This window comes from Cricetulus griseus, chromosome X, assembly GCF_003668045.3.
Source record: "Cricetulus griseus strain 17A/GY chromosome X, alternate assembly CriGri-PICRH-1.0, whole genome shotgun sequence".
NCBI lineage: Eukaryota > Metazoa > Chordata > Mammalia > Rodentia > Cricetidae > Cricetulus > Cricetulus griseus.
In genome coordinates, this window is record NC_048604.1 from 125,678,478 (window position 1) to 125,893,720 (window position 215,243).

General features: G+C 42.7%; 6 protein-coding genes, 3 long non-coding RNA genes and 1 other non-coding gene across 31 annotated transcripts; 3 read left to right on the plus strand and 7 right to left on the minus strand.

Moving 5' to 3' along the window:
- The first annotated feature begins 24,312 nt into the window (after positions 1 to 24,312).
- Araf (A-Raf proto-oncogene, serine/threonine kinase) lies at positions 24,313 to 41,506 on the plus strand. Of its 6 annotated transcripts, XR_004771400.1 has the most exons (17): positions 24,313 to 24,468; positions 25,794 to 25,946; positions 26,117 to 26,220; positions 27,176 to 27,278; positions 27,368 to 27,522; positions 27,640 to 27,738; positions 29,062 to 29,218; positions 29,320 to 29,347; positions 29,442 to 29,581; positions 29,678 to 29,880; positions 33,042 to 33,218; positions 33,309 to 33,355; positions 33,825 to 33,943; positions 34,100 to 34,231; positions 35,068 to 35,202; positions 40,121 to 40,273; positions 41,366 to 41,506. XR_004771400.1 is itself a non-coding variant. In XM_027432280.2 (16 exons), exons 2-16 carry the CDS (start codon positions 25,851 to 25,853, stop codon positions 40,124 to 40,126), a joined length of 1,701 nt encoding a protein of 566 aa, XP_027288081.1. In that variant the 5' UTR covers positions 24,313 to 24,468; positions 25,794 to 25,850; the 3' UTR covers positions 40,127 to 41,506. The 6 variants fall into 6 exon arrangements, 5 of the variants coding, with proteins under 5 accessions (XP_027288081.1, XP_027288078.1, XP_027288079.1 ...); XM_027432280.2 differs by having other exon boundaries at positions 40,121 to 41,506; XM_027432277.2 differs by lacking the exons at positions 40,121 to 40,273; positions 41,366 to 41,506 and adding an exon at positions 35,355 to 35,895.
- Syn1 (synapsin I) lies at positions 35,896 to 90,278 on the minus strand. 2 transcript variants are annotated; one of them, XM_027432276.2, is made up of 13 exons: positions 89,902 to 90,278; positions 78,270 to 78,327; positions 78,090 to 78,181; positions 77,022 to 77,178; positions 75,495 to 75,584; positions 41,946 to 42,008; positions 41,026 to 41,168; positions 40,868 to 40,942; positions 40,676 to 40,778; positions 39,113 to 39,259; positions 38,751 to 38,838; positions 38,063 to 38,654; positions 35,896 to 36,936 (listed from the first exon to the last, which is right to left on the minus strand). In XM_027432276.2, exons 1-13 carry the CDS (start codon positions 90,276 to 90,278, stop codon positions 36,909 to 36,911), a joined length of 2,013 nt encoding a protein of 670 aa, XP_027288077.1. In that variant the 3' UTR covers positions 35,896 to 36,908. The 2 variants fall into 2 exon arrangements, with proteins under 2 accessions (XP_027288077.1, XP_027288076.1); XM_027432275.2 differs by having other exon boundaries at positions 35,896 to 36,974.
- On the plus strand, positions 45,976 to 50,885 carry Timp1 (TIMP metallopeptidase inhibitor 1). 2 transcript variants are annotated; one of them, XM_027432281.2, is made up of 6 exons: positions 45,976 to 46,131; positions 46,985 to 47,116; positions 49,144 to 49,220; positions 49,470 to 49,596; positions 49,792 to 49,916; positions 50,619 to 50,885. In XM_027432281.2, the coding sequence occupies exons 2-6, from the start codon at positions 46,996 to 46,998 to the stop codon at positions 50,778 to 50,780; spliced, it is 612 nt and encodes a 203-aa protein (XP_027288082.1). In that variant the 5' UTR covers positions 45,976 to 46,131; positions 46,985 to 46,995; the 3' UTR covers positions 50,781 to 50,885. The 2 variants fall into 2 exon arrangements, with proteins under 2 accessions (XP_027288082.1, XP_027288083.1); XM_027432282.2 differs by having other exon boundaries at positions 46,988 to 47,116.
- Positions 51,278 to 51,419, minus strand: LOC113830960. The gene has a single exon (XR_003488302.1). It is a non-coding gene; the product is annotated as a U4 spliceosomal RNA (small nuclear RNA).
- Positions 90,279 to 94,849: 4,571 nt separating the features above from the next.
- Positions 94,850 to 102,440, minus strand: Cfp (complement factor properdin). 4 transcript variants are annotated; one of them, XM_035450245.1, is made up of 10 exons: positions 101,611 to 102,438; positions 100,909 to 101,029; positions 100,671 to 100,821; positions 98,956 to 99,131; positions 98,377 to 98,547; positions 98,055 to 98,246; positions 97,668 to 97,841; positions 97,239 to 97,430; positions 96,995 to 97,106; positions 94,850 to 95,076 (listed from the first exon to the last, which is right to left on the minus strand). In XM_035450245.1, the coding sequence occupies exons 2-10, from the start codon at positions 100,970 to 100,972 to the stop codon at positions 94,911 to 94,913; spliced, it is 1,398 nt and encodes a 465-aa protein (XP_035306136.1). In that variant the 5' UTR covers positions 100,973 to 101,029; positions 101,611 to 102,438; the 3' UTR covers positions 94,850 to 94,910. The 4 variants fall into 4 exon arrangements, with proteins under 4 accessions (XP_035306136.1, XP_035306135.1, XP_027288164.1 ...); XM_035450244.1 differs by having other exon boundaries at positions 101,413 to 102,438; XM_027432363.2 differs by having other exon boundaries at positions 101,388 to 102,438.
- A 5,480-nt stretch (positions 102,441 to 107,920) lies between these two features.
- Positions 107,921 to 125,400, minus strand: Elk1 (ETS transcription factor ELK1). Its single transcript, XM_027432304.2, has 6 exons — positions 125,226 to 125,400; positions 116,227 to 116,470; positions 111,173 to 111,613; positions 110,192 to 110,617; positions 109,387 to 109,488; positions 107,921 to 109,298 (listed from the first exon to the last, which is right to left on the minus strand). The coding sequence occupies exons 2-6, from the start codon at positions 116,434 to 116,436 to the stop codon at positions 109,200 to 109,202; spliced, it is 1,278 nt and encodes a 425-aa protein (XP_027288105.1). The 5' UTR covers positions 116,437 to 116,470; positions 125,226 to 125,400; the 3' UTR covers positions 107,921 to 109,199.
- A 970-nt stretch (positions 125,401 to 126,370) lies between these two features.
- On the minus strand, positions 126,371 to 137,613 carry Uxt (ubiquitously expressed prefoldin like chaperone). 3 transcript variants are annotated; one of them, XM_027432305.2, is made up of 7 exons: positions 137,520 to 137,613; positions 137,235 to 137,342; positions 135,381 to 135,462; positions 135,175 to 135,242; positions 134,799 to 134,906; positions 126,915 to 126,978; positions 126,371 to 126,733 (listed from the first exon to the last, which is right to left on the minus strand). In XM_027432305.2, exons 2-7 carry the CDS (start codon positions 137,330 to 137,332, stop codon positions 126,680 to 126,682), a joined length of 474 nt encoding a protein of 157 aa, XP_027288106.1. In that variant the 5' UTR covers positions 137,333 to 137,342; positions 137,520 to 137,613; the 3' UTR covers positions 126,371 to 126,679. The 3 variants fall into 3 exon arrangements, with proteins under 3 accessions (XP_027288106.1, XP_027288107.1, XP_027288109.1); XM_027432306.2 differs by having other exon boundaries at positions 137,277 to 137,342; positions 137,520 to 137,608; XM_027432308.2 differs by having other exon boundaries at positions 137,497 to 137,536.
- LOC103162321 lies at positions 137,302 to 175,333 on the plus strand. 4 transcript variants are annotated; one of them, XR_003488296.2, is made up of 6 exons: positions 137,302 to 137,423; positions 138,051 to 138,109; positions 157,672 to 157,758; positions 158,982 to 159,085; positions 159,610 to 159,694; positions 173,753 to 175,333. It is a non-coding gene; the product is annotated as an uncharacterized LOC103162321 (long non-coding RNA). The 4 variants fall into 4 exon arrangements; XR_003488294.2 differs by having other exon boundaries at positions 137,338 to 137,790; XR_003488297.2 differs by lacking the exons at positions 137,302 to 137,423; positions 138,051 to 138,109 and adding exons at positions 152,266 to 153,254; positions 153,647 to 153,725.
- On the minus strand, positions 146,863 to 151,819 carry LOC118239422. 3 transcript variants are annotated; one of them, XR_004771465.1, is made up of 3 exons: positions 151,760 to 151,819; positions 150,092 to 150,216; positions 146,863 to 147,060 (listed from the first exon to the last, which is right to left on the minus strand). It is a non-coding gene; the product is annotated as an uncharacterized LOC118239422 (long non-coding RNA). The 3 variants fall into 3 exon arrangements; XR_004771467.1 differs by lacking the exon at positions 151,760 to 151,819 and adding an exon at positions 151,596 to 151,719; XR_004771466.1 differs by lacking the exon at positions 151,760 to 151,819 and adding an exon at positions 150,750 to 151,526.
- On the minus strand, positions 172,652 to 180,328 carry LOC100764481. Of its 5 annotated transcripts, XR_004771463.1 has the most exons (5): positions 180,188 to 180,328; positions 178,122 to 178,324; positions 175,829 to 175,898; positions 173,350 to 173,479; positions 172,652 to 172,865 (listed from the first exon to the last, which is right to left on the minus strand). It is a non-coding gene; the product is annotated as an uncharacterized LOC100764481 (long non-coding RNA). The 5 variants fall into 5 exon arrangements; XR_003488291.2 differs by lacking the exon at positions 175,829 to 175,898; XR_003488293.2 differs by lacking the exon at positions 175,829 to 175,898 and having other exon boundaries at positions 180,119 to 180,256.
- Between the last annotated feature and the right edge of the window lie 34,915 nt (positions 180,329 to 215,243).

The window sequence follows — 215,243 nt, forward strand, 5'->3', positions numbered from 1 at the left end:
GCCTGGTTGTCCCAGACCTGGGTGTACAGGGTCTTAGTGTTCCAGGAATGCTCATTGCAGATCTGGCTGATGGAAGTTAAGCTGTTTCAGGACTGGGTGCTCTCTATGGGAAGGCTTCCAGATGTGTTTGCCAACCCCTCCTCGGTTACTCAATGATGGTTACCCTCATGAACGACACAGTTAACAACTATCTGGACCAAGAAGTTCATGACCAGTCATCTACTTCACAGGAAACAAAATGGTCACTTGTCCTTCATTCTGGTAAGGCAATAACACAAAAGACAGAAATTTGGGGAAACTAGGCAAAATGTACAGTACCACACCAGGTTGTTGTGGGATATTTGTAAACTGTGTGAAGATGTGTTACTGTGATTGGTTTAATAATAAAGAGCTGAATAGCCAATCGCTAGGCAGGAGAGATAGGTAGGATTTCCGGGGAAGAATTTAGGCATGCGGACTACAACAGGGAGATTCTGAAGAAGTCAGACACACAGAACAGAGCAGAGGTAACCAAGCCACATGGCAGAATGTAGATTAATAGAAACAGGTTAATTTAAGTTATAAGAGCTAGTGGGAGAAGCCTAAGCTAATAGCTAAGCTTTCATAATTAATAATAAGTCTCTGGGTCATTATTTGTGAGCTGACAGAAAATACTGCTACACAAAATATCATGCTTGTAGTTGCTACACAAAATGTCATCTTTGTAGTCGGGAGTCAGAACACATTTTGGTGGTGGCAAGACAACTGGCTTCAGGCTCATTTATGAGTCCTAGGATTATGCACAGACAATTGAGCCCAAACATGAACTTTTGAGAGACATGGACTGCATGAGAATAAAAAGACCTCAAGAAACCAGAGAAAGGATGTACAAGAACAGAACAGTGGAGGTTGGGGTACTAGCAAAGGCCAGCGCAGTGCTGGCAAAAAAGTGAGCTGGGGACTGACTGGATAGCAGTAAAGGAAGTAAACATTCGGCAATGACCTCGTCTGCTGCGATGGTACCAATTTCCAAGGAAAGGGCTAATAAACGGAAAAACTTTCACTGAAAAGAATCCAGGATGAAGTATATTCCCCCTCCTTAGGAGGAAGCAGTTGATTCAGTCAAGCCAACCAAACTTATTATCTCCCATTGCCATCTGTTTGTTTGTGTGCTCCAGTTTCTCTGTGCCCTTTATTCAGTATCATCACTGTTCTTCAATTTGAACCTTCTAGCAGGAGTATTAGCTTATTGTGACCGTAGTTTGTATTTCCTTAATATCAGATGACACCAACCATCTTTTTCTTTTTCTTTCTTTCTTTCTTTTTTTTTTTTTTTTTTTTTTTGGTTTCTCGAGACAGGGTTTCTCTGTGTAGCTTTGGAGCCTATCCTGGAACTAGCTCTTGTAGACCAGGCTGGCCTCAAACTCACAGAGATCCACCTGCCTCTGCCTCCCGAGTGCTGGGATTAAAGGCATGCACCACCAACGGCCAGCTCATCAACCATCTTTTTCACATACTTCTTTGTCATTTGCAGGTCCTGTTTGGCAAATGGCCTTTCATATCCTCTATGCTTCCTTTTGTCCATTATTTTCTGCAATTGTCTCTTTAATGTTATTTTTTTCTCTGTTTTACTTTTATCAAATAAGGTGTTGCTGTGTAACCCAGGCTGGTCTGGAACTTACAGTTCCCCTGTCTCAATTACAAATGTGCACCACAACACTCAGCTACTGCCATGTTCTGAGAACTCCTTACTATTCTAGACAGCTTTTGCTAATGCGTGGTTACAAATCCCCACCCTACCACAACACTTCATTTCATTCCGTTCACAGACTTTTTCATAAAGTAAGGGTTTCTCATTATCAAATTTATAAGCTGTGTTTTGGGCATCCAGTCTAAATTCTCGATCTAGCTGTATTCGAAAGCCTTCCATAATTGTAATAAAATAACTTTGGGCTCCTGTTTCCAGAGTTTCCACTGGCAGTCACTTGTCCTTGTTGTTTTGGTCCTATGACAATGGATCAAATGGTTGCTGGAAAACAGAGAGAGGAAGGAGATAGTGAGGAAGGGATTGGAGTCTCAATAACTCCTTCAAGGACACACTCCTCAGTGGCTTACCTTCTCCCCAGCAGGCCTCACCTTTTAAATGTTATACCATTTCTCAATAACAACACAGGCATCAAAGATTTTAACACACTGGCTTTTGGAAGATACTTATCTTACCACAGCAATGTTCCTAATTTCCAAGGCTCTTCTGTTTCCTGAAAGTTTATTATTTTATGCTTTACAATAAATCCCACAATGCCTTTGAGTCAGTTTTTGTTTAAAGTGTTGATAGGATCCAGGTTTTCTGTTTTGTTTTGTTTTCTTTGCTGATGAAATGTTCTACAGTGCCACCATAATTCTATGAAAAGACTATCCTCCCATTGAATGACTTTTTCACTTTTGTCAAAAATCTATTAGTCACATTCATATGGGACAATTTCTGAGTTCTCTAGTCTTTTTCACTCATCTGTGTCTCTCTTTTTCTCTGGTATCACACTGTTTTAATTACTGTAGTATTAAGCCTTGGGTACAGAAATTCTGTTTTTAGAGATTGTTTTAGCTATTCTAGAAATTGTAATTTTCTGTACAATTTCCATTTTGGAGTAGAGTAGGTTTGCTAGTCTGGACTATGTACTCACACTATGTAGTCCAAGCTGACCTTGAGTTCACAGTAAACCTCCTGCCTCGTCCTTATGAGTTCTGGGATTACAGACATTCAACATCATGCCAAGCAGTGTATATATTTTAGAGTACAATTATATGTACAAAAATTGTCACTGACATTTTGTTAAGAATTTCAGTAGGGCCGGGCGTTGGTGGCACACGCCTTTAATCCCTGCACTTAGGAGGCAGAGGCAGGTGGATCTCTGTGAGTTCGAGGCCAGCCTGGTTTCCAGAGTGAGTGCCAGGATAGGCTCCAAAGCTACACAGAGAAACCCTGTCCTACATTCAATTTATAAGACATGTTTATTCTTGCTGAGTGTCAGAACACAGCTATAGAACTCAGTCTGGTGAAAGGCTGTGCTGAGTGCTGTCCTCAGTGTACCTTGAATTTGGATATGGCCTTCTGCCTTGCTTTTGTGCTTTGCCAGATAGAATTTATGGCACATGCCAGATGATTGTGTTTAAATTGGTCTGTCATGAGAAAGTTCTGGGAAAGGACTGCTTTGTTAATATTAAGTATGTGCTTACTGCCCTTTTCTTTTGGGCCACCAACCAGTTCCCAAATCATGACACAGAGACTTAATATTAGTTTTAAATGCTCAGCCTAACTTAGCTATTTTTCTAGCTAGCTCTTTTTAACTTAAATTAACCTGTTTCTCTTTATTTACCCTTTGCCTTGAGGGTTTTTATCTTTCTTCCTTCTGTATATCTTACTTTCACTGCTTCTCTAGGTCTGGCTTACTGGCATCAGCTTAGTGTGTGTCTTGTTCTCTCCTTCTCTCATTCTTCCCTTCTTCTTTCTGTTTTGAGTATAGATTTCTCCTCCTATGTATTCTCTCTGCCTGCCGGCCCTGCCTATCTTTTCTCTGCCTAGCTGTTGACCGTTCAGCTCTTTATTAGACTAATCAGGTGCCTTAGGCAGGAAAGATGAAACAGATGCAAGGTATCTTTACATAATTAAACAAATGCAGCATAAACAGAAATAACACACCTTTACACAGGTAAGTAATATTCTGCAGCATAAACAAATGTAACACATTTTTGCCTAGTTAAAATAATATTTCACAACAATGATGTGACTATGTTATAATCTAAAAAATAATTAAAATAATATTTTATTTTCTAAAAAGAAAGAACCCCAAGGCCAGGCATTGTGGTGCACACCTTTAACCTCAGGACTCAGGAGGCAGAGGCAGGTGGATCTCTGTAAATTCAAGGACAGCCTGGTCTACAAAGTGAGTTCCTACTCTACACAGTGAGACACTGTCCCCCAAAAAATGAAAGAAGGAAGGAAAGAAAGAAGGAAGGAAGGAAGGAGAGAAAGGAAGAAAGAACACCAAAGGACTCTCAGTACTAGCGAAAGTAAGGCAGGAAGATCATGAGTCCAAGACCAGCCTGGGTTACATTATGTGAACCTGTCTCTCACCTTCATCATGTCATTGTATTTTAAAAGCTTAGTAATATTCCATTATGTAAATGTACCACATTTTGTTTATTTTTCCCTTGAGGGATATCTAGGTTGTTTCCATTTTCTGCCTATTATGAATAGAGCAGCAATGAACATGTTTGAGCAAATGTCTCTATGGTAGGATGAAGTGTCCTTTGGGTATATGACCAAGAGTGGTATAGTAGGATCTTGGGGTAGATGAATTCCTAACATTCTGGGGAATCACCATATTGATTTCCATAGGGGCTGTACAAGTTTGCACCATCACCAACAATGGATGAGTGTTTCCGTTACTCCACATCCTTAAGACCATGAGTTGTCATTTTATTGACATTAGTCATTCTGATTAGTGTAAGATAAAGTGTTAAAGTAGCTTTGATTTGCATTTCCCTGATGGCTAAGGATGTTGAGCATTTCCTTAAGTGTTTCTCACAGAGATCCACCTGCCTCTGCCTAACTGCTGGAATTTAAAGGTGTGCACCACCTATCTAACATTTTTTAAGATTTCCTTCCTTCCTTCCTTCCTTCCTTCCTTCCTTCCTTCCTTCCTTCCTTCCTCCCTCCCTCCCTCCCTCCCTCCCTCCCTCCTCCTCCTTCCCTCCTTCCCTCCTTCTCTCCCTCTTCCTTCCTTCCTTCCTTTCTTTCTTTCTTTCTTTCTTTCTTTCTTTCTTTCTTTCTTTCTTTCTCTGTGTGTTTACATGCACCATATTTGGGTCCGATACTTGTAGAGCCCAGAGGCATCACATCCACTGAAATTGGAATTAGGGGTGGTTGTGAGATCCCTGATGTGGGTGCTGGGAACTGAAGCCAGGACCTCTGGAAGAACAGTAAGTTCTCTTAACCACTGAACCATCCTGTATCCTCTCTATTATTTCCTTTCATTCTTTTTTATATTTTGAGGCAGAATCTGTAAGACTGTTCTGTAATTTGTTGTGTTGAACAGGGTGGCTCAAACTCATCGACATTCTTCTGCCTCCCCTCTTTTTTACTGTGATTAAACGCTAGTGCCACCTCCCCTGGCTTACTATTATTTTAAGTCAGAGGTTTGTTATGTTGGGAAGGCTAGTCTCAAACTTCTGGTCCAAGCAATTGCAGCTACACACCCATCCCTACGTACTGTACTATATTGCTTCTTTTAATTAAAAACTATACATACATACATATACCTATATGTATGTCCATGCACTATATGAGTGAAGTACCTGCAAAGGCCAGAAGAGGGCATCAGATCCCTTGGAACTAGAGCTACCATGTGGATGCTGGGAATCAAACCTGAATGATCCAGAAGAGCAGTCATTGCTGAGCCCTCTCTCCAGGGCTCTGTATTGCTATTTTAAATGGCTTGTTTGTTACTAACCTTTCTTTTGAGACAAAGTCCCATGGATCACAGGTTGGCCTCAAACTTGTTATGTATAGCTAAGGATCACCTTGAATTCCTCATTCTCTTGCTTCCACCTCCCAAGTGATAGGGTTACAGGCATGAGCCATCATTCCCAGCTTGTGTTACCAATATAAGATAAAGGCAATGGCATCTTTTTCTGCTTTACCAGTTTGAAACTTTGGATAGCATGCATTAAGATGCCATGTTGTGGGACTGGAGAGATGACTCAGTGGTTAAGAACACTGACTGCTTTTCCAGAGGTTCAATTCCTAGCACCCACATGGCAGCTAACAACTGTCTGTAACTACAAGTCTGACACCGTCACACAGATACACATGCCCGAAAAACACCAATGCAAATAAAATAAAAATAAGTAATTAAACTTTCACTGAAAAAAGATGTCATGTTGTGCATTATTTTTCTATTTATGTAATGTCCTGAGATGGGTCTATTTTGGTAATGATTAGATTAATTACTTGTTCTATAGTCTTTTGGGGGGTCACCTCCCCACTTATAGAATAGAATCATTCTAAGAGTTTTGAATGTTTTCTTCCATTCAAAGTTGTCACTAGGGTTGAAGACACAGAGCTTAGTGATAGGGGAATTTGTCTAGAATTTCTGAGATCCAAAGTTTTATTCCTCAGCATTCACACATGAAAACACCTTTCTACTATTTTCTCCCTGTGTTTGCACATAGCTTCCAAATATTTCTAGGCCACTTTAGTAGTTTCTTGGGGGGGGGAACAGGAAAATGTGGTATGTATCTTATTAGTCCTCACACCAAAATAATATTCCACCAGGATAAAAGCTTTAAATGCAAAACAAAACCTAAAATCTGAAGAAAAATGCAACTTGGATATATGATATTAAATTAAAAACAAGGGCAGAGCTGTGTATAGTTGTATAAATCTGTCCAATTTACTTATGAGGTATTTCTCAATGTATGTTCACCAAGCATCTATACATCTGTATCTTTTCAATATATTTTCTAAGCATTTCTTTATCTCTGTATTTTTAAGTATATTTACAGATGAGAATATGAATCTTAGAGGAATAAAAGGAGGATCCTGAGTTTGAGGCTAGCCTAGGCTCAACCTCACCTCCACAACTCAAAAAAGCATAAAAGAAGGGAAAGGATTTTTCATAATTGGCAATTAACAGTCATTAAAGAAACAAGTCCCTTAAATTTAATTATTTGCTATCTTAGGGTTTCTATTGCTGTGGCAAAACACCATGACCAAAAGGCAAGTTGGGGAAGAAAAGGTTTATGGGGCTTACGCTTCAACATTGATGTTCATATTGCAAGAAGTCAGGACGGGAACTCAAACAGGGCAGGATCCTGGAGGCAGAAGCTGATGCAGAGGCCATGGTGGGATGCTGCTTACTGGCTTGTTCCCCATGGCTTGCTCAGCCTTTTTTCTCATAGAACCCAGGACCACCAGCCCAGGGATGGCAAAACCCACAATTTGCTGGGCCCTCCCCCATTGATCACTAATTGGGAATATGCCTTACAGCTGGATCTCAGGGAGGCATTTCCTCAACTGAGGCTCCTTCCTCTCTGATGACTCTAGCTGTGTCAAGTTGACACAAAACCAGCCAGTGCATTTGCTGTGCTTCTGAAGTTTTTGTTGTTCTTCTATTAAGATGTTTCTTTTTGTTTTTCAGTGCTTCAGACCAAGCTCCAGGCCATGCATATGAATCAATTGTTATGACACTGGGGTGTAGATTCAGGCTCTAAGATAATTTTTTAAATGAAAATGACATCAGTGAGTACTTATTGTTCTGCTTGTTATTTTCATTCACTTGGAAATAACACCAGCATCTTTCCAAGTTAATGCATTCCTTTTAATGAATGTGTTTAACAAGCGTGTGAAGTCAATGCAGTGATGTCCTTAATCATTACTCTTTTTAGCTAATAACCTATGTGAGGAGTGAAGAATCAGCCTTACACTAACAATAATAATGTCTAAATATCTGTATTTAGGGTTTCAGACTCACAATCCAATTGTTTTTATGGCATCTTTGCTCAAAATATGGCTGGGGACAAGGGGTTCTACGAAGAAAACTGTTAGAACATGTTGTACACTACCCAGGTAGAATTGAAGTCTGATATTTAAAAAACAAAAGAAAGCAAATTTACAAGTATTTGAAGTAGGAGATAGCTCAGTGGGTAAAGGTATCTGATGCCAAGCCTGGTGGGGAGGGAACAGCTGACTCCTTGGGGTTGTCCTCTGACCTCCACATATGTCCCAAGTTCATTAATAGTCTGAAGATAGTAAAGTTAAGCGTGTTAAAAATCACAGTTTTACTTTTCAGAATGATGGGTCTTTATTTTATTTAAATTAGAAACAGTTTTATTTTACATATCAATCCTTGAGTTCCCTCTCCCTCCCATCCTCCCATGCCCCCAACTGACCCCTATCCCATCCCTCTTCTTCTCCACAGAAAGGGTGAGGCCTTCCATGGGGGAATCATCAACGTCTGTCACATCATTTGGAGCAGGGCCTAGACCCTCTCCCATGTGTCTAGGTTGAGAGAGTATCCCTCTGTGTGCAATGGGCTCACAAAGTTGATTCGTACACTAGGGATAAATACTGTTCCACTATCAGTGGCCCCATAGAATGCCCAGGTCTCCTAACTGGCACCCATGTTCAGGGTGTCTGGAACAATCATATGCTGGTTTCCCAGCTGTCAGTCTGGAGTCCATGAGCTCCCCCTTGTTCAGTTCAGCTGTCTCTGTGTGTTTCTCCAGCCTGGTTTTGACTCCTTTGCTCATCACTCCTGTCTCTCTCTCTGCAACTGGATTCCAGGAATTCGGCTCAATGCTTAGCTGTGGGTGTCTGCTTCTGCTTCCATCAGCTACTGGATGAAGGCTCTAGGCTGGCATATAAGGGAGTCATCAATCTCATTATTGGAAAAGGGCATTTAAGGTAGCCTCTCCACTATTGCTTCTCCACTATTGTTAGTTGGCGTCGACCTTGTAGATCTCTGGACATTTCCCTAGTGCCAGATTTCTCTTTAAACCTATAATGGCTCCCTCTGTTGTGGTATCTCTTTTTTTGCTTTCCTCTAGAATGATGGGTTTTTAAATCACCATTTTAGTCATTCATTTTAAAAGACAAACTTACATTCAATACACTCCATGTGTCACTAACACAAAAGAGAGGGAGAGTGAGCTTTCTAATTTGATCACCCAAATAAATCTAAACTGTTTCCAACTGACATACAAATTTGGATTAATACTTGGTTATTTTTCTTTGGCTCTTAGGGTATTGCCCTTCACTATGACTTATTTCTTTCCAGAAAATTCCCTAGATGGAATTTTGTGCATGGCCCAGCAGAGGGCCCCATTTCCATTTTCTGAGTGACATACAGCACGCACAAAAGCCACTGCAGACAACAATCAGCAAATCAGTGGTGAGGACTGCTGTCCTCCCACATTCCACCCACAGGGCTGGGGCTGATGGGTTCCAGTTCCAGCTGCTGAGCTTGGGACAGATGGTGTCTGCACTTCCTTTTAGTCATGGAGGCGGAGATGATGTGGTTTCTAAGAATAACTAGTGGCTCCGGGAGAGGAGTCCTATTATGTTAAAAGCATGCAAGTAATTTTTGTTGCAGCTTTTATTCCTCTAAGATTCCTATTCTCGTTTTAAAATATACTTAAAAGATATAGAGACATTGAACTACTTGGAAAAACATATTAAAATGACACAATGTATACATCCTTGGTGAATGCACAGTGAGAAACACTTCATAAGTAAATTGAACAAATTACAACTGAGTTTATTACAGTTTGTTTTTATTTTAGTTTTGTTTTGTCTTGTTTTGAGATAAGGTCTTATTATGTATATTCCAGGCTGGCTTAGAACTCATAACCATCCTGCCTCAGCTTCCCAAGTGATGGGATAACAGGCATGTACCACCAACTCAGTTTAATCCTTTCCTCTCACGTTGGCAGGCTCAGAAGTGTGTGTGTGTGTGTGTGTGTGTGTGTGTGTGTGTGTGTGTGTGTGTGTGTGTGTGCATGTTTTGCAGTAATAGAAAGCTGATTAACACATAGATGGAGCACTAGGGACCCAGCCAGGTCTATCCAGATTTTTCTTGGTCTCTATATATAGTATTCTTTCCTTCCAGGGGTAAAACATATCTGAAATGAGGACCCATTAATTCCTATTAAACAAGGTAGATCCTTGAATTTAAGGCCAGCTCCCATATGGAAAGACAAGAGAAGGTTATATTAGTTTTTGCGGCTTGCCTTAGGAAAGTCGAGCAAGAGAAGGGGCAGGGAAGAAGAGAGTACAAAATAATCAACTATCCATATTTTGTAGCAGTGTGTTCGGGGACTGGATGACTAAGGAATTTGTTCTTCAACAAAACCCAGCATCGAGAACATTAAATAATTAAGAGGTGACTCTAGTAGTGGCATGAACTTGTAATCTCTAAACTGAGAGGTGGAGCCAGGATGATTGTGAGTTCAAAGCCAGCCAGGGCTGCACAGAGAGAGGCATTTTGTGTTAGCTTGTCTCAAAAAAAAAAATGGGTGATTTATTTTACTGTATTAAGAGATACTCTTCATTAAATTATATAGTAATTAGAATTAAGAGACAAACCACAAAATTAAAGAAAATAAAAACTCTCTTATTCACAAGTTAAATTGCAAAACAGTATATAAGCAAGGGACTCAACAGGAAAGGGGTAGCATAGGCAACCCATATCTGAAGACATTTCAATTATGGCATACTGTTGTCATTTGGATGAAGTTTGTGTGTATCTCCCAAGGCCTCATGTATTAAATTTTAATTTTCCTCAGGAGAGTGGCTTGATTTTGTTTTTATGCAAATATTTAGGTATCTAGGATTAGGATGATTACAGGTCTTGATGTTGATTCCTAGGTTTGTCTTTGTTGAGTAGGTATTTTGTTTCTGTTTCTCTCTGAATTTTCAGAGTGTGTGATGTCTGTGTGTTGTCTAGTAGGAAATTTTCTTTGGATTTGAGAATTGTGGCCATGGGGGGGGGTTTCCAGGTAAAGTGTTTCTGTGTATTGGAAGCTTCCAGGGATGGGGATAGACTAGGGGTCTGAAGGGGTTCACAGGAGAGCATAATGTACAAGCAGGATCTGCTCGTTTTGTCTCCTTGGAATGGGGGAGACAGGGTAGAGAGGTCAGCCCAGAAGATGTGCTCTAACGATAGGGATGGGGTTAGAAGGTCGGATCTAGAGGAACAGGAGGAGAGGGGAAGATCTACAGACAGCCCCCTTGATTCCCTGGAAGGAGTAGTCTAAGAGTTAGCAGAGAGAGGAAGAGCTTGTGGAAGTTGGGGGCTGGGACAAAGGAACAGTTGGGGCAAGGTGGGGTTAGGAGGGGGAGGTCTGTGGGATCCATAGGAGATGGGAAGGAGGAGAAGGCTGCCACAAGTGTTCAGAGCTTGGATCTGGGGGAGCAGAGGAGGAAGAGAAGATCTGAAGGCAGCCAACCTGGTCCCCTGGCAGACATGGTCTGTGGATTAGCAGGGGGTGTCAGCTGGAGTTGGGGGCTGGGATAAAGCAACAAGTGCTAGAAGAGAGGCCAGAGGAAAGATCCATGGGATCCACAGGAGATGGGGACAGGGGGGCAGGGAATGCTGCAGCTGATGCTTTGTTACAGAGCTAGGGATGAGACTAGGGAATGGACTTGGAGGAGAAGAGGGAATGGTGAAGGTCTTCGGTTGGCTTACCTGTTTCCCTGGCCTGCTCAGCTGGTGTGTTCCCAGGGAATGCCTGCTGGTGTTGGAGGATGGGATATGAGGATGAGTTGGGGGAAGGAAGGTTAGGTTAGGGTAGAAGATCCCTGAGACTCCTTGGGTATAGGGTCAGAGAGGAAAGGGAGACCACAACAGGTTCTCTGCCACAGCATTGGGGAAGAGACTGGGGGATTGGATCTAGGGAACAGATGAAGAGGGAAATATGTGAGCAGTGAAGACTTTAGAAGGTGATTAGGATTAAATGTTAGTGTGGAGTCACTGTGACTGACTCCTGGGGGGGGCTTTATAAAAAATAGGAAGATATGTCAATGAGATGGCTTAGCATGTCTGACAATCTGAGTTTGACTCCTGCAACCCACATTGGAAGGAGAGTACTAACTGAAAGATGTTCTCTAATCTCCGTATGTGTGCCTACACTCAAGTGCATACATCACACACACATACACACACACACACACACACACACACACACACACACACACACACACACACACACACACGATTTTAAAAAGGGGAGGAGTTTGGAGAGATGGTCCAATGGTTAAGAGCGCTGCTCTTTCAGAGCAATTGAGTTCTATTACCAGAACCCACATGGCAGCTCACAACCATCTGTAACTCCAGTTCCAGGGGATCTGAGGCCATCCATGGGGACCAGGCACCCACATGGTACACTTACTTACATGCAGGCAAAACAGTCATACACATTAAAAATAAATAAATCTTTTTAAAAAAGAATAGACTCTCTGGGCGTTGGTGGCGCACGTCTTTAATCCCAGCACTCGGGAGGCAGAGGCAGGTGGATCTCTGTGAGTTCGAGACCAGCCTGGTCTACAAGAGCTAATTCCAGGGCAGCCTCCAAAGCCACAGAGAAACCCTGTCTCAAAAAACCAAAAAAGACACACTTGTACATGTGCACACATATATTCATGCACACACACACACACACACACACACACACACACACACACACACACACACTCACTTACTCACTTACCAATATGTAAGCCATCATTATACTAGGCCCTTGACCTGGGGCCAAAACCTCTGTCTGTCTGTCTGTCTGTCTGTCTATCTAATCTGTCCTCTTTCCTGCTTTTTTCTTCTCTATCTTCTTTCATTTCTCTCTCTCATCCTTTCTTTCTGTTTTAGATTTTGAGATACAGTGGCCAAGAGTGGTCTTAGTCTAGCTATGTAATTCAAGCTGGCCTCAAACTTGTGCTCTTCCTGCCTCTGCTTCCCAATTGCTGGGAAGGCCTCAAATCTCTCTCTTTTTTAAAAAAATAAAGATTCCCAGTCTGTGATGTTCTAGATTAAGCAATTATGCATTAGAAAGAATATATATGTATATATATGAATATATGAAAAAAGATCTGTCCAAATATGACAAAGAAATTTCAAATTAGAACCACAATAAAATATTATCACACACTGAACAGATTGTCCAACATTTAAGTCTCATGTAACTGGAAACAGGTGCACCATCACTTGAAATAGCTTGGCATTGCATAATAACTTTTAAAGCACACAGTCTCCATGAGGCAAGATGCAAATAAGTGTGCACCTAAGCTCAAGGGCCATCCATAAGGGTTAATGAAAGAATTCTCCAAATATTTCAGTTGGTACCCATATTTGAACACTAGTAATGTGATCAGTGGGAGCTACTTTCTAATAGTCATGAGCAAATAATAAGTACTAATGTTGTAAATTAAAAGATACTGAAAATACTCATACAAATTAGCAAAGCCTCTAAGTGTTTGCTGATCAGAGAAAATGACAAATGAATAACCCAATAGCCTTTCAGAGTGAGACTGTCTAAATGTGGTGGTTTGAAAGAAAATGGTCCTCACATACCCATAGGGAATGGCACTATTAGGAAGTGTAGCCTTGTTGGAGTAGATGTGGCCTTGTTGGAGAAAGTGTGTCACTAGGGGTGGGTGTTGAGGTTTCAGATGCTCAAGCCAGGCCCAGTGTCACTCTCTTTCTGCATATCCAGATATAGAAACCTCAGCTACCTCTCCAGCACCATGTCTGTCTGTGGGCCACCATGCTTCCAGCCATGATGATAATGGACTAAATCTCTAATAGGCCAGCTCCAATTAAATGCTTTCCTTTATAAGAGTTGCTATGCTCATTGTGTCTATTCACAGCAATAAAACCCTAAGACACTAATAAAATGCTATGTCCCTGTTCATAGGGTGGGATACTAATTAGGATGAATCATTGTCCTCATGTGTCAAGTCAACTAAGATCAACAAACTAACCTGTTGCTAAAGGACCCAAATTCAAGCTAGGGCTTATTTCCCCAGGCACTGTGAGTGATGTGAACAGACAGTCCTCATATATCTGTCCCTTTAGAGGTGGCTCAGTTGTGGCAAGCCTTCCTGATCAAGGGTATAACTTTCTTAGGACATCAGTATTCATTAGTGGATCAGTGAGAGTCTCATCTTTCTTCAAGCTCAGAAAATATATGATAGTCTAACTAGCGCCAGAGCTTTCCTCTGGGATCAAGCAAAACTGACGTAGGGATGGCATAACAAGTCAACTGGATTTTCTGCTCTAGCCTGCCCTCACCTCTCCATATGCATTGCTAGCAAGCCAAAACCTAATAAAATTGGCATGCTAAATGACGCTGCAGAGCCTGCTGCTTACAGCAATCAACCTGCAATGCCAGCTTTCAATCTTGTTGCCTGGGCTGTAAAGATTTAATATAATAACAAGCCAGGTATTGTCATACTTGTAATCCTAGCACTCAGGAGCCTGAGTCAGGAAGACTGTGAGTTCAAGACCATCCTTCTGTATTTGCCTTCACGTGATCTTTTCTCTGTGTGCACTCTATGTTGCTTATTCTTTCCCTTCTTTCCTTCCTTCCCTCCCTTCCTTCTTTGAGACAGGATCTCATATAATTCTGGATGGCCTGAAATTTGCTATGTAGATCTGACTGACCTCGAACACACAAAGATCTACCTGCCTCTGCCACCCTTTCTTCTTAAAAAGACACTACCCAAGCCAGGTGTGGTGGCTCATGCATTTAATCCCAGCACTCCGGAAGCAGAGGCAGGCAGATCTTTGTGAGTTCGAGGACGGCCTGGTTTGCAGAGCGAGTTCCAGGACAGCTAGTGCTAGAGAAACCCTGTCTTGAAATAAATAAACAAGTAAATATAAAAAATTAAATGGCCACCATCCATATTGGATGAAGGACCCAGTCTTCTGATCTCACTTAACTTTTGAACATCCTATCTCTAGGACTTGGGATAAAGCTCAGTTGATGGGAGGCTTCACCATATATGAAACACTGGTTCAATCCTCAGCATTTTATAAACTGAGTGTGATTTCCTAAACCTGTAATCTCAGCACACTCAGGAGCTAGAGGTAAGAGGATCAAAAGTTCATGGTTATTCTCAGCTACATAGCAACTTTAAGGCTAGCCTGGGATATATGAGAGACTCTTTTAAAAGTAAGTAGGAGTTGAAGAGATGTCTCTGGGTTTAAGAGCACTTAGTGTTCTTGCAGAGGACTGGAGTTTGGTTCCCAGAACCTTCAGGTGACATGCAACCACCTATAAACCTAGCTTTAATGAATATCATGCTCTTTTCTGGTCTCTGTGGGCACCTGAATGAGTATAGTGCACATGCAGACAAACAAGTGCACACATACACATAAAAAAATTTAAAATCTTTAAAATAAAATTTGCCTGGAGTGGTGGCACATGCTTGTAATCCCAACACTCCAAGAGGCAGAGGCAGGCAGATCTCTTTGACTTCGAGGCCAGCCTGGTCTACACAGTGAGTTCCAGGATAGCTGAGACTACAGAGAGAAACCCTGTCTCAAAACAAAACAAAACAAAACAAAAAAGGAAAATTAATTAATTAGAAATATTTTATTCCATGCAAACACGGGCATTGAGGATTAAGGCTTCAGTGTATGATTTTAGAGAAGCACAAGACCATCCATTACCAACACTGCTAACAAATACTAGCTAAGTTGGACACCTGAAAGCCACCACAATTGCTAAGAACTGGACTGTCTTAAATGCAATTAACCTTCGTTTGGGATTTTTTGCTGGATATTTATTTACTTGTGTGTTTTCTTTTTCTAAGATGGGGTCTCTCTGTGTAACCACCCTGGCTGTGGAACTCGCTCTGTAGACCTGGCTGGCTTCAAATTCACAGAGGTCCACCTGCCTCTCCCTCCCTAGCGCTGGGATTAAAGGCGTGCACCACCACACTCAGCTCTTAGTAGATATTTAACCCCTTATAATCCCATTGGTGTCCTTGACAGCAAATTTTGAAAGGGACATAGATTTTTGCTTTCTTTAGGGATGGCAGATCTTCTCTTTGATACCTTGATATCAGGGTGAGATCAGTGAGAAGGCTAGGGGCATAGCTCAGCCGTAGAGTGCTTGCCTAGCACGGGTACAATCCTCAACACCAAAAAACTAAAAGAAAAGAAAAGAGTCCAGGTTAATGCTCATCCCTGCAATGAATGATGGGAGGCAGAGTCACCTACAGGTGAGATGACTCCCCAGAGTTCTCCAGCAGGAATGATACTAGTGGTGATGATAATGACAACAGGAATAGCTAACAATTGCTGTATCAGGCCCTCTGTAAAGCTTGCTATAGATTTGTTCTATGGTGGAAAAAAGAGCCTTCCACTTCCTGTTCTTTATAGAGAGTTGTGAGAGACATCCCTGCAAATGACAATTAACAAGGGAAAAGCAGAACTCTCTCCTACTGGGGACAGAGACCCCTCTAGGATGAAGGTCCTATAAACCTGAAAGGAAGGTCAGAGAACTGGACATGGCGGGACACAGCTGTAGTCTCAACATTTGGGAGGTGGAAACCATAGAATCATGAGTTCAAAGTCAATCGTCCATTATATATGGAATTCAAGGCCACCCTGGTTTGAATGAGACCACACCTGGAAAAGGAAAACAAAACAAAATGAAGGAAAAAGGAAGGTCAATTTTCTTTATAACCAAATCTTACACAGATATCTGAGAGAAAATAGAATGACATTTTTTTCCCATTCATCTGATCCTGAGTTTGGAAATCTAATGTATTTTACTCCACTTTTATTTCATGCTATTAAAATAGGAAGGAGTGTGCTAGGCAGTGGTGGCACTCACCTTTAATCCCAGCACTGGGGAAGCAGAGGCACGTGGATCTCTTAGTTTGAGGGCAACCTGGTCCACAGAGTGAGTTCCAGGACAGAGCTACAGAGAGAAACCCTGTCTCAGAACACCAGAGAGGGGGGGAGGGAGGGAGGGCATAAAATATATACCTTTAAAAAATTAGAGTAAAAGAACCCTGTCTGTTGGCTTCATGGTACATTTTTCAACAATTTAGAAGATGGCGATAGGAAATTCAAATTGTTACTTTAAAAGGCTTTAATAAGGAAAATTAAAGTTTAAAAATGCTGATTAAAGCCAGTTGCTTGTAAATGACTGGCAATTTTTGTGTTTGTTTGAGGAGGAACAAGATATATGAACTTGCCAGTGAGAAGCAAGCAGGCAAAAAGAAGAAAAAGCTTCCTCCTCCATGTCCTCTTATGTGAGCAGACACCAGAAGGTGTGAATCAGACTGAGGGTTTGTTTTCTCATCTCAAATGATCCAATCAAGAATATCCTTCACAGGCATGCCCAGATGCTCAGGTTTCAGTTGGTGCCAGATGTAATCAAGTTGACAGCCAAGATTAGCCCTCACAAACTGTTAGTTAAAATTTGATGATTAACTGATTGACTGAGATTAGTTTGAGACTGCTGTCCAGGCTGGCCTTTAGCACAGCCTCCTGATTCAGCTTTTTTTTTTTAAGATTTTATTTATTTATTATGTATACAACATTCTGCTTCCATGTATATCTGCACACCAGAAGAGGGCACCAGATCTCATTACAGATGGTTGTGAGCCACCATGTGGTTTCTGGGAATTGAACTCAGGACCTCTGGAAGAGCAGTCAGTGCTCTTAACCTCTGAACCATCTCTCCAGCCCCTCTCCTGATTCAGTTTTATGAGTGCTCCCATCTTGCCTGGGTTTCAGATTTTAATTTTTCATTTGATATAGTTGTCCTCCAATGTATGAGGTTCAGTTAAGGATGTTTTTCCACCTTTAAGAGAGTGGGGGGTGGGGTGGACTATGAATAAGCCAGATAGTGGTGATACACAACTTTAATCTCAGCACTTGGGAGGCAGAAGAAAGCTGATCTCTGACTTTGAGACCAGCTTGGTCGACAGAGGCAGTTCCATGACAGCCAGGGCTACACAGAGAAACAAATAAACACAAAACAAAAAACTATGAGCAAAGACTGGAAAAATGGTTGGGTGGTTAAGAAAATGTACTATACTTGGAGAAGACCTGAGTGTGGTTCCCAGCACCATATGGTGGATCATAATAACTTCCTATAAGCCCAGCTCTGGAAGGACCTAATTAAAGCCTCTGGCCTTTAAAGGCACCTGCACTCATTGCGCACTCATGCAAGTATACACACACACACACACACACACACACACACACACACACACACACACTATAAAATAAATAATTTTAAATAATAAAAATAAATCTTAAAAAACTATAAACATCCAGTAGAAACCAAAATTTCTATTTCTAACCTTTCTGAGGGAAGCAGTATGAGTTAGATCCTGTTTTCACAGGTTGCTGTGGGTCAGACCCCTCATTGTGAGGGCAAACAATAGAGACCTAGCAGTGATATACAGCACTTATATACAGAAATTACACAAGATATTTATTCTATATTTTATTAAAAATGATTGAAATGAATTTTCATCTTATATATTTCAATGTACAACAGGTTTATCTGGGCATAATCCCCTATAAGTAGGGGCTGCAACTGTATGTAATGCTTCTAAGGTATTTTTGTTTTTTCTTTTAGCTAGGGTCTCTGTATGTAGTCCTGGCTGTCCTGGAGTTTACTCTGTAAACCAGGCTGGCCTCAAACTCAGAGATCCTTCTGCGTCTGCCTCCTGAGTGCTGGAATTAAAGGTGTGCCGCCATTACTCTTCTAAGAGTTTTAATGTGATGATGATGATGAAGATGAAGATGAAGACACTCAAATCATTTTAAATCGTGTCTCACCTGATACTGTGGAGTTCTTGGTTGGTCTTGATAGTTGGGATGAATTTGGAGTGAGTCTAGGAGAGAAAAGATTGACCTGGAGGTAGGTTCCACTCTTGTACCCACCTCTTACTTCCCCGCCTCCCAGGCTGTAACACTGGCAACGCAGTGAGCAGAATCTGGGATTTTGTTTGTTTGTCTTACTTATAGGTGAAGTGATGTTACATTTTTATTTCTAAGGTTAAAGGTTGGAAAAAATGTTTTTTTTTGTTTTGTTTTTGATATTTTCAGACAGGTTCTAATGTAGCTCAAGCTAGCCTCAAAGTCATTATGTAGCCAAGGTTGGCTTTGAACTTCTGATTCTCTTGCCTTCACCTTTGAAGTACTGGGATCACAAGTGTGCATCAGCATGCTCCCTATTTGTTTTTTTAAATTTAATTTTTAATATTGCATATCAATCCCAGTCCTCCCACCCTTCATCTTGCTCTCTCCACCTTCCCCTCACACCACCCCCCATCTGCTCCTCAGAGAGGGTATGGTCTCCTATTGGAGAGTCAAGGAAATCTGTCTGACCAAGACCTCCCCGCTGTGACTCGGCTGAGCAAGGTATCTCTCCATAGGAAATGGGCTCCAAAAAGTCAGTTCATGCACTAGGGATAGACCCCGGTCCTACTGCCAATGACCTCATAAACTGCCCTATCCACCCACTGTTAACTGCATTCAGGGAATCTAGTTCAGTCCTGTACAGGTTCCGCTGCTGTCAGTCCAAGAGCAGTGAGCTCTCACTAGCTCAGGCCAGCTGTTTTTGTGGGTTTCCCCATCATGATGTTGACCCCTTTGCTCATATTATTGAATCTCTCTCTCTTTGAGTGGACTCTGAAAGCGTGGCCTAGTGGGTAGTTGTGGATCTCTACATCTGCTTCTATCAATTGCTGGATGGTTTGACAATTATGGTAGACCTCAATCTGATTGCAGGTGCCTACTTGTTCTAAAAGCAGGTCTCCCGTCATGATCTTGGTTTGCTTTAAACACTCAATCCTCCTTCCTCATCCTCCCCTGTCCTTTTGTAAATGTTGGGGAACAGGGCCATAAGTTTGCCTTCAAATACTGCCTAGAAACCAATGTTTTGAGTCAATCATGGAGCCACTCTCCTATAATCCCAGAATCTAGGAGAGTGATGCAGGAGGATTATGACTTCAAGGTCAGATTAAGATAACATAGGGAGTTCTGGGCCAGTCTAAACTACACAGTGAAACCCTGTCTCCAAAGGAAGGTAGGAAAGGAGGGAGGGAAGAAGGGAGGAAGGAAGGAAGAAAGGAAGGAAGGAAGAAAGGAAGGAAGGAAGGAAGGAAGGAAGGAAGGAAGGAAGGAAGGAAGGAAATGTTCTGACTCTGGAGAGATGCCCAGAGGTTAAAAGAAAGTGTGATTCTTACAGAGAACCGAAGTTCCATCCCTAGTCCTCCACAGAGTCCAAGCCCTTCAGTGCTCCGTGGGCGTCCACATGCACAACCGCATGATTAGAAATAAAACTAAAATCTTAAAAATGTTTTAAAACAAATTAAATCATATCTAGGAGAATTCAAAGTTTAAAACACAACCTCTCTTCCCTCTTCCAAAGCATTTTGGAGCCTGCCACTGAGTTCCAGCAGCAGTTGCTTGTGACACAACAGCGCAGTAGACCTGCGCTGGGAGATGGGAGTTTGAGGGTCTAGAAATTCAATTTCAGAAAAGAAAACTTAAAAAATTCAATCCATAGTCATTTCTAAGAAATTACTATGTTTAGGATTATGTCTGGAACCATTTTTTTTGCCATGCACATTTTGGTGGCACTGGGAATTGAGCCTCAAGCCTTGCAATATGACAAATACCCTGTTACTCTAGCCCTATATCCATTTTAATTGGTGTATATTTTACATAAATTAATACATGTGGTGATATATTATTTATGATTTACTAAAGACTGCCTGAAGGATCAGGATGCAAACCCAGCCACACTAGTTAGCTATAGAAACAATGCAGTGGTGGCACACACCTTTAATCCCAGGACTCAAGAGACAGGCAGATGGATCTCTCTGAGTTCAAGGCCACCCTGGCCTACACAAAGATAAAGGGTATCAGAGCTCCAAGCCTTTGATCCCAGCACCTGGGATCACAGGCCTTTAATCCCAGCACTAGGGAGGTGGAGACAGGAGTGTTATGGCTGGGCAGAGAAAGGAATAAAAGGAGAAAGAGATAGGAATTCAGAGCTTTGTGCCTCTGAAATGACAGGTTTGCCATTTCAGCTCGATAGAGAGAAAATCTACAGGCTTGGCTGCTTTGCTTTTCTGATCTTCAGCTTGAAGCTTGAACCCCAGTAGCTGTCTCTGGGTCTTTTATTTTTCATGTTACAAAAATATATATCTATTTTCAGGATAATGTTTAATAAGTTTTGAAGAAATCCATACAGAACATTCCAATTGTCTCCAAAAATCCCTTTATGTTTGTCTAAAAAGAGGTTAATTTGGGCTTATGTTTCTGAAGGCTAGAAAGTCCAAGAGAATTGTACCTGAATCTCCTTGGCTCCTGAAAAGGGCCTCACAGGGGAAGTTAGAAGGAAAATGGAGACTACAGAGAACAGCAGGGGTGGGGGGTGGGAGGGCTGGAGAGATAGCTCAGCAGTTAAGAGCTCTGGCTGCAGCCAGTGGTGGTGGTGTCCCACACCTTGAATCCCAGCACTCAGGAGGCAGAGGCAGGTGGATCTCTGTGAGTTTGAGAACAGCCTGCTCTACAAGAGCTAGTTCCAGGACAGCCTCCAAAGCCAGAGAAACCCTGTCTCGAAAAAACAAAACAAAAACAAAAACAAACAAAAAATTGCTTCCCAGCACCTGTACCTACACATGTGTTAAACACACACACACGCACACACACACACACACACACACACACACACACACACACACACACACACACACACACACACACACGGTGGGGGGGAGGCATAAAAGAAATAAAATCTTTTTAAAAGAAGATAGAAGATAGGACAAAGAGGGTCAGACACTTTTATTCTGGGGCCTGGGGAAATGGGGGGAAAACAACACTCACCATACAGTCATGAGGACCTGAGGGTAAAAGGCAGGTGCACCTCTGTGATGCCAGTGCTGAGAAGGTGGAAATAGGCAGAACCCTGGAGCTCACTGGCCAGCCAGTCTAACAAAAAAGGTGACCTCCGGGTTCAATGAGAGACCCTGTCCAAAAAGTAAAGTGGCGATGGATTGAGAGAGACCCCTCCAGGCCAGTCTCTGGCTCCCACACATACAAGCACATGAACCTGCATGAACATAGGCAGATATCCACATGTATACAAGCACCCAGCCTTACCTTTTATGTTGAGTTCATGAGTGTCCAGCTGTATGTATGTTTGCATGTATATGAAATAAGGAGGTTGACAACTGGTACCCTTCCCCAGGTGCCACCCACTTTATTACTATTTTGTGTGCCCCTGATGGGGAGTGGTGCACATGTGCTATGGCATATATGTAGAGGTCAGAAGACACCTTTGTGGAGTCGGTTTTTCCTTCTACCTTTTTGTAGGTTTCAGGGATCAAACTCAGGTTACCTGGTTTGTAATACAAGCACCATTTTGTTTTGGTTTTTTGAGACTGGGTTTCTCTGAGTAAAAACAGTATTGGCTGTCTCAGAACTCATTTTGTGGACCAAGTTGACCACAAATTCACAGAGATATGCCCGGCCTTTGCTTCCCAAGTGCTGGGATTAAAGGTGTGCACCAACACAAGCACCTTTAACCACTGAACCATCTTTGCTAGACTTTACCTTGTTTGTTGAGACAGAGCCTTTTTTTATTGGCCTGGAGCTCACTAGTTCTGCTAGACTTGCTGGCAGCTAGTCCCAGGGATTTTGGTGTCTCCTCCTCTAACGGATTACAAACACAGATCACCATGATCCATTTACTTTTATTTGGGAAGTACCTCAGTACTTCACTTGTACTTGTGAAGCACTCACTTTACCAACTTGAGTCATCTCCCTAGCACCCAAGAACACGTTTTTTCAAGAGCAAGAACTAAGCTAGACTTGAAATAAAGACATCAATACCCCTGAAAGGTCTCACCTATCAGCATTCCTGCATTGGCAATCAAATTCCACTAGGAATTTTGACAAGGACAGACCACCTCCACACCATAGTAACAGTCTCTCTACTCTTCCCCAAGATGACAACTAGCTTGACTTCTTTCACTGTAGACTAGTTTTTCCTGGCTTAGAATTCCATGGAATACTCTTTTGTGAGATTCTATTTTGTATCTGGCTTCTTTCCCTTAACCATAAGTCCAGAGGATTCATTTGTTGTCTAGTTCTTTGTGATTTCTGAGTGTCATTCTATTAATGTGATCATTGTCATAGTTCTTGGTGAATTCTTTTGTTGGGTACCTTGGCTGTTTCTAGGGTGTTTTTTTTGCTTTGTTTTGATTTTTGTTAATATAAATAAAGATAATCTGAACATTTACATACAACTTTTAGTATGGATATGAGGCATGCTGTGGTTGGGTCACCACAGCCAATTTTGGGCCTGTAGTAACTCTGGTTCAGTGATGTCATATTGATAGTTTGAAATAGCTACTGTAGGAATCTTTGTACCACAACTGGCAAATGCTACAAATTGCAGCTGTTTTCTTCCTGGAAAGCTGATTGTTACCATTTACCAGCATATCATTTGGATATATGTTTTCATTTCTCTAGTGTAAATACTTAGAAATGATGTTGCTGAGCTACATGACTGATTTTTAATTTTCAAATTATTTCTTGTCATGTTTTTCCAGAGAATTTAAAGAAAGAAATCTTATCCTTTTATAGAACCAACAGACTCAACCCATTACATACAAGTTCTCAAAATAACCGCTAACTTGTTTTGAAATAAGAAAACGTGACAGCACCATTTGGGATACAGGGTTCCTTCTAAATTCATCTAGTAGTCAGGGTGGCCATCTGTTACTTTATCCAAAGGAAAACCAAGACTCATAACTTCTGACAAACAAGTAACAACTTTAAGCTGGACACACAGAGGAAGTTCCCACCAGTCAGGGAGATGGGGTGTTGTTATATTCGAAAAAGGTAGTTTCAAGGCCCCTAAGGAAAATTTTCTGTGGTTGTAAAACTGTCAAGACACCAACCTAATCTTTTTTAAAGGGTGCTGGGGATTTAACTTGGGGCTTTGTGGTTCATTCTATTGGTGAGCTTCAAATGGCCAGAGAAAATATGTTTTCTAAAGGAAATGTTCCAAGAAAAAGAACACGTGCGTGTGTGTGTGTGTGTGTGTGTGTGTGTGTGTGTGTGTGTGTGTGTGTGTGTGTGTGTGTGTGTCCCTCTTATTCTTATTTTGATGTCAGGGAAAGTTCAATTTAAAAACTATGTTCATCCTAAAATATGTCCACAAATGGCTGCCACAGTGTTGCATTCCAGATCCACACTCCCCTCTTCACCTAGCCACCTGTGGCCTGTCTTTCAAATTCCTCCTCAACCATTTTCCTAAAGGAAGCCTCCCTCCCTCCAGCCAGACCACCAGCACGGTTCTTCTACTTATCAAGAATTATGGCTACAGTCTCCTAAAGCTGGTAAATACTGGACATCATTTAGTCCGATTGCACCCCATTTTAAGGATAGTCAAACTAAGACATACGAACGTCCTTTAAAATGTGCTTACAGCACTGGCTCCAAATTGCATTTAAGGGTTTTCTCTCGCCCTTATTCTTAAGCCCCTAAAATCAGCCCCAAATGGCCAGAAAATACACAATTAAAATCGAGTCGTCCTCCCGACACTCACACCAAAAAAAGGACAAGCTTTTTTTATTCTGCAGCAGTGTTAGGGTTAAAGTCCTTAACACGCAGTTGTCGTCCAGACTGTGCCTGAGCGCCAATCAGGACAGGCGAATTTGCCCTAGAGACTACCATTTGGGGCCACCCCTCCTAATCCGGAACACGACCCACATTCCGCTGGTCCTGTGTTGACGGGCGTGATCTTCCTCCAATAAGAACGGAGGGCTGAGTCCTGGAGAGCCAATAACAAGAAGCCGAGGGACGGTGGCGGCGGACTGTTAAGAGGAAACAAGAAGACAGGCCCAAGATGGAGGCGGTGGTGGTGGTAGCGGTGTGACAGGTGAGGGCAGGCCCGGTAGGGTTTGGGTTTTGGAGCTGCCGCCGGACCCGGGCAGGAAGTCGGACCGAAAGCTAAGCTCCAAGATGTTTCTGTCTGAATCTCAACACCCCCCGCCCGGAACCAAAGGAGTGGTTTGACCCGGGGCGAGACCATCATCTACCGCGGGAGTGGATAGAGTCCGCGGACAGCCTGCTGTGGTTGCGCCCGCTGCGAGTGGCAGTGCGCCTGCGCAGAACCTAAAGCCCTTCGGGAGGGCGGGACCGGGCCAAATGGGGTCTGGGGTCTGGGGCTTGGGTGCGAGATTCTAAGATGAACTCAAACCCCTCCAAGTGGCTGACATTTCCTCACCAAATCCAGGAGATGCAGCTCTCTCCCATGATTCCTTGTTATCCTAAAAATTCTACCCCTCTTAGGAAAATGTTTGAGGACCGCCCCATTACCCCTAATTCACCTCAGCCTCCTTCCAAGATTCCCCAGTGCGTTTACATCAGTAATGTATTTGTGACCCTTCAGTAGTTATCTGGGAGAATTTTTGGAGACCTTTTCCCCAACCTTACCTCTATTTTCCTCACCTGGATATCATTGTGTTCTTTTTCCTTTCCTTTTAGCAGTGTTTTCTGGTGGGCAGTTATTGCCATTTGCATTTGGCTTAAATGTGTAATTCAGTCTATTATCCATCTGCCTTTCATAGTCCCTAATGACTCCTATTATATTTCTCTTCAGCATAGTGCTTGGTGACCCACTTTGTGAATTCATCACAGTCTGGTGACCTCTATTGGCTATCTGACAGTGCCTTTAATTCTACCCTCAGCCTTGCAGCTCAGGGCTCTGGGATGCTCTCACAGTGCCTTTTAACATCATGGCACAGTCTCCATTTCCTCCAAATGGAGGAAAGATACGACATAAAGATACGACGATCGTCCATTTTTCCGTTCCCTGTCTGTAACTCCTTTTACTATACTATCTGATCTCTTCATTCTCCATTAAAAGCCAGGGCAGCCTGTTCATTCCCATTATGTGTTTGAGCCTTTGTTCTCCAGTACAGTACATACTGACATCCCCATTAGTCTCCAGAAGAATTTTGTGTACTGTGCTTCCTCACTGAGGTGATTTTGAGATCTTGGCACTCAACTGTGAGATAAGCAATAGGAGATTCTGAGCAGAGAAGGGTAAGCACCAGGTGTTAGCATTATCAGGGCTATTTCATGAAATTTGGGCTGCAGGGAGCAATGGGAGCTTGGAGATGGAATTTTATTTGTCCTCTGCCATTCTGCTTTCAAACTATTATTACTAGACCTCGGAATTTTTCCTCTGCCCTCTCCTAGGAGCCCTATGGCACCCGTTCAGTCCTACCTCAGCCCATCTTGACAAAAGCAGGTTCCATGGAACCACCACGAGGCCCTCCTGCTAGTGGGGCTGAGCCATCTCGGGCAGTTGGCACTGTCAAAGTGTACCTGCCTAACAAGCAACGCACAGTGGTGAGTCACTGAGACAAAACTGGCATGTGTTCCAGATGGTCCCAATTGTAAGTCTGGGATAAGAAGGGTGACAAGGGGCCAGGGAATGGCTACTGCAGAGGGATGGGATAATTGGCTAGGGCATTTATTAGGTACTCAAGACCCCAACCTGTGTACACATCCACACATAGGTGACTGTCCGGGATGGCATGAGTGTCTATGATTCATTGGACAAGGCCCTCAAGGTTCGGGGTCTCAATCAGGATTGCTGCGTGGTCTACAGACTCATCAAAGGGTAAGTATGGAAACCCTGTGCCATCCATTGGGTACCCAAAAACCTCTGTTCATCAGTGTCATCTTAGTCCTTCTTTTCTGTCTTGGAGTCTTCCACTAGTTGAGGTAACCCAGGTAACATCTTTTGTTTCACTTCATTCATGGACCTGGAAGGTCTGCAACTCATTATCTACTCAGCCTTCAGGTCCTCATTCCGTCACCTTCCAGAGTTCATCTATTTTGTTCTGTCACAATTTCCTGAACTCATCAGCTCTTTCTTTTCTCATTTCCCTCATGGACTGTAGAATTGGTCTTCAATGGTATTCTTTTATTCCTGTGTTCTTTGGTTCCTTAACTTTTTGGATGTAGTTCATGTTTTACATTTTATCTATTCTTTCAATGTCTTATCAGCCCCATTCTCAGGTGCTGGCTTAATACTTCTGACATTTCATCTCATTTGCCTCTTATCTCATGGTTAAAGATCATGGATTGAATCTGGGAATGGTGGGCATACCTGTGATCCTAGCAATTAGGCAAATCACTTCATCTCTTGAGCCTGTTTCCTCATCTATAAAATGGGAGTGAGAATAGTGGCTTTTTTCTTGGGAAATTTTACCTTCTTTTTTGTGTGTGAGTGTTTTGACTCTGTGTGTGTGTGTGTGTGTGTGTGTGTGTGTGTGTGTGTGTGTGTACTGTGTGTTCCTGATGCTTATGGAGGCCAGAAGGTTCTAGATCCCCCAGAACTGGAGATTGTGAGCCAGCATGTGAATGTCTAGAACTAAACCCAGGTCCTCTGCAAGAGCAGCAAGTACTCTTACTGCTGAGCCATCTCTCCAGCCTAATAGTGACTAGCTGAGTGAAAAGTAAACATTCCAGAGAGTAGTTCATGGATGGGGCTGAGAGGAACTTTTGGAACTTCCTTGTCTACCATAGCCCTAGTCCACCATCCTATTTGTTCTCTCCCATACTCCTTTCAGAAGGAAAACAGTCACTGCCTGGGACACAGCCATTGCACCCCTGGATGGTGAAGAGCTCATTGTGGAGGTCCTAGAAGATGTGCCACTGACCATGCACAATTTTGTAAGTGCGACAGGGTGGTGGGGGAGGCCATGGTGTTGACAGAGAGGGCCCTCAACCAGGCCTGGGTTTTCCCTGCTTTGTGACTGCAGGTACGGAAGACATTCTTCAGCCTGGCCTTCTGTGACTTCTGCCTTAAGTTTCTGTTCCATGGCTTCCGCTGCCAAACCTGTGGCTACAAGTTCCACCAGCATTGTTCCTCCAAGGTCCCCACAGTCTGCGTTGACATGAGTACCAACCGCCAACAGTGAGCCTAGCCTGGGGTGGCTTAAGGGATGGGGAGGACAGAAGCCCAGGTACAAGGGCTGACAGACAGCTGACCTACACTCACAGCCTTCTTGTTTTACACCTTTATGTCCTCAAGGTTCTACCACAGCATTCAGGATTTGTCTGGAGGCTCCAGGCAGCAAGAGGTTCCCTCAAATCTCCCTGTGAATGAGCTGCTAACCCCCCAGGGTCCCAGGTAGGGATGCCTTAGGTAAAAGGCTGGGGGTCAGTGAGGAAAGGGTCAGAGGACCCTGGTAGGTCATATTTTTATCCATTCGTCTACTTCATAAATGCTTATTGAGCATATACAAGTCTGTGGAAGGTCATGGAACTGTAAGGCACCTTGTCACACTGGCTCTTTCATCTGGAAAGAGGGGATGGTACTTCACCACAGTGGGTTGTGAAAATGATTAAGAGTTGAGATATGTGCAATGATTAGTGTGGGATCTGATACAGAGTAAATAATTCTTATTGTTAATTACAAATATACAAACATCTAACTAGTTTGTTTGATTCTTCCAGTATAACCACACTCAAGTCTGTTCTCTTTGAAATACATATTAGTGTATCAGAAAAGTACTTTTTTTTGAGTGGGAAGTTTTATTAGAAAGGGGAGGATACCATATACTTTTATATAATATATAAAAGGTCAGGTTAATGTATTTTTTTTATTTGTAGTTATGAGTGTATGTGTGTTGATTACCCATAAATTTAGTCTCAGGATGGTGAAAGGAACAGAAAAATGTTTTGTGTAAGGTGTGCTAATTCATGGGATGTAGAGGCAAGAGGATCAATAGTTCAAGGCCACCCTCCACTAATCAGCAAGTTCAAGCCTGAACTACATGAGACTGTCTCAAAACAGCAAAAAAAGTTTTTGTAACATGATATATGTGTAATCTTTATATTATATGTGTAATATGTATTACATAATATGATAATATGTATATTTAAAACATTGCCATTTTAATATAGGTAATATATATTATTACAAAATAAATAACATTTGAAAAATACATGTCATTATGATGATATGTAATAAAAAAATCATATCTTACCCTTTCTTCAACTATCTTTGGCCTTCATTGTCCCTCCTTTAGACCTTTTCCCCAATGTCACCCTTTCTGAGAGCCTACTCCTGACTATCCCAGGGACACTTTCTACCTTACTTCATTTTATTTTTCTCCTTTTTGTGTCTATCAGTAGCAGGATATATATATATATGGATATATACATATATCCATATATATATATATATATATATATATATATATATATATATTTCTTCTACCTCTACTAGAATAACCCTACAAGGACAAGAGCTTCTAATTTATGGTATCCACAGTTTGATCTTGAGTTGAGAGTGGAATCTGGTTTACACGAGGCACTTAGTAAATGTTTCTTGAACAGATGGTTACTGGTGTGACCAGTAGACATGTACTATGTATGAGTTAAATGTACATTCAGGGTGGCAGGGTTGGGCTTTCTTTGCTTTCTGCTTCCTTTTGCATCGATTTCATAGCCTTTTCTCTATCAGCCCCCGCACCCAGCCCCGTGACCTGGAGCACTTCTCCTTCCCTGCCCCTGCCAATCCCCCACTGCAGCGCATCCGCTCTACATCTACTCCTAACGTCCACATGGTCAGCACCACAGCGCCCATGGACTCCAGCCTCATGCAGGTGGGTGCCAAGGAGGCAATGGTGGGGAGCAACAGAGCATTGCTCTGAGCCGTTTCTGTTGTTACATGCTCACTTTAACTACTGCTCCCACCCCCTTCCAGTTCACTGCTCAGAGCTTCAGCACCGATGGTGAGAGAATCCCCCCACCCCTTGCCTGCACCCTGAGCTCTCTCTACCCCACCACCCCACTTGCATTCACTCATAGTATTCTGTACAACCACAGCTGCTGGTAAAGGTGGTGATGGAGCACCCCGTGGTAGCCCTAGCCCAGCTAGTGTGTCCTCGGGGAGGAAGTCCCCACATTCCAAGTCACCGTCAGAGCAGCGAGAGCGGAAGTCCTTGGCAGAAGAAAAGAAAAAAGTGGTATGCCATAGAAAATCCTTGGGGGCCACCACAGGCTAAGTGCCATGACTGAGGGTTTTGGATAGGCCCCTCTGATGCTACCCATCTGGCCCACAGAAGAACCTGGGGTACCGGGACTCAGGCTATTACTGGGAGGTGCCACCCAGTGAGGTACAGCTGTTGAAGAGGATTGGGACAGGCTCTTTTGGCACTGTGTTTCGGGGGCGTTGGCATGGTGATGTAGCTGTGAAAGTGCTCAAGGTGGCGCAACCTACTGCTGAACAGGCCCAGGCCTTCAAGAATGAGATGCAAGTACTCAGGTGAGGTTGGTATGTGTGTATGTGGGATGGGATGGTGGCTGGCCATGTTTAGTGTTTCTTTGGGGAAAAGCCCTTTCCCCCCTGAGCAGTGGGCCTATTCTAAGAACCGGTAGTGGTGGTGATGATGCTGTTTCTTTGGATTAACGTTGTTACTTGCCTGCTATGAACTGGGTCTGGTCATAGGTCATTCCCATTATCATTAATACATGAAGACGATTTTATATAATCCAAGCTTCAGGAGTGCTCACATCCTTCCTTTCTTTTTGCTGAGTCATTCATGCTAGTAACTATATTGTGTTGTGGCCTTGTTGTTAATTATAATAATGCTTTGATACAAAGAACAATATTGTTAATTATAATCATATTCAGAATCCAGCGTTTAGTTATTACAAATGCTGTAATTTAGCTATAGTCAATGCTGTATTAATTTATTCACACTGAGAAACTCAGGGTGGCATCCTTTTAGCTACTACAGTTATGTGCATAGTACTATGTGCCTCTATTTTATATAAGTAAGGCTATGTAGTTGTTTCTTTTTTTTCTGTGTGTGGTTGTGTGTAACAAAAATCATTCTGAGTGAGGTAACCCAGTCACAGAAAGACAAACATGGTATGTACTCATGCATAAGTGGATATTAGATGTAAAGTAAAGGATAACCAGGCTACAAACCTTAGCTCCAGAGAAGCTAGGTAACAAGGAGGACCCTAAAAGAGACACACATGGATCACATTCTATGTTTTCTCCATTGACTTATCACTATTAGGAATCTTTGGGCTGGTGAGGTGACCTTAGCACCAAGCCTGATAACCAGAGATCAGTCCCTGGGACCCATGAGGTGGAAGGACAGAACTGACTCTTGGAAGTTATCCTCTGGCCTCCACATGCACAGTGTGGCAAGCATGCTCTGTATACACAGATGCTGACACACAAAAGGAATCTTTGTATTGGACTGGGGAAATGGCTTCGTCAGTAAGGTCCTTGCCATGTAACCACTGGAGTGTGGATTCCAAGCACCCACATAAAAAGTAAAAAGCTGGGTGCAGTGGTGCACACCTGCAATCCTAGTACTGGGAAGGCAGAGATCAGAGGGATCACTGGAGCTTGCCAGCCAGCCAGTCTAGCTAATTGCTGAGGTCTAGGTTTGGTGAGACGTCCTGTCTCAAAAAATGAGGTGGAGAGTAATCAAGGGAGACACCCCAAATCAGCCTGTCCTCCATACCCATGCACAGGTGAATACACAATCATGTATTTATGCTACATACAAAACAATGTGGAGAGTGATTGAGGAACATACCTGACCACTGGCCTCCATGTGTGTGAACAGACGTGCATGTACATGAACACCTGGACATACCTCCCTCTCCCTTTCCCTTCCTTCCTCCTTCCCTCCCTCCCTCCTTCTCTGTCTGTCCATCCGTCCGTCTGTCTGTCTCTCTCTCTCTCTCTGTGTCTCTGTCTCTGTCTCTCTCTCTCTCTCTCTCTCTCTCTCTCTCTCTCTCTCACACACACACACACACACACACACACACACACACACGTGTCGAGCTGGGTATGATGGTGCATGCCTGAAATTGTGGCACTTGGGAGGCTGAAGCAAGAGGATCAACGACTTGAGGCCTTGCTGGGGTGGTAACTCAGTAACATGGAAGAGTGAGGATCTGAGTTTGGTCTCTAACACACACGTAAAAGGCTGGGAATGGCAGCGAAGGCTTACAGTCTCAGCAGTAGAGAAGCAGAAATGGGGGATCCCAGGGGCTCATCAGCCAGCCAGTCTAGACTAATTGGCAAGCCCCAGGTCCCAGTGAAAAATCTCTGCCTCATAAAACAAGGTAGATGATAAACTAAGTAGACAAAGTGACCAGCTCCTGAAAACGACACCCTGGCTTGACTTCTGGCCTCCAGCGCATGTGCAAGCATGTGCACTAACACATCCATATGTACCTGCATGTACTCAAATACACAGAATGTTCAAACAGCCCAGGGGCATGTGCTGAAACCTTGTTTTTACATGTGTTTAGTTGTGTGTGTGTGTTTGTGTGGTAGTACGTGACCATACTCCAAGCAATTGGTAGGCTAAGATGTGAGAATCAGGAATTTGAAGCAGCCTGAGACACAGGAAACCCTGTTTCAAAAACCAAAAAACAATCCTTGCATGTAGAACTCAGTGGTAGAGTGTGTACTTAGCATACGAAGGGCTCTGGGTTCCATGTCAGGTATCAAAAACAAGAAGGGAATGTCTTGGTGCTCTGTTGTCTTCTGTGACCTAAGTGTCATCCCCTTTTTTTGCATTTGTATATTCTAATATGGTCAATACTTATATAAAAGAATGGGCTTTTCTCATCAACTATGCCAAAAGGATTTGTACATGACAGTTAATGTGAGATAGACCCAGGTACCCAGAACAAACTGGAATTTTTAGAGTGTTTACTATTTGTTCAGCTTAGTTTTAAGCACTCTACAGGGTGTTTCCTCACCCTTAGTGACATCCTTATAAAGCAGCTGCTGTAATGATAACAGTGGTATAGTTTGGAAACAAGAGGACCAAAAAGGTTAGAGGTCCTCTCCAAGTAACTGGTGAAGGTTGGAACTGGGCTTTGGCTATAATATAGTTCCAGACTACAGATTCTTTACCTCTAAGCCTCTCAAAGTGATTAGTAGACTGTCATCCTCACATGTCACACATGCCTCCATGTCTTGACCCCGTGTTTATCAGTATCGAGAAAAAAGGTCGGCTTCTCATTTTGTCATCTGTAAAATAGCCACTGTTGGGGGTGGGGGCTCCTGCCCATGATCTCAGTGCTTGTGAGGTTGGGGTAGGAGGATCACTGAGATCACTGAGAGTTTGAGGCCTGCCCAGGCTACTTTGTGAGCTCCAGGCCAGCTTGGTATACAGCATGAGACCCTATTTCAAAAATGGAAGCAAATAATAGAATTTTGTTGAGGAAGGTCAGGACATCCACTTCCTCCTAACCCCCAGTAAAGAATCAGCCCACCAAGTCTCGAAAATTGGGATCTGACAGCATTCTGGACCTGAGCACCCTTAAAGAGAAGGTTCAATGATAGAGAAGGCAGTTGACATTGCTTTTCCTGTTACTGAGTAAATGCATGACACTTGTTCTATTTCCTAACCCCTTTCCCCAACCTATCCTCCCTGCCTACAGGAAGACACGACATGTCAACATTTTGCTGTTCATGGGTTTCATGACCCGGCCGGGGTTTGCTATCATCACACAATGGTGTGAGGGTTCCAGTCTCTACCACCACCTACATGTGGCTGACACGCGCTTTGACATGGTCCAGCTCATTGATGTGGCCCGGCAGACTGCCCAGGGCATGGAGTGAGCCTCACATCTTAAGAGAGTCAGGGAGGAGGGAGGGAGAGATGAAACAGTCTCCAGGCAATTCACTACCCGCTTCCATCTCTACAGCTACCTCCACGCCAAGAACATCATCCACCGAGATCTCAAGTCCAACAGTATCTATCTGTCCCTGGCTGGGATTGGGGTAGATATTAATTAGGGTGAAAACTTAGAGGTACGGTTCTTGGGGTAAGATTCTGGAGGTGAAAAAGGAAGGGCTTGTATTCCATGGTTTCTTGCCAGGTAGCAGAGCTTATGGCTGGTGAAGGGTCTTTAAATGAAGGATCTTTGTTTAGGAGATGGTTGGTTCACATACTGTTGGGTACTCTGGTCAGGATAAGAGATGTAGCAATTGTAGTGGACATTATAGGCAACTCATGGTCAGTGTCCCAGGCATGACAGCTTTAGGTGTTGTCCAAGGGACTTCTTGCGTCACAATGGGACCGAATTGTGGATAGTTAGTATGAAATGGGGTGGCTTCTGGTCAGAGACATGACTCACCAGCACAGGAGTTCTGAGAACCTCCCAGTCAGGGTAAGAGGCATAGCTATTGGGATTTCCTGTAATGGTCCTTGACCTTGCTGGATATCTTCCTACATGAGGGACTCACAGTCAAGATTGGTGACTTCGGCCTGGCCACAGTGAAGACACGGTGGAGTGGGGCCCAGCCCTTAGAGCAGCCCTCAGGGTCTGTGTTATGGATGGTAAGTTGGGCCAGGCTAGCTGGGGAGCAATGGGAGATGCAGGCTTCTGGATTGGGACCTGTGAGGCAAAGTGGGGATACTTGTGCCAGGTGTGGGTATCTGGACTGCCCACCTCTTGACTCTCATGGTTCCCTTCCCCTGTCTGGCCTACCAAAGGCAGCTGAGGTGATTCGTATGCAGGACCCGAACCCCTACAGCTTCCAGTCGGATGTCTATGCCTACGGTGTTGTGCTTTATGAGCTTATGACTGGCTCACTGCCCTACAGCCACATTGGCAGCCGTGACCAGGTGAGCCCAGCTTACCCTCAGTTCTCAGGGCTTCATGCTCCAGGTCCCCTCCTTTGTACAGAACGGTAATGTTAATAGTCCCCCACCAAACCTAGGATTTTCTGGATAAAGGGTCCTAGAGTCTGTCTCCTAGATGACTCATATTAACTCCTATCCTCCCCCCTACATCCACAAACCTCTGAGCCAGAACCCTTCAAATCCAGATTCTTTTGACTGCCTAAATTCAGAATGTTCCTGGACTCCCAAACATCCAGAAGCCCTCTGAACCCTTCAGTACTTACAGTCTCCTGCCCAAAATACCCCAAGTGCCCAACACTCAAGCCTTTTGTGTTTTTCAAATACCCATAGTCATCCAGGGTTTGGGGTCCTAGCATCCATAACACTCTAGGTCTTAGATTCTCACAGTTCTCCAAATTCAAGGTCTAGAACCTTCCATGTTCTTAGATACCAGTATTCTCTAGGTTCCAGATACCAAGTATTTGAACCTTGAATACTTCACAGTCTACATAGACTTACAGTCACTTACACCCCAGACCCCTACAGAAATGGAAGTTTCCCCAAGAATCATTACTTTACCTTCCCTGAGTTTCAGTATTTTCCAGGCTTAAGCCCCCTATAAACTCTGGAGTCCTATTGTTCTGGGCCATACACACCTATAATCTTTGACACCCTGAATTTAAATCCCTCTATTCTAGCAGTAGAAAAATCTTCCCAAGTCCTTAGGGACCCAGACTCCTCTGGGTCCCTCAAAAGTTAACCTTCCATATCTCTTGTGATTCATAGTTCCTTGGGCTTCCCAGCCCGATCTCAAAATAAACTCATTCCCCCCACACCAGATCATCTTTATGGTGGGCCGTGGCTATCTGTCTCCGGACCTCAGCAAAATCTTCAGTAATTGCCCCAAGGCCATGAGGCGCCTGCTGTCTGACTGCCTCAAGTTCCAGCGGGAGGAGCGGCCCCTATTTCCCCAGGTTGGCTGGGTAGGAGGGCTGGATGTCTTGGGTAGAGGAGAATACAGAGGTAGAGGCAGATGAGAATGAACCATGTTGAAGGCTGGGAATTGGGGATGTTGGGGGAGTCTCTGGGACTCTGGACACCCCTCCTCATCTTCACCTGCTCCCAGATCCTGGCCACGATCGAGCTACTGCAGCGGTCACTCCCCAAGATTGAGCGGAGTGCCTCCGAACCCTCCTTGCACCGCACCCAGGCTGACGAGTTGCCTGCCTGCCTTCTCAGCGCAGCCCGCCTTGTGCCTTAGGCCCGCTCCCAGCCACCAGGGAGCCAATTTCAGCGTGCCGTGCCAAGGCACCCCTCCTTACCAGCCAGTCATGGTTCTGCCTCTGCCTTGATACTGCCTCAGGATTCCCTATCCCACACCCTGGGAATTTGGGGGACCCCCCAAACTGAGATCCCCTGCTTCCTCTATAATTTGATTTCCTCTTGGCTTTGGGGGTACTTCTAACTTGGAGAGCTGTTTCATCTCCAATGGGTGGGGTTCATGTCAAGGATTCCACTCAGAACCTCTTTCTAAAGTTTTTGCCTGATGTGTCTTCACTGGATTTTGGGGTTCCCAGCACCCCATATGGATTTGGAAGTTTCTCTTTGTCTCCCCCACTATTCAAGGACTCTCCTCTTTACCAAGAAGCACAGAATTCTGCTGGGCCTTTGCTTGTTTATTTTGCTTCCCGACTCTTCTCTTGGGGTTCAGAGCCGCTGAGGGGTGGGGCAAGTCCAGGCAAGGAGTGGAGGTTGGAGCAAGGTGCAGACCACACAAACAGCGCCACTGTACGCATTACCACGGGCGGCACGAACGAGGATCACATATGCCAAGCATGGCACAAGAGGAAGCCAAGTCAGTCACAGACACAGACATTGGCAAAGGTGGGGGAGTGGGGAGACCACTGGCCTTTCTTGTGCAAAGGATTCTGAGAGGATGGGTGGAGTTTGCATATTTAAAGACAGCTGTCAGAGGCGGGAAATTGGGGAGGGGTTTTCTGGAGGAGGAAACTGAGGGGTCCTAGAAGTGGAAGGAACTTCCAGTGTGTTGTGTGGGGTTGAGAGGAACAGGTGAAGGGATGTCCTTGAGGGACTGGGTGGTGGATGGTAGGTGCCATTTGAAGATGTGGATCTCCAGAGAGATGATCTATGGAAGGGGTTTAAGGGTAGGGGCTTCTTGAGGAATTGGAAACTTTTGAGTAGGAGCAAGGTGTTCTGGAGAGATCCAGGACCAAGAGTAGAATAGGGTTTCCCAGGAATTTCAGAGCTCCAGGATTAGGCCAGAAAGAATTCTGGTATTGAGGAACTTCCAGGGAGGAAATCACCTTTCAGGGGTTCCACAAGTATAGGTCTTCGGGAATTTGGAGATTTTAAAACAGATCTGGAAGTGACCAGGAGCAGGATTCTAAATGGACTTGGGGATTCCCAAATGTGAGAACTGGATTTAGGACCAGGGTTCTCAAGGGATACCGACATCTTGAGGAATGAGAAGTGGGGCGTTGGAGAACCAGGAGAGGGGTTCTCGAGGGATTTGGAGATTCCGAAAGTGAGAAATGGACTCAGGACCCAGAGAGGGTTGTCTAGGGATTTAGGGGTTCTCAGAGTGGGGTGTCAGTCGGAGAAGAGGCTGGCGAAAGACTTCCTCAGGCTGCGGATGGTCTCAGCTTTCACCTCGTCCTGGCTAAGGCTGGGCCTGGGCGGGGCTGGCTCTGGAAGGTTGAAGGCATTGGTCAGAGACTGGGATTTGCTAGAGAGAGACAAGGTGGAGGCATGGGAGGAAGGGGGAAGAGGAAAGGGAGGAAGGGAGAGAAACACAATGTTACCCCAGGCCCAGCCCCAGCCCTGCCCCTCTGATTCTGGGGCTGTGCCTGTGACCTTCCCACCCCCAAGCATGGGCCTAGACTCTGATGGATTGACTCTCAAGGGTAGGAGACCTCTAGGAGCAGATGAAGCTGGGATGTAGTGTCAGCTGGGAGGATTTAGGAAGAAGATAAAGTGATGTGGGTTTAATGGGGAGAATCCTTGGCCCAATTCTAGGCTAGTTTGATATGAATGAAGTAAGAAGGGGAAGTTTGCTGTCGAAAGGTATGGAACATAGGAGGGGCCTGGGCCAAGGGCAGTCCGGTAGGGGGCAAGCCAGTGGGAGGTGGAGCAAATGGGTGGGGCAGGGAGAACTTTTGAGCCAAGGGCTAGGGGGATAGAATGGACCAGAAGAAACAGAAAGGGTTGGCTGATGAAGTGCCAGAAGGATTTGGGAATGGACCAGAAAGGAGCTTAGACTATTAGGGAAAGTTTGAGGAGAGGCTGAAAAGAGTGAAATGATACAAATTGGCTTGCAGGAGTTCAGGGATGGTTGAGAGGCGGCTGTTGCCGGGAGATCAGCTGGGATGGGAGATCAGCTGGGATGAGGCACTGGAAGTGGGTCAAGTCAGGCTCCTGGGATGGGCCAAAGGCCTGAAATGGGGACTTTCCCAGGGCCTGTGAGGAGGATCCTGAATTGGAAGTGGAGATGTTGGGATTCTTCCCTCAACTGCTGGGATTCAGACAAACGTGTGTGTGTGTGTGTGTGTGTGTGTGTGTGTGTGTGTGTGTGTGTGTGTGTGTGTGTGTGTATGCATACCCATGATTCAGACAAACGTGTGTGTGTGTGTGTGTGTGTGTGTGTGTGTGTGTGTGTGTGTGTGTGTATGCATGCATGGGGGTGTGTGGCCCAGTCTGGCAAGAGTTTTTCAGGCAGATGAGACCTGGTTTTCCTTGGGATCTGGGGATGACCTACTGGGGGCCAGTGCCCACTGTGAGCAGCAAAGGCCAAGGCTGCTATAGAGGTCCCCTTACTTGAGCTGGGGGTGCGGGGGTCCCCCGGCAGCGGCGGTGATGGGTGGCGACACATCCTGGCTGGGTTTCTGGGCCAGCTGTGGTTTGGTGGGACGTCCAGCAGGACCTGGGCCGCTGGGCCGGGGCTGCTGCGTGGTGGGTGGCCCGGTGCGAGGTCCGGGACCTGCCTGGCTGGCCTGACGAGTGGGGCCAGCGGGGCCAGGGGGTTTCTGGGGAGGGCCCTGGCGCTGCTGCCCTCCAGCTGGGGCTCCTGGGCCTTTCGGTGGAGCTGGACCAGAGATAGATGCCTGACGGGTAGCCTGAGGGGGCCCCGCCTGACGCTGTGGAGATGGAGAGGCCGGCGGGCGGGCTGCTGGAGGTGCCCCAGGGCCTCCTGCCACTGGCCGTGACTGGCGCGCTTGACCTTGGGTCACCGGTGTGGCCTGAGACACGGACTGCTGAGGTGCGGCAGTGGGACTTGGTAGGCGCTGGGGCAGAGGGCTGCCAGCTGGGGGTCCAAGGCCAGAAAGATGCTGCTGGCCCTGTGGGGGTGGGCGCTGCTGCAGTGGAGGTCCCTGGCGCTGAGGTCCTGGGCCTGGCTGTGGAGGGCCTCCTAGGAACAGGAAAAAAGAACAGCCAGTGAGAGCGAGTGAGCAAGAGGTGAGGCTGCTAGGGATGGTGGGAACCCAGGAGGCGTGCCCTCACTTACCCTGGGGTGGAGGGCGTTGCTGAGCAGGAGGTCCTGCAGGCTGCTGGGAGGTCTGGCGGCCCAAGGGCACAGCTCCTGGGGATGGAGTCTGTGGCAGAGGAGTGGAGCAGGAGAGATTAAAAATAGTTACCAGCCAGTGGGAGCAATAGCCAATCAAAATGACATGGGTTCCCTGTGTGCTGGGTGTTGCTCCATTTGTGGTCAGTTAAGGGGATGTGGGGCTATAAGGCCCCTCACCCCACACTTGATGGAGGCCACATGTACATGAAGGTGACACTAGTCGTCTACTGATACCTCCTCAATGGCACCAGTTTGATCAAGGGCTGGCCTCCTTCCCATTAATTCAATGCCAAGGTTCTGACCTGGCTGTGGGAGCCCCTGCCAGGGGAGGCATCCCGCTGCCGCTGGCGAGGCAGAGCCTGAGCCATCTTGTTGACCACAAGTTCTACGATGAGCTGCTTGTCTTCATCCTGATGATCACCAATGAGCGGCATGGAGGAGCCCACCACCTGTGGGAGGAAAAGGGATCCAGTGTGGGGAGAGGCAGGAAGTGCATGTGAGGCTACAGTGTCAACACACTTGAGCTTGGCAAAAAGCATGGTGACTGGGAAGAAGAGAGCTCTGTCTGGTTTCTAAGGGGCAGTGATTGTACACTGTAAGGAAAGCGGTCTGTTCCAGGACTCTGGACAGCTTTGAGTATGGGACGTTAGAACGGGCTCTGCAAATCAGGGTCTATGGGGCAAATCTGGCCTGCTGCCTGGTTTGGTATTTATCATGAGCTAAGGTAGGTTCAATATTTTTTCTTCTTATTTATTTATTTATTTATTTATTTATTTATTTATTTATTTATGTTTTTCGAGACAGGGTTTCTCTGTGGCTTTGGAGGCTGTCCTGGAACTAGCTCTTGTAGACCAGGATGGTCTCGAACTCACAGAGATCTGCCTGCCTCTGCCTCCCGAGTGCTGGGATTAAAGGCATGCGCCACCAACGCCCGGCTTTCTTCTTTTTTAAAAGGAGGCAGAACCACAACTACACTACAAAATCATTGACATGATCCTGCCTCCCCCCTCCCAAGTCGCTAGGGGGTACAAGCCAGAGCCTTTTCATTTTTAGATGGTATCTTACTGTGTAGTCCAGGCTGCCCTCAAACTCTTCATCTCCTGCCTCAGCCTTCCAAGTGCTGGGATTATAGTTTCTCAGCACACCCAGCCTCTGATGTCTTTCAATGGTTGGGGGAAATTATTTTCATATGTGCAAAAGGCAGGAAATTTAAATTCCATGTATTTGAAAGTTTTGGACATAAACACATAAGTTGTATCCATAAGCACAACTGCACTAATTTTCCATCTTGCTTATGTCTGCTTTTGTAGAACTGAGTCAGAGGAAGGAACTACGTGGCCCACAAAGCGTAAACTATGTACTGCTGGTCTTTACAGAAGATGCTTGCTGCTTCCAGCTTTTTAGTTTACTGGGCACTTTTCTTTTCCAAAGTGCTTCAGTGTGGTTCTTCGGACACTTTAAAGGTTAGCTAAGTGCTTTGCCATGTATACACATTCTGCTTCCATGTATATCTGCACACCAGAAGAGGGCACCAGATCTCATAACGGATGGTTGGGAGCCACCATGTGGTTGCTGGGAATTGAACTCAGGCCCTATGGAAGAGCAGCCAGAGTTCTTAACCTCTGAGCCATCTCTCCAGCCCCAGTGCTTTGCCATTTTAAAGCTATCTACTCACAGAGCGCCTTATATATTACCAAGTGTCGCCACTCACCAAGGATGTCCAAGTGCTCCCCATTGTCCTTTGCTTACACACTGCTTTACACTCCACGTCACCTTTCACTGAGGACAATGCTTTACAGTTTACATTGTTGTTCCCATGCACCCACTCTTCCCTCTGTGTTCCACCAGTCCCTGGGTGCTCTCACCTCAATAATGTGGTCCCTTCCGTCTTTGCCATGCAGTGCTTCCACTGCGCAGATGTCAAGCCCCCCAAAAATCTCCGAGCATGTATCTACCCACAGCTTGTACCTGCCGAGACAAGGGACAGGGCAGCTTGTCATTGCCATGCCCAGGTGATTCCATTATACCCCCTCCCACTCCTCAGTTATGTCTCTCACCTATCAGACATGGCAATCTGCTCAAGCATGGCAGAGCCTGTGTTGGTCTTCCAGTTCCCTGACACTGATGTCCTCCTAGGGAGGGAAGGGGAAGAGGCTTAGTGGAGCCTGAGATGCATGGGGCAGGGCCCTCAGAAGGCCCCTGTCTCTCCACTTACATATAGGCCTTGTAGTTCTGCCCAATCTTCTGGACACGCACATCGTATTTGGCATCAATGAAGGGCTCAGCAGTGGCGTATGTTTTAGTCAGTGCCACAACGCTGGCGATGTCCTGGAAGTCATGTTGGTTGTCTACCTTGACCTGTGGGCACACATGTGAGATTAAGGCAGTATGAGGAATGGATGTATCTGGAGGGATGTGTAGACAAATATGAAGTGGATATGCCAAGGCACTGAAGCATGCATAATTATGGGTATCCTGTTTCATACATGTGCACACAAACATAAAATTGCTTTATGTAATTGAATATGCTTAAAAAAAACATTTCTTTTTTGCAGTGCTGGGGACCAAACACAGGGCCTTGCACATGCTAAACAAGGACTGTACCCCTGTGCTACATCCTCAACCCAAATTATCTACTTTAAACAGGGGAGTTAAATGGAGTGTAGAATTATTTCTCAATAAAGCTGTAAAAAGAACTGTACATAGGCCATACATAGACATAAAACCTCAGTTGTACACGGAATATACAAACACAGAAGCTGAGACACACTAACTTACAAATTACAAATCTGCTTGCTACATACACACAGACAAAATCAGCTGGATGGAAAGCATACTGGACCCCAAGAGCCTGGAACATAAAAGATGATATGTATTCATCACAGAGCCATGCTTATATATTCATAGCCATATGCTTGGTACACTAGCACAGTAATGGGACATACAAAATTGGCTGATTGCATGAGAGAAATGTGGGCTGAAAAAGAAAATACAAAATCCAGTTATATGAAGGCATCACAGAAAGCATCATCAAACAGAATTTTTGTGCATTGAGTACACAGATGCACATGTAACTGTGTACAGTGCCAGAGCATGCACTATACAAACATGCATGTGTGCACCACTGTGACTCACCTTGCCCATCCCAGAATGTGCGTGGCCCATCTTCACAACCACAGGGTATGTTGTGCTGCTGAGCTAGTGAAGATGAAGGCAGAAGAGGCATAGTCAGAGCAGTAGTGCTGACCTCCAAGAGTTGGTGACCCATAGAATGTGAGCTACACTGGTTGCCATTCCCCCCACCCCCAGAAAGAGGTTGGTCAGAGACAGGCGGAACTGCAGTCAATAGTTTCACAGCGACTCTGAGCCCAGATTGCAGAAAACTGCCTGCCAGTCACTTACTCTGCTCTCTAAGTCCTAGACTATCCATATCTGCTTCCCAGCCAGAGGCCTTAGATAAGGGTGAGGGAATTTCCCAGAAAAGAAAGTTTGTTTTTATGATGATTAGCTATTGGAGTGAGTGTGTGTATGAAGGTGTGGTAGTTAGCATGCAGAATGTCTTCAGTCAAGCCTTGCATGTAAGTTTCATCTTTATGTACACACACACACACACACACACACACACACACACACACACACACACACACATCCCTTCAAAAGTGAGATTACCCAGCCAAAGTCAGAGGTGTCCACATCTATTGAGAAGTCCATATGCATTGAGAAAGACCACCACAGGCTTAAATCACATCGGGGGCTTCGAAGAAATCCAGTCAGTCAGCTCACTTGCTCTTAGCATGTGAGCACGCCCGAACAGCATGCTCTTCACACTCCTAAGACCTACAATCGGCACCTTGGAGCACACACATGAGCTCCCTCCCCTTGCTCACACCTACCTAACAGAAAGAGCCACTCATTCAGTATAGAAGCACACACAACGCTAGAAGCACACAATAAATGGACATATGCATCACTCCCCAGCATGTCCACAATGAACAGAAGGATCAAAACAACATGCAGAACGTGTGTGCACGTTTAGGCATTTCCATAACCAAATTCCTATAACTCAGACCTCATTACATTCCTGGGTCCATGAAAAGTATATCTTGATGCAAAATTATTTTTCCATATCTATGACACAAACATACAGAAAATCAAACACACAGACAACACTCCTGGGTGTGGACATAAATGCAGACAATTATGAGTTAGGTAAAGATGTGTTAAGTTTCCCTATAACCTGGGCTGGGTAGAAGGGACCAGATTAGAGGACCCTAGCCCCATCATATCCCGTGTATAAATTCAGAGCCCCTGCCTCCTACTGACAGGGCAGGGAATGCATTCTTAGAGGGGTTCCTGGGCAGTGGCAGTTCCCAAGAAGCACAGGAAGCCCCATAGTCTAAGGGTGACTGATTGACCTTCAGGTCTCTCCCTCCCTCTACAACTTCCTCCTCCCTCATTTCCCAAATGTGTGTCGTCATGAGGATGGGGGGAGGGCTGAGTGGCATGGGTTTGGAAAGGGGGATGGCGGTAAGGGTGTCATCCAGGCAGCAGGCCAAAGAAACAATGCCAAGGTATGTGTTGCGTGTGAGAAGAGAGAGATCTCCCACTCAGGCGTCTACTCATCACACAGAGAAGTATGAGGCATGCACAGTTATATTTGCAACCTTCAACTCTCAGAAGAAACACCCTTAGATATATGCCTGGCTCTCAGGAAGGGAAATTGAGCCCACCAAGGGACACATGCCAGTCACAGAGGCACAGACACACCAGAGAGCTGTGCACATGCAAGCATACCTACTTCTACTTGCTGAGCTTTCTGGATCCTTTTTATAAACCAACTTTGTTTCCTCTGTTCCTGAGCTTGAACACAGTGCTGTGTGTGCATGTAAGTGTGTCTGTCTGTCATATGTACATACAGAGGGCTTGGGATTTCCTGGAGAGCCGTAACCTGCTATCTTGGCCTTCTTCCTAAGGCCGGGTGAGATCCCGGGTAGATACCATCTCTCTGGGCCTCAGTTTCCTGATCTGCACAAAAGGTATAATCAAGACCAAGCACTTAACACTTTCTTGGGGATCATCAGGTATTTGCACATGCCAGTGAATTCCTCACACTTACCCAGTTCCCCAGATAGAGACAAGCCAAACACCTTGACATCCACCCCACTGCATTTCAAACCTGCACAACAATCAAAATCCTCACATGTAACCAGTTGGCAAAAGTGGGCTGACTCAGGTTTTATAAAGAGCTGGTGTCAGAAGCAGGGTCATAGAGGAGAGACTGGACTTTCCCTCTCTTTACTTCTCCTCAGTCCCGCCACCTACTTACTCAGCCCTGTCTCATCTACTCTCACTCCTCACTTTCACAATCAGACAGTTGAGAATTTTGGTTTCCTTTCCTTTGTTCCTTTCTTTGTATCCCTACCTCCCCACCACAGTGATTTCTTCACTATCATTCCTGGACAGGCCATTTGACCCCTTTCTGTCTCTATTTTCTCATTAAATAATGAAAATATGAATTGTAACTCACAGGCATGTTGGGAAGAATAAATCAATTACTTCAGAGGGGAAAAAATCTTAGTATACACATAAAGTAAACCCGAATCTTCAAAGTGCTGGTTACTATTATCGCTGTTATTACTGATTTGACAACTCTTCATTAATTGACATTAAGGGAGAATGAGGACAATAGCAAATGAAGGAACAAAAAATCCAGTGCTTGCTGCCTGACAACCTGAGTGTGAGTTCGTAGGGAAGGAGAGGACTGGCTCCTGCAGGTGGAGAGCAATACAAGCATGAGTACAGCTACACACACACACACACACACACACACACACACACACACACACTGAATAAATATAAGAAATCTTTTGTATATGGTGAGGGTTCTGTTGAGTGCTGGCAGTAGGTTTTTGTATGCTGTGGTTATTGAGCTAATCTAAATTAACAAAATTTAATTAGCTAAAATGACTGTACACAAAGATCTTAGCAATAGTACACAGTAAGTGCTCAACCAAGTAGCTGCTGTCATCACTATCATTATCATTTTGTGTGTGTGTGTGTGTGTGTGTGTGTGTGTGTGTGTGTGTGTGTGTGTGTGTGTGTGTGACAAGGTCTCACTATGTATGTTCCAGGCTGTCCTGGAACTCACTATGTAGACCAGGCTATCCTCAAACTCTCCGGATCCACTTGCCTGCTGGGATTACAGCCATTGTCATTACTATTGGTCTACCCTGCCTGGATTAATTGAGGGTGTTAATCATCCCATAGAACCTTCCACACGACCCCAGAGAATATCCCTGCATCATCAGGAAGCGGGTGGGCAGTAGTTGCCTCATCCCACCCCACCAGGGATGTGGGCTGGTTGGTGGGAAAGGAGCTGGGCAGGATGGGGTGGGGATGGGTTTTCTACTGACTCACTAGCTTCTTTCACCATCATCCACACCCTCACTCCCCCCATTCTCACCACACTATTCCCTGGTTGCCAAGATTGGGCTCCGCCTGAGTGAGGATCTCAGTGTCAAGAAGCCCAGGTTTAAATCCCAGTTTTGTTCTGTGACCCTGGCAAAGTTCTTCACTTCAGCTATTTGCCTGCTTGATTTTGTTTCTGCTTAAGACAGGGTCTCTCGTAGCACAGACTATCTTCAAACATCCTAAGTTCTAGGCTCACTCATGTGTACAACCACAGCAAACTTTTGGGGATAGGTTACCACCTAAGCTCTATCTGCAGGCCACCTCAGTTCCTCTCCCAGTTCTGACACACTTAACTGCCATCTTCAAAAAATAACAGACACTCTCGGTGAATCAATTTCCTCACTATGTATTTGTGTCTCTTCTCCCATCTCATGGCCCTCAACTCTTTTTCTAGTTTGTCTTCCCCTCTGCCACCCCTCAACAAAAACGCCAGGTCCACTAGGAAAGCCGGCCTTGCAACAAAGTAGATGTACTAAGGCGCAGGAATGAAGCCATTGGCTTCAGCCATAGGAAGTTTGGGGAATGTAGGGAACTGGATAAGCACAGGGCTGTGGGGGCTTGGGCTGCCTTTCCATTTCCCCTTCAAGGCCGCCAGGGAGGAATGCGAGTGACGTGGAGCTGGGGGGAAGGGGCACAGTGGGCTGGCTGGCAGTGGAGGGAGTATCTTTAGGCCGGTCCTCCGGCCCGCCCCTAGGCTTCGATTCCTGCGGTGGGTGGATGAGTAATGCGTCCAGGAAGCCTGGAGGCTGTGATTTCCGCGCCAACTCCGCCCCTTGCATGGACATTTATTCTTCACCGCTCAGTCCCTGCCGCCATCGCCGCAGATCGGGCTTCTAGAGAGACACCAGAGGTAAGTGGGAGCCGGGTGTCCTGGCTGGAGCCTGTGTTGGTGCGACCACCAGGCACATCCGGTTCCCTGCCAGACTAGCTGCTTGACTGGGCTTGCAGGTATCAAGACCTCTATTTGGCCAAGGGGGAATACGAAGGGAAGGTTTTTGGAATGAGTATCCCAAGCTAGACTCTCCGGACTCCCTCATGCCCCTAGCATTCATCCCCAAGTGCTCCAAACCCACAAGCCTCTAATGCCTTAAAGACCTCCCAACTTGCCAACTCCTCTGAATTTTTCATTGTTCCCCCAAACCCCTATAGCTCCCTTAACTCCCCCTGCCCTCAAACTTTGCCATGTCCAGCTCCTGGAACTTCAAAAGTTCTTCTGCCTTCAAATTCCTCAACACTCCCATTACCTTAAACTCCCAAATTCCCCCAGACCCCATAACCCCTAAATTTCCCCCAGTTTCCTAAAATCCCAAACCTCCTCTAAAACCCTTAGTAGCCACAAATCCCCATGCCCATTATATCTTAATCTCCCTCAGCTCCCAGCCTCCCCTTATACTTCTCCAGTTTCCCAAACCCCAAATTCTTGACTCCACAAATGTCAGTCTCCAGACTTCTCCAACTCCACTAAATTCTCAAACTTCTCAGCTCCTGGACTCATCAACTGCCACAACTCCATTATCTTCCTATTCACTGTCTCCTAAATCACTGGAACTCAATAAAACCCAAAACTTTCCCAACTGTTTAAGCCCCTAAACCTCTCCAGGTTTCTCACCCCTTAAGATTCTCAGGGTTCCCTAATCTCCCTAGGGCCAATGGGTAAACAGATCAGTTGGGCTGGGGATCAACTACTACCTTGTCTCTCCCAGCAGATACCACTATGGCCCCCTTTGCATCTCTGGCCTCAGGCATCCTCTTGTTGCTATCACTGATAACCTCCAGCAAGGCCTGTAGCTGTGCCCCACCCCACCCACAGACAGCCTTCTGCAACTCCGACCTGGGTGAGTCTAGCCCCCTTTCTGTGCCTCTTAGTCCAATAGGGCTCATGATGGCAGTTATCTCTACAACAGTTGTACTTACCCTTGCATAGATCCACTTTGGCCATATTGACATCCTTAGGCCTAAGCCCACCTTTGTGTTGGCTGTTCCCTCCCAGGTAGATATTTCTCTGTAGTTATTCACATGGGTGGCTACCTCAAGAGTCATCTTACTGGGGTGCCTGTCTACTTTGTTTAAATTTTAATCCCTGCCATATAGTACATCTGATTCCCTGTTAAATAAAACTGTGAATTACACTTCTTAGGGCACAGAAAGGCAGACTTTATTCAGGACCATGGCAATCAGATTTTTCAGTCAGGGAGAGAGATTGGGCTTAACTCTCAACATAGCATAGGCAAATGGAACTCTACAGCCAAGGAACAGTTTAGGGATTGGTGACTGGGAAATCACTGAGAAGAAATATCACAGGCAAGGAGTAAAAAGATTCAGGCTAAGCCCATTTTTTAAAAAAAGATTTATTTTTGCTGGGCGTCGGTGGCACACGCCTTTGATCCCAGCACTCAGGAGGCAGAGGCAGGCTGATCTCTGTGAGTTCGAGGTCAGCCTGGTCTCCAGAGTGAGTGCCAGGATAGGCTCCAAAGCTACACAGAGAAACCCTGTCTCGAAAAAAAAAAACAAAAAGGTTTATTTTTATTTATGTCTATGTGTGTGTGCACCATGTGTGGTGTGCAGGTGCCTGTGGAATCCAGAAGGCATCAGATCCCCTGGAGCTGGAGTTACAAGTGGTTGTGAGCCATGCTATGTGGATGCTGGGAATCAAACTTGGGTTCTCTAGAAGAGCAGCAAGTGTTCTGAACCATTAAGACATCTCTCGAGCCCATGAGCTCACTTTTTTGAGAGTAGGTCTCACTATGTAGCCCAGGCTGGCTTTGAACCCTTCATCCTCCTCACTCAGCCTTCCAAGTGCCGAGATTACAGGCCTGTGCCACCATACCCAGTTCAGGACTCTTGCTGAGAACTGGCCAGTGTAATCACCTGATGGTCAGTGGAAAATATGGAGCCCCTTCACATATCGAGGAGAGTCAGATGAGGGTGGGTTTTTCACTAAACTGATTTAGTATACTTTGGTACAAGTGGATTTTTCTTTTTCTTTTTCTTTTCTTTTCTTTTCTTTTTTTTTTTTTTTTGGTTTTTCGAGACAGGGCTTATCTGTGTAACATCCCTGGCAGTCCTGGAACTCCTATCTGTAGACCAGGCTTGCCTCAAATTCACAGAGATCTGCTTGCCTCTGCCTCCCGATTGCTGGTATTAAAGGTGTGAACCACCACCACCTGGCATCTACAACTGCATTTTTAAGAGAAACTGCACTTATAAGCTTGGAAGAAGGTTAATGAGCCTGAGTAAATTGTGGTCAAGCAAAGAATATGTGTCAATCTCCTCCCTTTTCTAATTCTCCATCATACTTAACAGCCTTTAACAATCCATATACCTTTTTCTCCATACTGGGGATTGAACCTAGGACTTTTCATATGCTAAGCAAATTGAGGTACAAACCCAACCCTTTTGTGAATTTCATTTTAAAACAGGGTCTCACTAAATTGTCTAGACTGGTCTTGAACTCACACTGTAGTGGTCCTCCTTCATCACCTTGACAGAGCTGGGGTTACAGGTTTGTGCCACCATGCCTGGCTACTTAATTTTAGTTATATCCTCCTGGCTTGAATGTGAGATCCACAAGGAAATGGATTCCTGTGTTTGGGTCACTGTTGTGTCCCTAACACCCTGAACAGTGGCTGCATATATCAGGCACTCCAAAATATTTGTTGAGAAAGCCAACAGATGGATATATGAAAAGTGCTTAAAACAGTACCTGGAAGAGTAGACAATGTATAGATGAATCAATCAACAGACATGGAAACATGGAAACCATTAAGTGTGCTGTCTCTATTAGAATTATGCTTGTATATATGTTTTGCTGTTATGGGTTCATGCTGCTCACTTAACTCCTTATTTTCCCCTTCCTTTCTAGTCATAAGGGCTAAATTCATGGGGCCCCCAGAAATCATTTTCAACTTATACCAACGTTATGAGATCAAGATGACTAAGGTATTCCTTCCTTCCTCCCTCCCTCCCTTCCTCCCTCCTTCTCTCCCTCTCTCCCTCCCTCCTCTTTCCCTGTCTCCCTCCATAGCCATATTAACCTCTTCCTCCTCCTCAAAATACTAGCATCTAGCCTTTGGTTGGTGTGGACGTTTCCCATAATTTTGTGATTTAGATATATGACATCAGGTTAAGAGGTAATGGAGTGGGAGGATTAAATCAGTAAAAGATAGACTTTTTGTCACTCATGGGCAGATGCTCAAAGGATTCGACGCTGTGGGAAATGCCGCAGATTTCCGGTTCGCCTACACCCCAGCCCTTGAGAGCCTCTGCGGATATGTCCACAAGTCCCAGAACCGCAGCGAGGAGTTTCTCATCGCGGGTGAGGCCCGCCCCTTCGCTTTGGGCCACACCCCTTCATCCTCAGATGCTTCCTGGCAACTGGGAGGAGCGAGGCTCTAAAGGGAAAGGACCTGGTTGAAATGGGGGCGGGAAGGTTTGTAAACTAATGCTAATCAGGTAACCCCAGCACCACCCGGCCAATCAAAAGCCTGTTGGTTTCTCCATTCCCTTACAGGACGCCTAAGGAATGGAAGTTTGCACATCAGTGCCTGCAGCTTCTTGGTTCCCTGGTATAGCCTGACCCCTGCTCAGCAAAAAGCCTTCTCAAAGACGTATAGTGCTGGCTGTGGGGTGTGCACAGTAAGTTCCTAGAACCAGCTCTCTTTCTGGAGATAATACCTGGAACGGTTTCTTTTTCCCTCTGGCTATTCTTTGTTATTGTAGCTGCTTCCCAAACCCAACCACTGCCTTTAATTTCTCTTGTTGTCCCAAACCTGCTCTTTTGGAGATACTGGTTGTTCTATTATCTTGGGACTGCATGTTCCCTGAACCTTCTCTGCCTCTCTAACTTTTCTTTTGTGTCTACTCTGAAATACTGCTGTCTGTTTCTGATCTCCCAAGATTGGGTTTGGCTTCCCAGGCATGTTCTGCAAGAATTCAACGTGTGATTTTCCAAATCCACAGGGATATGTCGACCTGGCTATTTCAAAACTGTTCCCTGACAGCAATAAATATCCTCTGACCTCAGTCACTGTCTGAGAGCCCCGTTGCCTATTCTTATGCTTAACCTCTCTGCATGCCAACTGTTACCCTCTACTCAGTTCTCTGCCCTGTGAGGCCTGCCTGAGTGACTTCAAGAGATAGTTTCCTACCCACCATTCCAGAACACTGGCTTTCTGTTCCCCAAATGGGAGAAGCTGTTCTCGGGTCTAAACACAGGTGGGGCAATGTCAAGCCTTCCCAGCTGCTCTGTGTTGCCAGAAGGAGAGTGGAACACTCTCCATAGGGGAGGGAACAGGGGAAGAAGAAGCCCCCAGAGTGGACCTTTCTCTCATCTTCCAGGTGTTTCCCTGTTCAACCATGCCTTGCAAACTGGAGAGTGATACTCATTGCTTGTGGACAGATCAGATCCTCACGGGCTCTGAGAAGGGCTACCAGAGCCGTAACTTTGCCTGCTTGCCTCGGAATCCACAGTTGTGTGCCTGGCAATCCCTGAGGGCCTAGATGACCCAAAGCCTACCCCCAGTGGAAGCTGAAGCCTGCACACTGCTCCCCTCCCCTCCATCTTTCTTTCTTTTAGACAGTGAAATAAAGAACTACCACACAGCAGTGCCGTTTCAGTGTAGTGTCTGGGAACAAACTCAAGACAATGATAACCTGGTGGGAGCATCCAGGGTCCAATGAAAAATGAATCCATTTGAAATGTTGAGTTTGGAGGCTGGAAATGTAACTTAGTGGTAGAGCAGCTGTTTTTCATGTACAAAGCCTCAGGGTCAATCTCTAGCAAAAAAGAAAGGAACAAAGGCCAACCTAGTCTACAGAGAGAGAGAGAATTCTAGGACAGCCAGGACTACATACTACCCTGTTTCCAAAATCTGAAACAAGAAAAAAAAAGGAAAAAGTGTTGGGTTTTTATACTTTACAAAAAAATAATATATTGGTAATAATCTAAACATTGGCATTAGTACTGGAACCTGAAAAATCAGTAATGATTACTCACTTTGCATTACCAACTCCAATCTATTGAATATTTCTCTACTCAATACTTTGAGACATCTTAGTACAGTGATTTTTTTTTTCAATTAGCAATAATCGCGCCTCGGATAAACCTCATTGGCTCCGATACTGCCACTGTGCAAAGCTGATTATTATTATTTTTGTTTCCTTTTTGTCTTTCTCTATGTGTTAATGTGTACCAGTAAAGGCTTATACATGCCATGACAGTCAAATGACAGCCTTGGGTGTCTGACCTTACTTTATCTGAGACAGGGTCTCATTGTTTACTGCATACAGCAGGCTGGGATTCTCCTTTCTTCCAGTTTACAAACAGATGCAAATTACCACTGCCCAGCTTTGTGTGGATTTGGGGATTCAATTTTAGGTCCTCATACTTGCATGACAAGTGCTTTATTCACTAAGACATCTCTCCAGCTCCATTTTGCACCCCTTTTTGAGACAGGCTGGCCTCTCACACTTGCTGTAATTCTCCTCCCTGTTTCCTGATTGCTGGGATTATAGACATTTGCCACCACACCATGCCTACTAGAGAAATTTCTAATTCCTACTTGCCCAAGCTTCTCTAGTTAGTAAATTATCCAGTTGAAAATTCCCCTATTCACAAATATCACCCCATTGACAAATTCATTGAAAACTGCCCTATCAATCTCTCCTTGCCTCTGGCATTATCCTAATGTAGTCTAGTGAAGATGCCTCATCCAAGCTGTTATACTTCCTAAATCTGACTTAAGTGAAAGGAAGGGGATCTAGCTACGTTGCCAGCTAGCTAGGGACTCTGGAAAACAGGATATACCTAGACAGGTCCTGAGTTCAATTTCTAGCAATCATATGGTGGCTCACAACCATCTGTAATGAGATCTGGTGCCCTCTTCAGGCATGCAAGCATACATGTAGGCAGAACACTGCATACATAATAAATACATAAAATTTTAAAAATGGGCATCTCAGTCCTTACCCAGACCTTTTAGAGTAGTAAGTCTTGGAAGATGATTATGTAGTGTATTTACCCTGTGGGGAGTGATTGAATGAAGTCTGCTGTGGAATAATCCTTTTCTATGCTATAAATATGTATTACTCTCATTGCTTATAAAAAGCTGATTTGCCAATAGCTGTGCAGGAAGAGATTGAATAAGACAGCCGAGATAGACGGAATGCTGGGTGGAGTCAGAAGAGTCTCCAGCCAGATGCATAGGGAGCAGGAGATGAATGTGCTAATAAAGGTACCACCATGTGGCAGAGTGTAAATAAGGAATATGGATTAATTTAAAATGTAAGAGTTAGCTAGTAAGAGGCCTAAGCCATTAGTAGAGCATTTATAGGTAATGTTGAGCCTCCATGTTGGTTATTTGGGAGCAGGCAGTTGGGACAGGAGAACTCTGCCTACAGAAATCCTGAGCTAATGTGTGCTGTTGACATGGGCATTACTTGTCAAGGACTCCAGTGTCTTAGCCTTATGGGAGAGGCAAAGCCTTCCCTGAGATGGTAAAGCCTTTCTCAGGAGTCCAAATGCAAATGCTGATAGTGTGTACAGAAAATGTCCACTGTAGCACCCCATGTTTAAGACCTAAAGACTGCTCCTATCAAGATTAGCTAATTTTGCCTGGTGATGGTGGCATATACCTTTAATCCCAGCACTTGGGAGGCAGAGACAGGTGGATTTTTGTGAGCTTGTGGTCAGTCTGGTCTACAAAGTGAGTTCCAGGATACGCTCCAAAGCTACAGAGAAACCCTGTTTCAAACAAACAAACAAACAAACAAAACCAAAAATCCCTTGCTTCCTTGATCCAACTGTATACTTTAAACCCCATCTCCTTGTTCAACTACATGCAATACCCCCACCTCCCTTTTCAACTATATATAATAAACACACTGTGCCAGGGATGTGGGAAGAGGGCTGTAGGTTTCTCCATCAGAGAGCCCGGACCATCCAACCACAGTTTTTCTGCATATGCATGTCTGTGTTTCTGTGTATCTGTCTTTTCTTCATTCCCTCACAGCCCCAGTCAGGTCAAGTCCTGAGGCCTGCAACAGTGCAGCCCTTGCCTTTTGGATACTTTTTTCCTTTTTCAGTTTTTAGTTTTATGTGTATGAATAGTTTTGCCTGCATGTATGTTTGTGCCCAAGGAGTCTTAAAGAGGGCATCAGTTCACCTGGGACTGGAGTTATGGCCATTTGTGAACCACCATATGGATGCTGTGAATTGAATTCAGGTCCTCTGGCAGAATAGCCATCTCTCCAGTCCCAACTTGTCAGATTTTTTTTTGTAATGTAAAAACATGAAAGTCATGTAGGGTGTGGTGGTACATACATTTAATCCCTGCACTAGAGAGGTAGAGGCAGGTGGATCTCAGTGCCTATGAGTCTAGCTTGATCTGTATAGCAAAGTCCAGGACACCCAGGGCTACACAGCAAGACCTCTTCTCAAAAACAAAACAACAAAAACATATGAACCTCTCAGGAAGGAGATGCATCAGTGCTCTTGCCTAACAGGCCTGAGTTAGAACTTCAGCCCGAGACCTAGAGAAAAAGATATCATGGAACTTTTATAATAATAACTAAGTGTGCAATGTTAATAACTATGGTCTAATTTCTATGCAGGCATGAACCCTGAACTTGGGTCATCTGTATTCCTTTGTGGGCTTTTGTTTGTTGTTTTTTTTTGAGACAGGGTTTCTCTGTAGCTTTGGAAGTTGTCCTGGAACTCACTCTGTAGACTAGGCTGGTCTCGAACTCACAGAGATCTGCCTGCCTCTGCTTCCTGAGTGCTGGGATTAAAGGTGTGTGCCACCACTGAGCAGCTATCTGTATTCCAATCTTGCTCCTTCCATGTGTTCTTGGGAAAATCAAATTGCTAGTCTGTGTTTCAGTGTCTGAATTTTCACAAAGGGCATAAAAATATGCCTTCATAAGGACAGTGAATGTATGAAATGAAATAACATGCACAGTGCTTAAAACAGTTTGAGGAATGTAGTGCTCACAAGTAGTAGTCACAGGGAATAGGACTGAATGTGCAACTTTAGTAGTGATAATTATCAGCAGTGATTATTATAATACTATACATTGTGTTTGATATTAGAAATAATAAACAAAATTAGAGATGATGTATAGTATTAGTAGCAATAATTTAGTGCAATCTAGAAACAAAGCTAAATTTAATTGATGATTTTGACAATCTTCCTCCAAATGTAACAGATATTTAAGAGGCTCATTTGTAGTATTCTTATTATTGTGATGTTTATATAGTAGTTTATAGTGAACAAATTCCTCCTAATATTCTTGAAGACTTCTGAAGAAAACCAACCTCCCAAATGAGGTACTGTTACTTACTGAGCAATCCTAATTGTGGACAAATACCTACTTTTCTAAAACTCTACTGTTGCCATGGCTACAGAAGCTAAATTTCCAAGCCCTTGTCAATTCTTCCTTTGATTAGTCCCTTCTCATGGAGATAATCCTCGCTGTCACAAATACCTCACTAAGAAATAATCTTATATCCCTATTTCATAGACATCTCTCCATGACAAAATATGAACAAATTCTCTATTTACAAACACCCAGCTACAATCTACTGTCTGCTGATGGACCCCATCCACAAATATCTTTCTTCATAATTACCCTCCTGGTTGCACCTCCCTTGTTGACAAATGTCTCTTTTCATGACTATCTGTCTAAGAGACAATCATTGTTGGCAAATTTTCCCATTTACAAATTGTGACCTACTAGCATATCTCCCAGATTCAGGTAGGAATGATAAACCTCCCCATTCATATCTTCCCTCAGTCCCCTCAATAAGCTTCCAATCTGGTCACTCACATAGCACCACCGATACTCATTTCATTAGTAATCCTGATATAAATCAATCCATTCGTAAAAACTCATCTATCCACATATAATTCCTATTGATTGATACCCCCACCCCACCACCACGGACATACACATATACATTTCTGATCTTAGGTATGTCCAGATGGAAAATAGCCTTGCTAGAATATCTCCCAACATTTACCCAATATGGTGAAGCATCTTTCCCCACTACCAGTGACAGATGAGGAAGTCAATTTGTATATGTATGCTTTACTGGGGATTAAGCCTAGGGCCTGGGACATGCTTGGCAAGTGCTCTATACCGAGTTACATCACAAACCCAGTGAAGTTCCTTTACATAAATCACAGCCTTTTCACTTTTTAGAATAGTGAAGCTCCACAAGAGAAAAGGACTGCAGCACAAATTCTCTCTGGAGAGGAGAGTGAAAAGAGAGTGCCTACGGAACCAAGAATGGCCTCCAATTCTTTTTTCTTTTTTGTTATTTAATTAACATTTTTTTCATTTATTTTACATCATAAGACTACAGTTTCCCCTCCTTCCTCTCTTCCCATCCCCTGACCCCCACACATCCCATCTGGCCTCTTCCCCATCCACTCCTCTGTCTCCATTCAGAAAGCGGCGTGGCCTCCATTTCTTAATTGTTCTTTTGCCCCTAGAGTGCTGGACTTACAGGGATGCACCACCACATCCAATTTAAGTCTGAGGTAGTTGTTTGTTTTGTTTTGTTTTACAGAGACAAGGTCTCATGCAGAACCAGGCTTGCCTGGAAACTTCTGATCCTTTTGCCTCCACCTCCCAAGTGCTGTCATTAAAGACACACCACACCATATTTGGTTATTTATTTTGTTCAAAGAAGACTGGGGGGTTAGGGAGATGGCTCAGTGGTTAAGGGCACTTGCTGTACAGTCCTGAAGACTGGAGTTCAGATCCCAGCACCCACATAACAAGCCAGACATGGTCCTGCACACACCTGTAAGCCCAGCACCAGTGGAGCAGAGACAGGAGGATTGTTGGGACTTACTGACTTCCAGCCTAGCTGAAAATCATAATTTCCAGGTTTTCTTCCAGGAATAAGGTGGATAATAATAGAGGAAGGTAGTCAATGCCCTTCTCTGGCCACCATATGCCCCCTCTAAGTGTTCATATGTCACATATACAAACACACACAAACACACACTTGCAATAAAAATAAATACTTTTTAAGAAATAAAAGACTCGTAGTTAGTTTTAGGTGACACATGTCTGTAATTCTAACAGTTCAGAGATTGAGGTGGGGGCTGGAAAATGACTCAGTAGTTAAGGGCATATACTGTTTGTTCTTCCAAAGGACCTGGGATTGATTACCAGCCCCCATATCAGGTGGCTCATAATTATCTCCAATTCCAGTTCCAAGAGGTTCTGATTCCTCTGGCCTCTGCAGACACCTGCACTAATGTACATATGTCCACTTGCGGACATACACATATACATAATTGAAAATAACAAAAAATGAAATAAAAAAAGAGAATGAAGCAGGAAGGTTTGGAGTTTCAGGTGAGCCTGGGCTATGTAGTGAGACCCTGTCTCAACCAATAATAGGGATGTAGCCCAGTGCTAGATAACTTGCCTAGCCCTTGAATTTGATGCCCGGTATAACACATAAAAATAGAAAGGAAGGAATTAAAGAAAATAGAAAAGAAAAAGGAGGAAAAAGTAGGGAAAAAAAGAAGATTAACTGAGAGTCATTAAGGCGTGGTTAAAGCCCCATGCAGATATTCTCTACAAACCAGCTCCTGGTTCCAGTGGAAGCAGCAATGCCTAGGGTGCACCTCCCAGATTTGAACAACTTATCTTCCATTGAGCTTGTGTATCCTTCTGAGCTCCTTGTGGAGTTCTCCAGCAACTTCTGGTGGACGTGGAACCCCTTCTCAAGTGTCTACTGGCCCCCTACCTCTATAAGGGAGCCCCTCTCAGACACCAGATGCTCCCAAACTTGCTTCCCAAACACTTAGCCCTAGGTCCCTGCCATGAATCCTACCTTCCTTAGGAATTAATTTCTCATTGTTACTCAGATGATCTGTCCTCACTCTGGAGATCCTGCCCTTAGGTCTCTCTCTGTACCAGCTCAGATCAAAAAGTCTCCATTTCAAATTCCCATCACAAACACAGGTTACTGTGTTTCCAATTCTACCCTACAATAGCAAATTCTGTCCCCAACCCATAGTGGCTAGAATTTTGGAGACTTGGTTGTCATGTGCATCCTAGCCAAGGCATATCAGGCCATGGGGCACTGACTCTTGGAGCATGGTCCTTCCTCACAGGCCCCCAGAAGTCTGTAAGGTTCAGAACTGAGTCTGTGTTTTCAGGGGTAGCATAAAAGGCCCTCTTGAATACTGACAAGAAAGGATAACATTGGTCCCTGAGTGGCATGTCTTCAGCCTTCCATTTCCCCTGGGTGCTCCAGCTTGTCCCTTGTTCTTTCTGATCCCTGCCCTCCTTTGCTCTTCTTCGTTTCCATTTCCTCCTCCTTGTTGTGGCTCCCTAGCCCTGTTCCCTAGTCCCAGCCATCTTCTCCTTATTCACAGTCCCAACTCTCATTCCCTGGCTGTGACCCTCTATATCCCACACTCTGCTACTTATTCCCTATGTTCTCTTCCTTGTCTCTGCTCCCTATCCCTGTTCCCTACTCCTGACCATCCACTCCTTGTTCATAGTTCCAACTCTCAGTCCTAGTTCCTGTCATGGCACTATTTCCCACACCTTGCTGCTACTCCCTCTCTGGGATTCCTTTTTATCATTCCTGTGTGGTTTTGCTGTTCCTTGGCCCCTTGGCTTGCCCTGAGTCCCTACTACATTAAATCACCACCTTTGAAATTGGCCCTTCCAAAAGGCAGCCTTGCAATGTCTATGGAGTATTATATGCTCGTCTGAGCACTAGCAAGAAAATGAAGATAAGATTTTGGCTGCCTTCCTTGGAGTGTCTACCGCTGAATCTTGTGTAACCATTTATTGCACTGGACCTGGAACTCTACTCAGCCAAACTGAAGTGATTCTCCATCTTGCTCAGGTTCATAAACTTCCTTCCTTCATCAAAGCCTCCAGAAAAGCATGAGGTGGGAGGCTGTAGTTCCGCTTGTGTGCTCTTTGTTTTTTTTCTTTTTTCTTCATGCTAAGAATTGAACTGTCCCACAGAACTATCCAGGCCCTGGTTTATTGAGTCAGGGTATCACTGTGTAACCTGGGCTGGCTTCAAATTTTCCATCCTGCTTCCTCAGACTCTTGAGTTACAGGTGTGCACCACCACGCTTAGCTTATGCGTTCTTAGCCTGGGGACAGGGGATAGGAATATGCTCACTGTGAAAATTCAATGAGTTACACATTTAGGATGTGTTCTGTTTCCTAAATTTGTTTACACCTCAATAAAACTGGACACTTAATAGGCTAGGCATGGCGGCAGACATCTTTAATCCCAGCACTTGGGAGGCAGAGGTGGGCAGACCTCTGTGAGTTCAATGCCAGCCTGACAAGAAAGTTCCAAGTAAGCCAAGGATACATAGTGAGACACTGTTTTAAAACAAAACAACAAAAGTCACTGACCACCCAAAAAGAAACTCCCTACCACATCAACAAATCTTTTCTATCCTTCCTTTAATTCCTCACTCACAAGATCACACAGTAATTATACAGCTATTGTATCATGAGATAACTCAGAAGAATTAAGAATTCTCCTGATAGATGAAACCAGTACAAAAGCTGCACTTGGCATTATAATCTCATGACTAGATTGGCTGTTTCTTGGTGTAGGTTTTTTCCGTAGCTTATTCCTTTCTGTAACAAATTTGGGATTTACTTCCCACAGCATCATCTGATCATTTACTAGGAACAATTTCCCTCCTGCATTTGGAGTTTACTGATTATACTCCCTAACTATGTGTGAATACCTGTTCTCCATTAACAGGTCCTAGTTTACTGATTACATTCCTTAGCGATGTGTGAGGCCTGTTTCCCACTATTAGGTCCTTGTTCCCCTCTAAATGTTTCTCCTAGCAGTTTTAGTTTATTGCTCTGTGTGTAAATCTTATCTGCCTTGCTGACCCCGAGAAACTCAAGTCTCACATTGATTTGCAAAAGAATCACTGTTGCAAATCTGTATATATACCTGTACCCCCAAGAACTGGCGAGAAACAAAGAAACAGAAAACAGAGAAACAAACAGAGAGCAGCAAGAGAGACAGAGAAAAAGAAGAAGAAGAAAAAAAACATGCAGAGGAGCAATTGTGTGTGAGTCAATTCCTTTTTCCCTCAGATTTTAGTTCCTTCGCTTATTTGTAGTTCCCCCCTTTTCTTTGAACCCTGAGAGAAAACTCTAGAAGGTGACCTTCTAAAGTTTTTGATAACTCTTGTCTTCTCCTACCTCAAATTCCCACATTCCTGATATTGTTTATTCTTACCTCAAAGTATTCCTTTCTTCACTCCACGGAAACCAAGGATCTGGACCCAGGAAGGGACTGGAGCTAGAGAAGTCTTGGGATTGGACCCTACTTGCTCTTAGCTCTCAGCAACTATTTGCTATACCACAAATCATCTGATGTGAGATAGCAAAGGAGGGGAATTCCCTATTCTCACAACAACCATCTCAGGTCTGTGTGACAAAAATGACATGACCAAATCACCAGGCTTGGAGACTGGAGGCGAAATAACATTCTATTGTGTTAATCGGAATCTTCCTTTGCCTTAATCTCCACTTTTGACTATTTAGATACAACTGAGCTAGACCGTCCTCAGAGGAATCCCACCACTCTTTTATCCTTCCTTGAAATAGATGGGGGTATTGAGCTAGAGTAAGTTCAACCACAGAGGGAGCATGGGCATCCTTCTCAGCAAAACTTCCCAGTGTAGCTTGACGAAGACAGCTCTTGTGCAAATCTAGACCTAGATCTTGATCCTCCAGGGATGACACTGAGGTGGTGCACAAAAAGGCTGGCACACTGCCTTGTGGGGAGTCTTAATTCCTTTGTCACTGCACTGGCCAGGCACAGAGGTCCTGCTCTTTGTTCATGACAAAGTAACTTCTATATAAGAAGCCAAGAAGCCTACTGAACAAGAAAATGTTAAGATGGCGTGATGCAAATGAAATAAAAAATGGTAAAAAATAAAAAGAAAAGAAAAAGATGGTGTGGTGGCAGGAGTGGTAGGACATGATTGTTATCCTACCAGGTTAGAGGTGGAGGCGGAAGGATCAGGAGTTCAAGGCCAACCTTGGTCATATAAAGAGTTCTTTTTTCCTTTCTTTCTTTTTCCCTTTGGTTTTTGAGACAGGGTCTCTCTACATAGCCCTGGCTGTCCAGAAACTCACTATTTAGACCAGGCTGTTCTTGAGTTCACATAAATCTTTGCCTCCCGAGTGCTGGGATTAAAGGTGTGCACTACCGCTGCTCAGCTACATTAGGAGTTTGAGATCAGGGTAATACCAGACAAATGAACAAACAATTGACACTGATATAAGTAGAGAGAAAGTTGTAAGGAGAACAGAACAGAGCTTAGACCTTCTTCACATGTATATGAAATGGCAATATATGAAAGAGGTGACATACTATATAAGGGGTAGAAAAATCAGTTGCTTATAAGGTAAACAGTGAACTGATACCTACCTATCTGCTACAGTTTGGATACAGCTTGAGTGTGCTCCCAAAGGTTCATGGGTTGGTCCCCAGTGTGGTTATGCTGATGGGATGGAACTTTTAAGAGGTGGGGGTCCAATGGAAGGTGGTTAGGCCCTTGGGGGATACAGTGGGTGGAAGGCATTAATGTAGTCCTCATGGGATCTCAGTAAGTTCCCTAGATGGGTTGTTATAAAAAGTATGAGCCTAGTCCCTGAATCTCTCTGGCTTCCTATCTTGCCATGTGATCATTCCCTCATGTATGAACTTCCAGAACAAACTTCAGCACTGCTACACACTGCATATGAAAGTCAATTTCAGATGAAGAAGAGTATCAATGCAAAATATAATGCTTTACAAGAAAGCCCCCCTTTTCTCGGTCCCTGGAGTTGTCATTGTTACCATATACAACATTTTCATAATGTGCATAGCTATATCCAGACATTTAAGTTGTGTCCCATTTCTCTGTATATTTACTATTGTTGCTATTGTTGTTGTGTATAGGTATGATATGTGTGGGGATTGGTGTACATGAACCAAGTGTGTCAGAAGACAACTGTGTCTTTCCTTCTACCATGGGTTCTGAGAATTGAATTTAGAGGTCATCAGATCTGTGTAGCAGTTGAGCGGTACCTTTACCTGATCAACTATCTTGTTGGTCCAAATTTTATCTTTTTAAACATCGGTCTGTTCATGTGTAGCATCATAAACTTTAAATAATAAAAATCTCATAATGTGTTTGGTGGCAGAGACATTAGATTCCCAATAGCCTGGTAGGCTCAGCGCCTCCTTTGAACTTGTTTTTGTTAGGGTTATTCTGGTTATTTTTTGTGTTTACTCTCCTATGTGCACTTCCTATCTAGTTCTAGATAAAAGTTTATAGGTATATTTTTGATAGTCATATTGTTAGTAAATTAAAGATCTGAGTATATAAACTGACTTTTATGACAACAGTTCGTTCTAGTCATTAATAAGGAATGACAGAAGCTTGTGTGGCTAAGTAGGATTTTATGTCCTTTAAGAGTGTTTTAAACTTTTCCTCTTAAATCTGAACATCCCTTGTAAACTTCATACTGAGGCATGGAAAATTGTTTTACTTTATACTTGAGAATTTCACACAAGTACATAATAAAATATGATCAGATCTATCTCCCATTTCTTCCTCCAACTCCCCTCCCATATATTGCCTAACACATCCTCCTCCCAATTTCATGTTAGTTTTTTATAACCTACTGAAGGGACCAGCTCCCCATTTCGGCAGCCATAACAGCCGAACACGTATTTGCCTGACCTTGTCTTGGTCACTAGGAAGTCAGATGCCTGCCTCGTGGCAAGGAACCAATCAGAAGTTAGCTGGTGGAGCTATGCTTTATGGCTCTGGGTATGCTTTATGGACGAGTGCACAGCAATGACGCGGAGAGCATAGCAACCACCCTGGGAGGGCCTATGGGCCATAACAACCAGTTGACCAATCAACACAGGGCAAGCCTGGAGGCACACCAATCCTGAGCCTGTGCATACCCCTAGACATTCCCCTTATGCTGCCCTATAAGATCTCTATGCATATGCTTTGCAGTGACTTTTCCCAGACACCTGCCATGGTGGATGGGTGAAAGGCCAGCGCTAACAGGGTTAGCTCGTTAAATAACTACAATAAAGCCTCATGCAGTTTGCATCAAGGTTTCTCCTCCGCATGGTGATTGGGGTGACCATGGTCGTGGGTTGAGATCCTGGGGGCCTGAGTCTCTGGGGGTCTTTCACTACTAAGTTCACTTATTGAAGTATTTTAAAATCTTTTTGTTGTTATTGTGAATTCTGTTTTCTAGTATATCTTCTATTCTTGCTCTTTGTGCATCTGAAGATTACTGATTTACATATTTTCCTCATACGTTCCGCTATACTGCTACTACATTATCTTATTGCTTAAGTTAGCATTATTATTGGTTCTTTGTGAGTTTCTAGGTATGCCATGATATCATCTATGGAGACACTTTATTGTTTTGTGGTGTTGGGGATTAAACCTAGGCAAGTACTCTGCCACTAAGACACTCGTTCCTGGCTCAAATAAAGCTTTACAGTTGTCCTCTTACCAATTATTATGGTAATAATCTCTTTTTTTTGGTTTTTTGAGACAGGGTTTTCTTGTGTAGCTTTGGAGCTTGTCCTGGCACTAGCTCTGTAGACCAGGCTGTCCTCGAACTCACAGAGATCCACCTGCCTCTGCCTCCTGAGTGCTGGGATTAAAGGCATGCACCACCAACACCCGGCCGGTTATAATCATTTTTATACATCTAATTGCATTGGTTGAATATTTCTAGAACAATGACAAAAAGGAGTAGAGAGAGTGAGCACTTTTGCCTTGCTCCTGATCTTACTGGAAATTGAGATATACAGATTTTATCATCTTAAAGAACTATGAATTGATTTCTATTTTGAATGCTTTCAAATTTTCTCCTTATATCTATCAACGTTATTTTAATATATTATTTAAATTAAATATTCTTGTATTCTTAGAAGGAAACTGTCTTGATCTTCCTTCCTTCAATTGTTTGTTGTTTTGTTTGTAGAGACAGAGTCTCACTCTGCAGCACAAATTGTCCTGAAACTCACTATTTAGTCTTAGTGCGCCTGGAACTTGAAACAAGCATCTTGAACCACCATAACTGCTCTTCTTAATTTTATTATTAAATTGTTGCAAAGTGGCAAGGAAACAATAGAACAAAGAGATAAAACAAGACCAAAAAACAGTCAAGACTGATAGATCATATGGGTGAGGGCACCAAAGAGCCTAAAAACTAGTATTTTCTTAAAGTGGTTTTAGTTAATAATTGAAGATTTCTGCATTGATATTCATGAATAAATTTGTATATGTTTTAGTTTTGTGTGATCAATGTAATAAATGCTTTAGAAAAATATAATGTAAAAGTTTCTTTTTATTTTTTATTATTTGGAATAATTTATAAATTACATGTAAAAAAATAAAGTAAAATCAGAATAAATAGGAAAAAATTCTCATTTTTATAAGATTTTTTAGAGAGGCTCTCTTGTAGGCCAGGCTGACCTCAAACTTGTTATATAACCAAGATGAGTTTGAATTCCTGATCCTCCTAACTCCATTTCACAAGTGTTGGGATTACAGGTGTTTACCATCATACCTGACTAAAATTACCTTTACTTCACACTATTAAGTGACTAAAACCTTTATGAAAATCCAGGAATGCTGACATTTCATGAAGTATAGTAAATTAAATGAAAATTGTAAGAGACAATTGGTTTGGACTGAGATCCTGCACTAGGATCCAACAGCTAAGAGGAAAACAAATTTTTAAAAAATCCTATAAGTTTCTTACAACAAAACCAAAATGAAGACACTATCTGATCTTCTAAGAAATCAGGAGAAAGTTCCAAGTAAGTCAGTTTCAGTTGGCATGCTAAGGAAGGTGCCTCTGTTTTTATCTTTACAAAAAGTTAGCATGGAGCTGGAGATATAGCTCAGGTGGTAGATGAATGAAAAAAAAGAAACACAAAGGAAAGGAAAGGCCATGACTGCTCCTAGGTATGGTGAAGGAGAAAGTTTATTATAGATATACAGGCGAGCAAAGTCAGAAACAGGGACATTTATCTGGGAGAATCCAGAGTGGACATGACCCTGAGCTCCGCCATGTGGGTGAAGGGACCAGCTCCCCATTTCGGCGGCCATAAGAGCCGAACATGTGCTTGTCTGACCTTGTCTTAGTCACTAGGAGGTCAGATGCCTGCCTCGTGGCAAGGAACCAATCAGAAGTTAGCTGGTGGTGCTATGTTTTACGGCTCTGGGTGTGCTTTATGGACAAGTGCATAGCAATGACGTGCAGAGCATAGCAACCACCCTGGGAGGGCCTATGGGCCATAACAACCAGTTGGCCAATCAACACAGGGCAAACCCTCCAAGCCTGGAGGCACACCAATCCTGAGCCTGTGCGTACCCCTAGACACTCCCCTTACACTGCCCTATAAGATCTCTATGCAGCTCGTTTGAGCTGTCTTTCCTAGCCATCCGCCATGGTGGGTGGATGAAAGACCGGAGCTAACATGGGGTTAGCTCATTAAACAACTATAATAAAGCCTCGTGCAGTTTGCATCAAGCTTTCAACTCCACCTGGTAATAGAGGTGACCGTGGTCCTGGGCTAAGATCCTGGAGGCCTGAGCTTCCGGGGGTCTTACATGGGAAGAGGGGAGAGGGAACCACAGGCAGCTACTAGGATGCTGAAGGTACAAAACCAAAATGTCTAGATTATATAAGGAGGAGCTTCTTGGGGAAAGTTAGTCCATCCCCTGGCCTGGAGAGTTTGTGGTAGAGGGTGAGGGATGCCAGCCATACCCTATAACAGGTAGAGATTGAGGGATGCTGGGAGAACCTGGCGGCCAGGTATGCTTTGATATGTTAAATAAGCACCTCAGCCATTTGTCCCAGGGTTTGAAAATTAACAGTAGAATGTTTGCATAAGATCTGGCCTTGTCCTATGCAGGTTCCCCGCTGTCAGTCTGGAGTCAGTGAGCTCTTACTAGGTAGGGTCAGCTGACTCTGTGGGTTTCCCCAAAATGGTCTTGACCCCTTTGCTCATCACTCTTCCCTCTCTACAACTGGATTCCAGGAGTTCGGCTCAGCGCTTAGCTGTGGATTTCTGCATCTGCTTCCATTAGCTACTGTGCGAAGGCTCTAGGATGATAGAAGGCTCTAGGATGATAATTCACGTAATCATCAATCTGATTACAGTGGAAGGCCAGTTCAGGTACCCTCTCCACTATTGCTAGGAGTCTTATCTGGGGTCATCCTTGTGGATTCCTGGGAATTTCCCTAGTGCCAGGTTTCTTGACTCCCTCTATCAAGATATCTCTTTCCTTGCTCTCCCTCTCTGTCCTTCCTCCAACTCGACCTCATGTTCTTCCCTTTCCCCTCTCCTTCTCTTCCTCCCTCCCTCCCTCCTCCCCCTCCCTCCCTCCGGACTTAGTCAGGAGATCTTGTATGTATGTAGGTGACAGTTGTGTGGCTTGGGCAGTCTATGGGGCAGCTGGCAGTGAAACCAGTATTTATCCCTAGTGCATGAACTGTATTTTGGAGCCCATTCCCTATGGAGGGATACTCTCTCAGCCTAGATACTGGGGGGCGGGGGGGGGACTTTGTTGACTTCCCATGGGAAGCCTCACCCTCTCTGAGGAGTGGAGAGGGAACTGGGATTGGTATGTAAAATAAAAAAAAAATAAGATCTGGCCTTGTATCTGATCCCTAGTACTATATAAAATTGGGCTTGGTAACAGATGCCTGTAATCCCATCACTCAAAAGGTGGGCAACAGGAATATGAGAGGTTCAGTCATCCTTTGCTACATAGCAAGTTTGAGACTAGCCTGTGCCACATAGCGTGACCCTGTTGAAGGGCGCAGACCTTTACCCAGCCCCCTGCTTTGGCAGCCATGACAGGCTTCGGGAAAGACCTAGTAAGAAGCAGGCCCCTAAAAAAATAAGAAGCAGACCCCTGACTCAGCAGGATGTGCTGAGCCTCCCCACCCCCACCCCCACCTTGCCTGACCTTGCCCTAATTATTGGGAAGAAACTGCCAGATACCCTCCATGTGGTAAGGAACCAATCACAAGTTATCTGGTGGGCCCTGAAGTGCCTTACTGATAATAGTGGAGTGCAGAGCATAGCAATGGCCCTCGCATAGCCTCCAGGCAGAGCAACCTTTCTGCAGCTGCAGCTGCAGCTGCCCAATCAACTCAGGACAGATCCCTTCAGCCCACACCTGCACCAGTCCTGAGACTGTTACTGTGCAACTAGCAGACCCCCAGACGCCCTCCTTGCTCTACCCCCAATATATGCCCTGCCCCACTGCTGCTCAGGTTCGTCCTAATCCACCTGCTATATCGGATGGACTGATTGAGGACCCAGGTTAACCTGTAAATTAAAAAGACTCTTTGCTTTTGCTTCAGATCTGGTCTCTTGGTGATTTGGGGGGCGGGGGTTAAGAGTCTGGGCACAACACCTATCTCAAAAAATAGTTAACATGAAGTAACCTTTTTTTTTTTTTCAAAGACAGGGTTTCTCTGTGCAACTTTGGAGCCTATCCTGGCACTCACTCTGGAGACCAGGCTGGCCTCAAACTCACAGAGATCCGCCTGCCTCTGCCTCCCGAGTGCTGGGATTAAAGGCATGTGCCACCAATGCCGGACCTCAACCAGTTATTTTTTTGTGGGTCTATCTTCTCACTCCCAGCTTCCAAAGAGTACATTTGAAACGTCTAATCTGCTTTTTGTCTTTTGTTTCTGCTTTCTTCTGTCTTCAGTATCTATAAAATTAACCTGTTTTGTTCAGCTTATCAGAATATTTATTATACTACATGGAATACGGTATTGCTTGATTTTAGAACTGAAAATAAAGCCAAGTAGAACAATTAAGTTGGGTGAGGCCTGCTTTTTTCTGAAGGGGAAAGGAGGACGAGTGGCTCTGGAGGACAGGGAAGGTGGGGAGGAACTGGGAGGAGTGGAGGAAAGGAAGACTTCAGTCAGGATGCATTGTATGAAATAATAAAATAGAATCATAAAAATGTGGTGTAATTTTGCCTTTTCCCACTTAGAGCAGTCACTAGATGGGATAGAACAAGGCTAGAATTCGTCACAGCCCCATTCCAAGAGAGCTAGCTGAACTTGAAGCTCTACACAAGCAGAAGCAAAGGTATAAATAACCTGCCAGAGCATTAAAGGCATGCCCCAACATGCACAGGAAGCTCATCAACAAGCCATTGGTGTTTAAACACCAGCTGTGGACCGGGTTAGTGGCGCACACCTTTAATCCCAGTACTTGGGAGGCAGAAGCAGGTGGATCTCTGAGTTCGAGACCAGCCTGGTCTAAAGGAGTGAGTTCCAGGACAGCCTCCAAAGCCACAGAGAAACCCCGTCTCAAAAAACCAAAAAAAAAAAGAAAGAAAATTTCAAATAAATAAATAAACAAACACCAGCTGTGGTGTCATGTACCTTCAATCCCCAAACTTGGGAGGCTAAGGCAGGAGAATTGTATGAGTTACAGGTCAACTTGGGGTTACATAGTGAGACTCTGTCTCAAAAGAAAAAAACAAAAGAAAATCTGCTCAACTAATAGAGTAGAGGCTTCTGTGGCTGCACATGAGGAATAATACAAATTTTAAAGAATTAGTTCAGGAAAGTCGCTAAAAACACAACAGAAATAAACTCGGGTGGGGGACTAAAATATGATTCCTGAGTTGCTACATATGATTAAGATGGACAGTTTCAACAAAAATGTATGAGCTATGCAAGGAAATAAGAAATATGGCATAAACATGGGGACAATAACAGTCAATTAATATTTCTATTTAAGCTGAGATGCTGGATTACTAGACAAAGTCTATACAGCCGTGATTTTAAATACACATATGTATGTATGTATTTTTCCATAAAGAAAAACAGTTTCTTGGCTGGATAGTGGTGGCACACACACCCAACACTCAGGAGGTAGAGGCAGGTGATCTCTGTGAGTTTGAGGCCAGCCTGGTCTACAGAGTGAGTTCCAGGACAGCCAGGGATACACAGAGAAACCCTGACTTGAAAAAACAAAAGGAGAAAAAAAAAACAAACCTCAAATGAAATGACACTCTAGTAATCTGACTCTTCATAAAGAAATAAAGAACAACTGTTATGGTAACCACACACACACACACACACCATATATATATATATACATATGTATATATATATATATATATATATATATATATATATATATATATATATATATATATGAATGTGTTTTTTTGAGATAGTCTCTTGTAGCTCTTGGAACTCTATGTTGCTGAGGCTGGCTTTGAACTCCTAAGTCTACTACCTCTACCTCCAAATGTTGGGATTCTAGGCATGTTGGACTCAACCTGTTTCTATAGGTAAATACAAATAATGGCATGAATGCCTTGGCTTGATATACTTGTTTCTTCCCTGACTTAAAAAGCAACAATATAAGATATGATTACACTGATAGTCTTTGACACATAATTGGTAAAGATGATTATTTGTATGCCATTAATTGTTGGGACCCTGCTGGGTGACCTATGGTGCCCTTGGTGTGATCTAGCCTCATGACTAGGGTTCACTTCCTTGTTCCCTCCTTCTGCCTAGGCCTGTATGCAAGTATGCAAACTATCCACCCATTGAGGGGGGGAGGGAGAGAGGGGCTTGGGGACATGGACCTTGACCTGAGTAAATTTCCACTGTGGCTGCTGTTGGTATATAAGTCTTCTCCCCCTTTGAAATAAACAGCATTCTCCTTGCAAGAATGACACCCTGTCTTGTCTTTATTAACCTTCAGATTCCCTCGCCTGAACCTGTGAAATACTGTATTGCTGGCCATTACAATTAATAGCACAAAAGAACATGAGAATAAAGCTATAAAGCTATACAGAGGGAAAAATTTGCTACTGAAATGAATTCCAATTAGACTTAAGTCAATTATAATCCTTGGGGAAAACACTAACATTTTATTTTTTTAGTGAAGGATGGAACCCAGGGCCTTGTGCGTACTATACATAAAAGCAGTATTTTTAATCAGAAAAGAAACAGGATAATTAAAGTGCTTTTCAAGAGAATAATGAACATAAAATTTATTAATGGATAATTATATGTTTGAAAAGCAAATATTGAAAAAAATCAAAATTGCAAACATCATAAAAGAAGAGCTGGGTGTAGTGGAACATTATTAGTCCCAGAACTCATGAGGTAGAGGAAGGACCATGTCTGTGAGTTTGAGGCCAGCCTGGTTTGTATAGTGAGTTCCAGGACAGTCACAGCTACACAGAGAAACCCTGTTTCAAAAATGAAGCAATAAGGAATAAAAGAAGGGGCAGGAGGCTATCTCAGTGGTAAACACAGACATATCATGCATAAGGCCATGGATTCAAATCCCAGTACCACCAAAAGCACCCCTATTTAGCTTTGTGTGGTAGAAAATGCCTTTAATCCTAGGGGACCAAGGCAGAGCTACATTGTTAATTCAAGGCCATCCTGAACTGTAAAGTGAGACACTGAAAGGTTCAGGCATTATGCTGGCCTGCCCCTATTACCTGGTGGAATCCACTCAGCCCAAGGTCCCATAGGAAAGAAGTCTGCACGCAGGTGCAGAGGACCCCTTTAAAAGATAGGCCCCTGCCCCTTTACTCTCTCCCCTTGTCTCTCTCTCTCTCTGTCTCCTGTCTCCTATCTCTCTGTTTCTCCGCTCTGTCTCTCTATGGCGACCGGCCATGGTGGTCAGCCATTACCCTGTTCCTCTTCTTATTCTCCCCATACTACCGGGCCTTATAATAAACTCATAGTCAATATGTCTGGCTCAGCAATTTCTCTTTTCTTCTTTTTAAACAAAACAATAACAGACACTGCCTTAAAGAAAAAAAGAAATAAAAGAAGGAAAAAAATCACAAACATAAATTATAACTTACTAGTAATTACATTAAATGAAAATAAATTAAACACTCCATTTAAAAGGCAGAATGGGAGCCGGGCGTTGGTGGCGCACACCTTTAATCCCAGCACTCCGGAGACAGAGCCAGGCAGATCTCTGTAAGGTCGAGGCCATCCTGGTCTCCAGAGCGAGTGCCAGGACAAGGCTCCAAAGCTGCGCAGAGAAACCCTGTCTCGAAAAAACAAAAAAACAAAAAAAAGCAGAATGGGAGTAGGGCTGTAGTGGTATACAAAGCACCATGTGGAGATCATGGTACAACTTGTGGGAGTTGGTTCTCTTCTTTTGCTATGTGGGTCCTGGCTGACTTTTTTGTTGGTTTGTTTTTCGAGACAGGGTTTTCTGTGTAACTTTGGAGTCTGTCCTGGAACTTGCTCTGTGGACCAGGCTGGTCTTGAACTCACAGAGATCCTCCTGCCTCTGCCTTTAATCCCAGTTTGGCTGACATTTATATACTTAAATACAAAAATAGGAAGAACATGGGTTGATGGGGAAAGTTACCATGTAAATAATAACAAAAAGGGAGCTAGAATGTCTATACAAATATTAGATAAAACAGACTTTGAAACAAATTATCATAAGTGATAAGGGTATTTTATAATAAGATCAATTCATCAAGAAGATGTAAGAAATAACACATATGCCAGTAATAGCCTTATTTGTTTCCTTGATGACAAACATTATGATTAGGGTGGATGAAATCTCAATATAGTTTTAATTTGCATTTTTCTGGTGGCTAGTAATGTTGAACTTTTTTTCATGTTCATCGGTGATTTTTTTTAAAGATTTTATTTATTTATTATGTATACAACATTCTGCTTCCATGTATATCTGCACACGAGGAGAGGGCACCAGATCTCATAACGGATGGTTGTGAGTCACCATGTGGTTGCTGGGAATTGAACTCAGGACCTCTGGAAGAGCAGTCAGTGCTCTTAACCTCTGAGCCATCTCTCCAGCTCCTCATCGGTGATTTTTTGAGGACTGTCTGCTTATTTCATTAACTGGTCTACTGATTGGGTTATTTGAATTTTTGCTATTTAGATTACTGAGTTCCTTATATATGCACACATCAATCCTTTGTCAGCTAGTAAAGTTTTTTCCCTATTCTGAAGGCTGTGTCTTGATTAACTGTTTCCTCATGAAGTTCCATTTATCAGTCATTAGCCTTAACTTCTTGAGTGACTAGAATCCTATTTAGAAAGTGCTTGCCCATGCCAATAACATGAAGTATTTTTCACTACTTTTTCTATAAGTTTTAGAGTTTTGCGTCTTATGTTAAAGTCCCAGAAAACTGAAACAGACCTGTCTATAAGCAGACCTAGTTACATTATGCCTGGGTATTTACCCATTAGTTATCACAGCATTTTCCACAACAGTTAAATTATGGGACCAATATAGGTATCTCTCAATCTCAACAGAAGCATGTGAAGAAAATGTGGTCATACACAAAATGAAATTTTTTGAACAATAAAGGAAATTGAGGTTATTTCATCTGCAGGAAAATGACTGTAACTGGAGATAATGATAGTAAGTGGAATAAGTCAGTTTCAGAAAGACAAAGTTTTCTGTGGGTCTTAGATTATTTAGAGATGCATAAAATTGCATATATACAATGCCACAAAAGTAGAACCAGAATTGTCTGGGGGCCGAATGGAAAGGGGAGGAAAGTGAAAGGAGCGAGTAGCCAACTATGGGGTGGGTGTTACTCAAAGTACAATATATACTTGCATGAAAATGACCTTATAGAATCCAGTATAATAAAATAAAATACAGAATAAGTGCCTTGTACTAGAGGTCATCTGATGAATTGCACCAAGTGTTTATTTAAAGAAGAAATAACACCAATTTCCTCCCCGAACAGAAGGGAATAGAATACTGTCAAGCTCTTTTCTACGAGAACAATAGTATCAGGATACCCAAACTACACGAGAAAAGAAAATAATAGTTCAGTACTCCTTAGGAACACAGATATCATAATCTTAACAATATACTCTCTGAATCCCACAATGGATTTATACTATGCCCAAGTGGGCTTTGGCCCAGTAATGCAAATTTTTATACCCAGATACATCATAAACACATTTACAAAAACTATCAATTTACATGAAAATCAATTAATGTAATATAGCATATTCATGTCAATAAAACATCAAAAGCAGCCAGGCATTGGTGGCACACGTCTTTAATCCCAGCACTCGGGAGGCAGAGGCAGGCGGATCTCTGTGAGTTTGAGCCAGCCTGGTCTCCAGAGCGAATGCCAGGATAGGCTCCAAAGCTACACAGAGAAACCCTGTCCCGAAAAACCAAAAAATAAAAATAAAACAAAAACAACAACAACAACAAACAATCATCTAGGAATAGAAAAAAAACTCCTACTAACACAATCAGTAGTTAAGATATGCCAGGTGCTGGGGTTTAATCATTTTACATTTATTAAGCAATTTAATTCTCACATCAACTCTAGGATGCAAGAAATATTATCACTTATATTTTACTGATGGATAAACTGAGGTGCATGGCATTTAAATAAAATCTCTTGTGTCAGTAGATAATAAGTCGTAGCAGTAAGATTTCCATGCAGAAATTTAAGCTATGGAGTCAATGATCATACTGGCATTTTACTGAACTAGTTCTCAAAGAATGTGGAATAAATAATAATGGCAATAAACAAATTGGATTTCCTTAAAACTAATGGTTTGGCCAGGCATGGTGGCACACACCTTTCTTCCCAGCACTCAAGAGTCAAAGAAAGGGAGATCTCTGTGAGTTTGAGGCCAATCTTGTCTACACAGTAAGTTCCAGGATAGACAGAGTTGTTACACAGAGCAACCTTGTCTCAAAAAACCAAACAACAACAACAAAAACCCAGCAACAAGAATAAAAAAACACCTAATGGTTTGATCTGTAAATAAACCTAATTCATACACTGTTAATTTATATGAGCACCCATATACTTGCAATATTAGTAATAAATTCAATAATGCTAGATATTGAATTACAATTTAAGCCATAAAATTGGTAATTTTTATTTATGTAGGTAAATATAATTTGTAGCATTGGAAAATATTAGCAATTAGTTCTAAACTTTGATGGAATTATTAACAATTCAATATCTATTTGTAACTAAAATTTAACTCATAACCACAGTACTTACAATTTGTAGTAACCATAATGTAAAAATCAGTAACTATAATAGCCACTGAAATATTAGCAATTTGATTTCTTCTCAGCATAAATACTAATCATGTATATTGACAAGCATAATTTGCAATAAATTATATTAGCAGTTACATCACATATTAGTAATGATAATTTCTAGTTGAATATATTTCAAAACAGACACTTCTAATTTGTATGCAAGCATAATTTGCGATACAGTTACATATACTTTTTGATGATGCTAGTAATGATTATTTTATTTTTATGTAGTCAAGCTACCTCAAACTCATAATCCTCCTGCCTTTGCCTCCTCAGTGTTGGGATTACAGACCCATACCACCACATCTGGCTGACTATTTGATTTCTAGTAAAAATTATAATTTAATTTATAATATTGGTACCCGCAATGTATATCAATTACAATGATTTGTAGTATTCATGAGCCTTTGTATTAATAGTGATTATATTTATGGTAATAAACAATGATTCAATTTCTATTTATAAATAATTTATAATACTGCCATTGAAACTTTTTTTTTACATGAGCCAGTTTATTATAGGCCCAGCAGAGTAGAGAGACTAAGAGAGAAGAGGAACAGGGTTAATGGCTGACCGCCATGGATTGTCGCCAGACAGAGCATAAGAGAAGAGCGCCATTGAAACTTTTTATTGCCAATTCTAGTTTGAAATATGGGTAAAATTTCTATCAGGAGGAATATTTTATAATGTTAGTAACAACTGTTTGATTTCCACATGGAATGCAATCTGATTCATTATGTTAATTCTGCTAATTCACACTAGGAACTCATATTTAATATTGGTAACAGTGAACAACATGAAAATAGGCTTTAACAAATATTGGGATCAGTGACTTCATTAATATATGTATCTTTAGGACATTTTGTGGTCTCAGGTGACCATCCCTCATCAAAAAAATCTAAAATCTGAAATGTTCCCAATTCTGAAATCTTTTGAGTGCCACCATATGCTGCACAAGTGTCATGTCCTACGTGTGACCTTATGTGACAAGTAGCAGTCAAAACACAGGCTTACTAAAAATATTGTATAAGAGTAACTTTGAGTTATGTGAATAAGGTATATGTGAAACATTAACTTGATGTTTAGAAACATATTAATTTCATGTTTAGACTTGGGTCTCTAAGACCCAATGTTAAAGTTAACCTGTAAGCCCCACCTGCCCAAGGACCAGGTAACTTCCTGGGATGTTGGGAGTTCTTGGAAAATAACAGCCAAGCTACATGGGAAAATATAGTGGCTATATTCTTAAATAGCCCCTACAACACACGTCTTGTGGTCACTCTGCTGGGAATTCCAGAAGGTGGTCCTGACCAAAGTCCATCCTTGGCAGTATTTGCTAAAGCTTGCTTCAAATTTGGCTCAAAATTGTGGAACTGGTTTTTGTTTTGTAAATCTCAGGATTAACAGGTCTCTTGCTGGAGAGATGGCTCAAGCAATTAAGAGCTCTTACAGATGACCAAGGTTCAGTTTCTAGCACCCACAATGGCAGCTCATCACTATTTGTAACTCCAATATCAGGGGATTTGACACCCTTCTTTGGCCTCTGTGGGCAGGCACTGCACGGATGTGGTGCACAAACATCCAGGGAAAGCACAAACATACATAAAATAAAAATAAATAAAACTTTAGACTTGAGTCATTTCAAAATCAAAAAAAATCTGAAATCTGAAACATTTGCATTTTCCAAGCATTTTGGACAAAGGCTACTCAACCTGTATAACAGACTTCATCACAAAGCAACTTCATTCTTCTACACTAGTGGGTCTCAAGTTTCCTAATTCTGTGACTCTTTAATATAGATCCTCATGTGGTGGTGACCCCTAACCAGACAATTTTTTTTTTTGCTACTTCAGAACTGTAATTTTGCTACTGTTATGAACTGTAATGTAAATATGAGACTCTCAAAGGGGTCATGAACCACAGATCGAGAGTCATTGCTCTACAGTTCCCACCTGTAACACTCAAATATCATACTACCAATACAGCCATTGGTAATACTGCAGTAGTTCTGACTCTTTCCCACTCTATTCTCCCAGGCTTACCATCTCTTTGTGGTTGGGATAGAAAGTCTGATCAATCAGAGGGAATTCCTCTGTTCCAAGCTTCTTGTGTAGTCGAACCATCTGGGCAAACTAGGAGAACCAGGAGACATGGATCAGTGCGTTTCTTACCTCAGAGGAGTCTCTAAACTGGGACCCCAAGTACTAGTTTGGACCTGGAATGTCCTCAAGACTCGTGTTAAAAAATTTGTCCCCCGGAGTGGTACTGTTGTAGGGTGTGTGTGGAAACTTTAAGAGGTGTGACATATGATGTTTTAGGTTGTTGTTGGGGGGTACTCTCAAAAGGAATTATAACTCCCTGGCTTTTTCCTCTCTCTCTGTTTTTCACTTCCAGTCCGCAACAGAGGGAGCTTTGTTCCACTGTGCACTTCCACCATGATGCCTTGTCTTGCTGCAAGGCCAAAGCAAGAGGGCCAATATATAGTGAATTGAAACTTTGGAAAACTGAGCTAAAATAAGCTATTTCTTTTTGTGAGTTGATTGTCTTAAGTATTTGTTACAGTGATACAAAGCTAACTCACATATTAAGTTTTTAAATATGTTTTTCTTCTTTCTTTCTTTCTTTTAACTTTTTTGTGTGTGAATTTTTTATTTGAATTAGAAACAAGATTGGTTTACATGTCAATCCCAGTTCCCTCTCCCTCCCCTCCTCACCTACAATGCCCCCCAACTAAAACCCTACCTATCATATATCCTTTCTGCTCCCCCTGGAGGGTGAGGCTTTCCATAGGGTGTCATCAGAGTCTATCGTGTCCTTTGGGATAGGGCCTAGGCCCAAACCCCCCGTGTGTCTTGGCTTAGGGAATATCCTTCTATGTGGAATGGGGTCCCAAAGTCTACACCTATGCTAGGGATAAGTACTGAACTACTACAGGAGGTCCCGTAGATTTCTGAGGTTTCCTCACTGAAACCCATGTTCCTGGGGTCTGGATCAGTCCCATGCTGGTATCCTAGCTATCAGTCTGGGAACCAAGAGCTCCCTGCTGTACAGGTCAGCTGTTTCTGTGGGTTTCACCAGCCTGGTCTGTACCCCTTTGCTCATCACTCGTCCTCTGCAATTGGATTCCTGTTCAGTTCAGTGAGTAGTTGTGGGTCTCTGCTTCTACTACCACTAGCTGCTGGATGAGGGCTAGGGTGGCATATAAGACAGTCATCTATCTCATTATCAGGGGAGGGCATTTAAGGTAGCCCCTCCTCTGTTGCTTAGATTGTTAGCTGGTGTCATCTTTGCAGATCTCCAGACATTTCCCTAGTGCCTGATTTCTCTGTAAACCTAAAATGTCTCCCTCTATTATGGTATCCCCATTCTGGGTATCTTCTGTTCTTCCCCGGACTCAACCTTTCTGCTCGCTCATGTCTTCCTCACCCCTCTAATTCTCCCCTCCTCATTCTACTAGCTCCCTCCCCCAAGTTTTTAAATATGTTTACTTCCCAAAAGAGAGTGGCTCCAGATTCCCACATGCATCCACGAGCAATTCCATCTCCAGTAGCACTCTTCTTGTCACTTACCACCCAGGGTTTGTCACAGAAGTTGTAGACAGAATGTAAAGAGTTAACACTGGGGATCCCAGCATACTGCAGCCCAATGACCAAACTTCGGTAGTCTCCATTGCGAGCCATGCTGAAGGCATGCTGGCGGATCAGCACAAAGTCTGGCTTCAGAGACCTGGGTTAGGGACAGTGATAGGAATGTTGAGGGGGGCACCCCACCAGTCGGGAAGTTCCCCACTAATCTTTTGAATTTCTAAGTATTCATAGCTTCTGGAAATTGCAAAGTGTTTTCTTCCCTCTGCTCATATGCACAAGCTGGTCTTTCTGCCTGGGGTATTGTTCCCACCCTTCCCCCATCTGGTGATTAATTCCTTTTCCGACTTTCCTATCTGCTGAAGGTCAGCTTGCAACTCTACCCACTGAGCTCTGTCATGTCCCTGGTCACAGTCTCTCAAACTCCTAGTTGTCTTCCACGCTTGCTGCTCAGAATAGACTGTAGCCTCAGGGGATGTGTGAGCTCTTCCCTCTGCCTGCAATATTTCTCCCAGCATACCTACAGGGATCTCTCCTTCACCTTCTTCAGGACATTCTTAACTGTTTCTGATGCTACCTGGCCACTCTGTACAAACTGCAAACCCCATTATCACCCAACAAGCCCCATATCTGCTTTACTGTTCTGGGCTTTGCCTTGTGATTTTACATTTTCTTATTATCTGTTCATAAAACAAGTTAAGAGCAGATGGTTCTTATATTTTTGTGGGGGTGTTTTGTTAACTACTAGGTCACTCAGCATGTAGAAGAGCTCTTGGCATACAGTAGGTGCTAAATAGATATTTGTGTCAAGTGCTGAGGATAGCAGCTAGCATGAAGTAGATGCTTAACAAATATTTGTTGAATGAACAACTGAAAAGTTTCCTTGTGGCCTGCTTAGACCCTTGGCTATTTAGGAACACCCCCCCCCAATCACATGCTGCATCTAAGATTTTGCTCACTGAAGATGCATAGGGAGTTAGTGACTCTCCCCCAGTTATAAGGGAGTCCTTTATACCTTTTACCCTAACACTAGTGTGCCTTTTTCCTACTCACCTCACAACTTTGACCCCATTCCGAAGAACTTCCATGTCCACGGAGAATCCACCATTGGCATGAGCCACGAGATTGAGATCAGAGAATTCAGCCTGGAAAAGACAAAAAAATCAGCAATTTGCCCACATCAGGTGAGTGAAGCCCAGAAAATAGAGTTCCAAGTCCATCTGCTCAACTTACTTGCTCTACTTTAATGTCAATTTCTCCATGGATCTTCTTCCCTTTGAAATATTTTGCCCTGAAAAAAGACAGAAGGGCACACCTATCAGTGCTCAGATCTCAGACAATGAAGACCACGTCTATGCTGGTCCTTGAACCCTTTTCCCTTTCAGTGCTGGTACAGAAAACATATAATACTTTAAAACTGTAATAGTTTGTAAAAATTAATTGACAATACTTTGTGAACAATAAAGCCTATTGTAATCTCTGTGGAAGTATGTAAAGGACATTGTGAGCCGTGTTCTTAAACTATAGACAGCAGGCATGTCCCAAAATATGGTATCTCATGACATTACTCTTCTAAATGTTTCAGTTAAAGCTTTGGAAAATGAATGGTGCTGTGTCACTTATAATAGACTTTGAACTGCATGGAGGTCTGTAAATGGCCAAAAACCTCAGCGAGGATAAATACATGATATATGCCTGTGGTGTGGTATGTTTCAGTGCCTGTGTGGGTCTGGTACTTGTGTCTTCAGGGACCCAACTTGTCTCTCTGCTCTCTCCTTTACCATGAAGCACACTTTGATCATGGGTGTCATCTGCTGTAGGGGACCCAACAGTTATAGGTGAACAGTTGCATCTGAACAGGAGCAGCCAACTGAGGGGTGCAGGCTGCAGCTGGTTGGAAAGAAGCTGTAGCCAGCAATGATGGGGAGGAATGCGGCTGAGGATGAGGGGAAGCCACAAGAAGATTAGCAGGAGCAGCAGGCACATCACAAATTGCTTTGTCATTGTTTCTAGCCCCACCCCAGCTAAACTCAGCTTCCAGCAGCCTCCTCTCCCAGGCTCAGGATTCCTACCAGACAGGCTTTGCTTTGCTTTTTTCTTTTCTTTTATTTCTTTTCTTTTTCTTTGTTTTTTTTTTTGTTGTTGTTTTTTGAGGCAGGGTTTCTTTGTATAGCCCTGGCTGTCCTGGAATTCACTCTGTAGACCAGGCTGGACTCGAACTCACAGAGATCCGCCTACCTCTGCTGGGATTAAAGGCATGTGTTGTCCGGCCCATATATTGGAAATCTATTCCATTCTGCCATGAGTTCAGAGAGCCTGACTCCTATTGTCTTTAAGATGTCAGCTAATGACTCCTATCTAAATAACAATAGACCTAGGCCAAGGCGAGTCTTACACTCACTCTGAAGTCTAGGTGATATGTGCTGGTATGGAGTGCCTGAAGGCCAAGTGCAGCTATGGAGTGTCTTTAGGATTAAGGGAAGTAATTGTTATCGGCCCTTTATACATGATAATAGATGTCTTCTGCCACTGTCTGCACCTTTGGATGATTACTTAAGATAATGCATGAATAAACTGGGCACATTCAGTATTAACTGACAGTGCCCTACTGATATGATCTGATGTCTCTGTCTTTTCTTTCATGCCTATAGCTAGCCTTCCCTCATCCACACTCCCCCACTCAGGAATGGACCCGGGGCTGTTCAGCTGGTCCCAATTGAAGCCCTGAAGACATCAGTCCAAGACAATGAGTCACCACTGCCCAGGCCACATAGGCTTCTTCACAGAAGCTCCAGTGAGGATTTTCATGGAAGGGGGATGAAAGTAAGAGACACTCCTAGGGACACTGATCACTAGCATGTACACAGTCAGCAACTCTTGACACAAATACACTGTACAAATGGCCCCTGTTGGCTTCACTGGTGTGAAGGACTCAAGAACAGCTGTTTCCTTCCCCCCTTTTCTCTGTATACTGTCTCTCTCTTTTGATCTCTCTGTCCCCCACATCTGTGTCTCTAGTCTCTATTTCTCTCTCTCTGTCTGTCTGTATGAGTTTGTTTGTTTTTGACAATAAGTGTAGTGGCTACTGTAGTATTCTGCTAAGGGTCCTCTTTGGAGCCAACAAGTCTTGGTCATTTTGAAGGTTCATGACTTTGTCTCCACTGAGAATTGTCTTCTGTTATGGGCAACTGCCTTGTCCAAGGTGACACCTAATTTCCCTTCCTTCCTTCTTTCTTTCCTTCCTTCCTTCCTTCCTTTGAGACAAGGTCTCACTGTGTAGTTCTGGCTGTACTGAAACTTGTGTAGACCAGGCTGGCCTTGAACTCACAGAGATCTGTTTGCCTCTGCCTCCAAAGTGCTTGGATTAAAGGTGTGAGCCACCAAGTCCAGCAACAAATTTCTTGAATTTAGCCTCTGACCTATTTCTGGACTCAAAGTGGATATGAAGATGTGCTGGCTAATTTTATGTCAACTTGGCCAAGCTAAAGTCATCAGAGAGGAGGGAACTTCAATTTAGAAAATGTCTCCCTAAGATTGGTCTGTAGGTAAACCTGTAGGGCATTTTCTTAATTAGTGATTGGTGTAGGATGGCCCAGTCCACTATTGATGGTGCTACCCCTGGGCTAGTAGTCCTGGATTCTATAAGAAAGCAGGCTAGTTTTTGTGTACTCTTAGATTTTGCCATGTTTTTTGAGCATGGCCAACAGTGCCTCAGAAAATTGAGGAAATCAAGAACTTTCTGCTCACAGCCCAGCAGAAGGATGAAAAATCCATCAAGATCACGAAGAACAAGAAGGTCTGGCTTGTGCCTTTAATTCCAGCACTTGGGGGAAGGCGGGTAGAAGCAGGAGGATCTCTGTGAGTTTGAGGTCAGCCTGGTCTACAAAGTGAGTTCCAGGACAGCCAGGATTGTTACATAGAGAAACCCCGTCTCAAAAAAGAAAAAACAAACAAACCAAAAAAGAAGGAGGAAGCAGATAGTATGAAGTTCAAGGTTCGCTGTAGCAGATACCTTTACATCCTGGTCATCACAGACAAGGAGAAGGCAGAGAAGCTTGAACCCCTTGTGTGGCAGTGAAGGAGTTGAATTGAACTAGACCTCTGCATTTGACAATTAAAAAATCTCTAAAAAGTTAAAAAAATAGAAAGAAGGGAAGAAGGCCAAACAAGCTACAGGGAGAAAGCCAGTAAGCAGCATTCATCTGTGACCTGCCCTCTTTGAATACCTGCTCTTACTTATTTCAATGATGGACTATGATATGGAAGTGCAAGCCAAATAAGCCCCTTCCTTCCAAACTTGCTTTTAGTCATGGTGTTTCATCATAACCATGATAACCCCTTAATTAAGACAGAAGGCTAGCCTTTTTGCCTCATTCTGGGCTGATTCTGAAGGGGCATCTCAGCTCTAGAGCACCCCTCCGAGGACCAGCTGAAGCCTCTGACCTGATGATTGCCTAGGCTCTTCTCTGCTCAACTCTATATACTCTTTACAGTGTTGATATAAAAGGCATACCCAGTAGGCCTTCTGCATGAAAATTTGCCTCTTGAGTCTGTTGTTCTATGAAGCCAACCTATAACACTGGGCCATAGGTAGGAGTCAAACTACAGAAGAAGACACTTAACATGATTCCAACTGGATAATCCAGCACCCAGTTGGAAGTGAGCACCCTTAGTGGCAGGAGATTATAGCACAGACAGTCCATAATATACTGTAGTCACACAAATTCCTCTGTAGCGGGCCTAGTTTGTGATGCAATGAGGATTCCATATTATTGGGCAGGCCCTATGACACTGGAGGTGTCACAATGGCAAAAGATGAAATATGGTATTTTTTCTTGAGTGACAAAGAGTGACACAATGGGCCTCTGTTGTTTGGGAGCAGCAGTGACTTTTCCTGATGGTAGACTGCAACAGGAATCTGGTGGAGGAAAGTGAAGCAGCTGGTGAAATATCCTTGACACTTGACAGATGTGAGGGAAATGGTAACCAGATTGGAGTAACTGTTTGTTAAATGGCACTTGTTAACTGAAGACAGATCTGATATACTGACAGTGAATAACTGCCAATTCAAGGCAAAATATGAAAGGCACAGGATGCCCCTGGCTCTTTTTAAAGAAACCTTGACCTGATGCCAAAGAGCAGACAGAAGGGAGGCCCGGGCTCAGGATTTAAGTATAGTGGACAGGACAGGAGTGGTACTCCAAAGCTTGAGAAAAGCATACATAGATGATGATAGGGATGTCCTTCTGTAGGTTATGAATATATATATGTGTGTGTGTGTGTGTGTGTGTGTGTGTGTGTGTGTGTGTGTGTGTGTTCTTTTATTGGTTGATGAATAAAGCTGTTTCAGCCAATGGACAGGCAGGATTTAGCCAGGCGGGAAATTCAAATACGGATAGAGAAAGGTAGTAGGTCAGACAGACGCCAAGTAGCTACCTGGAAGGTAGAATGCCTGGATATTCTCTGGTAAGCCAAGACCATGTGGAGATACACAGATTAATAGAAATGGGTTAATAATTAAGAGAGAGCAAGTCAATAAGAAGTCTGAGCCATTGGCCAAACAGTTTATAATTAATATAAGTCTCTGTGCTTTTATTTGGGACTGAATGGCTACAGGACTGGGTGGGACAGAAACTTCTGTCTACAGATAGATGCAGGTAAACATCCTGAACTTACAGACCCGCATGAACCCACTGTACCAGCCAAAGCAGTTTACTCACTGTTTTTCGAGACAGGGTTTCTCCTTGTAGCTTTGTAGACCAGGCTGGCCTTGAACTCACAGAGATTCACCTGCCTCTGCTGTCCCGGGTGCTGGGATTAAAGGCATGCGCCACCACCGCCTGGCTAGTCTACTCACTTTTACTACATAGAAATCTTCCTTCTCATGAGGACAATGCAAAAGGCCTTGAATGAAGCAGGTACCTTAGTCAATGCCTACCCTGCTCAGGATCTATTCCCAATTACTACCCTGGAAAACCGATCAATAACTAGATCTTGCTCACAGTGAATCCCCTGGACATAGAGACACACTAATGTTCGTTTCCATGACTGACCCCAGTGGGATAACAGCTATTGCAGAGGAGAAGTTCAAATAGAAACACCTTCATATCCCTACCAAAGTAGTAAATCAGGGCTGGGTATATAGCTCAGTGGAAGAACACCTGCTTACTATGCATGGGGTCCTAGGTTTCAACCCCATCACTGGAAAAAAAAAAAACAGAACAAAACAACAGTAAATTGAAAGCAATGCTGTATATATTCTGGAGGAGATGGTAGAAAATGGGGCCACTCAGAAAGATCTGGAGAGGATGCAAGGGCACTCGTCTCATCATTTCTCCACTAAATTAACCAGTTGTGTCTCTGAGGAGACTGGACAGATCCAAAGAATTCTTGTAGACTGCTGCAATCCCTGTCTGCAGCCACCATACTGGACATGTTATCATTATAGATTAATAAGGCATCAAGTATGGCTGGCAGCTATCAATTTGGCACATTTGATTCTTCAATTCTGATCAGAAAAGAGGACCAGAAACAGTTCATGTAGCTCTGACATGTTTGTCGATGGTTTTTCCATGGGGCTATTTTCTTTCTCTCAACCTACACTGTAATATAGTCCAAAGGAATCTGGACCATCTGGACATCCCACAGAATATCACACTGGACCATTATATCAGTTACATCATACTGATTATGCAAGATGAATAAGAGATGGTTAACATATTGCTTTGATAAGACACATGTGATTTGAGGTGGAGATGGTAGCACAGCACTCAGAGGCCTAAAGCAGGAGGATCACGAATTTGAGGCCAGCCTAGACTACCTAGTAAGTTCCAGGTTGTTCTAGGTTGCATAGTAAGATCATGTTTCTCATGAGCTTGAGAGGGCAGGAGAGAAACCATTTAAAGACCCAGGTACCTATCATATTAGTAATAATTTTAGGGACCCAGTGACCAATAAGCATTTCAGGACAACACTTGCACAGAATAGAGCAAACCTTTGCATTTCATGCCCTTTACTGTGAAAACAGGCTTCTTTCAAGTTGTGGAAACATCATGTTCTACATCTGGACCTATGTTTCAGGTGACATGTAAAGTTGTCAGCTCTGAGTAGGGATAAGAACATAAGAGGGCTCTGTGGCAGATCAAGGATATGGTACAAACAGTCCTGCCATTTAAGCCATTTGACCTGGCAAGTCCTCTGATACCAGGGGTGTCAGTAGTGGAAATGGATGCAGTGTGGAGCCTAAAAGAAGCCTAAGTATTTGACTCTCAGAGTTCTGGAGCTAGGCCATGCCATCTGCAGTAATAGCTTGGATACCTTTGTGGTTGTTGTATTTGAGATAGGGTTTTACTATGTAGCCCCATCTGTTTTGGGACTTGCTATGTAGTCCAGGCTGGCATTAAACTACTGATCCTTTTATCTTAGCCTCCTGATCTCGAATTTCAGGAAAGGGCCACCCAACATGCCTGGCTAAGTTATATGCTGTCTGAGAAACAAATTCCACTGCAGTATTTCTCTCTGATACAGACAGAATGCTTGACCACAGGACACCAAGTGACTGTGCACCCAAAACTCTTTATGAGCTGAGTGAGGCCACATTCACAAAGCAATAAAGTCAGATTTTTTGGGCAATGGTGAGTAGCTTGTCTGGTTGCTCAGGGGCCAGGAAGAAAAATGACTGGAAGATCTTGACAAGGAGATCTGAGGTACAGAACTATGTGTGAACATATGGGAGTGGGCAAAAAGGGAGGAGTGAAGATCTTTGTACTGTGTGCTAACACCCACTAGGCTTCATCCACCATGGAAGTGGTACTAGGCAACCAAGTAGATAGGATGAGTCAGCCAGATGATGTCAGCCAGCCTTTAACGAACATCCCAGTGCTAGCAGATGGGCGCACGAATGAAATGGCAACAGCAGCAGAGAGAAAAGCTATATATATATATATATGGAGCTTCCAGTCTTCCAGCAAAAGAGATCAACAGTGAATCTTTGATATGACACCATACCTCAAGACTAACCAGCCACTTGGAACAAGCTGACTGCATTGGGCTTCTATTATGTTGGAAAGAACAGTGATCCATTTTGACTAGCCGTTTTCATGTATGGTTTGCCTTTTCATTTTCTGACCAATACTAGCTGTCCAAGGGTCTAAATCATACTTGATTCCCAGCAGCATGGGATCTCATATAACATTGTAGCAAACAAAAGTACACATGTCATAACAAAGTAAAGGAAGGCAAAGAGGTGCAAAAGTGGCCTATGACTATGGAATCAATCAGCAAGGTTCCATAACACACCACCCAGAGGTTGTTGGTCTGAAAGAATGAAGCCATAGATATGACCTCATTTTAGAGATGACACCATGCAAGAATGGGCATTACGTTCCTAAAGGCAGTGCAAACCCTCAGTCCATGACCATTGTATATGCTGTTCTTCTAATAGGTAGAGCACATGAATCTGGGAAGTCAGAGGTCACAACGGGAATAGCCCAGCTTACCATCAATCCCAGTGATCCACTTTTAGAATCTGTGCTTCCTGTTCCCTCAGGGTTCTGCAAGGTTAGAGGTCCTGGTTCTCCAAGGGGGGACACTGCTACCAGGGGACATAGCAAGAATCCCATTAAACTGTAAGCTATGATCACCACCTGGGCACTATAGGTTTCTTTTGCTAAGTAAAGAGAAATCACTAGCAGAAGAATGTAACATTGATTGCTAGGAAGGAGGAGGTAGGGTTGCTGGTACACACTGGGAGCAGTAAGGAGCAGATTTGGCACCCAGGCCATCTATTTTGACATCTGTTGGAACTCCTTGTTCAGCTTTCATGGTAAAAGCAGCCAGAGTCTGAGTCAGGTGTGGGGACACAGGCTCAGGGATCCTTCAAAGATGAAGGAATGGATCACCCACCAATTAAGCCACTGAGACCAACAGAGGTGCTAGCTGAAGGTGAAGGGTCTGTCTCCAGGGAAGTCTATCTAAGAAAAGAAGCCACAATAAGAAACACAGTTTACATAACCCACTATATAATATTTACATAACTCATGCTATACACACATACACACACACACACACACACACACACACACACACACACACACACACATTATATAAGACCCACATGTTTTACGACAAACAGGATTCAGATATGCCTTATATAATATATAGTACATAAAATATATATTATACATGTCTCTAGGATATATAATAGAATATACATAAGCATACATATATAATTGGAATTAAAGTTTCAACTTGTCATAGTCCTACACATTGCTAATCCATCACTTGGGAGATGGAGACAGGGGAATCATGAATTTGAAGCCAGCCTGGGTCACATAGCAAGGCTCACTTTCAAAAAAACAGTTTTGGTAAATAATTACTATATGCAATGCAGTTTTGTATTTCCTGTTCTATTTTATTCCATTTTGTGAAGAAAATCCTATGCTTACAGATGCATTATACAGTATAAAGTCATTATGTACCACATGCAATATTTAGTCTATGTAATATATAATATATATTATGCATAATATATCATATATATTATTGAAATAGCAGTCTTATTACATATGCTTACTATGTAAAACATACTCTGTTCTCTATTTTCATTTATCTTGTTTTGTAAAGAAAGTGGAATGCTGGTCATGGGCAATAGGTGACCCACAGATTGAAAAACACTGGACCAAATTATCTCTAAAAAGTAGAGATGGGGCAGAGTATAGTGGCACATGCCTGTAAATCCTAGCTCTTATGAAGAGGGTGCAGCAGAATCACAAGTTCAAGGCCAACCTGGGCTACACAGGGAGACCATGCCTCAGAACATTAAAAAATTAAATCCTCTCTTCTTAGAGGATGCAAATTCACAGCATGGAGGCTTAGGAAGAAAGAAGGGTGGTGAAGACTAGAGAGATAGCACCAGGCTATACACAGGTATGCATTTATCACAACATTGTAAAACTCCTCTTTTATTCCAATTTGAAATCCTCAAAGCTTTCATGGTTCTGAAAGTCTGCAATTTCTCTTTTCCCATATTGAGCCTCGTATACTTAGGCTCTCTCCTATTAATGTCATTATATACCTAGAAGACACTAAATGAATATTTTCCAAGTTGCCTAGAGGAAAAAGACTGAAAAAGCTGTTGGAATAAATGGGGGCTTCTGGAAGGCTGAATGAGAGGGGGACTAGTCTTGCTGAGTTCAGTAAGTATTCAATAAATGTTTGCTGGAGATTAGAAGAAAAATAGAAGGCATTAGATTGCAATTACAGAAAAGAGAATGGACACCAATATTCAGTTGAGAAACTGGTGGAAAAGGCAATTAAATAATCCATCTGCAGGATTGAAGCAGGGAAGCAACATCTACCAATACAGGCCTCATGTTAATGTTTGCTGAGTTCAATAAAACAAATGGAGCCAAAATGACAGTGCCTTGGGGAACAGTTAATAGTGAAGGAATCATGAATTGTGCTCAATACACATTTTAAGGGCTGCTGGAGGAAAAGTTGAACAGCCTGCTGCATCAATGAGAATGTGGTTACCTGGACAGAATACAGCAAGAGATTAATAAGTGCTTTCTGGATTGATGGTTGAGGTGAAGGACTGCTGGAGAGGTGCCTGCATAGTGTGTGGGGGACAGGATCTCCTCAGAATAATGGGGGAAAGTGGATTATAAGGTGTTGTTCAAAGTATACAATTTGTGCACATTAAATGCTTATGGGAATAAGTAGGAGAGGTCTCGGAAATTCAGGTAGTGGTTGGGATGAGAAGAAAGGGGAGCTGAGGGAGGGTTCTTCCTAGTATAGAGAAGTGGTTAACAAATGCATCCCCCATTCTGTTACATAGAAAGTATACAATAACTATCTTTAGAATGGGTTAAAGGTCTTAAATAGAAAAGATGGCATGCTAAGGGCCTATGAGGGAGGGGTGATCAAAATAGTAAACAGATGGTACTCAATAATTTTGAGTGAAACAGATTTCTGGAGTGTGAGCTCTTAAGGCAGTGGCAGGAACTTCCAGAGACCTGGAAACAGGAGACTGGGGATGACTCATACAGTTGGTTCTCAGTAAGTGTTGACTGGCTTAAATACAATAACTGTCTTGGTGTAAGAGTTTAAGGTTGGGGAGAGAGACTCCTAGGGGGCACTAAAGTGAATGAGAAAGGGGTAATTCTTATATAGCAGGTTCTGGGTTAATTGGAGGAAAGCTTGGAGGACAGGCTTTGTGGTAGGGGCAAGTTTTCCAAGGGGTTAATGAAATGTACTCCCTATACACAACAGGTACTGCGTAGGTGCTGACCACATCCAGTGCTAGTAAAGGCAGATGAGGAACAGGCATAAACACACAGGAGATCCCCCTAAATGCTCCCAGGAGCCACTGGAGGAAAGGGTCTTTGGAGGAAGGTCATCAGACTGGAGCTCTGAGAGGACAAGAAATCAGTGTTCACTGACTCTATTCACAAATGACCTTTGGTGAGAAAGGCTAGGGATGAATGCAGAATTGTTTGATAAAATGCACTGGATTCTTGGAGGAAAAGCCCATGGAAAGGGGAAGGGGTTGCAGAAACTTGATCTAGGCAAGTACAGTTCTTTATGCAAGGAAGATTTTTGTGGGGAAGGCGAAGAGCAGGTGCTCCATAAATGCTCTAAGGAGGGATTAAAAGAAAAGCCTTTTGCAAAAGTGACCCAAATGGTGCCCACAGCAATTACTAGATATTTGAGTGCTGGATTAACACTTGTCATAGACCTTTGTGGAAAGATCTTTGGCTGGGTCATGCAAAGGTACTCTATACATGCTGAAGGAAGCCCCCGAAGGAAAAGGCATTGGATAAAGGCTTGGGAGTGGGATATACAGCTGACACTCAACAGATGCTTGCTGAATCTACTAAAGGAAAGAACCTTTAGACAAGGCTCACATTTTAGGGAAATGATCAATACTGAATGGATCCACCAAAGGCCTTTGAAAAAGTGTCTGGAGAACAGGATATACAGGAAGTACTCGATAAATGTCTTCTAGGTTCATTATAGGAAAAGGTCATTGAGGAGAGTCTGGCAGTGAATCACGCACGGAAAGCTTGAAAATGCTCACAGAATTCACACTTGGAAAATGATTCATTTGAGGTGGGTTTAGGGATGGTACACGTCAAGCATTTAATGCCTCTTAGATCCTTCGGAGAACGACCCTTCAGAGCACGCACCTAGACTTGGAATACATAGAAGGCATTCAGTCAAGGTTCATAGCATCCTTTAGAGGCAAAGCTTGTGATGAGAATCTGGGGTGCAATACACAACAGACACTACTCAATTACTATTTACAGACAGGTTTGAAAGGTCTTTGAAGGGGTCTTCTGGGGTGGGGCACATCATCAACCGGATACGTGTTCACAAGATCCGTTAGAGAGAAGGCCTTAGGGCAAGGGGTGAGGATAACAGAGCGTGAATCAGGCTCTCAAAACATGCTCATGGTAGTCATTAAAGGCAAAGACCCCAAGGGAAGGGTTCTTCAGTGAGGTATACTGCAGGTGCTGAATAGATGTTTACAAGACTCAGTAGGGAAGAGGCCTTCCAGGCAAGAGTTGGGCAGAGGTAGGGCACATTTGGCCTTTGAAAGCTTTCTGCACATATTGAAGCCAAAGGCTTTGGGGAATGAGGATAGGGGAAGAGGCATAGGCAACAGATAATTGTTCCTTGTACCCATTTTAGTTTTGGGGAGGTAAAAGCAGAGCGTGAGGGAAGGGTTGAGCATAAATCATTAAGAGAAAGTAATTGGGCGAGGGGCCAGATACCAGGCACACAAGTGGCGCTCTATAATTGCTCATTCACTGTAGAAACATCTGGGGACCCAGGCCCTCGAGGAGGCGCAACAGCGGCTTACCAGTCGGTGTGCGGCTCGTCGATGACCAGCAGCACCCTGGCGGCGACGCCCCCGCGGCCTGCACCCCCAGAGCCGCCGCCCACCTGCTCGCTGAAGGTGGCGGCTGCAGCTGCTGTGGTCTGCTTGACCGCATTGGACAGTGACGAGAAGAAGCCACCGCCCCCCGAGGACCCGGGACTAGGGGCTGCCGGAGAGGCTACTGGCGCGGCCGAGGAGGCCCTGTCAGCAGTGGCGGTCACGGAGCCGGGCGTGGCCCCGGGGCTGGCGGCCGAGGGCGGAGGCGGAGGTGGCTGCGGGCGCTGCAGATCTGTCATGTACCCATTCGGCAGATTGGCCATGAAGTTGCTGTCAGACAGGCGGCGCCGTAGGTAGTTCATGGTGGCGGCTTGGGGCAGGGGGTCCAAGGGGCTGTGGGTCCGTGGGCCGCGGGGACGGAGCGCAAGGGGCCCAGGAGCACGGCGGCGCTCTCGGGCACGACACGACTCCTCTGCTGCCCGCCGCAGACTGAGGCAGCACTGAGGCTCCGCCGCCGCAGCGCGTATGGTCGCACCCGCAATCCCCTATCTCGCGCCTCTCGTGGTGCGGTCCGACTGGACCGGCGGCGGCACGGACGCGACCAAGGCGGCGGGGAAGGGGAGTTTGGGGAGGGCTGGCGAGTGACGTCAGCCCGCCCTCGGTGCTGGGGAGGTGGTGGCGCGCGCCGGCGGCGGGGGCGAAGGCTCTGTCCGCGGTGCTGAATCCTACAGTGCGCACGCGCCACGCCGCATCCTCTTCCCCTCCCCCTCGGATAGGGGATGCGCAATTTGAGGAGTGGGGGTGGGGTTCTTGTCCGGAGGGTCGGGACCCCTAGCAAGGAGACTCTCTCCCCACGACCCTACCCGGTTTAGCTGCCCCTTTCTGATCCTTAGGCTCATTCGCTCTCATACACTGTTACCCTCTCTAGACACTCGGTTTCCAGTATTGATTTTCACTGGTGAAAGCATTTGGGGGGTGAGGGTGTGTGTGTGTGGGGGGGGTAGGTGCACACTCAGAGGATACACTAAAAGAAATTTTCCTTACTGCAGTGTTCCCAGCGAGACATGTGTTTTCTGCATCCACAGTATCTCGCAAAAAAAGAGCATGGGAGTGGTGTAAACATCACCAGACAGTCAGAGGTGGACTCTTGGGTAGTGTACATATCCTTGCCCTTGGTGGTGAGAGCCTGAAGAAACAGGGAATAACACACATAGAAAAGTAAGGAAAGACACAGGGCATATGCACATCATAGAAGACACAGGCATCCAGGTATACATATGGCCACACAAGCCCAGGGTAACACACATGACCATATCGAGCACACATTATACACACAAGCAATACATTGACACACGAACACCCAGAGAGTCTCAACAAGTATACACATCTAGAGAAACCACAAGCTTCCACATGCTCCCACATGAGCATGGAAACCCTGGGTATGCAGCGCAGAAACATTTCCTGCAGCGCTAGCTAACTCTGATGTATATCCAGCCTCCTCCCCATGCACACATTTATTCTACATGCCCTCATTCCTCTGCTTTGGACCTAGCCCAAACCCAGTGTCATCAGTGTCCATGGCTGTCTTCCTTTATATAAGAACTTTTCGGAAAGGAAGCCAAACAATATTTTCATATGAGAGAGTAAGGTAATCGTGGTGGTCTGAATAAAAATAATAAGCCCACATAGGCTCATATATTTGAATGTTTTGTCACCAGGGAGTGGCACTATTTGAAAGGATTAGGAGGTGTGGCCTTGTTGGAGGAAGTGTGTTGCCACACATGGGCTTTGAGGGTTCAAAAGCCCATGCCAAGCCTGGAGTTTCTCTTTCTGTCTGTTGTCTGTGGATCAGCATGTAGCTTTCAACTACTTCTTCAGCATCAAGCCTGTGTGCCTGCCACCACAATCCCCACCATGATGATAAGGAACTCAGTTCTGAAACTGTAAGCAAGCCCACAATTATATGTTTTTTCTTAGGAGAATTGCCTTGGTCATGGTACTTCTTCACAGCAATAGAACATTGACTAAGACAGTAATCCACCCATCGGTAGGACACAGAAACCATTGTGTCCACTTGTAAGATCTTGGCTACAACAAAATTATAAGTCCATAGTTATTTGTTTATATGTACACTGGTTTATCCTACCCTCAAACAATCCTATGGGCAGATAATACAATTTCTACTTTGCAAATGAGGGAAATCCACCAGCTTCAAATCATCCCCAGAATCATGTTCGCTGTGATCAGTATATGTGGCAGGAAGATGGAACAGCCAGTGCCAGTGTGTTCATAACAAAGTGGAGTTGGATTGTAGTAAGGGACGTGGACAGAATGATTGGATACATCATTATCTTAATGAACGATGAGTGAGCAATGATAGTGGACCAGATAACTTGGTAGGAGATATGCAAGTAGATTTGGGGTCTCTTGCCTGAAAGACTTCATAAACCAGGTCTTTGCTATGTAGCCCAGGCTGGCCTGATATTATGTAGTCCAGGCTGGCCTTACACTCTGCAGTAAGGAGATTCCTGGTGTGCACTACCATGTCTGGTCATTTGCTCATTCCTTATTCATTAAGTCAATAGTTTGTTAAACCATTAATAGTATGGGATCTGGGTTCAATACCAGCCTCCACTATATGGCTGGGAAAATGACATTATTTATTAGTTGTTTTTTTCATCTGTAAAAGGAGTAAGCAGAGGAGAGGTGTAACCTCTGTGCCTTTGCAAGTGCTGCAGTCCCATCAGAAATGCCTTTCTTTTCAGTACTCAAAACCTGCCTGTGATCATTTCATCTCCAGAAACCATGTCTCTACCTAACCTTTCTCCATCCCTTTCCCCCTATGTTCCTATAGTTCCCAAGTTCAATATTCCCAAGCCATCATTTTACTCCCCCTTCCATCCTAGTCAGCTTCAGTTTCTGCTCCAGGCTTTGTTTGGCTAACCCTTTCTCCTTCTCTGAGGAACTCCCTGCATATTGATTATTTCTAATGCTTTAAAATATGTAGTTCTAGTGCTTTTTTTTAAAAGCATGGTCTGTGGTGTCCTCTGGTGACACAGGAGCAGTTGCAGGTCTTCAGACTTTTTTGGCTCCTCTGGGCCCAAATCAGTGCTTTGCACAACTACCTTGACTGTGGCTCTTCCTGGGAAATCATGGACTCTTAGTACCTGTAGCTTCCTAGTGCTATCCTTTTCCCTATGTGGCTGTTTTAGAAATTAACTTTCGTAGATTATTTTTCAGAGGAATTTGCCTCCCACTCCTCCTGGTGTGTCTTCAAGGCAGAAGTAAATCTCCACCCCATCTTCTCCAACAGGAATAGGCATAGAGAAGAGTCTAAGAATCACTTCTTGTGTGTGGGTGAGCAACAATTTTAGCATGCACCTCTGACACGTGTTCATGCCAGTATTGTGCCCATAACACATACCTAACCATGTTACCCTAGTGTAAGTGCGCACACACACACACACACACACACACACACACCATGGTTTTGATGCAGTTATAGCCTCTTAAACCACACAGCCAATATAGCCCTAATTCTAGCACAGCTCTGGAAGTTGACATTATAGAGATATGTACCTAACAGTACATACATACACAACCAAGCTTCTGCTTTCTTGCATGCCAATATCTCTTACACTCTGCAGTAGCAAGTAGAAACCCTCACTTTGACTCAGCCTTCCCAAGATGGCCAAGTTCTCATTGACTTGTCTTCACTTCTACCTATCCACTGGGCTATGTTACACGTTCTGACTGGGTCTTATCAATCTCCCACCAAAAAGGTCCCCTTCACCTACCGCACAAAGTTGCAAACTCTCTGTTCCTAATACTTAACACAGTGTCACCATGTGTGGTGCTTCAAAAACATCCAGTGTATTACCTTTATGTGCTAGTTTCTCCTTTGAAAAGTGAGGATAATATTGACCCTCATGGCTTCATTGTAGATTAAATGAATCCACACTATGGAAAGCCTTAAGACATTACTGGGCTCCCAGCAAATTGCTTTCTAAGTGTTAGTGATTGCCACTATTATGATGACTCCTTCATAATTCTATCATTAGCATTCAGTGAACAGTAAATGAATGAGCAAGTTCTAAAAACACTGATGTCTGGGGTTGTTCCCTTTACTGTGGAGACATGGGCAGCTGATTCTTCTTTTTCCTTGTGTCCCCATGCCCAGCACTATTGTTAGTATACAGTAGGCGTTAAGCATTGAAGACATATTTGAACAAAAGGAATGCCTATTCTGAGTCTGTTCACTAGATCTCAGATATCCTCGCCTTCTACCAGTCCTCCTCCAGCCCAGATGCTCAGACTTATCTGTAGCATACAGGAGACACTAAAGTGTTAAAAGAACAAATACAAAAAGATGCACCTGGGTTTATTTTAGGGGTTCCTCCAGGCTGATGCTGACTCTAGCTTCTCTTTGCCCCTGCCCCAGCTCAAAGTACATCATAGCCACCTCCTCAGTGCCCCTTCCCCCAGCTATTTGTTAGTGGTAATTGTGATGTTGGAGCTAGGCTGTTTTCAGTGGGTGGGTGCAGGTGCTTTCTCAGCTGGGAGCCAACTCTGGTCACATCCCACCCAGTTCACCACTATGGCAGATCTGCCAGCTGAGAGACTCTGATGAGTGGGTGGGAACCTAGGGAACTTCATAAAGTAAGAGACAACTAAATAGCACATGGGCCAATCAAAAAGTTCCTGCCAAGGTGAGCAGCCAATGACAAAACCCACCTTGTCGACAGTCTCCCAGCCCACTCCCTTACAGTCATGGCAAAGGCAGGCTGGGGCTGGATACTTGCTTTCAAGCTTTCTAAGCTGCAAACACAATAGAACAGAATATTTCTCTACTACTTTGTTCTAGAAAATTCTATTGTCCCACTTCCAGGAAAGGGGGCAGGTTTTCTCCCTTCTTTAAGGAATCTTAGAAGAGTTGAGAAAGGCTGGTTTATTCAGGTCTGGAAGATCAGGGGTCAGAATGGAAGCAAGGGATTTTAGGGTTTCTCCTCCTCTGGGTCTTTGCAGACAGGCACATGCAGACATGGCCGTTTCTCTTCCACCATCAGCTTCTGCCCCTGTAGCGCCTCACACTGTGGCCGTGGAGTCCCCCAGAAGGTAACATTCTTCTCACCCTGACCTTCGACCATGGAAACTGTGGGCCTAGGGTGTTGGGGAAGCAATGGAGGAGAGAAGCTCAGGGAAGGCAAGAATGCATTGAAAAAATCTTTTTTTTTTTGAGAGTTTGATCTCAAAGTCAATGATCCCCCTGCCTCAGCCTCTCAATGTAGGAATTACAAGCAAGCCTCATAACCAAACCTGTTTTTTGTGGTGTTAGAGATTAAATTTAGGGCCTTGTAAATGCTAGGCAAATGCTCCACTATACCTCATAGCATAGCCTCCTCCTCCTCCTCCTCCTCTTCCTCCTCCTCTTCCTTCTTCTTCTTGTCCTACCCACCCATCCCCTCTCTTCCTTTTTTTATTTGGAGAGTGTCACTATGTTACCCAGATTAGCTTTGAATTTCATTTGGTAGCCTAGGAAGGTCTTGAACATGTGGTCCTTTTGATTCCAGCCTTTCATGTAGTTAGGATTACAGGTTTGTGCCACCACACCTGAATTAACATTTGTGTACCCAACACTACAACTAATTGTGATATTGTGCTATTTCTGATAAATAGGAAAGATTTGTGTGTCTGTTTCCGTCATCTAAAAATGGCAGCAATAAGAATACTCTTACTAGCCGGGCAGTGGTGGCACATGCCTTTAATCCCAGCACTCGGGAGAGGCAGGTGGATCTCTGTGAGTTCATGACCAGCCTGGTCTACAAGAGCGAGTTCCAGGACAGCCTCCAAAGCTACAGAGAAACCCTGTCTTGAATGCCCCCCCCCCCCGAAAAGAATACTCTTACCTCCATACTGTTCTCTCTCCTTATACTCACTTTAAATTCCTATCCCAAACCATTCTTTCTCCTTCTCTTCCTCATTCCCTTTTCTTTTTTTTATAAAGATTTTATTTATTTATTAAATATACAACATTCTGCTTCCATGTATATCTGCACACCAGAAGAGGGCATCAGATCTCATAACAGATGGTTGTGAGCCACCATGTGGTTGCTGGGAATTGAACTCAGGAACTCTGGAAGAGCAGCCAGTGCTCTTAACCTCTGAGCCATTTCTCCAGCCCCCTCATTCCCTTTTCTTTTCTCTATCTTTCCCCCTTTATGTAAATGGACCCTTATGTATCCGGGAAGGTTTTTGTCAGGATTATTTCTCCTAGTAGGCAAGCCCTCTATTCATTTTCACCTAGATTCTCTTGATTGGTTCTTCTCTACATAGCCTTTAATGCCTCTTCAGGAATCAATGTGACCCCCATTAGCTGGGAGATCCTATTCCAATGACAGGCCTTTCACTAGCTGAGAAAAGGCCACTGAATCTTGACCTCTCTGGTGTAAGGAAAGGATGGATAGCTTAACCCTTTCTAACCCCTGGGCCACTGTGGTGTCCAGTAAACACTAAGGCTGGTTAACTGGCTCTGTCCAGGACCCTGCTCACAATTTGGATGTTAGGAATGCTTCTCCTGATTTTTGTCTGCCCCAAAAGGTCTGATTAGCTTTCCAGGCCCAGAGGGTAGTGACAGTCTCATTGCCACTTACCTGTCACTTTTACATGGGTTCTATCATAGCTCATCTCACCTGGTTCCATTCTGTATGCAGATATGGGTTCTTTTAGCTTCAACTGTTGCTAGAAAGGCCTTAGAGTACCTCAGGGCAGTGAAATGTGGAGTGGGTGAATAGAGGCCTGGGTGACTTAGTAAGTGCTAATGAAGAGTTCAGTGGGGAAGGCCAGATGAAAGATTGTGTGCACAGCTGAGTGATTGCATTAGTAACCAAGGAGCACAGACACCATGAAGTGTTCCCTAATTGCCTCGCCTATTCTTTCTTTCTCTCCTCCTCTCTAAGTTGGAAGACTGGCAAGGTAGGCACCTTTGATGCAGTAGGGAAGTTCAGGTTCAGTGAAACCAAATCCCTTCTCATTCTTTAGCATCATGAACCCCCCCAAGGAAAAAATGTCCCCAACTCACGAGAACTTGGGGAGCAAAGGTGTGCAGAGGCGCTGGCGTACACGGGTGGGGTTGGGGCCGCATGGTGGTGTGCACAGACCCCAGGAACTCCACTGTGACCATGTACCTTTCACTGAAAGGGGGGGAGATAGAGTGTCACATAATCAAAACTGGAGGTCTCAATGGGAAAAGGAGACTGCAGGAACACAGGATCCCTAACATTGCTGCCCACTCTTACAGTATTGTCTGTGGGTTGGTTACTCACAGAAACAGTTATGGATGTCATAGCAGTGTCGAATATGCTGGTAATTTCCAGAACATCTCTGTCCATTAAACTTGCGGCCACCACAGCTCCTTGTGCGTGACTGCTGGCCCGGGATTTCCTCACAACTGATAGACTTCATGTTCACACGGCTGCAGTGACTCCATTTTCCCCACTCTTCCCACTCCCCATTTACTGTGGAGACAAGGGGCAAAAGGGTTTGGAGCCAGTCAAGGGCCTCAGAGAAAGGCATGAAGGTGGTGGGAGGGCATGGCAGTGAACAGATGTGGGGATGAAGAAGCAGAGGTGAACCAAGGCATGAGGGCAGGAAGAAGAGAAACAGAGGAAGGAACAAGGCTTTGGCAGCAGCAGTGGGCAGCACTGATGGGCAGGGGGCTTAAGCGTGGGAAAGGTGCCTACTGGGTTGCTAACCAGGGCAAGGCGTGGCTGTGTTACAGATGTGGGTCCGAGTGGCATCACCAGCACAGAAGAGGCCCCCATGACGAGGTACTGGGTGGTCACATGTCCGTCGTTCTAGGGTCTGGCCCAGGCCACAGGTTACAGAGCAGGGGCTCACAGGGCTCCATGGTCCCCAGCCACCAGGCACTGTTGGAGTGGCAAAGAAAGCACAAAGCACTTTTAATCATGCACTCCCCAACTTCCCTCCCTGCCACCACTAGACATTTGAGGCAAACTCTCTTCAAATGATGGGCTTCTGGTCACATGCTACAAGAACTCTAGTCCCTCAAATGCCACAGTATCTTTGCCAGAAATCCAAAGCTCCACTAGCTGTGTGCCATAGACCTCATCCCAACATACCTGGACAGGGTGGCAGGCCACTGCAGCCCCGATGCTCATAGGCTGATCCTAGGCAGGGTTTCCCAGGGGGCTGATGGGAAGGTGCTGGTGCAGAACACGAGCGGCTTCGTGTCTCCTTAGGTTGTTCAGTTCCGCCAAGGCAGGATCCTGAGCAGGAGCTCCAGGGGCCCCAGGCTGCCCAGGCCCCATGTGCTGTGGTAGGAGTGGAGGGATGAAGTGTGGTCAAGCATGCTCAAGTCTTTTCTCCCTGGCAGTTTTCTGCTCTAACCCAACAGTTCCATCCTGGATATCCCTTCTCTGTCCTGTGGCTGCCTTTACTCACTGGGGCAGACCTTCTGAGTGTCACAGGCCTGTGATTGTTGGGCCTCTTCTGGGCAGTGGCCCCCACACTTAGGAGCAGGGTTATCACATAGTCGTTGACGGGTTCGGGTTCCTTTGGAGCAGGTGACAGAGCAAGGCCCCCAGGGTCCCCACTCAGACCAACCACCAATTTCTGTGGGAGAAAAAGAGATGGGAGGTGGGGTGGGACTTAGGATTTCTTCCTTTCATGTGTGTCCCACATAAGCTAACTCTGTCCTCCTATCTCTTGTCCCTATTCCTGGTCTACCAGCATTGCTTATCTGGCCTATGACAGTGGCCTTCATATTTGTCCCTTTGCTTCAGATATGGCCTGTCCTCTTCCCAAATCCAATCAAAGTGAATTTCTCCCCTTCCCACAATCCAAGTCACTCAGACTAAAGTCAATGTCATCACTTCTAAGCATTCTTCTCCAGCAATCTCAGCCTCCTCAGTTACCCTTAAAGCCGCACACAGGGCGTTTTTCAAGGCCTCTGCACTGATGCCTCTGGCCCTGGGGGATGGGTAATATAGAGTGCATGCCCACATTGCTGATCTTTCTTACCTGGACAGCATGGCTGGTCCTCACAGGCCTGTAGCTGCCACTCAAGTGTCCTAGGAGCCACCTTCTCAGAGCACTGCCCACCCCTGCCCACACAGCGCCTGTGTCGCAGTTGGGACCCCTCAGAGCATGTAACGGAGCAGGGGGCCCATGAGGACCATGGTGACCATCGTGGGGACCTACAGAGAGGAGCCCATGTTCCATCCTGGTATGAACTGACAGGATGGCACGTGGGATTCTAAAGAGTACAGGTTGGCATAGGAGGGCTTCTGGGTAGATATTCAGGATGGATCAATGAGAGCCTACTTACCACTTAGGGATGGTGGGGGATTGAACAGGAAGACGTGAGTATACAGTAAGTATATGATAAATTTCATTTCCCTTTATGACAAGGGCTCTGGAAATCCCCCAGGGACAAAGCCATACACAATAAGCAAATGCAAGAACTAAAAGCCAAGAACTTCTGCCAGGAACCCAATAGGTCACCACCCTGTATAATTGCAGGCAGACAGAAAGTGCTTGGTAAACAGGAGCTCAGAGGCCCCTTCAGAAACATCCTAGAGCTATGCTTTGCCTCCTGCACAGGACTGGGTATGCATGCTAGTGGTAAAAGAGATACCAACTGTTAGCATGACTGGGGCCAGAGCTGCTTTCCAAGATACTCAAACCCATCATCCTTACAGTGTTACCTGGAGTAAGCAGTCATAAAATATATCTACAGTATAGTAAGGTTCAACATATGTAAACTGGAAGTCATGATTAGGAGACTTGAGGTGCTTTCAGAGATCAAACTGCCACAGAGGAATTGCACAATGAATGTGTCATTACAATGAAAGGTTTGAGTGTTGCCCTTAGAAGTTCCCCAAAGTCCTCCATTCCTATGATAGATCTATATACAATAAGCACTCAAGTATGATCTGTTATAAGTTAGGAGAATGGAGCTACCACCAAAAATATCCAAGTTGCACCCCATCTGCAATATTTTCAGGAAGCCCTGACTTTTCAATGAAGTACTTTTCAATGAGGGCTGATTTGGTCTCCACCAGCGGACATTTGGCAGTTTCTAGATATGGTTGCCTTTTTAAAAATTCTTCTCTCAGCCGGGCGTTGGTGGCGCACACCTTTAATCCCAGCACTTGGGAGGCAGAGGCAGGCAGATCTCTGTGAGTTCGAGGCCAGCCTGGTCTCCAGAGCGAGTGCCAGGATAGGCTCCAAAGCTCACAGAGAAACCCTGTCTCGAAAAACAAAACAAAACAAAACAAAACAAAAAAAATTCTTCTCTCATACAATACATTCCAACTATAGTTTCCCCTCTTTCCACTCCTGCCCAGATTCACTCCTTCTCTGTTTTCCTTCAGAAAGGAGCAGGCCTCCCAGGGATACCAACCAAACACAGCATAACAAGATACAATAAGACTAGGCACAAACCCTCATATCAGGGTAGGGCGAGGCAACCCAGTAGGAGAAAAAGGGCCTCAAGAACAGGTGAAAAGAGTCAGACACACCCCCACTCCCACTGTTAACCAGTAGAGAGAGTTGTTAAAAACACTTAGGGGAAGGTCAGGTATGTTATAAAATACCCAACAATGCTCAGAACTCATATTCCTAACAAAGAGCTCCAAATGGCAATAGTGCCAAGGTTTTGAGTACTCTTAGAAGGTCCAGGGAAACAGAGTACAGTTCTAGATTACAGGGCTCAGCCCAGGTGCCCCCCGAACCTGCATGCCTGACAGGGACCACCACCATGCTCCTGGAAGGCATAGGCAGCATTGAGACAGCAGTCTTCCACGCTGACATCTCCCCCAAGCAGGCCTTTGCACTTCCCAGAGGACTCTTCATACTTGGTGAAGCAGAACACAGGGTCTGAACCTGTAAGACCAGGAGAGAGGAATGAACAATCAGGGTGTGGTTGTCCTGGGCATCCCTGGGAGGACATCTGGGCCCCCACCCACTTACCTGTGGCTGGCAGGGTAAGCAGTAGCAGCAGTAGCGTCGGAGGAGCTTGCATTCCAGCAAGCATTTTGAGCACTGTCTTTGTCCTCTCTTACAGAGTAAGCCTTCCTTAATCTGGGCTGATCTGCTCAGGAAAGAGGAACCCAGAGCAGGAGGAACTGGGAGGGTATGACCTCTTTAGCTCTGACCTCTCCCTTGAGCCCTCTGCCTCCTCTACTTCTCTCCCCTCTCCATTTCCTGTGTCTCCCTTGGTCCTGTTCTGTCACCCAATATTTGCCACCTAATACCCCACTCCACCCAGAAACCTCTTAGTTTTCAATTAATGCATATGAGACAAATTCTCACTGAAGGGCACTGGAGCCTGAAATTCTGAAGCAAGAACCACCTAGGTGTGTGACCTTAGACAAGTCACTTTAAATTCTCAGCCTTAGCTTCCTGCCCCCCCCCCTTTTTTGAGATGAGATTTTATAATGTAGCCATACCAGGCCTGAGATTTGCTTTGCAGACCTGGATTGCCTTGAACAGGCATGTCACACCATGACTGGCTTGTTTTCTTCCCTGTAAAATGCACAATCTTGACTATAGTAATGGGATCAACTTCAATGGGGTACTGGAGAAGGGTGAAATGAGGGTAGCCCTCCTCAAGTAGTCCGTCAAGGAGAAGGTATCAGGGCAACTGCTTCATCTTCCTTCTTGAAAACCCACCTCTTTCCTAAAAGTGAGGTTCCTGTGGTCAGCATGTGTGTGGGAGGTCAGTGCAAGGGAAGTGAGAAAGGGAAGTGGCTTTGTGTGGGAAGTGATTCAGAAATGGGTTCGGTGGGGTGGGGGTGGAGGTGTTTCAGGCATACCCATTGCCCAAGGGGGCCATCTGAAGAAACCCTTAGGGTCTACAGGGGTAGAGAAGAGAGAATCAGCTGAGGCATATTCTATGCGCACCTAGGATAAGATACCATTTGCCTCTAAGCCTGTTTCCTTTTTTGTAAAATGTGCAGACAAACAGGGCCCTGGGAGGTACAAGACTGTAATCTTAGCTACTTTGGAGGTTGAAACAAGCAGAATGAGAGTTCAAGGCTTGCCTAGGCTACAGTGTGAGTTCAAGGCTACGCTGGCTAATTTAGTGAGATTCTGTCTCAGAAATAAAATTTAAAGAAGGGAAGGGTGGAGGTGAGATTGCTCAGTGTGTGAAGCTCAGTGCTTGCTTCAAAGCCTGATGTCCTGAATTAAATTGCTAGGACACACATGATGGGAGGAGATAACTGACTCACTTAAGTTGTCCTCTGACCTCTCCACATGTGCATTGAGGCACATGTGTGTGGTGTCCCCCCCCCCCCAATAAATAAATGTAGTAAAATGTTTAAAGGATGAGAGTGGCTAGAGATGTAGCTCAGTTGGTAGAGTGCTAGCCTAGCATCGATGAAGCCTTTGGTTTGTTACTTAACGTCATACAAATTGAGCACAATGATGGGTACGTATAGTCTTAGCAATTGGGAGGTAGAGGCAAGAGGATCAGAAGTTCAAGGCTATCGTTGGCTACACAGCAAGGTTTAAGGTATGTGAAATTCCATTTTAAAAACAAACAAGCAAGCTGGGTGGTGATGGCACACACCTTTAAATCCAGCCTGGTCTACAAAGTGAGTTCCAGGACATCCGGGACTGTTACACAAAGAAATCCTGTGTCAAAAAACCAAAACCACAGAGGCAGGCAGAGCTCTGTGAGTTTGAGGTCAGCCTGGTCTCCAGAGCGAGTACCAGGATAGGCTCCAAAGCTACACAGAGAAACCCTGTTTCTAAAAACTAAACAAAAACAAAAACAAAAAACAAACAAACAAACAAAAAAACAAAAGAAACAAGCAAGCAAAGGGATGGCTGGATGTTTAGCTTAGTGGTATGCCATTTGCCCAGCATGAAAGCAGCTTTGGGTTTGATCCCCAGCTCTGAAAATGTAAAGCACATTTATAGCACCTGACATAGTTAGATCTGTAACTGACTGAGAATTAAAATATTTAGAACAGTGCCTGACTGTGTGTATTAAATTGTTCCACATTTATAGAGTGTCTGAGTGGTTCTGAGAATAGAGAACAGAACAGATAAAAATCACTGACTGAAAACTCACTCTCCAGCCTTAGGACACACCAGAATCATTCACAGGGCTTCGAGACTGAACTGCAGATTTCTGGGTCCCATGTATTTCTCATTCAGCGGGTGTGGCATGGGTATCCACTAATGCATTTCTAACAAGCTCCTAGGAGACACTGATGCTGGTTTGAAGAACTTTGAGAAACACTATTTTGGTCCTTGATCCCACTTTAGTTTTCTTGGTGGGTCATAGTTAGAGAAAAAATTTTACAGGTGCCTTGTTTCACTGTTAATGAATGATCCATCTTCAACCCATTTTCCTCAAGGAGAATCTGAGCTCCCCAGACCTGCTTTTCACTTTCTAATTTTTTAAAGGATTTTGTTTTTTTTATTATGTATACACATTCTGCTTCCATGTATATCTGCACACCAGAAGAGGGCACCATGTGGTTGCTGGGAATTGAACTCAGGACCTCTGAAAGAGCAGCCAGAGCTCTGAACCTATGAGCCATCTCTCTAGCCCCTACTTTCTAATTTTTTAAAAACAAGCCTTGCCGGGGGAAGGGGGGAGGTTGGTGGCACACACCTTTAATCCCAGCACTCGGGAGGCAGAGGCAGGTGGATCTCTGTGAGTTTGAGACCAGCCTGGTCTACAAGAGCTACTTCCCAGACAGCCTCCAAAGTCACAGAGAAACCCTGTCTTGAAACAAACAAACAAATAAATAAATAACAAAAATAAGCCTTAACGAATGAAATTCTAGAACTCTTAAAAACAGCACTCTCGGTCCTTCGGGATGTAGCTTAGCAATAGACTGCCTATCTAGCATGAGCTAGACCATGGGTTTGATCCCCAGCATCACAAAAATAAAGAAGTAAATAAAAACAGTCTTTATATCCACAAAAAAGGAGCTTGAAAAAGGTGACACTTTAGTTCTCCTGCACTCACAGATAAGTACCATTCTACAAATTGAATCAAGATAAAAATAAATTGGACAGGGGTTATAATAGAAGTCCCTCAAGAATCTGCTCTTGATTTGGGGGTTGTACTGTTTGGTTTAGTGTGTCAGCTTGACACAGCTAGAGTCACCAGAGAGAAAGGGGCCTCAGTTGAGGAAATGACTCCATAAGATCCAGTTGCATTTTCTTAATTAGTGATTGATTCGGAAGAGTCCAGTCCATTGCGGGTGGTGCGGTCCTTGGGCTGGTGGTCCTGGGTTCTATAAGAAAGCCGGCTGAGGAAGCCATGGGGAGCAAGCCAGTAAGCAGCACCCCTCCCTGGCCTCTGCATCAGCTCCTGCCTCCAGGATTCTGCTCACTTGAGTTCCTGTTCTGACTTCCTTTGATGATGAACAGCAACTCGGAAGTGTAAGCCAAATAAAACTTTTCCTCAACTTGCTTTTTGGTCATGGTGTTTCATCATAGCAATAGAAATCCTAACTAAGACAGGGGTGACAAAATTTCTGTTAATATTTGTATCTATCATAGAAGTGCCCTATTCTCTGAGAACATGTTTGTCTCTAACTGTGTGTCTTGAACAAAGGGATCTTGTTAAAATTCTAAGACTTCAGCTGTCAGTGCTATTATCTTGTAAAAACAAACCTGCGATTCTGCCTGGCTCCATTATTCAATCACCCTTTATCCTGGTAATAGTGTTATAATCTATGTTTCCTTTATTCCTACATGGCATAAATACTCATAGGATTCCCTGTGGATGAAGGTTGTCAACACTTTTTTTCTCCCACACCACTTCTAAGGTATTCAAATTACTTAACAGATTCCTTATTTAAACAAAGAATGAGAGTCTGGTTTTATTTATTACTGCCTGATATAATTTACTTATCTGTCCTGTCAGTTTCCCTGAATATCTCCCCTCAAGGGAAGTTTCCTTTTTTAGGGGGAGGCAGATGACACAGGGTCTAGCCTTGAACTCATGCAACCCTCCTGCATACTGGGATTACAGGCTTGAGTAACACATATCTCGATGCTACTGTTGTTTTGAAACAAGGTACTTCTATGAAGCCCAAGGGGACTTTGAACTCATGGCAAACCTGCTGCCTCAGAATCCTGAGTGTTGAGAAGGGCAGAAATGTTTGTCTAATTGGTTAGTTGCTAGGTCTTCAGGACACCAGACAGGCATGAGCTAATAGTAGATGGACAACGAACATCTACTCAATGAATAAATGAAATAAAAGTTGAATTTCTAGTAAGTGCTAATGGGACATTAAAGAAAAGTAGTCATTACCTTCTAGCATTTATCTCAAATGCTAGGACCAGGTACGACTAGAGATGATGCATGAGGAAGGAGCTCCGGGAAAAGCCCAAGTGAATCCCAGCATTTCAGGTTTTGAAGAACTAACCCAGGAGACTGAGCAGGAGGGGCTTGTGGAGGAAGAGGGCAAACAGAGGAAGCCTTGGCATATCCATTCTGTGATCTCTCAGATATGGCCTCATTTGATCTCATTCACTTTCTCTCAAGTTTTATTTTTTCACCTATATACAGAGTTCAGGATTTCTAGACTCTACCACAGCCTCTTAGGAACAGGCTTACATACTTGCTCTTAAAAATACATTTATTTATTTGGCGTTTGTGTGTGTATAGGTTAGAAGACAACTTGTAGGAGTTGGTTCTTTCCTCCAACCATTATGAATCCCAGAGCCTCAGGTTGTCAGGTTTGATGGTAAGCACATTTACCCACAGAGTCATCTTCTGGCACCTTTTTATTTTACTAGGCCAGAGAATGACTTTTGACAGCCAGTTCTCTCCTTCCAACATGTGGCTTTTGGGGATGGAAAACAGGTTACCATGCTTGTGTGGCTACTTCACTTAACCGCTGAGCCATCTCATCTGACCTACATGTGATTTTGTGTTCATTTTATAGAAGGGTTATGCAGACCACACTGCCCTTGAAGTGAATAGCCAATGATGACCTTGATCACCTGATACTCCTGACTCCACCTCCTGTGTGCTAGGATTACAGGCTTGCACCACCACATTTGGCTTACATACATATTTATGTGTGCTTGATTACATAACCTCTCAGACACTGTGGTTCACTCAGGGTGTCATTGTCTCTGCCACTGATCCCCAGCTTCATTAGTCTCCTAGTAACAGACACAGAGACACACAGACATACACACACATACATCTTGTGTTATCATCTGTCTCGTTTGGTTAATACCACCAGTAATTTCTCTCACTAGGTCCATTTACCACATGTATAAGCAGTCCTACCATCACAGGAACTATTTATTTCCTTTGGCCTAACATTTTCTTACACATATAACCACTGATGTACAGTCACCACTAAGTATCATGAAGTTTCTTGCACATATAAAATCACTTCTCCTCCCTCTTATCTCTTAAAGCCACTGAGGTCACATCTCCAAGGATTCCCTATTTCCAGCCTGTTACAGAATTACAGTCACCTCTGAAGACTGTTACCTGAACACACAAAGGCAGAACACAGTACGTCTTCCTCATGTAGTCGTGAATTTCTTCTCGATCACCTTTCACCTTGTCAACTCCTTTATTCACAGGGTTGTGTTTTGTTTTGAGACAGTGTTTCACTCTATAGCCTAGGCTGACTACAAGCTCATTATGAAGCTAGGCTAGCCTAGAACTCATGGTGATCCTCCTACTTTAGCCTCGAGTGCCAGAACCGAAGGTGTGAGCCACCATACCCAGCAAAGAGTTACACATATATACAGCTTCTTGGACACTTGGTGCACTCACCCATTCAGTCTCACCATCATTTTCCATCACTCCCTTCTGCTACAATACCATGTCACTAATTCACAACTGCTACAAGGCTTTCCTTAAGTCTCCTATGGTCAGTTTCCCATGGCCTGGTCAAACACACCATCATTTTCCCCATATAGTTAGCTATCATGGATACATTTGTATATTTAATAGCCTCCACGTTTCTCACATACCCTGATTGTGGTCATACAGTAAGTAGCTCACTGTTTCAGTCACTTCTTGGGCCTCATGATCATTCTCTTTCACACAATCAACTCCTTACACATATACTTCCATGACTTGAGATTTCTCATCTACAAATGGTAGTCCTTGACAATCTCTACTGGCTTACTGCCTATACTTTCACCAGTGGTTTTGGTCACTAATTCTGTCCATACTATCAGCCTGTCAAAGAGTGACTAATTTGCAGTCCTCGCTCCCTACCAATAAACAGTATGTTGTATAGTTCATTGTAGGTTTTTGTTTTGAGACAGGATCTTGCTATGTACCCTAGACTGCTCTCAAATTCACTAGCCGTTGGCCCCATCTTCTGCTGGGACTATAGGTATGTGACACCACACCTGGCTGTTACATAGTATCTAATCATTCACTCAGTCTTAGTTGAGTTTCTGAAATATAGCCACAATTTCTCACATAGACACACTGTCAAATGCAGTTGGGACTGGAGGAATGGCCTAGTCAATAAAACACTTGCTTTGCAAGCATGAGAACATGTGTTTGATCCCCAGAATGCTGGTAAAAATTCCAGGCATAGACAAGCACATGCTTGTCATTCCAGAATTTGGAAGTGGAGACAAGTGGATCCTTGAGGCTTGATGGCCAGTGTATCCCAACTGGTAAAGTCAAGGCCAGTGTGAGACCCTGTCTCAAAGGAGGGGGGCAGTGTTCCAGAGGACAACACCCAAGGTTGTCATATAGCCGCCACACACAAGACCATGCACACGTATGCACAAAAATGTTTGTGGTCACACTTCTGGCCTGTCACACACAAACCTACAACCTTTAAGTTTCTCTCAGCATACTGGTTATCACCCAGCAGTCTGTGTCATTGTTTCTGACACATGTCGTTATCCTGCTTTTCTCACAGTCAATCTCTGCCTCCCCCTTATTGTGTGTTACACAATTCATGCTTGTCATAGCTCATTCTGATGACACCAGGAGAAAAAAAATACCAACAGCTTTCAGCAACACCTTTAAAAATATATATTTACAGGAACAATTCCCCATTCTCTGGGACTCTTAGAAAAAAGGTCCATTTTGGGGAAGTAAAAGAAACAGTGGAGACGAGTGTAGCACCGTCCCCCAAATCACCAACCCCCCAGGTCTTCAGGCCTGGTCTGGGCCAGTGCTGACCGGAGGTGAGCCTGGGAGTTTTTTTGAATCTACCCACTCCAGCCTAGAATTGATACAAGATAGGCTTCATGTCTCCCCATTCCTCCCTCCCAACTCCAGGGACACTTAAAAGGGTCCTTTGTACCCGCCCGCAGGAAATTGGGGGGCTGGGAGGGAGGGAGTTGAAAATACACGTTTGGTATCAAAAATAAACACTTGGGGTTGGCAGGAAGACCGCCTCCAAATCCCTTACTACCCACCCATCACAGATAGGAAGAGATGCTTTCCTCTCCCCTATTGAAAAGCCCCATTTAAAAATAGATTATACTATCAAAATGGAAGAGGATGGGAGACAGAGAGCCCTGGAGTACTGGCTGGAGGAGTCCCCCAGACGGGGACCACCACCCCAAAAAACCCTCCATTGGGAGGTAATAGGCAGGCCCCCAGGGAACTTGGAGACAAAGGAATGGCTTCTCAGGGGGAAAAACAAGAAAAGGAAGATTCTTCCCTGGCCAAAAGCTTACTTGAGAAAAGAACAAGCTGACTGAGAAGGCTGGGGAGGTAGCAATTCCTATTTTAACAGTGTGATTCTTCTCTGGCTACGACTCCCAAACCATTAAATCATACAAGTGCTCCCTGGACTCAGATATGGCCAGGAATAATAAAACAAAACAAGCTAGCTCTTCAACCCATGTCCCAAAAGGAAGACAGGGCGCCCTCAACTCCCCAAGGGCAGGCTGAGAAATAAATAAAGATCCTTCTCAAGCCATACCCTGATTGTCTTGTTTTAGGGGATAAATGGGGAGGAAATGGGAGAGATGTCTTACCCACTCTCCTAAAGGGGTTAGGCCAGATTCTTCCCAGTGGCCTTCAAAAAATAAATAAATAAACCGCCCCTACCATTGAAGGAGGAGACGTGTAAAGGCGGCCACTGGGAGGCTGGCAAAAAAGAAAGAAGTTGTCTGTTTTGGGTGGAAGTTAGTGAAAGAGCCTCTTTCCTAGGAATATCCACCCCACCACAACCAGAGCATAAGTCTGTCAGTTGAACTGTTTCTCCTTGAGATGGCTAGCTGGAGAGTTCAGGAGCATGAATGGAGAGACTCCAGAAAGGGGGTGGTGGTGGTAGTCATGGCTTCTGGGGCCCTGGGGAGAGCACCACGGGGGTCGAGAGGCCATCCACGCTGATGGAAGGGATGTGCACCTGTGCGCTGCCACTGGACGGAAACTAGGGGAAGAGACAAGGAGAGGTCATAGATGAGAACCATGCTAGTGACTCTCACCCTTTCCAACATGGGGAGGGGAGAGAATCTTACCTGGAAGGAGAGCTTGGCTGGACTACGGGGTGCAATTGGACTCAGAGTGCTCCAGAAATGAATGCTGGGGGGCAGCGAGCTGGGCGTCAGCAGCACCGGGGTCTGTGAAGATGGAGTGGCAGGAATTCAAGTGAACAGAGGACAGGTATGGGAAGAGGGAAGGAACCTTTCAGCTTCTCTACACATACTCCTCAGACTCCCAAGGTCACTCTGCAAAAGTTTACAGACCTAGAGTGTAACTACTAAGACCATGCCAATGATGTCCCTCAAGCTTTACAAAGAACACTCCTGCTAACCCCTAGGAACCCACTTCCTGTTATTGAGACTTCAATAGGCAAGACTAATCACTGGATTCTATCTGTGCATTGCTCTCAGACCTTTTAAGTGACCATCAGAAGAAGTCAACTTTCCACTTTTAGATTCTATCCTCACTAGGAAACCCAATATGCAAACTCTAGGCCAAATAAGCAGGCAGTTCCTCAGTGGTCCCCTTTAGAAGCAAATCCCATGGAAAGCCCTAGGGAGTCAGGGCACCACAAAGTCCTCAGACCTGCCCTTTTTTTTTTTCTTGAGACAGGGTTTTTCTGTGAAGCCCTGGCTGTCCTGGAACTCACTTTGTAGATCAAGCTGGCCTTGAATTCACCTGCCTCTGCCTCCCTAGTGCTGGGATTAAAGGCATGTGACACCACCACCCGGCTGACCAGCTCTGTTTAATTAGCTCCTCAGAGCAGCTAATTACACTTGCCACCAGTGCCAACCCCACTCAGCTAGGCTGCTAGTCTCTGTTGCTTTTCAAGGCACTCACCAAGGTATGTGTGGGTAGCAGGGATGGTGTCAGTGCCGGCCCCGGTGGCTGCAGACCAGAGCCTGTTCCTGGAGTCCGTTCAGGTCCTGGGCCACCCAGCAGGCTTGGGCTAAGTGGAAGTTCCAAGTCCCGGGGCTTCCGGCCCTTCTGGGGTTGGGTGATCTCAGTGGCAGAGGCAGAGAGGCCACACACCTGTGCTGTGTTCTCCATTAAGACGGCTGGGAGCCGAGCCAGCAGGCCTTCCGAGGGCGAGACCTCTGGTTCAGCTTTGACAGTTTCCGAACCAAAGCATGCAGCCCCTACAGCTTCCAACTCTTCCCTAGGCCCCTCCACTTTCACTTCTGGGGGCAGGGGACGGCCAAAACCTGGCTCCAGACTCAATTCTTCCGATTTCTGGTTGGGGGCCTCGGGCGGGGTTAGGATAACCTGGGAGAGGGGTGGGCACAAAGGGAAAACATCACATAGGCTGTTGGTGGGTAAAATGTTTTCCTGTGGGTCATTCAAGGATATCTCTAGGAAGATATCTGATACTGGGGGCAAGGCTGTACATGCAGCATGTCCTCTAACTGGCCATGGGACTTAATGAAAGTGGAGATCCTCTGGGGCAGTGGCCCTAGGGTGAGACAACTTGACAGGGATGAGACTCTAGTCTAGAGGTACCACTGTCATTCATCCTCAAAAGCACGTTAATCAGAAACTCTGGAAATGGGTCCAAGCAATCTGTGCCTTAAGGCCATCCTGGTGATTCTGATGAGTGCTAAAGCATGGTAACCAGTGCATTAGATGTGATCCTGTAAGGAACTAAGAAAGGCACAACTCTCCTCCCCGTCCTTTTCTCTGAGGGAACTTGTGTCCTCACTTCTACCATTACATCCTTTAGCAGGACACCTGTGTCTATTCACCCAGTTTCGTGCTTCATTTCAGAATTATGCATCCTTCCTCTCCAAGCCCTTTACTAAATTTCCAAATTCTAGTACTCACCTGCAGGGGCAGACCAGCCTCTTCGGCCTCCAAACAGGCTTCTAAGGGGTTTGGACTGGTGCTCCTGCTCCCTGAGGGGGGTGCTTGTACTCCTGCAGGGGTAGTGTTGGGGAGCACTGAGGCAGGCCGAGGATGAAGGGGTGGCTGTGGCTGCAGGGACTGGATTGTGAAGGTAGAATAGAGGCCCGAGCGCATGTATTCGTTCCGGCTGCTGCGTGCTAAACCACTTTGGCCTGCCATTCCTGCACCCTTGGGTGTTCCTGGCTTTCCAGTGGCAGTGTCCCCTGGGGCTGCATGGACAGCAGCAGGGGCCATTGCTACAGTCGAGGCTACAGACACCTCAGGCTGGGATGGGCAGTCTTCAGTGGAACACCCTGCAACCTCTGGGTAGGACACAAACTTGTAGACAAACTTCTGGCCGCTCACCTTGCGGATGATATTCTGAGAAGTGAAGAACAGGGTGGATGGATGGTCTTGAGGGCTGTTTCTCTTCTCCTGATGTCTTTCTTCCTACTTGCTCCCATTTCACTCATCTCTTGTAGGCTCGTGGATTCTTCCTCTCTGTCTATTCTTTCCTTTCCCCCTCTCTGTGTGTCTGCCCAGTTTCAACTCCTTCTCTGGCCCCCCTCAACAATCCTTTAGTGTCCTTCCCATCCATCTCCCTTCAAGTCTTCTTCTGTCACTCATCTTCATCCGTCTAACTCCCCTTTCCCCACTGGCTACATTTCACAAGGGACCAATTTAGGGGAGCAGGTGAGAACTAACAACCTAGGTTTAACAGAGTCAGGCATGTTTACAGGACTGTTTTGGAAATTAACTACTACAATAGGAAAATGAAATAACTGATATAATGTTGGAAGAGACTAAACTGTTGTAGATCAATAGGGAAATAAATGATTGATATAGAGGATTTTGTAACAATTTACTGATTGTGTGGGGGAGGGGAATTAGTGTGACTGATTGTGGTGGCATGTAAAGGTCAGAGGACAACTTGAAGAAGATAGTTCTTTCCTTTTAGTAAGTAGGTCCCAGGGAATGAACTCAGGTTCTCAGGCCCAACAAGAGCCCTTACCTGCTAAGCCACTTCACTGCCCAGATAGTGGGCTTTTTAAAAGCTAGTGATGCTGATATAGAGTAGAGAAAGTCTGTTCTTTACTTGTTTTCGTTAACTCTAGCTTAGAGTCATCTGGGAAAAAGGAACCCAATTGAGAAAAAAGGCCTCTATCAGATCATCTTTAGACAAGTCTATAGGTATTTTCTTGCTGTGGGTGGTGTCATCTCTGCGCAGTGGTCCTGGGCTGTATAAAAGAGGTAGCTGAACAAGCTATCAAAGGCAAGCCAGTAAGTAGTATTCCTCCATGGTCTTGGCTTCAGTTCCTGCCTCCAGGTTCCTATCTTGACTTCCCTCCATGAAGGAATGTAACCTGTAAGATGAAGTAAACCCTTTCCTCCCCAAGTAGATTGTTGTCATAGTGTTTATCACAGCAACAGAAAGCATACTAAGATGCCTAGTGTAGTGGCGCATGCCTTTAAAACCAGCACTTGGGAGGCAGAGGCAAGGGGATCTCTGTGAGTTCAAGACCAGCCTGGTCTACAGAGTGAGTTCTAGGATAGCTGAGGCTACAAGAGAAACCCTGTCTAAAAAAACAAAAAAACCTACAAACAAAGCAAAAAAAAGGAAGCACACTAAGACAGAAATTGGTACCAGGCAGGGCTAGCTATTGCTGTGATAGACCTGGCCATGTTACTTTGGAAAGGACTGTGGTAGCATCTGGGACTTTGGCTGGAAGAGGTTACTGTTCAGAGCTTCCAATGAGCTGTGGAGGGAACTTGGAAGATAATGCTGAGAGCAGTGCAGATGATGGAGGCCTGGCTTGTGAACTTTCAGAGGGAAGTTTGAGAGTCCCTCAAAGTCTCTAAAAGATCCATTTATGTGATATTCTGTATTAAGAATCTGTGGTTTCTGGTTAGCTGGAAGTGAAGAACTAGTTGTAATTAACAAGAGACCAGCACAATTGAAGTGAAACCTTTGCTTTACTGGGACAATCGATACTGATTATCAGAGGCTGAAAAGATCAGCTGCGAGTAAGAAGAGCTCAGGAATACTGAGGTGAAATCTTTCAGCAAGTGTTTCCTCAGGGTCACTGCACAGAAGCTGTGGTCCATAGGGGGCCCAGGCTACATATGATGCTGGTAGCTGAACTGGGCAACGTGTAAGAGTCTTCCATATGGTATCGGTTTAGTAGCATGAAAGCTGCAGTACTGAAGGGATCGTGGAGAGCAGCTGAGGCTTGGTACTGTGAGAGGCCAGGAGAGGTCACTGGTGCAGGTGCAGCTTCAGTTGCAATAGGTGTTCCAGGATTGAAAGGGTCATGGAGAGAAGCTGGGGCTTGGCACCATGATAGGGTTAGAGTCCCCACAGAAAGCTTAAGAAGCCAGTGGTGAAGGCCAGTGGTGAGGGGGTGCATCCTCAGCTGCAGTGGAGCCCCCAGCCTACTGGAGAAGCAAAGACTGTGGAACCACCAATAAGGATGGTGAAAAGTGTGATGTGGAGCTAGCCTCAGCCTAGGAGACAAGCTGTATATGCTGCAGATGGTGCAGCTGGAGAAGTAGAGCTGCCCAAGCCCTTTGGAGCCCAAAAGATCATGAGTGAGTTCCTGATGCCAGATGTTGAGCTATAGGATTTAATTTAGACTGCTGGAATTTGGTCTTGTTTTGATTTGATTGTAACTGGTTCTTCCCTTTTGGAGTAAGAGTAAGAAAGTATTTAAAAGACTCTGAGATTTTTAAAGTTATATTATGTTTTATATTGTGATATTGATATTAACATGACATCTTGAGAATAAATAAGAAGTTAAAGATTATACTTTAAAAGTGATGTATTGGTGTGTCAAGGTGTCAAATGTCCTGGTTAGTTTTTTTTTTTTAACTTGATACAATCTAGAGTCATCTAGGAAGGATCCTCAATTGAGAAAGTACCTCTATCAGATTGCCCATAGGAAAGCCTGTGGGGGCATGCATTTTCCTGATTAATGATTTGATGTGGTAGGGCCAGGCATACTGAGGGTGTTACCACCCCCAGGCAGGTGGTCATATGTTGTATAAAAAAAGCATGCTGCGTGATCCATCAGGAAGCAAGTCAGTAAGCAGCCTTCCTCTATGGCCTCTGCTTTAGTTCCTGCCTCCAGGTTCTTGCCTTGAGTTCTTATCCTGGCTTCCCTCAATAATGGACTGTTACACAGAACTGTAAGGGAAACAAACCCTTTCCTCTCTAAGTTGCTTTTGGTCATTGTGCTTATTCTAACAAGGAAATAAACTATGATAGAAAAATCACTAAAGAGGATAGGTGATGTCTCATTATTAGTATCAGTCTGGTTATTTAAGCTAAAGCACTAAGAAAATGAGGTAACTGTCAGTAATTAGAGAAGAGCACGACAAGCCGGTGTAAGCATGAGGAGCTTAGCAAGGTTTGCTGGGGTGTGTCAGAAAGCCTGCTTTACGGTTCCTCAGGACACTGTAGAGGGTGATTTTGTTTGTCAACCTGACACAAACTAGAGTCATCAGAGAGGAAGGAGCCTCATTTGAGGAAATGCTTCCCTGAGATCCAGCTGTAAGGCATATTCTCAATTATTGATCAGTGGGGGAAGGCTCAACCCTTGGAGGGTGGGGCCGTCCCTGAGCTGGTGATCCTGGGTTCTATAAGAAAGCAGGCTGAGCAGGCCATGATGAGCAAGCCAGTAAGCAGCACCCCTTCATAACCTCTGCATCAGCTCCTGCTTCCAGGTTCCTGCCCTGTCTGAGTTCCTGTCCTGATTTCCTTTAGCGATGAACAGCAATGCTGAAGTGTAAGCCTCATAAACCCTTTCCTCCCCAACTTGCTTTTTGGTCACGGTCTTTTGTTGTAGCAACAGAAACCTTAACTAAGACAGACACATATGGTTTGGAGGGTCCCAGGGATGTCCTGGTGGTCTCAGAGGACCAGAATGGGCAGAGTCATTAATACTGCTTTAAAGGTTTGAACTGAAAAAATAATGTATGAAATTGGAATATATGCAAGGACACAAAGCACAAGACAGAATTATTTTGGAAGGGCAAATGAGGAATCTGGGGACACTAGGTACTCTGGTGAAGTCTTAATGCTGGTCAAGTATTTCACAGGGTATCCTATCCTTGTGTTCTTCAGAAGGGGAAAGAAAAGGAATAATTATTAATATTCTTTTGAAGGTTTACATTGAGGAAATATGAAATGAGTATAAATATTGGGGGAGGGGAAATACAAGGCAGATCTGGGAGTCTGTAAGTTGAGGAAATCTAAAAATTGAGTTGCAATAGTGATATAGACACTGGGGAGCTGCTCTAGGAATCTAAGTGGAGTGGGCATGGAGCTGGCACTACACATGGTATTCTGGAACATTTGGTTAAAGGCAAAGGCTTCTAATCCTAGCACTAAAGAGACCCAGGCAAGAGGAACACAAGTTTGAGGCCATCCTCAGCAACACCAAGAGACCTGACTCCAAAATAAAAAAAGTAAAAAAACAGGAGAAAACAAAACAGTTGCCTAAAGATATTGGGGGTTCTAGAAAATGAAGTAAGGAAAAACAGTATTATGTCAGGATGACTTTGAGTCTAGGAATAAGAATATGGATTGTTCTATAATGAGAGAACATTATATATATATATATAAAGTAACCAGGGAGACCCAACATTGGTCTGAGGGGTCCAGAAAACACACTTATTATCTCAAAGCCTGCAGAGAACTATAGGATGGGTCAAAAATTGGTAAATTTTAATATTGTTTTCAAAGTTATAGCTATAGTAATTGAGGCAACAAAACGAAATTTCTAGGCCAAAAGAGTAACTCCAGGAGTCAGGGTGATGGTGGTGGTGGAGGAGTAGGGGACAGGAGGACAGTGAATTTGAGGCCAGCTTAGGCTACATAGTAAGTTTCAAACAAATCTAGACTACATTGTGAGACCCTGCCTCAAAAGGAAAAAACAGAGGAATTTTCTGGTAGTAATTTCAAGGGTTTCCAGTCCTGGTCTCTGAGGCCATACCTTGTCATAGTAGTACCGCAAGGCCCGGCTGAGCTTGTCATAATTCATGTTGGTCTTGTTCTTGCGCAGTCCCCACAGACGGGCCACCTCCTCTGCATCCACCAACTTGAACTCACCACCATCCCGTGAGGTCCAAGAGATGATGTGGCCATTACCTTGTTCTCTCAAAAGCTGCAGCAGAAACTGCCACAGCGTCACAGATGGGTCCATCACTAGGGAAGCGCTCACGCCATTCCAGGGATACCTGGAGGACAGCAAAAATAATTTCTTTCTTGTTACCTTGCTCCCACCTCTGTTCCCAAATCCTATTACTATTCCCTAAACAGTCTCTTAAACTCCCCTAGCTTTGGATGCCCCTTGTATTTCTCACATGGGACAAAAGCAAATTAAAAGGAAAGATATTTTTGTATGTCTGGGTGTGTTTATGTGAACGTGTATGGGTGCCCATGGAGACCAGAAGAGGGCAAGGGACCCCTGGAACTAGAATTACAGGCACTTATGAAGTGCCCAACATGGGTTCTGGGAACTGAACTCTGGTTCTCTGTGAGAGCAGCAAGCACTCTTTACTACTGAGCCATCAGTCCAACCCTGACAAATGTGTATCTTTAGGAGATAGAGGGAAGACAAGATAATACAACCTGAGCCCCAAAGAGTTTCATATCCTAGTTGAAGTCTGACTACGTTACTATACATAGCAAAAAAAAAAAGGGATTCTGAAATGAAATTAAGATTGCAGACCTTAAGATACAGCAATCACAGCCGGGCATTGGTGGCACACACCTTTAATCCCAGCACTCGGGAGGCAGAGGCAGGCGGATCTCTGCAAGTTCGAGGCCAGCCTGGTCTCCAGAGCGAGTGCCAGGATAGGCTCCAAAGTTACACAGAGAAACCCTGTCTCAAAAACAAAAACAAAAACAAAAACAAAAGATACAGCAATCACTGGTTTTATCTGAGGTCAACCACACTGTACGAACTCTTTTAAAAGTAGAAAAACAAAGCTGAACCAGAGTTTAGAGGTAGAAGGACAGGAGAGGCAGCAGATTCTAAACATCAGTGGGATTTCCCTGCAATTCTTGACTCTGGAGAAGGCTCCAAGACAAGGAAGTTGGGCAGCTTCACAAACCTGGAATGAGCCTCAGTGTACAGCCAGGAAGGAAACGTTAGTATTACAACTCAAAGGACAACCTAAATGATCAGGAAACAATCCTCCTCTAAGAAGGACTAAAGTCCTGCCAAGACATTAATGTTAGCCTGGTGAGAACAGTGTTGCATTTCGGAACTACAGAACTATCAGATGATAAATGTTTAATTTTTTAAAAAGACAGGATTTTCCTATGTAGCCCAGGCTGGTCTTGAACTCCTGTCTCAGCTTCCTGAGTACTGAGATTACAAGCATGTAACTATGCACCTATACAAGTGTATAGTTCTAAGGAGATTAAGTAAGAGATAATTTATACGGCAGTACTAGAAAACTAGTGAGACGTCCTTCACTTGACTCTCATTAATATCTTCTACCCCATTAACTTTCCTAGGATATGACTTTTGCTAGTCCCTTGTAAACACTGTTCACTGCATATGGGGCTCCTTTCCTCTATTGTGCAGTCATCCTCAAAAAAAGAAAAAAAGAGTCCACTCAAAGATCCTTTGCTTTATGAAGCCTTCCAAATCTGAATGCCTATTCTTTTCTGTCTGTCCCTCAATCTCCCGTTCTCCTAACCTGTGATTGTCCCTGAATAGTTTAGGGTTTTTAAGAGTTTTCTTGATGAGCACATATTAATTATGCACACTAATATGTTTCATTATAACATTTCCACTATAACAATTTTGATTACATTCACCTCCTGGTCCCTGTGGTGATATATTATGATTTATTAAAGCCACTGGAGATCAAAATAGCAAAGCAGCCATAGAAGCCAGGAATACACCTTTAATCCCAGGACTCAGGATTAAGATATAGACAGATCTCTGTTAGTTCAAGGCCACACTGACTACGAGAAATTGATCCAGTCCTAAAAGACACAACTCACACAGAGGTGACCTCAGTACCTGGGATCACATGCCTTTAATCCCAGCATTAGGGAGGTATATCATACAGGAGCAGGGTCTCAGAGCTGGCATTCAGTCTGAGAGTTAGTCTCTAGCCACATTGAGGAGAGAATAGCAGTCTGAGTGAATCTCAGGAGCAGTGAAGTCAGAGCAATTTGAGGATCGCCCCTTTGGTGAGAGCTAGTGGCGGGCTGCTTTGCTTCTCTGATCTTCAGCTTCAAGTTCGAACCCCAATATCACCTCTGGGTCTTTTATTTTTCATGCTACAGTTCCCCCCTTCCCACTGATCACCTTCCTCTTCTCAACTAGGTCTCTCTGCATTTTATGACGTTTTGTGTGATCTAGTGAGTTTCAGTAGAGTTGCTCACAGGGGCACAGGTGAGGGTTTGTTTTCAGGAGCACAGACACCTTATCAGTGGCTATACCGCTGAAGAAAATGTCTCTCCTTCTTCCAGTAAACATTAAAGGCCTATAGACCCTCAGGAATTGGTGGGGGCCACATCCTTTTTTTTTTTGACATTTTTGCTGTTGTTTTGTGACAGGTCTTATGTAGTTCAAGCTGTCTTCAAACACTTTTTTTTTGGTTTTTCGAGACAGGGTTTCTCTGTGTAGCTTTGTAGCCTATCCTGGCACTCGCTCTGGAGACCAGGCTGGCCTCAAACTCACAAGAGATCCGCCTGCTTCTGCTTCCCGAGTGCTGGGATTAAAGGCGTGCGCCACCAGCGCCTGGCGCTGTCTTCAAACTCTTGATGCTACTGCCTCCATCTCCTGAGTGCTGAGATTATACATACCCAGCACACATGGCAGCTGCTTCAGTCTGCAGTGCTGCAGATCAACTCCCGGGCCATTTGTTAAGCACATGTTTCTATCACAGAGCTTCACCACAAACCTTTTATGTTAGGCACTGCTCTAAGCAGAAAGGCTGGCCTTGGTGTAATGCTAGACTTCAATGGTTTGAATCCTGGGTCTGCCAGTTATTAGCTGTGTGGTCCTGGCCATCTTCATGATCCTCTTTGTCCCTCAAGATTTCTCATTTGTGAAATAGGGATAATGATATACCCATCTATAAATTAGGGACTGTGCATCATTATTATTATGTGAACTAAATGCAACAAGCTTGAGCTCAAAGCTTTAAGTATTTTCTAATTTGTTCATAAATCCTTTTTCTGCTATCTCTAAATCCAAAAAGCTCTAAGAACAAAAGGCTTTTTTTGTAATTCTTTTGGCAACAAAACATGATTTAAAAGAAAGCAAGCCCCATTCTGGTTTTTATTGATCCTCACTTAGTGTGAATGTTCATACATTCTGCTGCAGAGATCTGAAAGCAGCTGGTGACAGAGCTGGCTGAGGATGTTATGTAACATATCATATGCACACCCTGCTACCTTTCTCAACGGAAAAATTACCAATTCTGAAATACATCTGGGGTTTTGGATAAAGGCATGGGCTGTTATTTTTATAGACATTGACTCACTTATCTCTCATCCCAACTCAGGAAAGTAGGCATTTTTCCTTTTGGAAAGGAGATATTCTTATTATAATATCAATAATTTATACACAAGGCAGCTAATTTATACACTGAGGCAAAAGATGTCCAAGTGATTTCACTATGCTGCACTGCTGTGACAGTTCCTGCATTTGAACCAAGTATATTCCAGGGATCTAAGTGGTTCTGTTGTTTATTTATTTATTTTTTAAAGACAGGGTCTCATATAGCCTAAGCTAGCCTAAAACTTGCCACACAGAGGGTGATCTTGAACTCCTGATTTTTCTGTCTCACCTAGCTAGTATTGAAATTACAGGTATGGGTCATTATGACTACCTGCATGGGCCTGCATGGGGTCCTTTGAGTATGTATTACAGCTTCTAGTTTAGTGTTTTTTAATGGGATCCCTTAGTGTTTAAACAAATGGGTCCCTGTTTCTTGGGTCTTCTCTTGGACTATTTTCTTTCTGTTTTGTTCAGTTGCAATGTGTTAGTTTTTTTCTTTTTTGCTTCATTTTTATTATAATTTATTATCCCTTAGAAGCCTGTTTCCTTCATTCCTTCCTTCCTTTCTTTTTTTGAGACAGGGTTTCTCTGTGTAACATCCCTGGCTGTCATTTCTCTGTGTAACATCCCTGGCTGTCCTGGCACTTGCTCTAGAGACCAGGCTGGCCTTGAACTCACAGAGATCCTCCTGCCTCTGCATCCCCAGCACTGGGGTTAAAGGTGTGCGCCCCCACCGCTTGCTCTGCCTGTTTGTTTTCTTATGAGAGACAGAAAAGGAGTGGATCTGGAGGGGAGGGGCGGTGGGAAGGAACTGGGAGGAGTATAAGGGAGGGGAAACCATAAGTAGAATATATATTAAGTGAGGAAAAAATCTATTTTCAATAAAATGAAGAACAAAACATAACAAAATATCACAACTGGTTACTCTTAGGCATGTCTCTCAGAGGAAGGATGTTCCCTGTCATCCCATCACTGCCCTTTCCAAAAAGCAAACTGGAACTAACCTTGAACCTTCTTCTCCCTGTGAAGATGGGACTCCATCAACCAGCTGTTCACCTGGCTTGGAGTGTTACATTAAGAATAAACCATCTAAGGTTTTGAAGAATTTATGATTTATATTTATAGCTTTATTCTTTAATCTTCATGAAATTACAGTTGGATATTACATATGGATAATCCTCATATGTCTGAGCTAGTTCAAGGTTCATTTAGCAGACTCAATGTTAGGCAGTTGTCCAAATTACTGTACTAAGGAACAGTGGATCAGAGTCCCCTCCTCAGAGCTCTAACAGACTAAATATACCCAAGACTGATTCTTTCAGAGGGCCAGAGCTCAGTGTGACTCCTAGTGGCGAAGACAGGAAATTTCACCAGCTCCTCTGAGCTATGCCAAAACCCAGCAGCTGAGTGAAATTTGCCCAATTAGTGTCCAGCCTATCACACAAGGGGCTGAATTTGATTATTGCTTCTCTCCCACAACTCCTAACCAGAATCCTTGTCACCTGTCCTTCCCAGAAGGCTTTCCTTTCACTCCTTGCCTCATTTATTGGGTGCCTCAAAACAGAGTGGAGCACAACAGACAGACTAGTATAATTCACGCATTCGTGGGGCAGTAAGAAATGTCTCAAAAGAAGAAAACACAACACAACCACCCTCTAAAAGGTGGACTGTATTATTGCCCCCATTTCCCAGACAAGTCAGTGAAGTGAGGAGAAAGTAGTTAACGAACTTGCCTAAGATCTCACCATGAACAAGATGCTGGATGCTGGACGAATTCTGACTCAGCATTCCTAGCTACTCAAGGCTGGTTCCCTATGAAGAAAACATAGTTGGGCAAGATCCCAGAGTGACAAGGATGTGAGCAGGACAGGCTTCCCTGAGGAACTGCTATTTGATGGAGGGGAGGTAGCAAGTCATATTGATGTCCATGGGAAGAATAATTTTGGTAAAGGGAATAGCATTTACAAAAGCCCTGAAGTAGCTACCTGAGGCAACATGGTTTCTAGGATAAGGCCCACTTTCTGAGGCACACAATGTTCTCTGTCAGGAGTGTCATTTCCTCCTGGAGTAATTCTATCATACCATCAAGTTCTAGTCCCTAGCAGGTAGAATTAGTTTTTCCTCTGCACGATCCAATGCACAGAGTAACTTGTTTGTCCTTGCAAGTTTGTTCTGTTCTGATCTTCACAGCCTCACACTCTGCCCTGTTCTAGTTGCTCAACCTCTTTCTGCCTGGTCGAACATCTCTAAAATAGGGTATTTTACTCTCAAACCAAAAAAGAATTTTAAAAAATGTGCCTTCCCTCAAAGACTTTTTATAAGGATTCAATGTGCCAATATATGTAAAAGACTTAGGAAAGTGCCTCTAGTATATGGTAAATACTCAATAAATGTTAGCCCTTAGGTTGTTATGTCATCCTTCTCCCTTCCCCTCAACCTTCTGTAGGATTCTACCATCCGGCTCTCATCATTTCTATGACCTTGTCTTCTATTCCTTCCCTTCAAGTCTTCCAGGCACACTGGCTTTTGAACATATCAGGCACAATCTGACTTCAGGGTCATTGCACTGAGTGTTCTTTCTGGTACACTCTTTTCATACATTATGGCTTCTTCCTCTTTCCTTCGGGCCTTAATTCATGAGTCACATTTCCAAGTGTAGCCTGCCTTGTCCCTAAATTTCAAACACCTTGATACTCTAGTCCTATTTGCCCCACTTCATGTTTGTTCCTTAGCATTTATATAATACACAGTCTAATTTTACCTATTTATATAGTCTATCTCCCTCACTTGTGCAGGGATTTCTGCCTGTTTTGCTTTTCCATATCACCAGCATCTAGAATGAATGTCTGGTACTCTCTAGGTGCTTAGAAAATACCTTTTAATACTTAAACAGCCCAAACTAATACCTTAATTCTTACACTTCCCTTCTTCTTCTTCTGTCTGTCCCATCCCCATACAGGTATCTGGGATACAATTTTCATTTTCAGTTTTGTGACAGGATCTCACTCTGTAGTCCAGGTTGGTCTGAAACTCACTATGCACCCCAGGTTAGCTTTTACTTCCTGAAATCATTCATTCATATATATAATATATATATATATATATATATATATATATATATATCTTCCAAGTATCTACTGTACAGAAGGTACATTTTTAGATGAGGACAGAGAACTGAATAAGCAGATAAAACCTATAAGTCCCCATAGGACCTCCATCCTGAGGAGGAGAGACAGACAATATATGAACTGTATAGCATTTCTAACAGTGACAGAGTAGAAAGGAACAAAGCAAGCAGGGAAGAATGCTGCTGAATGCACAAAATCAGATGGTCAAGGGGAGGGGTGGATGTTGACTATTTTGTTTTCACACAAAAAGTATCCTTTGAAACACTTTTATTCATGTGCCTTTATATAATATATTCTAAGCACCAGTGTGACAAATACATGTTTCACTGAAAGAACACTACCCAGATGCAAAGAAATGAAAACAGTCTCTGAAACATCTTCTATTTGTGCCTCTGTGGCTCTGGAGGCTGTCCTGGAACTCGCTCTTGTAGACCAGCTGGCCTTGAACTCACAGAGATCTGTCTGCCTCTGCCTCTATTTGTGCCTTTCCATATTACCAACATCACATTTCTGTTAATGCATCCTTTTACACTTACTTAAGAATCAAATGGAATTCTTAGAAACATCTGTAGTGTGTTTCCTGCACAGTGTGGTGAAAAAATTCTTTTGGGTATGGTAACTGAATGGGGCCTTGGAAGTTATCATACAGAAATGTGGGAGTAGTGTTAAGGGAGAAAGAAGAGCCAGTGCAAAGGCCCTGAGGTGGGCCTGTACCTGCTGTTTTCCAGAAGCAGTGAAGAACAGGTTGTACTATGGGTCTGAAATAGGGAGGGAAAGGAGGTAAGGTCAGAGAGGTGACTGGTTTAATTAAGTCACATATTTTTTCTCCACACTGGAAATGATTATAGTTCCTGACTCCCCATTTCAGGATAGTACAGGAAGAAAGTAGTTAAGGCATTCATATAAAATCACAGCACTGCTGGGACTGGGGGATGATAGGTTTTGGACCAGTGTGGAATGGAGATAGCTGTTGACAGAAGGAACAGCAGAAACAAAAGCCTGGTAATTTGAACTAATTTGGCTGTTTAAGAATGTGCTCTCATGTGGGATGCAATGAGGTGAGAGGGGGCACTTCACAATGTTCCTTGCTCTAAGTAGTTATTGGACCATTTGTGAGTCAGGTTTTTCATCTCCATATGCCCCAGTTTTCTCAGCTGCCTGTCTCACAGGGCTGTGATGAGGACTAAGCAAGCTGGAGACTATAGAACACTCTGTCTGGTCCACAGCAAGTGTAAAGTGTAAAGGTTATCTCTGACTGTCATTAACATCAGTACCATTACTGTACTTGAGAACTGTAGGAAGGCAAAATGTCTAAGTGGATAAGAATGTCTACGAGAAAACATGTAAACTGTATAGTAAAAGTCCCTGGGTTTCTCACATAACACAGGATCACCTAAGAGATGGGGGCAGGGAAGATTGATTCAACACATGGAGAGGAGGAGGGAAATAAAGTACAAGCCCTATCTTTCTTGGGGAGGGACTGCAAGCACTGGATTCAGAAGGATATGAGAGAATGCAAACACTGAGGTGGCAGGAGGCTGCTGACTACTATGCAATAGCAGAGAAGAGCCATCACATAATGATTAAAACGAGAGACAAGACAATAGACTGGGCCGCCGAAAATTAAAAAAAAAATATATATATACAAAGCACCAAACTGACCCATTGTTAAAAGGAAGCAGCCCAAAGGCTGGAGTCTACCAATAAGGGAGAAAAGTTAGGGCAGTGTTAGCTAGAGGGATGTGAATGCAAGCATGCAGACTAATCCAGAGTAAGATGGGGGCAGCGGGAGGACGTGGGTAAAGTCATGGGTGTATGCACTGGGGAAATCAAGGGGGCAGAAATAAAAACTCAGGTGGACTCACTGTTAAACAAATATGGGGTCTCTGGAGGGGGTACAGCGCCACAGATTGACGACAACGAAACATGAGGGGCTCAATAAAGAAGGCCACAGAGGATCCCCTTAAAGTTGAGGCTAAGGAGACATGCAAACACTTTAGAAGCAGCTACTACTAAAGGAAGACTGGACAATTTAACAGACTTATTCCCAGTAAGTGGGGGTTGGGGAGGGCAAGACCACGGACGAGTCCATTAAGTTGGGGTGAGGAAAAACAAGCTCGCAGACAGATCCATTATACAGAGATAGCAGGAGGTTAGGCCACGCTCAGATCCACTATAAGGGGCAAAGGAGCTGGCAATGCACACACAGGGGAAATCAGTTGGTGGCAGTGGAGCCAAACACCGGCAGGCTGGGCCAAGCCACATCCCCTGCGCGGGGGCGAGGATACATGGGGTCACGGACGGGGCCCTCCACCTTGAGGGCCTGGGGCTCACCTGCGTGTGGCGCGGCGGTGGCAGCGGCAGCTCCGGGGGGCGGGGGCTCCATACGAGGCCCCACCGCCCCCCAGGCCCGAGTTCTAAGGCGGCGGCGGCGGTGGTAGCAGCGGCGGGAGCAGCAGCAGTGGTGGTGGCGGCGGCAGCACCCAAAAGCCGCCCCTGCGTTTCCCCAACGCTCACGTGGGCCCTCAGGGGAGGAGCCGAGCGCCCTGCTACTCGCTGATTGGCCAAAAAGTCAAGGATGTAGGCAAAGCTTTGGGGCCTGGTGGTGGAATCCTAACAGAGCTGTGACATGATTGGCTTGAAGGGGATTGATGGGCTGCAGATGGCCAACTAGAGAGGTATTGGGCGGCACTAGTGCTTCACCCTGATTGGGTCAAGGAGGACTTGTAGCCAAGTGGGCAAGTGCCAAGGTTGGGGGGTGGGGGTGGGGAGCGCGCCTGGTTCATACCGATTGGCCTAAATGAGATTGATGGCAGACAGACAACCCCAGAGGATAAAGGGGCGGTGGATGGGCTCTGCTTTCAGCTGATTGGTAGAGACACCGAGACAGCTGCCAAAACACCAAAGTAGGTGGTGCTGCACACCATGTGGTTCAGCGGAAACAGGACTTATTTAGAACAGGGAATAGCAGCAGGGTAGGGCTTGACTCTATGTAGGAGGGTAGGGTAACGCTATGGTAATTAGCTAGGCAAGACGAATTTAGAATTCAGCAGAGGTAGGAGGCCAGATATACAGGGGAGTTGAGGGGTGGAAATGAACTGTCTGCAAGGGCAGGCTTAGGCTGCAGCCTGAGTTATAAGGGTGGAACTTGGCTCTTAGTTATCTAAGACTGGACTCTAGGTTATAGGCCCTGTAGCAAGAAGGGCAGGATCTGTGCCTTTTGGTGGAAACTAGATCTATTTAGAACTCTTGGAACCATTTAGGGAACAAATCAAGGTTGTGAAAGAGAGACAATAAACCTTAAGATCTGAAGTAAAGGGCTAATGGCCATGGAAACAAATCACTTTGAATTGACACTTTTAAAATTCATTTCAAGGGTCTCATGATCTTCCTGCCTACTCCTGATCCCACTCAGGTAGACCTATGAATTTAGCACTTCATGTGTGATAGGCACTCTACCAATTGAACTTCATCCCCAGTCCATGAATTGGTTCATTGTTTATAGTAATACAAAGGGCACAGATACAAATATCTAGGAAAAGAATTAAAAGTGTGAGGAGGTGGGTCGAAGTCTACAAAATAACAAAAAAGGGCAAAGCATAAAGTCATGTGGAAAATACAAATTGGAGGCAAGATCTCTAGAGTGTTTTAGAGGTTCTACAGAAAGGATGGGTCTTCCAGTAACTTTGGTCTCCAGGGCACTTAGTCAATCAGTGAGTTAGGGGGAAAAGAAAGGCTATGTGATTCCAAGGCATTCAGGCTCTTTAATATTAGATGGGATGAAGCAGTCAATGGGGAGATGGCTCTGGGAAATTCTGCAGGCCTTGTAGTTCTCTAAGTCCCTGTAAAAGAGGACAAAGTAGACTGAACAGAGGCTGGGTCCAGGTTCTGCCCCAGGTTTGCTCTGTTTTTTACTCCCATGGCTTCAGTTTAGAAGGAAAGATGACCCCTCCCTTCTTTAGCTTTCTCTCAGGTTATCACCCTAAAATATTTAAAGGGTAAAGTGGAGTGAGCTGTTCTCACCTCTAGCATCATGTGGATATGGGCCTTGATATTCATGGAGTCCTTGGTGAGGCTGTCGCTGAGCCTAGAAAAAAGGAACAAGAAAGGGCAAGGTGGGCCCTACTTAGGCTTATGAGGATGACTCTTCCTCATCACTTCAAGAAATGCTTGCATCCTGGATAACTTCCACGTGGCCTGCTCCTATGCAGAGATGTCTGGATACTTGGAATTTCCCCATTTAAAAATTGAGGACAATAGGGCCAGTGAGATGGCTCAGTGGGTAAAAGGGATTACTGTCAAGTTTGACAACTTTAGTTCAATCCCCAGGACCCACATAGTGGAGGAAAGAATTGACTTCCAAAAGTTGATCTCTTACCTTCACATTACACTCAAAAAATGTAGTAACATTTTTTTTAACATTAAGAGGAAGAGGGAAAGGGGGGGAATATGGGTTCTATAAATATGATCAAACTCCACCTGAAAAAAAGTGTCTTTATGAAACCCATCATAATGACTATATGATAATAAAAAGTAAAGATTATTGAATGCCCTTTGTATTCCAGGCAGCTTTAAATATTGGAGAAATAACAGCAGAAACAGCAGTAAATGAAACAAAATTCTTGGTCTCCTGGAACTCCTTAAGAATTCTAGTTTTTAATTATTTGTCTGTTGTGTGTATGGGAAATGTAACCCTGAGTGTAGGTGCCCACAGAGGTCAGAAGACATAAGATCCCCTGGAGCTGTAGTTACAAGGGGTTGTGAGCTGCCTGATATGGGTGCTTGGGACAGAACTCAGTTACTCCCGAGAGTAGTATATGCTCTTAACCACCAAGCCTTCTCTCTAGCTCCTCAAATTATGAGAGACAAACACATGCAACTATGATGTGTTATATATAAGTATAAGGAAATAAATAACGGAGGAGAGGTAGGAAGTGGAGGCTTGAGTTTTAAAGAGTGCTCAGGTTTGGCTTTACTGAGAGCTTTCCTTTTGAGACTATATAGCCCAACCTGGTTTCTAATTCAAGATCCTCCTATTGGTCTGCTGAGATTAGAGATGTGTACTACCACATTCTAAAATGAAGAAGTCCATAGAGTGTGGGTGATATGGAAGATAAGGGCTCCAACCACAAGTAGTAGCCAATACAAAGGTGCTAGCCGCGTGCTTGGTATGGTTCAGGAAGAATCACAGCCAAGGACACACTGTGGCTGAAGAATATGTGAAGGAGGATCCTAAGAGGTGAAGTTGAGAGGTAAGGAAGGAGGCAGAGGGTGTAAAGCCTACAGGACCACGGTAAAGACCTTGGCTTTTAAAATTAAGTATGGTGGGAACAAGGGGACAGTTGATAGCAGAGGATAGATACAAACTGATTGGAGAAATAAACTCATTAGGGTTTAGGGTTTCAAACAATACACCTGGCCATAGGGCAGAGCACTGGCAAGACAAGAAACCCATATGTGAAGTCAGTAAGTCCAGTGAAGAGAGGAATGCAAACAGTCCAGGTGAAAAATGGAGGTTCAGACCACAGGGAGCAGTATAGTTGAAGCAATGAGAAATGACTCAGTTTGGGATGTATTTTGAAGGCAGAGCCAAAGGGTTGAAGTCAGGTGTGAGAAAAAGGACTCTAGGAAGAGGCCAAGGCATAAAAATACTTGAGCAAATGGAGATGCCTCCAAAACTACCTCAGCCCTGGACTGCTGAGTTCCATAAATCAGTCATCTCTCTCTGTGTGAATCAATCAGGTCTCATCCAAGAGAATCCAAATGTATACGATGGGTCAAAAATGAATACAGTGGGCTGTGGAAGAACTTTCTGAAAACTAAAGAAACACTGAAGATGGAGTGAGAGTTAAGCAGTAGGAATGTCTTTTCCACAGAAAGACCAAGAGGCACAGAAGAGCTTTGTGAAAAGTGGTCAGTGTTAGGAATGAAGTAAATAATTAAAGAGATGGTATAAGAGTGTGGAAGCAGCAGAAGGGTTAGATAGTGCAGGATCTTGATAGCATGATAGGAAATCCAGTTTAATTGTGCTGATCTGGGTAAATGAAACTAAATACTACTACTACTACTACTACTACACACACACAGACACACACACACACAAAAAACACAAAAAAAAACAAAAAAAACCCCACAAGGCAATGGGATAGAAAATTAAGTTGGAAAAACCACTATGAAATCACCTATATATTACTATTTCCCAAATTTCTATTGGCAACTATCTTCAAAAACCCACTTCAGTGTCTAAGTCCTACATTCAGCTCTTCCCTCCTGGTCTGCTCTTCCATCTCAGATAGAAGTAATGATTGCTTAGCAACAACCTAGAGTCTCCTCTTTTTGCAGGACTAACACTGAACTCAGGGCCTCACACACCTCAGTTATGTACTCTACCACTGACCAACATGTACCCTAGCTTCAAGGCTGCTCTATTTTTCATATCCAGTCAGCCATTCAACACCACAACTGCTCCATTCCAAGCAACACTTCCCGTCTCCATTATGTACTCTCTGTACCACTGTCAGCATCTATTATACTACATCATGGCCTTATTTACTTATTGTTTCCTTTGATCAGAATGACAGCTTTGAGGGCAGACTGTGGTCTGTTTTGTTGCTTGCTGTATAAAGAGGATGAGAAGAGGATGTGGCACAGAGTGGGGACCCAATGGATGTTGAATGAAGACTGCTCCATTCAAAGGAACCTAAAATTTTAAAAAATACTTAAGTCTCTGATTAGGACAGGGTATGAAGCATGGCATTACTGATAGAGACCAAGAATATATCTATTCTCAGTCATGTTCATAGCTGCTCTGTTCACTCACAATAGCTGGGAAAAGGAAACAACCTAAATGTCCTCCACTAGATGAATGAATAATGAAGATGTGGTATATATATGCAACAGAATTCTGTTCAGCTGTAAAGAAAAGTGAAATCAAGAAAATTACAGCCACACAGTGGTAGCACATGCCTTTAATCCCAGCACTTGGGAGGCTGGGGCTGGGGCAGAGGCAGAGGCAGAGGCAGGTGGTTCTCTGTGAGTTCGAAGCCAGCCTGGTCTACAGAGTGAGACACAGGGCTGTTACACAGAGAAACCCTGTCTCAATCCCCCCCCCCCCCCGCCAAAAAAAAAGAGAGAGAGAGAAATTTACAGGTAAATAGATGAAACTAGAGCATATTACATTGACTGAGGTAACCTAGGCCTAGAAAGAAAAACACTGCAAGTTTTCTCGTATTTGTAGATGCTAGCTCCGAATCTTTAGCTGTGAGTATATAAGCTAGAATAAACATAGAAAACAGGAAAAGTAAGAAGGGACCAGCCAGTGGGTAGGAGAAGAAACTATAGAGAATTGGACAGTAGGTCACAGGTGTTATGATGGGGAAACGGGAGAGAAGCACTGAGGAAGAGGGACAGAGGAGACATAAAAAACACGAGGATGATTAGAAAGGCCATAGGGAAACACTATTTTATGTTTATAATTTATGAATGTATGTATTTTAAAGTATATATATATATACATATATATGCACACACTATGTATGTATGTATGTATGTATGTATGTATGTATGTATGTATGTATGTATAAACTATCTAGCAAAAAACCCAGTGACAGGCATAGCCCAGCTGGCTTCCAATTCAAGATCTTCCTGCCTGGATCTCGATAGAGCTTTTGGTCAGGGGAATTAGAGTCTTCCCCACACAGTACAGGCAATTGCTGTTGTTCTTGGTCGCCTCTCAATACCATATCCTTCAGACACAGGAATTCCGAGGAATCAAGTTGGAACTAATCTGGAAGTCTCCTCCCTGAGGACTGGCTCTCTTAGGTGCAAGGTAAACTGCCAGGGGAGAGGATCAATCCTAGTTTCACCCAGCTGTAAAACCTATGAACCACAACAATGATTTGACTGGCAATGTATTCCCAATGGTGCAAGAGTAGCACATTTCATCTTAAAGTTAGCTATCAGCTGTCTCATTGGAATTAAGGCCTGTTTAACAGGAAGGAATTTCGGCCTGGTATGGTAAACCTAGCTAACTACCCATGGCGGGAGTGGTCATAGACCCAAGAGTCTATAATTTTTGTTTTCTGAAAACATATCCTTTTACCCACAGATAAGTGTAGCTGTCACCTCCTCATTTAAAAAGCTTCTTTTTTACAAGATGGAGACTATCACAGAGATCCACAATTGGCCAAAATGCAGACAGTAATGTGTGGTGCCCAACTCCAACTAATACATCTGTAATGTAACTCTTACACTTAAGGCTCAGAGAAAATTGTAGAGAAGGGGTGAGCAGATTATAAGAGTCAGAAGCCCAGAATGTCTGCTGTTAGATGTTTCCTAGACATGTTAGGGAAACTAAACCCATGAACTCCCAACAATATGAATAAAACCAGAATGATGACCACACCAACTGACACCACAAAGTGGAAAGAGGAAATTCTGTACTGGCCTACTTCTAGATGAAGAACTACACGTGGTCAAAGCCTGCTGCAAGAGGCAGAATCAGTCTACTTTAGGGACAAACTCTCTCATAGGTTGCCCAATCCTAAGTGGTCAGCCCTGGACACATGTATACACAAACAAAGCTAAATTGACTCAGTATGTTATATATACATCACACACACACACACACACACACACACACACACACACACACACACACACACACACACACACACCAATTATAACCAAAGAAATACATTAAAAAGTTAAGTACTGGCAGGCAGTTTTGGATACATAAAGCAACCAGAAAATATGTTTTTTGAAGTGTATCACAGGTAACAAGCTTTAAAGAGAAACTTCAACTACACAGACTCAAATCCTAATCTAGAACAATGAAACTTTGAGATAGTCTTATTAGTTACAACAGAGCAATATGAGGTCAGGCACATATTTCATCACACTGGTAGAAAGCAAGTCAATAGATTAGAAAGACCAGGCAAGGAGTTTTTCTGATAGGCACTGATAACTTAGAATACCTCATTTTAAGGAAAATCATCAATTCTCGGAAAAAAGGAAAAGAAAAAAGACCTGGAAACCCTTGTGACATAGGAGGAAAATTTGCTATAAAAACTGGACCTGTTCTAAATGGCCAGCAACTTAGAATTACACTGCCCTTGATTGTGGTGATATTATTTATGATTTAATAAAGATTGCCTGAAGTATCAGAATGCAAAGCCAGTCACACTAGTTAGCTATAGAAGCTAGGCAATGGTGGCACACACCTTTGATCCCAGGACTCAGGATGGATCTCTGAGTACAATGCCACCCAGGGCTACATGAGAGTGAATCAGTCTAAAAGATGAACAGAGCTCATACCTTTAATCCCAGCCCTATAGAGGTATATAAAAGACAGGAGCCCAGTGTCTCAGGCTACATTCCAAGATTGCTTCTCCAGTCATGTTGAGGAAAGGAAGCACTCTGAGGCTTGGTGGAAAGCTCATGGAGACAGGATCAATCCTTTAAGCCTGAGGCAGGGGTAAGAACTAGTGGCTGGCTGCTTTGCTTTTCTGATCTTCAGCTTGAAGTTTGAACCCCAATATCAGTCTCTGGGTCTTTATTTTTTGTGTTGCACCTGATCAAACTATTTGCCAATTTTTTTTTAATCACCAACATTTTAGAATTCTCAGCAGTTCTCAGGCCTACTAAAACTAAAAAATCTAGAAAGCTGAAGAGAATAACTACTGAAACCATAAAGGAGGCAACTATAGACAAAATGAATGCAGGAATAAGCATGACCAAGGAGAAATTTTTGCATTGGAGGTGTTCATGCTTGTGAGTGTTTATTTCTCTAAGTGCATTGTTCACTGCCCATTCGCACTCATTCTAAGCTATGTCACAAGTGACAGTTTCTCTGGCATGCCAGGCACACAACCCCCTTTGCTAAGAATATTTTTCTCCAGATAGCCTATGGCTTGTTAACCCAGTATGACTCAAATGCCACTCTGGGAGTGGGAGTCGAGGGTCGGGCTTCTGAAAGGCCTTCACTATCACTTATTTTATTTATATGGATATTTTGCCTGTATGCATGTCTGTATACCACCTGTGTGCTTGATGATCAGAGGCCAGAAGAGGGCATCAGATCCCTTGGCACTGCAGTTGTGAGTCACCATGTGGGCTCTGGAAATAGAACCTGGATTCTCTGCAAGAGCAGCAAGTGCTCTTCACCGCTGAACCATCTCTCCAGCTACAATACTACCTGTATTTCGAACCCCTCACCCAAACTAGTTCTTCCCTACATAAAACCAGATCTCACTTGGAACCCACACTTTCTCTCCCCACCGCTAGCCACATAGATAAGCTTTGATCAACCCTTCAACTTGCTTCTAGCATAATTCATTCAACAGAAATTTTGTGTTTTAGTCATCTACAGCAAAACCTTTTCCCGTTATAATGCTAGGTTATAAACCTGGGCTGGGGACATAGTTCAGTAACAGAACTCTTGCTTAGCATACAAGTCCCAGTCTTGTAAAAATGCAAATAATATCTATTACCTAATTATAAGTGACAATGAACATGAGAAAGAAAGAAACTCACAGTAAATATTAGGAGGTAATAAAGTCCCCCAAAAACCCAGAAAAACTAGAAGATGGCTTGTGAGATGGCTCAGTGGATAAAGGTGCTTTCCACACAAGCCTGGGAATCTGAGTTCCATTCATGGAATCCCTGGGAGGAGAGCACCAATTCTACAAAGCTGTTCTCTGATCTCCACACGCACGCTATAGCACACATACCTATAGGCATGTGCATATGAGCATAAGCGCATGTGCACACACAATATTAATTTTTTTAAAGTAGAGGGGGCAATTCAAGAGTGCTAGAAGTTGTGATTTTGAAGGTAGGTCACAGAAGAACTTGTTGAGGGAGTATTGTTTATGCAAGAAAACTGAGTGAGGAGAACAGAAACTATATGGGGGAGTGGTTTGAACACCAGTAGCTACTGAATGCTCCCAAAGGTGGGAAATGCTTAAAGCATATGTTAAAGCTGGGGAGTCGGCTCAGTGGACAAGAACATTTGCATAAGGATCTGAGTTTCAATTCCCAGTACCAATGTAAAAAGTCACACACTTCTAACTCCAGCACTGGAGCTTGCTGAAGCCAAAAAATGGTGGCAAGCTCTAGGTTTGGTGGAGATCCTGTCACAAGAGAGTTAGGCAGACAGCAATAGAAGAGGGCATTATCTCTGCATGTGTGTTGGTACAGGCATGTGAAGTTTAGAGTGGTGAGAGCCCAGTGAATAAGCAGAAATATTAGCAGATGATTAAATGCGAAGTAGCTTCTTTGACTGTTACTGACTCATGGGTTGAAAGCTCATGGATGTGGTCATAGATATATGTATGTACAACAGCATAGTCTTAGAATGTACGACTCTTCTGTTTTGTTTACTGCTGTATTCCCAACAACAATCACACAACCTGGTATACACAAGAAGCTCAATAAATGTGTGAAGAAATGATACAAAACCATTTATTAAGTGCTTAGTATGTGCTTTGCATCATACTAAATCATACATATGGTTGAACTTTGCATCCTCACTTTTCTTAGTCCTAGCCCTAAAGAGGAAGGTAGTATGGGTTTCTAAGTACCATTCCAGATAGTCATGGGGAAAGGGAAGAGTGTTAAAATTTGTGATGTTTATTTATTCTTTTTTTTTTAACATACAGGGCCTTATTTTATCTCCCAGACTGGCTTCAAACTCATGATCCTCCTGCTTCACTCTCCAGAGTCCTGGATTTACAGATGTGCATCACCATACCTGGCTTTTATGTATTTTGTGTATGTCTGTCTGTGTGGTTTGTGATAGGGATAGAACCCAGGACTTGACACATGCTAGAGAAATGCTGTACCATTGTCCTGCACCCTGAGGCAATGTAGGTGGTTTTAGACACTATTCTCATGGAATGAACTCACTCTGTGAGGAGAGAACTCTTTCGGTCAATGAACTTGAGAGCTTCAGCCAGTGTCAACTCCAGGAAAAAACCATATCCCAAGGCCACATAGATGCGGGAAGTATCTGGGCTGAGGAAAGAAGTCAGAGGAAGTGGAGGAAGTCTTTATTACCATTTAGCACATTGTATAGTTGAAGGTGTTTCCTATTCCCTCCAGTTCCCTAAAGTTAAGGCTCTGTAAGGGCCGGTATTTCATGTTCATTCACTTCACACCCACAGCATGTAGCTTACATCCTAGTGCAATATAAAAGTGACCAGAGTCTGGTATATAGAACATATTAAGAAATACTTGTTGCATGAAAGAAGGAAGAAACTCGGAGGGGAGGGAATACACTCACACCATTGTGTCAACGAAGAAGTTACAGCCCAAATCCACCTGCATATATAACTCCGAGTGCTTAGTTTCCTGTAGGGCCAGGAGAAAAGAAGTAGGTGTCAGTGGCCAATTTTTAAGGCAGGAAAAAGGTTTTGTTTTGGGGTTTCTCTTCCCATCTTCCTTCTTTGTACACATATACAAACTGATACCCAATTTAAAAGCCTTTACCTGGAGTCGCTCAATTACATTTCTCAGTTGAAGGTATACAGACAGCTGCTCATATACCTTGTCTCGATGATCCAGCACCTTTCTGATACGTGGAAATAGAAGAGTGATCATTAGGCAGCCCTATTCCTCTTGAGATATCTCACATCATGGCCTAAAAGGCATTTTAAGCCAATTATGGTAGTTCACGAGTGTAATCCCAGTAATTGAAAGACTGAGGCAGGAAGATTATGAGTTCAAGACCAGCCTGGGTTACATAGTGAGATCCTGTGTTACACACACACACACACACACACACACACACACACACACACACACACACACACACACACACACGGAGACATGAGAGCGAGCGAGCGCATAGTATAGACAGAGAAAGACACACCAAGTATTTCAATAAATACAAGTCAGACTGTATTTCATCCTGAGCTCTAACTCTTACTAGCAATGTGACTTTGGCATTAGGAAACCTATTTGGGACTTAGTTTCACAACATATAAAATAGAGATGACAGTATTACCTCATAGGAACCATTAGACTCAAGTGTTTACTATAAAATGCCAGCCAAATGGTAAACACTGTATCCTTTCTATCCATCACTATTACAAATACTGCATTGTACTCAGTGCCTTATGCCAATTAAAATGCTCCATCTTCACCCTACACATACCTTCCATGCTCACACTGCTCTAGTTCCAAACTTTCTGTTCACATTAATAATGACAGCAATACTAATCATCTAATTATTGAGTTTTTAGTATGTTTCATCCACCGGAGCTAAATTCCTTTTCAAAACTATCCAGGTTATTTGTTTTTTATTTTCTGAGACAAGAACTGAGTTTCCCAGGCTACTTGTGAGTACACAAGACAGTTCTTTCCTCTCAGCCTTAATACAACTGTAGTATAGTTGGGTTTATGTAAAGTTTTAAAAAGTATTCTTACTTAATGTATTTATTTTGTGTACATGTATGGGTGCCGTGGTACACCCATGTGAGTCATAGGACAGCTTTTGGGAGTTTTTTTGTTTTCACTATGTGGATCCCAGAGAGCTAGCTCAGGACATGGAAGCAAGGCAATCCATCTTGCTGGCTCCATTGTCTTCTTTTTTTGAGACACAGTCTCAGAGCCTAGGCTGTACTCATCTTTGAAATATAGCTGAGGATGATCTTGAGCTCTGGATCGTCCTGATTCACCCATCCCAAGTACAGGGATTACAAGCCTGTGTCACAACACTGGGCTTTATTTTATCAAAACCATGTTCTACTGTTAAGGCTGGCTTGAACATCCTGGCTAAAGAAATGAATTTTTCCACCTCTCCACTAGATAGGACTACTGACATGCACCACAGAGCCTGAGCCTGGCTTCATTCTAATTTTTTCCCCCTTTTAGAGACAGTCAAGTTTATATTCCAGGCTGGTCTCCAACTTCGAAGATCCTCTTGCTTCTGCCTCCTTCGTGCTGGAATTACAGTCCTGTGTTATCAGTCTAGGCTTTGGGTTACATTCTTTACCTGGGTAGACACATTTAAAACTCAAAACCACCACATTAAGAAGGCTCCATAAACTTTCCCATTCCACAGATGAGCAAAGTTTATAAAGCACAGAGAGGAGAGGTGATGTACAACTTTTTCATAAGTAATGGCTAAATGGCCCAGTCAGAAATGTCGTGGGTTTTTATGACTATTTTAATCCGACGAACGACGCCAGAGGCTCCACTACAAGGGCCAAGTTCCAACCAAATCGCAGCCCGGACGTCAACCCCTCTTCCCGGCCAATCCGAAAGTTTTCCCGGGATTCTGTCCCACCCACCACGTGGAATTTCTCAAATGTCACGCCTAGAATCTGCGTTGTCACTCACTGCAAGTCTCGCTGCAGTACGTCACTGATAAAGGCCTCGTACCGCAGCACTTTCTCTCCTACAGTATCCAAGGCCCGCCGTTTCGGGGGTGTCGCCATGATAGGCTTCCTGGGGAGTGAGGAGGGAGAAAAACCACGTTGAGTGCTCCTGTTTAACTTCACAAAGTTCTCTCCAACCTCTTAACGTTGGGTATGACTTCTTTCGGCTCATGCTACGGGGTTCCTCCTTCTGCCCAACCCGACTCTAACACGCAGTCACTCACCGGTACCCAAGCGCCGTGCTTACCTTAGGGCCACCTAAGGTTAGAATGAACCGCGGTTTCCGGGTGGCGCGGGTGGATGACGTGTTTCCAGCATGGAGGGGCGGTCCAGAATGAGAGGAGACCGCCTGAAAGTGGAGCGCTGAGGCGGGATCTTAAGGAAACCCTGGAGAATACTAGGAAGTCAGAGGGCGGGCTGTCTGCTAGCCGGCTAGTGGTTGACAGCCGCGGGTAGCTGTTTCGGGTGAAGTCTAATGAGCTTTGCCGGGTTCTGAGGGAGGTTGGACGCACAGGAAGGTAGGGAGAGGGAGTAAATCGTTTACAGCTTGTTTGAATCGCGCGCGCATGTTTGAGCGAGCGCGGCAGCGGTACTGGAGTTAAATGCAGTTGTGAGCTCCCATGATGTGGGTGGTAGTAACGGAGTTCACATCCCCTGCAAGAACCTTTTGTGCTCTTAAATGCCGAACCATTTCTGTAGCCTTCTCGCCGGTCTTAATTGTTTTTTTTTTCTTATTTTATCTTTTTTGTCTGCATGCGTGTGCACTATGTACGTGCAGTTCCCGTGGAGGCTAAAAGAGGGCGTCGGATCCCCTGGAGCTGGAGCTACTGAATATTTGTGAGCATTGGGAATCGAACCTGGGGCGTCTACAAGAATAGCCAGTGCTGTTAACCATAGATCCATCTATGTAGTCCCCACCTTTTTTTTTTTCTTTTAAAATCATTTCTATTCTTTGAGAATTTCATAACATGTATGCAATGTATTTTTGCCATATCCACTCCCTACTCCCTCCTTCCAACTCCACCCAGACCCCTCCTACCTCATTTCCCTTCCACCTTCAAGTCCTCTTTAGCAAAACAAACAAACAAACAAACCTCACTGAGTTCACATAAGCATTTGATAATTTAAAAAGCACAAGATTGCCTATAGACTAGTAAGGATTATGGTACTAATCTATAAAGAGGGCAGTATATCCTGTGGCAATTGGTAAATTTGAATATTGCTTATTTTATAAACACATACGCCGGGCGTTGGTGGTGCACGCCTTAAATCCCAGCACTTGGGAGGCAGAGGCAGGCGGATCTCTGTGAGTTCGAGGCCAGCCTGGTCTCCAGAGCCAGTGCCAGGATAGGCTCCAAAGCTACACAGAGAAACCCTGTCTCGAAAAACCAAAACCAAACCAAACCAAACCAAACCAAACCAAAACAAAAAACCCCAAAACATACACGTATATTTCACACACATGGTTTTGGGTTTCATCCTCCGTAAAAGGAATGGGCAGGAGCACATAAAAAATATTTAAACAGACACAAATTTTAAGAAGTTCTTGGATGACTTCTGCTTGGTTGCTTGCATTCCATGATCCAGACTTAGGCAGAGACTGGCAAAATGCTGTGCTTAATCACCCCACATCATAGTTATATGGTCCATCATTGGAGTCCTCTACTGAAGATGGGCTAACTTGTAGTTAAGAGTGAATAATTCTCTCTATTTTTATTTAAATGTTTAGCAAGTGAAGGGCTGAGCCTGGAGGATAACCTAGATGCTAGACTCCCCTAAATGTTTTTCCCTTTTGAAGGTCCTAGAACACTTACCTCTATCTAGAATGCATTTCCAAATGATTCTTGCATTCAGTACGTAAAACAAAATTTTATTGTTTTTTTTTCTTCAAATGCTAAAATGTAAACAAATCAAGTATCTCTTTGCTTACTAATCAAGATTGTTGTAAAGGAAATATTGAAAATTAAAAAAAATATGGCTGGGCAGTGGTGGTTCATACCTTTAATCCCAACACTTGGGAGGCAGAGACAGGTGGATCTGTGAGTTTGAGGCCAGCCTGGTCTACAGAGTGAGTTCTAAGACTGCCAGGGCTACATCGAAAAACCTTGTCTTGAAAAAAAAATCCCATGTTACAGATATTTAAAGTTAAATTTAATGTGCTTAAAACAGATATTAGGGAGTTAGAAATTATTTAGTTAATCTTTACTTGGTAAGGAGAACAGTTTAGGTGGACTAGAGTTGGTTCAGTGTAAATCTATTAACTGTATTTCATGTGAATTTTTCTTTTTATTTTAATTTGAAAGATGCTTTGGATTAGCAAAATGGCTCAGTATGTAAAAGCTGCTTGCCAACAAGTCTGACAGCTTGAGTTCAGTCCACAGGATGGATTGGAGATTACCACTGTTGCCTGACATACAGAAAGAACACTTTTTAACAGTGGGAGCTGGTTCCTATATTCATAACTGGTTGAACTGCAGGGAATATTTCTGTTTCTGTTTCTACATTTTGCTATTGTATTGTATCCAGCTGCCAAAAGTAGAAGGAACTAATCATATACCTCTATCATTCTACATCCTGGGGAATACTTCAGAAGAAGGCATGAAAAGAATGTGAGTTGGAGAAAGGTAGAGCCATTACTATCTTGAATCAGAGCAGATATTATCACTTGAATGAGACTTTTCTGAGACTTGGCCTATTAACATTCCTGCATGGGAGGACTTCTGAGACTCATAAGCTTTCAAGATCCTCATGAAGCCTTCATGAGACTGTCACATTATCTGGCCTATTAATATTTTTGGTTGAAAGAGTAGGGAGGTTCATGAGGCCATGGGGTCAAAAGATCCTCACAAAGACCCTTCTCAAGGTTATATATGAGAGGGAAGCAAATGGGCTGGGTGACAGGTTCAGGCATTAGGCTGGCCTGCCCCTGTTACCTGGTAGAATCCACTCAGGCAGTCCCTGGTCAGCCCAGGGTTCCATGGGAACTAAGTCTGCACACCCCCCCCACTTAGGCTCTCTCTTCTCTCTTCCTCCCTTCACTTCACTTCTACTCTCTCTCTTACACTCTCTCTTCTCTCTTACTCTCTCTGCTCTGCCGGCCTATAATAAACTATGGTTAATGTATCTCTTGTTCTCACGTCTCATCTTGCGCCTTTATCAAATTTAAGCAAAAGAATAACACTGGGGTGGAAATCTTTGGTAGTATAGCTGTCTGTACATTTCCTGGGCAACTCAAGTAGCATAACTTCTCAAGTCATCCATGCTGCAAGCGGGACTATCCAGTGGTACAGCTTTTTGTGAGTTCTCCATGCTGCAGGTGGGAATAGTCAATGGGATAGCTGCCCATGAGTTGTTCTGAATTTATCAGTTGTGTAGCTGCCTTTGAGTCACCCATGTCCCAATAAGCCATTCCAATAACTTCATTTTTAGTCATCAAACTGGACTTGGACAGGATCCTGTTGACTTGCTGGTACCCTCTCATTTGTAGTGAACAGACATTTCTTTACGTCTCCTGATAAAAATTATATTAGACTTTTTTTTTTCTTTTTTCGTAGCTAGTGTGAATAGGATTGGTTTCATGATTTCTATCTCAGTAAATTCATTATTGGTATATAGAAAATCCGTAAATCTTTGAATGTTGATTTTGTTTTCTGCTACTTTGCTGGATTTCTTTATTAGTTCTAATTGTCATTTGGTGGAGTCAGTGGAGTCTTCAGCTATTTCTTCTTATAGATAGTGAGGTACATATCCTTTTCTTCAACCTTGATAATAGATGCTTCCTCTTCTTGGGTCTTTTTTGTGGAGAGTTTTATCTAATCAGGAATTGATCTGTGCTTGCTAGTTTTGTTGCTATAGGTACCCCTAATTTAAAGCTTTCCTGGTTGTATCTTGTCTTTGTCTTCTTCCTTGGCTTTGGATTCTCTTCTTTGTTCCTATTCTCAGACACAATCTCTCTTGTCTTCCCAGACCATGTCAGTTTCTTTTCCTTGTTATTGAGGTGCTTAAGCTTGGTGTGAGGAACATCTTTGCTATTCTGATTAAGCTCTAACTGACAGGTACTGTGGATCTGTGTTGAGGATGGATAAAAAGTAGAACTTGATTGTCCCCACTTTTCCTTTCACTCACTTGAAGTAAAACCCTCCAGTGTTTGCAAGATATAGGCTTTGGTTCATTTCCTCTGGAAACTAAACCTTTTTCTGTGAGAAGTGAATCTGGATGGATTTCACAGTGGTTTCCTTAGCCAGCACCCTGAAAAGAGAGGACCCTTCTACTGTAAGAGCTTTGTTATGGTTCCTAGAGATAGAACTTAAAAAAACCATTGAAATGTCCAATGTCTGCAGTTCCCAGGAACTTCACATTGTCACACTAACCTACATTTGACCCTTAGATGTTCACCAAAAGTTCTAGTTTAAACTCTCTAGAAGCTTATATGGCATTCAGCCTGCATCTACCTCAGGTAAGCAGATTCTCAGGTCCTGCTTCCCCCTCAACTCACCTGTTTCTCTTCATATCCTTTGTTTTTTGTTTTTTTCCAGACAGGGTTTCTCTTTGTTGCTTTGGAGCCTCTCCTGGCACTCGTTCTGTAGACCAGGCTGGCCTCAAACTTTGGAGATCCACCTGCCTCTGCCTCCCAAGTGCTGGGATTAAAGCTGTGCGCCACCAATGCCCGGCTCTCTTCATATTTACAGTAGTGTTTGTTGGGTGACCTCAGTTTTCTTCTCTCTTTCTCTTTCTTTCTTTTTCTTTTTTCTTTTCTTTTCTTGTTTTTGAGACAGGGTTTCTCTGTGTAACAGCCCTGGCTGTTCTAGAAATTGATTTGTAGACTAGGCTGGCCTTGAACTCATAGAGATCTGCCTGAGATTACAGGTGTGTACCACTACTGGCTGGTGATCTCAGCTTTCTTCTTTCTTTCTTTCTTTCTTTCTTTCTTTCTTTCTTTCTTTCTTTCTTTCTTTCTTTTTGATGCAAACTGCATGAGGCTTTATTGTTGTTTAACGAGCTAACCCCTTGTTAGCTCGGGTCTTTCATCCACCCACCATGGCGGATGGCTAGCAAAGACAGTTTGAAGTGGCTGCATAGAGATCTTATAGGGCAGTGTAAGGGGAGTACGCACAGGTTCAGGATTGGTGTGCCTCCAGGCTTGGAGGCTTGCCCTGTGTTGATTGGTCAACTGGTTGTTATGGCCCATAGGCCTTCCCAGGGTGGTTGCTATGCTCTGTGAGTCATTGCTGTGCGCTTGTCCGTAAAGCACACCCAGAGCCATATAGTATACCACCACCAGCTAACTTCTGATTGGTTCCTTGCCACGAGGCAGGCACCTAACCTCTAGTGACCAAGGCAAGGTCAGAAAAGCATGTGTCTGGCTGTTATGGCTGCCGAAATGGGGAGCTGGTCCCTTCATTCCCCCATTTTCTTTTTTGGAAATTCCAATAATGGAATTGCTGTCTCTCCCTCGTTCTCATCAGGGAGTGAGAGATATTGGCATCCCCATGCAAGGGAGTTCCTTCTGACTTAGCATTTCAACCAGGGAAAATGGGTGACATATTCTTTCTCATGCTACTTCCTGCTGACTTTAGGACGAAGTTAGGGACCCCCAAAAGGCTGAAATGTTAGTCAAAAACAAAAAAGGGAATTTAGGCAATGGGGATTCCATCAGGAGCTTCTGGTTGGCAGATTCTGTTGCAGAGACAGGGGGTGTCCATATCAGCTGCACTGGTTCACATCCACAGCAAGTCCAGGGTTCGAAATCTACTTAGGAACAGCCTGTAGCCAGCAACTGATACACAGATGTGTCTGCCAGAAGCAGAAACCTGTTTAAGACATGTTTAAACTGGGAACAGATGTTAAAACTTATTTACTGAAGCTCACAGTGCAGAAAAAGCAGATATCTGGATATCTGTTCAAACAGCAGGAACATATTTATAACCTTGAGTCCTAGCAAAAATACAGATTTGGTCTAGAAGCATGTACATTTTTCTTCTGTCCAGAGAGCCAGATATGGATTGGACAGAGGTGCCTTTGGCCTGATGAAAAGCCCTTTAAGTTTATGCTTAGATAACAACCAAAGTAAACCTAAAAACCTTGAGCTTGTGCCTGAACAAATAGGTAGTCACTACTTTATCAGCTAACATACTGACTATAGCCTATAGTGAACCTGACTGTCTGATGCTGTCAAGCTGACAACCATTAATATTTCAGAGATCTTAGAAGGGTATATTTTATCTGAATCTACTAAAAAGTGACAGAAGCCAGTTAGAAGCCAGTCCATATACAGTTAGCCATACCCAAGTCTCTCCATTACTGCTGGAGGCAGATGTCTCAAAGAACAGCAATCTTCGCCAGGCTTATAAGGTGAGAGGTTTTTATTTTCCTCTCTGTGGAAGAGGGACATGGAAAAGACTGACCTTTTTTTGTCTAGGCAAAGGGGTACAATTTTCCAGTGTCCAGCAGCTTTGTCCACAGTCTTGGCCAGGTCCTGGCAGGCAACAGGTATCACATCTGAGCATCTTGCTCACTGGTCCAGGTGCAGGAACTGGGGTGCCTCATAATCTTCTTTGGAGACTTTGGGTCACTGTCAGGATCTGGCAGTCTGTCTGATATTATAAACTTTTAAAATAACATTTTAAATGCCATATTCTGCAGGTCTCTGAAGCATTAGAGGTCTGTTTGTCTGTTAGCACACAGGTGGCTACGTAAGGTCTTATTTCTGTAATTAATTTTCAGTCTGACTGTAGCTAGTTTTAACTTGGTAAAATATTTGAAACAGCACAGCTGAATTTAAAACTGCATAGAGTTACCTTATATTCCTTAAACAGTAGCTACATGTACACATTTTAGCTATTTGCTTAAACTTAACTTCTTTCTGAGACAGGGTTTTTCTGTGGCTTTGGAGCCTGTCTTGGAATTTGTTCTGTGGACCAGGCTGGCCTTGAACTCATAAAGATCCACCCGCCTCTGCCGCCTGAGTGCTGGGATTAAAGGCGTGTGCCACCAACACCCTAAACTTAAAGGTGTGTGCCACCAATGCCCTACACTTAACTTCTGAAAACATAAACTGTAACATCTTATAATAGATTAGTAGCTTAGATTTCAGTCGGCACAAAGACACAAAGACACAGACAATACAGGGTACCCGTTTACCTCCAAGATTGACTCCACTCAGGTGAGGGGTGGTCGCAAATCCAGGATGAGCCCCCAAATGTAAGACCTTCGGAAAGCTCACGCTTTCAGGATCTTAGCCCAGGACTCGGCCACCCCAATCACCAGGCAGAGGTGAAAGCTTGATGCAAACTGCATGAGGCTTTATTGTTGTTTAATGAGCTAACCCCGTGTTAGCTCGGGTCTTTTATCCACCCACCATGGCGGATGGCTAGCAAAGACCAATCTCAGTTTTCTAATGGGCACAAGAATAGCTGCTAATTTTCAACTTGTCTTGATTCTTTTATTGTTGAAACAACAGAAAAATTTCCACTCCTGCTTGACTCTAGTTTGAAACTGGAAATCTAAAATATTCAGAAATTATTGCCTCACAACACTTCGTTTCACATACACACCTCAGGTCATTTCAGTGGTCTTTGAGCACCAAACCTTTCAAAATTAGAGCTCTTCCTTGGTAATATTGTTTACTTCTGTGCTGAAAAGCAGTAATTTGGGTCCCATCCCCTAAAATCCTGTTCCATGGCTGTGGTTTTGCACAAGCATGTGAGTACCATAGATGCCACAGCAAAACTGGCATAGCTAAGTTGTGTGTTGTATGTTGGTCAGACAGGGAATATTGTAGAACTTTGGGGGAGCTTACTTGTAGGGTCCACCATCTTGGAGAGATATCCTTCACATATAAATAAGGATTTCACCTTGCTTATTTCATTAAGGGGTCAGGGAGTAAAGACGTGCCTCTCTGGACTAGGGAGTGTTTGGTTCTGAGCTTAGGATCTTCATTACTTATAGAAGCTAAAGTGTCCCTCTATGTATGACATGAGAGCAAGACAGAACTTACCTCCTAAGAGGTGTATGTATAGGAAAGGGGTGGAAATTGAGGATGGGCCCATGCTCTTTTGAGTGATAGCTCTGGAAGAAATGGGGCAAGTCAGGTTGATACAGTGAGTCTGTAAAAAATACCATTGAGAAAGAAGAGAGAGATATATCGGAGTACTTCCCTTCTGGTAAGGAATCCTAGTGGTTGCCAGGGAGTTCAGGGAGGGAAAGTCACTTTGTGGGCAGTACCACTGGGGAAGAGGTAAAGTTTTACCCATGAGTGTTACCACAGGGTGAGGGAAGGAGAAGTCAAGGAGAAGGGAACAAACAACCTGTAGGACTCTTAGGGCTATAACTGCTGTTCAACAAATAGCAGATATCATTCCATGCATAGCTCTAAGCATTTTACATTTAGCAACTCATTTTTTTCCTCTGAGATGTCTGACTTTGTGGCACAGTTACAATTGCTTTCCCCAATCCAGACTAGAAAGAAATATACCCAGAGTTTTCTTTTACTTGTATATTGTTTCATTTTCACATTTCAATTTTGATCCATTTAGAGTTTGTATATATGGTATAAGGTATGAGTCCAATTTAACATTCATCTACAGTTTTTTTTTAAAGATTTTATTTATTTATTATGTTTGCAACATTCTGCTTCCGTGTATATCTGCACACCAGAAGAGGGCACCAGATCTCATAACGGATGGTTGTGAGCCACCATGTGGTTGCTGGGAATTGAACTCAGGACCTCTGGAAGAGCAGTCGGCGCTCTTAACCTCTGAGCCATCTCTCCAGCCCTACAGTTTTTTTTTTTTTTTGAGGCAGTGTCTTGGCATATAGTTAGGATGGCATTGAATTCACTGTGTAGTCTAGGGGGTTTGGAACTGGAAATCTTCTTGTCCCAACCTTTCACCTTCTGGCATTGCAGATGTAAGACACCAAGTCCAGCTTAATCTGTTTGCAAATGTCTGTGTTTAATGTAGAATAATGTTTACCAAAAATATATAGCCACAGTGAATGAAGTTTGAAAAAAGACTTGCACATTTAATTAAGGATCTTGAGGTGGGGCCATCCTAGATTAACTAAATTGGCCCTTTTCTAATGAAAAATATCCTAAGACAAAGAAGAGAAAGACATAGGAGGTGGTGTGAAAACTGATGGACATTAGAGTCGTTGTTACAGTTTAGGTATAAAATGTCCTGTCTAAAGGCTCATGTGCTGGATGCTTGATTTGTAGCAGGTGACACTATTGAGAAGTGATTAGATGACAATAATTTCCTTAATGGATTAATTCATTGATGAGTTTATAGCTGAATGGCTCATAGGAAATGGAGCCTAGTTGGATGAAGTAAATCACTGATGGTGTGCCTTTAAAGTATATGTTGTTCCTATAGCCTTCTTTTTTCTGCCTTTTTTGTTTTGTTTTTGCTTTTTCAAGACAAGGTTTCTCTGTATAGTCCTGGCTGACCTAAAACTCACTTTGTAGACCAGGCTGGCCTTGAACTCACAGAGATCTGCCTGCCTCTGCCTCCTGAGTCTCTCTCTGCTTTCTTTGAAAAGATTTATTTATTATGTAAACAGTGTTCTGTCTGCATGTATGCCTTCAGGCCAGAAGAGGGCATCGGATCTCATTACAGACGGTTGTGAGGTACCATGTGGTTACTGGGAATTGAATGCAGGAACCCTGGTATAGCAGCCAGTGCTCTTAACTTCTGAGCCATCTCTCCAGCCCATTCTCTCTTTTTTGACTGCTGAAAGTGTCTTTCCTCCATGATAGTCTTCTGCCATGACTTTCTGCCTTGCTAAGAGGCCTAAAAAGAAAAGAACAAGCTGTTCATGGAATGCAATGTCTGAAATTGAGTGCGACTAAAAAAAAAAAAAAAAAAAAAAAAAAATTCCTCATTTGGTTTCTTTTTTCAGATCTAGTCACAGCAATGAAAATGATACTAACATGGTGATAGATTTATAAATTAAAAGGACAAGGTAATAGCTTAGTGGTAGAATCTTACCTACCATGCATGAGGTACTGGGCTTGATTTCTGGAGCTACAAATGTACAAACCAAGGCATATCAAGGATTTCTGGTGCCCTCTAAAAGCTAAGAGCAAGCCATCAAATAGATTCATAATAGAAACAGTATAGAATATATTTTCTTCAAAAGGACTTCACTCTATGATCTCATGACTTTGTATTTCTTTCCCTTTTTTGGATTTTTTGAGACAGGGTTTCTTTGTATAGCCCTGACTGTCCTAGAACTAGCTTTGTAGACCAGGCTGGCTTCGAACCCACAGAGATCCACCTGCCTCTGCCTCCTGAGTGCTGGGATTAAAGGTGTATACCACCACTGCCCAGCAATTTTGGATTTCTAGTCTCTAGAACTGTGACAGAAGAAATTCTGTTGGTTTAAACCAGCCAGTTTGTGGTAACTTGTTACTGTCTTAAGAAATGAATATACTATTTATTTAAAAATTCACCTTTGCCCCTCATGATTTGAGATGCTATTTTAGTTATTCACAAACTCTTTATAGACATTTTACACTGTCTCAGTGGCTTGTATATTCAAGTGTCATGATTACATGGTCTTATTTATTTGGTTGGTTTGGTTAGGTATGGTTTTTGAGATATGATATTGCTATTTAGTATAGGCTGGTTTTGAGCTTATTCTGTAGTTTAGGTTTTGAGCTAGCAATCCTCGTTCCTTTACCTCTTGAATGTTAGGATTTCAAGCATGCATCGTGTACCTAGTTCCCACACTATTTTAATTATTGAAGCTTTATGGAATGTTCATATATTTTATGAAGTTAAGCTCTGTCATTGGTCTTCATTTTTAGGGGTTTATAGTTACCCTTTCAACTTGAACTTTTCTTATGCATTTTAGGCACATTTCTCTCCAAATTATTCACTTAACTATTGTGCTATACTATTTGAAGTATTTATTAGAAAAACATCAGAAAGAGTTGAGTAACCATCAATTGGGCTGTGAGAGATTGGTCCCAAATTTTTACCTTTTCCTGTAGCCATACTTTTTGCCCTTGATGATTTACTTGCTTGGGTCATTTGCTTTGTTTAGTGGCACATGAGGAGAGAAAATATGGTATTTCTGAGGCTAGGCCTTTGTGGTGGTTTGAATAGGTATGGCCTCTATAGACTCAGTGTTTGAATGCTTGATCCATAGGGAGTGACACTATTAGGAGGTGTGGCCTTGTTGGAGTAGGTGTCTTTTTAAATTTTTTTGGTTTTTCGAGACAGGGTTTCTCTGTATTGCTTTGGAGGTTGTCCTGGAACTTGCACTGTAGACCAGGCTGGACTCAAACTCACAGAGATCCACCTGCCTCTGCCTCCCCAGTGCTGGGATTAAAAGCATGCGCCACCAATACCCGGAAGAGTAGGTATTTTGTTGGAGGAAGTGTGTCACTGTAGTGGTGGGCTTTGAGGTCTCATATGCTCAAGCTATACCCAATGTCAGGCATGGTTTCCTTCTGCTGTCTGTGGATCAAGATGTAGAACTCTCAACTCCTTCTCCAGGACCACATCTGCCTATACACTGCCATGCTTCTTGTCATGATGACAGTGGACTAAACCTCTGAATCTGTAAGCCAGCCCCAGTTAAGTGTTTTCCTTTATAAGAGTTGCCATGGTCATTGTGTCTCTTCACACAATAGAAACTCTAAGACATCTTTGGATTTGTTGTCTTGCTTTCCCTCATCCTCTTTGCATCACTAGAAGATATGTGTCACAGATGTGTACCACCCACCATGCCTGTTTCAAAGCATGTTCTCTTCACATAAAGTGTTTGTCTGAGAAGGACCTTGCAGGTGCCAATACAGGCAGAGATGAGAGTGAAAACCCGGTTCAGATTGACCTCATCTACCTGAATCAGACTTTGGAGAGTCTAATGTCAGGCTGTTCATTGTCAGCATATTTAGAATGGTACAATTTGGGAAAAGGTGTCCAGGCAACAATCATTGAAATCTAGGTGTACAATAAAGCTTCAGGTGTGACTACATAGAAACTCCTTTGCAAAGTACATGTGACCTTAACGGTGGGCTCTATAGCTAAAAGGCTTAGAATCTAATGTGGTCTCTGACCAAGATAGCATAGAGGTCAGCAGGTCATATAATACATGTGACATCCCCAGTAAAGGTAGGTTCTACTAATGGGGAGCTAAGAGGGGGGAGTCTGGGATAAACAGGCATTGGGGTGAGGCCACCAGTTCATTAACAATGTCCACTTCTAGCCTTCTGGGCGGGAAAACAGGTATTTTATCTCCATTGAAAAGAGGCCCCTGTGTATTTAGCATTCCTAGTTTCCCTAGTGATTTATGGGAGCAAGGACCTTTGTGCCCACAACATCTCATCCCTTCTAATTTTTTAAAATAGTAGCTGTGATAGAGGCCATGGGAGAATGCATTGCCTCCATGGCTAGTCTAATTAGTATAGGCAAGCACCAGAGAATTATAAGAAGAGCTAACAAATGACCAGGGAAAGGGGAAAGCCATCCTCAATTCACTCATCTCTTAATTAATTTCTGCTAATATTTTTGTATGAGCAAAATGGGTATAATACAGCCTATTCCACTTAAACCTTTACAAACAATCCTTAGCATGACAAAACAATATCATATGTCTCCTATTATATGTCATATATCACAGGCATGTCTTTTATCTCCCCTGATGAAAGGCATTTGGATTATGCATTGACAAGAATTAACATGCAATACAGTCATTAAACAATGTTATATTTAACAATAGCATCATTTTTTTGGTTAGTCCTTGTTATTTCCCCAAAGTCTCAGCTTGATAAGTTAAAGTCCCGATGTCTTCCCAAGTTATCAGCTTACTTACCCCCTTGGGAGATCTCCTTTTGATGGATTTGTCATCTGCTTTCAAATATTTCACTCATCTGGTGGTCTCTGGATGTCTTGGTCAGGTGCATCAGATCAGGAGCCATCTGGTACTTCATTCATTTTCTGAAAAGACACAAGCATAACCACACCTGATGTTAGCAATGGGTCATTTTTCATTGATTAGTTTCTAGCTTGATTCATTTAACATATACTTTAGGTTGTCTCTCCTTTAGGGCAAAAAGCTTTTGGGCAGCAGAAAATGCATTATCCTCTAGTATGTGAGGATTTATGTGGGTATATTTAATATCCCCTTTTTACTTATTAGAATTTGCCAGTTCTGTATTTGATGGTGTCTTTCCACAACAGCTTGACCCTGTAGACAATAAGGGATTTCAGTAACATGACCAATAATAAAAAAATTCAAATCATTTGCTAGTATAAGCAGGACCATTATTATTGTTTAGTCATATGGATTCTAGAAAGGACATTTGTAAAGGGCTATTCAGCAAAGTTAAGTTCCATATATGATACAATGGTATTTGGAGCTTCCAGGGCCCCATGCCGTGCCTGGGGCTGTGCTCTTTAGCTGATTAGTTAGGGAGTGGCATTGTGCATGTCGTGTCTGTAGTGTACTTTGAGCACAGATCTTTACATACCTGACAGCGGAGAATATCCAAGACACAGCCAGCCATATTTTCAAATGTCAAACTGATGTTCATTCACTACTAATCATGCATTAGGAATTTGGAATACTGTATAAAATTTGTCTTTATGCTGTATAAAACAATGCCAGAGTCTGATCTTTTATCAGATCAAGGGAAAAGCATAAAACTAAAAAAAAAACAATAAAATCCAGTGAACAATGGTCATTAACTTTTAAAGATTTAAACTTAAGGCTTTCTTAATTTAAGATTTTGGATCTTTAAAATTTATGACAATTTTAATCATGAACTTAAGGAGACTTTTTTTATTAGTTAACAGGATACTTAGAGGTAACTGAGAAATAATCATAGAAAATGCTGAAGTAGAAAACAATTGGGGTTTCCCATGTATGCATGGAAATTTATATCCAACTGGTATTATATATGAAACAAAATTATGAACAGTATCAAAACATAACAGTTTCATGGAGGAAGAACTTGCTGGAAGGCTCTAGTTTTATTTGCTACATTTTGTAGGCAGTTTGATGTTGCAGATTCTCAGGCTACTCCAAGAATAGTTTTAGGTGAAAAACTTGAAAATAATCTAATTCTTACTGATTGCATTTTTGGTTTTAACTCTTTTTGGCCTTTGGGGAAATTTGAGAAACATATAATTATGTTTTCATTTTTTGCACTATATTATCTTGAAATATTTTTTGGGGGGTTTTGCTTCTTTTTTGTAATTTTTTATTAGTTCAAATTAGGAACAATTGACATGCTTCACATGTCAATCCCTCCTCCCTCTCCTTCCCCTCCCCCCATACATCCCACCTGCCCCCATTCCCAGCCACCCTCCATTACCCAGGCTGGGTAGGGACCTTGAAGGGGGCTCCCCAAAGTCTACAACATCATCCTGGGCCTGGCCTAGGCCCTCCCCCATGTGTCCAGGGCAAGAGTGCATCCCTTCATGTGGGATGGACTCTCAAAGTCCCTTCTTATACCAGGGAAAAATACTAATCCACTACCAGGGGCCCCCTAGAGTGCAGAGGCCTCCTCATTGACATCCATGTTCAGGGGTCTGGATCAGTCCTGTGCTGGCCTGCCAGACAGCATTCTGGGTTCCATGTGCTCCCCCTTGTTCAGGCCAGCTGTTTCTGTGGGATTCACCAGCCTTTGATCTTCATTCCTCTCTCTCTGCAACTAGGTTCCAGAGTTCAGTTCAGTGTATATCTGTGGGTGTCTGCTTCCATCAGCTACTGGATGAGGGCTCTGGGACGGCATAAAAAGTAGTCATCAGTCTCTTCATAGGGGAAGGGCATTTAGGCTATCCTCTCCACCATTGCCTAGATTGTCAATTGGTGTCATCCTTGTAGATCTCTGGAAATCTCCCTAGTGCCAGATCTCTCCTTGGATCTATACTGGCTCCCTCTGTTATGATATCTCTCATACTGCTCTCCTCTATTCTTCCCCCAACTCAACCTTTCTGCTCCTCCATTTCTTATCTTCCCCTCTCTTCTCCTCCTCACATTCTGCCAGCTCCCTCCCCCTACCCTCATGCTCCAAATTAGCTTAGGAGATCCTGGTCCTTCCCATTCTCCGGGGTTCCTGCCATTTTTAATAGACTCAAAGTAACATAGAAATTATCTTTCTCAGATCTCTGATAGTATTGATGGTTGGGCTAGCTATAACTTTGTCAACTTGGCAGCATCAGGCAGCCTTGATAGGGCTCCTAAATAAGGATCTGAGAATATAAAGACATGTAAGTCTTAAGGGTATAAAAATAATTTAAAATATAAAAGTTCAGAGCTTAATATTTAATAAAGTTCTGATAAGCTGGTAGAGCGGTGGCTACCTGCTGTTCAGTCACAAGCTCAAGGTTTTAAGATTTATTTTGGTTGTCATCTAAGTATAAACATAAAGGGCTTTTCATCAGGCCTAAGGCACCTCTGTCCACACTATACCTGGATCTCTCTGGACAGAAGAAAAATGTGCAAGCTTCTAACCCAAATCTGTAGTTTTTTCTAGGACTCAAAGGTATAAGTATATTCCTGATGTTTTACAGATACCCAATATCTGTTTTTTTCTGCAATGTGTGTTTTAGTACAGATTGGTAATGATAATACGTCTAAAACTTTTATGTCCTTTTATATAATAAAGTTCATATAGGTTTCAGAGGATCAAAAGTCATAAAGCTTGGAACCACTTCTCACAGATCAAAAGGACTCCAGATAAGTAAAGCTTTTGCTACCCCACCTGCCTGTTCCTGAGGTTGGGATTTTTTCCCCTGGTCTTGGGACTCCTGTCCTTCTTGATCACTAAAACTATAGGCCTAAGAGTTCCAATTAAGTATATAAGTTTTAACTTCTGTTCCCAGTTTAAACATGTCTCAACAGATTTTCCCTTCTGGCAGAGGAGCATCAGTTGCTGACTGAACCCTGCTCCTAAAGACTGCAAGCTCTGGACTTGCTGTGGGTGTGAACCAGCCCAACCAATGTGAACACTCCCTGTATCTTCAACAGAGTATGCAAACTAGATACCCCATTTCCTGAATCCCCTTTTTTGCTTTTGACCAGCATTTCAGCCTTCTTGGGGCCCCAGACAACACCCCAAAAGTCAGCAGGAAGTAGTTCAGGAAAGACTTTGTCACCTCCTTTCCCTGGTTGAGATGCAAAGTTAAAAGGAAACTCCCATACATAGGGGACATGATTACAATAGATACAAATTTACTATTGTGCACCCCAAACTTCCCCAGAGTTTTTAAAATTGTCTACTGGTAACCCAAGAGTGGGTTACCTATAAGAAAAGGGGAAAATGAAGGACCAAAAATTAAAATTAATAAAAGTTTAAAAACTTGGGCCCAGAAAAGGGAACTTTTGTTGTTGTTGTTGTTATTTTCTTTTTTTCCGAGACAGGGTTTCTCTGTGGCTTTGGAACTTCTAAGATAGGGGATGTCGTCGCTGGTGCCTGAGCCCCGCTCTTAGAGAAGGAGAGGTGACTGTCCATCACTTGTGTCAACATTCCTATGTCTGCTAATTATGTATAAGCTACCATTATTACCAATTAGACAGTACAGTTTAGGGAGGAATCACTTTCATAATCTATAGGTAAAAATCCCCAGTAGAATGGGATATTTCCATGAGATAAACACATTACATTACAGGCACCCATTCACACCATGCCAGATACCAGAGAAAGGTAACTGATGGGAGAGGTCCTTCTGTATGGTGTGAATATATGTTTCTCTTATTGGTGATAATGAATAAAACACTGATTGGCCAGTAGCCAGCCAGGAAGATAGGTGGGGCTACCAGAAGAGGAGAATTCTGGGAAGAGGGACGTAGAGAGCAGCCCCCAGAGAGTTGCCATGTAGCCACCAAAGGAGTAACATGCCAGAGCATTATGGATAAGCCACAGCCTCATGACAATACATAGTTTAACAGAAATAGGTTAACTAATTAAGAGAGAGCTAGCAAATAAGAGGCCCAAGCTATTGGCCAAATGGTTTATAATTAATATAAGCCTCTGTGTGTTGATTTGGTATTAAATGGCTGTGGGACCAGGCAGAACAGAAACTCTGTCTACAGGTAGTGGCAGCAAACATGTAAAGGCTCAGCAGAAGCAAAAGACATTTGTAGGTCTGTGGTCTCAGGGCCTTCCGTAACAGAGTCTCCTCCCAGTAGGGTGACACCTTGAAATTCAGTTGCCACTTGCTGCTCCTTGACATGGCATATAGTGGAGCACACGCCTTTAATCCCAGCACTCCAGGAGGCAGAGGCAGGCAGATCTCTGTGAGTTTGAGGCCAACCTGGTCTCCAGAGTTCCAGGACAGCCAGTACTGTTTCACAGAAAAACCCTGACTCAAAAAGTCTATTCCTTTTTTACTGCTAGTTTAGGTATTGAACTCAGGTCATCAGGCTCAGTGGCAAGCACTACTGAGCCATCTTATTAGACCCCTAAAGATGTTTTTATTGATGGTGCATTAGACTTAAGGACTCATTAAAAGTATTACTAGTATATTTATTTTAGCCGGAGTAGACAGAGTGGGGAATAAGGTAAATTTTGGGATCAGTGAACCCCACAGCCAAGGCCCATAGTCATTGCAGGGGTTAGGAATTTAGTAATGATTTCTACACCATTTCCCACCCCTTTGTGGTACATCCTTGGAGCATTAGCATGACACTATTATTGTGTAGTGTGTGTGCAGGATGTGGAGGGCACATATGTGGTCAGATGACAACTTTGTGTATTGAGTTCTCTCCTTCCACTTTTATCTTCTAAGCTATCTCACCAATCCTCTTTTCTTTTCCTTCCATAGTTGATGTTTTATTGGTTAACGATCAGTACACAGACATTTCACTTCATATAATTCTTAACACATGTACCAAAAATCTAGCAAGCTATATATTGTGTGTCTTTTCAGACAGTTATCCTGATGAAGCCCCAGCTTCAAACTTGGCACCAAATTTTTCTGAAGATGACCTCATGGAACAACATTGTCAAATGCTCCTATTTTTACTTCCACTGATTCATAATTTTATGTCATATACACTGCATACTGAAATATTCAGTCTTTCACAGCACATTACTAAGATTGTTAGGAAAACTGGACCACCATAACTAGACATGTTACAAAGGGCACACAGTTCGTGTGTGTGTGTGTGTGTGTGTGTGTGTGTGTGTGTGTGTGTGTGTGTGTGTGTGTGTGTGTGTCTGTGTGTGTCTGTGTGTGTCTGTGTGTGTCTGTGTGTGTCTGTGTGTCTGTGTTTAAGCAGGTCTAAAAACAGAAGACTAGGGGTAATTTAAAATATTTGAGACACATTATCTATAAAACTGAGCCTCTGAATTGCCATTTAGTATGCTTTGTATTGTAGAATCTAAAACTAAGCACCTTCTATGGAATGTTAACTGACTCTTTATGATGGTTTGAAAGAAAGTAGCCCCCATAAGGAGTGGCACTATTAGAAGGTGTGGCTTTATTGGAGGAAGTATGTCAAGCTACGCTCAGTGTAGTACACAGTTCACTTCTTGTTGCCTGTGGATCAAGATGCAGAACTTTCAGCTCCTTCTCCAGCACCACCATGTTTGTCTACATGATGCCATGTTCCATGAGGATAATGGGCTAAACCTCTGAAACTGTAAGATACCCCCAGGTAATGTTGTTGTGGTCATAGTGTCTCTTCACAGCAATAGAAACCCTAACTAAGACACTCCTGCAATAGCCACAACCTCCCATGATTCAGTATTTCATTGCCTTCTGGTTGTACCTAAGACCAAAACCAAACCAAAACAACAACAAAACAATCAACAAGTGATTTCACCTCTTTTAGACTTATTTTATGATTATGAGTGTTTTTGCTTGCATGTATATGTGTGTACCATGTGCATACCTGATGTCTGCAGAGGTCAGAATCTGTGTGTATCTGTGCCTGCGGAAGTCAGAAGGTGTTGGATCCCCTATAACTGGTTTTGTGGATGGTTGTTAGCCTTTCACAGGACAAACTTTTAAGCACAAAAATAATGTTTTGAGTTACCATACTTAAGTTAACAACAACATTTAGTCAGAAGCAGAAGTAAAGAAGCCAAAAAGCAAGGTTCATACATTTAGAGGCATTCCCAGAACTATTGGCTATGATGGATTAGGCCTTTGTTTTAGTTTTGGCAGGTGGTGCTGTGTGCTAGTTTTACAGCCTGGATGACATTTCCATCGTGGAGTCACTTGTCCTAGGGTCTGGGGCCCTGTTACACTCTTTTTTAAATTAATTTATTTTTTACATTCCAATCCCAGTTCCCCCTCCCTCTTCTCCCACTCTTCCCACCTCCCATCTGCTCCCAGAGAGGGTCTGTTATACTCTTAACTGGAGTCATCTGTCCAGCTCTGATTTCACCTCTTAAAAACTCATTTACTTGTGTTTGGTTGATATCCCTGGGAAGCTTGCTCTTTTCTGAAGGGAAATGGAGGAACAGTGGATATGGGAGAGGGTAGATGAGTGGGGGGCACTGAGAGGAGTGGAAGGAGGAGAGGTTGTGGTTGGGATGTATTGTATGAGAGAAGAATAAAAAACAAAGTCATTTACACTTAGAAGATAGGAAGGATGGGATTACCCTCTTTAAAAATTGTATCTAGAGCTACTAAAAAAGCCTTGCTTTTATAAAATATTTGATAAAAATACTCTAGATTGTGTAAGAAGAGGGACAAAGATCCACTAGTAGACATGGCTAGTCCAACTTGGCTTTTCCTTTGGAGTTCAGTGGAGTCTGAAATCTCCCAGTTTTTAGTTTCTTCATTTTCTACAGGCAGAATTTGGTCACCCACTTCAGCCTGTTTGCTCTTTGCTCCCATCTCCCCTTGTCTGCACAGTTTTGTCTGATGATTTATTATTTCTTGTGGCCTTTTCTGGCTTTATTCGCATTTGGCAGGCATGGATTTTACTGACAACCTTGTCTGCACTTGCGCTCCTGCTAGAGCTGACTTTCTTCTTGGGCCATGCGATTCTGCACATGGTCACAGAACTGTGCTGCCTGGCCTCCTGCTTCTATGCCCCCCATTTTTTTTAAATAGAAACATTTACTTCTGCAAATTTCCCTCTCAATGCTGCTTTACTATCATTGTATAGAATTTAATGTGCTGTGTTTTCATTTATTGCTTTTAAATTTTCCCTTAAGACATCTATGGCCCATAGATTCTATGACAATATTTCAAGTACTTGGGAATTTTCTTAACTTTCTGTTTTTTTTGGGGGGATTCGAGACAGGGTTTCTCTGTGTCTTTGGAGGGTGTCCTGGAACTAACTCATGTAGACCAGGCTGGTCTCAAACTCATAGAGATTGGCCTGCCTCTGCCTCCCGAGTGCTGGGATTAAAGGCGTGCACCACCAATGCCCTTTCTGTTTTATAATATTTTATGATCCCATGTATTTTTCTTTTTTTTTGATCCCAGGTATTTTCTATCTTGCAAAATGTTCAGTTGTCTCTTGAAAAGAACATGCATGTCAGCTGCACTCCTACACCCCTGGTACTATGAAAGGTGAGAAAGGGTTATGAATTCAATGCTAGTTTCAGCTAATAGAGTTTGAGGCAAGCTTGGGCTAATTAGTGAAATCTTCCTGTCTAATAAAAACAAACAAACATTAGTGCTCTGCTAGAAATAGCTGAGCATTAAAAATACATATTTTAAATTTATCAAAAATCTCTCATATTTCTGTTCCATTAGGCCACCTTTCCTTAATCTTTTATGAAGGGGCATTTCATAAAGCCTTTTGTTTTTCTTATGTTTCTGTTGAGGACTGTATATATGTTTCTTCAGTATCTTTAGGTGATATTTGGAAATGAAAAAGAAAATTCATAGAATTCGCCAATTCATTATTTCTCATGTTGTGTATAAATTATCCACTATTTCTTTTTACTTTTTAGAAGCTATTTGTTATTGCTGTGTTATGTCATCATCAGTCCCCACCCTACCCTGGTCTCTTTCAAACTCACTCATTTGTGTGATTTATTTTTGAGATTTATATATTTTATTTTATGTATATGGGTATTTTGCATACACATACAGGTTTTTTACACCACAGGCATGCAATGCCTGAGCTGGCTAGAAGAGGACATAGATCCCCTGGGACTGGAGTTAGAAACAGTTGTTAGCCACCATGTGAGTGCTGGAAACCAAACATGGGAGCCCTGGAAGAGCAGTCAGTGCTTATAACTGCTGAGCCTTCTCTTTTTCTCCGTCTCCTTGTATTCTCTCTCTCTCTCTCTCTCTCTCTCTCTCTCTCTCTCTCTCTCTCTCTCTCTCTCCCCCTCCCTCCCTCTCTCTCTCTCTCTTCCTCCTTCTCTCCTTCCCTCCCTCTCTTTATCTCTCATTTTTTTTGTTTTTGTTTTTCTGAGACAGTGTTTCTCTGTGTATGTATCCCTGGCTGTCCTGGAACTTGCTATGTAGACCAGGCTGGCCTCAAACTTACAGAGATCTGCCTGCCTCTGCCTCCTGAGTGCCAGGATTAAAGGTGTGTGCTCACACCCAGCTGTGAAGATGAACTTGGAAGTAAGGTAGACTGGCTCTAACTTGTAATTACTAACCTTCTGTTTCTGCACATATATAAACAAGAATTATTAATATGTAGATGAAACATTTTGTGCAAATTATATGACATCTCTCTGCCTTTGCATATTACATGGGTCCTTACACAGAGTAATTAGTCTTTATCTGCAAATCTTGGGATTAGAAATGTTTTATATTTTGTGTTTCTTTTTCAGATTTTGGAACACTTTCATTTAACATGAAGAGGTAGGGACTGAAATCCAAATCTATATTTGAACTTCTTATATGTTTCATCTCTACCTTACATCTTAACTTGAAGGTAATTTATGTAGTATTTTTTGCAACCTTGTTTTGAATGTGATCCTTCACAGTCATGTGTAAATGTACATCTCCATATCATGTCAGTGTTTAAAAGGTTTATTGAATTTGAAACTTTGAGATTCAGAATGCTCAACTTGTTTAAGACTACCTGCTGATATGTGAGCTATTTTCATTGTGCCAGTCTTATGCTAAGTACCTTACAAACATCATCCCATTTTAATTTTCACAATCACTTGAGGGTAGTTTTTATTCATTTAAAAGTAAAACTCAAGAAATATTTTTATAATATCATACCTAAACAGTGGCAGAGCTAAAATTTAAATTTTTATTAATCTTACTCCAAATCTTACATACTTCCTCATAGTCTACTTCGAATCGATATTTCCAGGACTTTGTCTCCTGTGGGTATCTAATAGATACTGTACTACAGTATCCAGTGGGTTGAACTGGATACTTTAGCACTATCGTATGTTTAGTAGCAAATGTTGTGTGATTCTGATAATTTTCACACTATCTTCTCAGGTATCTTTGAGTATTCTGTGGGGTCCCAGTGGGAAACCGCATAGCAAAGACTGGAGGATTTCCCTTCTGACCCTAGAAGATCCTGGTAAGTCTACAGACTTCAGCAGAACTGGAGAACCTGAATAGAGCAGAGTTACCAATAAGAGACCCCAGGGATAGCATTAACATGGTGGTCACCCAAGATCCTCCTCAGCCAGGGAGACATGCCAAGGCCTATGAGGTGAGGGAAAAAGAGAGACCTAGAGGGTAGGACTTTTTTATTCTGAACTTCTGAGCCTTAATGAAAAACATATTTTGTAAGCATGTCCCCCATTCCTGATAAAATTTTCACAACTATTGAAGCTACATTCTAGTAGGGTCCTCATGAAGCTATATCCAAACTTTTTTAACGAACACTTTATTATTTTAAGTGTATAGGTGTTTGACCTGCATGTATGTTTGTGCCCATAGAGACCAGAAAAGGGTGTCAGATTTCCTGGGACTGGAGTTACTGCTTGTTAGATGCCATATGGATGCTGGAAATCAAAACCAGGTCCTCTGGAAAGCAGCTAGATTCTCTTAACGACAGAGGCATCTCTCCAGCCCCCACCCCAACCTTTTAATTTTTTTAAATTTGAGATAGGGGGAGGAGGGGAGGGAGAGGGAACTGGGATTGACATGTAAAACAATCTTGTTTCTAATTCAAATTTAAAAAAGAAAAAAAATTGAGATAGAGTCTTGCTGAGTTACCTAGACTGGCCTTGGACTTGTAACCCTTCTGCTTTTAGCCTTCTGATATAGATATGTGCCACCATGTCTGGCACCTTTCTATCTCTTATTTTCCTTCAAATTAGTTAAAAACAATTTATCTCTTAAATATTCTATTGTACATCATTAATACTATTATAATTTTTGTTTAAATGCCTTAAAATTTTAGAACATTCCCATAAATACCCCATTATTGTTATTTTATACTTACAGTGACAGTTTAATTTTTTTTTAGAAAGGGTCTTACTGTGCAGCCTTTGCTGCCCTGGAACTTGCTCTGTAGGTCAGACTGGCATATAACTCACTGAGACCCACCTGCCTCTGAGTTCTGAGATTAATGGTGTATGCTACCATGCCTGGCTAATTGTTATTTTTAAATTTAATGTTTTATAGTATATACAAAAAGTTTGAAAAGTACAAATCTATATAGTCAAAATTCTCTTATCCATCTTTCTCCTATATGTTCAGTTTTCTCTAACACATATAAAATTGCTTTGTTTTCTTTGGGTTGCATTTATTCATTATTTGTTTGTTTAACTATATCTATCTATCTACCTATCTACCTATCTATCATCTATCCTATTCTATTCTATTTTTCATAACCCAACCACTGTTTTTCCTCCCTCCTTCCTCGACATTTCCCCACCTCTCCTCTGTGCCTCTCCCTCCTCATCCACTCCTCTATTTCTATCAGAGAAGGACAGGCCTCCCATGGATACCAACAAAGCTTGGCATATTAAGTTTAAGGCTGGACAAGGTACCCTAGTATGAGGATAAGGGTCCTAAAAGCCAGCAAAAGAGTCAGAGATAGTCCCTGCTTGCACTGTTAGAAGTCCCACAAGAAGATAAGCTACACAACTATAACATACATGCAGAGTACCTAGGTCAGTCCCATGCAGGCTCCCTGGTTGTTGGTTCAGTCTCTGTGAACTCCTATGAGCCCAGGTTAATTGATTCTGTGGGTTTTCCTTTGGTGTCCTCGACCCCTCTGGCTCCTACAATATTTTTTCCTCCTCTTCTGCAGGATTCCCAAACTCCTCCTAATGTTTGGCTCTGGGTTGCATCTGTTTTCATCTGGGGTTGCTTGATGAAGCCTCTCCAATGACAATTGGGCTAGGCACCAATCTATGAGCATAGCAGAATATCATTAGGAATCATTTAAGTGACTTTTTGCCAGGTGTGTTTGGTTCTAACATAGGTCTCTGGGCTATCCGACCTCTGGGTCCTGTCCCTTCAGGTAGTGTCAGGGGTGGGCTCCCACTCATGGCATGGGTCTCAAGCTGGACCAGTCATTTGTTGGCTATGTCCACAATTTCTGTGCCACTTATACCCCAATATATCTTGTAGGTAGGACAAATTGTAGGTTGAAGTTTATGTGGCTTGTTTGGTATCCCAATTCCTAGTCTTACCTGGTTACAGGAGATGGCCAGTTCAGGCTCCATATCCTCCACTGCTAGCCATATCCCTATTGCTAGGAGTCTTAGCTAGGGGTCATTTTCATAGATTACTGGGAATTTCCATTGCAATAAATTTCTAGCTTGTCTCTGAGATTTCCCCATATTCCAGTTTTCCCTCCCAGTACTCTCTCCATCCATCCTCCCACCTGATCTCTCCTGTTCCTGCTCTAGCCCAACTCCTCTTCTTCTACCTTTGCTGTCTATTCTATTTCCCCTCCCCAGGAAGATTCATATGTCCCCCTTGATCCCTCCTTGTTACTTAGTCTCTCTGGGTCTGTGGATTGTAGCATGGTTATCCTTTGCTTTACAGCTAATATCACTTCCATTCTTTGGTTGAGGGACAGCTATGTTGTTTCCAGTTTCTGGCTATTAGGAATAAAGCTTCTATGAACATAGTTGAACAAGTGTCTTTTTGGTAGGATGGAGTGTCCTTTGGGTATATGCCCAAGAGTGGTAGGTATAGTTGAGTCTTGAAGTAGATTGATTCCCAATTTTCTGAGAAACTGCCATTACTGATTTCCATAGTAGGTATACAAGTTTGCACTAGCACCAGCAATGGAGGAGCACTGCTCCTGCTCCACATCCTCTCCAGCATGAGCTGTCACTTATATTTTTTATTTTAGCCATTCTGACAGGTATAAGATAGAATCTCAGAGTCATTTTGGAATTGCATTTCCCTGATGACTAAGGATGTTGAACATTTTTTTTAAGTGTTTCTCAGCCATTTGAGATTCCTCTGTTGAGAATTCTCTGTTTAGATCTGTACCCCATTTTTAACTGGATTATTTGGTATTTTGATGTCTAGTTTCTTGAGTTCTTTATATATTTTGGAGATCAGCTTACTGTAAGATGTGGAGTTGGTGAAGATCTTTTCCCATTGTGTAGGCTGCCATTTTGTCCTATTGATGGTGTTCTATGTCCTTTGCCTTACAGAAGCCTTTTAATTTCATGAGGTCCCATTTATTAATTGTTGATCTTAGTGTCTGTGCAACTGGTGTTCTATTCAGGGAGTTGTCTAATGTGCCAATGCATTTTAAGCTATTTACCACACTCTCATCTACAAGGTTCAGTGTACATGGTTTTATATTGAGGTCTTTGATCCACTTGGACTTGAGTTTTGTGCAGGGTGACAGGTATGAATCTCTTAGTGTTCTTCTACATGCATACATCCAGTTAGACCAACACCATTTGTTGAAGATGCTTTCTTTTTTTTCCATTGTATAATTTTGGCTTCTTTGTCAAAAATCAGGTGCCCATAGTATGTAGATTTATGTTTGGGTCTTAAATTCCATTGATCCACTTGTTTGCTTTTATGCCAGTACCATGCAGTTTTTATTACTATAGTAGAGCTTGAAATTAGGAATGGTGGTACCTCCAGAAGGTCTTTTATTGTACAGGATTCTTTGAGCTATCCTGGGATTTTGTATTTCCATATGCAGTTGACATTAGTAATGTTGAAAGCTCTGTGATGGGGCTAAACATGTGATGTGGGAAGTTTTTCAGGTGCAAATGGGGTCACACCTCATGTGAGGTCCCCCTATTTATAACAAAAATTTTTTGAGACATTGTCTCACTATGTAGCCTTGACTGGCCTGGAGCTCCTAGAGATCCATCTGCCTCTGCTTCCCTAGTACTGGCATTAATGGTGTGCATGAACATACCCCACACCCAGGTTCAAAACTGAAGTAGTCACCATGGTGTATTGTAATATCAGAAACACAGAGTTCAGTAATTTGTGTCATGTCTATTTCAATGGATGCATTGTCATGTCCAGTGTGAGGGATATGAGCAGCAGTGGTAGGAAGCTGAGCACTGAAGTTTCAATCAGCAGTTTGCTCCCAGTCAGTTTCATCAAGTTGACCCTTAGTGTAGAGCCCTACATATATGTCATGGAGTACTCAGCTGCAGCTGTAATTTGTTTGCACATTGCATAATACCAACGATGGTAGTCCAGTCTTAGTATATGGTTTTTCAAGCAGGAGACTGTACAGTTAGGCAATTAGCCCAAGGGTCAGAAAAATCACAAGGCTAATCTCTGAAGCCATTTTAGGATTAAACTTCCCCTTTCCAACTCCTGGCTCTGAGCTGTCTGTTGACCCTGGGGAAATACCTTCTAAGCAGTTGCTTTTGAGGCACAGAGGATGTGTTCAGTTTAGCCTTTCTTTCTTCAATGAAATTGGATCTTGTTTGAAGGTTCTAGCAGGGGAGTACAGCTACTTGAATACCCTTGACCAAAGATCAGTCCTCTGCTATTCAGGGAAGGCTGTCCTCTTCAACCGACTATGCAGCTTTGAGAGGGATGTCCTTGGAGTGGTGAGGGAGGAAGGGGTACCCACATGGCCAGCCAGATCAGTGGACTCACCCCTGGTGATCAATGGGGTGACAGATGTCACAGCCAGATCACCCTCACATCCGAATTTGGATCTATACAAGATGGAACTTACAAGGATTGGGATTTTACCCTCAGGACAGCATTCCTATTTGTCCCAGTGCAGCACAGCAGGTTTCTCTTCAGTGGTCCACATCTCTTAAGAACGACAACTGCTTTCTTTTCACCACATCACCATTTAAGAATGCTCTCTGGTCCTGAAATTTTCGCTATCAAACATATTAATCCATTACCTGTAAATCCAAGTTTACTCAACTTCTCAGTATGTGGGCAGAATAAAACTAGATTCTTGGCCAGAATATCATATGCATGGCCCTTAGCCCAGTTCTTGATAGAGTCTTCTTCCTCTTTGAAATCTCATGAGTTGTGCCTACCTCCATAGCATGAATTTGTCTCAGTGTTCTTATCTTCAGGCTCCCATCAGAATAGCTCATTAAGTTCTTCCTGAATACTAGGGGGTTTCTAGCCCAAATCTGCCCTCCCTCCCTCCCTCCCTCTCTCCCTCCCTCCCTCCCTCCCTCCCTCCCTCCCTCCCCATCTCTCTCTAAGGTGTAAAGCTCATTATGTAGCCCAGGCTGGCCTGGAACTCACAGAGATCTACCTCCAGAGTGCTGGGATTAAAGGCATGAACAAAACTTCCAAACTCTTGCACATTCTTTCTGCAAACCAGTTGCAAGGTCTGTGAATTGCAGGTCAGGTTTATTTCAGCAATGGTTCCACTTCTTAGTACCTACTTTCGAATTTCATTTCTTCCTCTTTTTCTGTGATAAAATACCATGGCAGAAGAAACTTAAGAGTGGAAGGATTTATTTGGACTTGCCATTTTTTTTGTACAATTCATTATGGTGGTGAATTCAAGGCAGCTGGAGCTTGAAGCATTTAGTTGCATCCACAGTTGGGAAGTAAAAAAAATAATGAATGCTTGTTCTTAGCTGAAGTTTTTATTTATATAGTCCAGGATCCCAACCAGGAGTTGGTGCCACTTACAGTGTACAGGCCTTCCTGCCTCAACTAACCTAATCAAAGCAGTTCTCGACCTGTATGCCCAGATGCCCTATCCCCTAGGTAATTCTTGATGCTTTCAAGTTGACAATACTGTCACAAAGTCCTTGTCATATGAATGCAGTTTGGTATTGGCATTTGATATTAAGGCTTGTGAGAAACACTAAGATTTCATCCTGTATACAAGCTTAGCAGATGGCTTTGCTGAAATTTCAGGCATACTAGCAGAAGTCACTAGTCATTTGAGTTAGTGGTGAAATATTATTATAGAAAAAACTCAGTATTCAGAGTCAGCTTTCTTGCATGTTGGAAGACATAATAAAAATAATTCCTGTAAATTCTCCTTTGAGAAGTCTACACCCATGCTCGAGGTATACTTTACTCTTTCCTTGAATTTCTTCCTTTGTATTACCTCCAAGCTTAAATCTGTTCAAATGTCTTTTAATAAACGTCAACTCTTGTTCAAAACATAATCTCCTAGAACCCAAGAAAACCCATTCCACAAATGTAGAATAGGAAGGAAATGGTGTTACTATTACTACTATTTGAGACAATGTAGCCGTGGTTGGTCTTGAATTCAAGACCAACCTTTGTTGGTCCTTTGCCTTAGTCCCCAAGTGTTAGTATTATTGTTGTGAATGATCAGACTCAACTATAACATTGTTAAATAAATATTAAACAAGACTTCAATGTACATTCAAAGCAAGTTGTTGAGATTGCAGAGACAGAAATAAATTTTACCTTTTTATGCATTCAATCAGATGTGTTCTATAAATGACTAGGTCTCATTGAAAGGGCATGGTAGAACTGTTAGCTATCTGTTTTTTGTTTTGTTTTGTTTTTTGAGACAGGGTTTCTCTGTGGCTTTGGAGGCTGCCTGGAACTAGCTCTTGTAGACCTGGCTAGTCTTGAACTCACAGAGATCTGCCTGCCTCTGCCTCCCGAGTGCTGGGACTAAAAGCGTGTGCCATCACTGCCCGGCTATCTGTTCTTTTAAATCTAAAAATTACAATGGCCATCTATCCTAGTTAATTATCTATATCACAGATAGCACTCAAACTTCCATGAGAAATAGGTACTTGTAGATTATAGCCAGGTTCCTAGGTTTAACTCCAGGGCATTAGGGAGACAGGGCTGCTATCTCCGTTTTTTTTTTTTGTTGTTTGTTTGTTTTGTTTTTACAGATTTATTTTAATTGTATGTATGCCTATGTGTCTGTGTATGTGCACATGAGTAGCCATGAAGGGCAGAGACTTCAGATCCCCTGGAACTAGAGTTACACGTGATTTTGAGCTGCCCTCTGTGGTTGCTGGGAATCAAACTCAGTTACTCTTTTTGCACATATAATATAGTTTGATCATATTCAGCATACTCTTGCAAATAATTATTGTTTTGTAATTTCTTATGAAATTTTATTCAGCTGAAACATTGAAATGGTGTTGTGGGTCTTTCCTTGAGGAGTCTATTTGTAGTTACCTCTAGTAGAGAGGCCAATTCTAGGCTAAATAAATGGTTCCTTCTAAGTCTACCTTTGTGAAACAATAAGCTTACTGATAAAGAAACATGGGCAAGTTAAAGACAGCTACCGAAACTATATCTGGCTTCTCTTGATGGGAATGGAAAAAAGAACCATATGTTGGAACTCAGGAAGCAGAGACCTAAGGCAGTCCTAGTCAATAAGCTCAGTGATCCCTTGGTGCTTGGAGCCCCTTTAAAATTGTTCAGCTACCCAGACCCTAGCACTTTTGGCCTATGATAGGAATAGCAAACACTGATAATCGTTAAAATGCCTTCAGAGTAATGGCTGGCTTCCTCCTATCAAAACCATTCTTGTTATTAAATGGTAGCTTGGTTCTGCCTTTGATAATCTTTCCCAAACATGCCTTTTTTCACAATTTAGAAATTAAAAAAATCTTCCAAGTCCTTAAATTCTACTTTTTTCCTTATAAAATCCACGTTTTCTCTATTTTATTTTGTATTTTTACTAAAAGAAGTCAAGAAAAACCATGAAGGTCCTTTAATACTTTAGATATTTTTTGCCAGATATCTTTTCAGAAGTCATTAAGACACAGATGTCCATTTTTCAATACCTTGCTCTGTATATACCCATTTCTGTATAAAATACCATCTTAGAATTACCTTTACTGCCCATATTTCTTTTTTATTTTTAATACATCATTTTTATTAGAAAGAAAATTATTTTATATGTCAATCCCAGGTCCCTCTCCCTCCTCTCCTCCCCTCCACCCCCCAACTAATGCCCTACCCATCCCATACCCTTTCTGCTTTCCAGGAACCGTGAGGCCTTCCATGAGGGGGGTGGTCTTCAAAGTCTGTCATATTCTTTGGGATAGGGCCTAGGCCAACCCCCTTGTGTCTAGTCTCAGGGAGTATCCTTCCATGTGGGATGGGCTCCTAAAGTCCATTCCTATGGTAGCAATAAGTACTAATCCACTACAAGAGGCCCCATAGATTTCCAAGGTCTCCTCACTGATACCCACATTCAGGGGGTCTGGATCAGTCCTATGCTAGTTTCCCAACTATTAGTCTGGGGACCAAGAGTTTTCCCTCGTTCATGTCAGCTGTTTCTGTGGGTTTCACCAGCCTGGTATGGACCCCTTTGCTCATCAGTCCTCCTTTTCTGCAACTGGATTTCAGTTCAGTTCAAGGTTTAGCTGTGGGTGTCTGCTTCTACTTCCACCAGCTGCTGGATGAAGGCTATACAATGGAATATGAATTAGTCATCATTCCCATTATCAGGAGAGGGCATTTAAGGTAGCCTCTCCTCTGTTGCTTAGATTGTTAGTTGGTGTCATCTTTGTAGCTCTCCAGACATTTCCCTAGTGCCTGATTTCTCTTTAAACCTATAATGGCTCCCTCTATTATATTATGTCTTATCTTGTTCTCTTCTGTTCTTCCCATATTTCTAGAAAAATCCTGGTCATGGCTGCTTATGTAACACCCAAAGTGATTTAGGATTTGCCTATAGCTTGTCTTGTTTTGAGCACTTGCAAGATTAACCCCCATTTCTAGTTTTTAATTTTCAATTAACTTTTTTGATTTTTAAAACTACATTCTGGCAGATTTCCTAGATTGATTGATTCCTTCCTTCCTTTTTACATTTTGTTAAATTTTATTTTATGTGTATGAGTGTTTTCCCTGCATGAATGTCGATGTACAACTCGTGTGCCTGGTGCCTGTGGAAGGCAGAAGATTGTGTTGAATATCCTGGAATTGGAGTTAGTTATGAGACATCATATGGGTGTTGGGCACAAATGTTGGGTCCTCTAGAAGAGCAGACAATGCTGTTAACTGCTAAACCACCTCTCCAGGCCTGATAGATTTTATTTTAAAATATTCTATTAAAGTCTCTATTTCAACATACATATTTCCTTCTTTCCCTCCCTCCCTCTCTCCCTCCTTCTGCCCTCTTTCTTTCTTCCCCCTTCCCTTCCTTTTTGTTTTGCTGGGTGTCAAACACAGGGCCTCACACATTCCTGACAAGTACTCTGCTACTGAGCTATACCCCCAGCCACAGATCAATCCTTTACACTCCAATTTCTACCCATCACCCAGTTCCATTTTAGGTGTTTCTTACAGCAATACCTTATTTCTTATTACTATTGCTATTATATCAAAATACCTAACACTCAGTAATTTATTGTAAACTGCTGGGAGGCCTTGTTAATTGGAGGTTTCAGTCTACCATGGTGTGACAGCTCTTTCTGAGCTTGGCAACATGGAGGACTCCTTCCCCCTGGCAGAATGTGCCCTGTTCTCTACCTGACCTTATTTGGAGACTGTCTGTAGGCCCAGATGCCTGACACAAGTCAGGCCTTTGACAAAATTTCCTGCAAAAGATTCCCCCCCATGCCCATATGGTAATTAGACATTGTACTAGGAGGTTTACAATAGGACTGTGCTTCCACAGATAACGAAGACTTGTACAAGGAGCTTTATATGATAGGAGTGTGCTGTTTAACACAAATTAGGTGATTCCCCAGCTACTGTCCCCAATCCTATATATCCCCTATACTCTGGAATAAAGTTGAGCTATTGCTACAAACCACAAGATTACACAGTAATTATACAGCTATCATATTATGAGACAACTCAGAAGAATTTTTAATTGGATAAAATGGATAAAGCCAGCTCAAAAGTTATATTTGGCATTATAGTCTTGTGAATGGATTGGCTGTTTCTTGCTCTAGATTCTTCCTGTAGCTTATTCCCCTCTGTAACAAATTTGGGATTTACTTCCCACAGTTTAGCACTATTTGGATCATTTACTGGAAACAAATTCCCCCATGCAGCTTGAGTTTACTTATCACACTCCCTATCTATGTGTAAAACCTATTCTCCATTAACAGGTCCTAGTTTACTGATTACTTTCCTTAGCTATGTGTGAGGCCTGTTTCCCATTATCAGGTCCTTGTTCCCCTCTCCATTGCAACTGCAGAGATCTGCCCTCTAGCAATTATCTTTATTGACAGACATTTGGTCAGTGTTTAGGGTCCAGGCAAAATCATTCCATCTAAGACATTCCCAGCTATCCAAGGACATAGAATTACTACAGGCCCAGAGTTGTTGATTCATAGCTGCCTATGAAAAATAAGCATGCCCTGGCTTTACCTTACTGGCAGATAGAGAAGTGATAACCTAAACTAACCCTGAACTAAAAGATTCTCAAACTTCTCATTCCAGTTTATTAGGCAAAATTCTAGCTCAGAAATTTACTGCTTGTAGTTATCTGTGTGAGGGTTAATTGATATGGTAAAATGATGCATTCATAATGAAAATGATACATTGGTCAGGGTTTGTTGTATTCTTCCGGTTCTGAAGCCTATTTCTTCCAGAAAAAAATTGTTAAAAAATATTTATTTTCACCATTAAATCATATTGACACCTTTGTCAAATAACACTTGACCATATAGATGTGGTTCTTTCTGGACTTTATTGTATATATTTATTTTCATTTATTTATTTATCTAGAATACAACATCCTGCCTCCATGTATGCCTACATGCCAGAACAGGGCACCAGATCTCATAAGGGATGGTTGTGAGCCACCATGTGGTTGCTGGGAATTGAACTCAGGACCTCTGGAAGAGCAACCAGTGTTCTTAACCTCTGAGCCATCTCTCCAGTCCAGTATATATTTATTGATATATCTGTTCTTATACTAATAGCATGCTATATGAATTATTGTAGTTTTATACTAGCCCTATTTTTAAAATTGAAAATATATTCTTTTCTCATACAGTATATCCTGATTGTAATTTCCCCTCCCTGTACTCCTCCTATTCCTTCCCACCTTCCCTCCCCTCCACATTCACTCTCTTTCTGTCTCTCATTAGAAATTAACAGGCTTCTAAGACATAACAACCAAACAACCAAATGGCAAAGTAAAATATATTAAGATGAAGCTAAAACAATCACGTTGAAGTTGGACACAGAAACCAAACAGGAGGAAAAGAGTCCCAAGAGCAGGTATAAGAGTCAGAGACATACTCGTTCTCACAGTCAGGAGTCCCATAGAAACACTAAGCTAGTAGCTATAATATATACACAGAAGACCTGGTGCAGACCTGTATAGTCCCTGTGCTTGCTACTTCAGTCTCTGAGCTCATATGCACCTTGCTTAGTTGATTCAGAGGGCCTTGTTCTCCTGGTGTCCTCCACCCCCTCTGACTTACAATCTTTCAACCTTCTTCTTCGAAGGATTCCCTGGGCACTGAGGGGAGGGATTTGATGGAGACATCCAATGTAGACTCTCTCCATATAATGTCTGGCTGTGGGCCTCTGCATCTGTTCCCATCTGCTGCCAGAGGAAGCCTCTCTGATGAGAGGATAAGGTTCTGATCTATGAGTACAGCAGAATATCATTAGGAGTCATTTTATTGATTGTTTTAGACCAGCTGTGTTTGGTTTGACCCTTGCACTCTGGGCTATCTAGTCTCTGTTTCTTGGTCACCCAAGCAATGTCAGGTATGGGTTCCATCTCATGGAGTAAGGCCTTAAGTCAAAGCCAGACATTGGTTGGCTACTCCCACAAGTTCTATGCTACCATTGTCCTAGCATATTTTTCAGGCAAGATAGATAGATTGTAGGTCAGGGGTTTGGTGACTGGGTTGGTGTCCACGTTTCTCTTTTGGTAACCTATAGACAGAGACTCTTCCCACACAGAGGAGACGAGAATGTAGGGATGAAGGCTCCCTGTAGGCATCAGCTCAACTTCTCCACATTCAATGAGTTGTGTGGATGTTGTCCTTCGTAATGGGCCCCACTGTCACTTTGTAGAGAACAACTCTTTCTGTCTTAACATCAGCCTAGGTTGTTTGGGGATTTCCATGGGACCCCCTTGGTCAACAACTCAATTGAATGCAACCCAGTCCCTCCACTGGAAGCTTTGCCTGTCTACAAGAGATGGCTAGTTGAGACTCTGTATTCCCCATTACTGACCCATCCAGCAGGCCAGGTTATTTGCGGGTCTCGAGGAGGTTGTCACCTAAGGGGGTCGATGGGGGCGAGAGAGGAATGGAGACCAACCGGCGCAAGAAAGGACAAGAGTCTGTCTGTGCAATGTCAAGGTCTCGATTTACTGTGGCTTAGAGTGGGCTTAAATAGCCCTGCAACAATAGAATTGGGGGGAATAATAGAAGGAACATCAGGTATTTGCTGGGACTGGAACATTCTTCTTGTCAGCCGGAACATCTAGTGGTCTTTCTTGGAACAGCGAACAGAAAAGCTCCAGACCCTTTCTCGGAACAGAAGCAGTTAACAGTTCCGCTTGGCCAAACCGTATCTAATTACAGGTTACAGGAGGCTCACAGAGCTGGCTTTAAGCCGCAAACTTAAAGGTCATTAAAAGTCTTACAAAGGTGAGCTTTAAGCCGCATAGTTTTGGGCCCACGGCCCCTTACACATTACTAGGCATTCTCATTAGGGTCACCTTAATAGATTCCAGGAAGTTTCCACTGTTGTAGGTTTGCACACCCCCCAAATGCCCCCTTCCCCAATTCCAGTCATCTCTTTCTGCACTATTTCCCTCTATCCCATGTTCCCCACATGCCTGATCCCCTCTGCTCATGTTCCCACCATCCCCAGACTACCAGTAAAATCTATTCTATTTCCCCTTCCCAGGGAGATCTTTGCATTCCTCCTAGACTCCTCCTCTTTACCTAACCTCTCTGGGTCTATGGATTATAACTTGGTTATCATTTACCTAATGGCTAACATTCCCTTATGAGTAAGTACATACCACATTTATCTTTCTGGGTCTGGGTTACCTCACTCAGGATGGTTTCTTCTAGTTCCATCCATTTGCCTTGGAATTTCAAGATTCCATTGTTTTTTTTTTTTTTTTCTGTTGAGTAGTACTCTGTTGTGTAAATGTACCACATTTTCTTTATCCATTCTTCAGTTGAGGGGCATCTAGGTTGCTTCCAGGTTCTGGCTATTACAAACATAGCTGCTATGAACATAGTTGAACAGATGGCCTTGTGGTATGAATGTGCATTCCTTGAGTATATGCCCAAGAGAGGAATTGCTGGGTCTTGAGGTAAACTGATTCCTCAGTGATGATGTGAGGCCAGGGAGTGGCCGTGAGTGATGACATCAGTGATGACATCGGTGGTGAGGTCAATGGTGTAGATGTGAAGCTATGAATAATGACATGAGGATGGGTGTTACAGATGGTTCTTCCCACCAGACTGGTCCTACAGCCGTGTCAGCCCCAAATGAATACACAGAGGCTGTATTAATTATGAAACTGTTTGTTGGCTGATGACTAGGGCTTCTTATCGGCTAGCTCTGTCTTAATTATTAACTCATTTCTATCAATCTATGTATTGTTATGAGGCTGTGGCTTACCTGGTAATGCCCGGCATGGTGTTACTCCTCTGGCAGCATCATGACTCTGTCCGGCAGGTTCACAATGCCTATCTTTCCCAGAATCCTCCTCCTCTCCTAGCCCCGCCTATCTTCCTGTCTGGTCAGTCAGTGTTTTTATTTATCAACCAATAAGAGAAACATATACAGATAACATCTCCCATCAGATGGGGAGTGGCCTTGAGTGATGACGTGAGGCCAGGAGTACCTGTCACTGAGCATTTGAGGCCAGAGTACTTGGCACTAAGCACCTACCTGCAGGGCCACCAGGTCCTGCAGGGCCCTGTCTGGAATCTCTCTATCTCCGTTCCCATGAAGCATTAGTAGCTCCAGCCGCACCATCCTGGTGAAAGCCATGATAGGCAGGTCCTGGATGCTGTTGGACCTGTGAGGGTGGTGGGCAGGGTTGATAGTCAATCAGTGATCAATAATTGATAATCAGCAGTTGACAATCAATAGTTGGAGTCCCATAGAAATACTAAGCTAATAGCTATAATATATATGCAGAAGACCTGGTGCAGACCCATGTAGGACTAGTGCTTGCTGCCTCAGTCTCTGTGAGCTCATATGCACCTTGCTTAGTTGATTCAGAGGGCCTTGTTCTCCTAGTGTCCTCCACCCCCTCTGACTTACAATCTTTCCACCTCCTACTTCACAGGATTCCCTGAGCATTGATGGGAGGGATTTGATGGATAATCAATAGCCAATCAACAAACAACTGATGACCAATAATCAATCAACAAATGACCAACAGTCAATCAATAATCAACTACTGAACAAACAACCAATAATCTGCCAATTACCAATAATAAGCCAATCAACAAACAGCTGATAGTTCATTGATAATCAATAGTCAATCAACAAATGACTGATAGTTGGTGATCAATAGTCAATAATCAATAGTCAATAGTCAATATATGATCAATGCTCAATCAACTAATGATAGTCAATAATCAGTAGTCAATCAATAAATGACCAATAGTCGATAATGAATGGTCAATAACTAACCACTCAACAGTCAATAATCCATTGATTACCAATAGTCAATCAATAATCAATAGTAAATCAACAAATGACCCGTAGTCAGTCGATAATCAATAGTTGTGGTGATATATATGATTTATTAAAGCTTGCCTGAGGATTCAGAAAGCACAGCCAGGCTCAAGCTGTAGAATCAGGTGGTGGTGGTGATACACACCTTTAATCCCAGGACTCAGGATTAAGAGGGAGATGGATCTCTGAGTCCAAGACCACTCTGGGCTACCAGAGAGTGAATCAGAGCTCACTCCTTTAATCTCAGGATTTTAAAGGTATAAAAGGAAGAGGCATTCAGTCTAAGACTTAGTCTCTAGCCACGTTGAGGAGAGCATAGCAGTTTGAGTGAATCTGAGGAGCAGTGAAGTCTGGAGGTCTGTACAGACAGGGAAGTGAAATGGCTGAGCACAAACGAAGTGAGATGGTTGGGTGGAGAAAGGATATAAGCGGGAAGAAATAGGAACTCACTCTCTTGTCTGCTGAGACACTAAGAGGTAAAGGTGGATTTGCCTTGCTCCTTCTCTCTGATCTCTCAGCATTTTCCTCTATATCTGACTCCGGGATTTATTATTTAGATAATTAAGAATTCCATTTACAAATAGTCATTCAACAAACAGCTGACAGTCACTCAATAATCAATACTCAATCAACAAACAACCAATGGTCAATCAATATTCAACAATTAGCAAATGACCAGCAGCGAATCAATAATCAGTAGTCAACAAAGAATCAATCTATTGGAGTCCATCTCCGGCAGGGTTCTTGTGCCACAGGAAGGATGTATGAAGTTGGCAAAAAATGAAGAGTCTGACCACTGGTTGTCTTTCAAACTGATGACCCTAGCTCAGGCTGTCTTTATTTCTACAGGTTCTAATGCATTCAAGCTTGAGCAGTTTCAAGTCATTTCTCTTTAGTCATTGTCCAAGAATCATTAACATTTTAGTTTCTCTTCTTTCCCACTTATTCATACTGTGACCTAGTTGGCAACAAACATGTGGTTACAAAGTAAGATACTTAATCCCAGTGATTATCTTTTAACAATATGAAATCAGATGAATAGATTGTGATGCCTAGCACATCATTTTTTAGGTGTATACCAGTTTCTGAGTAATCTGTATGTCACCTTTATTATATGGATTGCAGTGATAATCCTATTATAAGTTCTCAAAAGAATAATGATCAATATCTAACTCTTTAACATTGAGACTAAACTTCTATTCTTCCTGGCGTTTTCTACATGTACTTTTCTTTTAAAGGAACCCAGAGTTCTATATTCCTTTATTGATCCTTTGATATTGGAAAAGTATATGAGTGTTCATGCCCTGGTGCCAGAGAAATGCCTGACCTTTCATGTCCTATCTCTTTTTCCTTCTGTGTTCCTATAAGGTTTTTAATGTCATCTTTTAAGAAACCATTTTCTTGCCGGGCGGTGGTGGCGCACGCCTTTAATCCCAGCACTTGGGAGAGGCAAGTGGATCTCTGTGAGTTCACGACTAGCCTGGTCTACAAGAGCTAGTTCCAGGATAGCCTCCAAAGCCACAGGGAAACCCTGTCTCGAATAGCCAAAAAACAAAAAACAAAACAAAACAACAGCAACAACAAAAAACCCAAACCAAAACCAAAAAACTGTTTTCTCGGTTCTTAAGTTCTTTGGAGTATATCTTTCTCTTTTGGAATCAAATAGTCAATAATCATTAACCTTAGTGAGTTCCTCCTGCTTATTCAGGATGACTGCAGAGGCAGCCAGGGGCGACCGGAGAAACTGGTTTCTGTAACAGATCAGAGAAATGTAATTTTTCTATAATTCCCAGTACACTCCGGCATAACTAAAAGTTACCATAGGATTAAGCATAGCAACAGTTAGAGAAGCCTGAAGCTCATGAACTCCCTAAAATCAGCACAGTTGTTTGCCGGATTGTTATCCATAGGTCCTTGCCAAATGGATGGGATTCTCTAAAGGGTCTTGCTGGCAAAAGAGCTAAAGAGCTCCATTTGCAACACACCTATGTGCTGTTCCCAAGGGTGACCAGCTTTCGCCATCAATCAACAAACTACTGATAGTCAATCCATCAACAAATGGCCCATAGTCAGTCAATAATCAATTAATTGAAAATCAATAAAAAAGCGATCAATAGTCAGTCAGTCAATACTCAGCCAATCCACACATGCTCAATCCTTAATCAATACCCCATCAGTAATAATAAACAATCAGTAACCAATCAGTCGTCAACAACCAATCCATAGAGCTGGCAATCAGTAATCAATAATTATAAAAAAAACGAGGATCAATAAAAAATCAAACAATATGCACAATTAATCCATAACCAACCCCAAAGGTCAATAAGTAAACAATAAATAATATTCCAACAACAACTGAAAATCAACAATTGATCATCGATCAACAAACATCCTGATCAATAACCACCCTTCCATCCAGAGGTCATCAATGACCAACTAATATCAACAATCAGCCGATAATCAACAATCAACCGATAATCAACCATCAATCAACAACCTTAACCAATCACTGACAGCCGGAGAGACCATCTACAACAAAGAGTCAGTGAGCAGCAAACAACAAATGAACAATCGACATGGGGGTGGATACTGCAGGGCTGAGTGTACTTAGGTGACTGCAGCCAAATGTCAGGATCTGAGTTTGAATACCTGGTCCCCGGGGTCAGGGAAGTCACAAGTGCATATGTGAGTTTCTGGGGTGCACTATAGGGTTCAGAGGCTGGGGACAACTGCTGCCCAATGCAAGAATTAGAGTTTGAATAACCATTGTGTGTGGGGGTGTTGGGAAACAACTGGAAGTGCATATGTAAGTTTCTAGGGTGCACTATAGGGCTTAGGGGCTGGGGACAACTACGGCCATACACTAGGAAATGAGTTTGAATCCCTGGTCCCTGGGGTGGAGAGACGGGGAGCCAGAAGTGCAGATGTGAGTTACCAGGGTTCACTATAAGGCTGAGTGTAGTAAGGTAACTGTGGCCAAACGTGAGGATCTGGGTTTGAATCCCTTATCTCCATGGGCTGGGAAGCCAGAAGTGCATATGTGAGTTAAGGGGATTCACTGTAGAGCTCGACCTGGTAGGGACTGTGGCCAAACATGAGGTTATATGTTCAAATCCTGAGACTGCCAGGACAGAAATGATTCTGCACATGCATGCACTCTAGGGTTGAGTGTATTTAGGGGATTGTGGCCAAATGTCAGGTTATGAGTTCAAATGCCCAGTCTCTGCAGGCGGGGAAACAGAAGTGCATATTTGTTTCTGGGGGGCACTATAGGGCTCAGGGGCTGAAGTGGATATAAAGCTTAGGGCCTGCAGGGTGACTACGGCCAAAGGCCAGGATCTAAGTTCACATCCAAGGTTTGAGGATAAAGGAGACACTGCACAAGCATGATATGGGGGTGCAGTATAAGGATGGAGGATGAAGATGACTATGGCCAAATGTCATAAAGGATGTGAGTTCAAATTCTGAGTCCCTGAGGAAAGCTGAATGTGTACATTTTCCTCACCAGGGTGCATTGTAGGGCTCAGGGGCTAAAGAGGATATAGAGCTCCAGGGCTAGAGGCAACTGCAGCTAATCACAGGGATCCAAGTTTGAATCTCAGGTCTTGGAGGGTGGAAACATTTGGTTCTGCACATGCATGATACAGGGTTACATTATAGGGGCTGAGTGTGCTTAGGGGACTGTGGCCAAGTGTCAAGAAGGATTCCAGTTCGAATCCCAGGTCCGGGAAGGTGAATGGCAGCACATGCACATTATCCGAGAGCACTATAGGGTTTCAGGGCTGGAGCCAAATGTGGCCAAGTGTGAAGACCAGAGTTCGAATCCCCAGTCCCTGAGGAAAGCCAGATATGCTTAGAGACCTTGAGGCAACTGCAGCCAAATTCAAGGATCCGAGTTCGAATCCCGGGGTCATCCTCCCCATACCTGGGAACCTGTGTGTGAACCACGTGACCGCCAAGTTCTCCAGTCTTACCTGAGCCTAATGCACCCAAGGTTGATCCTCTCCAAATCACAGGGAATCCCTACTGGAAGTGACACTGGAAGAGACCAGAAGTTGCAGCGGACCTTGGTGGGGATGTAGCAGGCACAGGGGTATAGGCAGGTTTCCAGTGCAGTTCAAGGGTATCTAGGAGGAGCAGCAGGAATACTGCAGGGAGGCTGGGTGTGCAAGGCATCCTGGGAGGAGAGAAACCAGGGAGCGCTCAGGGCTAGCCTGGGCTGGCAGACATGTTCTAGGGTCAGTGGATGGATGATGGTTCTTGCCAGCTGCCAGTCAGTTAACTGTCAAGGTCCCAGGCTAACTTCATGGATAGTTCATTGATTAACACTGACATGACAGTTAGCTCTGCCCCCCCCCTCACTTTTGTTCTAGTGTCACTCAATGAACTGTCAGTCTGGTTCCCAGGGTGACGTCATGGACAGTTCATTGACACCAAATCGACAGGTGGCTCTGCCCCCTCTCAACTTCCACCCAGCCTCTCATTTCCTGGAAACAAAATAAACTTTTAAATTTTTTCTTTCACATTTTAAAATGCAAAAACTTTATTTTGATTTTTCTTTTATTATCACGTTTGAAAACAGAATTCTTAATTCTTAATTTCCTGTAAGCCTGTATGGCCTATGCAGTTTGGCGCCTCCTGCCGCACGGAAATAGCACTTGAGCAGTGTCCCTACCCGGAACCAGATTTTTAAAATTTAATTTCATATTTTTCTTTTGCTGATTTCGGAAGTTTTGGTTTTTTTTTTAATTATTACTATTTTTTCTCCCTCCTGGGAATCGTCCTTGATGCCACCGCGGCTGACGGGACCAAAAGTTGTTGAAAAAAAAAAAAACTCGCCATGACGTCAGGACTCAAATTCCCCAGAAAGCAACAACAACAACAAAAAGAATAAAATTGAGATTTTAGGATTTTTAGGGCCTGCACAAAATCATCGGGACTTTCTTCCCGGGGACGCGAAGGGAAGCACCCCGCGTGACTCCTCCCCCTGACAAAAAGCTCTGGAAACTCCGCGACCCCGAGTTTTGACAAGCGGAAGTGGTCTTGAGTGGGGCCGCGTACGTCTCCCCGCGCCCGTGGCAGCCACTGCTGCTGCGCCCAGAATACCCCGCGGGCCCTGGAGACGATTGGGAAAGCAGAGGGCCGCATGCAGAGAATTATGGGAAGAACAACGCACTCGCAGCACTATGAGTCACGCATGCGCGTGCGGGACCCTCTAGGGGTCACCACCACGGTGCTGACTCCGGCCTAGCGCATTTGTTTGTCATCAACCCTTGCCGCATATCCGGTATCCGTGGCACGGGAGGGTAAAGTGAGGCAGGTTTATCAGGGGACACCTGGGAGACGGAGTACCGCGCGCGTTGCTTGCTGCAAACCGGGGACTTCGCCTTAAGCCGGAGCGAGTGGGGAGGGGGTGTCGCGCGCGGGGCATGCTGGGAACGCACAAGCGAGAGCGTAGTGACAGGAACCCCGCCTGGGGGTCGCAAAGGATTCAGGCGCGGGGCATGCTGGGAAACCCCTAGTTTCCTCTAAGCCTGAGCTGCCAAGGTTTCCCAAGCCCTTGGAAGTCTCGGGGAGGGGCCGCGCATGGATCCCGACCACCTCACGTTAACCCCTGACCCCCGGCCTCTGCTCACGGCCTTGCATCGTCACCGATGGTCCTGACCGCGGACAATCCGCAGATCCGGGGCATAGACGGTGCAGTCGATGAATATCCGGGGTCGCCAGGCAGTTCCGCGCGGCCCCTGCACCCACGGCCTGTGCAGCTCCGCGGTCCCCCGTTCCCGCACTTTTTATCTCCCTCCGCACCCCTCTCCCCACATGGCCCATCCTGCCCTGCGTGACCGTGGAGCTCCGGGAGCCGCAGGGGGAGGGGAGCTGCGGGGAGGGCAGGGGTTTGGGTATTGGGGCCTCCGACCACATGACCACGTCTCCCTTTCCCCCTCCCCCATGCACATGAGACTTGGAGTACCCGGATTTCTCTGCTTTCCCGCGACAGGACTGATCCCAGGGGGTTTTCTCCACCAGAGGCCAGACAAACCTGCTAGGCCCGAACACGTCACCCCGAGAGGCCATGCCCCCTCCCGATTCATCTAGTCAGGCCCCAGGCAGAGGATTGTGATCCCAGCATCCAAAGGCTGCCACAGGGGAATGACTACGAGTTCAGCCTGGAGGTCCTGAGGGGTGACTGACAGCAGGGTTCTGGGCTTGTCCTGAGAGATGACTGACAGGAGGGCTGTCACGTGTCCTGAGGGATGATGGACACAAGGGAGGGCTTTGGGCTTGTTCTGAGGAATGACTGAAAGGAGCGCTGTGGGCGTGTCTTGCAGGATTACTGACAGGAGGACTGTGGGCATGTCCTGAGGGATAACTGACAGGGGAAGACTAAGTCCACCGTAAGGATCTCACCTCACATTTTAATTTAGTTATTTACACAATAAAGAGATGTTAGTTATAATCAACACAGTATTATAATTTATATGTTAATCATTTTGTAATAATATGACTCATTAATTATCATTTCCGTTTAGATTTAGCTCCCAGAGCCTTGACTTCCCGTCACCTGACCCCGATGATCACAACTAATAATGGTGCCAGGATGGCAGAAACTCAGTGTCATGCTCTCACTCATTTTATAAACAATTACTGGCTCCTGACTTCTGCTTCTGGTTCCATTTCCAGTTTCGGCTGCCATCCTTGGAGGAGGATTGATGGGCCCCCAGGGAGAAGCCCTGCTGAGAATGAGTTATCTTTTTATTCGTTTATTTCAATGACATCTTTATTTTAAATTATTTATTTAAAATATTAATGAATTTTTAAAAATATGTGAAAGTTGATTTTTTAAAATATTCATTTCAAATATTTATTTAAAATTCATGTTTAGAAACGTGTTCCAAAACACAGGATCATCTACAAGTACGGAATTTAAATATTAATGTTAATTTATTTTAAAATATTCAATTATTATTTGAAACATTTACCTATTTTCATATTTTATCTTAAAATCCTGATTTATTAAATATTTATTTTACAATTCTGGTTTATTCATTTCCCAGGGTCTGTGCCCACACCCCATCATGCCATTCAGTGGCACTCGGTTCCCAGCATATATAGTGGTCTGCACAACCCCCTGAAATTCCACTTCCAGTTTCCCAACTTCCCCTTTGAGTGTGTTCATAGCCTCAGTCCAAAATGAAGAATCAAATGAATCTTCAAAATAATGATTAAAATTGAAAACAAATATTTCTGTCATCCTCACCTACAAGGCCAGGGAAGGCTGATGGGAAATAGGCTGTAGTTAACCTTTGACCTTCCTGGGTGATACTGTGTCCACAGCATTTGATACTCAATGGCATCAGAAGCCATGGAAATGTGACTTAATAAGCTATGAAAATCGAATAAATATGTCAATCAATACAATGCTATATCTATCGTTGAAAATATAGAAAGTTTGTGAGGAAAATATAGAAAACAATGTATAATAGAACCTTAAATTATTACATGAAACGATATGTGAATAGAATAATGAAAATAATCTAAGAAGTAACATGAAAATTACAAATTTGTGCAGAAAATGACTGATATAATATATAAAATATAAAAAAGCTTGCACAGAGAAATAATACATGAACTATAAAAAAGGAATAAAAGATCTTGAAATTATATGTAAAAATAAGAAATCCCATAATGCATAGAATGAATAAAAAAGTCATTGAAATAACAAAAACTATGAATCTACATTAAATAATATAGAGTAATAAAACAAAAACATGTACAGTAAAACAACCTATGAAATGTATCAAATATGAATTAAATAAAATACAAAATGAATTAAAGAAAATGTAAAATACTGTACCAGACATATAAAATTCACATCTCAAAAACACCAGAAAATAATAATGAACATATGAAGCATTACATAAAGTGATGCATGAAATAATAATATGAAAAATAACTTTCAAAAATGACCTATAATATGTAAAAACCACGTGGAAAAATAGTATTTTCAATGCTGAGTAAAATAAAATGTGAAGATTTTAAGAAAAATAGCCCATTCATTGATATACAAAATATAAAATAAAATAGAAGAATGAAATATTATATAAAATAGTGTTGTGCCCAGACTCTGAGCCCCCCAAACCACCAAGAGACCAGATCTGATGCAAAAGCAGAGTCTTTTTAATTTACAGGTTAACCTGGGTCCTCAGTCAGTCCATCTGACACAGCAGGTGGAGTAGGAGAAACATGAGCAGCAGTGGGGCAGGGCATATATTGGGGGTAGAGCAAGGGGGGCGCCTGGGGGTCTGCTAATTGCATAGTAACAGTCTCAGGACTGGTGCAGCTCTGGGCTGGGAAACCTGTCCTAAGTTGATGGGTCAGCTGTAGCTGCAGAAAGGTTGCTGTACCTAGAGATCCTCCCAGGGCCATTGCTACCTATTACATTCCATTATTATCAGTAAAGCACATCCAAAGCCTGCCAACTAACTTCTGATTGGTTCCTTACCACATGGAGGGTATCTGGCAGTTTCTTCCCAGTAATTAGGGCAAGTTCCAGAGGGGGTGGGGAGGAGGTGTGTGTGTGGGGGGGTCAGATGTCAGCACATCCTCCTGAGTCAGGGGCCTACATCTTACTGCAGTCTGTCATGGCTGCCAAACCAGGGGTCTGGGTCCTTCAATAGAATCAGGCATAAAGCCTATGACAATATTCCACAAAAATAAATATAAGAATAAAATACAGATTCTCAGAAAGTAATTACAAAAATAAAATAAAAACAAACATACTCTAACAGGCAGCCAGCCACTTGACTTCCCTGCTGCTTCAGCCTGGGGCAAGAAAACAGTTCTATCCTGGCCTCAATGCTCATTTCCTCCTCCTCCTCCTCCTCCTCCTCCTCCTCCACCTCCTCCTCCTCCTCCTTTTTTTTCATTTGTGTCACGAATTCCTTGTGCAGGTTCCTACTGATTCCAGATTCTGACAGCAGTTCAGGTTGCATTGGCCCCAGGCTGCTCCAGATGGTTCCTTGGGCAGGGGAGGGAGCGGAGCCACTTTCTATTTCATCTGTGGGGTCAAAGTTTGAAGAGGCTCATCTAACTCAGCATTGCAATATAAATAAAAATATAGTTATTGCTTTGACCTGACTGCTTATGATTGATCTCGGTCACTAGAGACTTCGAGGGCTCATTTACATATATGTTAATTTCATTGTTGATTATGTGTGTATTTAAATAGGAATTGAAACGTAGTTGGATGATTGACATGTAGAATGATGATTGGCAGATTGATGATTGACACTTAGGGGACCTGCCTTTCAATCACTCCCATGATCCCAGAGGTCACAGTGTTAGAGGTCACAGGGCAGCGCTCCACAGCCTAGTCAGAAGGAGCTCCTGTCAATCATTCCCCCCTGTCCTCCTCCCCACCCCTCCTCATCCACCCGCTGTGCCCTTCCTATTTCCTGGCTCTGAGCATTTCTGGCTGCAGACTGGCTGCAGACTGGTTGCAGACTGGTTGCAGACTGGTTTTATCTGGTTATTTGCAGCTGTGGGGAGGGAGCACCATTAGCTGCTATTGCTGCAAACAGTCATTAGGGTCAGGGGAGGGGTGGGGTAAAACCTGAAACTGGAAGTGGTGGTTACTGCAGAGAGGCTAAGGAGGGCCATGCCAGTCTCTCCCAGGCTGGCACCTAGGCAGGGAACACCAGAGTTATCTGTGGGGTTCCAGGGGTCAGAGGTCACAGAGAGGGTCAAGGAGGAAACCCCCAAATCAAGCCATAGATATAATATCATAGCCATGAATCACAGATTGCTTCCTGGTATTATCAACTAGTGAACTTTTCTAGCAGTTAAAAGAGACAATGTGATTTGTAGTTGTAGCTTTCCAATTGTGTGAATTCAAGTTTTAAAAGTGTTGAAGAAAAAAAAAGGAAATCTTACTATCTTGTGCAATAAATCGAAGGTTAGGACTTTTCTTTGTAGAGGTTGTGCCATTTCTGTTGCCTTTTTTCATAAATAGGTATCAACAAAGTTAAAAATTGGAAGACACTTGGAATTTGTTTTCTTCTCTCTTGCTATTTTTCTACATCTTATATTCTCTTTTATTTTAAGTTTTGTATTTTGTAGTGCTGGGGATCAATCAAGCCAAAGATTAGGCAAGTGTTCCACCACTGAGCTAACTCCCCAACCTTTTTTGCTTGTAATTTCGGAGAAATTATACTACAAAAAGCTGGGGCTCCATGTACTTTCTTCAATGGTGTCATATACTACTTTGGGTAGGATTGATTTGGGGTCTGAATATTTAGCCATCTTTACAGTCAGAGTATAAAGTGTATGAACAAGCAAAGAAGAACATATTCCTTGCACCCATGAGCAGCCTCCCAAACTCACACTGCACATGTCACTGCCTTCCTTCATCAGGAATATTAAGCTTAATATTGATAATCTCCAACTTCTTTTTTTGTTTGTTTTAAGTATTTTTTATTTGCATTAGAAACAAGGTTGTTTTACATGTCAATCCCAGTTCCCTCTCCCTCCACTCCTCCCCTACCACCCCCCAACTAAAACCCTACCTATCACATATCCTTTCTGCTCCCCCTGGATGGTGAGGCCTTCCATAGGGGTCATCAGAGTCTATTGTATCCTTTGGGATAGGGCCTAGGCCACCCCGTGTGTCTTGGCTCAGGGAGTAGTCCTCTATATGGAATGGGCTCCCAAAGTCCACACCTATGCTAGGGATAAGTACTGAACTACTACAGGAGGTCCTGTAGATTTTCGAGGTTTCCTCACTGAAACCCATGTTCCTGGGGTCTGGATCAGTCCCATGCTGGTTTCCCAGCTATCAGTCTGGGGACCAAGAGTTCCCCGTTGTTCAGATCAGCTGTTTCTGTGGGTTTCACCAGCCTGGTCTGCACCCCTTTGCTCTTCACTCGTCCTTCTCTGCAACTGGATTCCAGTTCAGTTCAGTGCTTAGTTGTGGGTGTCTGCTTCTACCTTCCACCAGCTGCTGGATGAGGGCTATAGGATGGCATGTAAGTCAGATATCAATCTCATTATCAGGGGAGTGCATTTAAGGTAGCCTCTCCTCTGTTGCTTAGATTGTTAGCTGGTGTCATCTTTGTAGATCTCCCTAGTGCCTGATTTCTCTGTAAACCTAAAATGTCTCCCTCTATTATGGTAATAGCCATATACCATATTTGTAATAGCCAGAACCTGGAAGCAACCTAGATGTCCCTCAAATGAAGAATAGATAGAGAAAATGTGGTACATTTACACAATGGAGTACTACTCAGCAGAAAAAAACAATGGAATCTTGAAATTTGCAGGAAAATGGATTGAACTAGAAGAAACCATTCTGAGTGAGTAACCCAATTACAAAAAGACAAACATGGTATGTAGTCACTCATATGTGGATTTTAGACATAGAGTAAAGGATCACCAGCCTACAATCCACACTGCCAGAGAAGCTAGTAAACAAGGAGGTCCGAAAGAGAGACATACATGGTCCCCTGGTGAAGGGGAAAGGGACAAGATCTCCTGAGCAAATTGGGAGCACAGGAGGAGGGAGTAGGGAGCTAGGAGAATGAGAGAAGGGGAGAAGAGGAGGGGTGAGGACGACATGAGGGAGCAGAAAGGTTGAGTCAGGGGAAGAATAGGTGATCTCCAACTTCTAATACATCACAAAATCATCTGTAAACACATTTGAAGTTCAGCTTTCCTAATACATATTCTTTGTAATTGGCCTCAGAGCATTTTCTAGCCTGTGAAGACTCTTTATTTGTAACCAGCAGAACAGTCAAAGCTATAATTACTCTGTCTACACTGAATATTAGGGTAGTTTCTACAGAAGCAGATGAAGTCGATGGGTAGCAAACACTTCCTAATGCTGCTTCCACGATTACGTGTGGTGGGGTAATAGCTGCCAATTTCCAATGTTTAAAACCACTTCTGTATGTTCATGACTTTCTGATGGCTAGGAAGTCTAACTCTATGAATTTCATAGCATTTGCTTCAATGACAGCTGATAATATTGATTAGAGGAAAGCTATGATAAAATAGCTCAGCACTGTCAAAAACATGGAGAAAGCCAATCATAGTTTTTCACGCTTCGTTTAAAGAAAAAAACAATTACCATCATCCGTGGTCAAGTAACACATGGAGTAATTTTGTTGGAAGTCCTAGTAACTTTGTTCTGTGAGCTAAGATCATTGAGCCCTATGTACTCACTCGGATCTGGTCCATTCTCCATTGTGTATGATGGGTGAGCAGTGAAGCACATCCAACCATCACTCTGAGAATGATCCTGAACTGGGCATTCTAACCTCATTTGAAATCCAAATCCTAATTAAGTGAGTGAGTTGATGGCACAATAGACATAGGCTTACAACAGAACGAGACTGACAGTGGAGAAACATAAGCCAAAAGCTGGACCACTACAAATATTACATAAATGAAGAATAGCTGTATCATTTAAATCCTTAGTTTTTTGTTTGCTTGTGTTTTGTTTTTCGAGACAGGGTTTCTCTGTGTAGCTTTGGAGCCTATCCTGGCACTCGCTCTGGAGACCAGGCTGGCCTCGAACTCACAGAGATCCGCCGGCCTCTGCCTCCCGTGTGCTGGGATTAAAGGCGTGCGCCACCAACGCCCGGCTTAAATCCTTAGTTTTAAGACTTTTTTTCTGAGCTAATTTCTATCAAAACAAACAAAATGCCCCATCACACAACAACTCTGTCTCTACAATTCAAAAGAGAAATTAAGAAAGATTTAAGACTACATTAAAAAAATTGGTGAGTTAATATGAACATCATAGAGTTTTCTTTCCCAATTTATCTGCAGTGTCTCTTTAGTCACATATGAAAATGCCATTTAAGCCGGGCATTGGTGGCACACGCCTTTAATCCCAGCACTCGGGAGGCAGAGGCAGGCGGATCTCTGTGAGTTCGAGGCCAGCCTGGTCTCCAGAGGGACTGCAAGGATAGGCTTCATAGCTAGCTACACAGAGAAACCCTGTCTCGAAAAACAAAAAACAAAAAGAAAAAGAAAGAAAATGCCATTTAAAATGTGGGTTTGTGTCTCAGCTCTCTATTTGTTCCGTGTACAGACTTGGGCTAATCCAGCGTTTTAAACTATTTTTTAATTTTAATTGTCAAGATCAGTTATGGAACATATAGCCCTTCCTTTTACTCTTTGGCCTTTCTTAAAACCCTTATTCTTTTATAGAAATTTTAGAACAAGATGCATCCACATATTTATTTTATGTGTTATAGAATGTTAAGTCATACAAAATGTAGAGTACAGTATAATAAACATACAGTATTGATGCTTCTATTTTTCCATATCATTTCATCTATTTTTTCTTTTTGCTGGGCTACTTGAAAGAATTTCCAAGATACCCATAGTGGAAGGCCTCACTATCCTTGGGGAGTGTGTGGGGGATGGGCTGGAGGGTTGATGGCACAATGGGAGGATGGGAGGGCAAGAGAATGGGGGCATAGTTATGTAAAACAAGGTTGTTTCTAAAATAATTAAAATGTAAAAAATCAATACAAATAATATAAATAAAATACAGGTAATATTTAAAAAATGACCAATTTCACAAAAAAATCTAAAAAAAATCAATAAAAATGTATGTTTAAAAAGATCAGAGTGCAAAAAAACCCACAAAGTTTTCTTCTGTTTAAAGAAGTGGTTCAAGATGCATGTGGCTGAGTTTGGTGATGACGGAAAGGCAAGAGTGTGGGTGTGATCAGAGACTGCTATTGAGTGTTATAGAGCCTGCTGTGTTTGAATGATTATTATTCAGGGAAGGTCTGAGGCTTGCACAATTGAGAGAGGTGATAGAATCTGGAAGGTTTGGATAGGAGGACACAGGAGTTGACAGTTATGTAGACTTGGGTAGTAAAATGGGTGGATCTGAAATACATTACTATAGAACATGACAGTAGAAAAAAACTATACAGGAAAAAAACATTTTTTTTTTCAAAAAATCTTAGCAGCCTGAGATAAAAAACTAAATTTAATGTAACTATTTATTGAAGCTAAATGTTTGATCCCCATCCTGAATTTCAAATGAACTGAATGAAAACTTGATTAACTGTATTTACATGATGTTAGTGATCTGACTTTGTAATGCCTTTGCCCCAGCTGTTTGAAAAAGATGGTGAGGGTGAAAGCAACTTGCATTTCCTCAAGTGTGTCATACAGCTGCATGGCTTCCAATTAAGCATCGATGTGTCTGCCTGGGAAAGCTACATATAAGCAAACGAAACTGGGAGGGAACATGCTGAGAATACATAATTACCATGGATTCCTTTTTAAAGCACAGCTCACCACTAGATGCATATTTGAATATGATAAGTGATAAACTAGGATCTTGATACTTTGCAATGACATCCATCAAGTCATAAATTACGTGTGAATTCATATGCAGCTTCACCAATGTCCATGCCACGATTAGGTCCTAAATAAATGCATCATTCTTTATATGATTTAGTTCTACTGAAAGAGATAAACCATACAAAGCAGAATGTTATTTATGAAGTATTTAGCAAGAATTGAATAATAACCAGTAAAAATACCAAAAATAGTAAGTAGTAAAGGTCTTTAACTATCCAAAAAAGATGAGGCATTTGCACCAATAGCAATGATGGAAAAAAAAAACAGAATACATTAAGTGTTGGAAAGATGTTAAAGTGACATTGGATTGTGAATTCCTTTGCAAAGCAGATTATGTCTTACTTGCTTTTACATTTCTACCTCCTGCTAGCACAGAAGTGAATGTCAGATAGCCAGTGCCCAATCATAAACTCATCAAATTAAACAAATATTAAAGTGTTTACTGGATGCGAGTCACACAAGGACCTTGCTCCTCCTTTGCCCGAGCATGCATTCATTCCTTAAAAACTCATGGGAAGGACCCTGCATATGTAAGACAGATATGAAAGAAGTTTACAGGATGAGGTGGAGGCAAGGAGAGATGCTACTTATGAGGGGAAAGTGGGGGGAGGAGGAAATGGGAGAATTATAAACACTGATTTAAGAAAGAAAATTGACACTAGACACCTAGAAAGATGGTTACAAAGCACAAGTACTGAAAAACTGGTTTTAGAAAATGTCATTTATTTAATTTTCTCAAAAATAGCAAAAGATTTCAGGTGTTCCAAATGAAAGCTTGGTATGGGATGAAGGCTATGTGAGAAAAGATAATGAGACAGTAGACTGAAGTGATGGACCAAGTCATAAAGTATGGGAAGATTAGTAAGTGCCAGGGGGCTGAGCACCTCTTATTGGTTTACGTGTTTCCTAGAGGGTGAGAGGCTCTGGGTTTAACTACTAGAACTAAAAAAGAGATACAAGTGATGGGTGCGATGCTCTCTGGAAACCAAGAGAATGAGGTTATATACAGGCAAACTGAGCGAACGGGGCTACAGTCTAAATTTGGAGTGTGGGAATTTTATATTTCAGAGGTTTCTAGAGGAGCTCCCCAGGTGCTAAATGGAGTGCTAGTGGAGGTAATACCAGTTCCCCCGCATCAACCAACATCCCTTAGAGAACACTCAAGTTACTATTTTCTAAACAACTGCCTTCCTCCTCTCATCACTATCCCTACTCTTTAGCCATTTTCTTTCTGACAACTAAACCGAACATCTAATGACTCTGCTGATCGGTTGTTGACATCCAGATGTGTATGTGACCTGATGGTGATCTTATCCAGATGTGTGCATGACCTGGTGGTGATTTTCATGGTGGCAGAGGCGCTCTACTGCTGGCCTCAGGTCTGTTCTCATAAACTCATGCTAATTGGTCAGTTTTTGAAAAATAAGGGGAGGATCTCTTAATATAGCAGTAGATTTTCAAGGGTGACTTTATACTGTTTATATTTTGTTATTTGTAGTAGTACTATCTCGGAGTCTTGTTTCTAGGGTCAGTGTCATGGAATAGAAAGGAGCTTTGGTATCACCGAGTCTCTCCTCCTGCGCAGGCTTCTAGACACTCATAATGAGCTTCTGTCTAAATGCTCCTCCAGTTGTTTAAAAAACACTGTGAAATCAAGGGATAGATTGCTATAACTACCTTTGCAAAATGAGCTTTCAAGTATCTGTGCTATTTGCTCCAGTAGCAGTCACTGTTAGGAGTCATCACTCACATGTGGCTGCTAACAGAGAGCCTGTGACATAAATTATAGTATATTCTTTGAAGTTGAATCCAAGTCTTTAGTGCATTGTAACTGCATAATAAAGATAAAATGACAGACATGCCCCAGCTGTACTTCTAGGAAAGCTTCACATTGAAATTCACTTTCCAATGCTTCTCCATATTTAACGCTATGGTGAAATGGGAACAAGTAAGAGGAGAACTGGAGGTTTATGTACTGCAGATTCAGAGGAAAAGTTGGGCCGAGGGAAGAGGGAGGGAAGGAGGAAGAAAATAGAGTCTCCATTCTTGGGAAAAGCGTAAACACATCTGTAATGATTAATTTCTGCTTTTGTTATAGCTATAGTAACTCCTAATTGCACAACAATTTTTGAATATTAAAAGAACTCAACAATGTGTAAACCTTCTGTGACTTGGAAAATGTTAACACTGTGAAAGACAGCCATTACTTGCTCCTCTGTGCAGGTTAGAATGGCCATCCCTTAACAACTTTACAATTCAAGTCCTGTATGGTATGCATTTATTTGTTGGAACACAGCTGCAGGAGAAATAATGTGTTCCTTTGGGGTTCATGTTTCATCACACAGCTTCTTGTTGCTCATATGAAGCACCAAGAAACTTCAGAGGACAGGGAAAAAAATCACCTCTGTCTTTTCCCTGGAAGCTCTTTTGATAGAATGACTGGCTAAAGAGCCGAAGGGATTTGGTGAAACAAAATGTTCCTCCATTCTACAGAATCTGCTGCTTCTATTCTGAGGAGAGTACAAACTACGTCCTTGGTTGATCACTGGTAAGCGTGCTAGTTGCTTAGCAAAATTCAGAAGTTCAAGGAAAAAGCCATTACATTCTCCCTAATTTACATTTTGAAGCTGTTATTATCATAATGTGCTATGCTGTACAAATTGAATGCCTTCACAGAGGGCTTAGAATAGCATGGCATTTTGCACTACCACAGCAGGTGACATGTAACAACCAATCCCATTAATTTATATATTTGTGAAAACAACAAAATGCTGTACAGTGTGCCAGTGACTATACAGCACAGAGCACACCCACTCATTTAAATGGGAAGGATAAAGTTATGATGACTGAGATTTAAATAAGGGTAACCACATTTTCAAAATCTCAATGTGAATCCAATTTTTTTTATATTGTTGCACAGCTTTAACAGTCTTAAAAACTCTGTTGCTTTTGATGTTTTGCCCTTCGCATATATTCTCTGTATACAGAATCAGGAATATCTGAATGGGTCGTATACTGAAAAAGTACTTTCTGAATTTCACAGTCATTAACAGCAACATGTATACCTACAATGTATACTGTGGCCTCTGCCAGCATTTTGCTATTAGTATTTTCTATTAGACGGAGGTCTAATAGTGAAATAATGGTGAAATCTTTATGAGTTCATGTATAAGTATTGTATTCATCTACATTTTTATTACTATGATTGCTAAATGCTTTACTGTATGAGGTGATCATATTTTCTACTGTGAATTATCTCTGAGGCATGCCTTAGTTTGCATTTCTTGTGAGGGCAGGGGTGTGTGTCAAAATTGGTAGAATGCTTACCTAGCATACACAAAACTCTGGATTCAATACCTAACATAACATAGAAAGGGCATGGAGACAGAGGCCTTTAATTATGTCACTTAGAAAGTAAAGGCAGGAGAAAAAGAAGTTCAAGCCATTTTCTTCTGTTACATAGCAAATTTGAGGGTACACTTGGATACTTTAGAATCTTTCTCAAAATATGTATTTATGCATGGGTTTTTATAATCTAGAGAATAATATACCTTATTAAATACATGTTTCTAATATAAACTCTTTAATATTTTATGTTTGATATTTTAATATCATTAAATATGTTAAATGTGTTCCAATGTGAATTTTTTTCCTACTCCTTGAAAGCACACTGCAATCCTGACAAATGTCTTACAGATGAAAATTCATGATTTCTTTTTTTAATTTTATTTAATCAATATGGAATGCACTTTATCACGCCATGAAAAGAGTTTAAATTGCTTCATTTTAAAAATTGTTAATTGTATGAATGTTTATTAAAATCCCCTCCTTTTGCCGGGCGTTTGTGGCACATGCTTTTAATCCCAGCACTCGGGAGGCAGAGACAGGCAGATCTCTGTGAGTTCGAGGCCAGCCTAGACTCCAGAGCGAGTGCCAGCATAGGCTCCAAGTTACACAGAGAAACCCTGTCTCAAAAAACCAAAAAAAAAATAGATTATTTTTTCAGGTATACATGGAGAATTCTTTTCACATGGAACACTCTTTTGAAAAATTTACAATTCAATGCCAAAATAGGACATTTATGAGATGGGATTTTGTTGCTATATTAAAGAAAAAATGAACTATTTTATTATTTTTTTTCTAACAGATTAAGGGCTTTCTTTTTCTCTTTTATGTGTACACGTGTGTTCGTGGGTTGAGTATGTGCAAGTGTGAGGACAGTGGCCTCAGAGACCAGAAGAGGGCCTCTAGCTAGATTTACAGGTAGCTGTGAGGTACATTATATGGATACTGAGACTGAAACGTGGGCTTTCTGTGAAAGAAATATGCACTCTTAACGACCTAATGAGCCATCTTTCTAACCCTGAGCTTTCTTTTTTTTTCCTGTATGAATATACCACAATCAACAGAATTTGGAATTATATCTTAAAATCTGCCCTGTTAATATGTATATACACCCAAGTTAGAATTTGTTAAAACTGGTTAAGCTTCTGATGAATATTGTAAAAGTATAATACTGTATTATATTTTTACCATATGCTTTTGGGTTTAATAACACTTGTTTTCTTTATATTAGTTCTTGGTTATGTAATTTCACCTCTTTTTTTTCTTTTTTTTTTTTTGAGACAGGGTTTCTCTGTGTATCTTTGGCTGTCCTGGAACTCACACTGTAGACTAGGCTAGCCTCCAACTCAGAGATCTCCCTGCCTCTGCTTCCTGAGGGCTTGGATTAAAGGTGTGTGCTACTACTGCCTGGCTTATTTTGAGAGAGCAAGGTAAACTGGAGAGGATGAAGTTAACTCCATCCTAAAAAAAAGCCACTTTGAGAAATTCCCTGCATGGCACAATGCTGATTCACCTCCAGCCAAGGAGCCATAAACACGACTAAGAAATAAACACCACAAACTGTGCCTGCCCCAGTCCACAAAGTCAAAACAATGACTAATTCTGGTAAACAACATCTGCTTGTCACAAATGCCCTTGTGGGCAACTGTTAGTAACAATTTTGAAATTCCCCTAAACCCCAGTCAATGAATCCAAAGGTCATCTACTCTTACTCAATCCTGAAACACCTATGCATGGACCACCCTACTTGCAGTTTTTCCCTTTATAAATCTCTTGTAATTGAGGCCAGGCACCCTTTTCTTGCAGCTGCTACACCAGTTTGCTGGACAGGGTCCCTGCTGAGGCTTGTAGCTTAACAATAAACCTTGTGCATTTGCATCCCTGAGTGGTCTTTTTGGGGTCTTGTGAACTTGGCATAACAATTTCACCTCTTTAAAAAAATAAAATAAAAAAATACCTATTTGCGGGATTTTCTGGACTTGAACTCTGTTACTATAAATCAATCCAGTGGGCATATATAACTTTATTTATCTTTATATACAAAGATATAATATACATCTTTATTAAATCTTTTGTAATTCACAATAAATACTATTTTTAAAGGTGACATTTGCAATATTGTAGAATGAAGGAGCTGAAAAGAGATAATGGGAAAGATAAAAACTATGCCATGAGACATGCACATACAGCAAAGCTTGTGTCTTAAGACTCTCTTAGCCTCTGTCACTGGTACAGTGACCATGTTTCTAGTAAGTTAGGTAACATCAGAATCCATGATACAGCATGTGCATGATACTGACATTTTTTTTTCAAGACAGGGTTTCTCTGTGTAGCTTTGGAGCCTATCCTGGCACTTGCTCTGGAGACAAGGCTGGCCTCGAATTTACAGAGATCTGCCTGCCTCTGCCTCCCAAGTGCTGGGATTAAAGGCGTGTGCCACCCACGCCCGGCATGATTCTGACATTTTACAGAATCTTTTTTTGCAGGTTACCTCACTTGTGCTTGATGGAGATGATGTTGCCTTTATCGCTAGTATAAAACCCAAAGGGTCAACAACATACATCTTCAAGTCAAAAGCACAAGCTCCTCTCATAACATCATGATATGTACGAATCATGTGCTAAGTTATGGTACAAATCACAGTAACACTGTCTTCTTATTTTGTCATTTTTCTGCTGTAACAGTTGTAATTATATTTTCTTACTTTCCATTTATTTCAGGTTACTCAAAGGAATACTGCTGACTATAGTATGTACACCTCAGGCTAAATGTTTATTGAGCTCTTTATTAGCTCTTTTTAAAAGTTTGAATCATTGTTTTTTTTTTTCATTTGGTTTTCCAAGACAGGGCTTCTCTGTGAAAGACCCCCCAGGCCCCTAAGGGGCACAGGGTCCCGAGGAGCCCCGGAGACTCAGAAACCAGACCAAGAGCTGCAAAAGCAAGAGGGTTTATTGAACGAATGTGCATTCGGGTGTCAGCAATATCGGGAAAGCTGCACACCCCAGCATGGGGTGCAAACTCCTTATATAGGAAAAAACCTGCAGATCAGCATTCAGGCAAGGGGGGCACACAGTGATTGATTACAAAGTATGATCTCATGTTAGAGTGGTCACCCAGGTGTGACCTGCTTTTCTACAAAGGAAAAAACACAGAATGGCAGCCGGGTGTTGGTGGCGCACGCCTTTAATCCCAGCACTTGGGAGGCAGAGGCAGGCGGATCTCTGTGAGTTCGAGGCCAGCCTGGTCTTCAGAGCGAGTGCTAGGATAGGTTCCAAAGCTACACAGAGAAACCCTGTCTGGAAAAGACCAAAGCAAAACAAAACAAAACAAACAAACGAACAAAAAAACAACCACATAACGTATCCTGAAAAGTCCTTTATTGTCTGTTGGCCAGCCAGGTGTGACCCAAAGAGGGTTGTTTTGGCGATTGCCCCGTCTCAACCATAGGATGTGCCCGGGGTTGGGGCCAACTTCCTTGTAATGGGCCGAGGGCTGTGGGAAACTTTTTCTCTCAGCAAACTAAAATCTTTCATCTGTGTAGCTTGAAGCCTGTCCTGGAACTCACTCTGTAGACCAAGCTGGCCTTGAACTCACAGAGATTAACCTGAGTCTGCCTCCTGGACTTCTGGGATTAAAGGCATGTACCACCACCACCACCTGGCTGGGTTTTTTAATTTTTTTTAATTTGAATTACAAATAAGATTGTTTTACATGACAGTCCCAGTTCCCACTCCGTTCCCTACCCCCCCAACTAATCACCTATCACATATCCTTTCTTCTCCCTAGGGAGGGTGAGGCCTTCCATAGGGGGTCATCAGAGTCTATTGTATCCTTTGGGATAGGGCCTAGGCCCACCCCCGTATGTCTTGGCTCAGGGAGTATCCCTGTATGTGAATTGGGCTCCCAAAGTCCACACCTATGCTAGGGATAACTACTGATCTACTACAGGAGGTCTCATAGGTTTTCGAGGTCTCCTCACTGGCATCCACATTCCTGGGGTCTGGATAAGTCCCATGCTGGTATCCCAGCTATCAGTCTGGGGACCAAGAGCTCAGCTGTTTCTGTGGGTTTCACCAGCCTGGTCTGGACCCCTTTGCTCATCACTAGTCCTTCTCTGCTACTGGATTCCAGTTCAGTTCAGGGATTAGTTGTGGGTGTCTTCTACTTCTACCAGCTGCTGGATGAAGGCTCTAGGATGGCATATAAGACAGTCATCAATCTCATTATCGGGGAGGGCATTTAAGGTAACCTCTCCTCTGTTGCTTAGATTGTTAGTTGGTGTCATCTTTGTAGATCTCCAGACATTTCCCTAGTGCCTGATTTCTCTGTAAACCTAAAATGTCTCCCTCTTTTATGGTATCTACTTTCTTGTTTTCTTCTATTCTTCCCTGACTTAACATTGGTTTTTTTTTAAGGAGGTTATCATAGTTCTAAAAACGAGATGTTTGAGATTCATGTATTAATAAAATTAGCTAATAAAAAAACAAGGATGGCAAGATGGATTAGTGGGGGAAAGGTACAAAGTGCCAAGCATGGGAACCTGAATTTGACCCCGGAACCCACATGGTGGAAGATGATAACCAACTCTCACAAGTTGTTATCTGCCCTCCACATGTGTACCACTGCTCCCCCTTACCACACACAAAGTCAGTAACAAATAAATGCACTTATCAAAAAGCTCAGCCTAACGAAACAAGAGGCCATGCATTTGAATAAGAGCAAGGATGAGTTCATGGGAGGGTTTGAAGGGAGAAAATGGAAGGGGAAATTATATAATTATATTGCAATATCAAAAACTAGTTTTTACAAAAGCCCAGCTCTCTGTCATGATATTGTGATAATAAAATCTCCTTGTTTTAGAAACGTAAGTTCCTAGCTTATGTAGGTATTCCATGTCATTTTCTTGTGCTTAGGTTGCAAGATCTTAGGAATTTTTTACATCCCTTTTTTAAACCTCACATGACTGTCAGGAATGACAATGTGACAACATTGCAGAGAAAGGAATCGAAGACATAGCACATATTCTTATTTTCATCTTGGTGGACTTAGTAACTCCCAGGGAAGAGAGAAGAAATACCTGGGAAGGGGCTGCAGCTGAGAGCTTGGAGGCTTTCACCCATCAGATGCTTGCCTTCTCAACCTGTGGGTAGTGATCTCCTCAGATGCTTGTGTTCTCAACCTGTGGCATTGAAAGCAGTATATCCAGTGTCAGCAGTGGCCCTCTGAGTTTTTAAAGGCCTTATGGCTTTCTGACATTTTGTATTTCCATTTTCAAAAGCCAAAGAGTCAACCAAAACCTTTCTAACATCAGGATAAGCCACTGCTCTATGTACCACTGAAGTTAGTCTTTGTAAAAAGTTAGTGTAAGCATCAGTTTAGTAATAAGCTAACAACTCATTTTGTTTTAGGTGTTATATTTTTATAGAATTTAAACAAGAATTTCGAAAGCAACTTAAAGAGCAGAGCCAAATTTTTAGTAATGGTAAACAGGCAAGAGCACACACAATAATACAGTTTAAAATTATGAATTTTGATTTTAGTGTATTTACTATGAAGATTAGATATTAATTCAAGAGAAGAGAACATCCTCCATTAAATGAGTACTACCTCTGGAAATTCAAATAAGGGCTTAGTGCTCTTTGCCCTGACTAGAATTGTTGTTTTACCAGAAGTTGGACTTGTTTTAATCTTTTCTTTTTCCTTTGAAGGGACCATTATTAGTGAAAAACAAACAAAAAACATTTTCAATTAAAATAAGGCAAAAACAACAAGAAAACTCTAAGCTCTGAACTGGCTGTTCTTGTTTAGGTTGCAGCATGAAGTTCTTCCCCTTTTTATTCTTTGTAATTTAGATGCCATTGTTCTGTGTGGGCAGTTGTCTTATTGATCTAGCTAAAACTTCAAGTACTATATTGAATAGGTATGGGGAGAGTGGACAGCTTTGTCTTCTTCCTGATTTTAGAGGAATTGCTTTGACTTTCTCTCCATTTAATTTTATGTTGGCTACAACTTGGCTGTAAAACTGTCTATTATACCTTGGATACAAGGTATGTCCCTTGTATCCCTAGTCTCTCCAGTACTTTTATCAAGAAGAGGGGCTGCATTTTGTCAAAGGCCTTTTCTATATCTAATGAGATGATCATGTGATTTTTTCTTTCAGTTTGTTTATATGTTGGATTATATTTATCACTATGTAATTTTTGAACCTTGTCTCTATCTCTGTGATAAAGTCTACTTGGTCATGGTGGATGATCTTTTTGATGTGTTTTAATTTGGTTTGCAAGTATTTTATTGAGTAATTTTTGCATCTATGTTCATAGGGTAAATCATTCTGTAATTTTTCTTTTTTTGTTGGGTGTTTATATGTTTAGGGTATTGGGGTAACTGTGGCCTTATGAAATGAATTAGGCAATGTTCCTTCTGATTCTATTTTGTGAAATAGTTTGGAGAGTATTGGCATTAACTCTTCTTTGAATGTCTGATAGAATTCTTCTCTAAAACCATTTGACCCTGGGGCGTTTTTTGGTTGGAAGACTTAATAACTGCTGCTATTTCCATAGGTGTTATATGTCTTTTAAAATTGCTTATCTGATCTTGATTTAACTTTAGTAAGTGGTATCTATTGAGAAAATTATTTCTTTTAAATTTCCCAATTTGGTATAGTATAGATTTTTAAAGTATGTCCTTATGCTTCTGGATTTCCCCAGTGTTTGTTGTTTTGTTTCCCTTTTCACTTCTGATTTTGTTAATTTGGATATTCTTTCTCTGCCTTTTAGTTAACTTGGATAAGAGTTTGTTGGGCTGGAGAGATGGCTCAGAGCTTAAGACCACCGACTGCTCTTCCAGAGGTCCAGAGTTCAATTCCCAGCAACCACATGGTGGCTCACAACCATCCATTATGAGATCTGGTGCCCTCTTCTGGTGTACAGATATACATGGAAACAGAACATAATTAATAAATAAAATCTTAAATAAAAGAGTTTGTCGATCTTATTGATTTTCTCAAAGAACCAACTCTTCGTCTCATTAATTTTTTGCATTATTCTCTTTGTTTCTCTTCTATTGATTTCAGGCCTGAGTTCCATTATTTCTTGCTGCCTTTTGGGTGTGATTTCTTGGGTGAGTTTTCAGGTGTGCTGTTAAATTGCTAGTATGAGGTCTATCCAGTGTTTTTATGTGGGCACTTAGTGCTATAAACTTGCTTTTCAGAACTGCCTTCATTGTGTCCAATATGTTTTGGCATGTTATGTATTCATTTTCATTCAATTCTAGAAAGTCTTTGATTTCTTCATTTCTGTCTTGAGCCATTTTTTCATTAAGTAGAGAGTTGTTCAGTTTCTATGAATTTGCATGCTTTTTGTTGTAACTGTTATTGCTGCTATCCAGCTTTAATCCATGGTGGTTTGAAAGGATGCAGGGAGTTATTTCAATTTCCTTGGATCTGTTGAGACTTCCTTTGTGTCCAAAATATAGTTAATTCTGGAGAATGTTCCATGAGGTGATGAGAAGAAGGTATATTCTTTTTTTGTTTGGGTAAAATTTCTGTTAAGTATCTATTAGGTGCATTTGGTTTATAATGTCTCTGAGCTCCTGCCTTTCTCTGTTTAGTTTTTTTTCTGGATGACCTGCTTGAGTAGGGTATTGGGATCTTCCACTCTCAGTGTGTGAGGGTCCATATGTGATTTATGTTATAATAATTGTTTTTACAAACTTGGTGTACCTGTGTTTGGGGCATAGATGTTAAGAATTACAGTGTCCTCCTTTGTTGAGTATATAGTGTCCTTCCCTGTCTCTTCTGATTAGTTTTGGTTTAAAGTCTATTTCTTAAGATATTAATATGCCAGCACCAGCTTGTTTCTTAGGTTCATTTTCTTGGAATATTTTTTACAAACTTTTACCCTGAGTTCAACAACCTTTAACCCTTTTTGTTAAGGTGTGTTTCTTGGATACAGCAGAATCATGGATCCTGTTTTCCCATTCATTATGTTAATCTATGTCTTTTTCTTGGGCAACTGAGACAACTGATGTTGAGAGATATTAATGACCAATAGCTAAGCAGAAGAGAATAGGCAGGATTTCCAGAGAGAGAGGGGGGATTATAGATGTGAGATTTTTCCAGGAGACTTGGAGCAAGTCGGATGTGTCATACTAAGAAGAGGTAACAGAGCTATGTGGCAGAACACAGATTAAAAATATGGGTTAGTTAAGTTATAAGAGCAAGTTTGAAAAAAGCCTAAGCTAAGACCAAGCTTTCATAATTAATAATAAGTCTCCTGGTCATTATTTGTGGCCTAGTGGTTCAAAGATAGTGTGACCAGAAAAGTTTCTACACCCATTTCCAGTGACACTCTTCCTCCACCAAGGCCACAGGTACTCCAACAATGCCACAAGTCCATTCCTTTTAAATAGTGCCATTCCCTATGACCCTATCAGGGTCATTTTCATCCAAACCACCACAATATTTATAAAGGCTGTTTTAAGGTCTTTTATTTGTGCTTCAATATTTGGAATATTCAGGGCCTGCTATGGTAGAGTTGCTGAGCTCTAGATGTGACATCTTGTACTGGATGTCATTGTGTTTTTATGTTGGCATCATCTTGGATTAGGAAGATTGTAATTCTAGGTGATGACATCTGGTCTTATCTTTGTTGGATGGGTGTTTTGTTCGTTGATTTGTGCTTTGTTTCCTCTCTAGTTCTTAGGAAAGTGTGATGGCTGTGTCTTGCCTGTTGGAAAAGGTGGGCACTGGTGGTTCCAGAAAAATGTCTTTCTGGGTATTGGGACTTGAGACTTAGGAATTGGGATGTGCTGGGGTGGTGGTGGTATTTCAAGAGGAGGAGGAAAGCTGGATATTCCATGGGGATCTGCTTAGGTAGTTCCCTGGGAATGGGGGTAGGGATTGAGGAGAAGGCACAGCAGATCTGCTAGAAATCTGGGGATAGGACTTGGAGAAGCAGAAAGAGGTGAGAATCTCTAGGTATCCTACTTGCTTTCCTGTGGTTTCACAGGAAATGCCTGATGGAGTTGGGGGCTGGAATAAAGCAAGTAGTGGGGGGAGATTAGGAGTGGAAGATCTGTGGGATCACCTGGAGATGGGTGCAGGAAGGGAGGAGAGTCTGCGGCAGATATTCTGTTGCAGAGATGGGGATGAGACTGGGGGATTTGATTTTGAGGCACAGAAGGAGAAGTGAATTTGCAGTTAGCCTACCTGCTTCCCTGACTCAAGTAGCCTGTTTGTTTGTAGGGAGTGTCTGCTGGAGTTGGGTGTGTGGGGGTGGTAAAGCAGAGTGGGGAAAGGCTAGGAGGGGAAAGTTTGTAGCATCCACTTGAAATGAGGTAAGGGAGCTGTTGCAGGTGCTTTGCTTTTTTATTGATGATTTGATATGCAATTGGATTCATTGGGGACTCATTTTATAATTAGTTAATTAATTGTGTATAGGTGCATGCATGTCATGGTACACATTTGTGGAGGTTGGAGAATAACTTGCAGGAGTCTGTTCTCTCCTACTATTGTTTGAGTTCCAGGGATCAAATTTTACCCACTGAGCCATCTTGTTGGCCCCTATTGAAAACATTTTACTAACATGTATTAATTGTACATGATAACAGAGTCCATTTATTATTTATATTAATTCCCATAGCATACACTTATCAAATCTACCTCCTTTTCAATATCTTGTCATCCTTATTCTGTTTTCAATTTATCTTATTTTTAGTTTAGGGTTTTTAATTTGATTGAACCAATCATGACCATAATCATGAGCTGGTCCTAATGCTGGCTGCCTTGTGCTATATATAAGTGTGATTTCAATGGAACTCAATAGGTGTGGCCCATTGCCCTATGTGATGAAACTGATAGTATTTCCCACCGTGTATGGTAACAGAACTAGGTGTGTTCACACTGATATTACACTAGTGGTTAGAATCTTTGGTGTCAGCTATTGTTTTCTGTTAACACTGAACTTATGAGTTTACACAGGAATTTATGAGGCCTTAGAACCACCTATTCAAGTCACAGAAATCCCTACTAACAAGGCAGAATGGACTATGGTCCAAATCTTCATGGGGTTACTTTTGTAGATGGTCCAAAATGCAGCAATGTGAATGTTACTGTCGACACCCATCTTGTGGCAGCTGTCTGGTCTCTGAAGGAGGTTGGTGCCCAACCTGGCTGGCCTTCTTAGGCAGTCCTAAGGCCCAGCATCCATATTCTAGTTGAATTTAAAAGGATAACCACCTCCCTGAGTCTTTGAATGGGAAGGAGGATAAGAGCCAATGAATGTAGTATAATTATTTAGCTGCATAGTCCAAGTGTATGATCTTGATATTCATTCCGACATGGAGGAATTTTATTTTATTTTATTTTTGGTTTTTCGAGACAGGGTTTCTCTGTGTAGCTTTGGAGCCTATCCTGGCACTCACTCTGTAGACCAGGATGGCCTTGAACTCACAGAGATCCGCCTGCCTCTGCCTCCCAAGTGCTGGGATTAAATGCGTGTGCCACCAACGCCTGGCCTGGAGGAATTTTAAACATAACATCTTCAACAAATAACTGAATGCTACAATAACTGTAAATGGCTGTGTAGGGGCCAGAACTTAGCCAAACATCCCTGCCTTACCATTTAACCTACCTGCCATTAGGGTCTTTAGGGATATTTTCTTCTCTGAGCCTCCAAATCAGTAACCCACACATAGACCTCTTCCCATTATAGTCTGGGTGGCATGTTGTTCTCCTCATGTTCATGTCACAGATCTCACAAGGTCCAGTGTCTATGTAGTGGAAACCAAGTGGGTGGCTGACCTTTCCTAGGTAGACGGACACTCAGATACCTTGAAGTCAATCTTCATCTAGTGCTTTCATCCATATACTGGCATTATTGCTTGGCCATTATAGTGATACAAAGGGGGATGTTCATAAAAGTTGAGTGCAACATAGTACAGAACAATGCCATATAAAATTGTTGCAGTAGCATTCTTGATTTTACTACCCTGAAAAGCCTTATATGATAAACTTGCCAATAAATTATCTGATTAACTGTGTAGATCTTGTTTGAGACAGGATTTCTCTGGTTAGCCCAGATATCCTAGAACTTGCTCTCTAGACCAGGCTGGCCACAAACTCCGAGATCTTCCTGCCCCTGCCTCCCAAGTGCTGGGATTAAATGTGTGTGCCACCATGCCAGCAAATTGTACATCTTAAACCACCAAAAAGCTCATCCTTGAATGTGTGGCCTTCCACTGGAGCATAATCAACTCACCAGGGCTATGCTCTTAAAGAAAATGGGCTCTGAGCCAGGCATTGGTGGCACACGCCTTTAATCCCAGTACTCAGGAGGCAGATGCAGGTGGATCTCTGTGAGTGCGAGGCCAGCCTGGTCTACAGAGCGAGTGCCAGGATAGGCTCCAAAGCCACACAGAGAAACCATGTCTCGAAAAACCAAAAAAAAAAAAAAAAAGAAAGAAAAAAGAAAAGAAAAAAAAGAAGAAAGAAAATGGTCTCTTTGCAATTGCCAATAGCTCCTCGGCTAGGTTGGGACTTCATGCTCATTCTCTCTTCACATTGGAATTACATTGTCTTACACATGCTGTTACAAGCTCATATGTGTCTTGCTATGCCTAGAAGACACTGCTTCCTTGTCATCATTCATGGCTCTCATACACTGTGGTGATACATTGTTTATGATCTAATAAAGCCATTGGGGATCAAAATGTAAATCTAGCCACAGCCATATAGCCAGGCAGTGGTGATACACACCTTTAATCCCAGTAGCCATATCAGATAGCCATAGAGGCCAGGCCATTGTGATACATATCTATAATCCCAGGACTCAGGAGACATAGGCAGACAAATCTCTGTTAGTTCAAGGCCATGTTGATGGTCTCATATGGTATGCATTCACATTTTTTGAAGCAGATGTTAAACTCATGGTCAACTAGCAACAAAATTATCCCACAAGATTGGAAAGGTTTGGTTACAGCAGTATTGGAGCCTGGTCCTCAATTGCAGTGGAGGACCTGGTGGAAAGATGAGGTTAGGACCATTGAACAATGAAGTAGGGCTAGAGGTATTGAAATTTTCCAAGACCAACTTCTAGGAGAAGGTGACTCTGCTGATGTACAAATAAATCTCTATATGATGACCATGCCTTGGCTCTATGCCATGCAGAAGCTTTGAATATTTGGGACAGAACTGAAGAAGTTTGAAAGAGAAACAATTCATTTACTAAAGTTATACAAGGCCCAAAAGAAACCTTCACTGATTTTTTACAAAGATTGACTTTAGCAGTAAATAAAAATGATACCAAAGTCAGAAGCCAGACAAATAGTAATTGAATCTCTGTCTTTTGAAAATGTTATTTCACAATGCAAAACGATAATTAGGCCTTTAAAGGCAAGATCAGCACCCATAGAGGAATGGATCCAAGATACAGTCAATATTGAATCTCATAACCATGATGATGCTTGGATAGAAGAGGTGATTTCCAGAGGCTTGAGGAAAAATCAAAATGTCAGTGAAGAAAAATCAAAATGTCAGGTGTTTTAATTGTGTCAAACAAGGTCACCTAAAAAGGGACTGTAGGCAGAGTGTTCCTAAAAACAATTTTTTTCTAAGAATAATCCAAACAAAAGGCCCCTCCCTTCTGGGGTATTCAGAGTGTGTGGTAAAGGCAGACTTTGGACCAATGAGTGCAGATCAACAAGGGACAGAAAAGGTAACCCTTTGCCGTCAGGAAATGCCTTGGGGGACCTCTTGAAGGTCCCCATATCAAATTTGGTTCAGTCATTCCCAGTCACTCTTGGGGAAACTCTTCCCCAGAACAATTAAAGGACCTAATGCCTATTGTAAGAAAACATAGTTAACTGGATGATAGAACAGCTTTAGAAGATAAGACAAAATTTCAGGAGAAACTGTAAAGCAAATATTTTGGCAAACTTCTATAAATGATCAAAGACCAAAGTTAAAAATACAAATAAATAACATTGTAATTGAAGGTCTTACAGACACAAGTATGAATGCAACAGTAATTGCATCAGAATCTTGGCATCCAAATTAGCCTCTTTGGGATGTAAATGTCAGTTTTTAGGGATTGGAACTTTATCTCAGGTAAAACCAAAGGTGATGGAGTTTCCATCCAACCTGATCACACAGTTGTTTGGCTCCAAACATACACACAGAGGCTTATATCAATTATAAACTGTTTGGCTGATGGCTTAGGATTCTTAATGGCTAGTTCTCTTTTAATTATTAACCCATAACTATTTATGTATTTAAAAATTTATTAATTTAATTTAGAAACAATCTTTTTTCTTTTTTCTTTAGAAACAATCATTTTACATATCAATCTCCCAATACCCTTTCCCTCCCGTCCTCCCATACCCCCCACCAAACCCCCATCCCATCCCCATCCACTCCCCAGGGAGGGTGAGGCCTTTCATGAGGGATCATCAAAGTCTGTCACTTCATTTGGGGGAGGGCCTAGGCCCTCCTCCATGTATCTGGACTGAAATAGTATCCCTCCATAGAGAATGGGCTCCCAAAGTCCATTTGTGTCCTAGGGATAAATATTGGTTTCACTGTTGGAGTGATTGCCCCAGCCTCCTAACTGGCACCCACATTCAGAGGGCTTGGTTTGGTCAAATGCTGGTTCCCCAGCTTTATGATGGGGGTCCATGTGTTTTCACTTGGTCAGCTGTTTCTGTGGGTTTCTCCAGCACAGTCTTGACACCTTTGCTTACCCCTCCTCCCTCTCTGCAACTGGATTCCAGGAGTTCAGCTCAGTGCTTAGTTGTGGGTTTCTGCTTCTGCTTCCAGCAGCTACTGGATAAAGGTTCTAGGATGACATTTAAGGTAGTCATCAATATCATTATAGGGGAAGGGCATTTAAGGTAGCCTCTCCACTATTGCTTAGATTCTTAGTTGGAGTCATCCTTGTAGATCTTTGAACATTTATGCATTTTTACATGGTCTTATCTTACTGGAGAATGCCTGGACCTGTTTCTCCTTGGGTGGCTATATGGCATCTTCCTGGCAGCTTCTCTCTGTGTCCTCTCCCCAGAATTCTTCTCATCTGGTAGCTCCACCTATACCTCCTGCCTGACTACTGGCCAATCAGTGTTTTATTCACCAACCGATAAGAGAAACATATATTACCAGCATACAGAAGGACATCCCCATCAGGTGGAATGTATAGGGCCAGAGGAAAATTAAAGTCAGATATGGCTAACAGCAATGAATTCATGGGGACATGATTTGTTATAACAATGTAATAATTCTCAGATTACCATTCCTCTAATCTCAGAAACAAATCATAAACTGACAAACTTGTCCGGGTAGAACAATGGGCTTTGACATCAGAAAAATTACAGGCCTTAGAATAGCTGGTATATGAGCAGCTAAATGCTCAACATATTGAAGAATTGAACAGTCCTTGGAATTCTCTTGTATTTGTTATTAAAAAGAAATCTGGAAAATGGAGAATGTTGACAGATTTGAGAGCCACAAATAAAGTAAGTTCAGTCAATGCACTCTCTACAGCCTAGAATTCCCCTGCCTCTCTATTACCTAAAGGATGGTCTATTTCAGCTATTAATTTAAAGACTTTCTTCACTACACCTTTACAAGAAAAGGATAGAGAAAACTTTGCTTTCACAGTGCCTACTTATAACGATTCTCAGCCTGTTAAAAGATATCAGTGACAGGACCTCCCAAAAGGGATGTTAAACAGCTCATCCTATGCCAATATTTTATATAACAGCCCTTGGAAATAATACATTGTCCCGCGCGATAGTCTTGCCGGCAAGAACCACACAGGACATTCGGATCCTTCTGCAGTAAAGCTTTAATGCGTCTTGAGAGGAGAGCATAAGCTTACCAGAGCGGAGACCCCGAGCCAAGAATCCCGTCCCCTAATAAAGGCTCACAAACTCTGAGCGATGCGTGTACAGCTGGGATAGGTGGATGACTCGCCACCCTATATGACGCCATGAAATAGGCGGGGCTAGGCAGTGGAAAAACACTGAGCACATGGATACCAACGTTGTTTACTTGATCCGGCAGCGGATGTCAGCGCCATCTTGTAATGGCGAATGTGAGTGCGGCTCCTCACAATACGTAAGTAGTTTCCTCAATTTATAATTTACCATTATATACACGATATCTTATTAGCTGCTTCAAATGTAGATACCTTAGAGAAAATGTTTGAAGTAGTAAGGAAAATTTTGCCTTGTTGGGGATTACAAATTGCTACTGAAAAATACAAATAGGAGATTCTATTAATTACCTAGAATATAATATAAAATAAGTCTACAAAAATTCAATCCCAAAAGGTACAAATCAGTAGAGATCAATTGCAGACTCTTAAAGACTTTCAAAAATTGCTGCAAGACAGTAACTGAATATGGCTCACAATTGGATTAACAACTGGATCCTTCCTCACATTTTATGGGGAGAACCAATTTCTGGAACCCCTACGTTCTATACTGATGCAAACAAATCAGGAAAGGCAGGTTATAAATCAGGAAATTTTAATAAAGTGTTTCAAAGCCCTTATGATTCTGTTCAAAAGTCAAAATTATATACTCTTCTCATGGTATTATTAGATTTTCCAGAACCTCTTAATATAGTTACTGACTCTCAGTATGCATAAAGATTTGTTTTAGGGGCTGGAGAGATGGTTCAGTGGTTAACTTTGGAACCTGCTCTTCCAAATGTCCTGAGCTCAATTCCCAGCAACTACATGGTGGCTCACAACCATCTGTAATGAAATCTGGTGCCTTCTTCTGGCCTGCAGACATACATGCAGGCAGAACACTGTGTACATAACAAATAAATAAATCTTAAAAAAGATTTGTTTTGCTGGGAATTGGTGGCACACACCTTTAATCCCAGCACGCAGGAGGCAGAGGCAGGCAGATCTCTGTGAGTTCAAGGCCAGCCTGGTCTCCAGAGCGAGTGCCAGGATAGGCTCCAAAGCTACACAGAGAAACCCTGTCTCGAAAAACCAAAAAAAAAAAAGATTTGTTTTATATATTAAAACTACTGATACAAGGTGATACAGAATTGATTTTGTTATTTATTCAGTTACAAGAAATAATCAGAAATAGAAATCATTATTTATATATAACACGTATTAGATACCACACAGGTATACCAGGCCTAGCACAAGTTAATGATGAAATTGAACAATTATTGGTAAGAAATATACTAGAAGCCTCAGAATTCCATTTAAAAAATGTCATGTCAGAATCAAGGGTTTCAGAAAACATTTTTCTATCACTTGGTAACAAGCCAAGGAAATTATAAGGAAATGTCCTATTTGTTCTTTATACAACCAAAAACCACTACCTGCAGGAAGTAACCCAAAGGGTACTCAAAGAAATGAAGTTTGGCAGATGGATGTGTTTCATTTTGAAGAATTTGGAAAATTAAAATATGTTACACCATATCATAGATACATATTCAAGACTTCAATGGGCAACTGCTTTGAGTTCTGAAAAGGCTGATTCTTCAATTACACATTTGTTAGAAGTTATTGCCATCATGGGTATACTTGTACAAATTAAGACTGACAGTGTTCAAGCATGTCTCTAGTAAAATGAAACAGTTTTTGCATATTACAATATAAAACATATTATAGGTATACCACACAATCCTACAGGACAAGAAGTTATGGAAAGATCAAATAAATCCTAAAAGATACAGAAAGGAGTAGTAGAGACCCCTAGAAATAGATGGCATAATGCTTAATTAACTTTGAATTTTATAAATGCTAATGAGAATGGAATGACAGCTGTGGAGAGACGTTGTATAATAGAAAAAAAACTACTGAATTAAATCAGCCTATATACTTTAAAGATGTGTTGACCTCAGAATGGAAATCAGGATATCTGTTATATTAAGAGAGAGGTTTTGCTTTTGTTTCCACAGGAGAAAAAAAAATCTATGGATACCATCAAAATTTATAAAGATTAGATTTGAACAAGAGAGACCATTCAATCTAAACTAATTTATATGATTAACAAATGCTTTTCATTTGATCAGATCTAACTTGCCAAGGGAGCCTCCCCAAAGTTAGGGTTGGGGAAGGGTTTTGTTTTATGGGGGTTAATGGAGGCAGCCAACTAAGGAATCCAAAGACCACTGGACAAATGAGGCATATGAAGAAAAAGGACAAATCATCCAGAGAAAATGTCCCAAGAAAAAATAAGTTGGCTATTGGTATATAACATTTCCAACAGGATAAAATTTCATAAATCTTCCTAAATGTTTATTTCAGCAGTTCTGTACAGACATTTAATGCAAATAGCCTTTTTTGTAGTCCTAGTTTAATTAAAAATTAAAGCTGGCTTTCGAGTTGGAGCATGGCTCTCTCCTTCTCTAAACCCAAGTACACTTGTTAAAGGAAAATCCAAAATCTCTGTATCATGTCAGAAGAGCCATCTGATATGGGATAGAAGAAAAGCCAAAATTAAGGAAATATTCTGTTGCCACTAATCTCATAATCCTTTGGTTTTGACTCTTTAAAGCTTTTCTTAAGGTATAAATATTATTTCAAAATTCATTATATATATATATATATATATATATATATATATATATATATCCATGATATTAATGGTCATATAGAGTACTAACTAATTCTAGAAAAAGTCTTCATCTAGCTTCCTGTACATGATTTAGGGTTTAAAGTCTTTATCAGGTAACTAGGAATTAAGTCTTTGTAGTCTGGATGTATATAACAAAGTATGGTTCTTTAACCTTTGAGCTCTGCTGAATATAACATTTAAAATGTTTACGTTTACTGCAGTGAACCATGACCATGACTAATAGACCATGACTTGAAGTCTCCAAAAGGAGGATGGGGTCCCACAATGGCGACTGCACCAGGACTATGATAATAATGCCACTAAGCCAACAAACACCACCCAAAGATCAGCTTTGGACTACAAACTGCTCAGGAAAATTTCAAAGTGACTAGCTGAGATGATCCAGCCTCAGAGATTACTTGGAGCATGGACTTGAGATAAGCCCTGCATTTTCCCATTATAAAGAGACTGAATAACAAATGATACAGCTAGCTCTCCCAGGAGTTGATAATTATGCCAATTTTTTTCAGGGTCCCCTAAAGCTGCTGACGTACCCCAGACAACATGTAGTAAATTTAAGAACACGTGGCTCACCTTCCCAAGAGGTGAGATGGATGGTTTTTGGTCATTCAATGGGTTAAGGATGTTTGTCATTGTTTAGGGGTGGTTGGTTACAAGTTGTTATTGGTAATGGTGAGGAAAAAAGCTGAACAAAGGAGATTAGATTCAGGGATCTTGTTCTGAAAAGGGGGAATATAGAAATGATAGAAAATGTAGATTACTGAATCTACTTTTAAACCAAAAAATGGAACTACTAGACTTAAATATTTTACATTGATATGGATGTTTTTAGAATATACTGCTTATGTTTCTACTGTTGTTCAAGGTATTGTACCTATACAGCTCATCTAACAATGTAATGTAAGTTTCTAGTTCTTGAAAGTTATTACAAACTATTTAGGATAATAAAGAAATGCAGGATAGTTGTTAGTCACATATTACAATCAAACTTGTAGTCACATTAGGTATGTTTTCAAGGTCAAACAGATATATTTTAGATAGGAAAGTGCTCTTCAAACACTTCAGAGATCTACAGAATATGGAATTTAGGATGTTTTAATAACATAAGTTTTTGTTTTTATGACAATGAGACATGTCTGCTCCTGGCAGCACCAATCTACTTAAAAGACAATGGGAATCAAAGAACTTCATATGTAGTTTACTTTCTTTGTGGCAAAAGTTAGCCAATGGGCAAGAAAGTGCACTTGCCTTGACTGCTGACAGTATGTTGTCCAAATTGGACAAGATGGGCACAAAGGAAAGGACTGCCAAACTCTGCCAATATAAGGTAGGATAGCCCTTTAGAATATCCTGCTTCACAGAAAAGTCTGTCAGATATGCTAGGCCTGTAGGCTGAAGATGAATGCCTCAACATTGCAGAGGAACTTTGGGTGACTGTCCAGGCAGCCAGCTTTATCTGTCATTTCTCACATTGTTTGGAAGTTGCATGCTTGCATTTACTGTTAATTCAGTTAATATTATTTGCTTTTTGGGTCTCTGATGGAGTTGAAGACTAGACAATTATAGTTATAATTTTGCTTGTTAACAAATTCAGAAAAGAAACTCACAGAGGTGTAAAGTGTATAAGGTTGAGAGACAACAAATGATAGTTTTTGGTTGGTAAGACAAATTAGTATAGAAGGTGAAATATGTACAACTCTTTGAACTCACCAAGATAGAATAGATAATGGAGTATTTTCTTTGAATTTGTCAAATGTTAATGGACTAGGCATTGTTAATGTAATTATTGACTATATATATATATATATATATATATATTTGTATATAGTTATTGTACTTATTTTATATAGTTTATCTGTTAGTTAAAACCTTTGCTTTTTATTTAGACAGAAAGGGAAATGTTGTGTGATATTTAATTTGTGTTCTGTGAAATAAGGCTTTCCTGGAGATCAGAAGTGGAGCTAGCCAGTAGTTAACCAGAGGTCTGGAGGCCTGTACAGACAGTGGACGGGAAGTGAGAAGGCAGAGCAGACAGGATCTTGGCCCTTTTCGGTCTGAGGATTCAGAGAGATAAGAAGTATCTGGTAGCTGTTGCTATGCTTCTCTGATCTTTCAGCTTTTACCCAATATTTGACTCTTGATTTTTTTAAGGTTAATTAGATTCATGCTTCAATTACTGGCTTTCTTCCCCTGGCTTGTTCAGTCTGCTTTCTTTAGAACACAAGATCACCTGCTCAAGGATGGTACTACCCACAGTGGGCTGGGACCTCCCGGACTGATCACTAATTGAGAAAATGCCTTACAGCTAGATCTCATGGAGGCATTTCCTCAACTGAAGCTCCTTCCTTTCTGATGACTCTAGATTGTGTCAAGTTGACAAAAAACAAAACAAAACAAAACAAAACAAAACCCCCAGCCAGTATAGGTGGCTAGATAAAGGGATATGGATTTGGAAGGAGTTGGGGAGACAGGTGAATATGATGAAAACACATTGTACAAAATTTTATATAACTATTGAAAAATTCAAAACAAAACATCCTTACTGCAGTGTCTAGAGTTTGAGGATTTCTAGCTGGTTGTTGAAGAGATATGATCTTGAAATGAAAAAAATTACACAATAAGCAGTGTTTATTCAAGTTTTAGTCAGATGCCCCCATCTGTATACTCATCTATTTCTAATTAAGTTCATAATTTAATTAAAAATTTAACACATGAGTAATTTAGGATAACAGAAATTGATCTGATTGCATTGCACCTAGACAAATGCGTGCCTGTGATTTGCTGGGCTTTTGTTTTTCTTTTTTCTTTTGAGAGAGGATCTCTACATAGATGTCCTGGCACTCACTCTGGAGACCAGGCTGGCCTCAAACTCACAGAGATCTGCCTGCCTCTGCTTCCTGAGTGCTGGGATTAAAGGCCTGCTGAGCCTTTCTTCATGATCTTCTACTTAAACTACTTGTACATGTTTCTCCCATATGCAAACATTTCATGTCTGTTTCATGATGTAACAAGCTTAGTAATTCTTATTCAAGCAAGTCATATTTCAAGATTTACCACTTTTTTGGATAGCTTTATAGACTTTAAACCTATATTGTAAATGTTCTCATCCACAAGTATCATATCTGTTGACGAGCATGATTTCTTTTATTGATACAAGATATACTTCTTTATCCTGGTTAATGTTTTTTTTTGCTTCAAATTTTATAACCAGTACTTATTTTGTTTGAAGTTTGCTAATTAGTAGTTTACATTCAAAATTATTTTCAGAATTATGTGAATCTTGAACCAAAAGACATTGAAGTACTTGGCTACTGTTGCAGACTGCATGTTTACATCACTGTACCCCAAGTTTCTATGTAAAAATTCGAAACTTCAATTGAATGGGGGTTAGGAAATGGGGCTTTTCTCTATTAATTTCCATTAGATGAGATCATGATAGTGGAGCCCCTATGATAAGATTAGTGTTTTAATTGAAAGGGAGTTTCTTTTTGCAGATACGAGGTGCCTTCTGAAAATCAGAAAGCCGGGTCTCACCAAACACAGGTTCTGATAGTGGTTTAATCTTGAATTTTCCCATATCCAGAAGTGTGTTCATCATTTAAGCCACCCAACCTGTGAGACTTAAAACCATGGAAAGTAGCTAACCTGGTACTTTAATGCTTTGTCTATCATACTTATGACCTCATCGAGCACTGTGAGTGTAGCATTTGCATTTTCAGGTACAACAGCAAAATTAGTAGGAACATTATTCCTTCACAAGCTCATGGACAGAAAATCCTTCCCTTTCTTCCGTCACCTTGTATCCTCTCTTCTTTGATAGGGTCTCACTATGTAGCCCAGGATGTTCTTGAATTTGTGATCTTCCTGTCTCTGCCTCCTTAGTGCTGGGATTACAGGTGTACCATCACACCTGGCTTCAAAGATCCATTCTTAGCTATAGACTTCAGCAACCTCAATTTGTATTTTCTCCTTACTCAGTTCAGACCTTTCAGTTTTTCACTTAAAGAATTCTCTAAGGTCTATAAAAGTTTTTGCATCACAGCTCTTGTGCATCAGGGCTATTACTATGTAAAATAAGTATTTGAATACAAGTCCTGTGATACTGTGACAGTCAATCTAAAAACCAAGATGTCTACTGACTAAAAATGGTAGTTGCTAACAAGCATGAAAATGCTTGAAAAAGACATTTATGGGATGGAGTAAACTATGATTCTTCTCAGAATGGCACTCAATTTAAAACAGAATTTTTGGAATTTCTCCACTTAATATTTTTAGAACAGAGTTGACTGAAACAAAAAAAAAAAAACAGATTTGGTAAAAAGGAACTACTGTATCCTGTTATAGCATAGACACACCTACTTTCTTGAATTCAACTTTGCATGTTCCTGCCTTGTATTTTCATATATTCCACTTATATTGGATGCTGAGCACAAGGTCTATACTAGTCAGAACCTTAGCAGAAGACCCAATACATGGGCCCATGCATGTAGCTTGTTTATTGCCTGTGTGTGTGCCTATATTCCCCTTTCCTGTGGTTCCTGAAGGAAGCATTTGTTTTCTCACTTGTCTAGTAGAATGGGCTGACTTGGTCTACACAGAAATGGGTGTCTGTGTTGTGTAGCCTTTGAAGCCGTCCCTTTCTTAGCCATGATTGGACACTAAGCTTAAGTGGGCAATCTTTAATCATGTCTATGTAAGGGTGACAAGTTCTCAAAGTATATATGACCTTCATGTTGATAGAGTCCTAGATGGGAGAAAAATCTAAAGTTGCACGGGTGAGTGAGCACTAAAAGCACTGAAGTGGTGAGTGGAAGAAAGATCCAGTTTGTGCCATGCTGGTGACAAATCCTTTGGCATGTACTCTTAAAGGACTCTGGCCTCTGGTGGTTCCAACACATAGAAGCCAACTCCTTCAGTGACAGGACATCATCACAGTTCACTGACATATCTTTTTAGGTTTGATTGTGGGTCCTAGTTTACCTCACCCCCAGGATCAGATCCATGGCCTTATGATGATCCCTCAGCTCTCAACTCCTTTCCTAATGCATTCTAGACATTTATAAGTTAATCCTCACTTGACTCAAGAGTCTCAATGAATGGCCTTGTTTATGTTTCTGTTCCTCCACACTGAATTAACGGTCCTTGTTCTGGTTATTGATGGTATAAAGAAAAATAATTTGTAAATTTTGAGCTAGTATCTAGCAAACTTGCTGAATTCATTTATTTGAATAATTTAGAGATCCTATGGATTTTTTTCATTTTCAGAGAGAAAATTTTATTCCTAGCTACTTTTTGATATATGATGGTCTCAGACATGCTAAATATAAATACCAACAAGGACATGGAACTCTGAGTTAACCTTCACTGGGTCCAGAGGACAGGTGGTTTCCATCTCATATACCTATGCTCATAGTGGGGTTCTCCTCTTGGTTCTCACCAATTGCCTGTCATTACCCCAAGGTCCCATGTCTCTAACTTCTGATACCACAGATCCTTGTTACCTACGTGCATCCATCATTCTTCTACTCCAGCTGCCTGTCCATTTTGATGGCCTACTCCTTTTCCTCTGTTCACTCACCTGCACTGTTCTCCATTCAACTGCATCTAGCAGGATCATTTGCCATACCTTGCCTTCCCTCACTTCCAATATAATCTACTTGTCCATTCACTCTCAAATATTACCCATGTTTACTTATGCTCAACAATTGGATATTACTCCACTGGATATTGTACATTTACCCCCCTTTTCCCTAGTC

Coding starts and splice junctions, on each gene's coding strand:
- Araf (XM_027432277.2), top strand. CDS start 25,851: ATGGAACCACCACGAGGCCCTCCTGCTAGTGGGGCTGAGCCATCTCGG. Junction 25,947..26,116: donor CTAACAAGCAACGCACAGTG/GTGAGTCACTGA, acceptor ATCCACACATAG/GTGACTGTCCGGGATGGCAT. Junction 33,944..34,099: donor CAGGGTCTGTGTTATGGATG/GTAAGTTGGGCC, acceptor GGCCTACCAAAG/GCAGCTGAGGTGATTCGTAT.
- Timp1 (XM_027432281.2), top strand. CDS start 46,996: ATGGCCCCCTTTGCATCTCTGGCCTCAGGCATCCTCTTGTTGCTATCA. Junction 47,117..49,143: donor CTTCTGCAACTCCGACCTGG/GTGAGTCTAGCC, acceptor CTTCCTTTCTAG/TCATAAGGGCTAAATTCATG. Junction 49,597..49,791: donor CGAGGAGTTTCTCATCGCGG/GTGAGGCCCGCC, acceptor ATTCCCTTACAG/GACGCCTAAGGAATGGAAGT.
- Syn1 (XM_027432275.2), bottom strand. CDS start 90,278: ATGAACTACCTACGGCGCCGCCTGTCTGACAGCAACTTCATGGCCAAT. Junction 40,779..40,867: donor CAGATTGCCATGTCTGATAG/GTGAGAGACATA, acceptor TTGTCTCGGCAG/GTACAAGCTGTGGGTAGATA. Junction 39,260..40,675: donor GAAGGGACCACATTATTGAG/GTGAGAGCACCC, acceptor TTCCTCCCACAG/GTGGTGGGCTCCTCCATGCC.
- Cfp (XM_035450245.1), bottom strand. CDS start 100,972: ATGCTTGCTGGAATGCAAGCTCCTCCGACGCTACTGCTGCTACTGCTT. Junction 100,822..100,908: donor GCTTACCCTGCCAGCCACAG/GTAAGTGGGTGG, acceptor CTGGTCTTACAG/GTTCAGACCCTGTGTTCTGC. Junction 98,548..98,955: donor GGACCAGCCATGCTGTCCAG/GTAAGAAAGATC, acceptor TTTCTCCCACAG/AAATTGGTGGTTGGTCTGAG.
- Elk1 (XM_027432304.2), bottom strand. CDS start 116,436: ATGGACCCATCTGTGACGCTGTGGCAGTTTCTGCTGCAGCTTTTGAGA. Junction 110,618..111,172: donor AGGCTGGTCTGCCCCTGCAG/GTGAGTACTAGA, acceptor CCCCTCTCCCAG/GTTATCCTAACCCCGCCCGA. Junction 109,489..110,191: donor TGCTACCCACACATACCTTG/GTGAGTGCCTTG, acceptor CCATCTTCACAG/ACCCCGGTGCTGCTGACGCC.
- Uxt (XM_027432305.2), bottom strand. CDS start 137,332: ATGGCGACACCCCCGAAACGGCGGGCCTTGGATACTGTAGGAGAGAAA. Junction 135,243..135,380: donor ATGTAATTGAGCGACTCCAG/GTAAAGGCTTTT, acceptor CTGGCCCTACAG/GAAACTAAGCACTCGGAGTT. Junction 126,979..134,798: donor AAGAGTTCTCTCCTCACAGA/GTGAGTTCATTC, acceptor CCTTTTTTCTAG/GCTCAGCGACAGCCTCACCA.